This window comes from Oryctolagus cuniculus, chromosome 2 (genome assembly GCF_964237555.1).
Source record: "Oryctolagus cuniculus chromosome 2, mOryCun1.1, whole genome shotgun sequence".
In the NCBI taxonomy this organism is placed as follows: domain Eukaryota; kingdom Metazoa; phylum Chordata; class Mammalia; order Lagomorpha; family Leporidae; genus Oryctolagus; species Oryctolagus cuniculus.
The window spans coordinates 5485778-5774135 of record NC_091433.1 but is presented as its reverse complement, the minus strand read 5'-3'; the positions used below and the strand labels follow the sequence as shown (position 1 = coordinate 5774135).

The 288358-nt window shown below is 43.7% G+C and overlaps 1 protein-coding gene and 1 pseudogene across 1 annotated transcript; one reads left to right on the top strand and one right to left on the bottom strand.

Moving 5' to 3' along the window:
* Positions 1 to 91862: 91862 nt before the first annotated feature.
* Positions 91863 to 273131, top strand: CLNK (cytokine dependent hematopoietic cell linker). Its single transcript, XM_070069585.1, has 19 exons — positions 91863 to 92147; positions 109978 to 110030; positions 184774 to 184845; positions 195299 to 195336; positions 203964 to 204001; positions 206632 to 206773; positions 207953 to 208059; positions 215287 to 215332; positions 231124 to 231149; positions 231850 to 231869; positions 233471 to 233578; positions 238615 to 238642; positions 243349 to 243367; positions 245465 to 245546; positions 249730 to 249770; positions 256104 to 256237; positions 257614 to 257691; positions 261689 to 261844; positions 272005 to 273131. The coding sequence occupies exons 2-19, from the start codon at positions 110020 to 110022 to the stop codon at positions 272149 to 272151; spliced, it is 1293 nt and encodes a 430-aa protein (XP_069925686.1). The 5' UTR covers positions 91863 to 92147; positions 109978 to 110019; the 3' UTR covers positions 272152 to 273131.
* On the bottom strand, positions 150190 to 155452 carry LOC127486205 (small ribosomal subunit protein eS12-like; annotated as a pseudogene).
* Positions 273132 to 288358: the final 15227 nt, after the last annotated feature.

The window sequence follows — 288358 nt, the reverse complement described above, 5'->3', positions numbered from 1 at the left end:
GGTTGAACTGGAGGCAGCTGTGTAGAGGCTGTTTCTCCCTTCTCAGCACCATATTGTGGGAGAGCAGATGCATAGAATAAGTCTTAATTCCAGTAACTTAATCTAGTCCGAGTTGCTCCCCACACTTACTCCCTTCCCCAAGTTTGGTAATCACCTTATGCTCATGAGAAGCTAAATGGCATACTTGAAACATAGTAGATAATCAAATAAAGACAAGGGAGTGATATAGAATTGAGTGTAAATCTCACTCCTTTCATTGAACCAAGTCACAGATATCAAGGAGAAACCTAAATAGATGGAGTATTTTAAGCATTAGCCTCTCGCCTGCGGCAGTGTGGCAAGGCTGACACAGGACAGCAGCACAGGGCTCCATCTGCTCTGTAACCCTGGGCAACTCACCGGGGCTCTTTGGGATACTCTGTTGGCTTTCAGAACCAAGAACAAAAATATTTGTTAGGAGTATGAAGTGGATCCATCAAACTTCAGCCTCCATCTTCCCTACAACAAAACAAACAACGTTCCATTTCTGTACCTGACATTTAGGCTAACAGCTATTATTTCCCCCAGCACTGGTCCCCTCTTGATGACGTTGAGTACACAGGCAACTGTGCTTTGGCAAAGCAGGATGTTTTCTCAGCTGAAATGGTGGCGGTTCAATTAACTTAGCAGTTTGCAGAGAAGATTCATTCAAAACACTGAAAAGCAAACATTGGCAACATGGAAAGTTATTTCCTCACTTGCTTGGGAGGTATTTTAAACACTGAAGATCAGCAGGAAAAAAAAAAAAACCTATAAGAAAACTTCTCGGTCCAACCAAGGTACAAGCAGGGGTGTTGCCCACGTGGATTGCATGCTGCGGGCTCTTATTTGCCAAGAATTAGGTCCTCTGTGACCCCTCATTATTGTGTATCCTTCTATTAATAGCATTGTATTGCCCTCTCTCCCTTTCTCTTCAGTAACTTATTGGTGCTCTCCTTCCCCCATCCCTTTATCAGACTATGAACCAACTAAAAGCAGAAATGTCTTATCTGGATCATAAGATAGTAAAGAGAACATTAGGAGATGATGGGAAGGAAAGCTGGAGTTCAAAGCTGTAGGTGAGTTGACGGCTGACCACCATGTTAGCTGTGGCAGTGTAGCTGGACACAGGAATCTGGGGTTTAGTTTTATTAACAAGCACAACACACAGAAAAGCCACCAGTCTTCTGTAGCCTCAGTGTTTCATCTGGGAAATTAATCTTATGTCTCCTCTTCAGAAGCTAACTAAAGCAAGACACAGCTTGTTAAGAGTTGTACCCTTGACTATTGCTGATTTTCCCTCCTCTCTGATAATCAGAGGGTCATTGTGAAAATCAAAGGGTAAAATCAAAGGTGCTCCTCCTAAATACCGCTGGATGCAGACTCCCTTGCGCTCTGTGTATCCAATTCTTAGGTGTGGCCCGTGGCTGTCTAACACTTGACACCCCGAGCTCTCTGTTCCTGAGATACCTTCTCTGTTGGTCCCATTGATGTCCGATTTATTCTGAAACTTGCCTTTCTCGGCCCCACCTGGAGGAAGGCAAGCCAGGTGCCTGGAGCTGACTCTGAGGCTCCTGCCATAGCTGGGCTTGTGCTTTCCTGGGACAGGGACTGAGTGCCTCCTTTAATGGTTCAGTGTACCATGAATCTGCCTGTCTCAACGTGTGGCTGTCTTGTCAGCTGTGACTTGGCTATTGTATTTATTTCCTAGGGCTGCCCAAACAAACTATCATAAGCTGAGTATTTACAACAGAAATTTATTTTCTCATAGTTCTGAAGGTCAAAAGTCCAAAACCTCAGACCTTGCTCACTCCAAAATATTCTAGGAAAAAATCCTTTCCTTGCTTCTTCTAGTTCTGGCATTCTAGAGACAACGTCACATTCACAGACACTTAAGGGTCTCATGTGGAATCATAACGTCACCTATAAAAAACTGTAATTAAGTCATTGTGAGACTGCAAGCTCAATGATGGCGGGTACTAGGGCCTCTTCAAAGTATAAGCTCTCATCCTGGGACTCCCTGGGGCTCAGGCAGCTCTCCTGGAACCACAGAAGGAAGATGGCTGGAGAAATTAAATGCTACACAGATTCTAAAGGACGGCCTGGGATTTCTTGACCTGATTGGCAGAGGTGCACATGGGCATCCTGGAATGAGAACTGGACTAGGGATTAGAAGAAGCAGATTCAAATGTTGTTCCAAATCCGTTTTTTACACCTGGAAAATGGGGAACTAATTTGCTGGCCTTCCATTCTCGAAGTCCATTGCTATTACTGGTTCATGTGCCCTATGCCATTTGTTCTTGTTGTAAATATCCTGTGGAGAAGAACCTAGGAAAGTTATAAATATGCCAGCTTAATGGACCTGAGCCAAATTGTTTTGCACAATATTCAGACGCTTGAATTCTCCCTCCTGCTACCTTTCTCAGGGAAGTCTACCAGGAGGCAGATAGAGAGAGTGGGAGCCCAGGATATCAGGCTTGGGGTGAGATCAGGAGCGAAAGCCACTTTTCTTAGCAACCAGACCCTTTCTCCCGCCCCCTGGTTTCCAGTGGAGTGTGTAATATCAGCACATGGCACAATACAATTAAAATGTGTGTTGTGGAGCGTGCGTATCTTTACATTCTAATTACAGGTTAATAGAATAGACCCAGAGAGATCGCCTAATTAATCTTGGAAGGAGATGTGTATGTTTAACGATCCTTCAGTAAAGGAACTATACTCCCTCCAAGAGGACTGGATTGAAATGAGGCTAAGCTCAGGTAGTGCATTCATTTCTAAATGAATCCACAACTTCAAGATAAAGAGTCCACTAAATATATGCTCGAATCCAATTCATGAGTGTTGGTATTGCAAAAGTCTCCAAACACACACATCTTACATCTGTTTTATCATTCATCTCTTCATTCATACGGCACATAATTAGTGAGTACATTCAACTTCCAAAACAACCCAAAATAATCATTCAAATGTATCAAAGTCACCTGAATCCTTGACATGATTCCCAGACAACAATGAGCATCTCCTAAGTGATTTTTTTCTTATTCTAGTTTGTACCAGTTCTAATCTGAACATTGTGATACAGTGGAAGTGATTTTCCAATCTTTCAGTGGGATCATACTAGTTTCTTAACAACATAGGATGTCTTCATTACATAACAAATGAACTCAAAGCTCCACACGGTTTACATCCTTCTTAATCTGGTCCCAGTCACCTCAGCACCTCATATTGTGTCCTCTCTTTGCACCATTCACCTCTGCGAAAGGTGTTCTACAAATCACAGGTTTATGTGCTCAAAATCACTGAGTGGCTTGTTAAAAAAGGTACAGATCTGGCCTCTGGGCCAGACAGGCCAAATCTACGCCTGTGAAAGGACAGCCCTGTGCATCTGCATTTTAGCAAGTGTACGGATGATTCTGATGCTTCGGGGCACGAGAACCTGTGTTCTGGAAGTGAGTGGCGTGCAGCGAGACTGAGCCATCTGTGCCCTGTCTCACCTCTCGGATCTGCTTGCACCTCTCCTCTGGCAGGATTCCCTTCTCCCTTTCTACTCTCAATAAACTCCTTTCAGTGTCCAAGTGCACTCACATGTCCCCTCTTTGGGAGAAACTTTCTATTCCCTTCCACTGAGGGCTACAGTAAGTCCACTCTTCCCTCAGAGCCACTCATGTCTGGTTTTCCACCTCTATTTATAGCACCCAGTATGTTTTCATAACGAAGTCTATTTTCCCCACCACATCTCCAGTTGCTTTCAGACAAGACTCATGATTTATTTGGCTCAACCTTTTCAGCTTAGAGTATAGTACCTGTGTCTTATCACCTATCATCCATGTTCCTTCAGATAGGGATGATGACAGTCCAACTTCTGGATGGAACTACAAAGATCACAGTTTCACACTCAAATCTACCATCTTCTTGTTTTTTGGTTCTACAAGTCTCAGTTTCCCTATTAAAACTAGATTATCCTCATCATTTATTTATTTATTTTTAAAGATTTATTTTATTTATTTGAAAGTCAGAGTGACACAGAGAGAGGAGAGGCAGAGAAAGAGAGAGAGAGGTGTCTTCCATCCATTGGTTCACTACCCAGATGGCCACAACGGCCGGAGCTGGGCCAATCTGAAGCCAGGAGCCAGGAGCTACTTTTGGGTCTCCCACGTGGGTGCAGGGGTCCAAGGACTTGGGCCGTCTTCTACTGCTATCCCAGGCCATAGCAGAGAGCTGGATTGGAAGAGGAGCAACAGGGACTGTAACCAGCACCCATACGGGATACCGGCACTTCAGGCCAGGGCTTTAACCCACTGCGCCACAGTGCTGGCCCCTCCTCACCATTTATGTATTAATGGTCATAATTCTTCACCCTATGGGTGTCCACCTCTTTGCTACTTGCAAGTTCCTGAGAATTCAAACCAGCTCACCAACTGGACTTGGCCAGTGAGATATGAAAGCATACACTGCTACTGGGGGCTTGAGAAGCATGAGCAGAGGTCTGCTACTGCCCTGAGGACATGAGGAACATGAGGACGGGGAACAGACCCACTGCAGCCAAAACCTGCCTGCATCAGCCATTGACCAGACTGGAGTGAGCCAGCTCAGACAGGGGATGCAGCCTCTTGTCCTCTCACCTGCCCTAAGATGTGTGAAAAATAATTAACTCCTACTGTGGGTTTTGTAGCTTTGTATTGGCAGCATCACTGCAGCCATGGATAACTGACACAAGTCACCAAAAGTCTCCTGGGAAGATTAAATGTACTTATGTGACTGTGTTCAGCTCAGAAGCTAGTGCCCTTAGAAATCTCCACAAATGGAGATATTATGCAATGATTGACAGAGCTACAAGTTTTTATTTTTTCTATTAAGTCTCCTTTGAGAATTTGCTCATAATGCCCTTTTCTGCTTGGTTTTGTGCCTTCATCTTGTCCCATGGCATTAAGCAGACCCTAAACTTCTAGTCATTTATGGTCAAGGCAGCAGGCAGCTACATTTAGATTTGCCACATGGACCTTTTGTGGAGATTTCAAATCAACGGCTCTCACAAATAATCCGTTATTCTTCATGTAAGAGCTCATCGTTAATTCAACAAATGGTGTTGAGCCAATACTATGGTTTAACAATGGTGCAAGTATTTTAAGAACACAGGAAAATAGGAGAGTCTCTGCCCTTGTGGTTCAAACTTGACTCCATGCAGCCATTCATTCAACTCTTAACTTACTCATTCATCCAGTAAATACTATTGAGCATCAATTAGTACTGATATTACAGTAGGTACTTTTACTAGTTTTGCAAGAAGACTTTAAAGAAATTCATATTTTTATGTAAAACTTCCAGATTTTGAAGTGTTGGCATCAATTGAAAAAATATATTAAAGCTTTTTGTGGGTCAAACAAAAAAAAAATCAAGGGCCACTATTGAAGATGCTGCTTTGTAGTCTGTATTGAAATTATCTGTGTGAATTTTATCTCCCCTTTCAGTTTATGAATTCATTTGAAATGAGATCAGTGGATTCATCTTGGTGTCGCTCTGGTGTTCTGTTCTGTGCTTTTAAGTAGCAAGTGTCTATAAATCTTTATGGAATGACTGGGGACACGGTCTTGGCATTTAAGGAATTACAAAAGTGATCCCATTCACAGAAGTAAAACAGGTAAGACATGTTTATAAATAACCACTATGTGTTGATCACAACAGTGAAGGCAACAGTGACTACTACCACTATTGAGTCCCATCAAGTGCTGGGCATTGTAACAAGTCTAGAGCTATATGCCTGAGTTAATATCATCCCAGTGATTCAGCAAAACATTGTAACCCAAGTCTTACCTGCCTGAATGTCCCCCAGTGTTCTTGTCTTCTGACCACCTGTCCTCAACATGCAAATTTAAAATAACTTAAACATCATTATTCATAAAGTAGAGAACTCACCATTGGGCACTTGGAAATCAATCTCCATAGATCTCCACTGAGACTTCATTTCCCATCCAGCTCTTGCTCAAACATCCTGCCCTCTGCTGGATTCCAGCTCTCCCTGTGTGTATTCCCACACAACTCAAATATCCAAATAGCACCTCATCCTTTGGCTCTCCAAAGCAAGTAAAACAATCAGTATTTTCCAGAGTTTACTAAAGTTTGGAGCTAATAAGGCATCTCCCTAACTACAGTATAAAATGAGATCCCTAGAAGAATAATTCAACATACTTTTCTTAAAGGATCTCCCTGCAAAAGACTGTGGAAATCCCACTGGCTCCACTTCCCATTTCTATATTTCTACCGAGTTACTCAGGGAACCCCCTTCTCAGGACCACCTCCAGTGTCTTGAGCTCTCTTACCTCAAATGTTTAATTTGCATTACTAATTCCAATTACCTGCCCCCGGGAACATCTAACTCAACTGCCTGGTTTGTAAAAATAATTATTTTTTAAATGCCCATACTACCTAAAAAATTTAGTCAATGCCATTATCAAAATTGCAAGGACATCTTTCATATCAAGAAAAGAAATAATCCTAAAATTCATATGGAACTCCCAAAAGATCCTGAATATCCAAAGAAATACTATACAAAAGAACAAAGAAGAGATAGCTGGGACCATCATTCTACCTGATTTCAAACTATAATACAAAGCTTTTGTAATCAAAATAGCATTGTAATGCCATTATAACAGACAAATAGACCAATGCAATATAACAGAGACCCTAAGAATAAGCCTACGCATTTCTTAAAAATAATATTCAACAATGTTACCAAGAATACACAATGAAGAAAAGACAGTCTCTTTAACAAATGGTGTTTTGGAAACTGGATACCCACACACAGAGAAATGAAATAGATATTTTTCTTACATCATATATAAACATAAACTCCAAATAGTTTATATTTTAAACCTAAAATAAGAACTGAAGGTGTAATACTATTAGAAGAAAACATGAGGGAAAAGTTTCATTACTTTAGTTTGCTAATAATTTTTGGAAAATAACCTGAAAATTGAAAACAGCTGAAGTAAAAATAGCCAACGGGGTTGTTTCAAACTAAAAGCAATCAACAGAGGGAAGAGACTACTTGCAGAATGAGAGAAACCATCTATAAATCCTCTTAAGTTCTTAGCCCTTAGAATGCTTATGATGATTAGTTTCATGTCTCAACTTGAGCAGGCCACAGTTCCTGCTTCTTTGGCTAAACACAAGTCTAGGTGTTGTCATGAAGTCTTTTACATGTTATTAACATTTCAAGCATTATAATTTAAGTGGTTTTTTCATCATACTATTTGTTGAACTCTTTATTTAGTATTAGGGTTAATCTTATGAGTACAAAGTTAACTGAAAATAGATCCTCATAGAAAATAAAAATGAGGAGAGGGAAGAGATAGAAGGGTGGGAGAGCAAATGAGACAAAGGGTAGGATGGGAAGTATCACTATGTTCCTAAATCTGTATATATGAAATGCATGAAGTATGTAAACCTTAAAAAAAAACAAACCAAACCAACAAACCAACAAACCAACAAGAACTTAAGTAAAGCAGATCACCTCATCCAATCAGTTGAAGGCCTACAGAGGAAAGACTAAGGTGCCTTGGTAAGGAAGGAATTCTGCCTTTGGACTACCTCGGAGTTGAGACTGCAACATCAACTCTTGCTAGAATTTCCAGTTAGCAGCCATGAGGATTTTTGGACTTGCCAACTCCAAAAGTTGCATATTTCACGTCATTAAAACAAATCTTACATATTTGCGCATGTGTGTTTCATGTTGTTTCTGGTTCCCTGCAGAATATTGACTAATGTACCTCCTGTGTCCTTTCTCCTTCTCCTGGAACAGAAGGGGTTATCATCTTTCATGCTCTACTGGGTATGTTGGCAAACACAGTCAACTAACCCTAAAGATATTTTCCCAGTCCCCAAGAAGGCACAAGTCATGGGCAGATGGTTGTTGAGAGCATTTCCCTTGTTGATCAGATCTGTTTTGTTTCTGCTTGTTCATTTGTGAAATGGAGAAAATGAACATCCAAGGCACTGGATGATGTTTCCCTCGGCTATTAAACAGCCGGCATGGAGTCATGAACTTCAAAGTTTATGTCCCCTCATCTCATCTCACTATCCCAATAATGTCACAAGAATCAAGAAGGAAGCAGATTGCATGTCTTGTCTCTTTCAGAAAATTAACAGAGATTCAGACACTGGGAGCCCAAAGGAAGGGCCGTCTCTTTCAAGGATGGCAGGTGTGATGACGGGAGGAAGAAAGTAAGGGAGGTGGAGAAAGGAGGCTATTTGGTTGGGGTGGGGAGGAGAATCGAGAATTCTGGCTGATATGGGAGACCTGGGTTGAGTTCCAGGCTCTCAGATTTGGCCTTGCCCAGTCCCAGCATTGCCAGGCATTTGAGGAGTGAATAGGCAGATGGGAAATCTCTCTCTCTCTCTCTCTCAAATCTCTCTCTCTCTCTCTCTCTCTCTCTTGTTTGAGAGAAGGAGACAGAAGCAGAGAGATTGACAGAGGGAAAGAGTTTGAGTTCTCATGTGCAGGTTCACTCCATCGAATGCCTCATCACAAAGGCCAGGTGAGCCAGGAATCGAGTTGGGAGTGGAGCTGGAAACTATAAGGTAGGCATGCCGATGTGGGATGCAGAAGTTCCAGCTGGCACCCTGCCTACTACACCAAATTCCTGTCCCATTTGTTTGATATTGTTATTGTTTACAAAGGATAATTAAGAGTACAAGCTATTTGAGTTTTCTGTATCAATTATGTCCAATGAATAAGTTATATAGTTGATACTTGTGATAATAAATATATAGGGACTGGTGTTATAGCATAGCAGGTAAAGTCATCCCTGTGACACTGGCATCCCATATGGGTGCCAGTTCTTGTGCTGGTTCTTTTCCCAGTTTCTTCACTTCTGATGCAGATCCCCACTAATGGTCTGGAAAAGCAGGACAGCCCAAGCTTTTGGGCCCCTGACACCCATGTGAGAGATCCGGATAAAGCTCATGGCTTCTGCTTCAGCCCTGACCATGGAAACATCTGGGGAGTGACCCAACAAATAGCATCTTTCACTCTCTCTCTCTCCCTCTCTCTCTCTCTGTGTGTGTGTAACTCTGATTTCAAATGAATAAATAAATATTTAACAAATATATACTATCCACATACACCATCTTTTATATTACATCTTTTACTACAAGTCTCAAAATGTTTAAAAGAAGTGAATGATAACATAAACGTGATTACGGGTCTCCACCAAGCAACAGAGCAAAGCTGAGAAAAAAAATGACAAGGCATAGAGATCTTTCAGTAAATGGAAGGAAGATGTAGGTTGAGAAGATTATGACTTTGGGATTGACACTGTGGCCCAGTGTGACACTGTGGCTGCTGTCATGCTGGCTTCCCGTAGCAGAGTGCCAGCTGCTCTGCTTCTGAACGACTTCCTGCTAATGTGCCTGGGAAAGCAGCAGAAGATGCCCAAGTGCTTGGGTCCCTGCCCTGCTGCAGGAGACCCCAAAGGGTTTCAGGCTGCTGACTTCAGCCTGGCCTAGCCCTGGCACTGCAGTCACTTGGGGAGTGAATCGGCAGATGGAAGATCGATTTCTCTCTCTTTCTCAATCCCTCTCTCTGTGTCACTCTGCCTTCTAAATACGTAAATCCCTTTAAAAAAATATGGCTGGAATACAACGTTTACTCTAAGAGTAACACTGCCATAGTCTGCAAAGCTGGAATGGGCAACGGGGTATGGCTATGGAAGGACCTGAGGACAACGAGGCAGTGGAAAGCAAACACAGTAGTGCTCTGGTCTGTGTGCCTACCCCAACGCTCACAAGTTAGAAACTGAATCCCCCGTGCAAGCGTGTTGAGATGCGAACTCTAAGATGGGATTAGATCTGTGAGGGCTCTGCACACATGGATGAACAATACCATGACTGCTGCACGTGGATCCCTTCCCTCTCTTTTGTGGTGCAGGGGTGGGTTCCTGGCAAAAGGCTGCACGTGGATCCCTTCCCTCTCTTTGTGGTTATGTTCTTTTGCTCTTCTGCCAAGGGATGACACAGCAAGAAGGCCCATGCCAGGTGGAGTTTGCAGCCCCCAGGAACATGAGCCAAGCAGATTTCTATTCATTATAAATTGCCCAGTCTGAGGCGCTCTGTTACAGCAGCAGGAAACAAGCTAAGACAGGAAACGAGGGTGCTCGAATCACAGGGCCCCCGTGCACAGTGTCGTGCACAGTGCCACAGAGCCCCAACTCTACCTCTACCTGGAAGAAGTGAAACGAAGAGTCTCTCCTGCGTAGGAATCAGGACGGCAAAGACAGAACTCACACTTTGCAGATCTTCTACATGAACAGCAGGGATCCAGCTGCTCCAGCCATCACAGCTGCCTTCCAGCATGTATATTCACAGGAAGCTGGAATCAGGAGCTGGAATACAGCGGTCTTAACCAATTTCTCAACCACCAGATTAAACATCATCCCGTAAGTGAATTACTGACTCTACCAAATAGCCTCTTGTGATTTTTTTTTTGCTTGTTTAACTTTTAAAACATATTTTTCTTTGGATGTTTTTGAAAGTTCACCATGCTTAGAGAACAGTGCATGTGGACAGCTCAAGGAATTTTCACAAAATGAACACCCTGTTTAAAAACCAGAGCACTGATGGTGCCTCCACGAACCCCCTGCCCCCTTCCTCTCACTACCCACGTCAAGAAGATTATCACTTTAGCAGATTCTGCCACAATGTGATGCTTTTTCAAATAATACGTCCATATGGTGAATTTAAATGTTCAGAATACACATACAGTACAAAGTAAGTTGTTCTGGCCTTGCTCTCCAAGGCTTTTCCCCAGAGGCGACAGTGGTTAACAATTTATTGTGAATCCTCACAGAGACATCCTTTGTGTATTTTTGAATTTGGCTTTTGCACCACATTCTACAGAAGGGCTGTCTTTGGATTAACTATTATCTTTAATTTCTGTGCGAAGCAAGCAAGCCAAATCTAAGCATCTGGAGAGCCAACACACGCAGAACAATTCTCAAGAAAAATGATCTCATCCTGGCAGCTAATGGCCACACTGCTTTGCTCACTGGCCTAAGGTCCATCTCTCTGGTGCTTCTTTCCTGCCTGATTTACCTGCTTAAGAAATGAACGAAGAGACTGTCACCAGGCTGAAAAAAGGCAGTCCTTGCAGACAGCATGTGAATACTACCTCCTCGGAGGTGGAGCTGGCACCCAGCTGCCAAAATCCGCCTTCAGTTGGAAGCCGAGAAAACACAGACTCAGGATTCAGGATTCATGGATAGTGTGTGTGTGCATCTGGTGTCAGATTCCAAGTGCATGTCAAAGTTGTCTGCTCCATGGAGAAGGCCAGATGTGAGCGAGAACCCCTTTAGGGCTGCCGTCACGTAAATGCCATAGCCCCTTGTAAGCTGACTCTGGACAGCTCTGAGTCCACGAGATTCTGCTGCACTCACTGCTGGGGAAACGGAGCCTCCCTTGTCTTTTGTGCTGGTAGCTTTCAACATACCTCCCCCTAGAATGCACTTCAATAAAGAAGGCTGTGGAAGGCAGTGGATGAAACCTGGAGTCAAGAGACACGGACCCAAGCCATGTGTTTGTCTTAAAAGCCCTGTGACCTTGGGAAGGGCACTTAGTCTCAGGATATTCTGGTGCAAACAGAGAAAGAAAAAGGATGACTTAAAATCTTCAGGTTGTTAAGGAGATTAAATGTGATAATGCATGCAAAACTACTTGGCACAAAAACAAACGCAAGATATTAGCCACTGAGAATTTTCCAGTAGAAAATTAAATCCAGGGGCAGGTGTCTGGTGCAACAGTTAAGTCCACATGGGAAGTCCACATCCACTATCAAAGTGCCTGGTTCAAGCCTTGGCTCCTCTGTCCCACCCAGCTTCCCACTAGTGAGCATCCTGGGAGGCAGCAGTGACGGTTCAAGGGCTTGAGTCCCTGACACTCGTGTGGGAGACACAGACTTCGTTCTCAGTGTTTGGCCTCAGCCTGGTCCAGCCCTGGCTGTTGTAGATATTTGGGGAATGGAAAAGCAGATGAAAGATCAATCTCCCGCTTTGTCTCTCTGTCTCTCTCCCTCCATCTCTCTCTCTCTCTGTGTTCTCTCTCTCTCTCTGCCTTTCAACTAAAATGAAAATAATTTTTAAAAGAAAGAAAATTAAATCCAAAGCTCACATGTGTGCTACATAAACCAGCTTCCCTCTTTCTAAACACTCTATCATTGTCACCTCAAGTATTCAGGGAACACACACAAAACTTACAGTTGCCTTCAATTTCTCCTTTTCCTTGACTCTTCCCAATTAATCAGACACCAAGCCCCCAGATCCCCCCTTTTGACACTTTCCATCACCAGTTCCTCTGTGCCAGTCCCAGTCCAAACATATCCCACCTTCCCTCTTGTCCAGTAGTTCTAAGAAATGGTCACATTCACCAACACAGCACTCCCTCATGCGAAGAATTTGGGGCGATGTCTGGAGGCGTTTTCATTGTCACACTGGGGAATACTGATGCCACTCAATATCCTACAAGAAAAACTGTACCCTCACCACCAACAAAATATGTATGAGCCCAAACGACAATTAAGCCAAGGCTGGAAATTCTGATCTAGTCTAAATCTTTTTCTCATCCTATCTCCTTCCTTTACTCTCTATCAAACTAATTTAAAAAATCTATTATAATTATAACTCAGAATAGAACTCTATTCTCTAAAACATTAGGCCCAACATTATAAATTTAACTTGTTATGTGTAGAAAAGGGAGATTCTTATTAAAAAAATAATCAACCTTTTTGAGCAATAAATACGTGCCAGGAACTCTTCCAAGTATTTACTATGTATTCACTCATTTTAATCCTCAGAACAGCTCCATTACAATTAAACTCAGGTGCTCATTAAGCTGTGGTATTATAAGTTGGCTTTCCTTGATCAAGTTTGCAACACAGCAGAGCAAAAGCTAATGGTGAACATGCTGAGATTTATTGAGCTTGTTACATAGCAGGCGCTGGCAAGTGTCTCATGGATATTGCTTCATTTCATCACCAAAAACAAACATTTTCCCCAGTAACAGGAATAAAATGCAAGTGTTTGACTTAGTCATGGCTGGCCAGACTCTCAAGGCCCATGGGAACACAGACACTAAAACAAAATGCCACTTTTTAAATCCCTATGCCACTTTGTAAAAAAAATTTAATGGATGAATGTCCACAAGGCTGAAGACTGCAGACAGAAACACGTTTTCCAGCCTCTTTTCCCCATGCGTTGGCAGAAGGGAATTATCTGAGGATGAGTTGGCTTGTGTCTCTGAAGGGCTTATCTCCCAGGCTCTGCTTGCATGTTTCTTGAGAAATTTTCCAACACACTGGCCTCATCCTGCTCATCTGCTCTGATGAGGATGGTGTCGTCAACAGAGAGGAGCAGAACGTGCAGCTGTTCCTGGAATTCTCAGATCAGGGCCATGGATAACAACAGAGGGTGGCAGAGTTCACATAGCTCTGGGAGGAAGGTAAATGCAAGCCATAGTGTCCAGCGCAATGCAAATTTGGTCCTCTTCCTGATAGAGATGGAAAAGACAGGGATTTCTTAAAACAACGGCCACATGCTGTGTATCTGGATCCATGCTATCCTTGCTCTAGCAAAGAGCCAAATAGGAACCAGTAATTGGAACAGGGGCTACTTTTGAGTGAGTTGACACCAGTTTTATGGTTACTCTCCAGGATCTGTGAGTTTTCACAAATCAGTCTGGAAAATTAAATTGTGAAATAGTGAGTATCACCATTGCTACATATTTTTTAAGATTTATTAATTTGAAATGCAGTTACAGAGACAGAAGGAGAGACAGAGAGATCTTCCAAATAATGGTTCACTCCACAAATGGCCTCAACATCCAGGGATGGGCCACGCAAAGGCCAGGAACCAGGAGCCTCATCCGGGTCTCCTACATAGGTATCAGGGGCCCAACTACTTGGACCATTTTCTGCTTTCCCAGATGCGTTAGCAAGGAGCTGGATCTCAAGTGAAGCAGTCAGGACTCAAACCAGCACTCATGTGGGATGCTGGCATGGCAGGAGGTGGTTTAATCAGGTATGCTACAATGCTTGCCCCCATTCCTACATCTTTTAGGTCTACACTAATTTCTGTTATCCTCCCAACCAACTAGGGTTGTTTTCTGTTTACTGTTTTGGTTAAGGGATAGGTCATTACAGAGACTTCCACTTGGCCCTTCCCATTGCAAAAGTCCTTATACCAGACACCAAGACACCAGTCTGGGAGCTGTGACAATTATCAAGGCTTCTGTGTTAGTGTCCTAGGGGTGCTGAACAAAGTTTCACAGACTCCATGACCTGAATGCAGAAATCTGTCTTCTGACATCTCTCCTTTGGTTTATAGATGGGTTTTTCCTCCCAGTGCCCTCATGGTCTCCTCTGTGCACATGTCTGTGCCCTAATCTCCTTTTCTTAGAAGGACATCATTCACATTGCTTTAGGAACCACACACATGACCTCAGTTTATTGTACTTACTTATTTAAAGGCTCTCTAACCAAATATAGTCACATGCTGAGATACTGGGTGTTAGGACTTTAACATATGAAATTGGTGATGACACAATTTGGCCCATAACAAGTGTGTATTCCAATGATGTAATAGGAGACTAGAAATTATGGCTACCTGGTACATTCATGGAGCAGTAATGAGATGAAGAGCATCCTGGGAAGGCATGAACTTGGGTAATGAAGAGACAAGGAGCTTGGGGCTGTCTGTCAGTAGTATTACTACAGATGATGATTCCTTACTTTCTCCCTAAAAGTAGCTCTTTCATGTGGTGCACCATAGCAGTCATGGCATTCAAATTGATTAATCAAATGACGTCTTGACAGTTTACTTGAACATTTTGTAAGCTCATACTCTGGTTATTTAAAAAGTATACCACTCCTCCCTAGGGGACTGATGACTGTCATCACTCCAATGACAAGGGAAAATTCAGTTGGCAAAATAAAATAAGTTCTGGGCTATTATTCCCCTCTCTTGGAGTGGTCTTACAACTCAGAGTGGTCTGTGAACCAGTAGCCGCCCTATCTACTGGGAGCTCATGAAAATGCAGCATCTTGGGTCCCAGCTCAGACCTGCTGAGCCACGATCTGCACTGCAACACACCCTCAGGGGATTCTCATTCTCACTGAAGTTCAAGAAGCACTGTTTTATATGACCTTGGGCAATGAATTAACCTCTCCGGGCCTGCATTTCTTCATCTGTGAAAGAAGACCATTATAACCAGAAGACCCCTTAGATCCCTTCAACTTCTAAAATGCCATGACAAATCTGAGCAGAGTTTGATCTTTAAAAGTAACACCGTGCCTCTCATAGAAAATGCACTGAACTTTTAGCCTTCCTTATGCACGAACCTTCTGCTTCCCGAAAACTTGACTTCCATCTGTAATCGGCAATTCAAGTCACGGTTGATGGGAGACTTCTGATAGCCTGAATGTGAAAGGCATTCTTGTTAATGTGTCAGCTCTGCACCTTATGCCTCCAGTGCTTGAGAGGTGTCTCCGGGTAATGTGCAAATGCGCCAGACCAACACTTATTGGAGTTAGAGGAGCGATTTGGTGAGGCAAGCGGTTTTACTCTGGTGACTTGGCCCTCCGCAGAAGGCTGATGACTACTGGTTAGCTTTATAATGTACGGCGATGCTTCACTTATGTTTCCCATCAGCAAGAAAGTAAGGGAGAATAGTGACAAAGATACAGGGTGCATGATAGAAGTTCTGCGTTGGACACCAAATCATCGCTGGTTCTCTCAGTCTCGATCATTTGAAGTCCCAGGTCCCCTCCTAATTCAAAAATTCCAAATGTCTAGAATTCCACAATACCTGAAGGATGACTTGCAAATAGAAGTTGATATAGGGGCTGGCATTGTGATGCAGCAGATTAAGCTGTCACCAGGAACGCTGGCATCCCTTATGGGTGCTGGTTTGTATCCCAGCTATTCCACTTTTTTTTTTTAAGTTTTTTTTTTTTTGACAGGCAGAGTGGATAGTGAGAGAGAGAAACAGAGAGAAAGGTCTTCCTTTGCCGTTGGTTCACCCTCCAATGGCCGCCGCAGCCGGCACGCTGCGACCGGCGCACCACGCCTATCCGAAGGCAGGAGCATGGGGTGCAGGGCCCAAGCACTTGGGCCATCCTCCACTGCACTCCCTGGCCACAGCAGAGAGCTGGCCAGCTATTCCACTTTCAATCCAGCTCCCTGCTAATATGCCAGCAGAAGATGGCCCATGTACTTTGGTCCCTGCCACAAATATGAGAGACTTGGATGGTGTTACAGGCTCCTGGCTTCAGCCTGACCCAGCCCTGACCATTGCAGTTATTTGGGGTGTGAACTGGCAAATGGAAGAAGAATCTCCCTCTCTCTGTAACTCTGCCTTCCAACTAAGTAAATACATCTTTTATAAAAAATAGAATTTGACATAAATCAAAGCTTCCCATCAAAAAATGTGTACAGGGTCTGGTGTTGTAGCATGGCGAATGAGGCTGCTGCCTCTAATGCCTGCAACCCATACGAATGTCAGTTCACGTCTGGCTGTTTCACTTCCAATCTAGCTCCCTGATAATGAGCCTGGGAAAAGCTGTTGAAGATGGCCCATGTGTCTTGGTCCCTGCCACCCACAGAGGAAACAGGAGCAAACTCCTTGATCCTGGCTTCAGCTTGGCCCAGTGCTGGCTGTTGCTACCAGCTAGGGAGTGAACAAGCAGAGGGAAGATTCTCTCTCTCCCTCTTTCTCTCTCTCTCTCTCCCTCTTCCTAACCCTCTCCCTAACCCTCTCACTCTCCCTCTATCTCTAACTCTTTCAAAAGCTAATTTTTTTTAAAAAAAAGTGCCCAATTTTTTGTAATGATAATGAGAATAAAGTTGCAATGCAGGTGAAAACTATACAGAAATTAAAGTTTGAGAAAAGATATATACTATTACTATGATGGCAGTAATAAAAACAGAATTGTGATTATCCTGAATTGGCCTTTTTCAAAGCCAGCAACTTTTTTGATGTACTTAATTAAAACTTAAAGCAAATCAGTGAAGAAGCTCCATTAGGCCTATTAAACAGATGAGGAAACTGAAAACTTAGATTGAGAGATATTTTCAATGTGGTATAACTGTAGTAAGGACCCAGATCATATAACCTCAGATGTATATACAATACTTTCTTCTGTCCTGAATTCCTTAATAATCCAATTCTTGCTGCTATATATATATATATATATATATATATATATATATAATATCCTTAATAAATATGTGTGATTGAGGGCTGGTATTTGGCACAGTTCTTAAGACACCACTTGGGATTCTTTTATCTCATACAACAGTGCCTGAGTTCACGTCCCTGCTCTGCTTCCTATTCCAGCTTCCTGTTGATGCACATCCTAAGTACTCAGTTTCTGCCCACCTGGAAGACCCAGATTGAGTTCTAGGCTCCCAGCTTTGCCCTGGCCCAGCATTAGCTGCTGCAACCACTTGGGGAGTGAACCAGTGGGTGGGAGATCTTCGTCTCTGTCTCTCTGTTTCAAGTAAATAAATAAACAATGAAGTATTTAATAATAATAAATATTTATAACAAGTGCTATAATCCCTATTTTATAGATGAGCAGAGATCAATTACTTGCCTGACTGAAGAGGTCTTGGTTACAGTGGGGGGAAACATCTGGCCCATGGGCTATATAAGGCTTGGCCCCACCACAACAACACAGGTAGGGCTTGAAATTCAATAAATCTAGAGTGCACTAATTTTTGTTGAAAGTCAGAGTTACAGAGAGAGAGGGAAAGGCAGACAGAGAGAAAGGAAGAGAGAGAGGAGAGAGCGAGAGCAAGAGAGAGAGATCATTCATCCACTGGTTTACTCCCCAGATGGCAATGATGGCCAAGGCTGAGCCAGGCCAAAGCCAGGAGCTTCACTGGGCCTCTAACATGGGTAGCAGAAGACACCTGGGTTATCTTCCACTGCTTTCCCTGGCCATTAGCAGGGAGCTGGGACAGAAGTGGAGCAGCAGGGATATGTGTCTTTACCCACTATGCCATAACATTGAACCCCAAGCTAATTTTTGTATGATCCACAAGTGATGTTATAAATATCCAAATGACCACTGGCAGAAAAAAAGGTTCCCCACTCCAGACTGAAAATAGGAATTCCTGCTTCTATCTATGGTGCCCCCAACTTCTTAGCACCTAACCTTTGCTACACCTTTTCCCACCTGTTACAGCTACAAACTAGTTAACAGAATGATGCCTATTTTATAATCCCCACTGGTCTTCTTTCCAAGGTGATTTGAAAGAGCTCTACTTAACTCATGATAAAATGATGTTGTAACTTAAGTTTAGCATAAGAAGAATGCAGCTTTGAAGGAAATAAACCTTGGAGCCATATCATTGGATTAAAGACTTATCTCAGAATGTTAGTGTTTTAAATGAAGTCAATAATCCACGCTGCTGAAATGCTCCAGGTGGTGGCCATGACCACTCTGTGGATGAGGAGCTGTGGTTGAAGGAGACACACTGAGGTGACCTTTTCTGTGATGTCCCTTGTGCCGTCTGGCACTTACCATCCACTCAGTGCCTCATTTCCAACTTCCACAACCCACGCTCTGCCCGAGGAGTTGGCTTTCTTCAGAAGATGACGTCCCACTGCCTATGTACCAGGTCCACTCACTGCCTGCAACCAATGTCTGGTGGCAACTGACCGCTTAAACCCAGGCTCTCTGACCCCTTGGCCCTGGAGCCCTGTGACAAGCTCCAAGCTGCCTCTCAGCAGCCCTCAGTGGACTAAGCACTGTCTTAGTAACTCAGTGGACTAAGCACTGTCTCAGTAACTCAGTGGACTAAGCACTGTCCACAGTGCTACCACAATGCCCACAAGAAGAAATTGCTTGACATACCCATCAGCTTTCTTTTCTTCTCTCTCACTGTCCCACTCCTACAATCATTCCTGCAATCACATTTCAAATAAACTCTTTGTATTTAAAATCTTAATTTGATTTCTTCCCAGAAGCCAACCTGAGCCACAATGAAGGACTTGCTGAAGTGTACCTGCATCGTAAGCTGAGAGCCCGCTAGATGTCAAGCACCAGATTACGAGCCATCGGGCAGGGGCTGGGATACACCAGTTTGGGTGTGCCTATGGAGCTCACATCCCGTATGGGCGCTGGTTTGAGTCCCAAGTGCTTCACTTCCAATCCAGCTCCCTGCTAATGCACCTGAGAAAGCAGAGGAAGATGACCCAAGTCCTTGGGCCCCTGCACCCATGAAGGACACCCAGAAGAAGCTCCTGGCTCCTGGCTCCTGGCTCCTGGCTCCTGGCTTCAGACCAGCCCAGCTCTGGCCATTGTGGCCATTTGGGGAGTGAGCCAGAGGATGGAAGATTTCTCTCTCTCTCTTTCTTTCTGTAACTCTGACTTTCATATAAAACAAATAAATCTTTTTTAAAGAAGGTCCATAGCTATCATGATAAACAAGCGGCACAGGGTCCCTCCTTTCACTGAGTCAACAGTCCAGTGGGCAAGACATTCAGAAAGCAAATGAAGTTTCCAAATGGAGTAGTCAAAGCTTCAAGAAAGGAGCCAGTCTAAAGGGGACTTGTGAATTGTGTTCCACTTGCTTTGATAGTTAATAAAATCAGGAGACAGGCATTGTGGCACAGAAAGCTAATCCACTTGGGACACCTGCATCCCCTATCAGAGTGTCTGAGATCAAATCCTACTTCTCTTCGGGTACAGCTTCCTGTTAAAGTGTACTCTAGAAGGCAAAGATGGCTCAAGTAGTTGAGTCCTTGCCACCCATACGGGAGACCTGGATGGAGCTCTTGGCTCCTGTCTTTAGCCTGGCCCAGCCCTGGCTGTTGTGGGCATTTGTAGAATGAATCAACAGAAGGAAGATTTCTTTGGATATCTTTCCTGCCTCCCATACCCTCACATGTGTGTGTCTGTATGTGTGTGCATCACTGTACCCTTCAAATAAATGAAATAAACTGCAAGAACAAGGAAGAGTATGCCAGAAGGCAAAACCAAAGGCTATGTGGTGCATAGCAGCCATGAGAAGAGCAATGTGACTGCAGGGGTGAGAGAGTGGTAACAAAATATATATATTCAGGGTGGAGAGGTAGGCATGGGTCAGATCAACCAGATTTTTTTTACAACTGGATTTTGCGACTTTATCATCAGTGCAATGAAAATCTGTTGTAGAAATTTAAGCAAGGGAGCTGAAAGATTACACTGGCTAAAAGCAGGTGCTTGACAAGAGTTGAGGCAAGGACTGAGCTGGGAGAGCAGCTAAGAGATCTCAGATTCTAGCCCTGGACTTTGGAATATGCTTTGTTCCCTTTCGATGATTGTGTCACTTAGGTACCAAATTCAGAAGCACACAACAGAAAATCCACCTAATGAAGGCTTAATTTTTTTTTTCTTACATAACAAGAAGTGCAAGAATAGACAGATACTTTGTTGGCTTTGGTCTGATGACCTTAGGATGTTGGAGACACCATCCTTATGGTCTTGGTATTGTCTGTATGATCACAACACATTTCAATCTTAATAATCCCATTCATTATATCTGCAACCAGAAATGCAAGTATGGAAAGTGAAAAAAAAAGATATGGACAGCCAAGTCCACTTTTTAACAGTTCACCCAAAGATTTCTGCTTATATGAAGTTGTCTCAAAGAAGACATAGCCACCCCCAGCCACAAGGAAAAGCAGGAAATGTCATTTTCGGCTGGGAACATTGTCACTGAGGAAACACAGATGTTCCATTAATAAGAAACAAAGGGAAAATGGATGTCAGGAAAGTAATTAGCGGGCTCCACCAAATCTATGCACGATATGAAAGTCAGATTAGATGAAACAACAAACCAGCCAAGTATTGTGAGAGCAAAACTCATAACAATGATAGCAATTCTAATACTGCCTCTGTGTACAAAGCATTTGTACTTTTGAAAGTACATTTTATGAATTCAATTCCCCTGTTTAATATACTTAATAAAATAGTGATGCATAAAAATATTGATGTTTCAAGCGGAAATTACCCAAGAAATGCTGAAAGCATGATAAATATGAACAGCAGAGAAAACAACTTGTCAATGAGTCTTAAATTGCTTCTTTAGCACAGATTTTTTTCTTGGACTTTGACTTAGGTTTGTAATTGGGTATGTCTTCCTGGAGGGGGTACATTTTAGGGTCCTTTAAACAAAGTACCACAGGCCCTGCAGTATGGTGTGAGGAAAGAGACTGGGGTTTGAATCCAGTCTGATCATCTATTGCTCATGACAAATGAGCAAGGTACTTACCCTTTCAATCTCATTTCCCTCTTTTGTAAAATATGGCAAAGTGAGCCTACCTTACAGAATTTAAAAGACTTCTAGATGATCCATGGCTCAATGTCTGTAAGTTTCAGTGCTTGTGTTTGCTTTATTATGCTACCACTATCGATTAAAGACACTGGAAACAATGTTAGAGTAACACACTTGTAAAGCAATGAGTGGTAAATTTTGACACGGCTTGCAGAGCTGCGCAGCCTGAGGCCAAAATGAGGCAGGCTTTGGGTGTGATGTGAGGGGGTTTGCAACATCCCCAATCCACCAGAGGCAATCAGCAGTACTGCAGGGTGGTGGAGAGGGTCCAGCTGAGGCCCCAGGAGCCTTCTTCAACAGGGGGGCACTAGATTGTGTGCAGGAAGAAGAGAGGGACTTGGGCAAGTCTTTGGGGAGAAAGTGTTCAATTTTTATTTTCCTTTAAAAGGGTACATCTGAAGCGTGACCAAAGAAAGGCTCTGTTACCTAAAATAGTCTCTTCTCCCCACCCCAAAGGAGCTTTGTTTGCCACAGTGACTCACGGCTGCTTAGGAGACAAGCCCCAGGGCCCGTGGCATAGGCCTGCAGGGCGGCCCTCTGCGTGCCTTTCTGCTCCCCATCGTGAGTCCGAGAGCCTTTCTCGGAGGACTGCCGTCTCCCTTCCCCTATCACACGCCTGCAGATCATGGAACAGAATTAACTGGGCTTGGCCCCCTGCTGAGCTCAGTTAAGCTGCTTAGAGTTGCCAGGAGGCAACAGAAATGGCCACTCACGAGAATCTCAACATGGTTGACATCTGGCCTCTGTAGGCGATGGAACCCAGCCGTCCTTTGCCAGCCATGGACTTCACGCCAGGCTCTGAGCTCTGCCCTGAAGACAGAATGATGAAGCGTGGCTCCCTCCTCGAGGCCCCAGTCAATCCAAGGAAGGTCACTTCCATGGGCGGAATGGGGAGGGTACCCATCTGCCTGAGAATCTCAGGGAGGTTCCTAATGTAGTTATTTTTATTTTGTGCTCTCTCTCTCGCTCTCTCTCTCTCTCTGTATGTGTGTGTGTGTTTGAATGGAGAAATTTGAATGGAGAAATAGCAGAATGAAACATCAGGCAGGCAGATAGGAGAAACAAAGGCCCAGAGGAGAGCAGGGCTTGGCAAGGTCTGGAAGCTATGGCAGCATAACCACAAGCCCAGTTTTGGAAAGAGATTCTAGTTTCCCTTATGAATGTAAGGCTAAAGCAGGTAGCAGTGTATTCCACAGTCAATAGAGAGGCAGTGAAAGATTTTGTATTCAGGGGTCGCCGCTGTGGCTTAGCGGGTAAAGCTGCTGCCTGAAGTGCCGGCATCCCATATGGGCACCAGTTGAATCCTGGCTTCTCCACTCCGATTCAGCTCTCTGCTGTGGCCAGGGAAAGCAGCAGAAGACGACCCAGTTCCTTGGGCCCCTGCACCCACGTAGGAAACCCAGAAGAGGCTCCTGGCTTTGGATCGGCACAGCTCCGGCTGTTGCGGCCAATTGGGGAGTGAACCAGCGGATGGAAGACCTTTCTCTCTGCCTCTCCTTCTTTCTGTGTGTAACTTTGACTTTCAAATAAATAAATAAAATCTTTAAAACAAAATGATTTTGTATTCAGATCCACATCAAAGTAAGGAGTTCGCAGGGTGCAGAAGCACCAGAGTGGAGAGAGACTGAGGTGAGGAAGATGAGCTGGACTGAGGTGAGGAAGATGAGCTACAGAATGAATGTGAGCATCCAAGGGAAAGGCACTGGAGGCTCTCTTCTGGACTGCAGCCATGGAATACAGGGAGGGGACAGAGCCCCTTGCACAGTGTGCATGCAGAGGCCCATTGTGCTTCACTCCTGTACTTCCCAAATGGGAGGAGGAAGCAAGGCCCACCCTAGGTGCAAGCTCAGGACCCAACGCACCCAGTTGTAATGTGTCCATTCAGAGAGGTAGATGGACTCAAGGTTTGCCAATCAGGCAGGCCTCAGTGGCAGGCAGCCCTGGAATTCCTGCCAAGCTGATGTTTACCGTCACTGCATTTAAGAAGAGATCTTTTGTACACATGGGGATGAATTCCGGGGACACAACTGGGGCCATGCGTTTAATCTGTTTTTATTTTCTAGAGGCTCAAAGATAAATTTTGAAATCAAGTCTCCAGAATTTAAATATCTTTACTTAGTCCCCTTCTAAGTCACTATAGGAGTGACTTCTTGCTTCATCAACTACAGTCTGAAGCAGATGTGGTTGGAAAGTACTAGTGATATTTGCTGGAAAGCACAACTATTTCCTAACATTTGTTTTCATTGCTTTCTGCTTTGGCTGATTTCTGGATATTAATTTAAATCCTCTCCTAATTTTATTAGAGGTCGAAATTAATAGTGTTGAGTCTCTTAACTTTTTTCTTTTCTAAGAAAGGATGTTAACTTCTGCAGTCTAGGATTTAAAGTGTCTGTATTTATTTTGGGACTTCACAACAATGCATGTGGATTTATATTTGGATAGGGAATATGGAAGTGCATTCCCGGTGCCTTTGGAAATTAATTAAAAATGTTTTAAGATTTTTTATTGGGTTATTTAGTTAAGTCACCCTGAAGTAATGAACTGGCATAAGCCAAGGTTTAACGCAAGTCTTAGGTGTCTGAGTGTTTCATAGCATCTGGATTTAATATTCATTAGCTCATTTCCGCCATGTTCCTTCTCATTCCCAGCCTCTACCCCAAATGCTCCCACTGCACTTCAACAGCACTGCCATTTCTTTACCTGTCTTTCAGACATCATGCTGGTTCCTGGGCACTTGGTTTTACAAATAATTTCATTTTAGCCTTAAACTGACAACCTTCGTGTTACAGGGCACGGGATGACGTTTCTATGTGTGCACACCTTGTGAGATGATCAAATCAGGCTGATTAACAGAGCCATTTATTTTGCTTCTTTTCTTGCCTCTGCCTGACCCCTCTCTCTCTCTTTCTCTCTCTCACACACACACACCCCTTTATGTGCCTCATAAATTCCTCTACATTATTCAAAACCTTGCTAAAGCATTCCCTTTTTAGCATAAGCTTTAACAAACCTTCTAGAAACTGTGTCTGTCACTCCTTCTATCATTTCTAGCCTTGGAACAGCTCTGCTGTACTTATAATAAAGTACTGCAGTTTTACTTAAATGTCTGCCTTCCTTTTCGGACTACAAGCCCTTGAAGGTCTCATTTTCTTCCCTCCCCCTCCCACCAGGCTTAGTGTAGGCTTCAAATGCGGTAGCAGTTTGAAAACCTGAGCTCAACTCCCATTCCTCCTCTTTCAGGGTGGACTGCTGTAAGTAAACAATGCAAGTTGGCTTTTTTATTAACCTGCCGAGTAGATTAGACTTTCAATTTGTCAACAGTCTGAGTTGAGTTCAATTATATGTTTGAGATTTACTTAAAGCAGTTATTAAATGCCATCTGAAAGAAGTGGCAGAAAACTATCGATTTTATACCTTAGAATTTATAATTTTCTATTTTAAGGAACATCATTGATATCCAGAATTGAAATTAAATAGCAATGATATGGTCTGATTAAAGTGTATGAATCATAGGGCAGAATTTTTCTGCACTGGGATTTTCATACTCTCTGCTGAGAAAAAATAAAAAGTGAGAACTCCGATAAGGATAAAGTCCTACTGTTTGCTTTTTCATTGGCTTCTGATTGTACCAGGGCACAACCAGTGATGTCCAGAAAGAATGAAATGTGCTACAGAGACATGTAATGGGAACTCGATTCAGAAAGTTTAGTCCAAATGGGCTTTTCTCCTTATAAGCATGTGAATTAAATAAACAAACCTAAAACTTATTCCTACTGCAAAACTCCATAGAGCACCTTCATAATAATTTTCTGGAAACCTGGGATTTTATATAGCACAATGTCAGAAATGATTCTCTAGACTCAGAGATCTGTCTTGCGTTTCCTCATCTCCATAGTATTTCCTTTCATAGCATCATGGGTGTGGAGCTCCAACCATGGATTCAATCCAGGTCTCTGAGCTGGGTGGCCACTGGCCAGGAGCCTAACACTTGTAGGTTAGTTTCCCCTTATGGGGATGCGTCATTAGGCAGTAGCCACCTCAAACACCTCTCTACAGCATCTGCTACGTGGAATGTGATTAAGAGAAGTGAGGTCACTCTTCCATCTCACCCCACGCTCCTGCCTCCCTTGAAAGTGGCAAAAGGAAACTTCCATGCTTAAGGTTCCCATTCTGAAGGATGCCATGATCTGATTTGTCTTTTAATCTCCTGTGAATGAAGAAACCAGATAACTGTGTTTATCTGAATTACAGAGAAGAAAAATAAACAAAGAAAATTCTAGAAATTCATTTTAAAGCCTATACCCAGGGCAGGGCCAGAGGTCAGTATAGCAAGGATGAGGCCACACTGAACCGTCATCACCAATGTAAATCAAACATCCATGCAACAAATGCTACTGCTTTGCCTACTGAGTCCTGGTGAATGGACTGGACTTTGTGGATGCAAAAAGGAACGCTGATAGAAGTGCAACCTGTGCGTCCCAAGAGCCAGAAAATTAGTGCCTGTGTGTTGAGGGGTGTGTAGTGGGGACGGGTGGGTGGTAGTAGACGCAAGAGCACCTGGTTTCCTATCTATATCCCCAGTGTCATAGTCAAGCAAAAATCCAGATGGGACAGGGAGGGAGACAAAGTCAGGGGGTTGGTTCTGTTCTGTTAGGGGAGAGTGGGCTGAAGTTACCCGGGAAGGCTTTGCTGGGCCACCATGGATGGGTTTAGCGAGGCAGAATGAGCCATGACCTGGAGGCGGCAGAGAGTAACCAACAAGTCCTAGGCTGGGGAGGAACCTGATTGCCTGATCAGATCTGTGACTTGCAGAGGTGTTATTGAGAAATCTGGCCTTCCATTTTAATATGATCTTTAGTGCACAAAGGGTTCTCCTGCAATTTACCATAATTGTAGGATGTAATAAATTTGTATTATCTAAAAATATCAAAAGGGAGACCAAGAATGTAGTGAAAATGCTTCATTCTTTGAAATGAACACAATCCAGGTTCGATCAGCAAGAGCACACGCAGGAAAGGAGCTTTGCTGGGAGTGAGAACAGCACACAGAGGGGATGGAAAAGGAAATCTGTGGAAAACGGAAATCAGAAAACCCCATGGCTTCTAGGTTCATCAGAGGACACTTTTCAAATTTCTTTTCCTTAATTTTAGAGGTTTAAATAAATTTTTCATTTAATCTCTTCTTCACTATGACTCTTTTGATATTCCTTCACTTATCTGTTTACTCAATGGAAGGAGAATGAAACCTGTTGAGTACCTACTATGGGCCAGGAACAGTAGCAGGTATTTTCTCATTTTTCCATTTAGCTCTCACAAATCTATTATTTAAATGCTGCTGCCATCATGTTGCATAATGAGACTGTGATGTTAAATTGTTCCTTGTCAAGTTCCAGTCTTGATTTTTAATCATTGTTCCTTCCAGAGTTGCCATGTTTGATAGATGGATTATGAATGGTGCATGATGGGATTGTGCAGTATAATAGCCCAGTCACACCAGGTATGTCCACAAAGGCAGTATGAAGTACCACAGAGGGTCTGCTACCCCAAAGATTATCTTCTAATTACCAACTTTCAGTTGCATTGCTTCATTGGTAGCAATATTTTAGAAAAATAATTTCATCCACTGGATGGTCGATAGATTCACGTTATCAATCCGCTTGTGAATATTTGTTGTCCTAATAAAACTTAATTTGTGGACAAAAGCATAACATAACAGTTACTCTGAGGCTTTGGTTTAAAAAGATTCAATTAACTGGGTTTTCATTCTATAATTGCATCGTGTTTTCCTTAGCCAGACTCCTGTGCCCTCCAGAATTCAGCTAAGAATGCAAGAAAACATCAACAAAGATCCAAGAGCCAGGGCCGGCATGGTGGCATAGCGGGTAAAGGTAAAGCAGCTGTCTGCAGTACTGGCATCCCATGTGGGCACTGGTTCGAGTCCCAGCTGCTCCACTTCCGATCCAGCTCTCTCCTGTAGCCTGGGAAAGCAGTAGAGGATGGCCCAAGTGCTTGGGCCCCTACACCCATGTGGGAGACCTGGAGAAAGCTCCTGGCTCCTGGTTTCAGATCGGCACAGCTCCAGCAGTTGAAGCCATTTGGGGAGTGAATCAGCGGATGAAAGACTTCTCTCTCTCTCTCTCTCTCTCTCTCTGTCTCACTCTCCTCCTCTCTCCCTCTCTTTTTCTCTTTGCCTCTGCCTTTCTGTAACTCTGCCTTTCAAATAAGTAAATAAATCTTAAAAAAAAAAAGACCCAAGAGACTCCAGAAAGTCCTCCAGAGAGTTTGTGATCTGAAGCAAAGGCAGTTTATCTGTAGGGTTGACTTACACCTTTCATTCACTCCTTTTCTTGGTCTCTCCTAAGTACCTATCTGCTCTAAAATCAGGAAGGGCTTGGACATGACTGATGATGGATTGACCAGACCACTTCCCAGATGAAGCAGCAAGAAAGGGGGTCTTTGTTGCAGTTGATTTATCAACAATGTTGCAGTGGATTCATTTCTGAGAGGAGGAGCTGTGGGGAGCAACTCAGACTAGACTAAGTTACTGGAATTAAGACTTATTCTATGCATCTGCTCTCCCACAATATGGCACTGGGAGAGAAGTAAACAGCTTCTACGCAGCTGCCTCCAGTTCGACCAATAAACTGCAGGAGCTGCTCCTGACTGGAGGAGAGCAGCGTGCTCGGCGTGTGGGTAGTAGAGTTGGGATTGATGGAAGAGGACTATAAAGGAGGAGAGAGACAACAAGCACCAGGAACATCCGGATAACATCTGAGCAGCCCCCGAGAGAGCCGGCTGGTGGTGTGCCGCTCCTCCGCGGAAGTGGGGGAAGTGGCAGGGGGAGCTGCCCCTCCATGGAGGTGGAGGGGTCGGCAGCCAACCCGGGAAGGACCAGCAGCAAACCCGGGAAGGGCCGAGCAGACAAAAGAACAGCGCAGGGTCCTGTGTCGTTCCTCCGTGAATGGGGGAGCGACAAGGAGCATGGTGGGGGCAAGAGGGTCAGAGTCACCACACGGACCACAGGAGTCGGGTGAAAGCGGGCTTGAGACAAGCAGCCACAGACTCGTTTATTTCAGTTAGTACAACAGCTTATATAGTCAAGACCAGCCAATCCGGTCAAGGGGCGATCTATGCCCCAACCAATCACAGCCTGTTGCCAGGCAGTTTCCAAAGCCATCCAATCACAGCCTGTTGCCAGTCAGGCTCTTGTTGCCAGGCAGTTTCTGAAACCATCCAATCACGGCCTGCTGTCAGTCAGGCTCTGTTGTCATGTGGTTTCCTCTGTTGTCATGTGGTTTCCAAAACCATCCAATCACAGCCTGTTGCCAGGCAGGCTCCGTTGCCAGGTGGGTTTCAAAGCCATTCCTGAGTAACTGATGCTCGCTTGCCAGCGGCCATCTTGGCATGGCCTTCTCATTCCACCACAGGTCTTGGAGTCACTGATGCAGGAAGCATGGCACAGACAGAGGAGTGAAGAGAAGCAGCCAGAAGGAAACCAAGAAGCCGAATGGTTGGCTATCCTTCAGCTGAGAGCAGATACTCTTCCAGATGTCAAACAGTCTCTCAAGAGCTCACTGCAGACGATTAGGCCCACAAGCCTGCAGCCTGGTCGGGTACATAAAGTTCTATTGGATCGCAACCAGACTCCTTCTATTACCTTTGTCATGGTTACCTTCTTGTATCAATGGCCGAGTCCAGTCATAGCGAAAGGGATCCAAAGGCCCAGAAAATCTGAAGTATCTACATTACGGCTCTTTGCAGAAATGTGTGCCCCTCTCCAGAATAAGCTGTGTTACAAGGATCTTCTCTGGCCTCAGACTAAACTTCTGCAGGTCTCCACGGAGCAGCTGTGGAGCTTCCTCACAACCCGTGTACCACACAGAACCCAGAGCAGCACCCACTGAACAAAGCTTACCCCAAATGCAGTTAAGTCCTTAGATGCTCGAAATGATAACCTTCCTTTATAGAAAAACCTCCTTAGGTGACCCTGAGGGGCCCTTCTGCCTGGAATAACCTCAGGTATCTCTCTGCATTACATGCAGTTTCATTTCTTTGAGGGCTCTGCTCAGATGCCACTGCCTCACAGAACCCACTCCTGATCACCTGACCCTGTACTAGCACGTCTTCGGTGTCTTTATGCCCTTACTCCACTTTACTTTTCTCCAAGGCACTTAGCAATAACACCTATTGTAGAAGCCTTTGTTTATTATTGGTTTCCACTCACAAGGATGCAAGACTGATAGGGTCAGCATCATAATTTCCATTTTATAACCCCCATAAACATCCCCAGTTTGCTTAGTAAATGCTTGAGTGGTTGAATAAGTGAAGTCAAGTAATGGTGCTACACAGGTGCAATGTGACCTCCTGTTACTGGGTTAGGTGAGGAATCTTAGAAAGAAGAAAAGAAGGGGGATGAAAGGAAGAAATATCCTTCATTAAAACATGAAATATTTTTGTTAACTCTATCATGTGCCAAAAATTCTAATGGAATCACGGGTAGCATTTGTGTTGCTGGAGTTCTGTGGTGAGACTATGGGACACGAGACTATGGGACACAGTGGCAAGCATGTGGAGCGACAAAAGTTGCTGTTTGAATTCCAGGCCTATTTCTCAGTATGTGGCCTTTTCAGACATTAAATGCTCATATATTTATGTATATTTAAATAGTGCATAAGTATATATACATTTAAGATTACTGGTTAAAGATAAGTTCCCTGAGTACAGGTAGAGCATCCCTTCTCCAAAATGCCTAGGATCAGAAGTGTTTCACAGACATCACCCACTGAGAATCCCTCATCTGAAAATCTGAAAAATCTGGCATGTTTTAGAATGCAAAACCATTTCAGCATCACACTGGTATTCAAAGAGTTTCGGATTTGGAGCACGTTGGAGTTCAGATTTTTAGGTCAGGGATGTTCACCTGTATACCAGAGGTGATGAGTGAAAAGTCACTGACAGCCCAGCCCTCCTGCAGTAGTGGGCTTTGCTCCCATTTTTTTTTTTTTTTTTGACAGGCAGAGTGGACAGTGAGAGAGAGAGACAGAGAGAAAGGTCTTCCTTTGCCATTGGTTCACCCTCCAATGGCCGCCGTGGCCAGCGCGCTGCGGCCGGCGCACCGCGCTGATCCGATGGCAGGAGCCAGGTACTTCTCCTGGTCTCCCATGGGGTGCAGGGCGTAAGGACCTGGGCCATCCTCCACTACACTCCCTGGCCACAGCAGAGAGCTGGCCTGGAAGAGGGGCAACCGGGACAGAATCCGGCGCCCCGACTGGGACTAAAACCCAGTGTGCTAGCGCCGCAAGGCGGAGGATTAGCCTAGTGAGCCGCGGCGCCGGCCTTTGCTCCCACTTTCAACAGGACACTGCAGAAGTGATGGACCGCTGCTCAGACCTGCCTCCGCGGCCTTCACAGTGCCCTCCGTTCCTCACTGTCCAATTTGAAAGTGAAAACAGGAACTAAAAACCAACGCTGATGAGAGATGGCTGGGTCACAGTCCTCCTTGTTGGAATGGGGAAGGCTGACTCACCTTTGAGGGGATTCCAGGAAGTCTTTGGACGAGGGCTGCGGCTTGTTTACTGTTTTCACTTCTGACTGCCTTGTTGGTTGCCATAGCTTGACATTAGGCACCTCTGATGCCAGCTGCCTCATTAAAATAAAGCATGCTCTATGCCTTTGATGGCCAGAGGTCTCCACAATAAAAAGGAAAGCTATTTGCAGCCAAAGGCTGGGGTCACCAATAGAGGGTGGGTACACATTCCCCACCCTCAACCTGCTGCCAAATAGCAGCAAAGACCCCAGATTTCTTAGAAAAAAAAATCATTCAGCATAAAAAACAAATTTTTATGCTCTAATAAAAATAGCTGCCAAGTTTTTTGTGAAGTGCCACTGGTAAAAGGCATGTTGTGAAAAGGGTACTCTGGGAGAAGGAATAAGAAGGGAAGGAATGTTCTCACTCAGACACTACCTCACTGTGGTGAGAACAACAGAATAGGATAAAATTAAGTGAAAGCAAAGATTTGTTTTTCTTTTCAAGAGAAAGAGGCCAGCCCAGCAGAGAAAGAGCCTTTTTGAAATGTTAAGGATTTGTAAGGACAACAAATGAGCTTGGCTTCAGAGTAACTTCCATCCTACGGTTCACAATCTCCAGCTGCCTTGGAATTTTGGTCTTCACCAAAACCCTTCTGGCGACTGCAGTCAATTCTCATTTGTCTACAACGTTGAGAAAATGGAGCATTTCTAGTCTATTAATTAAATCAGGTCGGTAGTGACAAATGGAACCAGCCATGGTCTGCAATCTTGGGTCTGTTGCTTTATAGATGTGCGACCTTAGACAAGATCACAACTTCTTTGAGCTCAGTTGTAAAATGTGTGAAATGTTACTAACTACAAAGGCTGGTTGGGAGAAGACACATGTTTTAAGGTGTCTAGGAGAGCGAGACTGTGATGTGGGGCAGGCAGGGAGTTAACAAGGGAGAAAGGAGCTGAGAGGCTTCCAGCAGTCTTCTTGCCCCAACCCTGCACTGCTAAAAATACAAAAAAACAAAAACAAAAAAGCTGCACCCCAACCAAAGGAATGCACATCCCCATGAAGCACCTGGGCCTCCTCCAATATGCAGGAGACACCACAATGAACACGTGTTTGCTGAGCTCCAGGTGGAGACACCATGAAACCTTCCCAAAACCCCACTCCATTTGTATATTCAATTAGGGTACCACTCATACCGGATAAAGGGGGTGGCCCAACTGGGATAGGCACTGCTCTCCCTACTAGGTTGCCTGCACTCATGTCTGAGTGTGCACTCTCTCGTTACACTCTTTAAGGAAATCCTACTCCCACTCACACATTTTATTTATGTCTCTGCTTTGAATTCATTTCTTACACTGAATAAAGAACCTTGGGGAAAAAAATCAAGCTGGAGACCCCTAAAGATCCCCTACAGAGGCTAGAATAACTCCTTCTTATTCTTTGAACTCTGGACACAGCATTTAAAGATAGACGTGGGAAAGGATTCAGGACCGTAACTTGAAAACCCAAGGTAGAGGCAGTGGAAACCCAGAGGCATGATGTGGAGAAGATAAGGCTTTGGGGGGCATGAAAACATCTTCAAGTAAGTGTTTGCTAGAAATGGATTAGACTTCTATAGTGACAAGAAGAAGTTAGCGGGGGAAGAATTAACAATTACAGAGAGACATATTTGGGTTTCAAATTGTGTCTATATGAAATACTAGCTTGAAATGTGCAGGAACTCCGACATCTCAGTTCTCCCTCAAGTTCTATCATGACTTTGGAAGATCTTCTTTACTTCCAGATCTCAGTTTTGTTTCTGAAACAAAGAGGGCCAATCATAAGAAAGGGTGGTCATTACGATTTTTATAGACATTTTCCTAAAGAAGGATGACATTGAGCATTATTTTCTTGTCTTTATTGGCCAGGTGTACATTTTCTTTGAAGAATTGTCCCCAATTTCTTTGGAGAGATGTCTATTCAGATTTTTATTGGGCTACTTGTCTTTTTATTGTAGAGTTACAAGAATCACTTTTCTGGGGCAGACGCTGTGGTGCAGCAGGCTAAACCCCAGCTTGCAGCACCGGCATCCCTTACAAGTGCCAGTTCGAGTTCCAGCTACACCTCTTCCAACCCATCTCCCTGCTAAAGAGCCTGGGAAAGCAACAGAAGATGGCCCAAGTGCTTGGACCCCTGCCTTGCACCCACATGGGAGACCTGGAAGAAGCTTCAGGCTCCTGGCTCCAGTCTGGCCCAATCCTGCCATCTGGGGAGTGAACCAGCAGATGGAAGATATGAAGATCTCTCTTGTCTACCTACCTACCTACCTATTTTTCTCTCTCTCTCTCTTTCCCACCCCCACTGTCACTTCATAACTCTGCCTTTCAGATAAATGAATAACATCTCAGAAAAAAATTTTAAAAATAATCATTTTGTATTCTAGATACAAACTCTGTATCAGCTACATGATTTGTAAATATTTTCTCTCATTGTGCAGTATTTTAGTCAATATTCTTGCCAGTGTCCTTTGAAGAACAAACATGTTTATTGTTGATGGTGAACTAAAGGCCTATTTTGTACTCTTTATTATAGTCCATCATTCTTTATTTCCAGTCAACGTAGCCAGTGCTACATTGTCTTGATTTGTGTCGATTTGTAGTAAGTTTTTGAATCAAAACATCTGAATTCTTCAACTTTGTTATTCTAGTTCGATTGTTTTTTAATCAGGTTCTTCGCTTTCCCATATAGATTTCATGACTGGCTTGTTAGTTTCTTCAAAAGAAATCATGTGAGATTTTGATAGGGATTTTACTAGATTTGTAGATCAATTTTGAGAGTAATATTGTCATTTTAGCAATATTGTCTTCCCACGCATAGACATATTTTAACTTTCCCTTTATTTTGGTTTGTCTTTAATTTCTTTCAACAATATTTTATATTTTATTTTTTCAGTGTACATGTCTTGCCCTTCTTTGTGTTAAGTGTATTTCTAAACATATTAATCTTTTTTTAGGTTATGACAAGTGGAATAGTTTCCTTAACTTGGCTTTCAGATTGATCCTTGTTGGTGTACAGAAGTTCAATTGATGTTTATATATTGATCCTGTATCAGTTTGAGCTTCCAGTAGGAACATCAGCCACATATGTACACAGATTAATATAAAACTGGAATTTACTTCTCAATAGATACATTCACAAGTGAAAGATGCTTGCATTCTCCTTTATTTCCTAAAAGTACGGGTTATAATTACATTTTAAATCCAGTTCCTCAGAAAACTATCTTAATTTTGCTTTTATCTTTGAAAGACATAGTCAGAGGTGAGAGAAATCTAAATGGCAGGTAGAGACAGGTGAGAGCAGGCAGCATAACCAAGGAGTGTGCTTTGTGGCCTTGGCATTTATCTTACAGCTTTATGCCATGTTTGCATCCTTTTAATAAGAGAGCATTGAGGCATATTTCTTCATTAACGGCCTGCTAGAACAAGAAGGAACAAATCATAAGCCTTGATCAGTGTGTTGTCCTCAGGAATTTTTTTTTTACATTATAGTGAAAATTGAAGAAATCAATGATTTTTGGTTCAATCTGTGCTTCTTGTTTCACACAGTGTCAGTATATTTTCCTCAAGCCACTTCTGCTCTTATTCCCCAGGGACCTTATTCCATTTTCAATTTTAACACCATTCTCGTTTTCAAAATCACTCATGCAGCACACAGAAATAGAAAAGCAGGCCACCTGAGTCAACCTGAAAAAGTAACTAGCCGGTACATCCCCATCCATAAATGACTGCTGTGACACTGCGACGCCCTTGCCACACTTCCTGTACTGCGTTATGGCCATTGGTTCACACACCTGGCCGCACCAGCCCTGCCCAAGGAGGACCCGCGGCTTTTTCACTGCTGTTCCCTAGAATCCTGAGCGCCATGGCTGGCCCAAAGTGCGTGATTAGAAACTGTTTTCTGGATGGTTTTGCAGTGGAGCCTCCTTCGGAGACCCTGTACCCTTTCTTGGTCCCACAGCAGTTTTGCAAACATAACTGCTTTGGCATAATTTTTCTAAGCATCTCTTTTTGACATGTCCTTTGGGAAATAATTTTACCAAAAGTCAACAGAGTTATGGAGCACCTGCTGTGTGGAAGATTCTGCCAGATGTTATGTGCCCTGAAAACAACAGAGCTTCTGATCTAGTTGGGAACACAATTCATTTAGCTGACAAAAATAAGCACGAGTGTTGACCAAGCACTTATATGAAGAAACCTCACAAAGTTCATGGAAAAGGAATTGAAAGATCAGTTTGGTGCAAAATAATTTGAAATCCATGCAAAGTTTTTTCATAAAATACAGTTTCCATGAACTTTTCGAAGATTCCTTATGTGTGAATTTAAAAATCTTTGCACCAACATAAGCTTATACCTTAATTCCATACCTCATTATCTTTTTCTAAAAGATTTATTTATTTATTTGAAAGTCAGAGTTACACAGAGAGAGAAGAGGCAGAGAGAGAGAGGAGAGAGAGAAAGAGGTCTTCCATCTGCTGGCTCACTCTCAAATTGGACACTACGCCAGAGCTGCAACAATCCGAAGCCAGGGGCCAGGAGCTTCCTCTGGGTCTCCCATATGGATGCAGGGTTCCAAGCACTTGGGCCATCTTCTACTGCTTTCCCAGGCCATAGTAGAGAGCTGAATTGGAAGTGGAGCAGCCAGGACTTGAACCAATGCCCATATGGGATGCTGGCACTGCAGGTGGTGGCTTTCGCATCATGCCACAGTACCAGCCCCTTATTATCTTTTTGAAGTATCCTCATATCTGCCAGGACTGGGTCCTTAATAAATGTAACTATTTTAATTCATGCAACAAATTCGGGCATTAGGCATTGGTGCTTTTTTTTTTGACAAATGAGGGAGTGATGCACAACATGCCAAGTACCCACACAAGGTCACCCAACTCATGGATGGCTGAGCTAGTTTGATGCTAAGCAACTACCTCCAGAACCTTTTTACTTTACCCATACTCTAAGATTTACAAATAAGACTACAGAGAACAATTGACAGATAATTTGTTTTTTCATTTCTCCAACAATGTAGGAGAGCAGGTGACTACTCTAGGCTGGGATGTCTACTGAAAGACTCAGAGACTCATATTTGAGTTAGCTGCAGAAAACCAAGACAAATTTAGAGACAGTGAACAGAACTGTAGGCAATGTGGAAGTACAAACAATAACTGAAGAGGCAGGAAGGAACTCCAGCCTCTCTGAGGATGGCAGACAACACCAAACATACAATTCTGGGTAACAATGAGCAAATAAGACAAACTTCATGCTCTTATGAACCTTATGTAATAAGCTAAAAAATCAAGATAGACTTGTCCAGTGGTAATTTGTGCTATGAAAAATCATAAAGCAGTATAAGGACAAAGGAGGTATTGCTATTTAATATAGCACACGCAAGAAACAGACTGAGAAAATGATATTTCACCAGGTACCTGCAGAAATTAAAGCAAGGAACCATGTAGCAACCTGGAGATGAGGCATTTCTGGAAAGAGAACAGAAAACCCAAAGGCCCTGAGTTAGATCATTCTGATGAGCATGAGGAAGGTTAAACAAGCCAGGAATGGCTGGAAAAGAGCAAGTGGGAAGGAGCGAGGTGGCAGGGGAAACCCAATAGACAGTTAAGGTCAGATGTTACAGGCATGTGGACCATCGCAATGGCTTTGGATTTTCCTCTGCTCAAGACTTCCTAAAGTGGGGGTGGATATTTGGCCTAGCAATCAAAATGCCGGTTCAGATACCTGCATCCCATGCCTGAGTTCAATGCCAGCTGACTCCTGACTCCAGCTTCCTGATAATGCAGAGGCAGCAGTAATGGCTAAAGTAGTTAGGTTCTTGCTACCCACTGGCAGACTTGGAATGAGTTCCAGCTCTCAACTTTGGTTCAGCCCAGACTTGACCATCGCAGGTATTTGACAAGTGAATCCACAGATAGGAGAGCTAGCTCTCTCTTTCTTTCTTTCCCTCTACTCTTAAATAATAATAACTTTCCAAGGCTTCCCATCTGGCTCATAAGAGAAACACACAGATCTTCTATTGTATAAAGGTCACTCTGGCTAACTGTTCCCGGAATAAAGGTGTACATATACAAAACAAGTAATCAGATGCCACAGGAGCAGTATTCTTGGCTTGGGTGTTCATGTGGAGAAGTAATGAAGCTGAAAAGTAAATTAGGAGAGGTCTTTATTTCCAAGATGACGTATTTGAACTTGACTCTACAGCAATCAAAGGGTTGGAGTTGGGCACTATATCAAATGCATGGTATATGCTTCATATTTCCTGGGCCAAATGTCTTCCTGTGTTATAAATGACATATTTGGGATTTTGGAATATTTTTAAGAATGTTTGACAAGGTCAGATACATGAAACCAATGAAATGTTAAACAAACAAAGACATTGCCACCACCAATCCTCTGCAGGTAAAATACATTCTAGACAATTTTATTTTAATGTAGCAGACATCTTCTAAGCATTTTTGATATGTGAGTCATTTTGGTACGTGCTTTCTTTGGATTAGCACAGTCAATCTTTATAAGAATTCCAGCAATGAGACACATCTTAATTTTACTGGTAAAAAAAAGACCTGACACTAGGGAAGCTTGGGCAATTTAGCCATGGTAACATTTAAGAAAGGGTGAAGTCTGGTAGTGTTTTCATTACTATTATATAATCACTTGTACTATTACCATGTGTCAGTATATTTACCTAAATTACCTAACCCAGGGTTTTGAAGAATTCCTGGCAATGCCTAAGAAACTGTAATGAACAAACTAATGTCTCTATAGCACCTAGACTGGAAACCTGTGTTTAGGTGTTGAGAGAGAAAGGAGGAACAGCAAGTCAATTAACAGGAGGAGGAGACCTAGAAGGTCCTGCATTCCTCAGTCCAGTCTTGACCAAAAACAGTAATTTTTCATGAGGTGAAATTCAGAGTTCCTAAGACAAAACATAAAATTTATTGTTTCCGGCCGGCGCCGTGGCTCAATAGGCTAATCCTCTGCCTTGTGGCACTGGCACACCGGGTTCTAGTCCCAGTCAGGGTGCTGGATTCTGTCCCGGTTGCCCCTCTTCCAGGCCAGCTCTCTGCTGTGGCCAGGGAGTGCAGTGCAGGATGGCCCAAGTCCTTGGGCCCTGCACCCCATGGGAGACCAGGAGAAACACCTGGCTCCTGCCATCGGATCAGCATGGTGCACCAGCCACAGCGCGCCAGCCGCGGCGGCCATTGGAGGGTGAACCAACGGCAAAGGAAGACCTTTCTCTCTGTCTCTCTCTCTCTTTCACTGTCCACTCTGCCTGTCAAAAAATTTAAAAAAAATTATTGTTTCCTTTATAGGATCCTTGTAAACATGCAAATAATCACTAAGAAGAACATGTGATGAGGACCTAGAACTCATTGGTGAATCTTAGGCTCTACTATGTCAGGTACACCTCCCCACCCTAGGATTTATTTCATTGCCCAACTCAGGACTCCATATTTGATTTCCAATGCAGATAGCATGAGAGAAAGGGCCTGTTTTTCTACCTTAGCTCTCGAGGAAAAACCCATATTTCACTGCTAAAGAAAATAGGACTTCCTTCCGGTTTAACTTTGTAGGTTAGAGATTTTTCCCATCAAATGAGGCCTCAGACTTCTCTATAGAAGTTATATATTGATCACACAGGATATGAGCCATGAAGAAGGTATCTCAGAACTTCCTTCCAGCAGTACCTTTCATTCAGTTTGACTTCACTCAGCACTGAAGACTTCAGGGCAAGAGAGCAGCCTTCCCCTCCAGCTCAACTATGATTGAGGGCAGTTCCTGGGGATGCAACTCATCTCAGTTTCCATATTTGTAGAGTGGATGGACTCCTGCCACCTAGACACTTGCACATGTCTTATCAGATATAATTAGAAAAGCATGTTCTTTTCTGAAACTAGCTCGAAGAGAAACTAGATCAGTTATAGGAAAATTTGCAAAATCTAGCGCCTATACTAAATGCAAGAGGACGATTGGTTTTCCCTCTTTTCAGGCAGAGTTGAGAAGGAAACTGACTAATCCAATTTAAGTAAGATGGACACCTCTTAGAATGTTCCAAACAACTGAATGGAAAGGTCATGGTGATGACAGAACAACACTGGCCTTGCATTGTTGCATCCTCCCTCTTTTTAGCTGCATCATTTGTATCTACTTCTGCATCCATCTACCTGTCTACCCCTCTATCTCCCTACTTACATATCTATCCATCATTTATCATCCATATTTATCTATAAATTATTTATGTATGTACAAACCCACCTATAGCTCTATTCTCATTTTATTTTTTTCTTTATCTTACAGGTATACATTGGGCACATACAGTAGGGTTTCTGTGGTTAATGATGCAAAGATCTGCTCTTGATTAGCTTACAACACATATGTATGGTCAAGTGACAATAACAGTGGGACAAACTCTTTGAGGGAAGTTAGCAAATAGGGCTGTGGGTGTATGTAGGACTGATGCCTGAGGGAGACTCAGTGAACAGGCAGGAATTCAAGGGTCAAAGAAAGGAAGAATCCAATGCATTGAGAAGTTAGAGGCTCAAGAAGTAGAGATGCAAAAGGTAAGTACAAATCAAGTTAACCTGGTAAGGTGTGTGTAGGATCTAATAAAATCTTTATTTGGTACCACTCTGTGGTGGCTTTTCAATGAATCATGAATGTAACTGGAACTCCACCCAGAGAACCTGCAGATCTAAATGTAAATACAGCAGTGTGGTTTAAGTCATAAGGCCAGAAAGACGATAACATGCAAAACAATCAGAATATCAACACAGACTTCAGTGCATGGTTAGTTTATATTATAAAAATGAATACAGGGTTGCCATTTTACACTATTTGGGAAATAATTTACTGTTGAGAGGAACTGATAGCAAAAGGAAAACAAGTCAGCCCAGTTCTAGATGCATATATTCATAGTCACCACTCCATTTAATATCCTGCAATTCCATGTGAGAATAACTGAGAATTGCAATTATTGTCCAAGTAGGATTAAGAACCTGGTTTCTACCCTGATGTGAAAACCTAACTCACTTTCCTTTTTTGGATTTGGTCTTCTAAACACAGTCTATTAAAAGTTGTTTTAATTAGCATTTTGTTAGAAGGTTAATGCAAACTTACCAAAAATAGCTTGTGAAGGAAGCAGATAAGAACATAAAGGGAAAATACATTCTAATTGCACAATTCTTTTCTTTCATTCAGGCTTCTTTTCAAAGGCAGTTTTAAAAACAGAGGCTCAATAATTTAGCCTACGGCAGTCTTTTTCTCTCTACTAGTCTCTATTATTCCTTGAGGGACTTCTTTCATTCCTGCTTCAATTCTTCAGCTCATGTGTTGTTGGTTAGAAGGCCTTCTTATTCAACCAACCAACACTACTGATGATGCACTGCATATTTCTCCTTGCTACACACAAGTTTGCTTTGTTTGCTTCTTTTCTATTTACCCCCTTTCCAAGAAACTACATTTTCATGTGTGTCCTTTGAGAACTGTTCATAAATCCTATGTTTGAAAGGTTTTACTACAGGTACATTTTATTCCTTTCACAAAGATCCTATTGCTTATCTTTTACCAGAAAACAAAGGTAAAATATACAGAGTTCTCACCTCCAGAGAGTTCATTGTCTTGTGGGCAAGACCGATAAGTCAAAAATTACGATAAAACAAGGTGTGTGAAATGTGAAAGATCTATCCAGAGACAAGAAGACAATGAAACACATCCTGAGAAGGTGAGTTGTCAGTGTATCCTAGCCACACATGCAAGTTCTTGTGACACGAAAAGGGATTAATACCATAGGCTAACTCAACTTGCCAAAATCTCTCTCATATTTACCATAACATTTCATTTGCCTACTATTTTGCATTATAATCAAATCATTACCTTTTTTTGGAAGCCACCAAAAAAAAATTCCATGGAAACTTTAAAATTAGAATCTAAATTTAGCTTCTACCTCTTTCTGCTTGGTTTCCCTTCCTCGTCATTGCACTACCCTTTACATGTGTCTTGTTCCTTTACGAGGCCACACACCTGCTCTTCTCTCTGGAGGGTGTGGAGCTAGTAAAGAGGCTACCAAAGTACGACTCACAGAGAACAAGGCGTCAGGTTCCATCACTGTCACCATGGCAACCATCACATTTGTTGCACACTGAACAAAGACGTTTAGTGTGTAGTCCATGTGTTTCACCAATACTCAAAGAAAGCTTCACATCAACACCATGAAGTTGGAATTAGTTTCTTTGTTTTGCAGATAAGAAATCAGGGGCTCAGGGAGTCTCTGACATTGGCCAAGGTCACTCATCTGGGCAATACCTGAATTGTTTCTAATGAAAACTAAGACTTGGGCTGGGGACATGGGGCAGAGGTTGTGTTAATCAAAACTGGAGCACAGTCTGACTCCCAGGATTGACCTGATACCGAGTCCAGGATTGTGGTCCTAGAATTGCTTAAATTCCTCCCCCCCAGTTCAGTTTCCAAAGTTCTGGCTATAGGGAAGAAGGACAGCCAGAGGGTAGGGAGCAGGCAGAGTTGGTGAGACAACTCCCAGTTCCCGCCTGCATCCAGGAGGGCTACTCTGCCCTCTCTGCTCACAAGTCTCTACATTAATCCTCTTCTAGGAGGAAGGACTGCTTAATCTCTTGTTGCAGAGCCGGTTTGTTCAAGACCCTTTAGACACAGAGGACTTGGCAAGGACTGGAACACAGGCATCTAAAATGGCACAGCCTGTGCCCTTTCACTCTGTTAAAGTTGCAGACAATATATCACTTGAAAGTTCTGAGGGTCAACTCAGCTTTGTTCTTGCCACACCTGACCTTCTGCCTAGTCTATAGACACAGCCTCTCTATCACACATAAAGCCAGTGGTGGCCCCATGATGACTCAGTTCTGGTCCCTGTCTTGGTCTCTTTTCCTCCTAATTTGCTCCAAGACTGGTAACTGACTTTCTTCCCAAAGCCTTGGGCCTGAAGTCCTTTTAATTAACAATCACTCCCATCATCCCCCATCTTTCAAAGACTGTCTCAAACTTGCTTTCCTGGCTACTCTTCCATGTTCAAATAGGAGCTTCTGCTGACGCCAGACATGAAGGTTGAGCTTAGCTTATTGATCAAAAAGCTGATGCTACGACCTGACCACCTGCTAATTTCTGAAACTTTCCCAGCCTCGTGTTCCTGTTACTCTGTCTTCCCCATCCCCTAGCCGTAGTCTTATCATCCTACACATTCAACCCTGATGCTGACTAACAGACAGGACCAGAACTTGATACCTTATAACCTGCAGAATAAACTCTGAACTTCTTCACACACAGAGGGTCTGTTCATAACACGCACCAGAGCAACCTCTTAAGCCTCTTCTGTTACAGCCACATGCTGCATTTGGGATGATCCGAGCCCACAAAACCAGCTGGACTTCCATGAGTCCATAGTGATGCTCATCATACCGCCCATTTACATTTCTTGAGATATCCTTCTTGTACTGGTTTTATCAATTTCTAATTGTTAGACTATAATTGCACATATTTAATAATTTTGACAAGAACACGCACCTGTTAAACATTCATTATATCAAGGTAATTAGACTTACCTATCCCCTCCAAAAGTTTCTTTGTGTCATTGTTTTATTTTTTGTCTTTCTGAAAAAAAATACCTCACATGCGGTCTATCTCAGCAAGTGTTTAAGTTCACAATACAGTATTGTTGACAGTAGGCACTACATTGAGAAAAAGATCCCTAGAATTTATGCATGTTGCCCCCACTCAAATTTTACAAAACTTATTTTTTAACTTTTATTTAATGAATATAAATTTTGAAAGTACAGAATATGGATTACAATGGCTTCCCCCCCCTAACATCCCTCCCACCCGCAACCCTCCCCTTTCCCACTCCCTCTCCCCTTCCATTCACATCAAGATTCATTTTCGTTTCCCTTTATATACAGAAGATCAGTTTAGCATACATTAAGTAAAGATTTCAACAGTTTGCTCCCATACAGAAACATAAAGTGAAAAATACTGTTTGAGTACTAGTTATAGCATTAAATCTCAATGTACAGCACACTAAGGACAAAGATCCTACATGAGAAGTAAGTGCACAGTGACTCCTGTTGTTGACTTAACAAATTGACACTCTTGTTTATGGCATCAGTAATCACCCTAGGCTCTTGTCATGAGCTGCCAAGGCTATGGAAGCCCCCTGAGTTTACTGACTCTGATAATTTTTAGACAAGGCCATGGTCAAAGTGGAAGTTCTTTCTTCCCTTCAGAGAAAGGTACCTCCTTCTTTGATGACCCGTTCTTTCCACTGGGATCTCGCTCACAGAGATCTTTCATTTAGGTTTTTTTTTTTTTTTTTTTTTTTTTTTCCAGAGTGTCTTGGCTTTCTATGCCTGAAATACTCTCATGGGCTTTTCAGCCGGATCCACATGCCTTAAGGGCTGATTCTGAGGCCAGAGTGCTGTTTAGGACATCTGCCATTCTATGGGTCTGCTGTGTATCTCACTTCCCATGTTGGATCGTTCTCTCCTTTTTTATTCTATCAGTTAGTATTTGCAGACACTATTCTTGTTTATGTGATCCCTTTGGTTCTTAATCCTATCATTATGATCAATTGTGAACAGAAATTGATCACTGGGACTAGTGAGATGGCATTGGTACATGCCACCTTGATGGGATTGAATTGGAATCCCCTGGTATGTTTCTAACTCTACCGTTTGAGGTAAGTCAGCTTGAGCATGTCCTGAATTGCACATCTCTTTCCTCTCTTATTCCCACTCTTATATTTAACAGTGATCACTTTTCAGTTAAGTTTCAGCACTTAAGAAGAATTGTGTATTGATTACAGTATTCAACCAAAAGTATTAAGTAGAACAAACAAAAAAAAAATACTAAGAGGGCTAACATATCAAGTTGCTCATCAACAGTCAGGGTGAGGGCTGATCAAGTCACCGTTTCTCATAGTGTTCATTTCGCTTTAACAGGTTTCCTTTTGGTGCTCAGTTAGTTGTCACCTATCAAGGAGAATAAGTGGTATTTGTCCCTTTGGGATTGGCTTATTTCACTCAGCATAATGTTTTCCAAATTCCTAACAGGGATCACTTTTCAGTTAAAATTTAAACACCTAAGAATAATTGTGTGTTAATTACAGAGTCCAACCAACCGTACTAGAACAAAAAAAAATACTAAAATGGATAAAGTATTTCATTGTACATCAACTGTCAGGACACTCTGGCTACAAATCTAGAAATTACTTCACCTCCCTGTCTTGTAGAGGGATAATATGCGTGTCTCCACTACCTACTGGTAACTACACTACCACTGTCTCTGCTCTTTTCAAGAATTTATGCCATTTTTTCGCTTTTCCCAGAGTTCCATCCAATGGGTGCATGGATAGAAATGTGAAATCCATTTGACTTCTTAGCTGACTTATTTCAGGGCTATAAATGGCAGCCCTAGGAGTCTTTATGGTTGTCAGACATCTCTAATAGATCATGGTGCTCTTTCCCACTGAGCGAGACCACAGTCTCAGAACCCTTTGCAAAGTAATGCTCCAGGCAACCACCACCAATCAATGTGAAATGGGATATGAGTGTCGGTTCATCAAAAGATTCTATAAGAACAGGGAGAAGGCAAGCTCCGTCCTGGGAGAAGGTATTTGCAATGCACACAACAAAAGTTCAGCATCCAGATAGCACATAGAATACCACAAATAAAGAAAAGAAATGGCGTATTAGCTGCTTTTGCTATATCAATATTGTATACAAAATTAAGTTTCCTGAGCTCACAGCTTAGCCTTCACAGACATAGAATATGGGCACCATGGAAACATGCAACTGTTTGATGTCAACAGCAGGTGTGACAGGTTTGGGGCTGCACCTAGACTGTGCACACCTGCTTTGTCCCAGAGCTACCAGAGTCCAGGCTCCTACTAGCAACTTCACATTCCCATGACTGGCAGACTGGGGCTTCCACCTGATTTGGCTCTCCTTGACCACTGCACACATCAAATAGACCAAGATCCTTCGAGACCAAGATCTTCACAAGGGAGTCAGAAAGGGATCCGCTTTCTGAGGAAGCACTGATGTAAAACACCAGGCACTTCGACAGCAAAGAAAATTTGTAGGTTCTGTTTGCTACAGCAGCCGGAATTTGACCGCAATCTAAAAGACACTTAGTGAACGCAGTTGCAAATTCCTGAGTGATATTTCTTGCTACGTTGCTGTGCCTTCAATGGTGAGTCTGTTAACCTTTTCTTTTGTTATGCTTCCTTAAATTATGAAAAGGATTAAATTATTGGCTGGCCCCCAATAAAAGGAACCAGAATTCTCTAATAAAAGGGAGGGAAAATTGGACTGAGTGATGTCAGAATTCTTTCACTTGACAGTACAATCTTAAATGCTATTGGTTTTGCTATAATGATCTGCATGGGTAGGATGTTAAGTGTTGACCCAAACCAGTGATGGAACTATAAGACAATTAGTAGATTTGCCAAAAAAAAAAATTCTTTGATCTTAGCGTCAGGTAGTCCAGATTCAGGCTTTGCAAATACTGGGGTTGAAAACCAATTCCTTATTCTCTGTGACTTTTAGCTAATTCAACCACAAAACTAGTTGAAGGACTATTTGAGAGAATAAATGAGATAACAACCTTACAAAGGTCTCTGAAGTGTGGGCAGGTGATAGATGCTTGTTGAGTAGTGGAGGAGTCTCTTTCCCTACTTATGGTGGATGTACAGGAATATCAGCTCTCTGAGAGCAAGAGTTTTCCTGTAAATTCTCTGCAGATCAATAGAATTTCATTCATTTGCAATGCAATACTAATATTATCTGAAAAGTGATGAAAGCATCTCAGGATAGAATGCAGCAAGCATTGGAAGAATAGGTCTTGTCAACTGCAACCAACAGGAGAAGGTGGCTGACAAGCCTGGCACAGGCAGATGCTCAGAACACAAAGGTACATGAGCTGGCCTTTGACAAACACATGGAAGCCCAGTCTCAACTGAAAACAGCAAACACAGAAGGGAGTGTGTTGGTCACTGATGGTGCTAGGTACTTAGGAGCACACATTTCCTCAATACCTAACAGGTAAAATGGGGGTGCTTTAATTCCCATCTTATATATCAGAAAAGTGAATCCCAGAGAGATTCTCTACGCACCAAGTGTGACATAAATAACATAAGCACACTTGGAAAAGTAGGTGAAAATTGAAATAAAGCATTTACATTGGGGCAAAAAAAATTTGAAACCCACGCATGTGAGAGACCCTAAACTGTATATTATGAAAATCTATGTACTACGTATGGATTCTAAAATTATTTGCAAGAAAAAATTTATATTTTAATTATCTGGGAACTCTGCTTTTTCCACAAACTCTTGGAGTTACCATTGCACATGAAGAAGCAGAAATGGGGCTGACTCCAGTTCACAGCTAACCGCAAACCAGCCTGATGGGAAAAGAGTCCAAATGGGCAGCGGAGGAGAGAAGGTTCACTATTGTCAACAAGTGCAGGGCGGTTCAGTGACTGGAGTTGGGTTTCGGAACAGACTCAGGGGAAGACACAGGGGCTGTGCTGGCTTTGCTAAAACCTGGAAAGTGCAGGGGGCACAGAAATCAGCGCAGCAGCCACAGAGATAAATACAATGTAGAATCAGGATTGCTGGCAGGTGACTCTCCCTTTCACGGGAAGGTACTCATCAGTCTTCCTAAACTAGTCGTGCTCTCTGAAATCTGCACAAAGAGTTTCCTAAATGAAACGCTACAGCATTTACTGTCCTATTCGCTGCTGCCAGAGGGAGTGGCGTAAAGAAGTCACATTATCCTTTGTAGGATCACACTAGCAAAACTGTATTAGCAGATACAATTGTCTGGCACTTTGAGGAAGTGATGTCGCAAAAAATAGCAACTCATGAGGAGGCGGAGAGAAAGAACACCTCACTCACCTTTCCTCCATGGCTATTTGTGTTACAGATACAACTTTTTTCATTTGGGCTTAATTCACTGGCATATTTCTATATCTACTTACAAGGTGCAAGACACCATTGCTACTTTTAGTATTCCTCAGTCTCACCTCTTCTGTCTGTCCTCTAACTGATCCTTCTTTCACTCAGAGTTTGAGGGGATGTGAAAGGCACCCAGTCCCCATTCAGAGCTTCAATCTTTGGTCCTGTGTGTCACCCCAAACTTGAATAAAACCACTCAGTGGCAATGGAAACTCCTCCCACTATGTGGCTTTCCAAGTTTGAAAAAAAAAAAAAAAACCATTGTGGGCTATTTTAACTCTACTTATAAACCTTGCCAAGCTGCCTCTCACCACAGTGCCTTTGCACATACTGCCTACTCTGTGTAATTACCAATCCTCATTAAATCCACCCAACATTCAGCTTGAATGAACTCACAAGAACTGACTGTTGGATTTTCATGTCTCTTACAAGGTGGTTGCTAAACAGAGCTGTTATTAAAAACACAATTACATAAACTCATAAACAATGCCTATTGGAAACAAAGGCAGTAAATACCCAAAACTCATTACTACATTAGATGACTGCTTTCGCTCTAGGTCATTTCTGCATGACACACTTGTTACACAATGGTGGCTACTGAACTTGTCTCACAAACTCTACACCCACACATTCCACATCGATAACTTAAAATCAGCCATAGTGGGAACAATGACAACTTGGAAACTGGAAAATGCTACACACTGTGGCTGGGTGCCCCCAACCCATGCAGAGCTAACTGGTACACCATCAGCAGCTTACCCCTGCTCACTCTTACCCCAATCCTCACTTCCCTGTGGACACCCCACCCCAAGATCCTCAGCCCAGGTTAGAATCCAAAGCGTTTGACTTCATAGGACTGAATGCCTTTTTTGCAAAGCCCTCTCTTTTCATCATCGCATGTTAATAGTTAACATGTAGGTACTACTTTCTTATGGGCAAATTCTTCGCATGTCTTTCACACCATTATGATGTCCCTAGCCAAAAGCAAAGGAAAACAAACAAACAAGCAAAAAATATGTCAAGCTTAAAATAATGTCACAATAAACTGTAGGGTGAATATCAAACTCAAATTATCAGAGAAATTTAACTTGGGATGAGACAATCTGATCATTTTAAGGAAAGGTAATAATATGTTATCTTCAAAGAGGAAAGCAAGTTCCTCTGAGAAAACAAACTGTCTTCTTATGCAGCAACATTGACAAACTATATAGGGTTAAAAGGAAGGCCTCAGGACTGGGCTCGGCAGAGGTTTGGGACAATGGATATGGCTATAAACCCTAACGTATGAGGAGAGGAATAGGTGATTAAGGGCATGGGGCTAGGAGACCAGGAGCTGAGAACTATCTAGAAACCATGTCCCTGTACCCATGAAGATGCCATGTAGACAAAGAGTGTCTGGGAAAAACAATGGCATGTCATTGGAAATTTTTGTGGATTTGACATACATGAATCTTGACTCAAGACTTCTGCCTTAACTAGCCTTGAGTAAAGTCTACATGCACACAAAGGTTATGTGTGTGCCCATGAATGTAAGCGAATGGAAGGAGTGGATTTCAGGCTTGGATCAATCCCCTGTAGCACATATACAGGAAGTATGTGATGGAATATACACAGCATGCATTGCGTAAGCTGAAATGGTTATGCTCATCAAGGAGGTGTGAGCTAGTGGCAATGACAATCAGATAAGAGCAGGCACACATAGAAACCATAGTAGTTGTAGACTTTCAGTTCATGAAGCATTTAAGATTTGAGTTGGTCGGTCTGTGTTTTCCTTTGGATCCCAAGTCACTGGGAGACATCTGTTTCAGTGGTGGTCCTTTTTCTAAATCCAGAGAGCAAACATACTTCATTTGGGCTGACAGTTCCCTCTGAGGCCAGGGAAGGGGAAATTTGGATCCAGAACTGCATTCAAATGCGAGATTAAAAATGCATTACTCTGGATCAAGGTCATTATACTCATCAAGCCAGAGCTGATGGAGCCTGAACTGAATGACTAGCAAGGAAAGAGAGCTGGGCAGATTTCAGACGTATTTTGGAGACAGTACCAATCAAAAGGGCTAACAGACTAATTCTAAAGGTGAGGAAAACACAAGTCATGTAATGGCTCTCAGATGTCCAGGTACAGCACCTGGGAGATGGTAGGTAAAATCTGCAGGAGGACCACCATGAGCAAGGAAAGTTGGCACAATGTGAGGTTCGATGGTACAGTGATGAGATTCAAGTAGAGAAAGAATGGCCCTGCTTGGTGGGTCTGCAGGCCTCTCAGTTAGCAAGTGCACACCCAGAACTGCTCCCAGAAGTGTCATGACTAGAGGACCACAGCCCCTGCCTGTATACCCACTGATATCTGTTGGTTTCTACTTTTTAGCTTGTGTTGTGCTGCCCAGCATCCTGTGGGTTTACTTGTGTAATTCATATTAATAAGCATCAATGTTTCAAATCTACTTCTGTTAAAAAACAAAAGGAAGCAAAAATATTGGCTTGAAACTGCACAGGGTAATGGTTCTGTAGAAAATGTCCAACATGCATCTTTCATACCTGATTCCTTCTTTCCTATTTGTAAGAACACTACATTAAACAGTGAATGAGAGTTGGTCGAGAAAGTATCAAGGGGGAAATAGAGGGAATAATAAGAGGATAATTGTTCATGAATTTATCTTTCCCAAAATTCTAGCTATGCTGTGAGATCAAAGGTTTACTAAACATCAAAAGCAAACATGGTACCAGGCAAATACAACCAGATGTGATCCCCAAAATGCCCATGCTAAAGAAGTTTCAAAGATACCAGAATTTAAAGGTATAGCATGTCAAATGGGGGGGGGGGCAAAGAAAGAAGTTTATAAGAGGGGGCAGCCATTCTCACACAGCAATGCTCCAACGATTGAGTCATGTGAACTCTACTAACGCACTGCTAGACAGCTAACAGAGGCCAGTGTTGCAGTACAGGTAGATATGTCGCCACTTTATACATTGCTTTCCCATACTGGAGTGCCAGTGCAATGCTAGATGCTCTGCGTCTGATCCAGCTTCCTGCTACTATGCCTGGAAAGGCAGTGGAAGCCGATCAAGTGCTTGGGCCTCTACCACCCATGTAGGAGATCAGAACGGAGTTCCTGGTTCCTGGCTTCTGCCTAGACCAGATCTGATGGTAGTGGCCTTTTTAGGAGTGAATCAGAAGATGCAAAATTCTCTCTCTCTCTGCCTTTCAAATAAATAAATATATTTTTTAAAAAAGAAAAGGAACAGAAACCACAATATGCAATATGCATATGGGTTGAGACATGGCAAAAAAATTGCTTCACAGAATAATTAATTGTTATATAAAATGCCCAAATGTGAATACTCTTAGTATACAAGAAACTAAGAATCACAGCACATAAATGTGTTGAAATTCCAGGAAAGGATATACCATAGACCAGTGACCACTGAGTAGAGGGAAAACAGGCAGCAGTCAGTTAGTAGAGGTTGCTGTTGACCCAAGCTGAGGCAGCTTGCTTCAGGGATCAGGTCAAGACTTTTCTCAACACAAAGTCAACTACATAAGTATTTTTAGTTACACACTTACACACATATACAGGGGGAGAGAGAGAGAGAGCGAGCGAGAGCGAGCAGGCAGATTGTTATCTACCATGGACATGATCCAAAGACCCCCAATGGATGCCTGTAATCATGGACAGCACCTAACTATCTATACTGTGTTTTCTCCTATACATTTATGCCTACGATACAGCTTCATTTATACATAGGCACAGTGAGAGGCCTGCATATGATGCAGGGAGTTAAGCCACTTCTTGCCATGTCAGAGAGCCAGTTCGAGCCCAAACTGCTCCACTTCTGCTGTAACTCTCTTCTAATGCACCTAGAAAAGCAGTAGGAGATGGTCCAAGTACTTGTACCCCTGCCATCCATGTGGGAGAGACAAATGGAGTTCCTGGCTCCTGGCTTCAGCCCAACCCAGCCCCAGTTGTTGAGGACTTTTGAAGAGTGAACCAAAGGATGAACACTATTTCTCCTCTCTCTCTGTCTCTCTCTGTTTCTCTTTCTCTCTCTCTCTCCCTCTCTCAATCTCTTTGTGTTACTTGTCCTAGCAAATAAATAGTCATGGTGAGAGATTAAAAACAGTAACTAATAATAAAATAGAGCAATTATTATAGTATACTATAAAATGTTATATGAATGTGATTCTCTCAAAATTTCTTATTGTACTGTACTTTATCTTGTGATGATGTGAGGTGACCAAATGCTTACCTGATGAGATGAAGCTGGGTGATTGATGCAAGCTGGTGATATAGTATTAAGCTGTTGTGTAAGTTACTTTAACACAAGCACTGTCAGGCTACCTCAGTCAGGATGATAACCAAGACAGTTGATTTTTTGTTTGTTTGTTTTTTAATTTTTATTTAATAAATATAAATTTCCAAAGTACAACTTTTGGATTATAGTGGCCTTTTCCCCCCATAACCACCCTCCCACCAGCAACCATCCCATCTCCCACTCCCATCCCATTCTTCATCAAGATTCATTTTCAATTATCTTTATACACAGATTTTAAGAGGACTAATGGGAGTGTCAGGCACACACTGTGTGTACACTGGACAAATGCATAGTTAATGTTCCAAGCAGCATGAAGTGGGAGAACAAAAGATTTTATCAACTACTCAGAATGGTATGAATTGTTTGTTTCTGGAATTTTCCACTTAATACTTTCAAATCACAATTGAGCATGAATCACTGAAATTGTGGGTAACTAAAACCAATGAAAGCAAAATCACAGATTGGGGGAATTACTGTATACACATTAGAATATAATATTGCTTCCTTCATGATACCTCTCAATGGAAGAGCAGACTTAAGACCTGTGGCATGTGTGCCCTTCTCCTAAACTAAGTTTGGCCAATATGGTTTAGGGAGGCAAGAGCTTAGGGCTGTCCTGTGCACAGCAGTGAGTTCAGCAGCATCCCTGGCTCTGTCAGTAGATGCCAGTAGCGCCTCCCCAGTTGTGACCATCACGTCAGCCTGCAGAGACTGTCAACCATCCACTGAAAGGTGAAGTCATTTTAACTTACCACTGCGCTTTAACATCTGTCCACATGTACCTACAGTTCAGTGGTTCTCAACCTGGAACATACAGTGGAATTCCTTAGGAGGCAGGTTGTTAAAACAGACCATTGGACTTCGCCTCTGGATGTTCCAATTCATTGCAGCAGGGCCCATGAATTTGCATTTTGAGTAAGTCTTTGGGTGACACTTATGCTGCTGATCCAGGTACCACAGTTTGGGAACCACTGCTCTAGTTCATTTCTTCTAGCTGCCACCTGGAATTCCATTACTACATCTTCAATGCTCTCCTCTAGTGATGACCAATCAGGCTGTCTTTGCTTTCCTGTTCACACAAACAATGCTTCAGTCAGCTTCCTTGTGCCTGTCCTCTCACACATACGGCACACTTTCCCAAGATCCATACCCAGGAATGGCATTGCTGGACTATAGGATATATATGTGCTTTATTTTATCAAATGCTACCTGCATTTATTGCACACCACAATATGTGAGCCTAGCTATTTTCTCATCAGCTGTGCATAAATAACTTTACCCCCATTTAACAGAGGAGGAAACTGACTCAGGGAGTTAATTAAACTGACCCCTTCTTTCCCTGCCATGAACACAACTAGTGTGCAGAGTCTCCTGCAAACCCTGGTCTGACTCCACTTTATTGTTTATTTATGAAATGCTCTTTAAGCGGCTTTGAGTTGCACCACAGAAGTATCTACAACTCTCAGTCTGACGTTTAGTCTTCACCCAAGCCCTAAAGGGTGCTTGTTCACCCTCCCTGGGCTTCATGTTCTTAAAGTATTAAAAAAAAGACATTGGTTGGGAGCAGGCATTTGGCCATGTGGTTAACACGAGGGATAAGACACCCACATCCTACTTAGGAGTTCTTGGGTTTGATTCCCGGCTCTGGGTCCCTGGCTCATGCTCCCTGCTAACACCGATCCTGGAAGTCAGCAGTGATGGCTCAAGTAGTTTAGTTTCTGCTGCTCCTACTGGCAATATGGATGGAGTTCTTACCTTCCAGCTCCAGTGTGGCCCAGTTCAGAACGTTGCCAGCATTGGGGACTGAGAAAACAGATGTGAGAGTCCCTTCTCTTTCTCTTTCTCTCTCTCTCCGCTCTACTTCTCTCTCAAAGAAATGTTTGAAATTTTTTTTCATAAGAAAACAGTTATTTGGTTGAAAATCCTACCAGTGGGAATAGTAAAAGACACTTGCTCCTCATGAGCTCCACACAGAATCAGATTGGATTTCCTGGATCACATTTGAGGTTTTTTCATGACCTCAGAATCAGCTGTTACGTGCACCCCCTCCCCCAGCTCATGAGAGTCCGGGTTTCTATCTCAGCATCTATAGAGAAGGCTGGCTCAGGTAGTGAAACTTGGTCTGGGCAAAGCAGCCCAGTCTGTTGTGAGGCTCCCTAATACTGACAGTGTATCAGCCTACCACTCGCTTCATGACCTTGGAGAAACTGTCCCTGACTCGTATGTGTCTGTTGGAGGTGATGTCACATTTCCTGGCCATCCCATTTGATCTGCATTTCCCTCTAGGTGATAACGAGCAGGCACTGCCAGACTCATGTGAAGGATCAGACCAACAGTGAGGGATTTGCCACGGTGCATGAGGGGCGGAGCTGGAACCAGGATGGGCGGGTCTTTCCCCAGCCACACTGCTCTGAAGCACTTTGGGGCTCCAGCTTCTGTATTTCAAAAATGTAGAAGGTTGAAAGTGCTTTAATAATACTAATACTGTTGTTGCAGTTGAAACTCCAGCTGCACCCTATGACGGGTTGATTGTGTACCCCAGAAATCCATATGTTGACTTCACTCCAGAACCTCAGATTGAGACCTTCCTTGGAGACACGGCCACTACAGACATGATCAGTTAACATGAAGCCATGCTGAAGCAAGGTGGGCCTCTAGCCACCATGGCTGGACTCCAGCCCTGGCAAAGGGGAAAACTGGACATAGATACACACACACAGGGAAAACAGCCATGTAAAGATGAAGGCAGAGATCTGGGGTGATAGAGCAGAAGCCAAGGAACACCAAAGATGGCCAGCATGACAGTGTCCCTCAACAGACCTCAGGTCTTGTATTTCTGGCCTTCAGGACTGTGAAACGATGTACTTACGTTGTTTAACCATTTAGTTTGCAGTGCCTTGTTGCAACAGCCCCAGCAAAACAATATACACCTTAATTTAGCCACAATAATGCATGGGTAGGCTTCGTCTTTAAAATTTTGGCTCCTAAATGTCCCAGAGAGTGTCTCTTCAGCTGGGAGGAGGGAATTGAGGCTGAGGAACTCTGTCTTTACACCTGGGACCCATCTGGGAGTAGTGGCTTTTCTTCACCAAGGAGCAGACACAGGTTTCATGCAGGTGCAGTCACATCAGAGACTAGAGAGGTGGTAGCATTCTTTTCTGTCTGTTCCAGATGCAGTCTCGCTTCTTTCTTATCCTTGAATCCACACTGAACCCAGTGAAAGACAGGGTCCAGGCAAATAGACTTATGAACCAGAGGGTAACATGAGGTGCGAGTCCCCAGCCAGTTGTAGAGCTGTAGAGAGAGGGGATCCTAGCAGGTGGCGATCCACTGAGTTATCTTTTCACAGAATGCTTCACCCCGCAGGCTACAGTTAATAATCACCAGATAAGCAGCCCTTTACCAAAACAGAGCTGTTGCCATCTCCAAGGTATTGTGGGGACCTGGGAGCGAATCATCCCTCTTGTCTAATTTCCTCGGCTCCTCTACTTCACAAAGGAAATACGTCAATAGCTCAATAGATAAGGGACCAGAGGCACCCATGTGAGCTCCATCACAACTAGATCTTCCTCTGACCCCACACACAGGCTTCTTCCTTTCACCTTTCCATGGGTCCTCACTTCCATCCTCTTCCCCAGATTCATCAAGTTTCACCTGAGAAATAACAAACATCAGCTCCCCACTACTGTCCTCTTGAACGGGCTTTTCTTCCCTCCCATCTCTAACCCCCTTCTTTAGTTCTGCTGGGTCACCAGAAGACGAAGAGGTCTCATTCTTACACAGGTGCTGGGGGGTTGGGGAAGAAAGAATTAGGTAACGTGAGCCCTGCGTTGCATCTGTTCCTACTTCAGAGGACTCCCAAGCAAATCCATGTCTACATCCTGAGAGCTACTCCTTCCCATAGCCCCGTGTTCTACACTTCTGTTCATCCAATACTGAGCACCTCTTGGGTACCAGGGCACAATTCTAAGAACTTTAGACACAGCAGTGTTCAAAACAGATACAGTGCCCTGCTCTGATGGGGCTAAACCAGGAGATGCAAACCAGGACACTTGTAACCATCACGTGAGTCATACAGTAGGTAGGAAGGTGTTCTGAGCTGTAAGGACAGGGAAAGGTAGAGAAGAAAGGGAACTGGAGTTCTGAGATGGAAGTGCATACTATAGAATAAAAAAAGGCAACGGGAAAGCCTTCTTCAAGAGGATGACTTGAGAGCAAATACTTGAAGGATGAGGTGAGTGTGTTATCAATGCAGACATATGGCAGAAGAACATTCTGGGCAAATGAAATAGCAGGTGTAAAAACTGGGGATGAAACTGATTGGCATATCCAGGGAGCGAGCAAGAGGGTGAACTGCATGACTTACATGAGAAATTCACACTCCTTCGTGTGTGTGTGTGTGTTTGTGTGTGTGTGTGAAATATTAGGTACTTCAAAAATTCATGGAAAGTGGAACTAAAAGCTAAGTTTATTTCAGCACAAAATATCTGTATTCTATATATACAAGAGTTATTAAGAGTTCATGTAAAGTAGACATGAAGGAAAATTGCAGAGATTTCAAATTTGTCCCCCCCTTTTTTACATATGTATGTATTTACTTGAAAAGCAGAGCATCAGCAGAGAAGGAGAGAGTGAGGCCTTCCATCCTCCGGTTCACTACCCAAACGGCCACAACAGCCAGGTCCAGGCCAGGTTGAAGCTAGGAACTCCACATGGGTAGCAGGGCCCTAAGTACTTGGGCCATCCTTTTCTGCCTTCTCAGGCACATCAGCAGGAACCTGGATCAGAAGCAGAACAACCAGGGCTCAAGCTGACACTCTGATATGGGATACAGGTGTCACAAGTGGTAACCTAACCTGATGCAACACGATTCCAGACCCCAAACTGCTTTTCACCAAAGTAAATGTATTTTTTTAAATTTTTTTCCATGAACTTTTTGAATTATCCTGATATAAAATGTTAAGTATGTATAATATATACATCTTTATACAGTTATAATAAGTTCTGAAGTAGCTCACAATGCATTCTAGATATCTTGACAAGGAAGAGTTCCTCTTTCCAATAACTGCCTGAGCAAACTCATTTATCTCATCCACACATAAAAACAGCCAAAGCCTCATGGTGTTATGTACTTTCCCTCTTTCCTTGGCTCCTAGGATATCCTCAGACTACTCCAGAGTTCATAAGAATGTCAATGAACACTGAACACAGATTATTGTGATCTTACTGGAACAAAACTCCTACACTCTAGTAATTTCCAAAGAGACTATATCAATGAATATAGTATCTTGAATGGCAGGCATGATAATTATTAGCAACATTGTTATCAATGTGCAAAGTTCTAAATGAAAAGGAAACAACTCCTGCCTCAAGTGATAAAGTAGACACAAATCCAAGTATGCTTTCCCACAACACCAGAAGAGCTGGCATGTCCTCAGAGCTACCTACACTCTGGGCATTTTTCCAAACACTTTCCATGTGTTATTTCTCTTCACCCACACATCAGTTCTGGGACAGGAGCCTACTCACATCCATAAAGTCATAAGCAGAGAGAGATTCAAAGAGGCTAACAAACTTCCCCGAGTTGATACAATTAGTGAGTGGGAACAGCAGAATCCAATCTCTAGCTGCCTGATGGAAGAGCTTCCTACTACACTCTACAAGGATATGGTTAGGACCTTACAAAACTGTTTGTATGAGTGTTATAGGAGCAAAGAAAAGTGGTCATTCACACTTCCCTTGAGGTGTAACAGGAAGCCACAAAAACTACAGAAAAGTGGGTCATTAGGTTCACAAATGGGGAAGCGGGAATGCACATGGCTGTGGAGGAAGCAGTAGGAACACACGCAGACAAAACAGGAAACAGAAGGAGGCCACCTACACTAGCAGGAGATGAGGTGGGTAAGGGAAGAGGGCTACGCTGATGCGAGGACCTTGTGCTGCAGGTTTACAAACTGGGATTTCATACTGCGTGTAATCAAACGAGATTTCACTGAATACATGATTTGATATATCGTGACACAGAATTGGTGGCTTACCCTCCCCTGCTTTCATATTGCATATTGATCTTATCTTGTTTCCCAGGCTGATCAACAAGCAGTTTTAAATTAATGTAATGTATACTCATAGTGTATGTCACCCAAAACAACAGGTATTGGGAATACAATAGGTACCTGTCAACACTGGTTGGTTGGTTGGTTGGTTGGTAGTTGGTTGATTGGTTGGTTAGGTTGTCAGGGTACTAGGTTGATGGAATGTACAAATGAAGAGGCCATGCTATGCTCCTTCTAGTCCCCTAGTGCTTGCTCAATATTTGATAAACATTTCAACAATCACTGTTTGAATGAAAGAAAAGATGAGTAAGGTTCTAAGGCAATAAATGTATGAGCCTATAAATGAGTAGACAAATAGACATCACACCAACAAATGAAAGAATAAAAGTGGGGGCCGGCGCCGTGGCTCACTCGGTTAATCCTCCGCCTCCAGCGCCGGCATCCCATATGGGCGCCGGGTTCTACTCCTGGTTGCTCCTCTTCCTGTCCAGCTCTCTGCTGTGGCCTGGGAGGGCAGTGGAGGATGGTTCAAGTGCTTGGGCCCCTGCACCCGCATGGGAGACCAGGAAGAAGCACCTGGCTCCTGGTGCCAGCTGTAGCGGCCATTTGGAGAGTGAACCAATGGAAGGAAGACCTTTCTCTCTGTCTCTCTCTTTCTTACTGTCTATAACTCTGTCAAATAAATAAATAAATAAAAATTTTTAAAAAAAGAAAGAAAGAGTAAAAGTGAATGTTCCATCCATCTATGTCCTTTTCTCCAGGGAGTGGAGGCTTTGATGGATGCACACCATGTTTTCTCTATACTTCTTTCTCCCATAACACAACTCACAAGTAGCTTGTATTCCTGGGGAGAGGAACATCTCAATGTGTTCTATTTTTTAATTAAAGGTTTAATATTTGAGAAGATTGTAGCATCTCTTACAATTGTAAGAAATAAACAGCAATCTCTACTTTTCCCTCTTCCCACTTCCTCCCCGTGGTAATCCCTGAGGAAACTGTAGTACAGCTTCACAACCAGTATAGGGACATTGACTATGTCAAGATCTACAGAGCATCTTCACCACCCACCACAGGATGCCAGTGCTGTCCTTTCATAGTCACACCTTCTTCCCTCCAGCCCCAACTCCCTCCTTAATCCCTGGCAACTGCTTCTCAGTTCTCTATTTCTATAGTTCTCTCGTTTCCAGAACACCACAAGAATGCAGTCACAGAGTGAATAATCTCCTTAGATCGGATTTTTTCACCCAGCAAAGTTCTTTGGAGACTCATCCAAGCTGTGTTTGTGCATCGATACTTCACTCCTTTGTTTATGGAGCAGTATTTAATGACACAAATGTACTCCGAAATTTGTTTACTCATTCTCCAATAAAAGGACATTTATGTTGCTTCCAGTTTTTTGGTTATTACAAATAATTTGGTTTTTGTGTGAACGCAAGTCTTCATTTCTCTGGGATAAATGCCCAGGAGTGCAATTGTCAGTTGGTAGTGTTTTAAGAAGCTGCCAAACGGTTCTCCAGTGTAAGCTGTGCTGTTTGATGTCCCCTCCGGCAATGCACGCCCAGTCCAGTTTCTAGATCCTTGTCGGCATTGGGTGCTGTCAGAGTTTTATTTTTACTCAGTTCTTTATTTTTCTTTTCCTGTTCCTAATTACATTTTCAAGGTCGGGAGACAGTATATTTTACAGGACACTAGTTCATCTTAGCCACTCTGAGTGGTACATGGGGACACCTCTTTGTGATTGCCATTCATGCTCTCAGTGACCAGTGCTGTGGAGTATCTTGTCCCGTGCTGTCTGCCACCCATGTGTACTCTCTGCTCCTGGCTAGCCCATGTTCTAATCAAACATACTTTCCATGAGTTTCAAGAGGTCTTCAGTAGTCTAGAGCCTAGTTTTTTTTTTTTCTGTCATATACATGGGTTGCAAATGTTTCCTCTCAGTCTATAGCTGTCCTTTTATCATCTTAATCAGGTTTCTACAGAGAAAAGAAATCAGCTTTGAAGTCCAATTCCATTATTTTTCTTTTACGAATCTGGTTGTTGTTGTTTTTTTTTTTTTTTTTGGTGTGAAGTTTTAAAACTCTTGGACTAACCCTTCATTCCTAAGATTTTATAGTTTTTTTTCTAAAAATTGTATAGTCCTATATTTTACATGGAAATCCATAATCCATTTTAAGTAGTTTTAGATAAAGTGTGAAACATAGATAGAGGTTCATTTTGGATTTTTTTTGGTGTTTGTCTGGTTTTTGTTTGCTTGTTTGCCTCAGCATGAATAATTTACACCAGCACCATCTGTTGAAAAGGGGATTTCTTCCATTGTTTCATTTTTGCACTGTCTAAAAGTAGCTGAGCAATTTTGTGAGGGTCTATTTCCTTGTTCTATCATGTTCCATGATTCTCTGTTCTTCTGCTAAAACAAGACAATTCCTTTTTTTTTTTTGACAGGCAGAGTGGACAGTGAGAGAGAGAGAGAGACAGAGAGAAAGGTCTTCCTTTGCCGTTGGTTCACCCTCCAATGGCCGCCGCGGCCGGTGCGCTGCGGCCAGCGCACCGCGCCAATCCAATGGCAGGAGCCAGGTACTTCTCCTGGTCTCCCATGGGGTGCAGGGCCCAAGCACTTGGGCCATCCTCCACTGCACTCCCTGGCCACAGCAGAGAGCTGGCCTGGAAGGGGGGCAACTGGGACAGGATCCAGTGCCCCTACCGGGACTAGAACCCGGTGTGCCAGCGCCACAAGGCGGAGGATTAGCCTAGTGAGCCGCGGCACCGGCCGACAATCTCTTTTTTTTAAAGATTTATTTATTTGAGAGTCAGAGTTACAGAGAGAGAGGAGAGTCAGAGAGAGAGAGAGAGAGAGAGGTCTTTCACCTGTTGATTCACTCCCCAATTGGCCGCTATGGCTGGAGCTGTGCTGATCCGAAGCCAGGAACCAGGAGCTTCCTCCAGCTCTCCCATGCCGAGTGCAGGGGCCCAAGGACTATGTACTGTTTTCCCAGGCCATGGCAGAGAGCTGGATCGGAAGTGGAGCAGCTGGATCTTGACTGCCACCGTATGGGATGCTGGGACTGCAGGCAGCAGCTTTACCTGCTACACTTTACCTGCCATGGCCACCCCTAAAACAAGACCATCTTGATCACAAGAGCTTGTGAATGGCAAACTGATTTCTGAACTTTATTTTCTCCAAACTTGCTTTGGGTACTCTAGTTTCTCTGTCTTTTCACATACATTTCAGGGTAATTTTATCTATATTTACAGAACATTTTGGTAGGATCTCAACAAATATTGTATTAACTCTGTATATTCTGTATATAACATCAGAGAATTGAGATCTTTACCATGCCAAGTCTTCTAAACTTTGTCTCTGCACTTATTTGGATCTTTTATTTTATTTTTCATCAGAAGCTTGTAGTTTTGAGCCTACAAAGCCCCATCATATATGCTGCATATGATTGTTTTGCTGAGTTTTAGTTGCTAATATTTTGTTAATGATTTTTTATTTATATTCATAGGGGACAAGGAATTCCTAAGGGATTTGCCTGGTTTGGGTATCAGATTAATATTATCATTATAGAATGAATTGTAGGGGCTGACATTGTGGCTCAGAGTGTTACGTTAAGTCCCGGCTGTTGTGCTTCCAACTGAGTTTCTTGCTAATGTGCCTGGGAAGGCAGCAGAAAATGGCCCAAATACTTGGGCCCCTGTGACCCAGATGAAATTTCTGTCTCCTGGCCACAGCCTGGCCTAGCCCTGGGTATTACAGTCATTTGCCAAGTGAACCAGCAGATGGGAGATTCCCTCTCTCTCTCTCTCATTTTCTCTCTTCCTCTCACTCTTTCTCTCTGACTTTCAGTTACATAAATCTTTAAAAAAATAATTTAAAATGATTGTGAAGTATTCCCTGCTGTTCCGGAAGAGATTTATGCGATTTTGCTTTACTTTTATTGGAATTCACAGTAAAACCATCTGAGGCTAGGGATTTATCTTTTGTAACTTTTAAAACAGTATAACTAAAAGTAGTATCTCCTTAATTCTTACAGGGATGTCTAAATTATCTATTTCATTTGGGTTTGCATTGATATTTTATATTTTTTGAGGAATTGGCTCCATTTTATCTAGATTACCATATGTAAATGTATAGACTTGTACACAATATTCTTTTACCAGTTTGATATCATCAGGGTCTGTGGTGATAATCCCTCTTTTGTTCCCGATTATCGAAACTTCAGTCCTTTTTTGTCTTTGTCACTCCTAGGATAATCTGTAAACTATATTGATCTTTGTAAACAAATTCTCCTGATTCATTAATTCTAATGTTTTTCTTTTTTTATTTCTTCTGCTCCTGCTTTTATCTTTATTATTTCTTTTTTTTCTACTTCCTCTGACTTCCTTTTGTTCTTTTGTTTTCTGGTTCTGGACATGAGATCTTACATTATTGGCATGACACTTTGTTTTGTAAGGCTTGTAGTTAAAGCTATACATTTCCCTCTTGGCATTGTCTTAGTTATGTCCTACAAAGTTTATATGTTATATTGTCACTTTCACTCAGTTCAAAATACACTTTTTAATTTCCCTGGAGACATCCTGTTTGACCCACAGATGACTTAGCAGTGTATACTTTAGTTTCCAAGTGATAGGAGCTTTTTCAAGGCCAGTTTGAGTCCACATTGGTCAGACAACATACTCTGTATCATTTCAAATCTTTTAAATTTGTTGAGGTTTGTTTTATGCCCCAGGATATGGTTTCTCTTATTATATGTTCCAGGGCTCCTTGAAAAGAATGTGTATCTTATCATTGTTGGGTGAAGCTTTATAAAAATGATGGTTAGAACTGGTTGTTGATGGTGTGGTTGAATTCCTTTGTATGCTTTCTGATTTTTTGTTTGGGTGTTCTGTCAGTTGCTGAGAGAGGAGGTTGTGTCTCCACACCTATAATTGTGAATTTGTCTATTTTTCCTTTTAATGCTACCAATTTTCAGCTCATGTAGTTCACAGGTTTGGGGTTTCTGTGCATCCACATTTAGGATTTTCATGTCTTCTTGGTGGGTTGATGCTTTTCTCACATGGTATCCCATTTTATCTCTAGTAATCATCTTTCTGTGAAATCTACTGCATATGATAACAATATTACCTGATATTTATATAGTGAGTCCCATTGATGTACTCACTCATGGATTAGTATTTACAAATTAATTAAAATATAAAGATTAGTGTATTTTCCCATTATTTATTTTCAACCTGCCTACATCATTATATTCAAGATGCGTTTCTTATCATCAGCATAGAGTTGAACCATGTTCTTAAATATAGTGTATCTGTAGACCATTTACATTTAATATAATCATTGATATATTGGGGCTTAAAACCGATTTTTTGTTTAATTTCTGTTTGTTATGTTTTCATTGCTGCTATTTCTGCCTTCTTGTAAGTTATTTAAACACTTTTTCAAATTATATTTTGATTATCTATGGTGTTTTTGAATATATCTTTGTGAATTTTTTAGTAGTTGCTCTAGGTTTAACGTTATATATACAAAACGTATCACAATCTGTTGATATTGTCATTTTATTGGTTCAAGTAAAATGTAAGTAGCTTACCTCCCTTTCTATCTATCTTTTCCCATTAAAAATTGCTTTCATCATTCCTCTACCTACATTTAAAATCATATCATAGAGTATTATAATTTTTGCTTCAACCATGAATCCCAATTCAGAAGATTTAAGACAAAAAGGCCTGCATTTTTTGTATATGCATCCTTTAGCTTACTGTGTTCTTCCTTTTTTCTTGATGCTCCAAGTTTCCTTCTTTTATTATTTCCTTTTTCATTATGGAATACCCTTTAGCCATTTGTTCATGGAGGTCTGCTAGCGACAAATTCTCATTTTTCTTCATCTGAGAATGTCCAAATGTCCCTGTCATTCCTGAAGGATAATTTCACTAGAAATAGGACTCCAGCTTTATGTTTCTCTCCATTTTTCTGACTTCTTTCTGATATCCATGATTTTTAATAAAAAGTTCAATCTCATTCAAATTCTTTTTTCACTTGTAACATTGTTCTTTCCTGTTTTCAAGGATGTTTTTCTTCTGTATTTAGCACTCCAAAGTTTTATTATGATATGCTTGGTATGGACTTCCTGGGGTTTATCTTTTTTGGGGGTTCCACTCAGCTTCTTGAATACATAGAATATGTCTCACAAAATTAGAAAGTTCTCAGTAGTTATTTCTTCTTTTTTTAAGATTTATTTTTTATTTCTTTGAAAGACAGAGTTACAGAGAAAGGTAGACAGAGAGAGAGGACTTCTATCCACTGGTTCACTCCCCAAATGGCCGCAACAGCTGGAGCTGAGCTAAGCTGATTCAAAGCCAGGATCCAGGAGCTTCTTCTGGGCCTCCCACATGGGTGCAGGGGCCCAAGTATTTGGGCCATCCTCTGCTGCTTTCTCAGGCACATTAGCAGGGAGCTGGATTGGAAGTGGAGCAGCCAGGGCTCCCGGTGCCCACATGGGATGCCATTGTTGCAGGCTGGGGCTTTTACCCGCTGCACCATAGTGCCGGCCCCAGTAGTTATTTCTTTGAGTGTTTTCTTCAGCCTTCATTTTCTTCTATTTCTGGAAGACTTTTGGCACAATTGTTCGACCTTTGTTACAGTCCTACAGATCTCTGAGGCCCTTTTGGATTAGTCTGTTTAATGCATTTTCTCCACGTAGTTCAGATTGAGTGATGTCCATTGTTCCACTTCCAGCTCTTGATTTCCTTACTCTGATCCTTTCATGCTGCTGTTGAGTCCATCCATGAAGGATTTGTTTGGTTTTTGTTTTTCTGTTGTTTGTTGATTTTTCTGTTGTGTTTTGTTGCTGTTGTTACTGTATTTTAACTTCTAAAAATTCAATTTGATTTTTCTTTGTCTTCTTTTTCTTTGCATTTTTTGCAATGATTCTTATTTTTTCATGCATTTCAGGCATATTCTTAATTGTGCATTGAAACATTTCTGTAATAACACTTCGAAATGTGTGTCAGATAATTTTAACATTTCTGTCATCTCTTTTTTTTCCCATCAACCAGAAGTTTCTGATTTGTGGTATAATGAGTGAGTGTTTATTGAAACCTGCATTTTCTGGATATTAAGTTATGAACCCCTATATTTCAGCTGACCTCCTCTGACACCACTCTGACAGGGAAGGAGGGAGGCTGCCTCATTTTCCCCAGGGTAGTGTGGATTTAGAAGCCTGGATACTCCAGTTAGCTTCCAATGACACTCTCCTGTTTGGGAGGGGGCAAAGTGCCTCATATTTCTCATTAAGCCACACTGGGGAGATAATTCATGATGCTGGAAGTCCAAGTACCCCAACTGGTTACCACAGATACCACCGCTCATTGCTACCTTGCAAGGGGGAAACTTCCAGCCTCCTACTCAGCTTCCTCTAATGCCACAGCACACCTTACAGTATGGCCTGACGAGGTAGAAGTCCAGGCTCCCCACCTGACCTTCGCTGCTGTGGGTAGACCACAGTCCCTGCTGTGGTGTTGAGCTATAATACAGCAACTATTTTTTATCAGTTTTCTACAGTTATAGCTTACTCCTCCCCTCTTTCTTTGCATGCACAGGGCAAGCTTTTTTTGAGGCTTTTCTTATAGGTGCTTGTTGGTATTATCAGGTTGCTGGCTCCTCTAGCCCCAACTTTAGGATGTGGAGACTGGATGGAAAACCCAAAGAATTCTTTCCTGTGTTGTTCTTTGGGTCATCAGCCTGCCTGCACCTTTCCCCCACATTTCAGGGCTTTCTTCTCCTTTCATTTTTATATTAGGTTTGGGGCTATTAGTTGTACTTAGTGGGAAACAGCATGTTAAAAAAAAGGATACCTAGTCAACCTTCACATGTGGATTTCCCACATGTCTGAATCAACTGTCCTATATATGTAGGTCTTATTAACATATGTACTGGACTTTACCAAAATCCTCAACATTACACCAAGTAAAAAAAAAAAAAAAAAAAACAGGTGAGCGGGCAACAGAGTCATAGAAATTTTCCTGGCCCAGGAGAGACTCCACGTGGCCATTACTGAAGAAGAAACTCCTTGAAGATCTGCTTCAATAGAAACCACTTACTACTGAGCTAATATTCCTGAAACCTCCATTCTCTACCATTCACTTAGAAATCTCAGTCCTAAAAATAATCTTGTATGTCCAGTGTTTGGTCATAATGCATTAAAACTTCCATAGCTCTTCACACCGTAGAGGCAGAGGGACAGAATCTACCTCTTCTGGATGAGTCAGATCCTGATTCAAAGCTGCTCGTTCTCTGCCAGGCAGCTGCAAGCTCTGAAGATTTTCCCTGCAGCTGCCAGCCCCACCTCCCTAATTCCTGCTGCTCATGTTCCGTAGGGCTGCACAGGAGAGATCTATGCCTGACACAGTTGTGGGCAAATTAGGAGTCCAATGCTTTGGCTAAGCACACAGAGCCTGTCATACAAGTGGAGAATTCGACTCAAGTGCTTTTAAGAAGAATTTTGGTGATATTAAACCAATATAAACTTAATATTCTTAATTATACTCTGGGTAGCTGCAGCTAAGAAACAAATAGATATTTGAAAGAAGAGAATAGAAGTGAATGAAGGGGCCGGCGCCACGGCTCAATAGGCTAATCCTCCGCCTTGTGACGCCGGCACACCGGGTTCTAGTCCCGGTCAGGACGCCGGATTTTGTCCTGGTTGCCCCTCTTCCAGGCCAGCTCTCTGCTGTGGCCCAGGAGTGCAGTGAAGGATGGCCCAAGTGCTTGGGCCCTGTACCCCATGGGAGACCAGGATAAGTACCTGGCTCCTGCCTTTGGATCAGCGCAGTGCGCCGGCCGCAGCGGCCATTGGAGGGTGAACCAACGGCAAAGGAAGACCTTTCTCTCTGTCTCTCTCTCTCTCACTGTCCACTCTGCCTGTCAAAAAAAAAAAAAAGTGAATGAAGGGAGGAGGAATTATCCTGTTGAAGAGAAAATCTGCCGAGTGATGGTATAAGCCAAAGAGAACATTACACACACTATTATCTCAAGTGAGTGGTACTTGGCAGGGTCGTGGTAACAAACATTATCCACATTTTGAAAATGAGAGAACCAGGGATTTAAGAGAACTGCTCAAGGTCACACACTCTGAAAGGAAAGTAGCTGGATTGAACTTAGTTCTGCCCTTTGCTGCTGTAGTGGGACTAAGGTGGGAGCCACAGTCCTAAACAAACAGAAAAGGAGCAAGCGGCCCCACGTTGACTGTCCCAGGGCTGGCTGGGTGCTCCTCTAACTCTGAGAGACAGATGGCTTCCCAGTCAGTAGATGCAGAGAGAGGTTCATGCTTCTTTATTCTCCTACTTTATTTCTGTTTGACTAGGAGGGCAGAGTCAGAAGGAGAGGGATCTTCCATCAGCTGGTTCACCCCCAGATGCCCACAACAGCCAGGGCTGGGCCAGGCAGAAGTCAGAAGCCCAGCATTCAGTCCAGGTCTCCTATATGGGGGCAAGGGCACGATGACTCGAGTCTTCCAGGGTGCCTGTCAGTAGGAGCTGCAATGGAGAGCAGAGCAGGAGCTCAAAGCATGGGGGAGGGCACCCCAAGAGGCATCTTAACTGCTGTACCAACTTCTCCTCCTCAGATGCCCGGGCTGTGGCTCTGTAGTCCTCACGTGGTCACAGATTTTTCTGCTGGTCTACAGACTGCTTGTGTTTTTTTAGAGATTTATTTTATTTTATTCTAAAGTCAGAGTTAGGGAGAGACAGAGACAGAGAGACAAAGAGAGATTCTCAATCTGCTGGTTCACTCGCAAAATGGTCTCAATGGCCAGGGCGGGGCCAATCTGAAGCCAGGAGCTTCAATCGGATCTGCCATGCGGGGGCAAGGGCCCAAGCATTTGGCCCATCTTCCACTGCTTTCCCAAGCGTATTAACAGGGAGCTTGATTGGAAGTGCAGCAGCCAGCACTCCAATAGGCACACATTTGGCATGTTGGTGTCACAGGCAGTGGCTTAGCCCACTACACAACACCACCAGCCCCTACAGACTGCTTTTCAAGTAACAAAGATCTGAAGCATCCAGTTTGATCATATGTAAAGGAGGGTAATATGGATTTGATCTTTAAATGAAAATATTTCAGACAATTCATTTCTTTTTATATTTTAAAAATGAAACATCATAAAATTACCTGACTGCTTCATTACCAATACTGAAACTGAATGAGAATGTTGATTTGAAGCAGAAAAAAATGAGGGTGCATAAATGTCTGACTATAAAAAGGCAAACTAAACTCTCTACCTCTTAGCAACAGTTTTCAATATTCTCTAGCTAAATGGACCATAATTCCTAAATCAAAAGTGAGAACACATGTTTCGGTGATTTGCCAAAAGACTAAAAACTGAAATCAGATTTTGTTAATTAGGGTGACTTTTCCATTGAGATGTAAAAATACTTCACTGCTAAAGTCATGAATAAATATGAAAATAAGCCACACACACTCACATGCATGCACAGAAATCAACAATGTGCTATTGAAAATGTTTTATATTAAAAGAGATATGAGAACAAAAGGATATTTGCATAGAGCTGCTGTTCTGATATTCAAATGTGCAGTTTGTTTAAACTAAAGCAATAACCCTCAGAGTAGAGGTTGAACTTAGTGCTTGGACACACATATCCTATATCAGAATATGCCTAGCTCTGGCTTCTGACTCCAGCTTCCTGGTGATGCATACCCTGGGAGGCAGAAATCATAGCTCAGGAAGCTGAGCTCCTGCTACCCACGTGGGAGACCTGGATGGAATGCCCAGTTTCTAGCTTTGGCCCATCCCATCCTTGGCATTTGGGGAGTAAACCCAAATGGATGGGTTCTCTATCTTTCTGCCTTTCAAATAAACATCAATAAATAAATAACCCTCTTCATATGATTTGAAGGAACTATTTGGCCACTTGAACAACATATGCCTATGCATGTTCTAAAGAACTCTATTTTCCAGGACATGTTAATTGGTCCAGTGTGAAACCCAGGCCAAAGCTAACAAGTTTCTTTGCTGAAGGGCTTCTTCAAACTAGCTTGTTGGATTCAACAACAAACCAGCTTCACTTTCCCCACTGCTAAAATTTAACTGGAAGGAACAATTCTTTCCCAGTTCCTAGTCTCCCTCAAGTAGCACAAAATACTCAACTCAACTCAAGCCACAAGCATGATCTTACTTTGTTGCTAGGAAGTTTATTACTATTTAAGAACTAAACTCCCAAGGTTGTTTTGTAGTCCTATGGAGGTGTGGGGTTTGCAGAGCCCACAGGCAGGAATGGGAGCTCTGTGGCCTTGTGTTCTTCCGCACCCTACCATTAACAAGGAAGTGAGAGAGTGGTACAAAGTTGTCTATCCGTAAGGTTGTGAGCTGGTGACTGTGTTTGGCAGGTATAGGAAGACCCCTCAGAGCCCCCTTCACCACTACTCCCATTGTTGGAAGTCACCCCCTGCAGCCTTCCCAGGTGAGTGATGGCCTGGTCTTCTGGCCTGCCCTCTATCTGTTCTACCTCCTCTTGGCTGAGGCCCTTCACCCCTCCCTCCATCATAGTACCGTCTTAGTAGGAGCTGGGATGATTCCACACCAGCTCTCTCTTGCTCCTGGTACTCACTTTGTTCATTAAATATAGTGCCTTCCTTTTCCCAGAGAGATTTTTGGAATGCAGGATACCCAGCATGCCCTACCCCCTGCCCCTCCAGCTCATCCATTCATGTGCAGCTGGTCAGCTCCCCGCCTGCTCTTTAGGTTTCTTGGGGAAGACGCGGTTCCTAGAACACTGTGACGAACCCTGGCCCATAGCCCTGTGTAAGGGACTTTCTGCACAACCCTGTGGGTGGTCCTGCTGAAACCCTCCTCTCATAACCACACCTGAGATGAGAAGCAACACCTCCTCTCCTGCCCCTTTGGGAGGTGTAAGGGTCTCACAGCTCAGCAGTACCTTCTCCAAGAAATACATATTCAAAACCACTCTCCTGGCGCTCCACTCTGCTGGCCCTTTTGATACTGTGGCTGTGGGTGAGACATCTAAGTAGCTTTTGATCATCTGCTTTGAGCTTCCTGCACTGGATCTAGCACCTCCTTTGAAAAGCAATATCCATTGTCTCCTGGTGCCTGGGCTGGTCTTTCACCTTCAAATCCTGTTCAATATGCTAATGGACCTCCGGAATCCCTGAGAGTATTTCTGAAATTTCCCCCAACCATAGACCTCCTTTTTACGGTGCAGATCACAGAGCTGGATTGGAGTGCTTCTTGTAAACACTTCTGCACAATGTTGGCACTAGGACAGACTTGAGAAATAAGCTGTTTCCATTCCTCCCGTTAGTGGAGGAGAAGATCTGCGGCCCAGAAAGCTGATTGATAAATTCTGGATCCCCAGGTTCCCGTGGGGGCTGAAAGGGAGCAATCCTGACTCGAAGTCCCCTCCACGTCTCTTTGGGAAACAGGTTTCAATGTATGCAATTTTTAGAAATTGAGGGAGAGTAAAAATATCTTTTCTTTTTTAAGCAGAAAAAAAACAGCCTTTCCAGACAAAAAGACTTAGTGCAGAAAATATAAGAAGAGTGTTTTTAAGACTCCATGCCAGCGTTCTCTGAGACATCTTGCTTCATGGCTTCACATATACTTTTTATAGTTCAAACTTATTTGGCAGCTATTCTTTGGGAAAGAATGTTCTGTGATTTAACTGTATTAGGCTAAAGGGTCTTCTGTGAGATTAAAGACCTAAGTTAGAGAGCACTAGTTTATGCTAAGAGAAATTGATCATTCTTCTGCTCATATTGGGCACCAAATCCTGCACTGCATGAAGGAAGACGCTCAGAGTCCCCCTGCTCCTAATACCCAGTGTCGGTGCAATGAAGCAGTTCAGAGCAGGGATGCATTCATGCCCTGGTTGTAGGTTTTGCCACCAGCTCACACCTTTACAGAGAGAAGAGAATGTGGCCCACAAGTTTCAGATCTGATGTATCAATCTGCAGATCTCCGACTTTGCTGAGAGGCTAGGGCCACTATACCTTGAATAGGAAATCACCCACAAGACCAAGTCAGATACTTAAACTATAGGCTTCACTCACCCTATGCTCAGAGCCAAAACCAGGTGCTTGAACTCTACGTATCCCTCATGTTACGCTCAGGGACAAAGCCAGATGCATGAACTATAAGAACCACTTGGCCCATGATCAGCATCAAAGACCTCAAGCCCAGAAAAAAACAAAACAAAACAAAAATCCTCTTTTTTTTTTTGTTGTTGTTGTTTTTTGACAGGCAGAGTGGACAGTGAGAGAGAGAGACAGAGAGAAAGGTCTTCCTTTGCCGTTGGTTCAACCTCCATTGGCCGCCACGGCCGGCGCGTTGCAGCTGGCGCATCGCGCTGATCTGAAGCCAGGAGCCAGGTGCTTCTCCTGGTCTCCCATGGGGTGCAGGGCCCAAGCACTTGGGCCATCCTCCACTGCACTCCCTGGCCACAGCAGAGAGCTGGCCTGGAAGAGGAGCAACCGGGACAGAATCCGGCACCCTGACCGGGACTAGAACCCGGTGTGCCAGCGCCGCAAGGCGGAGGATTAGCCTAGTGAGCCGCGGCATTGAGATTTAATGCTACAACTAGTACTCAAACAATATTCTTCACTTTATGTTTCTGTGTGGGAGCAAACTGTTGAAATCTTTACTTAATGTATCCTAAACTGATCTTCTGTATATAAAGAGAATCGAAAATGAATCTTGATAGGAATGGAAGGGGAGAGGGAGAGGGAAAGGGGAGGGTTGTGGGTGGGAGGGACGTTATGGGGGGCAAGCCATTGTAATCCATAAGCTGTACTTTGGAAATTTATATTCATTAAATAAAAGTTTAAAAAAAAACAACATCCTCTCTGCATTAGGGCTGAAGCTCAAAGCCAGTGGGCCATCCTGTTATCAAGTCTATGCTATTCTCTAATCAAATAGTTCACTGGGATTTTATAGAGCAGGTACAATATGAAAAGCACCTTGCAAACAAATAACCGGACAGCCTGAGCTTGAGGAGGGCACAGGGTAAGGCAGACACAGGTGTAACCAGGGAGTGACAGAGTCGCACCTGTGGTGGTACAGCAGTGACCGCCCAGTAGGGGAGTAACTATCCTGCGTGTCCAGGAGGTGCCGAGGCAGTCAGCAGGGAGCTGCACTCTGTGATGCTGGGGCTGAACACATCAAGCTCTGTCTTCAGTGCTGCAGGGACTCCTCCTCCCCAGCCCACTAGGACCTTTTGCCTGCACAGCATCAGCTCCTCTGGAGCTGTGAAATGGGAATCAGGACAGTGCAGCCTCCAGGAGGCTCCAAGAGGATGAAGTAAAGTCTTACTTCCAAGTCAGCTAGAGCAGTGTCTGGTCCATAATCTGTGTTTGACACATCAGCTATCGTCACTGGGGAAACCATGCCGGGGGATGCACACCCAAGCACACACAGAGCAACACCTCTTGCATTCCTTTTTTAAAAAAATGTTCTTGCATCCTTTTTCTTAAAAAAAGATATATTTATTTATTTGAAAGTCAGAGATACAGAGAGAAAAGGGGAGAGGGAGAGAAAGAGATCTTCCATCTGCTGGTTCACTCCCCAAATGGCTGCAATGGCCAGGACTGGGCCAATCTGAAGCCAGGAGCCAGGATCTTTTTCCAGGTCTCCCACATGGGTGCAGGGGCCCAACCACTTGGGCCATATTCTACTGGTTTCCCAGGCGCATCAGCAGGGAGTTGGATCATAAATGGAGCAGCTAGGACTCCAACCAGTGCCCATATGGGATGTGGACACTGCAGGCAGAGACTTAAACTTCTACAGCACAGTGCCAGCCTCACTCTCGCATTTCTTAATGCTCTTTCCTTAGCACACTCATTTTTCCCTGTGCGTTTGTCAGCAGCCTCACCTGCAGCCTTCTCCTAGGAATCTCAAGGGTCACCCAGCTGTGGATGGTCTGTCTAACCTCTGTCCTTCCTGGGCACTTCACTGATCACCCTCAGACAGCAAGCAGAGAACCAGTTGCCTTCTGATGCCTCTGTCCTCTACTGAGAAGCCCAAAGGGCACATCCCGGCACTCTCCTGAGTTAGGAGTCCAGAGAGAGGGCGACTGGGGTAGCTCCCTTTTACCTATTGCCTTGAAATACTAGCTAACAGAGTTCCCTTTGGTTTTCAGAAGTGTCTCAGTCCAGCTACTCAATCAAATTGTTAGTTATTGATAATCTTGCCAAACAGACAACACTGAAATGAGTGACTTGAAACAGCAAGCATTTATTGAGCTTGCAGCTTGGAGAGTAGAGCCTACTCTACTCTAACTACCCAGCGGGCAGTTAAAGTCTGTACATGAGCCTTTCTCTGCAGGACCAACTGGGACTCACAAGGGGGAAGACCTGATCAGAGACACCTCTGGGCTGGGACTCTGAGACAGGTGGGGCTTCCACTAAACCTGTTTCCCACGTTCTTCCCTATTAGATGGTAACATCTGGAATCTTTTTGTGTTACCCAGCTAGAACAGAGTCCCATCATTCCTGCTTCCTTCCCTCCCCACGCCTACTCTGTCTGCAGACAGGGGGAGAAGCATGAGACTGCCTAACACAACGGCTTGCCAGGCTTGCAGAGCTCTGAGTGATGATGTTGACCCCAGAGCCCATGGCTCCTCCAACTGATTTGCTGTCTTACACTTCTGTGCTCTCTCACTCAATTTCAACAGCACTTCTTATTCTGTGCAACAGTGCTACGGAAGGCATACAAACAGCCCTCCAAAAATATTTATATAATTCTTGGAGCCCATACATGTGTTATGTCAAAAGAGAAAGGGGAATTAAGGTGCATAAATGAGGTTAACGTTGCTAATCAGCTAGTCTTAAAAGAGAAAAATTATTCTGGATTATCTGGTGGGTCCTTGAATGTGGAGGAGGGAGGCAGAAGGGGACATCAGAATGATGGGACAGGAGAAACATTCTGCCCAACACTGCTGATTTTGAAGGTGAAGACAGCCACAAACCAGGGAACGTAGGCAGCTTCTAGAAGCTGGAAAAGGCAAGAAAATGCACTGTCCCCCAGAGCCACCAGAGGGAACACAGCTCTTCCCATGCCTAGAATTTAGCCCACTGAGACTTGTTTCAGGATTTTGACCTCCAGAACAATAAGACAAAAAAAAAAGTGTCACTCACTCCCTTTCTGGCAATTTGTTAGGGCCGCAAAATGAAAAATAATCTAGCACCAGCATTTCCCAAGACCTCCTCTTTTGGGGAAAGACAAATGGCTTCTAAGAGTGTGACTGTGTGTTTCGCTCACACTGTCCACTTCCTGTTAAACAAATGCAGCTTCTCGACTCCAGTTCTTCCACCCCATGGCTACCAGGGGTGACACACAAGAGCTGTGTTCCATATGCAAATTCTTATAAGCAGGCCCTAGACAAATTCTGCCTCCTCTCTTAGGATGTTTCCCACACCTGCCCTGCTTTCTTTTTCTGAGAAGCTTCCTTTCTCTCTCTTGCATCCCTCCCTACACTTGGACAAAATTCTCTCAGCATCTCTGCTCTCAGATACACAATACCTCACTTGACCCCACTGCAGAGTCAGAGTCCTTGATGCACCCAGGCAGAATGTCGTCCTCTGGAGCTGCCCATCCAGTAGGGTTCAGCTCAACCCCTTGAAGGCTCTCCTCCAGCCCCTCATGGGCTCCTGTCTAAGCACCAGTTTGAATGCAAACAACATCTGTCTTTCGGGTGCACCTGTTTGCTGACCTCAAAGGCACTCCCCCAGCTCAAGCCAGGACCTGCAGTCTCTGGATGAGTTTACCAGGATTCCCCTCCATTCTTCATGGGTCTCAGACCCAAATGAACATATCAAGGACTGAATATAAGGGATGAAGAGGTGAAGCTGGCCGAGACCAGGTTTACTTTGGTTCGTGTGTTCCACAAACCTCAGAGTGGCAGGCATTTGACCAGACATCTTATACATCGCTGTCCTGGATTCCTCCCAGCCCAGGGCTCTGGGCTTCAGAGGCTTGTTAACTCTCCCAGAATCCCACAGCTGAAAGCAAAATGCCTGGAGTGTGGGGCACAGGGAGGCTCAATGCTATGACCCTGAGGGCACAAAGGCTCCGTCAGCACCAGCTGCCCAGGCAGAGGTGTAATGCCCTGGAACCAAGAGCACTGGCTGCAGCCCCTCCATGCCCAGCCCAGAGGAGCAGACATGGGTCTCCTCTAGCCTACAGTTGATCCGGGAGAGGGAGGGAGGGAGGGGGCTGCAGGCAGCATCATCCACAGGCAGCTGGCATCAGCCAGCAAGGAAAAATGCATTTTAAAAATGGTTTAAGGAAAATCACATTTGGAGTCCCATAATTTCATATGAAAAGAAAAAAAAAAAAACAAGTATGAAAATAAAAGTGGTTCCAAGTTATTTTATTCTGAAATTTTTAATGCCAATGACAACAAAAGAGTTCTTTCACATGAGTCATTTTACAAACAGAAAACATAATTTCCTGAAATGGCATTTCACAGAAGCTTAAAGGAAAGCCCTACAGGAGAGAGATGGGATGCAGCTAACACCATTCACACATAGGGTCCTGCCCACCCTCCTCCCAGCTCTCCCCTCTCACCTGCCCCTGCAATTTTCTCCTCCTCTCTTCATAGTCCCCTCCCATCCTCCCTGCAAGTCTCCTGTCAGCTGTTATTTCCTCCTAAGGGCCTTCCCCGGCCACTCCCCTCATTTTCAGTAAGACCACCCCTATTCACAAAGTCTCAGAAAGCACTGCTCTGTTTCTCCAGGGCACTCGCTGAAACTGCAGCAAGCATTCTGTCTGCATCTCTGCACCAGGTGCTGAGATCTCCCTCCCACTCCCACTCCGGGAGCTGGCAATCGAATTTGGGAGTGAGCTCCATCCTGCATCCATCTCAGTCAGTTGTGCTAAGGAATGCAGAAGCCCAGGAAGCAAGGGGCCCTCAGACAAGACACAGGAGTGTGCCTAGCAATGGATGCAGACAGACCCTGCTAGGCATTTAACAAACACCTAAAGACAGGTCTCTCCCATGGACCTTGTCTGCTGGGTTCATGCTCTGTTCCCCTCCACCTGGTTTGTGGAACTGGGCACACAGTAGATGCTTAATAAGTGATGTTTTCATGGAAGGGAATGAGGCCATTTTGGGGGTATGAGCCAATAGTATAGTTACTGCCTTTGGCTACAAGTTCAAAGCTGAACCCAAAGCTGAAAGGTACCCATTTGGGCCACTGTCATTGAGATCTCACAAAGCACACCCCTGCTCTCATCCTTCAAGTAGACATCAAATCAATAAATCACTCTCTGTCTTTATCTTGACTTTCCTGTGGGCTGTATTCTGCTCTATGTATGACTGGACACTCATCAGTGAATTTCCCTCTGCAAAGCCCCTCTCTGCCTTGGGGTGGTCCATCTCACCTTCTCCCTGGGCCATTTCTAGGGCGCTGGGACCCCATGGGTTTCTCTCTCTGCTCCTTTGCCCAACACCAGCACAGATCACGTGGGAAGGAAGAGCTCAGTTGCCTTCCAGAAGGGGCTCAACTCTTCATTTAACTTATTTAGCAGACATTTCTAAGTTCCTAGCACTATTGTAGTCATCTTCTAAATAATCATTCCATCAAAGCTGGTAACTTCCACTCCTGAGGAGTGAAGCGTGGCTAGAGATAGAATTCCGGACTCCTACCCAAGAAGCAGTGGTGCGTAGGCAGTGACCCGGGGACCTCGGCTGTCAAATGCCCTCATCTGAACCCCCTTCCTTGAGAAGGAGTCAGTTGTTGCAGCATCATTCTGTGCACACAGCTGGAAGAAGCCCCAGAGGCCACTTCTAACAAGATTTCTGCCTCTCTCTCTGTCTAGTCCAGGGCCGGACCGTGTCCACTCCATGAAGATCTCCCAAGCTCTGCCAGCCTGAAACATCCAACACAGGGCCATGTTCCTCCTCCTTCCTGTTCGTTCTCAGGTGTTTTTGCCCATCCCTTACCGGATCCTAGTCCTGAGAAGCCCTGTTTCCACCACTCACCTGTGTGGTACATTATTTCTAAGTCTGCTTCCCTCATAGTCCCAAGTTTGTCTCAGGCTGTCTCTTCTCCCTGCCTACAAGGATGCTCTGCCCCTTGGCTTCTGTCCCCCTACCCACTACCCACTCAGCCTGTCTCCTCCTTGCTGCAGGTCTTCACCTACCTTGCGTAGTTATTTTCAGTTTTGACCTTACACCAAGCCCTTGGACATCAGGGTTTGTAGTTTCTTTCCCCTTCTAGCATCTAGCACAGGATATGGCCTGGACTAGGAGTTCCATGAAGTCTGCAGGAGCAGCTGGGTCTCAGCTGTGTCCTCATACACTCAGCCTGGTGCAAAGGGACCAGGACACCCACTACTGTACAGGACATTCAAGCACATTGGCTAAGTGACAGGCCAGGGAGGGATGTTTAAGGAGGGGCTCTCAGTTTATGTCCAGGGGCAATAGATGCAACCATGCCTGAAATAAGACACTGTCTGCTTGAAAACTCTGTAGCATGCTTATTATCACTCCCTCGTCAAAATATTGACAAAGAAACAAAATAAAATATATCTTACTCATGACCAGGAAAATTGCATAGTTATAGCTCCATGGCCATCTTAATAAAACAATGGAAGAATTAACTAGGGCTTAGAGAAACTTTGAGCAGCAAAGTTGGAGCTGGTGAGACCTTCCCCGCAGTTAGAAGGGGATCTCCACTTCCCAGTGAGTTGCAATCACCACAATTTGCAGAAATGTTTCAAGCAATAAAACAGTTGAATGCTTTTATTTCTCAGTACAAAGCTTCTGTGTAATTATGCCTGTCATTATAGATATTCCACAATGGCACTTGTCTATTACAGTTTGTCGTTGTTTATACACAACCGTATTTGCTCCACTTTATGAAAGACAGGAATAGGAATTTTTGCAGGAAATTTTCCCTACCCATGCTGCTTTTCTTACTGGCTCACTTAGGAGTCTAAACTTTGAGAGCCACCCATTGCACGAAGGGGTCGGGAGGTTTGTGCTCCAGCATGGCCTCCCTTTGAGCTGCACATAACAAACCACTCCACTTCTCGTGGCTCCAGCTTCCTTATCTGCCTTATCTGTAATATTGAAAAATAGCGCCTGCATCACAAGCCGAGTTCCGAGATTGGAATGAGGCAATGAGTGTTAAATTTTTCAGAGCTGTGAAGCTCTGTGAATGTATGACAGGAGCCCAGCCAAAGTCTGCTGTGCAAAGCAATGGATAATCGCAGGATCTCTGAAAAGCCACCTGGACATTTATTTAGCTTTGGCATTAGAAAGGCTTTGCTTCCAGTTCAGGTTTCACAAACCAGCAATTTCTGGTCTTGACCAAAATGACCCTTGGTTTCTTGCAGAATAATTATATCAATCCCAGATATTTGCTGAATATTTACAAAGTTGAATGCATTGTGTAGACTGCCCCATTTAATCCTCACTACAATTTTCAACTACTTTACTCTGAAAGTCAGCACCTTCACCTCCACCCTATTATGACTTAAATTCCTTAACTAGCCATTCTTTGTTTCACCAAATCTGATTTTTTTCTGATCTCCACTGAAATGCAAATGCTTTATGACAGGAGGGTATTAGGGTTCTCCTGCTAAACAAGAGACAACAGGATACACACACCCACACACAATGGTACTTCAGAAAGTTGATGGAAATGTAATTTAAAAATAAGATTATTCTGGTGCAAAAAAATGTAAAAGCTATGCATAGTTTTTTTCAGAATACAGATTTTCTTTTTTCCTGAACTTTTGGAATATCCCTTATATGTGTGTGTTCGCGCGCGTGCACGTGTGTGTATGTGTGTGTGTTTCTCGTATGTTTGTTCTCCTGTCCCAGGCAAATAGGATGCCAAGTGTTGATCTCATGCCCTGCCTTTCTCCCTCAGTCCTCCCTAGACTGGAACACTGGTCCTGAGACTGCAATGTACGTAACATGATCCTGTGTCTGAACCAAAGATTCTGATCTTTGGTCTGGGATGGGGCCTTGGAATCTGTTTTTTTTTTTTTTTTTTTTTTTTGACAGGCAGAGTGGACAGTGAGAGAGAGAGACAGAGAGAAAGGTCTTCCTTTGCCGTTAGTTCACCCTCCAATGGCCGCCATGGCCGGCGCACTGCGCTGATCCGATGGCAGGAGCCAGATGCTTCTCCTGGTCTCCCATGGGGTGCACGACCCAAGCGACTTGGGCCATCCTCCACTGCACTCCCTGGCCACAGCAGAGAGCTGGCCTGGAAGAGGGGCAACCGGGACAGAATCCAGCGCCCCGACTGGGACTAGAACCTGGTGTGCCGGCGCCGCAAGGCGGAGGATTAGCCTACTGAGCCGTGGCGCCGGCCGGAATCTGTATTTTTAACAAGTGTCCAAGCGATCAGAGAAAACACCACAAACCCAATCGCAGGAAGAGGTTTCTTAACCTTGGCTCCCCAGAAGACGCTAGCATAATACTGGCTACTTTTTTACAAAGTGCAATACTTAGGAAGCTGGAAGGAAGGCAAGTGGGCCAACACAAGGATATGGAACTGGGCTGGCTGGCACGTTGCATCCTGCCCAAGTAATTACTCCACCTTCCCCCCTCGTGGTGCTGTCTTCCTACATCCTCACAAGCCACAGGTGCTCTGGGGAACCCCTCTGGAGTACAAGGGGCGGTAACTGAAATCTCCATCGTCAGAATCAAGCCCACAGAATCAAGCCCACAAGCTCCCAGACGGTTTCTGCATGGGCCTCAAGCCAAATCCTGCAGCATCTCATAGCCCCATGACAGCTGGCTGCCCTGTGCTGGAGGTTCCAGGCTCCAGGAGTAGAATCGGGCTGTAAAGTCGATGTGAAGTAGCTGAGTCTAAACAGATGGCCAAGGGACAAAGAACAACAAGCCCAAGAGGACCAGTGGTAGCTCAAAAATCCCAGCTGATATACCCCTGTTTAGATTTTTTTTTTGTGTGTGATTGGCACTTTTCTTTTTTTTAACTTTTATTTAATGAATATAAATTTCCAAAGTACAGTTTATGGATTACAATGGCTCCCCCACCCCATAACTTCCCTCCCACCCGCAACCCTCCCCTTTCCCACTCCCTCTCCCCTTCCATTCACATCAAGATTCTTTTTCGATTCTCTTTATATACAGAAGATCAGTTTAGCATACATTAAGTAAAGATTTCAACAGTTTGCTCCCACACAGAAACATAAAGTGAAGAATACTGTTTGAGTACTAGTTATAGCATTAAATACAATGTACAGCACACTAAGGACAGAGATCCTCCATGAGGAGTAAGTGCACAGTGACTCCTGTTGTTGACTTAACAATTTGACACTCTTGTTTATGGCATCAGTAATCACCCTAGGCTCTTGTCATGAGCTGCCAAGACTATGGAAGCCCCCTGAGTTCACCAACTCTGATCATATTTAGACAAGGCCATGGTCAAAGTGGAAGTTCTCTCCTCCCTTCAGAGAAAGGTACCTCCTTCGTTGATGACCTGTTCTTTCCACTGGGATCTCACTCGCGGAGATCTTTCATTTAGGTTTTTTTTTTTTTTTTCCACCAGAGTGTCTTGGCTTTCCATGCCTGAAATACTCTCATGGGCTTTTCAGCCGGATCCGCATGCCTTAAGGGCTGATTCCGAGGCCAGAGTGTTGTTTAGGACATCTGCCATTCTATGGGTCTGCTGTGTATCTCACTTCCCATGTTGGATCGTCTCCACTTGCAGACAAGGATAAAATGGGGTTTTCAAAGACATATCAGGGGAATTGAACTCTCTTTTGTTTGACTAATGAAATGATGAGCTGGAAGCTCCTCTCCTCTCTTTCCCATGCTCATCTCTCTTTTGGAGAAAACAGACTGGAGAATCACACTTGGAAAACTGACCTGGACCAGACTGGGGGCAGAAGGAAACAAGCCCTGAGCTGCAAATCAGAGGAAGAGGATGTATGCCCCCTTTTCACCTCTTTCCTTGTCATCGTTAGATCCAGAAAGCCCTACAAGGCCACCATGAACTTGCAGGGAAGAGAGCACAGAACAGGCCAGAAAGTTGAATACTGAAGGAGAGGGGGGATGGGGGAGGCAGGTGTTAGCTCAAGCTCAGACTCAGAGGCTTTCTGGTTTTGTAACACAAGCTCTCATAGCTTAAAGCTCCCTCCTTCTCAATGGGGGTGACATCACCCAGGGAAGTGGTGGCAGTGTGATCCCACAAGACCAAAGCAGCTCACGTGAGGCTCCTGGCTCCTCGCCTCTGACCCAAGGTGAGTCCAAAGATGGAAATGATAAGCGAGAGCCTTGGTCCTACCTGGTGGGATAGAAAACAAGGAGAATTTGGGAATCTAGTATGAATCAGCAAAAAAGAGTTTATACTTGGCTTTCATGAGATTGTTGGTATTTATGCTGCTGAAAAGGCAATTATAGGGCATAGGCGGATAAGTTGTTGACGGGGCTTTAAGAATGGTTGCCTCACTTCTGTGGTAACCAATGGCAAAAGCTGCAGAAGTTGCAGGACCACGCTGGGGAGAGATACTAGTCTCCGTGTAGAAAAGCCTAGAGTACTTGACTGGGCTTTCTCAAGTGCTATTTAGACAATGATGAGTGCTAGTCTGAGAAACTGATCCACAGAGCAGTAAGGTTTCAAACCATGGTCTCCCTGCTCTGTAACACATGGTTATGGTCTATGATGTCTTTATCCCTAAGAAATCTCAAAATATTTAAATCACAACAACGGTCTCTTTCTTTACAGATTTATTATTTATTTGAAAGGCAGAATTACGGGGCGGGGGGGGAGAGTCACAGAGAGAGATCTTCCATCCACTGGTACACTTGCCAAATGACCACATTAGCGAGGACTGGACAAGATAGAAGCCAGGATCCAGGAGATTCTTCCAGGTCTCCCATATGGGTGCAGGGGCCCAAGTACTTGATCCATCTTCTGTTGCATTCCCAGGAGAATTAGCAGGGAGCTGGATCAGAAGTGGAGGAGCCAAGACTCAAACTGGTGTCCATATGGGATGTCAGTACTGCAGGCAGAAGCTTAACCTTCTATGCCACAGTGCTAGCACCCAACAACTGTCTCAATAAGGAAAAACGTGGTATGGAATTAAAGAGCTATAGTCTTTTGCTGTTAAAGGTTTTGTTTACAGGGATTTTCAAAGTAATGGTGTTTCTGAGTTGCAAATGCATAGCTCTGCATCAATGTCCTCAGGATACTACAACAGGTGCAGCAGACAGGGTGACTGTCAGCAACAGAGATCTATTCTCCAAGTGCCTGAAATAGGAGTCTGACACCAAGGTGCTCTCCCTGGCACCTCCATGGTGGGATCTTTCCTCACCACTTTCAGCTTTGTAGTCATTCATTTCCTGGCTTGTGAAGCCTGATCCGGTCCCAGCCTCCATCTGTTGCTGCCTAGTCCTCTGGGCCTCTGTGGCTTCACATGGCGTTCTCCCCGGGAATTCTTTCTTACAAGGACAGCAGCCATCTTCAGGAGGACCCACCCTAACAACCTCATCTGCAATGACCCTTTTTCCAAATAAGGTCACATTCTGTTCAACTGGGGTTTTGGATGTCATTGTATCATTCTGAGAGTTAAGTCAATTAATAACAGGCTCAAAAAAAAAAAAAAATCATCAGAAAACCCAGCCTTAATTATGCCCAGATTTTGCTCCTGAGTTTTTCTTCCCCATCAACACCATCAGAGTCGTTATCACTTTGCTTCCACACATTCTCATCCCTTTGACGCCCATTGTTATGATGTGCCAGGCTCAAAGATAACCAAATAAAGCAGCAGTGTTTCAAACCCCAACAGTTTCAGCTTCCCCAATGCCTCAGAACTGATGCCACTTCCCAAATGAAATTCTGTTCCATAGGCTTTCACACACCTGTGATGAAAGTCGTGTCCCCTGATTAACTGATGACAATAAGCATTCAATCTCTAGCAGGCAATCTTTCAGTATAGACCTTCATCTAAGACCTGGCATTAGTTGAGAAGTCTAATTTTTTCTTTCCCATCTGCCATCTACAAAGCTGAACAAGCACTGTTCCAAGAGCTAGAAATGGTATGAACCACACAGAGAAAGCCCAGGCCTTAGAATGGGGGGTGGAGGGTGGGGATATCATTTACTGGGCATTGCCTAAAACCTCCATTACAATATGGCACCTGGTGGATGTTCGAGGGGTGTGTCTGCGGCTGCTGCAGTTAAGCCATGTAAGATCGGCCCACTGGCAGGGATAGGTCTGCTTTGGTTCTAGACACGTGGACAGTGCATGATCCCTATACTTTGCTTAAGATGCCCCTGTGCGTGGTCCACCCACGCCTGCATGACCTTTTCGATGATTGGCTCCCCTACTGCGCATGTCTTTTGTAAGCCTTATAAGCCTGCACAATTCCTCAATAAAGTAGTTCCTGCTTCGACAGAACTCACCCATCAACCTTACCTTTCCCGTTTGCCTTATTGGGGAGTGCTTGTACTGTTCCCTGCTGGTCAGGGGCCAGTCTCAGGCTTAAGACCCCAACAATCATTCCTGTGTTAATATTCACTGGACACCTACTATGTTCCTGAGGATTTCCTACTTGGTAGATTTCAGGATAGACACATTCTCTCCCTTGTGCAGTATGCATTTCAATACATAGCCTTGTTCTTTCCTTATAGTTCCTTAGAATTCTGTTCTACACACTGCACATTTTTTAAGCATCTTCCTGAGATCCTAGCCATAACCTGTCTGCTATAAAACATCTTTAGGGTTTCTGATGTGCAAATATGATTACAGGGGTGACACACCCGTCCTGTCTCTTAACAACCCCAGAATTGCAGACTGTTTCCCATAGAAGGGCAGCAGCAAGCAGCAAGCAGTCTGAAGGACTCCAGCATCAGAATCTGGGTCACAGGATCACCCACTGCTGTCTGTAAGCCCAGTACTGACTTTCAACTTCACTGTCTCCTCCTTTGAAAGAGGGAAATGTAATAGTGCAAGGACAAGGGATCTGAAGGGTCAAGACCAGTGGTTGTCCTTGCTCAGTGTTGCACTGCTGCAGGGGCCAGGCAAGAATGATCAGCTAACATATTTGAGTCTCAAAAGTTATGCCAGGCCGGCGCCGTGGCTCACTTGGCTAATCCTCCACCTGCGGCGCCGGCACCTCGGGTAATAGTCCCGGTTGCTCCTCTATCCAGTCCAGCTCTCTGCTGTGGCCCAGAAGGGCAGTGGAGGATGGCCCAAGTGCTTGGGCCCTGCACCCGCATGGGAGACCAGGAGGAAGCACCTGGCTCCTGGTTTCAGATTGGAACAGCGCCGGCCGTAGCAGCCATTTGTGGAGTGAACCAATGGAAGGAAGACCTTTCTCTCTGTCTCTCACTGTCTATAACTCTGTCTCTCTCTCTCACTGTCTAACTCTGCCTGGCAAAAAAAAAAAAAAAAAAAAAAAAAAATTTGTAAGTGACTCTACTTACACACAAAAAAGTTCTTACTTTTTCTATTTACCTTAAAGAGAGGAAAGCAGTTTTGGTTTCCTTTTCCTTCTTCCTCAGAAAGAATCAAAGCAGAAAGAGAAAGGTTAAAAGTCCTGTCCTTCCCTAAAGCCAAAGTCCAGTCCCAGTGTTGGCACTACTTTTGACCTCCTCGGCCTCCATTCCTGTGGTGAGAATCCTCTGCTGCCCCACCTACAGACTGTTCATCCCACGTGCTGATACAGAGCCCCACAAGGGATGGCTCGGCCATGTTCCGTGCTGTTTTCCTTTCCCTTAATCTGATTTTGTCTCGCAGACCTCAATTCAAAGAATGTGAGGACAGATGGTGTGGGGCCATTTGCCCTGCCAATTTAGTGACCCTGGCAAGGATGCAGCTCCTGCGTGTAGAAGGAGTGGTTTTGCCCACATGGTTTAAAAATATTACAGTGTTTTTAACCTCGGGGGAAAGTTTTTGGCGAAAAACCACAGTAGATTTATTTTCTGGTGGATGATGTCACATCTCTAGCCAGATTTCTCTAAACAAGGCTCTGCTTCAGATACATAGTTCACTGCGGCTGCCATGTAAATGCAGAATCATGAAGCATGGTGCTAGAGAGCTGAAGGAGATTTGGTCTAAGATTCTAGAACCTGTTCTCTGCCTTGGTTCTGCCCCCAGTTCATCATGAGGATTCTTTCATTAGGATTCTTTCTCATTTAAAACCAAGAGGTTTAGATTATAGGCAATTCAGTTTAACTACACTACATGATGCAACATGGTTCCTTAGTATTTCAATGGATTCCAAAATGATAAATTACTGCAGCTACCCTCAAAAAGTTTATAACTGATGTTGACATTTATACCCCCCCCCGAAGCTCATCCTGTCCATTGGGAACCTCTCTTGGGGTTCCCTCTCCTTGGAAATACCTTCCCTATGTAGCTATACCTGGATAGGTCCTTCTCATTACTCAGACCTCAGCTGAAATGCAGAGATGCAAACTTAAATAGATTTAAAGAGATCACTTTAAATAGAGTCCCACCCTATATACCCCAGGCCACTCTCAAGCCCATTATGCTGCATTGTTCTTTCATGGCCCTGCACTGTATCCCACATATTTATAGGTCACTAGCACTGCACCAGCACAGTAGCCATGGTAAGGCAGAGCCTCAGGTGCTATGCAGCCCTCATGGTGCCAAGACCTGAGAGGGAGACAGTGGTGGATAAATAAACCCAGCACCAGTATTGTGAGAATGTTACAGTTCTGATTCTATTTTTTTTCTTTTTAAAATTTCTTTTTAATTTGAAAGACAGAGTAGGTTCACTTCCCAAATGCCTGCAATGGCAAAAGGCTCAAAGCTGGGAGCCAAGAACTCCACTGTGGAATCTAGGTCCCCATTATAGGTGACAGGAACCTAATTACCTGGGCCATCCTGACTACCCTATAAAGTCTGCATTAGCAGGAAACTGGAGCCAGGAGCAGGAGACAAGAATTGAACCCAGGGACTCTAGGTAGGACATGGACATCTTAAACACCAGGCCTAACACTCACCCGTGATTCTGCTTTTCCAACCATGTAGCAGCAATAATGATACCAACACAGAGGTATTACTATAACTATTAAACTGTGCCTTTATGCAAAGTACCTGGAATGACTACAGCATAAGCTGAGGTCTTAATTAATGTTAGCTCCTGAAAACTTTCTGGAGAAAAGTGCTCTGAACCCAGCAATGAATTTGAAATTAATGCATATTTATTAGTTGGTAAACCCCCATCCTATTTGTGACTGAAGAATTGGGGGAGTCGAAGGACCCTGAGGCAGGGATTGTAGGGAAGAACCCTTATCACCTGTGTCTCTGCAGTTTCCCAAGAACTTAGATACGAATACAGCAAAACGAGGTTAGGAAATAAATGCAAAAGTCAGGAACAATTTATGTCTAGAATGATTCCCAGCAACTTGTGGGTTATCCCTTTGACCCCTGCATCTACCCCACACAGGTTCCTCTCTCCTGTGGGATCCTTGGTTCAGGATGGCTAGGCCAGGGAAGGGAGCAAGGACTCCCTAAGATCCTGGCCAGAGAGGCATTTGAATTTGAATGCCAGCTGTGTTATTGTGTAGAGGGGCTGGCATTGTAGCATAGTGGGTAAAGCAGCCACCTGCAACACCAGCATCCCATATGGGAGCCAGTTTGAGTACAGGCTGCTCCACTTCTGATCCAACTCCCTGATAATGGCCTGGGAAAAGCAGAGAGTGTTTGGGCCCATGCCACCCACGTGGGAGATCCAGATGAAGCTCCTGGCTCCTGGCTTCAGTCTGGTCATCTGGGGAGTGAACCAGAGGATGGAAAATCAATCTCTCTCTGTCTCTCCCTTTCTCTCTTAAACTCCTTCAAAATAAATAAACATTTTCCTAAACAAAAACTGCTCAACTGGCTCCACAGCCCCCGTTGAATTTCAGACATGCTGAAATTCAACAAGACGGGACTTAAGCTCACACAAAGAGACTCTTTTCAAGTGTCAGGTGATGTGAAGGTGAGAGCCCAGCTCACTGGGGAGATTCACAATGTGCTTCCAGAAGGAGCCAGAATGAGAGCTGAGAAGAGAACGGGCAATGAGAGTGAGCTGAGTCCTCCTCTGGGTCCCAGAGTCACGCTGCCTGAGGCATCAATATGAACAGGTGCCAAACTGTAAGAAATCAGAAACACTGTTGCTAATTAACCCAGGCTTCCACACAGGACATCTCCGAGAATTTGTTTAAAAAAAAAAAAAAAAAAAAACACAGATTTGGACCCATGTGGAGTGCTGTTGAGGACACAGCACTCTACCAGGAATTCATAGCAAACAACACATCTTTCCGTGATGTGTTGGGCGGTCTCTTTCGTGTTTGGGGGTATGGATGTGTAAAGTGCATGGTGCAGCCCCAGACCTTGACCTCGGTCTGCCAACAGCTGTCTGACAGGAGTCTGAACTTGGCAGCCAGCAGCAGCCAAAAGGAAGTAACCAAACATCACATGGTGTCGGGATGTCCCAGAACCAGTGATTTCTTTTAACACCTAACTCTGTCTTGTTCAAAAAAAAAATGCAAAAGAAAATAGTAAGAAAGGGATAAGCTGAGATAAGGTTTTGCCATCTTCTCTCTCCCCCTGAACACTTCCTCATGTCAGAGCGAAGAAGTGAATGAAGAATCAGACCTGTACAGCACAGAACATTTACCCTTAGCAAATCCATTTCTCTGGTGGGAACTCAGTGACACCTACTACACAGGACTCCTCAGTACTGTGGTTTTCCCTCTCCTATGAGTCTATGATTGTTTCAAAATTATAAGGTTAAAAACAATAAAATAGGTAACAAGCTGTAGGCCTAGCAGTAAAACGCCCACATCCCACATCACAGTTCTTGGGTTCAATTTCCAGATCCAGCTCCTGCTTCCTGCTAATGCAGCCCCTCGGAGGCAGTGGTGAAGGTGCAATAATCAGGTTCACGCCACAGATGTGGATTACACTCCCTGGCTCTGCCCTCCGCCTTCCCCGGCTGAGCTGTTGCAGGCATGTGGGGACGCAAACCAGAGGATGGGAGGGATGGCAGCAGGCATGTCTTGCTCTCTCTTTCTCTCTCTCTATTTCCTTGTCTTCCTTTCAAATAAATAAAGATTATCTTTAAAAAAAAAAAAAGCTTTTAAATTGCAGATTCAAATGTCAGTTCCCCTTGTGCGCACTAAAATTGTAGCCAATATTACAAAGACATATTTAAAGATGTCCTGTTTGAACTGGTTCCAGATTGTTACCATATGTGCTGTGCCTGTATTTTCTTATCTACTTGTATTTGCAGGATAATTTTATCACTTCATCGACTTAATGCTGGGAGGTGAGTTATATCACATTCAGCTTTAAAGACGAGAAAGGAGAGAACCGGGTTTAGATAACTCGCCTCAAGTCTTTCAATTTGTGGAGCTGGGCAGGATTTTAACTAATTTTAACTCCTATGCCTGCCAACCCCGCGGCTGAGCCTCCAGGCAGCCCATGAAGGAGCCAGTGAAAGCTCTCTTTCCCATTCACCCCTGTATCCGTGGTCCTACTTGAGCATAACCGGCCCTTGAAAGCCCTGTGTTTTTCTTGTTTTTCACCCTTCTTCCTGTAATTCTTCCATGTGTTCTTTCCAAGCACTTTCTGTTTTCAGTGAATTAGCCCCAAAATGAAAACTCCACAAACTCATAAACCAAGCATTAGCATGGAAATGTCCTGTGCAGGGGGAGGGGGCAGTGGGACGTGCACAGGACATATCAGAGTGCCTGGGTTCAAGTCTGGCTCTGCTCTTCATTCCAACTTCCTGCTAATTTACACCCTCAGAGCAGAGGTGATGTCTCAAGTAGCTGTATACCTGCCATCTACCTGGGAGACTCAGACTGAGTTCTTAGCTCTTGTCTTCAACCTGGCCCAGGTTGTCTCTTCTTTCTGTGTCTTTCTTTCTCTGCTTCACTGACTTTCAAATTAATAAAATAAAAACTGGAAAAAAATTTAAAAGAAATGTCTTAATTTGGACACACATGCAGCTCTACATACCTCACACATCCTTATTCACAGAGGGGACCCATCATCTATCCATCACTCATATGTCTGGTGGCCCCATACTCTGCCTCAGTGGCATTGTGAGGAGAGCCTGGGAAAAATCAAGCCAGCTGATGTTACTTACATGTCTGGCCCAGTGATGGCGAATAATTTAATCCCAACACAGTCCATCCTCATAAAGAACATCATTGGCATGTTGCATATGGCACCCAATCCACTGCCCAAAGGTAGACAGTCTCCCAGTGATCCATCTGGGTCACTGAAAACTAGTTGTCAAGACTCAATAATTTCTGGATTTTTGCAGTGTGTCCTACTGCAACTCAGGGCCCATGGATCCAGCAGACGTTGCAGGGGAGTCATGAAAGAGACGGGGCAAAAGGCAAGGACCCATCAATCAATCAACACGGTGTGAATCTCTCACCAAGTGGGAGATGAACATGAGCCATCAATCTAGCTGAGTAACGTAAGACTGAGGAAAGAATGGAAGAGGAACATGTGGGCAGGGGGGCTGGATGACTGGCCTCAGAGTCTCTCCCTCCAGCTGCCATGCCATGCTAACCCTTGCTCTCCGCATCACAGTAACTCTTCCTCCATTAAGTTCCTCAGTGTCCTGTGCCTTCTCTCCCACCCAAGCATTCACACAAGACCTCTTCAAGTTCAGTCCTGATGCCGCCTCTGCTTCTTCTCTCCTCCCCTGCTTCCTCCTTTCTCCTGCTTCCTTCTTTCCTTCTATGTCTTTTCCCTTTGGCCCCTTCTGTCTGTCCTCCAACTCTCTCCCCTCCCCCCATTCTTTTCCCCTTTCAGTATAGCAAAGACCTCATCACAAAGACCTCACCTCTCAAATCACCTCCTTGAGGAAGTCATTCCTGCCTCTTACATACTTTAGGGCCATCGTTACTCCTGTCCCAGAGCATACAACATCCTGCTCATTATTTCCTGCTCAATATCTCCCCACCCCATAAGATTCTAACCTCCATGAGAGCAGGGACAAGATCTGTCTTCTTCAGCCCTGTATCCCCCATCAAGTCCAGAGCTAGAAAATAAGTAGGTAAGGGAGATCAGTAACTGTCTGGGAAATGGCTGAATTAGGTCTAATTCGCTGCATTCATTACAAGTTGTAATCTTTATGTATTTGTGAAGTTCATAAATTTATTTTCACTTTCTTCAGACTGAAAGCTCCGTGAGGACAAGGGTTAGGTCTTTTACCTCATTAGATTTTTCAGTACGCAGCAGAATTTTTGAGACATAATACTATTCAATATATAATGAATAGATATAAAAAAATCATATCAACATTACCCATACTATTAACTACTTTCTCATTATTACAATCTAGTTTTAATTCTCGCAGGGTTCTCACATCAACAAACAAGTTCTCATTACAGTCTAGCCACTGATTTCATGTGAACATGGGTTTTAGATTTTTTAATAAGGTCCACAATAATTCACTCTCTGTATCCACTCTTTGGGTAATCTTCTTCCACATTCACTCGGGGTAGAAGAAACCATGTGATTTTCCTCAGTCCATAGGCCCTTAGCAAACAGGATTCAGCAGAGACCTGTGTGCAGGCTGACCTGTTAGGGCTTTCTCTCTTTTGCTATCCTGGAAGCCTGAGCCCATCTTGTAAGTGAGCTTAGGAAACTCTGCTGCTGATAAGAAACTGTGTGGACAAGAACTGAGACATCGGACTGACTTCCCAACAATCAGCAGACATATAAACATGATAATCTTAGATGACCCAGCTACCCACCAATGCAGTTCCAACCTGAAAACCAGGCCTTGCTTTAGGTTGAATTATGCTAAAACCCTAAGCCCCAGGACCTCAGAATGTGATCTTTTGTAGAGGCAGGATTCGACAGAGGTAATCAAAGCATAAGAGGTCATTCAGGTAGACTTTAATCAATAGGACTCGTGTCCTTATAAATGACAAATTGGACACAGACACAAGGACAAGACCATGTGGAAGTGAAGACAGCCAAGGAGAGAGGCTTGGAACAGATCATTCCATACCAGCCCTCAGAGGGAACCAGCTCTGTTGACATCTTGATTTTGGACTGCTGGCCTTCAGGACAGTGAGCCCATACATTTATGTTGTTTTAGCAACTCAGTGTGGTACTTTTCATGGAAACCCTAGCAGATCCAGGCCAGAAAGATTGACCAAGCAACCCATATAACAGTGGATTATATAGAATGGTTGTTGTTTAAGTCCCTAACACAGCAAAAGGAAATTGGTAAAGTGGGTAAATTACTTGGCTCTCTGTAGGATTCAGTTTTTACAATTACAAAATGGGATTAAAATTATTTTCCTCACATGGTAATTAGGAAGATTAAGTAGGATAATACTTGCAAGCTGCTTAGCGCAATGCCTGGCCATAATTAACATTCGATGAGTGCTTATGTTAGTGTTACCTTTGGGGCACACATTAAATCAAAACCAGAGTTATTTACTCAAGAAAACATAAATGTCTACCTTTGAATTTATCTTCAGTAATGCTGCAGATTATTTTGGGATCTAGTATCAATTTATATAACACCAATGTGTAAGGTGTGCAGAAGGGGACATTGGACGCTCAAATGGGTCAAGGGTATCATAGAAAGAAATTAAAATACACAGGAACCCCACCCCATCCACTGTTTTGCTTTCCTCAAGTTCAGTTACCCATGGGCTTCCTTGATCTAAAAATATCAGAAAAATTCCAGAAGTCACTCTTAAGTTCCAAATTGCATACCACTCTGAGCTCACATCATCCCATTTGGGAACTGAAGCACTTTGTTGTCCAGTGTATCCATGCCATATATGCTCCCCATCCATCAATCACTTTGCAGCCATTGGTTAGCACATGAACAGATGATGAGAGATCAGGCTGCTGTGCTCAGTAACCCTTATTCTACTGAGTGACCCCAAAGCACAAGAAGAGTGATGTAGGCAACTTGGATTTGCCAAGGAGAAGTCATAAAGTACTTTCTTTAAGTGCAAATGTAAAAGCTCTGGACTCAAGAAAAGAACATACACTGAGGATGAATGAAGGAATCTTCTAGCTGTGAGATTATGAAGAAGGGAAAAGAAACGAGTGCCGTTGTGCTGTGATTCCTCACACAGTAAAAATCACAGCCATGGTGCACGGAAAGTGCCTAGTGACGATGGAAAAGGCATTAAATTATGGGGTTTGATGCTATCTCTGGTTTCAGGCATCCACTGGGGGGTCTGGACTATATCCTCTGCAGATATGGGTGGCTACTGTATTAAGCACTTAATAATATGGCACAACATTGTCAGATGCCTTTATTTGCAATGTTTCTCTTCACTTCTCAGAATAGTTCTAAAAAGCAAATATTACCATCCCTCCATAACAGATGTGGAAACTAATTGAGAAAGAAATAGCAACTGCCCCAAATCCCAATACTGAATACAGCAAGACTCAGAGCTAGCTTGTGTCATCCCAGCCTCTCTCTGTAATGCCTAAAGAGTTTGGTCCATGGGTCTTTGGTGGTCTTGGGAAGCACAAGATACTCAGTGTCCAGCAGATACATTGGAAGGTGTCCGCGTGCAGGACTGCAGTCTCCTACAGCTTCATTTCTGCATTGCACCTCAAGAACAGAAGAGGAAGTCCTGCTTGCTCACGGGTCATGCGCCCGCCATCCGGGTCTGTGGCTGCCTTTCACAGGAAACCAAGCCTAAAACGGACCCAGGAGGAGGCTCCTGCTAAACGACACTGCTCAGCATCGAGCACAACTCAGCCCATGCCCACAGATCATCTGCAGATCTCAGTGATGCCATTGCAAGCACCCTCACAGGAGCCGAACATCTCAGCCCTGAGCCCTGGACACCCTCCACACGCTTCAGGTAAACTGAGCAGGCCAGCTCCCTCATGGTCACCTCCCTCTCACAGTCATCTCCCTCTCATAGATGATCATGGGGGTGGGGGAGCATACCGAGCAAAAAGGGTGACAGGTCATTATATTCTTGGAACTGTATCTATTATCCATAGTGAATCTGTTATTTGTATTAATATCACATTTATATGAGAATTCTGTTGTGGCGATTTATGCATTTACTGTGACCCTGAGAATCTAATATATTAATTTATTCCTTTAAATAAAAAAATTTGAAAAGGGTATTTCTAACATGGGATGCTGTACCTTCTGCACCACTCCCGGTGGACAAAACAAATGCCAGCATCATGAATTCCAGTCTTAAAGATCCCTTCATTCTACTGGGAGACGAAGTTGAGATGCCTACTCATCAAAAATTGAAAGACTCAGTGTTTCAGTCTCTGTGTGTTGGAGCTTGGACCTGCTGACTGCTACTGAAATACAAAGGCCAGGCCGGTCGCTGGCTTTCTTGGCTGGTCTTCGTTAGGACGGACCCCTAGAAAGGCAGCCTAATTCAAAGCAGGTCATTGTGGCGACAGGTTAACTCCTGGAGCCTGTGGAAAAACATTGTTAAGTTTTCTGAATTCATGCGGATTCTTTCGCTTTGGTGTGGCAGAGGTTGGCCTTTGGAGTCAGGCAGGCATCCTTCCCTCATGAGGTGAGAAGCCCAAGAGTGAGAGAAAGTTGAGATGAGATGCTTGCAATCTGCCAAGAGGTGCCTTGTCCAGGTTTTTTCTTGGAGAGAACAAAGAACAAATTGGAATGAGACAGAAAAGACACACATTTCATCGAAGTAGACACACTGATTTTAAAGATATTAGCATGATGGAACTTTGCCAATTACCTATTTTACGATTTCTTCACTGATGCTACTTCTCTGTCTCTTGCTATCCATCCTGTGGCATGCCCACCACCATCTCCACCTGGTGCTGTTCCACTGGGTCCCCATGGGCCACCAAAGCCAGAGGGCATATTCATTGCACAGATCAGGTAGATAATGGTAGGCCTGGCTAATTGGAGGCCAACCAGAGAGGTGACAAAGCTTCAGAAATCCTCTGAGGAGCCTCAGATAAAATATGCCCTAGAGAAGCTTGAAAGGCAACTGGCATTCATTTAGTGCCAGCTCTTGCCAGCCAGTCTATGTATGCATTAACTCACTTAATCTTCACAGCCAACCTTGGGAGTCAGTTATGATCTTCCCTGGCTTACAGATGAAGGATTCCAGTGGTCTAAGGAACATACGCAAGGTCGTGCAGGCAGTTCTGTGAGTTAAAGAATTCAGATCTGAACTGATTGACTGATGTGAACAGGAGCCGGGCTCATGCAGTCTGTCTGCATCAGTCCCTGGAATGGGCTGTGACACCAGCCACCTTCTTGGAAGCATGCCTCTTGCTTCTCTCTAGGGAGTTCCCCCAGATGACTCCATGAACAAGATCATTTTAAAACCAAAGGTAATAACATTTTCTTCTGTCTGTCTTGCTCAGGCCTGAGCATCAGGGAATCTCACTGCTTTCTCACTTTGCTGCAAGATAGGTGCTGTCTTGGAAATGGGATAGGATTTGCTTTCACTTGGAACTTGGAGCAGGCATGTTACCTTATCTCTGATCCTGAATTCCTGCATCTCTCTAATGCAGCAAGATCAGACAAGATCACTATTGACAATTATGTAGTTTCAGTAATATATTTATATGAAGTGAAATATGGCATGCACCTGACCCTCAGTATGTTTTCAACAAATATTAACTTCTTTCTTCATGACTTCCATTTCATCACCCCAAACCAGCACTGAGCTTATTTACAAAATATGCCCACAATCACCATAGAATTTATTAAGACCTATAAAGGTATGAATGTTTTATTTTAGTAATCACAGTCAAGAATATTACTATTTTGTAGTTGCATAGCCTTGTACAATCCATATAGCCATTGGATACATGTTTTTTTTTTAAGTTTTTTTTTTATTTATTTGTTTGAGAGGTAGAGTTACAGACAGTGAGAGGGAGAGACAGAAAAGTATTCCTTCCGTTGGTTCAGCCCCAGATGGCCGCAACGGCCGCAGCTGTACCCATTCGAAGCCAGCTTCTTCCTGGTCTCCCATGCGGGTGCAGGGGCCCAAGGACTTGGGCCATCTTCTACTGCTTTCCCAGGCAATAGCAGAGAGCTGGATTGGAAAAGGGGCAGCCAGGACTAGAAATGGCACCCATATAGGATGCCAGCACTGCAGGCGGAGGATTATTAACCTAGTGTGCCACGGCGCTGGCCCCAGATACATGTTTTCTTATCTAATGACCTTAACTACTTCATGAAGTAGCTTGGACACATATTTGATCAACATGTTGAGATGGGAAGAGAAGGGCTTTGAGACCAGTGAGAACTGCATATGAATCTAGTGTGGCTTACCCATGTGTCTCTGGGTAAGTGACTTAACATTTCTGGCCTTCAATTAGCTGTTATTGATGTTTTGTCATATGAAACTGGGTATAATAACACACTTTGTGAGTTGTTATGGGAGTACGTGTGTTCATACTGCCTCTGTCAGAGAATTAACACTTGCCAACTGGATAAATGGCAGCAGCAGTGTTGAGCCCAAGGTCTCATCATGAACAGATGAGCTAGATCTAGAAGTATCCTTTTTGAATACTATTACTTAAATCAGATATATCCCCTTCATAAGAACTGTCAAGGTCTACCAAGATTGGAAATGTGCATAGCTTCTCCCAGTGATATCTAACCTTCTGTGCTAAGAGGTAGAATGCTCAAAGGGGTTGAATTATTAAACACAGATATAAGTTCTTGGATATAAATTGTACTTAAGATGCTTAACAGATTGAAACAAAAGGTCCAATGGTTTTCCTAAGTAAGTTATCAATAAAACTCTGAAGTATCAGGTTAGATATCACCAACTGTATAGTAACATGAAATACATAATTGTGGAAAAGATACAACTGATTTTTGTGCTTATTTTTAAAAATTTTTATTTATATAAATAGATCATATTTCATGTATCTCATAGGTACAATTCTAAGAGACAACCATAACGCCCTCCCTCTCCCTTTTCCTCCCTGCATACCCCTCCTTCCTCCCTTCCTCCCTTCCTTCCTTCCTCCCTCTTTTCCTTCCTTCCTCCCTTCCTCCTTTCCTTCTTTCCTTCCTTCCTTCCTTCCTTTTTTCCTTTAAATTTTACAAAAGCATAATTTCAGTCCACTTTATAGTCACAGGCTTAATGCACCCCTAACCATAATATTCAACAAGTTAAAAAAATAGAAAGACCAAAGGTCCATAGGAGTATAAATAAAGCTAAAAACAATCAAATCTCAAGATGCCTGCTTCATTCCTATACTAATAGTACATGTCAGATAAAACATGATATTTTTCTTTGGGGAATGGCTTGTTTTACTAAGCATAATCATTTCTAGTTGCATCCACTTTACTCCAAAAGACAGGATTTCATTCTTTTTATGGCTGAGTAGTATTCCATAGAGTATATATACCCCATTGTCTTTATCCAGTCATCAGCTGATGGACATCTGGGCTGACTTCTTAGCTATTGTGTGTTGAGTTGCAATAAACATCAGGCTAGAGATGACTCTTTCATATGCTGATTTCATTTTGTTTGGGTAAATTTCCAGCAATGGGATGGCTGGATCATATGGTAGTTTTATTTGCAGATATCTCAGGAATCTCCATAATATTTTCCATAATGTTGTACTAGTTTATATTCCCAAAAGTAGTGGATTAGGGTATCTTTTTTCCCCACATCCTCACCAACATTTTTTTTTATTTTGGATGATAGCTATTTTATTGTTGATTCTTTTGTAGGCAAAATATCTTAAAAGCCATAACTATGATTATTCTGCTTAATCTTAATCAGGACCCTCAGATACTAATGACTTGTAGATTGTCATTTGAGAATCTGCTACATGTCAGACAATGAAGACTTTACTGTCTCTCATCATTTTATTATACCTTTATAGAAGAGGATCCTGTGGTCCAGAGAGACTGAACGTGTTGTCTATTTCACACAGTGAATAAGAGTATTAACCAGAAATGAGACCCAGGTCTACTGAGTCTCACACTCCTGCTTTTTGCCCTGTGCCCATCAAGGAAGCACTGAATGCCCAGGGTCATGGTCAGATTTTATTTTTCATTATAAATTGATAAATTATAGTTATATATATTTATGGTATATACAATGATTTTATGACTTATGGATATAATGAGTAATAATTAAATCAAGCTAATGAAGACATCTATCACCTTAACTACTTGCCTTTTTTGGTAAGAACATTTGAATTGACTCTCTCAGTCATCTTGAGTGCATAATACATTATATTTACCATATTCATTATTCTGTGCCAAATATCTGAGAAAATAAAACTTAGGAGATGGCCATTCGGAGCAGTGGTTAAGACACTGCTTGGAACACCCACATCCTGTATCAGAGAGCTTGGGTTTGAGTACAAGCTCCAATTCCAGTTTCAGCTTCCTGTCAGTGGGCACCCTGGTAGGCAGCGAGTGATGGCTCAAGCACTTGGGTCCCTGCCACCTGTGTGGGAAACCCAGATGTTGTTCTAGTCTCCTGGATTGGGCCTGCCAGCCGCAGCTGTTGCATGCATTTTCAATGAACCAGCAGGTGGGAGATCTTTGTTCTCTCTCTCTCTCTCTCTCTCTCTCTCTCTCTCTCTCTCTCTCTCCCCCCCCCTTCCCCCCCCCTCTCTCCCTCTCTCTCCCTCTCTCTCCCTCTCTCTCCCTCTCTCTCTCCCTCTTACTTTCAACTGAAATGGAAACAAATAGAGAAAAACTTAAAAGAAAGATAAAGCTTGGTCTCCTGGCTAATTGAGTCTTTGAACCCTTTGTCACTTTCTTTCAAACGAATCAACAGCATTTTAGGACTCCCAGATAGACAATAACCATTAGTGAAATGTATGTGGGAGGTTTTTTATTTTTTTAATTTTTATTTTGTTGGTGATGTTAATTGAAACACTGCTTCCCAGACACCCAAGAATGAGAAGTAGATTCCATTCTGTTTAACTGGCAATGTTAACAGCTGCTTGCCCTGTATGCTGGGATGAGCCAGAGGGCCCGGACACACAGAAAATTCAGGATCTGTGTGTATGGGTCACAGCCTTCAACTGTGGCAGGTTCTCTGCTGAACTTAGTGTGGGGTAAGATGAAGGCTGGCTGGTGGCCCAGGGCCCCACTCTGAGGGGGCCGACCAGCTTTGCAGGTGGAGATGGCTCATTTTGTCCAAGGCACAAAGAGCTGAGGAGTCCCAGTGGCTGTCCCATTCTGGCATTCTGGCCCATTCACCCATCCTCTGGGCCTGGTTCAAACATAGTCATGTGCCAAGTTCAGGTGACCAGCATGCTCCCTCCTAGCAGATTACAGTGGGGAGCCAGCTTGGCAAGCATCGAGTCGGAGCTGTGGACGAGCAGCTGCTGGGCTTGCTGGGCTGTGGATAGCACCCTGGGAGCAATGTCTGCCCCCTGAAGGTTTACAGATACTGACAGGCTAGTCGCCCTCAGTCGTGGACAAGCACAGGGATCTCCTGGCCAGCTCCACTCTCTGGGAATTCCACATGGAATGCTCCATGCTCTTCCCATCTTAGACTCCCGCCTCCATGCCTAAGTTCTTCCCACTACACCACAACACACCACCCTCACTCCACACACTGAGGGAAGTGCAGCCCAGTTTTAACCTTAGAAGGATGATTTTAGGTGAGGTGCTTGGCCTCTCAAAATTTCAATTTGTCCTTTACAAGATGAACTGCAACAGCTTCCTTTGGGAGTTCTGGTGAAAACCAGCTGCAGCACACAACAGCTGCATATTTCAGGGCAGTCCTCTGGCCACCACTTCCCACAGCAGAGGGCCATCGGTTCACTCTCCAATCCAGCTTCCTGCTAATGCCCACCTGGCCGGACGGCAGTGATGGCTCAAGTACTTAGGTTCCTACCAGCATTGTGAGAGACTCAGATTCAGTTTCCAGCTCCAGCTCTGGCCTGGCCAGCATCAGCCATTGCTCATCTTTGGGGACTGAACCAGATGATGGGCGATGTCTCTCTATCTGTTTGCCTCTATGTCATCTCTCTCTCTCTCTCCCTCCTTCACTCTCTCTCTCCCCTTCCCTCCATCCCTCTCACATACATAGACACATTCTAAAATTACATTTTGTAGTGCCTAGCAATTATTGTGTGCAGAGTAAAAATGGGATATTATTATCCTTGTTAGCATTATTATCACGAGCCTATTTTTTTTTTAAAGATTTATTCATTTACTTGAGAGGTAGAGTTACAGAGAGAGGGAAAGACAAAGAGAAAAGTCTTCCATCCACTGATTCACTCCCCAAATGGCTGCAAAGGCTGGAATTGGACCAATCTAAAGCCAGGAGCCAGGGGCTTCTTCCGGGTCTCACACATGGGTACAGGGGCCCAAGTACTTGGGCCATCTTGCACTGATTTTCCAGGCCATAACAGAGAGCTGTATTGGAAAAGGAGCAGCTGGGACATAAACCGGTGCCCATATGGGATGCGGAAGCTTAGCCTCCTGTGCTGCAGCACCGGCCGCATCGGATTATTTTAGATTCAGACAGATCTCTATTAGATTACTATCCTTTTACCCATTTTTAGGAATTTTGATCAACAAAAGTGCTTTTTGAGCTCACCCTATTCATGATTATTTTTATCATTCATCTAAAAAGGCTTGGTAATAACTTACAACTCTTCATAAGTATTGATCATCTGATATTATTAAGATTTAATGAAAATGATATGAATCCCTCTTGGATATTTTCTTTGCTAATTTCTTTTTTAAAAAACTTATTAATATAAAGAGAACAGATCCCATTTATTTCATAGATACAGTTCTAAGAAGATACTTCCCTCCCTTCCTCTCACAAACCCCCTCCTCCCTTCCCTTTTTATCTTTAATTTTTGTAAAAACATAATTTCCATTTACTTTATAATCATAGCTTAATGTACCACTAACCATAATATTCAACAAGTAACAAGTAGAAAGACCACTGTTCCACAGGAGTATAGACAAGGGCAAAACATAATGATCAAATCATGTCTATTTACACATTTTCTGTATTCTATATTATCTACCGTGTATCAGAGATGGCATATGATGTTTGTTCTTTTGGCACTGATTTATTTCACTAAGCACAAGGGTTTCCAGGTGCACCCATTTTGCTGCAAAGATGCAAGTCTGGATTCTTTGTGGTTCTGACATAGGAATGATTCAATAGCCACCTGCTGACGGAGCCTAACAGCTCACTGTTTACAGAGCACTTTCACTCCATGACCTCTTTGCTCTTCAGAACAATCCTATGAGCAAAGTTTTGACTTACATGTCCATTTTTCAGATTACAGCAACTGAGACTCAAGTCGCACCCTTTACCAGACAATTCAGTACACCTGAGCTTAAAGACTTGTGCATACCTTGCTAGAGGACAGCTTCTGAATTAAACAGGGGACAAAAAAATAGCTAATTATACTGAAGATTAGATTATAGGTTAAGCTCTGAGTGTACTTGAAGTAGCAAATGAAGCGATGACCTCACCTGGATCCACACTGTGCTTTTGTTCTCTGGACAGATTTGGCTCAGGAGGACTCTCCTTGCACAAAATGACAGAATCGTTCAACACCGAAAAATCTAGGTCATCTGGGTTGTTGTACAATGGAAGCTAAATTAAACAAAATGCCCTACATAGGGATCTGGGATGCAGTGAATGGCATTACTGTATTATTATTATTATTATTATAAACTACATGACTATTAGTCCAGGCTTGAGGACTTATCTGGACTTTCACGTTCCTTCATTAGAATTTAAGTTTCTCTCAAACCACTCTGAGGTTCTTACCCAGAGAGGCACCGACACACAGCAGGTGCTTCATAAATGTCTGCTGACAGAATGAAAATGCTTTCACTGTCAGCCCTCTGTGTCCACAGGGGAGGTGGGGCCAGCAGGGGCCATCCTCAGCCCAGGGCCAGCCTGTGAGTCACGGTGCATCTGCAGCAGCCCCTGATGTCTGCTCACTTCCTTGTACCTTTCTCTCCCTAAAACCGGCATTCGGTACCACCCCAGTGCCTTAGTCCACCAGCGGAAAAACGTAACAAGCAAAGATGTCCTAGTTAGCATCATAGCAGGGCACACCCCTCATCAGGATTATTCTGCCTTCATTTGTGAGGGCCAAGTGAAGACAGAAGTGAGATGGGATAAATCTAAATAAAGAAGAGAGAATGAATGGGGAAAGGGTTGAAGGAAGGAAAGAAAGAAAATAAGAAATGGAGGGAAGAGGGAAGGAAGGAAGGAAGGAAAAGGTTAGGTTAGGTTTGTTTAAGATCCTGGTAAAGTATACTCAGTGTAGTTACCAAGTGTGGTATAGTTTAGAAAAGGATACTAAACTGATCTTCTGTAAAAAAAAAAAAAAAAAAAAAAAAAAAAAAAAAAAAAAAAGAAGAAGAAGAAGAAGAAATTATCAATTCCCAACTTGACTCTCACTGGGATTAAACATGACAATAGGTCTTATCTGATTTCATCATCATTTAAAAAATCATCTATTATTTTTCACTTTATGTTTCTGTGTGGGAGCAAACTGTTGAAATCTTTACTTAATGTATGCTAAACTGATCTTCTGTATATAAAGAGAATCGAAAATGAATCCTCATGTGAATGGAAGGGGAGAGGGAGTGGGAAAGGGGAGGGTTGCGGGTGGGAGGGACGTTATGGGGGGGGAAGCCATTGTAATCCATAAGCCGTACTTTGGAAATTTATATTCATTAAATAAAAGTTAAAAAAAAAGGATACCAGGGATTACCTGATAAATGTGTGTGTACATATGTATGCATGTGCATATATATGTGCTACTGTCTTTTTTACATGAACAGGAAAATCGTTTTAATAGCAACAGCAGGGAGAGGAACTGTGGAGGAAGAGAGGAGGAGGAGAAAGACAGCAGGAAGGACAGAGGGAGGAGAGAAGGAAGTGGGGGATGACTTGAGGGGATGAGAGCAGGGGAGGGAAAAGAAAGAGTCTGCTTACTACAAAAAGGAATCAAAGGGGAGAGAGGAATCTCGACTCTCCCTGAAGGAAGGGAGACAGGAGGCTGCAGGAAACAGGGACACGGCTTCTGAAAGCAAAACACACCGGGAGTAATCAGTTCAGAAACTGTAGATTGCATCACTTCATTAAGGGTGTTTTCCAAGTCATCTAAAACAAAAGATGGATCCACATTCATGTTCCCTCCAGATATTTAAGAGAAGTTACTTGTCACCAAGACGGCTGCAAAACCTTTTTAAAAATACACCCCTACTTACTGGCAGAAAAACTAAAAAAGCAGTCTCCTTATTTCTTCAAAAATCTATAATAACAATCTATTTGACTTCAAATGATTCCACTCATTGAAAATCCAGTAAAATTAAATGTTATATTTAATTAAATTTAGCTGATTGCCCTGACCAGGGTATAGAATTAGAAATCTAATCAGCATATATTTTCTTCTAAGTATGAGCATCTCTAAAATGTGACTTTCTATTTTTTGATATGAAAATAGAAGAAAATTACATTTTGGCTGAATTGATAAATATCTGCAGCAAAGAAATCTTACTTTCAATGGGTTTACTCTAAATCCAACCATGCGCATACACACACACAATACTTGCACACACACACACACACACACACACACACACTCCCAGGTTTCCATTCTCAAAATATATACAGATCTCTCTCCTTCAGCACCATAAACACTCACACTCACCGTTTGGGTTATGTTAAATGTGATTGTGTTGGGAGAATCAGAAGTGTGTTTTGTGTATGTTATATTTAGTTCTTTTCCTATTTTAATGAGAAAAAAAAAAGCATCGAGCCTTAATTCAGACTTTCTCCTCCGGCTTTTGACCCAGTTTTGTCTGCACGGCGATGTCTTCTGGTCCCTACTGATTCAGACTCTTCCTCAGGGGTTTGTAGTTCGCTTTTGGTCATGTCCTGTATCTAATCAGGTGCACTGTCATTATTAGAGTGATGTTTCTTAAACTTTCAAATAAACAGAGACTACTATTTTTACAAACTTTGTCCTCCCGGAATAAGTGAGAAATTCTTGAGGATTTCAAATAGTTTTTTACTGGGAAAGCATTGTATTTCCTTCATGAAATATTAATTTCTGATCAGGTGAAGTGGAATGCAGCAGCAATATTTATGATAAAATATTTCCCTGCAAGCTCTGTTTGGTAGCATCGATGAATTCCCAGTGGATAACAAGGTTCTCAAGGATAACAGGAAAAGGCGATTTGTTGCATTACATATTCCAATTGTTTAAACGGCTTATGATACCATCGGGATATTAATTATTTTTGGATTAAGATCCACACCAGGGAATGGGTGTTTAATGGTTAAGATGCTCTTCTGCCACTTCGGAGTGCCTGGTTTGATTCCCAGATGTGGCTCGTGAAGACAGCTGCCTGTTAATACAGCCTTTGGGAAGCAGAGGTGATGACTCAAGTAATTGGGTCCCTGCCACCTACGTGGGAGACCTGGATTGAATTCCCAGCTCTTTGTGTCAGTAAATGGCAGTCCATCTCTCTCTGTCTCTCTCTCTCTCTCTCATAAATGTTAAAAAAAGAAAATATCCACACAAAAATCTAAACTATTTAACAACCGAGCCTTTGCTTCCAAACACATTTGCTGAGGTACCAGGTAGGCTGCAAGCTTGGAGCACCCATTCTGATTTTAATGCCTAAATCTAATGTAAGCTTTTTGGAAATCAGAGGCATGCTTGACCCACAGAGTCAGTACTTAAAGAGCTGATGATTGAGGCAGGATCTCTGCCCTCAGGACACTGGCCTTGTTGTGCATCTGTCTTTGGCATGACCCTCTTTTTTTCTTGAAGAGGGCAAAAGCTGAGCTCTGGAGAGAAGCAGCATAAGGTGGAACAGTGTTCATTCTGGACCCTCAAGGAGTTCCAGATCTGGCTCTGTAAATTCCAATAGGAACTTCACTGGTGAAGAGAAAGCATAGGTTTCTAAACCAAAATGAGCTCATTATGAGCATATTATGAGCATATGAACATATTATGAGTATATCCAAGCTTTTTTTTTTTTTTGCCTAGGATTTAGAGTGTGGTATACTGCTATACACTCAGGCAATTTTGATGCCCAAGTTGGCATTTATAATTAGATTTGCACTGGCATTTAATGTGCTATGGGACTTACCCTGGCTGGAGAAATAAACTGGCATCAATAAAAGAGAGAACTAGTCCCCTAAAGACTGTCCAAGGGCCAGGCTGCTGTGTGCCTCTGTACCACTCCATCTAACAGGGCCTCCTCCTGCTTAGCCCCTCCTCAGCCACACTCTGGCAGGCTGGGATTCAGTCTCCTTCTGAGAACCCTTGAGAGCTTCTACCGACTTCCCTGTGGCAGAGGCAACTCTGGACATATTAGCATCATTTTTGCTCCAAGCGCCCTGCTGTGACTGAGTTCTACAAGCAGGACTGACACATGGCACCTCATTGTCACTTCTCTCTGACAGGGAAGGCCTTGCTACTTTCAGCGGCTAACTAGGAAGAGAAACTGAAAGAAATATCCTGATTCCTATAGAAAGGTAATGCACAGAACCTCATGAGAGGTCTCTCATTGCTGGGACACTCTAGTTTCTCAAAGCCAGGCAGGAAAATTTTCATCCTGGATAGATCCTTGAAGTCTGGCCTCTGCTTCCATGAGGGTCTGAGTTACTTCTAAGGCTTGTTGTTGATAAGATGGTTTCAAGACTCCTACAACTCTACAGGAAGCCAAGTGGGTCTGCTCTGGGCATGTCTTCCCCCATGTTCCAGTATCATCTTTTGTTCCTCTGTGTTTTGCAGGAGCATGTTTAACCTCACTACATGGCCAACATTTACAGTACCATGTAGAACACAGAAAAGCACTATCAGGCAGGCACCTTGCTCTGTGCCTCTAATCCCTAGTATCTTCAGTGTGCCTAGCACACAGCAGATCTTCAACAAATATTTGCAGAATACAGGACTAAACTTTAACTTGTAAGTGGCATCAACCTAGATTTTACTTCCTCAGCCTGTAGAAAAGATCTGATTTTGAAATGGCTGTTTCGCGTGATTCAAAGTCTTTTCCACTCTCATTTATATGATAAATGCGTAGATATAGCAGATTTGGTTTTTCACTATCTCCCTCAAAATTTACTCAGAAATGATTCAAAATGTATGGAGAATTCTTTGTAAGCAGTGGTAGTTCTTAAACTTCTATGCAGGATGGACTTGGGACAACAAGGCTAATGAAAGTGTAGTTGTTTGTTCTGGGACATCGGTGTGTTCAGTGAGAAGGCTGGGCAGGTGGAGGTGAGAAATGGATGTAGACTGAGGCTCTGACATCTACTACATTCTGCTGCCTTCTCCCTTAAAATACCTGGGGCATCTGAATAATACCCATACCTGGGCTCCTCCCAGAACAAATGAACCTATTTTTCTGAGGCATCATTCATGCTTTCTAAAGTCCCCACATTGCTCCAAAGACAGACAGGAAACCTATAACTTTCCCAACCAGTGGCTGTGAGCAGCAACTAAGCCTCCTCATTTTTGGAGAGGAAAACCCAGATGTGAAATAAGGCATTTGTCTTCAAATTCAAGCTCATTTTAATCACTATTTCCTCACGTCTTAAGGCATCTTACTTTCTCATGTAAACCTCACAGTATCCCTACACCATCACCACTGTATTACCCCTGTTTTATGGATACAAAAAACAAACAAACAAACAAACAACAACAACTAAGAACAAGCAAACAGTGTACTGGGATTGACTGCAAAGAATCAAGGCTGATGGGACTGAAACACCCGCCGACTGCTCACAGAGCCAGTTGTTGATGCCGGAGGACTGTCAGCTGGTTTTGTAAACTAAGGTTGAGAACACAGACACCATGGGTTACTGTGCTGAGGGAAGGAGGTCATGTAACAGGCAACTGAGGTTCCCCTTCTCTTTGAAAAAGCGCTCATCAGGAAAGGAAAAACTGTACCTTCCTGTGCCCTGTTACCTTCACAGAACCTGCAGACAGGGAACCCCCTCTGAGTGGTGCATCACTCGCCACATCCTTCAGAGAGTGACTAAGATCAGATAAGAGTGGCACTGTACCAGAGCATCTGAGACATTCTGGGTAGAGCACGGAGTAGCTCCCTTGTAGAAAACACGACCAGGCTTGTTGGTGACGCTGCCCGGCTGACACAGACCAGTTGAGTTCTCTTTGTGATCTTCTACAACTTTTTTTATACAATTGATTGCTCACATCTCTCAGAACTACTAGTAGAATATCTAACTCTTGTTAAAATCTAAAATACAAGTCTATTAAGCACTGATGTCACAGGTCAAATCATTTACAAAGGTTTATGTGCTAGTAAAAGATAAGGATTCCTCACCAGTCCTCCCCTGCTCCTCCCTGCTATCCCCATGCTAGCAATTTGGCAAAGAATTTGGCAGTTTTGCTCTGCATGGAGCTCTATTAGAAGCCAATCAAAGGTAAGAAATGTAATGATATATTTCAAACTTTTAAAGCTTTTACTGTCGCTAGCTATAAAAAGATTGTAGGTTGTTTTTTTTTTTTTTTTAAGTGGAATTATGTTGTGGAATCTTTGAGCTGAAAGAGACCTATTTAGCCCAACCTGTTTGCCTTTCAGGTGAAGAAACTGGGGTCAGGGAGTTCCAATGTCCTGTCAAAAGCTACAGAGTGGATGGCAGGGCCAGGGCTGGCCACCATCCCACTCATTAACCAAAGCAGCAAGCCTCCCTGGGACTCTCCTGCATCTGTGGCTCCTCTGCTCTTTACAGATGAATTTGCCAAAATCCAGAAGCAGTAGAAAGTCCTTTATGGAGACAGACTCATTATATTCCATTTCAACCCTACTTCACACAGTGAAAGGACTGAAGTGGCTATAGAAGCATGTCTCTTTTTTTAATGTTTCAGATCTTTACTATTTATTTTTTACTTAGAAACCTTTTATTTAAGGTATACAAACTTCATGCATTACATATATACAAATTTAGGAACATAGTGATTCTTCTTTGTTTTTCTTTTGACAGGCAGAATTAGATAGTGAGAGAGAGAGAGAGAGAGAGAGAGAGAGAGAAAGGTCTTCCTTTTTCCATTGGTTCACCACCCAAGTGGCCCCTAAGGCTGGCGTGTTGCGCTGATCTGAAGCCAGGAGCCAGGTGCTTCTTCCTGGTCTCCCATGCAGGTTCAGGGCCCAAGCACTTGGGCCATCCTCCACTGCACTCCCAGGCCACAGCAGAGAGCCGGACTGGAAGAGGCGCAACTGGGACTAGAACCTGGTGCCCATATGGGATGCTGGTGCTGCAGGCGGAGGATTAACCAAGTGTGCCACGGCGCCGGCCTGATTCTTCTTTTTTTTAAGATTTATTTATTTATTTATTTGAAAGGCAAGAAATGGGGAGAGGGGAAGGGGACGAATATCTTCCATCCACTGGTTCACTTCCCAAATGGCCACAATGGCTGGGGCTAGGCCAGGCTGAAGCCAAGAGCCACGAGTTTTTTCTGGTCTCCCACACGGGTAGCAGTGGCCTCAGGACTTGTGCTATCCTCCGCTGTCTTCCCAGGTGCATTAGCATGGAGCTGAATCAGAAGTGGAGCAGCTGGGACACGAGCTGGTGCCCATATGCGATGCAGGCACTGCCAGCCTTGGCTTAACCTTCTATGCCACAGCACCATCTCCAAACAAGTCTTTAAGTGGTAGATATTCATGGGACAGTGTACAGTTTATCTTGCATAGCTATAATCAAGTTATTTAATCTGTGTAATATTAATACTCAAAATTGGTGTCCTTAACCCTATACACCCAAATATAACATGACTACCTTTAAAGCAACTTACAAACTTGGCTTTGTTATACAATTGAATACCCATATATCATAATATTGTAGTTTATTAGATATTTTCACTTGCATCAGCTTATTTCATACTAAGACAACAATATAAAAGAAATATAGCAATATGATCATTTATAATGGAGGAGAAATCAAGTGGCCCTCCAAGGCCAACCAGCTAAAGCAGCACTGAACTTGAACACAGGTCTCCTGACTTCAAGCTCAGGCCTCTTGCAAGCATTAGGTGTGTACTGTTTGTATCACATCAATGAAACTTCAAGTCCCCTTCCATGCCACCATGGAGGACACAGCTTCTTTTTTTTTTTTTTTTTTTTTTTGAGATTTAAAAAGATTTACTAGAGTCAAAGATCTCCAGGCAGAGAGGCATGAGGCGGGGCATCCAAGAGAAAAAAAAAAAAAAGGCCCCATAGCATTTGGGTTTTTAAGTACAACTTTGAAGGAAAAGTAACTGGACAATCAGATTGGCATTCAGTTACCAGGCGGGGACAGGACCTGATTTACAGTTCTCCATCCTGTCTGGCCTGTTCCTGATAAAACAAAAGACATTCAGAAGGGTGGGATAGGTAACTTGTTTTCACAATAAGCTGTGAGGTCAGGAAGAGCTCCCTTGCTATTCCCATGGTAAATTTGGAGATTCTGAAGGAAGGAGGGCAGCCGGTTTGTTCTTGCTAAAGAAAAAGTTTTCAGGGAAGGAAGCAAAAATTTTCACTCCAAATTCCATTGGGACCAGCCTGACTACCTATTAACCCATCTGACTCCTCCATCCCCCCCCTTAATACTAATGTACCCTAACATCTGCTATGGGTGACTCACACACAGCTCCTCAAGGATACCATGAGCCTCATATTCTGCACACTGTCCCGAGAGAACCATCAGTAGATGAAAGCGTAAAAACTCCTCCTGCCCCTAGGGTTGCAGGATAATCCTCAGGGTGTCAGAGGACCTGTGGCTTAGTAAAGCTCAGAGAGAACTGCCCTGCAATGACTGGTCCAAGAACACACAGCTCCAGTACTTTCCTCATCCTTGGCAATCATAACCCAAGGGCCTCCCCAGGTTCATTCTTATCTACCAGCAACATGCAAGCTGCTAACCTCTCTGGCTCCACTGAACTATGTGAAATGCACAGTGTATTCTATTGTCATGACACCTTTGTGCCTGGAACATCACACTCCATTTGCCTGGAAGACCTTCCTCAATTCTAACAGAAAGAGCCAGGCAAGACCCAGCTTAAGCACTGTCTCCCCTGTGAGGACCTCCTGGATCACCATACCATGACAGAGTTAGGACTTGATACAGTTTATTTTCATTTTTTTTTTTTTTGACAGGCAGAGTGGACAGTGAGAGAGAGAGACAGAGAGAAAGGTCTTCCTTTGCCGTTGGTTCACCCTCCAATGGCCGCCGCAGCCGGTGCGCTGCGGCCGGCACACTGCGCCGATCCGATGGCAGGAGCCAGGTACTTCTCCTGGTCTCCCATGGGGTGCAGGGCCCAAGCACCTGGGCCATCCTCCACTGCACTCCCTGGCCACAGCAGAGAGCTGGCCTGGAAGAGGGGCAACCGGGACAGAATCCGGCGCCCTAACCAGGACTAGAACCCGGTGTGCCGGCGCCGCAAGGCGGAGGATTAGCCTAGTGAGCCACGGCGCCGGCCGATACAGTTTATTTTCTATACATCTGTTTTGACAGAGCACTTTAATATCAGCCTTCATAAAAACACAGAAACTGAAGTAAGTTTTTTAAGGTCATCGTGAAGATGGGTGTCTCACTGGCCACAGTATTTGCACAAAGTACATTCCCAGTAAATGGTTGAATTAATGGATGGCCAGGTGGGTGACACAATGAACTACAAGTGCCCAAGGCTCAGTGCAGTGTCCAATGCTGAAGAGGGATATTTGGCAGATAATTTAACCCTCTCTGAACCTCATTCTCTGAGAAATCCCTCTCTATCCTGCTACATTCTTCCTGGAGCTCCAGGAGGCTGACCCATAGGAGTGCATCCATGGCTTCCCACCCTTAGCTTTCCTGTTGTGCTTGGTCAGTGGGAGACAGCAGCAGGGAACCCGAAGCAGGGGGAGCATGGAAACTGGATTTTCATTCTTTCTGCCACAGCTTCCTCCCTGTAGGTTCTTCTTCCACCAAGCCTGTATCTGGGTCCCACTGCTCACTCTCTCCTTTGACCCTTCCATTACCAGCCCCAGGTACTTCACAGCCCTCTGCGAGTTCCTCCTACCCACCTCACACCTTTAAAATGGTCTCTTCATTATTACCCAATTTGAAGATAGCATCTGTTTCTTGCTGGAACCCCAAATGACACAGGCCCTTTGAGTGAGTTAAATGTGATCACTGAAGTAAAGCTCTCCCTGAATACTCCCACGGTTTCTGCTGCTAATTTCTATGGTAAACGGGGCTAATGATGTCTCCTATGTGGGTGAATACAAGGCTCAAACAAAACGCGGCATCCTCCTCGGTGAAGAGGTTTGCAAATGTGACTCCCAGTGAGTATGTCATGGGAAAGTCACACTCAGAAATGAAAAGCACCCTTCTCGCGTTTGCTGCAAGCTCATGGATTCCCTGGAGCAGAGCAGCCAAGCTTGGGCTAATACGTTTTTGGTGCCCACGGGAAGCAAACAATTGCTCGCCAGGGAAAACTAGGCTCCCCGTGGGTTTGCTCAGCTCCCTGGGGCAGATGGGATGAAGGTTGACAGAAGGAGGACAGCATGCCAGAGGGGAGTAACCTCCCCTACCCCACTCCAGAAATACACCAATTATCGACCCTGATTGATTCTCTTCCAGTCACTTCCTCTAAGCCAGCACCTATATCCGATCTTAACAAGAGACAGCTGAGTGTTTGCCAGAATTAAAACATGATGGTCCAGTCTGATGAAGTTTGCTTTTGTTTCCACAGGCTGAGCTGAAGATCCCTCTTATTTGCCGGGTGCCAAGGACCATGAACAGACAGTAAGTAAGACAGGGCTGCCAGCCCCAACTCCCACCTCCTGGTGGGGACACAAGCCGGCTCCTGGAAAGCACACCGAGGAAGGGTGCCGATGCGCCCCTGTGGGAGGGGACTCTCTGCCTGGGGTGACTGGTTTTGAGAACTACTTTTCTAGTACGAGCATTTGGGTGGACAGGCCATTCGTTTTCATCCAATATGGGAGTGTGGCTGGAACAAAGGTGAGAAACCCCAGTGGGGGGATTCCAACAGGCAGAAATGTCCTCAAATCACTCCACAGCCACATGTGTGAAGGTCCAGGTACAAGGACCAGCATTCCCACAGGAGAGGATCTGGAGTTCAGCTCTCTCTCTGTGGACACTCAGAGGGACTGACATGATCAGTGTAGCATAATCAAACGTGTATCTGATCCAGAAACAAACAAACAAACAACCCACAAATATCCCATACTTGATGTTTATGAATATAGTAAAAAGGTAGTGGTCTTCAAAGGTTTACAAATATTTATAATGAAGACAAAAAGACCTATGCATGAGAAATTTTGCTGTGCTAATTCTAAAATGAACCTCTTATTCTTTTGGAAAGGGAGCACCATTCTCCCCCTGTACCAAGAGAGAAGCCCAGGGCATGCGCTGGAAAGAATGAGGCAGACCTAGTTGAAATCCCTGGCATGTAGGATAACGGGGAAGTGCATATTCAAGCAGTTATTCAGCTCTCTGGAAGCAGGATCTGGCCCCAAGGAGGAGGACTGCCGTCCTGGGCTCACAGGAGCTTGGGAATGCACACAATGACCAGACCACGGCTGCATCTCCCAAGCAGGTGCTGGGTGCAAGCCAGGATCCAGGGTGACTCAAATGGAACAGCTCCCACATCATGCCTGCCACACATGTTCACAGGTGTCACGGTTAGTGTAACTCCACCCTCAGCCAGGCCCAGCGGTTGGGAAAGCTGGAGTTTGCGGTCTTCCTCTCGTCAGGAAAGGTGGAGAGAGTGCTCCCTGGTCACAGTCCACAGATGGACCCCTGCCCTGACCCAGAATCACACTCATCCCATGTCTTTTCTGAGCCAGCTGCTGTGACCTGCTGTGCTGTTCTGAGTCCTTCGGTGGCAAGGGTCTTAGCTCTCTGAGTACCAGTGTCCTCATCAATGTGAGATGTCTGAGTAGCACAGAAGTAGTGATGGAACAGGGGCTAGGATTCAGGTCTGTCTGGCTCAGACCTGAATGTGCGCCCTCCACTATCCTGCCCCTGTGAAAACTGCAGAAGGCCGAAGCAGGGAGCCTGAGCTGATATCAGCCTTGTGAGTTGGCACATTGGTGGCTGTACAGCAAAGGAGATAATTCTCAGATGCAAAGTGGTAATTAGAGAGACGTGGCCAAGAGCAATCTCCTTAAAAGAGAGATGAATTTGAGGTTTGTGGTAACAGAAGAAATTGTAGAGCAGGTGTACTTGCACCCTGGGGCTGCCACAGCAAATTACCACAATTTTCGTGGATTAAAACTTCAGAAATTTAATCTCTTGCAGTTCTTGAGGCCAAACGTCCAAAATCAAGAGATCAATAGTGGGAAGGCATTTAGCACAGAGGTTAAGGTGCCACTTGGGTTGCCCACGTATCATGTCAGAATGCTTGGGTTCAAGTCCTGGCTTTGATCCTGACTATAACTTCCTACTAAAGTGCTTCCCACCCTGAGAAGCAGCAGGTGGTGGCCCAAGTGCTTGGTCCCTGTCACCCACAAGGGGGACTGGGATGGAGTCCTAGGCTACTGGCTTCAGCTTGGCCTAAGCTTGGCTTTTGAAGGTATTTGGGAATGAACCAAAACTGGGAAACCTCTCTCTCTCTCTGCCTTTTAAATAAATAAAATAAACCCACAAATAGAAATTTCAGAAGAGGAATCAGCAGGGCTCTTCTCCCCCCAGGCTATAGGGGTGGATCCCTCCTGCCTCTCGCAGAATCTGGTGGTTCCAGGCATTCCTTTTGGCATGTGGCTGCCTCACCCTGCTGTCTTCCTCTCACTGAGTCTTCTGGGCTGTGTCTCTCCTCTCCTGCACAGTTCCAGCCTCCCTCAGCCTCTCTGTTATGAGGATACCTGCCACTGAATTTGGAGCCTACCTGAATAATCCATGGTGAATTCCTATAAAGACCTGCACTACATCTGCAAGGACTCCTTCCGAATGAAGTCACATTATGAGTGTATATACGAGGGGCATTCAACAAGGTGGTAGAAAGATAATTTGGGTACAAAAACGTGGAATTCTTGCATTTTCTTCTCATCCTACACATTTCTATGAACTGTTTGAATACCTCTTGTATGCTTGAATTTCTGGATTTCTTTGCACCAAAATAAACATCTTTTTAATTTCATTTTCCATGAGCTTGCTCAAGAACCCTCATGCCTTAGATCTGCAGTTCAATCCAGCATAGCAGTCTTGATTTTCATGCTCATGTGAAAAGATGAGGTTACGTGGAAACTTCTGGAAGTATTTGCTATGAGTTCCCCTCTGCTTTGTGTTTTGTATCTTCAGACTGAGTCTACATCTCTTAGTGATTCCACCTGTGCCAGTAGCACCCTCTGTCATGAAGATTTTAGGCAGCTGTGTTTCTAAACCGGAAAGTTGATCTCTTTTTTGGGGACAGCTCCTCATCTAACTTTCCAAAAGGCAGCTTTGTGATTTTGGCTTTAGAATCACTTTAGATATGAAATGATGCATTCATCAGCTTTTGTTACTAGAACAAAATACCTCAGGCTGAGTATTCTCAAAGGTAGATCTGTTTTGGCTCATGGTTTTGGAAGTTCACAGTACAAGATCAGGCAGTCCCAATTGGTTTGGCATTTGGTGGTAGTGTTCTTGCCGGCAGAGTCCCAAAGCGGCACAGAGCATCACACAGCAAAAGGATACACTTGGGTCTGTGTCTCTCCTTACACAGTCATGGAGATTAGACTATGGAGGCTCCATGCTAACAACCTAATCCAATCCTTTCTCTGCAAAGACCATGACTGGATTAAGTTCCCTCCCTCTTAGTGCCATGAACACAAAACTTTGGGGACCAAACCTTTAACACAAGGACCTTTAGGGGACATTCAACACCCAAACTAATATCAAAAATATAGCAAGTGGCAGCAAAATAGACCAAAGGACAAGTCAAACCACCATCACTTCATAATCAATCATCTCTCAGGTTGAACCAACATGGAGACCACAAAATTACCTATTTCTTCACCACAATGATCCTGCCTTGCTCAATAACTCTTCTCCTTTCTGAAAGCTTACAGCATCCTTTTTCTCCCCTAACCCCCATCAACCTCAGACTCATCCTCTCTCCTCGTGCAACCTCAAGTCAACTGATCAGTGACATTGCTGCTGGCCTGTCTTGGAATGAAGAGAAAGCATTACAATGAGTCTTTCCCCAACACACCAATCAGCACCGTATCCATGAGAAGTAAGCTGCTGGGCACACTCCACGTTTGCTTCTCAGCCTCCGAGATTTCCTCCCCAGTGTCTCCTCAACTGTGAGACTTTGTTAAACTAAGACTAGGCTGTGCGTAAGTGGCACCAGCATCACCTGGGAGCTGATTAGAAATGCAGAGTCCCTGGGCTGCAACCCTGCCAGGACATGCAGAATCAGACTGCACACTCTGACAAACTCCCCATCTGATTCCCAGACTCATTATGTAGAGAAGCACTAGACGAGAACAGTGGTTCCCGGCATTGGTTCTTTCCCGGCATTCTTAATAAGCATTCACAATGGTCACCAAGATAGGATTCGGGGAGGGCAGCCACACTTCACATTTTGTGAGCCATACCCCACCCCACATACACCCACAAAGAGGGCTTTTGTTAGGGAGCATCTCATTCCTCAATCAGAATCATTAACCCAATCAATCAAGGCAGTGAATTTTAAGCCAGATAAACAATAGAATCTAAGGGGAGCTCTAAACAAAATATAAATTAATGTCCTTCCCCAGATCAAAGAAATCAGACTACCTGGACATTGGTCTTTTTTATCTTTTCATTTAAAAAATTTTTTGTATATATAAAGGGAACAAACTTCATATATTTCATATTTATAATTTTCAGAGCAGTACCCTCCCTCCCTCTCTCACTTCCATCTTCCTTCTTCCTTATTTTTAATTTTCACAATGATATACTTTCAATTTACATTATAATTTTAAATTTTTAATGCTCAACTGAGTTTAACCTGTAGCAAGGTTGGGGAATGGCATCTTAGAGGGTTGTATAATTCCCTAGACTGGGTAACTGGCAAACAACAGAAATCTGTTTCTCACATTTCTGGAGGCTGCAAGTCCAAGAACAATGCATGGGCAGATGCAGGGTCTGCTCAGGGCTGCTTGCTGGTTCACAGGCGGCCATCGTCTTGCTGCACACTCACTTGGTAGGAAAGACAAGGGGGCTCCTTGGGGTCTCCTTTAGAAGGACCCCAATCTCACACAAGAGTGTTCTGTCTTCAGGCCGAATCATCCCAAAGGCCCCCTCTTTTAATACCATCACCTCTTTATTATGTTTCAACAAATGGATTTGAGAAGCAGGCCATAAACATTTAAACCATAGCATTCATTCTTGTTAAGTACTTTTTTTTTTTTTTTTACAGGCAGAGTGGACAGTGATAGAGAGAGACAGAGAGAAAGGTCTTCCTTTTCCATTGGTTCACCCTCCAATGGCCACTGCTGCTGGCGCTGATCCAAAGCCAGGAGCCAGGTGCTTCTTCCTGGTCTCCCATGGGGTGCAGGGCCCAAGGACTTGGGCCATCCTCCACTGCACTCCCAGGCCACAGCAGAGAGCTGGACTGGAAGAGGGGCAACTGGGACAGAATCTGGCACCCCGACCAGGACTAGAACCTGGTGTGCCGGTGCCACAGGCGGAGGATTAGCCTATTGAGCCATGCTGCCGGCCTGTTAAATACTTTCTGCCATTAATGAAGGAATAAATAAAAATGAATGGATGATAAAGAAATAGATATTACATATGCTCCTACACGTTATGTGTATACATGCCTGTGCATGTACATGGGTATAAGAAGGCACTTCAAAACTCTCTTTGAAAGATGGAATTAGGGGCTGGCGCTGTGGCACAGTAGGTTAAAGCCACAGCCTGCAGCACCAGCATCCCATATGGGTGCCAGTTTGAATCCTGGCTGCTCCACTTCCAATCCAGCTCCCTGCTAACATGCCTGGGAAAGCAGCAGAGGAAGGTCCAAGTCCTTGGGCCCCTGAACCCAAGTGGGAGACCTGGAAGAAGCTCCTGGTTCCTGGCTTTGGATTTCCCCAGCTCTGGCCATTGCAGCCATTTGGGGAATGAACCAGTGGATGGAAGACCTCTTTCTCTCTCTCTGTCTCTACCTCTCTCTGTAACTCTGTCTTTCAAATAAATGAACTACATATTTTCTAAAAAAGAAAAATGAAATTGGAAGATAAGGGACTTGGGACTGCCACTGTGGCACAGCATGTTAAGTTGCCTTCTGCAACACCAGCATCCATATCAGACCACTGGTTTGAGTCTCAGTTGCTCCACATCCAACTGGCTTCCTGATAATGTGTCTGTGAAAGCAGCAGAAAATAGCCCAAACATCTGGGGACCTGCCACCCACAGAGGAGACCAGGATGCAGTTCTTGACTCCTGGCTTCAGACTAGCCCAGACCTGGCTGCTGCAGCCATTTGGGGAGTGAACAAGCAAATCAAGATCTCTTTTTCTGTCTCTCCCTTTCTCTGTGTCACTGTTTTTCAAATAAATATATCTTTAAAAAAGAGAAGGGTCTTAGTGAAAAAAATTGAAACTCATACAGTTTTCCATAATATATATTTCCATGAACTTCTTGAAGATCCCTTGTATGCATGATTTCAAAATTGTTTTGAACCAAAATAAACTTACCTTTTAATTCCATTTTCCATGAAATTGTCAAAGTACCCTCATATGTATATACAGACTTTTAAAAATATATTTATTTATATTAAAAGGCAGAGATAAAGAGACAGACAGACAGACACACACACACACACAGACACGCACAGAGAGAGAGAGAGAAAGAGCAAGAGCGCGCTTCCATCTTTTGGTTCCCTCCCCGGAATGTCCACACAGCTAGAGTTGAACCTGGAATTCAATTCAAGTCTCCCATGTGGGTGGTAAGGACTCAACCACTTGAGCCATCATCAGCTCCCTCCCAAGGTGCATTAGCAGGAAGCTGGAATCGGGATTGGAGCCAGGACTTGAGTCTGAGCACTCCAATACAGGATGCAGGTATCTCCAGCGGCATTTTGATGAGTGCACCAAAAACCAGACTCCATACACACAATTTATGTAGGTATATATATGCATACAATATAAGCATATGCACACATATCTGTGTATGATTGCATCAGTTCAGCTAAAAATGTTTATTGACTGGATATGCATTTTGTTGGGCACTGAGCCAGGTGCTTCTCTTATAAAGATGAAAAAGATATAGCCCTTATCTCCAATGATGCTTACACATATGATAAACAAATCATTTCAGTGTTAGGAAGAAAGCAATGGGGAGACTCTGCAAGGACCAAGAAGGGACCCAGTTGTCATGACTCTAAATTACTTTTAAAATCGGCAGGCTATTTCACATTGACCTTCTGTGCAATAAAACTTGTGGCTTCCCTCACAATCAGGTAAACTACACAAAGCCCCATTCCTTGTCATACACTGGTGCAGCTAGGAGGGAACAAAGGCCTGCCTGCTCCCTGCTGCACCGTCAGGGCTGGATAAAGACACCTTGGGGTTTGGTTTCTAGGATCTCTTCATCATCCTCAACACAGCTGATGAAAGAACCATGATGCTGCAGTTCTGAGTGTTTTGTAAGAGACAAGGTGACTGGAATGATTTATTTCAGGCCCTTTCCAGTAAGCAGTGTCCAACAGGGGCCAGGTCCTTGGGAAATTCAAATAGAAGAAACTCTTAGACATGCATGAGTGGGACTGATGGGACAGCCAGCATCCTGGGTGTGTCCACTTTGAAAAAGGCCAAAAAGGTAGAAAAGTAAACCAGCTTTGTCTGCTAAAATTATCCCCAGTCCTGATGGACATTTTAAAATAGCCTTGGCAACTCATGACAAGAGCCTAGGGTGATTACTGATGCCATAAACAAGAGTGTCAATTTGTTAAGTCAACAACAGGAGTCACTGTGCACTTACTCCTCATGTAAGATCTCTGTCCTTAATGGATTGAACTATGTGAATTAACGGCATAATTAGGACTCAAACAGTATTTTTCACTTTGTGTTTCTGTGTGGGTGCAAATTGTTGAAATCGTTACTTAATGTATGCTAAACTGATCTGTATATAAAGAGAATTGAAAATGAATCTTGATGTGAATGGAAGGGGAGAGGGAGTGGGAAAGGGGAGGGTTGCGGGTGGGAGGGACGTTATGGGGGGAAAGCCATTGTAATCCATAAGCTGTACTTTGGAAATTTATATTCATTAAACAAAAGTTAAAAAATATATAAAAAAAAAGTACAAAGAAGCAAATTAAAATCACCAATTACCCCAGCACTCCAGAAACAAACACTACTTGGACTGTAGATTCCTTAGTTAATTTTTCTACATCTGTATGTAATCTTTTAAAATTTTAGGAAACCTACTTCAAAACTCATACTGGGGATGGGAATTTAATCTAGTGCTCAGGCAGCCACCTCCCATAACAGAGTGCGTGAGCTGGCTGTCCAACTCCAGCTCTCGACTCCAGCTTCCTGTTAGTGCAGTTGCCGGAAGCATCAGTGACAGCTGAATTAATTGGGCTCCTGCCACCATATGGAAGACCTGGATAGTGTTCCTAACTTTCATCCTGGCCCAGCCCCAGTCATTGTAAACATTCGCACAGAGAGCCAGAAAGGAAGGGGTGCCTCTCTCTCAAGTTGAAAAAAAAAAAAAAAAAGCTCATTGTTTTCAGTCATCCATTCAATAATATTGTTTGATATTATGAGCATTGCCCCACATTATTAGTCTTTAAAATCATGACATTTTAAATCTGCTTTTAAAGAAAATTTGCAATCCATCCTCCATAATTTCATAGTCAAAAAGCTGTGAAATACTGGAAGATTTTATAGCAAAACTTGACCTCGAATGAGGTGAAGATGTGTGTATTCTTCATACATCACACTTAATGTGATTCTCCACATGTTCCACTGCAGAAAATTAGTATGTTTAATGACCAGGTGTTGCTCTAGACCCCACTGGGGATATTATAAAGTATAAGCACACGTGCATATTACTTTTCTAAAATCCACAGCTTATGAATTTCTGGCCCTCAGGAACTTGGATAAGGAATGGTGGACCTGTATTTTATCTGGTAGTTTATTTTATCTTGCCCATGGTGTTGGGCATTTAAGTTGTTACCTATAGAGCTTTATGAGGCAATTTCATCATTGAGATTAAACTTAACTCCAGGAACATTAGAGCAGCCTGCATCCTAGTTCTGCCCTCCAGGCAATGCTATGTATGCCACTGCATGTAACACAATTCTATTGTAATACCTGTTATTCTACCATATTAGTCTAATATACAGGGACACAGTTAAAGTTATCTGAAAATAACCTACCATTTATTTTCTTCCATTGGGGAACATATTTTTAATATTTGCTAATTTTGGAAAGAGTTTTGATTCAACAAAACAAAGCAATAAAATAGATATCGAGCTAGAGAAGAGTCTCTCAGGCATACAATCCAAGCTTCCACACATGGTTAGAACCCCCTTAGCAAAAATTCTATGGTACAGAATTGAGATTCTTCTCAAATACTCTTGGGATAAAGAACTCAATACCTTCTGAGACAGAATATTAGGAAACAGCAAGAAAATGCTTCTTTGCATCAACATCAACAAAGTTGGCTTCAAGTCAGTGTTAATCACTAGCCCCATACATTTTGCTCAGCAAAATAATGGTACGTCTCTGTGATACTTTTCTTACTTAAATTCAGTGTCTAGTAATGAGAATTAAAGGATGATCAGAACACAAAAATCATTGACATCTCCCATGGGTCAGGCGTTCTGTGGTCATTTTCCATGAGGATCTGGGTCATACTATGCCTGTACAACACACAAACATGCCTCCAATGCTGCTACAGAAGACACACCTCAGGGTGACAACTTTCCCAAAGTCGTCATCATTAGTTAAAACCGTGTATGTCTGGGTCCAAAATCCATGATCTCGTGCATGTTCAATAGCTTTGCAATTATGATGATCACCATCCTTATTTATCTCTCATCAGAGACACATCACCAGCCCGAATGACTGCTTTGCTTATTAGAGGCATATTTTCTCTTGGAAACCCTGCACAATAAAATTCACTCACACAGGATGAACATAAACTCCTCTAAAATGGGCTCAGCCCAAAGTCCAGCACACAGGCAGCACTGCTGGATGGCAGTTCCCTGTGCCTGTAGGAATGATAAAATAAACTCCAGGTCATTATTTTCCTTCATGACATGTGTGAACAACCCCTGCCATCGACCTCAGGGAGTGTCTTCATTTTGATTTGCAGGAATTAATAAGTGTAAATCCCACTGAATTTTTGGAAAACTAGAAGCAGGGATTTTGGCACCCTGAGATCAGAGTCCTACACCCAGCTGAGCAGTCAGTATGGCCACTCTCCCAGTTACCCAGAAGTAATTATGAGCCAACTCTGGAGCCAACCAGGCCCATCCTCTGATGTATTGCTAGGATTCAGCCTTGTGGTTGGCTAGTAATTAAAAAACTGCAAGCTGTGAGAGAGCAGAGCTGAGATCTAGGGAGACGTTGCCAGAGACTGCAGGCATGGCCAGTGATGCCTTAGCAGAAGCAGCAGGTGTGGTTTGCTCTGAGACTCAGTGACGCTGTCCATGGCGGGGAACGGGTAATTGTAAGGTAAGCTCCCTTCTTTCTTAATGGCTGCATCATTAGCTGATGATGAAACTAGCTGACTTGACTAGCTTATTACCACATGGCAAACTTCCTGCTGAAAAAAATTTAGGCTCATGATGTCTGTCTACAAGGTTGGACTTTTCATGGTTATGACCTTTAAGAATGTCACAAAGAATGAATAAGATTGTCACATATTTTAATATGTAAGTTTACTGTTATCATGCAAGTAGTATATACTCATTGTAGAATATTTTAAAATGTTAGAGTATATACATAAATTAAAACTATCACTCATTGAAAAATAGTCAACATCATTAGGTGTTTTTTAAGGTTGCTTGTACAATTATGTATGTACAACATGCATCCAAGTTTCCCATGGTGGCAAAGTCAAATCCTTTATCGATGCTAACATCAGCTCTCCCACTCACCAGCTATAACAATTTAGGCACTTATTTAAGTTCATTGAGCCTCATTTTCTTGATCTCTTAAATTAAAGTAGTAAGAATAACTATTTCGAAGAGAACATTAGTGACAAGAATTCACTATGTCTAGCACTGTGACTGGCATGCTGGGAGCATTCCATCTATACTTGTAGCCAATGGTACTTTCTAAAAATGGATACAACCGTATTTCCCACCTACAAGACTTCCTGCAATGTGACCGGGACACTTTTTGTTTAGAGGGGACTCTGCCTCCCTCTCCTCCAACACACATGAATCTGTGACAGTTTGGACCAACAGAATACGATGGAGGGGATATTGTGCCAGGTCTGGACATTGCCTTTGACCGGCCAGCTGACTCTGCTTCCAAAAAGACGCATGCTGTTGCTGTCATGCTGCGAGAAACCCCCCTGCCACATGGAGAGAGAAGGAGTCTGGGGTCACTAGTCACCAGCACGAGAGTCACAGAGCCATCTGTGGCATTCAACTTGGTCTAGCTTTGAGACAATGATCTAAATGAAGCAGTACCAGAGAAACCACAAGGAAAACATACAGCTGAGAGCCAGGAGAGACAAAAATAAGTCACTTTAAGAGACTTTTTTGGAGTAGTGTGTTCAGCAGCAAGAGATGATGGCATAGATACCGTCATCACAGTTCTGGCTTCGTGCACAACCCTTTGCTGGTAGATATTCAGGATACAATTTTGAGAATCATTCTAGATGAGAATGGCAATAAATGAACAATTGATAATAATCAAGTAAGATCCTCAGGATCAGTCCTTTTTTACAAGTATGTGCAAAGTGGCCGGTGCCGTGGATCAATAGGCTAATTCTCCACCTGCGGCGCTGGCACCCCAGGTTCTAGTCCCGGTCAGGGCACCGGATTCTGTCCCGGTTGCCCCTCTTCCAGGCCAGCTCTCTGCTGTGGCCCGGTAGTGCAGTGGGGGATGGCCCAGGTACTTGGGCCCTGCACCCGCATGGGAGACCAGGAGAAGCACCTGGCTCCTGGCTTCAGATCAGTGCGGTGTGCCAGCTGCAGTGGCCATTGGAGGGTGAACCAATGGTAAAGGAAGACCTTTCTCTCTGTGTGTCTCTCTCTCACTGTCCACTCTGCCTGTCAAGAAAAAAAAAAAAAAAGAAGTGTGTGCAAAGTGCTAAAAGGGGTAGAGTGAGTCAGAGGTGTGTTGATGTCAGAGAAGACCTCCTCATGCAAGAGTAGCACTCGGGCTGATCCTAAGAACAGAGGAATGCCACCAAGCAGCCAATGGAGCCAAGAGTGGGGACAGAATTTCTTAAGCCATTTCAGCAGCAGGGGAAGTCTTGTCAGCATTTCATGTAAAGAGAAACATTCAACTGATTGAGAAAAAATGGATTCTAGGGGCTGGCGCCGTGGCTCACTTGGCTAATCCTCCGCCTGCAGTGCCGGCATCCCATATGGGCGCCGGGTTCTAGTCCCGGTTGCTCCTCTTCCAGTCCAGCTCTCTGCTGTGGCCCAGGAAGGCAGTGGAGGATGACCCAGATGCTTTGGCACCTGCACCCACGTGGGAGACCAGGAGGAAGCACCTGGCTCCTGGCTTCAGATCAGCGTAGCGCCAGCAGTAGTGGCCATATGGGGAGTGAACCAATGGAAGGAAGACCTTTCTCTCTGTCTCTTTCTCTCACTGTCTAACTCTGTCAAATAAAAATAAAAAAAAATGGATTCTAAATAATTGGAGAGATAATTTCTTGACCACTTGTGATCGATGGTGGAATTTAACTTCCCATATCTCTGTATTAGGAGGACAAGGAAATGCAGTGGGGGAGCCACAAGAATCCTGGTCTGAATCTAGGTGGCGATTTTCAAAATCCTGTGTTGGCAGGATGGAACGAGCTGTCCTGCAACATTTCCTTCTGGATAGGCTGCAGTTAGAGGCATTTCTGCTGCCATTTGTTCCCCTTGCTATTTATTTGATCAAAAATTATTTGAACAAGAGCGAGTGCTTGGCCTATTAGTTAAGACAGCAGTATCCTGTAAGGGAGTGCCTGAGTTCAAATCCAGCTGCACTCTTGCAATCATAGTTTCCTGCTGCTGTGCAGTCTGGGAGGCAGAAGGTGATGCTATGAGAACTGGCTTGAGTTCCTGGCTCCCAGCTTTGGCCTGAGCCACGTCTGGCTGTTATGGCCATTTAGACAGTGAATTAGTAGATTGGAAATCAATCACTCTCTCTCTCTCTCTCTCCCCCTCCCACTTTGCTTCCCTCTCTCCTTCCCTCCATGCCTCTTTCCCTCCCTTTCAAGCAAATTAAATAATCTTTGAATAATGAAAATTCTATATTCAGTTCAGTGTCTGTGGACTTTTTTCTCATGGTTGTATCTGCAAATATCCAGCAAGTTTTATGAAGACAAAACATGAAGTATTTCCCTACCATCTTTGGCAAAGTTTCATTTTCTTCCTTTATATTTGCTTTAAATATTGATTAGATATAAAAGAATAGTTATAAAATATGCATAATGTATAAACATAATAAAATGGCTCAGATATTTGAACTCATCTCAAGTTTGAAAAAAAATCACCATTATTTGTGACATTTCTATTCATGCTTCTGTGACCATAGCCCCTCCCGCCCCAGGGAACAGATATGAATTCTGTTTTCATCATTCACTTGCTTTTATTTTTAGTTTTACCATATCTGTTTGGGTCATTAAAAATATATTAGTTTTTCTTATTTTTGAACTTTCAGCAAAAAAAAAAAATACCACACTCCAGGATATATTTTACACCCAGAATGCCTGTTTTTGACATGTGGTTCTATCAGTTACGGGCTATGAGATGTTAAGCAAGTTAGTAACCTCACTGTGTGTGTTTCTCAGTAATATTTCATAGTGTTCCTGTAAAGATTAAATGTGCTAATTTACATAAGACTTTTTAAAACAGTGCATGGGACATAGCATGGGCTGTGTAAATATTAGCTATTATTGTTGTACAATCTATTTTATGACTCTACCAATCCATGCTACTGTGGATAGATGTAATTCCTGCAGTTTTGTGGTCACACATTATTTGCTTTTGTGAATGCAATGCTATTTATTTATTCATTGCCCACTCAAAAAGCATTTACGTTGATTACTGGATATTGATTATACCAATGCGGGAACATTCTAGTCCATGTGTCCTGGCGCAAATATTCAAGAGTATCTATACTTAGGGTATATTCCTGGGCCTGAAAATTTTGGGGTTCAGGGTATGCATACATAGCTCTAATTTTATTAGCCAATGTCACAGTTTCCCAAGAAATCACACAGCTTTACACCCCACAGTACATGTAAGTGACACGGTTGGCACATGACCCCATCATGCCTCCATAGTGGCATTTCTAATTTTGACAAAACTGCTGGGTAGTTTTAATTCACATCTTGTTCGTTACAGTTGTGGTTAAACATCTTTTCAGATATTCATTGGTCACTAAATTTTTTTTTTCTTTTCCACCTAGTTCTTGTTCAAATATTTTGCCTACTTTCCTGCCAGGCTGTTTGTGTTTTTCATGTTAATTTATATGAATTATTTATTCTGTATACTTTTCCCACTTTGTGACTTAATTTTTTTCTTTCTTTCTATTTTTTTTTTGAGGGGGCATACCTGTGTAGCAATGGAAACTTTTCTTTATAATTCATTCATTAATTCTTTTTGCTTATTCTTTTTTAAATATTTTATTTATTTATTTGAGAATAAAGTTACAGAGGAGAGAGAGAGAAAGGTCTTCCATATGCTGGTTTACTCCCCACACAACCACAACGGCTGGAGTTGAGCCGATCTGAAGCCAGGAGGCAGGAGCTCCCTCAGGGTCTCCCATGCAAGTGCAGGGGCCCAAGCACTTGGGCCATCTACAGCTGCTTTCCCAGGCCATAGCAGAGAGCTCGACCAGAAGAGGAGCAGCCGGTACTTCAACCAGTGCCAATACGGGATTCCAGCACTACAGGCAGAGGCATAGCCCACTGCACCACAGTGCAGGCCCCAATTTTGCTTATTCTTTAAATAAATTTTTCTTAACCTAAGATCATTATAACATACTACATGAATTTCCAAATAATAAATTTGGCCTTTCACTTTTAGGTTTCTAATCAGTTTGGGGCTCATTAATTTGTGTGTGGTACAATGTTTCGGGGAGCTCAAATCTTTTTTCATAAGGATAAACAATTTACTCAGTGTCATAGATTAAAACTTCTGCCCCTTCTCCACTGATCTACAGTGCCAGCTTTTCACAAAGCAAGTTTCTCCATACAAGTGGGTCTAGTTCTGGTTTCCGCTTCTTTGTCCTGATTAGTAGAAGTATCCACAAGTTTGGATACTGGAATTCATCATATCTGGGAATTTCTATTCCGGAGCTTATACTTGAGCATTGAATTGTCTTGAATATTTTTTCTTTAATGCAAATATTAGGATCAGTGTATCAATAAACACACTTTTTGGAATTTTTATTGGGGTTACTTTGAATCAATAGTGAATTTTAAAAAGAAATGGCTTTTTATTTATAGTCCATTTTCCAGTACTTGACCATGTTATGCATCTCCAAAGAGACAGAGAGAATTTTTCAACATAATTACATAATATTTGATAATTTTGTTCTGCAAGAACTGAAACTTAACATTTTGTGAGACTTTTTTCTAGGCACTTTAGTATTTTACTGATACTGTAAATGCTAAAATATAAAAATTGTGTTTTTTTTTAATAGACACAGAATTTTATTTTCCCATGTTTGTTGCTGACTTATATTTTTATAAGTGATGTATAAAGCAGGCCCCCTAACCCTTTTATCAATTCTTATGATATGCCTGCTTGCTTGTTTGGGTTTGTGATATAGATAATAATAGCACCTGGAAATCACTGGATTTCATTTATTTCTCTTATTTCTTATAATTTTTTCTTGCGCAACTGCACTGGTTAGGATCTCAAAAACAATGCAAAATTAAAGTGAGAACAGTGGTTATCCTTGTTTTTAATCATATAAGATATGCTGTCCAAGTTTCACCAAAAACATGGTTTCAGATTAGATAGGCTTTGAACATCAGGAACTTACAAAAAGAAAATTATAAATAACTATTACATTTAATGTCTACTTTTCTGTATTTATTGAGATTATTGTTTTCCCCTCTATTTCTGTTAACATTGTGATTTATATTAATTAATTCCCTAATCTTGACCAGAAGTTCAATTTCTGAGATACTGTCAACTTGGTCATGATGTATTATTATTTTTTTAATATATTGGTGCAATGAGTCATTAGTGAGGATTACTGAGAATGAATATTGTCATCAGGTTTGTGCCAACCTCACCTAATGGGAGAGAGATTATCTTCCAGACAAGAGACTGAATAACAGGGATTATTATGTTCTCTTACAAATGAAACTATCTTGGACTTAAATTTCCTTTGGGAAAAGAATTTCAAGTATTGATTCAACATCATTATTGATTGTAGAAGGATATTTAGTTTTACCATTCCTTCATGAGTTATTTTGGGGTTGTGTATTTTTTCTAAATATTTGTTCACTATTATTCTCTTTCCTTTTTCACCTCTGTTGTGCTTATAGTTATGCTTCTTTTTCATTGCTAATTTTGTCTACTGGTGCCTTCCATTTTATTCCAAGCTTTTTAAAGACTTATAAGTTCAATTAGTTCTCTGTGTTGCATTTTTATTTTCTGTATTCAGAACTTCTGCTCTTATCTTTATTTTTGCTTTTCTGCCTGTGTTTTTGGCATTAGGCTTTGTTATTTCATTGATCTATCAATTAGGGGCTTTGTTAATTAACTTTTTAGCTTTTCTTCTTTTTAAAGACACTTTTTACATATTTTGTATCATTGTTTAATTTTAAATATTTTCATTCCTATTATTATTTACTCTTTGGTTCATCATTTGCTGATTTACAGATAAACTGTGAAGAATTTTTATGAAATTTTGTCACTGATTGCTTACCTAATCATATAATGATATAGCAAATAGTCTGCACTATTATTTTATGATATTTTTCTTTATGTTCAGGTATGGGACATGTTTTTGTATTGTTCCAATGTACTCGAAAAAAAGGTCATTCCACCATAACTCAATGCAATGTTTTGGAAATATTCACAAGAATTTTGTTAATTATGGTGTTTAAATCCTTTCACTTCTAAATGATTCATTGTCTTATATCCTGTCAATTATGAAGACTACTGTTAAAAATATTTTCTATAATGATAAATTTGTCTTTTCTCATTACTTTTTGTAAATATATATATTATTTGGGAATACAGAAGTTTCAAGTAATTATGTCTTCCTGGTAAGCTAATTATTTTGTCATTATATGCAGACTCACTTAAAAAAATTTATCACAAAACTTGTTTTCTCTGGTATTAATATAGCCAAGGTAGCTATCCTAATACTCTAATGGAAAATCTTTCACATCATTTTATGTTCAAATTTTTCTTATTAAGATTGATTGATTGATTGATTTGAGAGGCAGAGTTACAGTCAGAGAGATCTTGCATTCACTGGTTCATTCCTCAAATGGCCACAACAGCCGGAGCTGTGCTGATGCAAATCCAGGAGCCTGGAGCTTCTTCTGGGTCTTTTACTCAGGTGCAGTGTCCCAAAGACTTGGGCCATTTTCTATTGTTTTCCTAGTAAAATTATCAGAGAGTTGGATTGGAAGATGTGCAGCCAGGACTTGAACAGGCACCCATATGGGATGCTGGTGCTGCAGGTGGCAGCTTTACCCGCTATGCCATAGTGCCATCCCCTCAGATTTTTCTATTCTTATGTTTTAGGTATGTCTGTTGCAAAAAAAAAAAAATCACTTAGATTGTGAAATTTTTAATCTGGGAAAACAAATTGTCTTTTGACCAGAGAATACTCTAGTATTCTCCATTTACATTTACAATTATTTTAATTATGAAATTTACCTCCACATTTTCTTTGGTGCTTTCTATTTGCCCCTCATTGTTTGTTTGCTTATTTGTGATGCCTGTTTTCCTTTTCTGTTTGACATGTGTGCTTGTGTGTGTGCACCAGACACATATTCATCCTTCTTATTCCATTTACCTGTATTGCTTTATAAGTTACACTTCTATTTCTATCTTTGTGATTTCCTCAGATATTTTAATGCATAATTAAATTATCGCCATCTATGATTGAATGATACATTTACAATGTTTATATTTATTCTGTTGCAATAACACATGGACTTTCAATGCTTTAATTCTGAATCCTCACATAATCTGTCTGCTACTACTCTGTTAATTTAATTAAGTTTTAAATTATTATTGTTTTAAGTTTTCAATACCTTTAAGTATTTGTCCAAATTTTTAGCAGAATCTTTGGTTACATTTCCTTTTTATATGAAAACCCACCCCCTGGAAATCACTTCCTTTTAGTCTTATGAACATAATTTGGAATTTTCTTTAGTGAAGGACTCTGTAGGAAAACAGCATTTGGCACCAAAAGTCATCCTTCATTGTTAACAGTGCAACTTCATTGCGCATAGAATTCTAGGCTAACAATTATTTCCTCTCAGAGCCATAAAGTCATTTTCTACACTCTTTTGTCAATCATAGATGTTCTTGAAAAGTTGACTCTTTTGAAGGTAATATTTTGCTTCGCTCTGGACACTTTTAGAATCTTCTTTTTTGCGTTTGTTTTCTGATGTCTCATTGTAATATGTATAAATGAAGATTTCTTCTCATTGTCCTGATTTTAACATATCAGACATCATATCTACATGGAAGTTTTTGCCATTGTTGAATACCCTAATCATCATCTCTTCCATTTTCGTCACCTCATTCATTCTATCTCTCATCTGTTGAAATTCTGATTAGGTGTATAGTAGACATTCACTTTCTAGTCGTCACACTCAACCTCTCCTTCATAGTTCTCATTTCTTCACTCTTTTCTGAATTTTGTGTCTAAACTGAATTAAATCCATTATGTAATTTCCCCAAATCTACTTGAGTGTTTTATAGTGTTTCTTTTTTTTTAACTTTTATTTAATGAATATAAATTTCCAAAGTACAGTTTATGGATTACAACGGCTTCCCCCCCATAACGTCCCTCCCACCTGCAACCCTCCCCTTTCCACTCCCTCCCCCTTCCATTCACATCAAGATTCATTTTCGATTCTCTTTATATACAGAAGATCAGTTTAGCATACATTAAGTAAAGATTTCAACAGTTTGCTCCCACACAGAAACATAAAGTGAAAAATACTGTTTGAGTACTAGTTATAGCATTAAATCTCAATGTGCAGCATAGTGTTTCTTTTTTATTATAGTAAATTTCCCTATTTGTTACCAAAGCATAGTATATAAACTTATTTTATATGCTTTATCTGACAATTTCAACTTCTAAAGATTGAGTAACAGATTCTTTTGCCTATTTTCCCTTGTAGCTCCCACTTCATGCTTTGTTATCTTAAGGGTTTTCTGATTTTGTCAGTAGACTCATCTTTCTTGGAAATTAATCTCTGGCAATTCTTGGAGGCTTAGGTTGAAGATATGCTCCCCCAGAGAGAACCTGAGTTTGCTTTAACCAAGTGCTTAAAGGATCTGTTAAAACGGGACTTTCTCATGCTACCCAGGTTGAAGGTTTTTAGACAATATAGGCAGCAACATTTAAGCTTTCTGGGTGGGGGCAGGGGAATCTTTCTCATAAGCACCAGTTTTTTAGAGTGTGGAAGCTACACTTATCTCAGCTTCACCCCTACAATGAGCATGTAGCTCTTTAGGACACAGTTTTGTACAGTGGAAGGGCCTCCTACTAAGCTTACTACTCTCCACACCCCTGCCAGACTATTCTGTCTACTCTCAGTGTTTATTCATAGGTGTCAGAACACCTGGGCTTTCTTTGAAATCCCTCCCCCGCCGCCATGTTCTGCACAGCTTTGGAAATAAAAGGCCATCAAGGACAGAGTAGACCTCAGGTCTCTGCTTCTCCTTCAGGGTTATCACCCTAATTAAACTTTAGAGTGTGGACTCTTTCTGAGTAGTCCTTATTTTAGTCCGTTTCATTGAAAAATAAGTTGCTTTAAAAAATACTGTTTCTACAGAACTTTCAGCCAGGGTATTTAGTATATTACACTGCAGGAAATAAAAGTCATCTACCCAATGGGATTCATTTTTAAAATTTATATTTCAATAAAACTTTAGTTAAGATAGAATAAGACATGATTTTATGCTTTCACTTTTAAACCGTGCTCTTATTTTTACATAAAGAAAAGTAATACTTCTCCACAATTGTCTTGTCTTTACTTAATGTGGTTCACCAAAGTTTTGCAAATGTTCATGAATTAAGCTCTTACTACATGCCAAACATTGTGTCGTTCCTATTTGAACATTTGATCTCATTAGACTTAATCTTCATAAATAAAGGATTCAAGGGCTACCCTATATATTCACATGGGCAAACCAGATCTTCCTGGTTGGAGACATGGAAGTGAGACCATTGGCTGTGGCTGTTGGATAAAACCCATTGAATTTCTCACTCTCAGGAAATGCATTCCTCTGTCCTCTGATACTTAGATGTTGACATTCATAAAGTAGTTAAAAAGTATGAGATGTCTGAGACTTCCTTGAGAGGAATTTGGGTTAGTATTGACCTTATTCAGTCTCTCTCAAGCTTTGAGAACAAAGGGCTAGAAGAATGGAACAATCGGACATTGACCCAGAACCTAAGGCTGAGCCCTTCCTCTTTCCACCCTTGCAAGCTCCATGAATCTAAGTAAAACATGCCCTCTGTGAGCCCTGGGCTCTCCTATCTAAAATAGGGGGTAAAAAACTCCCACCAATTTTCTTCAACATCCTTCATATGCCTGATGCTTGCAAAGAAAGAATGTTTGATCATGAAGATAAGTGACTATGGCTGTTGAGAAAAGAGAGTAGGCCAGCACTGTGACTCACTAGGCTAATCCTCTGCCTGCGGCACTGGCACTCCAGGTGCTTGTCCTGGTTGGGGCGCCGGTTCTGTCCCGGTTGCTCCTCTTCCAGTCCAGCTCTCTGCTGTGGCCCGGGAAGGCTGTGGAGGATGGCCCAAGTGCTTGTGCCCTGCACTCGCATCAGAGACCAGGAGGAAGTACCTGGCTCCTGGCTTTGGATCGGTGCAGCGCACCAGCCGTAGCAGCCATTTGGGGGGTGAACCAATGGAAGGAAGACCTTTCTCTCTGTCTCTCTCTCTCACTGTCTAACTCTGACTGTCAAAAAAAAAAAAAAAAAAAAAAAAAAAAAAAAGTTAACCTTGAAGTCACCTGGACCACAGTTCTGATCTTTCTTTCATAACCTCTTAGATAAGAGTTACATGATATAACATACATAAAGCACATGAGAAGTATCTGGCATCAAGTGCCTCATAATTATAAGTTCTTTGAATGTGGAGTCATAAGACAGTAATATCTCCACATTTAGTGTCATTTAAGACTCAGATAAAGTGGCCAGTTTCCTCATTTCTAAAGCAGAGATAATAATATATGTAACAAAGACTGTGGTCTCTTGATGCCACTTGTGAATATACATAGGAAAAGTTTTAATCAGTTCAAAATGACAAAATATATATATCTCATTGCGTAGTGATATGTTCAGTAAGATATTTAGCTGAGAAGACCAGCAACAACATAGGGAGCCTGTCCTACAACACTGTGCAAAAGAGGGAACAAACACGGTGCCATTTCTTTCCAATCTCCAACCTATATAGAAGGTGGATCTTCCAAGAACTGCTAGTATCCAGAAGAAGGTCGTAATGGAATGGGTACATTCAAGATGATTAGATGTAGAGAAATAAGCATTGCCTTCCAATCTGGGAATTCGGATTTCAGTCCAAGATCTAATCTAGGCCACCCTTTTGAGAATTAGAGAAGGGGCATCTGTGAGTGTTAGGACAGCTAGCATATCTGCATTCATCATTCTTGTATATCCATCATCTGGAATAATGTCTCACTTGGGTCAGTTAAATGAATAAATGAAGCCTGATTTCTCTTTCCAGCTACCTTTCCCTCTGTGAAATAATGACTATGATAGCTACCTCTTAAAATTCCCTGGACATACAGGGAAGGCCTCACCTGGCACATGGTAGGTACTCAACATAGAGCACTTCTCTCCCTGCACTGCCATCTCCTAGGTGGACTTAATACGACTATCCTACAAATCCCATCAGAAAGTTCAGACATGTCCATAATAAGTACTCTTCCAACACCAAATGGTTAGATCTTAAATTGCCTTCTTTTCCTTCAATGGGATTAATGGAAACAAACAAAAGGAAATAAACTATTTCAGCTGACAAAACTCAAGAACCAAAGGGTACATATGTTTCATGTTTTTCTCAACCCACAATGACTTCAAATTCAGAATCCACTAGCTCAGATATCTCATGAAGAGAATTAGACAGGAGAAAGGAATGGGAGATTTTCAAGGTCCCCCAATAAGCCTGTGGGATTCTGTGACTACAGGTGCTCTGTCTCAATGGACAGCACATTTCTGCTGGTAACTTCAAGGCCAGCCCAGGCTGAGCTGCATCTCCTTTGTATCACACAGCTCTTGCCTCTGAGGAGTGAGCCGGGAGGAAGCATGGTAAGCACACAAATAACAATATCACTTGGATGGAGACACAATGTTCAGAAACAGCAACAAAAAAGAATGTGGGAAAAATCCACCCAACAACAGGTCTGCACTGAGCATGCATTTCTTCCACACAGCCTTGACAAGATTCTAAGCTCTGCAAGTTTTTCAGGTTGCCAAACCCATGATCTTGCAAATAATCCTGGGTGGACCCAACTGCTAACTACTTAAAGTCAACTCCAAGGGGTAAACATAATCAGGAATAATGGTTTGAATGCTGATACTTGGGCTTCAGTGAGCCATACTCATTGAGCCTTATTCAATTTTGCATACAAATTAAAAGTCCATATGCAATAAAAAGGAAAGAGCAGGAGGAGAGAGAAGACAGGCTTCCTCCATCACACTAGCATGGTTCAGTCTTTCTCTGTCTTAATTGCATTGTGTCTGGGAAATCATGCTGTGTACTAAGAAGCATCCAGCTTGCAATGGCCCACTTCTGTCTTCCCCTTCTGTCTTTCACAGGCCAGGTTCACTGGCAGTGGCGAATTTCTTCTTGAGAAAATGCATTTGCTTGGACACATCTGCCCCAAAGCTGATGACATGTCCTGGATACCCATCATAGGGTCATTTCACTTTGCACTTAAAGTCTTGGTTCTATTTCCTGAGCTGACACATAAGTGACACAGACCATCCTTTCCAATGCCAAAGTACTCTGGATTCAAAAATAAACCTTAACCTCACAAGATTTATCTTCTACTTCACTTTTGGTTGTGTTTGTTCAAAAAGCAGCACTTGGATTAGCTAAATGCAATTAGGATTTGAAAATTTCCCAAAGGTCATCTATACAAATAGTTATAACGTATACGTGCTAGCCAACTTCAAAAAGTTCATGGAAATGGTATTAAAGCTATTTTGGTGCAAACAAGTTTGAAACCAATGCATAGTTTTGTTATAGCACACTTTGTCCGTGGTCTGTCTGAAGACCCCTCAAATCTGTGTGTATGTTTGTGTACATGCCATTTTTAAAATAATGTGTATTTTAAAATACTGATACATACATTATGTCATAGGATCATCCTAAGGATTGAATGAGGATGAAATGCATTATTCTCCTCAAAGTGAAAGGTTATATAATTAAATATGTAAACTTAGATCCATCTGACTTGAGTACTAGTGTCATTTCTACTTAGCCATGCAGATTTATAAGGTTCTTACCTTCGGAAAGGAGAGGAATTGATGTCCCAGAGGCATATAAAGTCAGAACAACAGAGTCAAAAGTTCCCTTGAAGGGCATTTATTCACTTTTTAGGCATTTAGTGAACTCTATTACTGGCTAGACAACAAGTAGACACGGGTACAGTGACATGAAAGATCTCACTCTGTCCGTTGTCCATTCACTGTGTCCTTATCCAACAACATTAGCACTAAGAGAAACAAGTGCTGGGTAGAAGATGACACAGGATGCTTGGCCTTGTGAAGAAGGACCGGGGCTACCCAAGACTGATGGAAGCCCAGAGACAAAGGGGATCAGGGAAGGTCCTTTGGGAAAAGCAGTTTTGGTTTTTGATGTTGTCCTCATTCACTTCATCCCATTTTATGGTTCCCAGGTCAAGTCCAAAATGCATTCCTTCAAGGCTCAATTCAGACACCGCAGACACAGCAGACACTCCGTGTACACAGGGAAACGTTACAGTGGCCCAGCTCTGAATGAGCACCCTTTTTATGCTTCAGAGGTTAGAGCCCTGCCTGCAGAAGGGTCCTCTCAAAGTTGTCTGAAGTTTGGGGCAGAGGACAGGAATTAACAAGCAGTGGGAAATCAGGCTCTTCATGATTCTTGCTGAGCCACACTGGAGCCAGAGGGAAAAGAAAATCAGTAATCTGGGGGCAGGCATTTGGCACAATGCCTGGAACACCTGCATCCCATATCAGAGGACCTGGTTGCAACACCCAGCTCCAGATCCTATCTGAACCTCTTGCTAATGCATAACCTGGAAGGCAGAAGCTGACTGCTCGAGTACTTGGGTCTCTGCCACCCATATGGAAGACCTGGATTGAGTCCCTTCTGCTGGCTTTGGCCTGGCTGGTGCACGTATTTGGGAAGTTCATCAGTGAATGGAATCTCTCTCAGTCTCTCCCGCATTGCCTTTGAAATAAATTTTTAGAAAGATGAAATCAGCAATACTGATCCTGTCTTTAAAGATTTAATATTTTTACATTATGGGTTGTTTACATTAATTTTAAGCTTTAAAAAGCATTGCACTAAAACTGCATTCATCCTGATTACTGAGCCTTTTGGTGCCTCCTTTGAGTCTGTTCTCAAGGTGAGGGCTCATGTGCTTCACTCTGATCTCTTCAGTGTGCACTGCATTCTATGAAGGTTGCCTGAGCTCAAATCTGGGCCTACCGCCCATGAGTAAGGAGAGACATCCTAAAAATGATTAAAAAAAAAAAAAAACCCTCATTCTGCCTCAGTTTCCTCATCTATAAATGGAGATTATAGCAGTACCATATCACTTAGTTGTGAGGTTTACATAAATTAAAACGTGGAAGGTGGACGGAGAGCCAACCACCTGGAAAGCACAGTGCTGAGTCATCGTGAGGCATAAAGGTAAATGTGAGCAGTCATCACCCTGAGGCCTGGCAGCTCGGCGGGCTGCACCCCACCCCCACCCCAGCAATGACTGAGACGAGCCTGGTGCACAGAGCAAAGCTCTTGCTGCAGATGGAGGAGTGGCATACTGTACCCCAGGAACAACAACAACTGTCTCCATTTCTTGTGACCACTGTCTGCTGGCTGTGTCACCCCCCATAGTGCTCAGTTTCCCAACATCCTACTGGCTCCCCCTCTTCCCTCTACCACGGATCCGTCTCAGTCTCTTGCTCCTGTGTTGCCCAAATTTGCCTCCATATTATGTAGAACACTTTGACCTATAGTTTCCACTTCCAAGCCCATCCTGAGGCCTGCTGTGCCTAGCCATGCTCATAGAGGGAAGAGGGACATGACAGAGAAAAAGGATTTCCAAGTAATGACCTAGGGCACTCCATCTATAACCATACAAGAGCATACAGGAATCAATGACCACAGCTGATGCCCAGGGATGCCATGGTAGAATGTCTCTTTGGGGCATTCGGACTTTCATCAAAGACACAGAGAATCTGCAATCCTGTTGTTGCTTTGGAATGTTATGACCTAATGTGAATGCTGGTTGGTGACCCAGAAAGTGGAGGAATTTGAGAGTGTGGAGTCACTGGAGAGGCCCTTCTAGCTCCACCCTTGACTCCTGTTCCTTGGTGGCAGCAGGAGATTATAAGCTTGCAGCAAACAGCAGAAGAGAGGCAGTGAGTCACTACTGGACAGCCACAATGGACTATTCTCTTGCTTTGAAGTGTAGGCACCGTTAGGAAAAGCACTAAGTCTGTCTAGCTCACTGTTGCACCCCAAGTTTATAGCACAGACCCTGGCACCCCTGGCACAGAGTAGCCAATAAGCAGTATTCTGTTGACTGGGTTGCATCTAGAGCAATAATGGAAACCTGAGGGAAATGTGAAGATGGGATCTCGTGACTGTGAAACCATATGCTCACCTCCCTCTGCAGCCAGCCCTGGGAGAGATGTGAAGACTCATTTGTACCTCTCAGAAGATCCATTCTGCTCCAGGTGGCAGGAAAAAGAATTAAGATCAGCAAAGAAAGCCAAGGGGCAAGGGTCACGCAACAGCCAGGATCTAGAAAATTCACATCCTGAAGTCCACTAAATTTTTAACATTGTGTCTGTTTGTCTTTACAAAGGAAAAGTCTTTTGGTGCTAGGTAGATACATTTGTTATCCATAAATGTGGATTTTGCATTTTAAATTTCCTTTAATGTCCACTGTTCTACCCACCCTTCCCAGGCATTCTACAAGAATATCAGGGCAAACAGAATCATTCCCAGTTCAGAGCTGAGACAACACAGGATTAAGGAAGTTAGATGGCTTTCTGAGATACCCAGATGTTAAAGGGTAGTGCACCACAGTGAGATCGCGTGGGTCACTGCCTTTTGCTTTCTTTCTTTTATATCCTTTCTGTTATACAGATGGCGAATCCAAGGCACAACGATTCCATCACGTACTCCTTGTATAGAAGTCTCATTGGTGGCAATACAAGGAGTCACACAGCAGCATCAGAGGACCTGATTTTTCTTCCACATATCCAAGCTCCAGGTCTTCTCCCCCCCTCATTCTTTCTTTGCTACTTCTGTCCTGGTGACCTAGTTGGTCAAGAATCATCTCTCCTCCCCAAGTGGTCCACATTTAATATGTAAATCAAATTACTGTCTACTAAAATTGTATCCATTATTCTTTCTAGTCTGAGAGAACATCCCCTCTGTATCTGTTCACTCCCACTTTGCATTTGTTCACATTCCCACTGCATTGCAGATGCTCCTTAGGGACAAATGCAATGTCTTGGTCACCTCCTTGTGTCATGTCACAGAACAATTCTGGGACATGTGTTAGGCGCATGGCAGGAGGAACAGGACACAAAAGCAGAATGCATGTGACAGCCTAAGCTGAAAGCTATAAAGAATTGCATATGTGTCAGATGCGTGTTTATTGTTACTCTCATTTATACCTTGGGCTTTTTCAAAATTGATGTACAAACTTTGTTTCTCATATGTTAGTGATAATAACTGTATTCATAAGAATGCTGAACTAATGGATGACCTATTTGAAGGATGCTTTTTTGTCCATTGTTCACTCACTTGCTTATTCAGTCAGTTAGATGAAGAGGCCTGGCGGCTGAAAGCTGTCTACAGGCAATGCTCCGGGCAGCTGAGGGATGGGCCCTTCAGTTCCACAGAGGATTCTAGACAGATCACAGCCTCCAGTGCAGTCCTGGCATCACGTTTGGACTCTGCCCAAGGATACTGGGGGGATCTGAGGGAGTAAGGATGGGAAATGAAGTTTACCTGCACACCATGAAAACCCATGTTTCTGCTGAAATCAGGGGCCTTAGTGCAGATCCAGGCTATCAGCAGCCCAGACAACAGCACCAGCTGCCTGTCTCTCTGCCCCCACAGGGTCTTCTGTTCCAATCAGCACAGCTCAGGGTAACACCTTTGCCCACCCCCACCAAGACCCCTTTCCAGCCCTCCAGCCCTTGGGGACCCACTCAGTGGCCCCTGCCATGGGCCCCCAGCTGCGATCCCAGGCTCCGTCTCCAGCTGTCTTCAGGAGGTCAACTGGTCTCTACTTAGGAGTCTGAACCATGCTTGGATGCTCAACCTCATGTTCCTACACAAATGCTCCCAGACTTCTGATGGGGCTATGTCTAAACCCATGGAAAACTGAAACTGTCATAAGTAACAGATGTGTCCAATCCACCTGAGCTTCCGAACGCCCTTGTTAGCAGCACAGCACACTGTAGCTTATTGATGGTTCACTCATGATCCAGTGCCTCCCTGGGAGCTGCAGCCGCTGCCACTGCCCAGCAGCACAAAAGAGCACCGTATTGCCTAGTGCCAGGCTGTGACTAGATCAACACATAAAGCGTGGTTTCCACTGAGTGTGTATTGCTTCCATACCACCACAAAGGTGGAAACTGAAAACTCAAACCTTCATAACTCAGGAACCATTTGTAGCTTTAAGACATTCGAGGCAGAAATCATGCATTCTCATTAAATCCTTTTCTTTTCACATGAAAAACAGCACTGTTGAGGGGTGGGCAAGCTTCCAGAGGCAGCTGCCATGAGCCACCCTTCACTGTGGCTTCACTTTCAGCTGTAACAAAAGTCTGCCTGTGAAGCTCAAGGTGTAGCTCCCAGATGAGCACTTCCTGCAGGTTTCTGGCACCTGCTTTTTATCTGCCTACAGGTAGGTTTTACGTAGATGTCTCTAGCTTTTGCTGCAAGGATAGTTCTTGGGCAGGGAATCTGAAGCAGAAGAATGAAGATGGAAGAGTAAGAACAATGGAAACAGCTCATACTAGTACAGCTCATTGTGGTCTATACCTTAAGTCTGGTGGTGTGAACTGATAAACCAGCAGCAGGTTCCCTGACTTGTGAAGATGTGGAAAGGAGGAATATTTATACAGATTCCTTAAAGCTGTACAAGAGCTAGCAAGCAAGAGGCTAGCAGTGCAGAAGCATCTTAGCTTGAAGTACTTTCCATTTCTCTATTTTTGCTTTGACAGTCTGTGCTTCTGGGGTCTCCTCAAAGAAGTCTATGCTTATGCCAATGTCTAGCAGAGTTTCCCCAAAAAATCTCTACTAATTTGTTGGTATCAGGTCATAGATCCTGTATAAGATGTAAGGTAGAGGTCTTGTTTCATATTTCTGCATGTGGAGATCCAATTTTCCAAACACCATTTGTTGAATAGACTGTCCTTTCTCTAGGGATTGATTTTAGTGCCCTTGTCAAAGATAAGTTGATTTTAGATACATGGATTGATTTCTGGGTGGTTTCTATTCTATTTCATTGGTCTACATGTCTTTTTTTTTGCTATGTGCCAGTAACCAGACTGACTTGATTATAACTGCCTTCTAGTATGTCTTGAAATCTGGTATTATGATGCCTCTGGCTTTGTTTTTGTTATTTAAGATTGCTTTTGCTATTCGGGGTCTCTTGTGTTTCCACATGAATTTTAGCATCATTTTTCTAGATATGAGAAGAATGTCATTGGTATTTTGATTGGGACCATATTGAATCTGTAAATGGCTTTGAGTAGTGTGGACATTTCAATTATATTAATTTTTCCAATCCACAAACATGGAAGATTTTTTCATTTTTTGTGTTTTCTTTCCTTCATGTTTTGTAATTTTCATTGTAGAGTTCCTTTACCTCAGTTAGATTTATTGCAAGGTATTTAAATTTTTGTAGCTCTTGTAAATGAGACTGATCTTAGAAGTTCTTTCTCAGCCATGCATTGTCTATGTATACAAAGACTATTGATTTTTGTGCATTGATTTTATATTCTGCAACTTTACCAAACTCTTATGACCTCCAATAGTCTCTAACTGGAAACTTTGGGTTCCCCTATACATAGAATTGTGTCATCTGCAAACAGGGATAATTTGACTTCTTTCTTTACAATTTTTATCCCTTGGATTTCTTTTTCTTGCCTATTGGCTCTGATTAACATTTCTAGAACTATATTGAATACTAATGGTGAAAGTTGGCATCCTTGTCTGGTTTCAAATTTTAGTGGAAATGCTCCCAAGTTTTTCCCATTCAGTTTTATGCTGGCTGTGGATTTGTCATATATTGCTCTGACTGTGTTGAAGAATGTTCCTTCTATACTCAAGTTGCTTAAAGTTTTTATCATGAAAGGATATTGCATTTTATCACATGCTTTCTCTGCATCTATTGAGATAATCATATGGTTTTTCTTCTTAAATTTGGTGCTATGATATATTTATTGACTTGCATTAGTTGATAAATCCTACTTTGCCTGGGTGGATGATCGTTCTGATGTGTTGTTGGATTTGATTAGCTAGTATTTTTTGGAGTATGTTTGTATGCTCATCAGGGATATTACTTTATAATTCTTTCTCTGTTGTATCTTTTTCTGGTTTTAGAATTAAATTGATGCTGGACTCAGGAGTTTGGAAGAATTTCTTCCCTTTCAATTGTTTTGTATAATTTGAGAAGAGCTAGAATTAGTACTTCTTTAAATGTTTTGTAGAATTTAGCAGTGAAGCCATCTGGTCCCGGGATTTTCTTTGTTGGAGGGTGGTCTATATTGCTGATTTAATCTCCATCTTGCTTATTGATCTGTTTAGATTTTCTATATGTTCATGACAATTTTGGTAGACTGTATGTGTTCAAGAATCTATCCATTTCATCTATATTTTCCAATGTACTGGCATATAGTTGTTTGTAGTAATTCCTGATGATTCTTTTTATTTCTGTGGCATCCTTTGCTACATCTCCTTTTTCATCTATCATTTTATTGATTTGGGTCTCTCCTCTCCCCACCGCTTTTTTTTGTTTAGTTGGATCAATGGTTTATCATTAAAAAAAAAAAAAAAAAAACTCTGGGGACAGTACCATGGCTCACTTGGTTAATCCTCCGCCTGAGGCGCCAGCATCCCATATGGGTGCCAGGTTCTAGTCCCAGTTGCTCCTCTTCCAGTCCAGCTCTCTGCTGTGGCCCAGGAAGGCAGTGGAGGATGGCCCAAGTGCTTGGGCTCTTGCACCTGCATGGGAGACCATGAGGCACCTGGCTCCTGGCTTCAGATCTGCATAGTTCCAGCCATAGTGGCCATTTGGGGAGTGAACCAATGGAAGGAAGATCTTTCTCTCAGTCTCTCTCTCTCTCTCACTGTCTAACTCTATCTGTCAAAAAAAAAGCTCTTAATTTCACCAATCTTTTGTATTTTTTGCTTCAATTTTGTTTATTTGTTCTTTAATTTTAATTATTTTCTTCATCCTACTATTTTTGGGTTTGGTTTACTATTTTTGGTTTGTTGTTTTTCTAGGTCCTTGATATGGATTGATAACTCATTTATTTTATGCCTTTTCAAATGCTTGATGTAGGCACTAATTGCTATAAACTTCCCTCCTAATACTGCTTTTGCTGCATCCCATACGTTTTCTTTCTTTTTAAAGATTTATTTATTTATTTGAAAGACAGAATTACAGAGAGGCAGAGGCAGAGGCAGAGAGAGAGAGAGAGAGAGAGAGAGAAGGGGGGGGTCTTCCATCCACTGTTCACTCCTCAGTGAACTCCACAGTTCAGGTCATAACGACTGGAACCGTTTTGATCCAAGCCAAGACCTTCCTCCAGGTCTCCCACATGGGGTGCAGGGGCCCAAGAACTTGGGCCATCTTCTACTGCTTTCCCAGGTCATTGCAGAGAGCTGGATTGGAAGTGGAGCAGTCGGTACTTGAAGTGGCGTCCATATGGGATGCCAGCATTGTAGGCTTTAACCTGCTCTGCCACAGCACCAGCCCCTCCCATAAGTTTCAATATGTTGTATTATCATCTTCATTCAATTCCAGGAATTTTTTTTATTTCCCTTTTGATTTCTTCTACGACACATTGTTCACTCAGGAACATGTTGTTCAGTCTCCATGTATTTGCATATTTTCTAGAGATTCTTAAGTTGTTAATTTCAAGTTTCACTTCATTGTGGTCAGAAAAGATACATGGTATGATTTCAATTATTTTTGAATTTGCTGAGAATTACTTTATGGCCTAATATATGGTCTATCCTAGGGCAAGTTCTGTGCAATCATGAAAAGAATGTATATTCTTCAACTGTGGGATGAAATGCTTTGTAGATACCAGTTAGATTCATTTGGTCGATAGTGTAAATTAGCTCTGTTGTTACTTTGTTGATTTTCTATCTAGTTTATCTGTCCTTGATGAAAGCGGTGTGCTGCAGTCCCCCATTACTATTGTACTAGAGTCTATGTCTCCTTTTTGATCCATTAACATTTGTTAGCCAGGCACTCTGACATTGGGTGTGTATACATGTAGTGCAGTCACATTTCCTGTTGAAGTAATCCTTTAATAATTACATAAGGTCCCTCTTTGTTTCTTTTAACAGTTTTTGTGTTAAAGTCTATTTTGTCGATATTAGAATCATTTTTGCTTTCCATTAGCATGAAATATCGTTTTCCATCCTTTCACTTTCAGTCTGTGTGTTTCTTTGTTGGTGATATGGGTTTCCTGTAGGCAGCAAGTGGATGAGTCTTATTTTTTAATCCATTCACCCTGTCTGTGTCATTTAATTAGAGATTTTAGGCCATTACATTCAAGGTTATTATTGATAAGTAACAATTTGGTCCTACCAGTTTTCCATAAATATTCCTATTGCTTGCTTTGGATTTCCTTTGTACTTTTACTAGATCTTATGCCTTTGCATTCTTCCATAATGTTGACTGTAATTCTGTTATTTTAAGATTTTTTTATTTATTTGAAAGTCAGAGTTACAGAGAAAGTGAAGGAGAGACAAAGAGAAAAAGAGATTTTCCATTGCTGGCTCAGTCTCCAAATGGTTGCAATGACCAGGGCTGAGCAAGCCTGAAGCTAAGAGCCAGAAGCTTCTTCCCATCATTCCCCATGGGTGCAGGGGTCCAAGCAGTTAAGCCATCCTTGGCTGCTTTCCCAGGCCATTAGCAGGGAGCTGGATTGGAAATGAAACAACTGGGATTCGAACCAGAGCCCATATGGGATGATGGAACTTCAGGCAGAGGCTTAACCAGATATGCTACAGTGCCAGCCCCAGGAAGAATCAGCTTAACATTGTGGTGTCTCTAATGTTTTGCCTGTGTGTTAACAATTTGTTTTGTGAGGTGAGATTTCTAAGGCACTCAAAGTAAGGCCACCCAATAGAAATTTCTTTGGTGGTGGAAATATTCTGGCTTTGTGCTGTCCAATATGGCATCCACTTTACCGCACAAGGATATTGAGAACTTAAAATGTGACTAGGGGCTGGTGCTGTGGCATAGCAGGTTAAGCCGCTGCCTGTGGTGCCAGCATCCCATATGGGTGCTGATTCGAGCCTTGGCTGCTCCACTTCTGATCCAGCTCCCTGCTGGTGTGCCTGGGAAAGCAATGGAGGATGGCCTGAGTCCTTGGGTCCCTGCAGCCATTGGGGAAACTCAAAGGAAGCTCCTGGCTCCTGCCTTCAGACTGGCCCAACTCCAGCCATTGCAGCCATTTGGGAAGAGAACCAGTGGATGGAAGACCTCTCTCTCTCTCTGTCTCTGCCTCTCCCTCTTTGTAGCTTTGCCTTTCAGGTAAAATAAATAAAATCTAAAATAAGAAAAAAAATTTTTTTTTAAATGTGACTAGTATGACTGGGCACATAGCCACCATACTGGAGAAACTACAAGTTCATGATCTTGTTTGTTATCTGTCCTTTCTAAGGCTTTTCTCATTTTACTGATGAAGAAACTGGGGCTCAGAGGAGGTCCTGCTGGGCTCTCACAGAGGCATCTACCATTAGCTGGTTCTGAGCAGGAGCTACAGGCAGCTCCTCCCACATGCCCACCAAGTGGCACACAAGCCTAAAGGCCAGCCAGTCACTGTCTGAACAGAGAAAGGGCTTTGCACAATGACCAAGGCCACCAACAAAGTATTTCTGCTGTGTCAGTGTACATGCATCCTGGCGAAACCATTTCCCATCACCAACAGCAGTGGAATGGCTGGGTGGAGTTCAGACCGCCTCTGTCAGGTGAAGGCAGGCCTGCACTGAACGCTGGGCTCTGCTCTGTACCAGGCAGAAATGTCTCTCACCCACCAGGTTAAGAGTCCTCTTGAAACACCTTCAATGCAACAGTTTTTGGACTTGAAAGATATCTACATGTCTGGGGTTGGCGGAAGGCATCTGTCATGGTCTACATTGTATCCTTTTAAAATTTATATACTGAAGTCCTAAGCCCCTATACCTCAGAACAGGACTATATTTGGACACAGAACTCTGCAAGGCAGTTAATTTAAAATGAGGTCATTAGATTAGCCCCTGAGCCTATATGACTGCTGACCTTATGAAAAGAAGAAACTTGGACTCAGATGAGCAGAAGGATGATCAGGTAAAGACATGGAGCAAGGCTAGCCAGCTGCAAACTGAGGAGCGGGGCCTCAAAGAGACCGTGAGCTGAGACTTCTGGCCTCCTGAACTGTGGGATAGTAGGTTTCTGCCATTTAAATCATTTAGCCTATGGCTCTTCACTATGACAGAGTAATATTGTTAACATTTTTACATGTTTATTTATTTATGTATTTATTAGAAAGACAGACATAAAAAGACATATAGACAGAGATTTCTTATCTACTGTTTCACTTCCTATATGCCCCCAACTTCCAGGGCTGGCCCAGGCAGACCTGATTACCTGAGCGGTCACGTCCTGCCTCCCCGGGTACACATTAGCAGGACGCTGGAATCAGGAGAGCTGGGTCTCAAATGCAGACATTCTGATATGGGTGAAGGGTGTCCCGACTGAACATCTTCAACACTAGGCCAAACACCTGCCTCTGCTTCCAGCATTTGATAAATCTTCCCAGATGCCTGTAGCAAGAAGCTCAGGTGGAAGAGCCCAGCTTTAATTGGCCAGGAAATGACAATCACCATACCACTAGTGTCACCAACCATGGTAACAACGAATGAATGCATTATAGCTTTCAGGCGGGCGCCGCGGCTCACTGGGCTAATCCTCTGCCTGCGGTGCCAGCAATCCGGGTTCTAGTCCTGGTTGGAGCACCGGTTCTGTCCCGGTTGCTCCCCTTCCAGTCCAGCTCTCTGCTGTGACCCAGGAAGGCAGTGGAGGATGGCCCAAGTGCTTGGGCCCTACACCCGCATAGGAGACCAGGAGGAAGCACCTGCCTCCTGGCTTCAGATCGGTGCAGCGCACCGGCCATAGTGGCCATTTGGGGGGTGAACCAATGGAAGGAAGACCTTTCTCTCTGTCTCTCTCTCTCTCTCTCACTGTCTAACTCTGCCTGTCAATAACAACAACAAAAAAGCAATATAGCTTTCAGAGAACTCACTTACAAAATATGCTGTGGGAAGGACAGAGTAGATTAGCAGGGGTCATGAAAACTCTACCTGATAACATTTTCTCTTAAAAATCAGTCCCAACCCAGCTTTTCAACCTCACAGCCAGGACACTCCACCCGCAGGCCCAGGCCCCAGACATGCTCCAGTGCATCGTGAGGGAGCTGCTCCATGCCTGGGCATGGCATGCTGGCACCCTCTCTGCTGTGCCCCGCTTCCCTCTCTCTGCCCATCACCACTTGGGTCCTTGGCTCCACAGAGTGTGTCATCTGCTTTATCTGTTTCCTGTGGCTGCCAAAACAAATTATCCCACACTGAGTGGCTTAAAACAACAGAAACACATTCTCTCACAGTTCTGAAGTCAAAATCAAGGTTGTTTGCAGGGTTTTCCTCGCTCTCCCATCCTCTAGTGATTGTTAAAAATGCTCAGCACCCCCTGGCTTGCAGCAGCACCGCTCCAATACCCACCTCCATCACTACAAGGCAGTCTACCCCCTGGTGTCTTTGCCATCACACAGCATTCTCCTCTGCAGGCACCTGTCTCTCTGTCTTTTCTCCTCTCTCAATAAAGACAAATCCCTATTGGATCAGGCCCACCCCACTCCAGGAGGAACTCAGTGTATGTCTTCACTGCATTTGCAAAGACCCTATTTCCATCTAAGTTCACATTCACAGGTACCAGGGATAAGGCCATCAACAGATCACTCTGGAGGACACAGTTCCACCTGCAACAGTGTTTGACAGACCTCCCCAGCTGCCCTTGAGCAGATGAGTGCCTCCCATCTCTGTGTCCTCATGCCTCATACACCACACACTATGACCAAAGTTCATGTTCCAGGGCAGGAGTTGGTGGCTTGCACATTTCTCTTTCTACTTGGTAAGAAAAAAGAAAAAAAAATCCAAGGACAATGCATTATGTGCCCTTGACATCTCTCTCAATATCTGATGCTGTGCAGAGCACCAAGTTTAAGGAACAAAAGAACATGGGCTTAGGAGACAGGCATTAATTTCAATCCTAACCCAATCTCCTAGGTGTGTGACTTTGGGCAAGGTATTTAACCTATAAGGTTTTCAGTCTCTTCATCTTTAAAATGGTGCAATAATCCTATTAAATCCACTTAAGCCACAAAAGGAACTTACTGGCTTATAAAACTGGGATATGCAAGAATTGATCTAAATTCAGACAGAGCTAAATGCAAGGACTTTCTTATCATCTCCAGGTCCCTCTCTTGCTCTCTCTCCTTATTCTGCCATCCTTGGTATTAGCTTTATTTTTAGATAGTCTCTTTCCATGTGAGGCAAAAACAGCCAATAGTGTATTTCATCTGGATAATGTGACATTTCCTTAAAAACTTGGTCGAAAGTGGAATTAAAAGATGAATTTATTTTGGTGCAAAACATTCAGAAATCCATGCATAGCTTTTTCACAATACGCATACTCTCTGAACTCTATAAAGGACCCTCAGGTATTATCCCAGAGGAGAGGAAATCCTTCTCTCTCTTTGGCAGAGGACACCCAAAAGCCCACTGAGAGGTCAGCGTCAGTCCGTCACTGCCTGGGGAAGCTGGGAAATCAGATTGCTCAGGGTGGAATGAGGAGAGGCAGGTCACATGACTGAGAGCCCTCGCAGTTGGGGAAGCCACAGTTCCCAGCAGGGCACTCAGAAGGGGTGACACGTATCCACTGCAGAATGCAAACACTCAGCAAGATCAGGAATCCTCATAAATCCCATGAAGTACTCAATTTCTCTCACTCATTGTTTGCCAAAACACTGAATAAAAAATAAATACTTCACCAATTAGTAAAAACAGTGTCTGTCCAGAAGCCAGAATGGAGGGAGCATCGTAGAATTGTCATGTCTTCTGAAAGGGGACTATCTATGGGGCTGTTATGTGGAACGAAGCTCTAGATTTTAGAATCAGGAGATCCAGGTGGCCCACCTGCTCCAGAACAAAGAGGCCTTCCTCTCTCTGGGGCTCAGTTTCTTCCCGGTAGACCTCCCAGAGCCACAGCACATGCTTCCGCAGTCCCTCCCTGCGAGGCTGTTCTTAGATCTTTCCCTGCTCAATGACTTTCACTCATCTGAGTGAACCTGAAGGGGAAAGTCAAGCTATTCTCCAGGAGGTCTGCAGGGGAAGGAAACATAAAAGCTTCAGAAGGCCAAGTACTGTCAGATATTTCGAAAAACCCAACTTTGATTGGGAAAGCTGGAAGCACAGAGGTGCCTCGGAGAAGCAGGAGGGCAACCAAAAGTGCTCAGAGTAATCAACGCTGAAAATGCACACTCCCAGGAAGCCCAGTAGGCAGAATCCTGTCTGCAGGGTGAGGCTCTCGCTCCTCAGATCAAATGAGGAGAGGTAGGAAGCGTGAAGCTTGAGTAGCAGGGAAATGACAGGCGAAAGCAGTAAATAGGACTAATTAACGTCAGCTTCCTTCCCTAGATGACAAAGGCCCGAGTGCACGCAGCAGGCTGGCAGCAAACAGTGGGGTCCCTGGCTCTGCCTGCTGACCCGGGGCTAACACGCGGGACACTTCCCAGTGTGACCACCCAAGTGTTTCCCTTTCTGTCTGAAGCTACCTGGGGGCCACTACTTAGGGCAAATGTACAGTATTCCTCCCTCAGCTTCTCCTCAGCACCCCCTTTCTCTTTAAAGATCTTCTCTGATGACCCAGCTGTCTCTGTCCACCTTATCTGGGCTCCGGCTTGGCCAAACACCCACCCAGAAAGAAAAAGCCTCCTAAAGAACCAGAGCAAGGGTGGCACTTGGTGTAGTAATTAAGTCGCTGCTTGGGACACCTACATCCTACTTCTGATGAAGCTCCCTGCTTCTGTGCACCTAGGAGGCAGCACATGATATGCCAAGTACTTGAGCCACTGCCACCCCTGTGGGAGACCCAGATGAAGCTCTTGGCTCCTGGCTTCAGTCTGGCCCTGTTCTGGCTGTTGCAGGTATTTGAGGAGTGAACTAGCAGACAGAGATCTCTCTCTCTCTCTCTCTCTCATTCTCTCTCCGGATCCCTGCCCTCTACTTTTCAAAGAACACACAAAAAAATTTTTAACAAAACTTTAAAATAAAAGAAAAAAAGTCTAGGAAAATGGAACTTTTAAACATAAGAGTATGATTTGCATATTTTAATTTTTAGACACTTATCAGGCATTCAAATGGAGATAGTAGGTGGTGACTACACACAAAAGCCATTTGTGCCTTCAACCACCATTTAATATTGCAAGGCAATACATGCATCTGTAACATGCATATTGAGCCTTTTATTCATATGAAAAGGCTACTGGTTCAAATAAAAAGACAGACCTCAGAAGCAGACATATTTGAACCCTTACTCCATTGTCCATTAGCTGTGTGATATCTGAAGGACAACTGGGAAAATCCTTTTGCCCATTGGAGTTTCACTGAGAAGCAGAAATAATTCCTGTGTTCAAGGTTTCTTTGAGAATGAAAGGAGATGGAAAGCATTCTAACTGCCAGATGCTAGAGTTGAACTATTTCTTGTTTCACTTTGCATGTCCCTTTCTCTCTGTCTTCATTACTTAGTGATGAAGTTGGAGTGATTTAGTACTGGATATGCAATTAAATACCACCTAAATCACTTTGTAATGTTACAAATTCTTTATTTTACTATAAGTTCCTGTCTATTGATGTATCTATCTATAGCTAGCTAGCCACATAGCTGCTGACATACTTAGCTGTGTATTTATCTATCCACCAAGTGTTCCCATATTCTTTTCAGTCGACACAATGATCAGAAAACATTTCAGCTCCGTCTCTCTGGGATCTTTCCTCTACTTCCACTGCATTTTCTTTTTCTTTACCTAAGCATCTGCAGCAGAGGCAACATCTCCTCTCCCATGTGTCTCTGGTTTCCAGGACTGTGCTTGCCCAGTGCTGCCCACCCCAGAACAGAACACAATTAAATGACTTCCTACGGAAGGCAGCTGGAGTACTTGGCCTTTATGAGAGGGGAGGTGTACCTTAGGCAGCTTGCAATTGTTTTCAATCAATATGCTCTGGCCAAGGGTCACTCTAGTGTTGCTCAGCAGCTGACCTCATCATGTTGGTCCAAAGGCTGCTAGACAGCAGCAAGAGCAAGATGGAAATGGAGAGCCAACAGGTACAGCTTCCATTCAGCAAGGACAGTGGGCCAGGAAGTGCTCATTCCCTGAAGCAAGACTGGCATTTTGCACCCTTGATATTGTGTGGCCAAAAAAGGAAATTCTTTTCTTTTCTGTAGTTTGTGTCAATACTATCACATGGCCCTTACTTATTTGTCCATGCATTTATTCACTCACTAAGCCAATGTTCATGGAGACAAATGGAAATATCACCATCAAGTCTACTACACAAATCTCCAGTGGCTACCCACTCTTGGTATAGGATCATAGCACCTTGCACAGTCCCTGGCCTCTGGCAGGCACCCCACGGTGTTATTAGTGTGGTAATGAAATAAAAGTATGTATTTATGAATGAAAGGATGGATCAATGAATAAGTGAATGAATGAACCAATGAGAATGAAGGATGCTCAGATCGTCTGGCTAGCGAAGAGGAAAGGAGGACAAAACCAACCTCCTGCACTATGTTTCTGTAATTACTTTTACTGGAGTCTCCCTTCCTAGATTTTGCAGTGATTTTGGAGAGACATTGTCTCTGGATTTGGTTCTAGATGCAGTACAGCGAGATGAAAAGGTGGAAATAACCCTGAGCTTCTAGTTAAGTTGCACAGGTTAGAATCCCAGTTCTGTGCATGGCAGTGGAGACAGCTCAGGCCAGCCCCTTGAGGTCACAAGATCTTAATATTTTGATCTGTGTGATAATGGTAAGCAGAGCCTCTCTTTGCTCATCTCACAGAATGATCACGGAGTCCCAGTGGGGATAAATGAATTTCACAGTAAGTTGTTGATCATCAAGGCAAAGTTGTTCAAAAGAAAACAGCACACTCAGGAGCAAACTGAACAAAAAACAAACCCATTTAAATTAAGAATTACAATATTTAATCAGCGTACAGAAGGCTGAGGAAATCTCATAGAAAATAATCCAAATTCCTGGAGTAGGAACATAGCGGCCATGCCTTGATCTCTGATTGAGCCTCAGTCATTCTCCACCCTGCAGGCATACCTGACTCCCCAGCCCTGCAGGTTAGTGGTGCAGGTGCACTGGTCTCAAATCCATGGGCAGACTGAGGCTGGCCAGCAGCATCAGAAGCCCTGGGATTAGGAGAAAGGATTTTTATTTTCAAAGATTGATGAAATATTTCTGAAGCTTTCAAAAAAAAAAAATGAGTACCTGGGCCTCCCTCATAGAGGCTCCAGCCCTAAGAGTCTTGAAAGAGATGGTGGTTCTCTGTGTATAAGGTTTTCCCAATGACCAGTCAAGGTAGCCTCCCTGACCCTGGCCCACTATGTTGCCTTACGCTGGTGAGTGCTAAAATTTGGAGGACGTTGCCTTGAAAACTCAGTGGGCTTGTGAAAACCAGCCTGGTGGTCTCTTTGTGGCTCCCTGAGGTTCACAGAGATGCCGCACCTTTGGTTGAGGTTTTCTAGATGTGGACATCCCTTCTCACAATCCAGGCAAAGGCAGCCCCTCCTCACCCTTGTTGTTTTTCTGCTCATTGTGTTTGTGGGCCATGTGAACATAAGGGTGCTGTGTATATAAAAACTCCACCCGCTTGACTCTCCGATTGCCAGTATGTGTTGGAAGGTGTACCTAACTCCACCCATTCCTGAAAGCCCAGCATAGGTCAGCACTAACAGGAGCCACTGCGTGCTGAGCAGCCAGCTTGTGGAGAGGCCGGCTTTGTTGTTCTCACTGAGAGGTGAGGAGACAGAGGCTAGGGCTACACACTTTGTCCCAGAGAGCTGGGCATGAAGCCCATTGTTGCCAGCTTCCAAGGTTGCATCCTTGGTTCCAATGTCAATGCTAGATGTTTTAATATCCTGGCAAGCAAAAGAGAAACAAACCCTGCCGTTTAGAAATTTAACATTAATTCAGAGAGAAAAAGGTAAATAATCTCACAAATAAATAACCTTACAAATAAATATTTGCAATCTAAGCAAGTAAGTCCAGGGATAACTGCTGAGAGGACATTGATTTCATCTGAGTTAGAATGTGTCCTTGAATGGAAATCTTAAGGACAATTGGAAAATTCAACAAAGAGCGAAGAAAAAAAAAAATAGGCAAACTTCTCATCTAAAAGACCACATGGAGAAAGACCTTGAATTTGAAAGGAGACTGGCCCTTTTGAGGAAATTAAAGGTCAGTACAGCATGAATTAGGGAGGAAGATTGGATAACCCTTTGGACACTGTCAAATAGCAACCAGACAGAGTTACAGTACACGGAAGTTCGTGCATAAGTTACACAGAAACACTGCACCTTTTTATGCACAAGACTTGAACATCTACCAATCATGGCATCCTTGAAGGGTGCTGCAGCCAATCATCCACAGATACCAAGAGACAGTGGTAGTAGGTTGGCGAAATTTACACTACAGCAGTAAATGAATATCATGGGAGTCAAGTTCTAATGCTGGTTCTGTTGGTTAAAAAAAAATGTGGCACAAAATCTCCCTCTTTTTGGGTGGTAGGGGAAACTGAAGCAGAGAGAGGTTAAACAGCTCATAGAACTGAGCTGTAGGACCAAGAACAAAGCCCAGAGGTGTTCATAACAACACACCGTGAATGGAGATGCAACCATCAGTAGATTCAACAATAGTACATGTCACCATGCATATATTCTTAGTCAAAAAAATTGTCACTTATGTGTGTGTGTTCTACACACTGTAACCAGCATCATTTGTATTGTATGATCTTTATTTTCCTGTTTTTCCTTGTACTTGCTTTCTCACTTTTCTCCTATATCCGTGTATTAATTTTATAATAGTAGTTTCTCCCAATATATACTTAGAAGTGATATTTAAAAAGAAAGGAAAGGGGAAAGGTGAGATTTCTTTCTCCAGTTGTTTTAGAAGGAAGGAAGAACTTGATGTGAATAAATTAAAGGGATTCCAAGAGAGTCAGAGGATATGAAGACAAGTGGATGCAGGTCAGTGACATAAAAAGAAGAGGGAGGGAGGAGAACACAGGAGGAAGAAGCAAAACTTGTCCATCCAAAATCCAGGTCTCTTGGTGACAAAAGAAGAAGAAAAAAAAAAAAAAGATCAGACCACTGCCTTGGAGAAATCCCCCTTTGACACATGTAGATGTGGAGATCTAAGCTCAGAGGCAGCTCCCCCAAGACCACAAGAAGCAAAGAGAGCTGCTCCTAGAGGACTGGCCACTGCAGACTGGAAAGGGTGGGGGCCCTGGGGCAGGAAGGCCTGGGCTTACCACCACCACAGTCACTTGCACAGAAAAGTCAGGGATGACTCCAAAGTCACTCTCCACGCTGGGAGTCATCCCCACACTCAGCACTTCCCTGAAGGTTAAAGTACAAGAGCAGCTAAAATCAATCTGCCTGCTCTGGGCTGAGTCACAAGCATTGGCTCCCTGTCGCAGTCCAGAGGTCTCCTTTCCCGTTGGGTTTGAACCCTCACCCCTGCAATACAACAGCCTTAAACATCTGAGTGGGAGCTTGAGTCATGATGGACAGGGGATTGGGCCAACAGGAGGAGGGGCTTGGTTAAGGAGGCACATGTCTATCTCTGTCCCTCCACCTCTGTCACCATCTCTCCCCCTCTGTCTTAGACACAGCATGTTTGCCTGCCCATGAACACACGGAGTACAATACCTGTCTGGCACTCTTCAGTTCCAAAGATACTGAATGTTCTCATGGAGTCTAAAGGGAACAGCCAATAGAAAGACAGAAACAGCACAGAAGAGCCAAGCTCAGTGTGGCAGCAGGGGAAAGATCAAACACATATTGTTGCAATAACCTCGGGTTGCAGCCCCCTGTCTTGCTGCCTCCACTCTCCTTTATATCTGGGGGTAAAAACTGTGTTCCCAATCACAGTACTAAGATGGTTTTTCTTTGTATTTCCCAGTAAACCTGATGCAATTTGTTCTTCTTGGAAACTATCATGAAAGACATCCCAGACTGCTTGGCCTCATAGTCAGTGGAGGTGAAGGAAGGAACTCTGAGCCCAGCACGGTTCCCATCAGCTGGTTTGCAGATGTTGGACTGATCACTTCCCCCTCTGCAGCCTGCTTCACAGCCACGGCACACGTAGTTATAGCCGAGTTCCCACAGCCCAGAGCTTGTTCCTCTAAACGCTAGTCATCAAAATTCTGCAGAACAGATTTGCTGTTTCCTTACCAAATAATACAGAGCACGACAAACTCTCTCTCTCTCTTGCAATTCACAATGCTTATTAATATTTTGAAAGTCTGCAGGAATTATGCTGTGTTTTCTATCCAACAGGCTAAACAAAACCACTTGACGCTAGGTCACCTCTCTTCATGATGTCTATTATTTTACATGTCCTAAGATTAGGGCCCAGCAGAACTCATCAGTGTTTACCTGTTCCAGCACCTACTGATGTCCCTCCAGCTCTCATGCTCAGGGTTCTTTAAATGATATACATTTGGGGGCCCACATTGTGGTGCAGCATGTTAAGCTGCTGCCTATGACACCAGCATCTCACATGGGTGCCCATTCAAGTTTCTGCAGTTCCATTTTCAATCCAACTCCCTGCTAATGACCCTGGAAAGACAGTGGAAGATGGCCCAAGTACTTGGGCCCATTGCACCCACATGGCAGACCTGGGTGGAGTTCCTGACTCATGGTTTTGGCCTAGCCCATCCCCAGCAATTGTTGCCATTAGGGGACTGAACCACAAGGTGGACGATTAGTCTGTTTATCTTTCTTTCTCTCCCTCTATCTTTCAAATAAATATAGATAGACAGATACATGGATAAATCTCTTTTTAAAATGATGTAAATTTAAACTACTGAGACTTAAGAGGCACCAAGGGCCATGTTCCACACTGCCAGCTGCTTTGGCCACAGAAACATTCTCACTTCACAGGGATTTATGGCTTAGGCATGCCTCACACTTCAGGTTAAGCACACACCTTGTTACCTCTAACATTTGACACATATCCTTGCCCTCATTTCTCTGCACTTCTTACCCTTTAAGTCTAGACTTTTTGTCCTTGCATGGGGTCCACAGAAGGGATTCCAGGCTGGAGCTGACCTTCTATATCAACAGTATTTTCCACCATCTGAGTTTTTCCACATTGAATTGAAATTGCTTATTAATTTGCCTCTAGGAGTTTTCAGCGGTCAGGCACAAATGTTTAAAGCATTACTTATGTACCTGATACTTTTAAGTAATTCCTAAAATTAATTTTAATTTTAGATATTGCCATTTATAATCTAATTCATTTAAATATTCTAATGTGTCTGACATCATCTACAGTATCCAATGAAGTAGAAACTGGCCCTACATCTGATTTACAGGTGAAGAACCTGAGGCTTAGAAATGTATATTGGTGCTACCTACATCCAGACCACCATGAGGTTAGGAACTGAAATTCGAACCCAGTCAGACTCCAGAACTTATACCAAAATCACCATATTATGCTTGACTAATTCAATGGTACTTCAAAATGCTCATGGAAAATGGAATTAAAAGATAATGTGCAGTTCTGTGAATATTTTGAAGATCGCTCAAGTGTGTTGAAAGAAAAGGGAGCAAAGATTTATTGAAGGAACATTTGAAAAGAGAGCTGATTCTCTGATTCTGCATTCTTTAAGTCTTGGAGCTAATGGCTCCTTAATGCTCTCCAACCCAAAAATCTACCTTAAGTCAAGGAGCTCATGAAGCCAATCAACTGAGTTAATTAAGTAAAAGGGAGGCTCATTTTCTGGAATGAGAACTGTATACAATGTAGATCATTTTGTTTGCATTTCCACAGCTTTATTGAGGTATCACTTACTGTTGTAGACTGTGTGTCTGTGTCCCCCTGAAATGCAGATGCTGAAGCCCCAGCTTAGTCCATTTGTGCTGCTATAACAGAGTGCCTGATACGTGGTAATTCATTATTAGTAGAAAGTCTAAGTTCAAAGCATTGGAGGTATGCTCTGGTGAAGGCCTGGTCTCCGCCTCCAAGATGGCACCTTGATCTCCTGTGGCAGAAGGTGGAAGGGCAAAACGGGGCTTGCTGGTTCCCTTCAGCCCTTGTAGAAGGGCACTAGTGCATGCAGGAGGACAACTGCTCCCAAAGACCACACCTCTTACTGTTGTGGTGGGGATTACGGCTCAATCCGAATTTTGAAGGAGACACAAGTATTCAAACCGTAGCAAGCCCTAATCCTCAATACGATAGTATTTTGAGGGTGCAGAAGGGCTTTGGAGGTAGTTGGATTAGGATGAGGTCTTATATGTGGCACCCCTGCGGTGGGACTGGTGAAGGGAATGGCTGTCTCACTCTCTCATCACCACGGGAGTACACAGCAAGGAAGCAGCTGTCTGTAAACCAGGAGGGGAGCCATACCACGCTTGAACCCTGACCTTAGACTTCCAAACTCCAAACTGTGAGAAATGCAGGTTGGTTGGTTGATTATGCCAGTAAGTCCATATAATCCTCCATTACATTATCCCAAGCAGACTGATATTTACATAATAAAGATCAGTGAATTATTAGTTCAAATAAATGCATTTGCTAGTAGAGATCTAGCTTGCGTTTGTACTGCCTTTACCTTCAGCAGATCAATGCAGCAATGAGTGTTTTTTTTTTTTTGTGAGCCAAATTTTTATTTGTTCATTTCTTACATTTGAAGTATTCTTCGATGATATCCTTGGCCTGAGATAGTCCCTAACCACTACACAGCTGCAACCAACCATTTTATGGGGTTTCCCTTCTTGGTCAGTTTTGCAGAGGCTCACTCATTCCTCAGGTTTCTTGTTGTCATCAACCTTAATTAGGTTGATTTATTGTTCAGCACAAAGGGACTCCACCAACTTGACATACATAGGCTCATCATGGTTCGATGCAAGCAGACAAAGATGGGCTTGTCGCTTCTTTAAGGCTTTGACAGCTTCACGGAGTCTGCATGCTAGGTTATCATGAATGAGGGCCATCTTCAGCACCTCTTGTAAAGCAGTATTAACATTCATTACACCTCCAGCAGAAATCTAGCCAAAGTGGTGGAGACACCTCTGCCTCAGTGTGAGGATCGCTGTCTGCCTTCCACTGTTTCAATCAAGGTAGAGCAAAGACCTTCTTTCTTGGTCTGGATTACAGTTAGCCATGGGCTACGATAGCCAGTCTTGCTTCTTCATGAATTGTAAACTCTTTTACGTCTTTAGATGAACCCAAGAATGAAGAGAGTAACATAATTCCAAGGAAAAAACAGAGGGTTGAAAAGCAGTTGACCCAAGTTTGCCTCCCAACATCACCTCAAGCCTCAATTTCCCACATCTGTGCAATGGGAATAATTCCTTTTACAAGCCCGTGTTCCAGGGGCCCTTTGCAATCTAGATGGCATTTACCAAATAAAGGCACAGAGAACTCAAAGGCATTTAAGTATTTTCTGCTCCCTGAAATCTTTGATGCCTAGATTTTAAGGACTCAAATTTCCAACATGAAAGCATTTTCACTCCTTGTCCCTAAGCAGTCATTGTTCCAAAACCACTTGCTTTTACATCCTAGACTGCAAGTACCAAGGCCTGTTTTGCTCGATGAAAGAGAGATTTGAGAACCATTTAACAGTGTACATTTTCTCAGCATCACAATCACGGAAATACCTGGGCTGCATGGCTCAGTGCTGATCCTCGGTGAAAATGTGCAGAGTGTTCAATTACCCTTGGAATTGTTCATCTCTTACCTGTGGAGCCCCAGCATCTAATCACAGGACAATAGGCTGCAGTTGGGAAATTTTTCACTGCATACAAAGAAAGTTCACGGAGAAGCCACGGGCCCCAGAGCCCTCGCAGAAAGTGAGTTGTCCCTCATTTTTCGGTGTATGCATCATCCATTTCTTGTCAGTTTATTCTTAACACTCCCTGGAAAGGAGAAAGTGATTATAAACCTGACATAGTTCTAGAGAATCTAAGGGTAGAAGGTATTCAAGGGCTCACATCTGAGGGTCCTAACTGGATCTGGTAGGATCCAGACACGGGTCACATTTTGGGCAACATGTATATTTATCAGAGTACTCATCGATGCAAAGGAGACCCACTGGGTCCCAAAACGGCAAAGCCTCCCTGGCACTTACCTTTCTGGGGCCGAGTTACAGACTTACTCATCCACTCCTCAACCCATAAAGATTCAATATATGCCAACTCTCTGCCTGGAACTGTGTTTGGGGCTAGGCTTCTAAGCCAAACTAGACATAGTACTTGCCTTCAAGAATCTCCCCATTTCTTGATACATTGCCACTATTCCACCCGCAACAAGATGAAAGCAACCATAGTTCTCTGAGAGTGAAGTCACTGCTCGACTCTGGGGACTGCTTGATGGGTAATTCTCGGGCACTGATGTCAACATGGTGCTAAAGTCCTGCTTTAAAGGGTAAACCAGCTGGTTCCAATGGGAGAGCCTCCCAGTAGAACAGTGCATCCCAGGATTGCAGGTGCAGTGGCTATTGCCCGAGGAGATGGTGAGAGCATACAACTTCCACGTTCAAAATCACGGCACTCATTTTCACAAGAAGTGCCCGTGAGGAGAGGGGTAGGTCTGGGAAGACGGGGTGTTCGTGCTCACTCCCTTCCTTTCTCTTAATACATGGATTCTCACTTGGCTGTGAAGACCAACGGAAGGAAAGAGGGTCAGGCTGTATGTTTCCCATGTTCCTGTGTGAAAAGAAAGCCAAGGCTGGTTACTAAGGCTCCCTCTTTCTGTGTTATTGAGAATCCATCAGAGAATATTCAGACAGAACCCCATGGGCTTTGAGCAGAGCAGGAATAAGGCTAGCACATAGCTGCCACTCTGTGGGGAGCAACTCGGACTAGACTAAGTTACTGGAATTAAGACTTATTCTATGCATCTGTTCTCCCACAATATGGCGCTGAGAAGGGAGTAAACAACTTCTACGCAGCTGCCTCTCACCAACTTGAGTGATGAGCTGCAGGAGTTGATCCTGCTCCTGATTGGAGGAGAGCAGCGTACTCGGCGTGTGGGTAGCAGAGTTGGGATTGGTGGAAGAGGACTATAAAGGAGGAGAGGGACAACATGCACCAGGAACATCCGGATAACATCTGAGCAGCTCCCGAGAGAGCCGGCCGGCGGTGTGCCGCTCCCCCGCGGAAGTGGGGAAAGTGGCAGGGGGCACCGCCCTTCCACAGAGGTGGAAGGGTCGGCAGCCAACCCGGGAAGGACCAGCAGCAAACCCGGGAAGGGCCGAGCAGACGAAAGAACAGCGCAGGGTCCTGTGTCATTCCTCCGCGAGTGGGGGAGCGACACCACTCACCACCTGTGGCTGAGGCAGGATGCTGCAGCTCCTGCAGTTTCTTCACTTGCAAAATGAAAACAAGAATGCCAGCTCCAAGGCAGGCACTGGCCTAGTAGAGGAGATGGCAGCTGGGGTGCTCATATCCCACATCAGAGTGCCTGGGTTTGAGTCTCAGCTCTGCTCTGAATTCCAGCTTCCTGGTAAAGCACACCCTGGGGGCAGCAGGTAGTTGCTCAAGTAGTTTGGTTCCTGCCACTCATGTGGGAGACCTGGGTTAGGTTCCTGGGTTCCAGCTTTGACTTGGTCCAGCTCCAGCTGTTGTGAGCATATGGGGAGAGGACCAGTAGATCGGAGCTTTCACTCTCTCTCTCTCTTTCTCTCTCTCTAAGTAAATAAATACAATTTTTGTTTTAAATAAAGAATGTTACCTCCACAAAGCAGTACATTCCTTAAAATGCCATGTGTGAATCACATGTCACACCATACACTAAACACCTTTTAGTTTGTTGTGTTTGTGTATTTCTTGAGGATCAGAGACCTACCATCAACTCATTCTTATTGCTACAATTCCTTTTTCCTTTCCCTTTTACCTTTCTTTTCTCTTCCAACAGCAACACACACACACACACACACACACACACACACACACTTTCCTGTGTTTCTAGCAGAAACTAAGTTAATTGTAATAACCAATTAGCAAGGTCATTGTCACCACAGAGTGGCCAAGGTGCTCCATGAGGTATTTTCACCCAGAACATTTCATTTCATTTCCAACAAGCTATTGACCACATCATTACACTGAAACACAGGCCCAGAGACCCCATCTGTCTCCCATTGATGCCTTTTCCGGATTTGCCAGCAGCAGTTCAAGGAGTCCAGCTGATTTAAGAACACAGAGCTCCTGAGACCAGGGTGAGTTTATTTTTCTAAGAGGTGATTACTATGCTTAACTCCAATTTAGCGTGAAAAGACTCCAGCTAGTGCCTTCAGAGAGAGTCAAGCGTTGTTAGCATGAATTACAGCACAGGGCCCGTGGGTGTTCCCTTACTGGAAGGACATGTGTCAGCCAGTGTCCACCAATGAGAGCAGCTGATGGAGGGAATGCAGAGCCACGCGTGGCTTCTCTGGGGGCAAAACCAGAGCCCGAGACCCCCGAGGACTGCTCCAAGCGAAAGGACGCTGCGGATGCTGCTGTTCTCCCTAGCCTTCTTGTAAAAACAAGTCAATTCAGGCATTCTTTAGGTGTCACATAGTTCACCCATTTCAAAGTCTACCATTCAGTGACATTTTAGCAAATTTATCAAGTAGTTTTAGAGCATTTCAATCACTCCGGTAAGATTTCTCATGCTCAGTAATAATCCCAGTTTCCCCACCCCCACCACAGTCCCAAGTATCCCCTAACCTAGTTTTTGCCTCTATAGATTTGCCTATTCTGGTCATTTCATGTAAGTGGAATCACACGAAATATAGTCTCTTGTGTCTGTCTTCTTTCACTTAACACAATGTTGTGGAGGCTGGTTGATGTTGTAGCAGGTGTAATAGTTCTTTTTTTTTTTTTTTTTTTTGCTAAATCGTGTTCCAAAGCATGAATACACTCCATTTTGTCTATCACCAGTTGAAGAACATTTAGATTGTTTTCCAATTAGGGCTCTTACAAATAATTACTGCTAAGAACATGCATGTACAACTCTTCTTATAGACAAACATTTTAGTTTCTCTTGGATAACCAAGAGAGAAATGGCTGGGTTGCATGGCGCATTCCTGTAGAACCGTTTACGGAACCCTCCACAGTCTGGATTCTGTGCTACAGGCTCATTTGCTGCTTGCTCCCCAATGCAAATGTTATTTATCTGATTTGGCCATCGAACCTGCTCCCTTCCCTCCCTAGAACCCGAGAGGAAAAGAAAAACAAAGGCTCTCCTTTCTCATCTGACTGAACTACAGGAAGAGAAGTCAAGAGTGGGAACCACAAAGCAGGCAGCCCCAGAAGCAATACAGTCCTCTTCTCCTCTTTTCTGTTCACATGGTACACAGAAAACTACCTAACAGTACAGGTACTGGAAAGTCAAACCATAAGCTTTAAGAAGTTGGCTTGACTCAAGAACCACTAGTTAAAGTCTTGATTTCTAGTATTGTGATCAAAGGTTAACTATTATCTATTTGCAATTCAATTTAGCAGAGAGTTTGTAGTATCTACCAAATGCCTGGCACAGGAAAAGATGGAAGTGGGGAAGAAACTTCAGAGGAGCCAATCGTAGCTTCACTGAGAAGAAATCCAAACCTGACAGTTACACAGCATGTTCCAGGTCATTAGGGGATTTGGGGGCTTTTCTCCCTTTTTGCCCACATCAGTTCTCATTGACAGATTTGTGGGGAGCAATCCGGACTGGACTGAGTTACTGGAATTAGGACTTATTCTATGCATCTGCTCTCCCACAATATGGCGCTGGGAGAGAAGTAAACAGCTTCCGCACAGCTGCCTCCAGTTCAACCAATAAACTGTAGGACTTGCTCCTGATTGGAGGAGAGCAGCGTACTCGGCGTGTGGGCAGCCGAGTTAGGATTGGCGGAGGAGGACTATAAAGGAGGAGAGAGACGGCATGCACCGGGAACATCTATGGGGAACATCTAAGGGAACCCGTGCAGCCCCCGAGAGAACCGGCCGGCGGTGTGCCGCTCCCCTGCGGAAGTGGGGAATGTGGCCAGGGGGAACTGCCCTTCCACGGAGGTGGAAGGGATAGTAGCCAACCCGGGAAGAACCAGCAGCAAACCCGGGGAGGGCCGAGCAGACGAAAGAACAGTGCAGGGTCCTGTGTCGTTCCTCCACGAAGACGGGGAGCGACATAATGGTGCCGTGACTCGGATAGGAAACCTAGGTCGGATAGCAAACTTAAGAGGGAAGAAACGGGAAGAACTGGGAAATTACCGGAGAGAGAGACTAGCAAACAGCCTAGGGAAAAGCCGGACGAAAAGGGTGCCGGAAGAAGCTATTGAAAGCCTAGGCATAGACTCAGATACGGACTACGGGGGGAAGCTGGGAGAAATCTCTAAGGTCGAAAGTGAAAGTGAAAGCTAGAACAAACAGACTCGGATACGGACTGTGGGGAGAGGCCAGGAGAAATGAGGGAGGAATATTGTTGGAAGAAAACTTAGGGAAACATACCGGGTAGAGAAAAGTGTTAGGGAAATTGAAGCCGCGGGGGGCAGGCCGAGGCGGATACGAAAGCCACTTTGGGGTTCTCAAGTTAGCCCGGGAATGGGGGGCGAAAAGTTGAAACCAGAAGCTGAAACGTGAGCCAGATTGGGATCCGTCTGATTAGCCCGGGGAGCAAAGGACGGGAAGCCAAATCATGGGGCGGAGACGTATGCTGGGTTGAATTCGCCAGGCTAGCCCGGGGAACTTAGATTGAATGCTAGTGGCGGACACGTAAGCTACGCTGTGTTACTCGCGGAAGCCGCCGCGTGCAGAGAGAGCACGGGGCGTGAATAGATAGGGAACGGGGCTGGCGCGAGGCCGTGGTGCAGACGCGAAGGGCGTGGAGACCGCGGAGCGCGCGAAGCCAAGCCGCGCAAAGCCGGGAAGCTGCGCAGATGAAAGAGGCGCGGGCTGAAGCGGCGCAGCCGGGAAGCCGCGGGGATAAGAGAAACAGAAGTTTAGAAATGGAATGAGAGCGGGAAGCTGCAGGGATAAGAGAAATAGAAGTTTAGAAATAAAATGAGAGAAATAAGAATGCTGGGAGATAGAAGTAAAATGGGAGAAATAGGAATGCCCGGAGATAGAGAAATAGAGAAATAGAAAGGCCTCCCCTCAACATGGCAACGAGAAAGTTTGGATTCGGTCTGCCTGATTAAGTGAGGCGATGAGCACGATGAGCACCTGCGGGCAGCTAGCAGCTTATGCGCCGCAGGTCACCGAAGACAGGCACGAATTAACATCAGTAAGGCTTCCCCACAATACAACAATGAGAAAGCTTGGATTCGGTCTGCCTAATTAAGGCGGTAAGCGCCAGCAAGCAGCTCGACCAGAGTATGAGCTGCAGGTCACCGAAGATAGGCACGAACCAACACTAATAAGTCTCCCCCACAATACGGCAATGAGAAGGCTTGGATTCGGTTTGCCTGATAGGTTTTGTAAGCACCTGCAGGCAGTTCTAGCAGAGCAGAGCATGCGCTGCAGGGCACCGAACACAGGCACGCATCAGCGCCTAAAAACCTCCTCACAACATGGCGAAGAGAGGACCCGGATTCGGTTTGCCTGATTGATAGGACTTGTAAGAGCCTGTGGCAACTCTAGCAAGTAGAGCAGAGTGTGTGCCGCGGGACACCGAAGACAGGCGCGTATCAACGCCAAAAAATAAAAAGAAAGGGGGATCTGTGGGGAGCAATCCAGACTGGACTGAGTTACTGGAATTAGGACTTATTCTATGCATCTGCTCTCCCACAATATGGCGCTGGGAGAGAAGTAAACATCTTCCGCACAGCTGCCTCCAGTTCAACCAATAAACTGTAGGACTTGCTCCTGATTGGAGGAGAGCAGTGTACTCGGCGTGTGGGCAGCCGAGTTAGGATTGGCGGAGGAGGACTATAAAGGAGGAGAGAGACGGCATGCACCGGGAACATCTATGGGGAACATCTAAGGGAACCCGTGCAGCCCCCGAGAGAACCGGCCGGCGGTGTGCCGCTCCCCCGCGGAAGTGGGGAAAGTGGCCAGGGGGAACCGCCCTTCCACGGAGGTGGAAGGGATAGTAGCCAACCCGGGAAGAACCAGCAGCAAACCCGGGGAGGGCCGAGCAGACGAAAGAACAGCGCAGGGTCCTGTGTCGTTCCTCCACGAAGACGGGGAGTGACAAGATTCTTCTATGGGGAAAAGAGAAAACGATAATTGAACTTGAATCTGCTCTAGGTTCATAGCTCCTCCAGCTCTAACAAACAGATTCAGGGCAGTTGAACTTGGAGGACAGCAAAACAAATGTTGACAATGTTGGTAGATTAGGGAAAGGATAAGGAGGCCCCATAATTTACATACACGTTGGTATGAGGCTTAGTCCTAAGGAATTTTGTTCCTCTCATGCTTCCAACCTTGAGAGGAGAAAAGAATGAACTTCTACTGCACATCCAAGACCCTCAGCTCATCTTCTGAGACATTGTTATTCCCACTTCAGAAATGAGAAACATGTGGCTCAAAGAGTACAACCAGTGCCACAGGCCACCAGCCCTGGAGCTAATCCTGAATGTGCTATGCACCAGCTGGATCTGGCTCCCAAGCTGAGCTCATTCACCACAGGACACTGTACATGGCAGCATTTCAAGGTGGATCAGCCAGTGGTGCTCTGGACAATGTTGGAAAATAGATAACAAATAACTCTCCGGGAGAACAAAGTCTGCATACAAACACACAGGTATATAGATACATACGTGTGTGTATAAATCTGGTATAATTTTACTGATATAAAGCATGTATAATACACAATTTACAAATAATGAAATATACAGTATTCTTTATTGGAAATTCCATGCAGCCAATTGATTCTCACCAAACGATTTCATTGATTTTTCCAGAACTCTCATATCCTTAGCAAATCTGTAGAGTGCAATTGACAAATGAGTAAAGCTAGGTCTGGCATCAATTTTTCCTCACCAATGTAAGAGAAAAAGTGTTGCCTTTACTAGAATGATAAAATGAAAGTGAAATTACATGGAAGCATGCCAGAGCTTCACCTGTTCATCAGGGATGTAAGCAAATTTCTTTGCTGAGTCGGGTAACAGTGGTGAATGTCAGAAGAATGTCTCAGTTTCTGTGCTACTCATGGTGTTGTAGATGCAGATATGACTCTTTGAAATTAAATCTGCTTTAACATTACTTCCACGATTTTCTTACGTCCAGTCCATCAACAAAAAACCCAAACCGTGACTTGTACCATGTGCCAATTCCTATGGTGTAAACAGTGCCATGAAGGCCAATGTCAGGCTACCACTGTGAAGCACAGTTGTCACCAAACTTAGACACAAATCACATCAAGACCACAGATTACAGCACAGTGTCATAAAGTAGGAAGTGATTGCCTTTACCTTTGCCTTTATTTTTAATTAATTATTTTTATTTATTTGAAAGGTAGAGTTGTGGGGGTGGATATCTTCCAACTACTGGTTCACTTCCCAAATACCTGCAACATCCAGGGTCAGGGAGGCCAAAGCCAGGAACCTGGACACAGTCCAGGTCTCCCACATGGATGGACATGAACTAAATACCTGAGCCATCACCTGTGCCCTCCCAGAGTGCTCATTAGCAGGAATGCTATATTGGAAGCAGAAGTGGGATTCAAAACCTGGCATTCTGAGAAGGGACACAGGTATCCCTAACAGCTTGACCCCACTGTATCACAGTGGTCACTCCTACCTTCGATTTTAATATAACATATTAAATTGTAATTTTATGTAATGTATCCATAATGACTATTCAACAACTGGCCTGCAAAATTCCTGAAGTCTGAATGAAGAAACCAGCTGTGCTGTGCGAGTAGGAGTTGGCTGCAGCCCAACACAGATAACCACATGGGAGCTGGCTCCACCTAGCCCCTGCTCACCTGCCTCCTCCCATGAGGACAGAGGCTGAAGTCCTTCTTTACTGACTTCCTGTTGAAAGATTTGAGGCTTCAGTTGAACACTGCCCTTTGCTAGTTGATCTTGGGAAAGGGATTTGGCCTCAGAGACTCACTTACTTATTTGCAAGTGGGGATGCCGCATCTTTAGCAGGACATCATGGTGAGAACTGATGAAGTGGCAACCGTGACAACACAGAGAATCTGCTCAGGAGCTGTGAGATTCACCTTCGCCTGCCTCATCTTCACTTCTGGTTGTCTGTGCCTGGCATGGTGCATGATGAGTTCACCAGCCCTCATTCCATCTCCCAACTTCTGTCATTACTGTGCCCAGAACTGCCAGCAACCAGGTGACCTCTCTGATTAGGAGAGTGGGTGCTCACAGGAAGTAAGAACAACAAAGTGTTCTGTGGGTTAACTCAGTTGATCCTTGAGACAGTTGTATGAAGGAAGGACTGTTAGTAATGGCTTCATATTGCAAATGGGAAAAACAAATCCCAGAGGAATCTCATAAATCTTATCCAATTAAACGTGCACACAGCTCCCATGGCTTCGTACTGCAATGCAGACTCCTGTTGGTGGGGCCTGGGTGGTGCGTGGGATTCTGCATGTCTAGCCAGCTCTTCAATGACACTCCTGGTCCAGAGACCACGTTTTGACTGGCAAGGAGCAGGACCATCCAGGCTGTAAGCCAGACACTGCCACTTACTGGATTTCAAATCCCATGTTGTTAACCCCCCTGGCATCCAAACTTCTGGAAAAGAAAGGCTACAGAGGAGGGCTCCTGGGGACCCACGGGCATCACCAATGTCTACAGAACAAGGGAAGGGAACTCAGGTCTACTTAAGGGAACCAGGTCTCACGTAAGTGAGTCTGACATACTGGGTCACCAGCATTCTCTGTAATGAGAGAATCTGCCGTTATTTGGGCCACTCATCAATCTGTGAGAGGCCATCCTAGGATAGCTAATACTCCACAAAACCCCCTCCCAACACACTCCATGCAGAGGGGAGATTGATGTGAATTTAATCGCCTTCTCCATGGAAGTTTGGACCAGGAGAGTCTCTGCTCGTTCAAGCCACCTGAGTTATATTCCAGCTGGGAGACATTAGGATCTGAAAAGGGTCAGAGATTGCTCTCCCATTCTCCAGCCAGTGTGTGGTCATTGCTGGGGGCGGAACACGGAGCTCACTTGGTCAGGCCCTGGCTCTGTTTCCTCAGGAATCCTGAGCACAGATGTGGTCCATGCTCTAGGTGGGAAAGAACATCTCCAGCAGGCCAGTAAGGCAGAGGTAAGCAGTCAGATCCACTGTGCAGACTGAAACAGGAAAAGACATGGACTATCCGGAAACTTGCTTTTGTACTGGCTTCCGGAAGAACAGACAGTAAGCAGATACTAATTCTGTGGGCATAGTCGGGAAAGATGAAGTAGGAGACCCACAGAGTCAGCTATTGTTCCTAGGATGTTATCACCTTCCCCGCTCCTACCCTAGTCCTGGCTAGCGTCATGTCCTGCTCAAATCACTGCAACAGACCCCAAAGATCTCTGTGCTTCCACTTGATCCCTTCTCAGTCAATTTTCTGTTGCTATTAATGAAATGCCTGAAATTGAGTAACATATAAAAACAAGAATAGGAATTTATTTGCTCATGGTTCTAGAAGGCTGGGAAGTCCAAGACCATGCAACTGGCACCTGGTGAGGGCCTTCTGGTTGCATGACAACATGGCAGAGGTGTCACATGGTGAGACAGAGCAAGCATGCCTGCTGGGGTCTCTCTGCCCCTCCTTATAAAGCCACCATGAGGACCCCATCATCATGACCTCATTTAAACCTAAGGACCTCCTAAAGACCCTGTCTCCAACACTGTTCATTTGTGTCCTAAGTTCCCAGTATATGACCTTTGGAAGACACATACAATCACATCCCCCAAAGATCCATTTATTGTCCAGACTGCAATCAGAGAGATCCCATGGAAACCAGACTCTATCACTGTGCTCCTCTCTCTCCAAGACCCTGACATTGCTTCACATTCATTCGCGGCCAAAGTCTAAGGGCTCTTAGTGATTACAGGGCCTCACCACACCTGCCCTAATTCCCCAAATGTTCCTGAGCCCTCTTCCTCACCCACCCCTGCACCCACTCCACTTCAGCCCTGTGGGCCTCCTGTGGGCCAACTGCTTAGCCTCACCCCTGCACTCAGCCTTTAGCTCCAGGCTCTCCCGGACCTGGATTTACATCCTGCATATACCCCAATGGGTGCCCACGGTGCCTTCCCTGTGTTTCACCTTCTCACTGAGGCTTACCTTAAACACTCCATGGGTTTCTCACACCTGCCTGCCAACCTACCCACCTCGCACTCTGATCCTCTTGTTCTGCTCTACTGTTCCTGCAGATCACCTTACCCTCTGCTAACACGACTCACATATTCTAGATGCATCCTGGTTCCGTTACTGTCAGCCTTCTCTGTTCCATGGGCAGAGGTCCTTTTCTGTCCCAGGGGATGTAGGAATCTTTATGTAATTCACTGATGTATGCCCATACTGAGATTTCTGGCCTATGCCACATACTAGGGGAAAAATATGTTAATGATTTCTAGCCTAAATATTCATTGAGGCCATGTTCTATTCTAAGCAAATTTTCTAAGCATTTGCGTGTATTATCTCATTTAATTCTCACACTTTTCTCAAAATATAGCAAATCCTAAAGAGCCCCACTATACAATGATGCACTGAAGACTCCTGGGGAGGCACCAATGAGAGTATTATACTGATTGGCTCCAACTCTGCTTTCTGCCTTTGATTATCCTTTGATAAGTGCTTTGAAGAGCAGTATCAGCAGAAATTTGATAAGATAGATCTGCCTTGGCTCCAAGGTCCTCAGTGTGGGATAGTGACTGGGTTCAAAGGACAGCATCTTAACCCTGATGTAAATCTGGTATCCTGGCCACTGCATTTCCATGAAACCCAGCATGGAGCAAGAGAAAGAAACTCTCTGAGTCACGTAGGCCTCATATCAAATCCCACTCTGACACTCACAGCTGTGCAGCACAGGAAATACTCTTTGCTTCTCTGTGCTTCCCTCTCCACATCTGTAAAGTAGAAATAAAACTTGGCCTGTGAGGTGATCAGTGTGAATAACTGAAGAAAGTGGTTGCCACATGCTAAGTAAGATATTGTGTGAGTGCTTAGTATTTTTCACTAATCAATTTGTGCATTACCCTCTATTACCCTCTGCCTTAGGGACTGACTGCAAATCTGTGCTTCTTCTTCAGGGCCATCATGTGGGGCAGACCCCATAGTAGGGCTCAGCTCTGTCACTTTACAACCATCTGTGTTGAGCCCTTCCTATGGGTGGGACCTGGTCCTAAAGCCAGAGACGTGGACAGCCAATGAATGTCATTTTTTCACCAAGGGGTGCAGGAAGGTTACCTAAAGCCCCTCAGCAATCAGCTGCTGATAAAATGGGATGAGTTGGAACAGGAATGCTTGCATCACATGCTAATCTGTGACAGTTTTCACCTTGGGAATTGTGGGAATGGAGGGGGTAATTTATGTTATTTTCCTTGATTACAAAGATTGAAGGGACAAGAACCATTCAGGTACAAAGTTCACAATGGCTGCCATCAGGGTACAGAGTGGGTGCTTTGGAGAGAGAACAGTGAGGGAGTATCAGGGACCACATTGATGGTGAGAAGACTTTGTGTCATGACTGGAAGAATGGCCATGACCATAGGCAGTAGAAACACCAGATATCAGAATGAGGACCCTGGTGTTGCAACATGGAGCACGGATTGGAGAAAGTGAGAAGTGTGGCAGGAGGAGGAGAAGTGACCTCCGGGGGTGCTGGAAATCCCAGGGGAAGAGAAGGTAGGAGCCAAGCCTAGGAGCCAGTGCACTGCTGGCCCTCCCCATTTTTCTTCTCATTTCCCTTCCCTGCCTTGATTGCCATTCTCTTCTTTGGACCTTCTGGAGTCAGAATGTGTTCAACCGGGAGAAGGAAAAAATTGATACTTTCAGGGGCCTCCTATCCACTCCTGCACTCCGGGTGTGAGGCCCCTTCTAGCATCCCCCAGACCACAGAAGAAGGCTGGTTATATTGATCCCTTTCACTTGGGCTTCTATGGGATGTGTACTCACCAGGCACAAATCAAGGTTAGCTTTCAAGGATTATTTTTAGACATGTGCATATTGGTTTTTGTTCATGTTTTCTAACACGTATCCAGAATCTTTCAGGCATGACCATCTATAAATTAAATTCCACTATGAACACATCAATAGACCTATAGAAAGGGTAATTCACTGTGGTTATTGTGTTTGCTCATTACATACATTGATGGCCTATTAGGAGTTTCATCCTCTGACAGTGAGGACAGAGAAAAGAAAAGAGAAAGCATTTGAAAAGACGAAATGCAAGCATCTCTTTGTCTTGGTTCATTTATTTCCTTTTGCTGAATCAAAACTGAAGCAAAAAGAAGAGGGAGGAGGACGGTTTTATGGTGTTTCTTGAAACCTGAACATAAAGGATTGAGGATTACTTTGTTGCTTTCTAAATTAGATTATCTTTTTTAGTCCCTTCTCAAGAAGATTAAAAAGAAAAAAGGAGCATTCATTTAAGAGGCTTAATTAGAAAACTAGTACCAGGGAAGTCAAGGCCAAATGCAGGGGACTTCAAGCACCTCACATGGAGGCTGGAAGATGCCGGAGAAACTTCCTTGCTGGCATCCCGTTAGCATGGCGAGTCATTTCACTTCCCAGGGCCTGATTTTCATCATTTGTAAAATTAACAGGTTCGAGCAGATGATATCTATTTTTCCATGCCATGCTTTGAGATTCCTTGGGGCTATAACTCCAGGAAAAGAAGGAGCTAAAATCAGACACCATCCTCCACTCTGCACCTGCAACCCACTGGCAGAGCTGTTCTATTCTAGAATAGTCTAGATCCATTTTCCACCTTGGTAAACAAGACTAGGTTATTCCTATGAGAAGGTCCTGCCTTTATCTACGGATTTTCTGATACACAAACATTTCCTTTGATACTACCCTACCCCATGTGAGAAGAATGAAGGTGGTCCTGGCAATTAGAAACTCAAATTTTGGGGGTATGATTTGCATGTAAACAATGACCGTGCAGGTGCAGGTGCCAATCCCTGAAAATCAAAGCCTGATCCATTTCAGCAGAGGACAGGGCTTCTCTCAAAGTCAGGAGAAAGTGCAGGAGGGGTGTAGCCCAGTTGAACCCCAGTGACCAGAAGAAGGCCCAGACAAGGGTCTATCTACTCACCAGGTAGAAATATGAAAGGCAGATTTCAGAGACGCATACAGAAGGAAAATCAATTCAAAGCCAGGTAGACTATCCTAAAACCAGGTGGCGGTTCCAATCAGAGGCAAGCAAGGGCAGGGAGCTGTGGAAATAAGAAAATAGAGGGAAGGAGAGCCTCTTCTTGTGGCATGTTCTCCACTCTTGGGTGCCCTTCATGAAATACAGCCCTCGATGTCTCTCTGCCCTATGTTCACCTGTGTCCCAGGCCTGCTATGGGCTGAATGTGTGTGACTCCAGCACTGATGTGGACATCATGATGGTATAAGAAGTTGAGGCCTTTGGGAAATACTTAGATCATGAAGATGGACCCTTTGTGAATGGGATCTGTTGCTTTATAAAAAGAAACACGAGAGAAAGGAGTTTTCTCTCAGCCATGAGAAGACAACCAGAAGATGGCCATGTGAAAACCGGGAAAGGACTTTGCCAGCAACTAGTCTTTTCAACAACTTGATCTTGGACTCCTCAACTTGCAGAGCTAAGGAATTGTTTATTAATCCCTCACACACTATGGTAATTTGCTGTAGCAGCCCGAATTGGCTCAAACAAGGCCTAATATAATGTCCAGCCCAGAGTAGCTACTCAACAAATGTTTGCCTTGAGGATGGCACCAGGGTTTGCTGCCCAATTTCAACTCTGTTCAGTAAAAGATTTGACTATGAGAGGACTTCCTTCTCCTTTATCCCAAGACAGAATCTTTCAGAAGCAACGGGGATGAGTGTGGGGCCTCAGGAATCACGGCTGTGGTTCACTTGGGAGAAGTAGGTATCCCTCAAGTTCCCAGAGGGAGCGGGGTACATGTGTCTAGACACATCTGTGGAAATTTTTTGGGAAAGGTGATGCCTGTGCTGTAACCAGAAGACAAAGAAACTTTGAGGACACGGAGATGGGGAAATAGGAAAAGGAAGAGAAAGAAATGGGTTCACAGGCAGAGGACACTGCACAAAGAGAATTTCAATTTGCTGCTCCCATCTAGCAAGAAGTTCAATTTTCCCAGAATGATGGTTGTAAAACAAAACTCAAGGGATGAAGAAAGAGTAGAGACAAAATTGTAGGGGCTCTGTGAGTAGACAGGCATTGCATTCGAGAAAATCACTTAGGGAGTCCTGGGAGGGGTCCAGGGAATTCAGTTGGCACAGGGCACCTGGGTTAATTGAGCCTGCTGCCCACCTCTCTTGGCACGCACACTCCCTCTTGGGGTCTGGTTTTTAGGACTTTCCCACTAGATTTTGAGGAACTTAAAAGCCAAGACTGTAATTCCCCTCTGTTTAAAGCAGAGACAGAAAAGTGCTCAGGATACATGTAATAACCATCTATAGTGAATGACACAATTAGTTCCACGCTCTGGTTTTACTGATGTAGTAATCTGGCCCCACAATGGATAAGTTGAGATGACACGATGAGTCAGTGAAACAGTTGGGTTCAAACCCAAGTCTAATAGTCATACTTCCCCTTCAGCTGGACATCCCCGAAATCAGAGTCCAGGACTGTAGCTCTAAACACAACAGGTGGGAAGCATTAGACAGGCTACAGAACCCTCTGAGCAATAAAGCTGAAGCCGCTTCAAAATTATGTGAGTCTTGTATTCAAGTTGTTTCCCTTACTTTCTGCTACAAATGTCTTTCCAGGCAGGACAGAAATAGCCTCTACACTTTGTGGACTGTGATTTCCTGGTGAGCGGGGCACAGGAAGCCACAGGATCTCATTGCCTCCTGTGGTGCCATAGCATTATCACCTGCCTCCCAGCAAATGTAGCTGCGTGCAGGACAATCAGACATTGGTTCATTGCAACAACCCAGACCCAGAGGTTAGACAATGCCCCACAGGTAACAGCACTCACTGCATCTTTACTCGCACCAGTCTCCAGTATGACCCAGGCAGGGCATGGGAGGAGCAGCCCCCAGTGGAGCAAAGGCAATCTGATAAGGGCCCTGCTGTCCTCAATGGAAGCTGGCTGAACACTTTACTCAGACCTCATAGGATCCTTCAGCACAGAAGCACTCCTGGTGCACCTGTTCCTCAGACCAGTGTAGCCAACAATGGGGCACGTGTTACCTGTGTAGTCTGTTCAGTGGAGAAACAGGCTGTAAACTGAGATATGTCTAACCAAAGCACCTCAATGCCTGAAGCCCTACGTCTCAGTTTCCTCATCTATAAAATGAGGACAACCTGCGTATCTAATTTTAGGTGTTGTAAAGATTAAATCAACTCCCTAGGCTAGCACCTGCAAAGAGTCAAGGTTTGCTGCCTAGTAAAGATGTTTCCGCTCTCCCCTCTCCATGGAGAGGCCAGTCCCACTGACTGATTTTTTTAAGATGTGTATTAATCAAGGCACACCAGATAAACAGAACCAACATGTGAGAGAGACAGAGATGGAGAGACTGAGTTTGACTTCCAGTGATTGGTTCACAAGACTGTGGGGGCTGACAACTCTGAAATCTGTAGGGCACGCTGACTGGCCAGTGAGCCAGGTGAGCGCATGGGGTGCTCTTGATTCCAGACTCCTCAGGACAACAGGCTAGAGACTCCAGCAGGCTTCCCGGGTCGCAGTCTTGTACAATTCCTGTCTTCAGGAAACTCCAGTCTTCGTTCTCAGTGGCTTCAACTGATTAGATGAGAGGCCCACACACATTTCAAAGAGTCACATGCTTGACTTAAAGCTTAATGATTTAGATGTCAAGCACCCCTGAGAAATACTTCCACAGCAACACCAGACTGGTGTCGGAGCAAACAACTGGGCACCAGAGCCTCACCAAGCTGACACACAAGTGAACCATCACACCATGAAACTGGAAGGGTAGTAAATAGGTGAATGACAGCAATTAAAATATCTCATTGTGGTCAACTCACTATTGAGCAGATTTTTCTCCAAGTTCCTGTTCAGCTCAAATTGTCAGGGCCCATTCAGTTACTATAAGGATGTGAGATCATAGGGAATCAATGGTGGGGCTTCATGAACTTGACAGAACAGACCCTATGTAAACATGTTCAAATTCAAACTTAAAAATCTGTAGGTAAAAAGGCTTTGCATGTCTCTGAGACAAGTGTCTCAGTCAAGCAGTGCGAGCACAAGGATGGCACCCGTCTCCCCACCCATGGTCCACAACCTCCCCAGCCCGCTGGGATTAGCTCAGTGACTCAAGGAGAAATCCTAACACTTAGAAGAAGCTGTGTACAAGAAAATGCAATGTAAAGGAAGCTTACATATACCACCTTTCAAGCTTAGGAACCAAACGGCATGAACAAGAATGGGTGTCAATCCCTAAGAGAGAGTATTTGTGACAACTGATGTGATGACTGTTCTAAGGGAATTAGAAGCAGTGTATCCCTTCAAAGATGTACTTACAACCTTCACATTTAAAAGCAAAGAGCTAGAGAACCAGTTTGTTCCAGTATTTGCAAGAGCCTTCTGGACTTTTCTGAGAAACTTGTGGCAATTGGCTTGACAGTTGTAGAGGTCTTTGTCATAAAACAGGCTACAGAAATATCCTAGCTGGTTTGGCTTTTAGGTTTACAAAAACCCTTCCAGATGTTGCTGAAGTGCCATCTCCGTGCAAGCCTCTCTATTGTGTATGTGTATGTCGCAGATGGACACTAAAATGTCCCCCAAGTACCCGCTCACCCTGAAACTCATGTCCCTTCCTGTGGAATCCCTCCTTTAAGCGTGAGCAAGACTTGTGACTGCTGGGTAGAAAACCAAATTGCTTATTCTCTCTCCATTCACACAGCACTCAGCACAGCCCCTCCAACACAGGTATGTAGGGGTTGTTTCTCCACATACCAAGCAATCTCTCAGCAAACACTACTTCAGCTCAGACTCTGTCTACCAGCAGAAAACATCAGATCCCACAGATTGAGCACTCAGTCTCACAAGACTACCCCCACTTCAGATGCCAGTGGCAAAACCACAGGTTGTGACATGTCCTTCTGACTGACCAACTGTCAGTTGGTGTCCCAATGACCCATTCCCTAGGCTCCATCAATCTGTACAAGTGGCTGACAGAACCCAGCTGAATGCTTTATCACACTCAATCATTTTTTACAAGGATATTATGAAAGTTACCAAAGTACAACCAGATGCAGAACTATGTAAGGCAGGGCCTGGAAGGGTGCTGAACACACAGAGAGCTCTGTCCCCTTGGAATTGGGATGCCCCACCCTGTAGACACATGGTTATGTTCTTGTTCACGAATCTGGAAGATCTCTGATCTCCTTTACCTTGATTTTTATGGGGACTTAGTTATGCAGATAAGAGTCATCACATCACAGGCCACTGGTAATCATCTCAATCTTCAGCCCCTCTTCCCTCCTCAGAGGTAACTGGACTGTGAGTTCCAACTCTAATCACATGGCCATGGGTTCCCCTGGCAATAAGCCCCCATCTTCTGGGAATCAGTGGACTTTCTAAACCTCACTACATTAACATAAACCCACGTGTGCTTGAAACGTACATGTCATGAAAAAACAAAGATAATGTCTTTTACCTTGATCACTCTAGAGCTGTCCGAGCTGTTTCAGGAATCAAGGGCAAAAGAACAAATATTTTAACCAAACATACTCCTGTTACTCTAATCACTTAGGAAATTACAAAGATTACAAGAGCTGTGAGCCAGGACTGCAGACAAAATCCAAAATACACATTTTGTGATTATCACACTGCTTCTAAACAGTATGATACAGCAAGAGTGATGGGATGTCATTGTAACTCTCCTCTTGGCCTCTTGGTCTGCGTGTTTCGATGAAACAAGCCACCATGTCAGGAAAGCCCATGTGGCAGGGAACAGAGAGCCACCTCCAGCCAACATCCCATAAGGAAATGAGATCTTTAGTCTAACAGATCATCAGAAACTGAATCCTGTCAACATTCGCATGTGCACAGAAGCAGATCACCCCCTGGTTGAGCTTGCAGAGAAGAACCCAGTCCTAGGTGACACGTCACAGCCTCAGAAGTGACCAGTGCAGAGGATCTGGCCAAGCTGTGCCTGGATTCCCGATTCACAAAACTGTGAGATAATAAATGTATGTTGTTTAAGCTGTTAAGTGTGCGATAATTCTGTTACACAGCAATAGATAACTAATAGAGGATGGTATTTTCAAAGGAAACAAAAGGCAATGTAGCCTCTCTAAAGATGCTGAAATAGCAGTGTGCTCTTGTCCTTTGGTGGGCACAGTGACAGAAACTAAGGGAAGAGAACTGATAACAGGTTAATTTGTAAGTTGTATAAAAGCACATCAAAAAGCTCATGGAAAAATGAAATTCAAAGATAAGTTTGGTTTGGTGCAAACTTTTTTTGAAATGTATGGTTTTTTTTTTTCATATTATTTCCTGTAAACTAACTTTTTGAAGAACACTTGTATAAGGGAGAAAAAAAAATCTCATGGATTTATAAGAGAGAAGAAAATGCCACAGGCTTTATAAGAGAGTGGAAAGTCTCATGGGATGCATAAAGTAGAAAGACATCACATGAATGTACAAGTGAGAACTAATTGTAATGCTAGAACAAAGCAAGAGTGGCCAATGGTAAAATGGAGGCCATGGCTCTTGCAGGACTGCACTAGATAATTCAATATCACATTGGCTAGGCTGGACTCCAGTGGAGACCCAGAAAATTCTGTAGAAAAGTTGGTACTGCCTTGTCACCCTTCCTAGATTGACCTCTGCTGTGGGTGAAGGGCTGGGCTGCTAATAGGGTTTATTTCTGTCAGAGACTAGGGCACAACAGATGGATGTTATTAAGCATGAAAGGAAACAGTATGCCATTTTTTCAGAAGTACTGTAAGGCTCTATAGTCAACCTGATGACATAGGGAAGACAGTAAGTGATGGTGTCAACAGTTGAACGTTTATAGCAAGGGCAAATATCTTACACTTGAAATTGGGGTGACAAAAATGGCGTGACCAAGGGATCACATCACATGGAGAAACATGTCTTACTCTCAGACTATGTGCCATGTAGAAGTTCACTGAAGCATTCAAAGCTATTCACCAGTCACTGGAAGAAACTGTTGGAGTTAACAGCAATGACACAACTTCTAAAGCTTATGTGCCATTAGATTAAATGAAAAAACTAAACTTCTTGCTATCAGGGTGTGTTGGAATACAATTCACAATTTACTTGGAGAAATGCTGGACAATTAACTGACTACCAATTAGGTAGTCACTGCACTTACAGAAAGTCAATCCTCATAAAATGAGCAGCCAGTGCACTCAAGCCCTGAAGAAGTAGTACTGGGAGGAAGGCTAAAATGATTGAATAACTTAATGTTATTCTAGTTTAAGGCCCATGTTGGCTGCAGGTTTTTTATGTTTCTCAGTCTCAAGTTAAGGTGTATTTCATGATGGTATCCTCTGCCATATGAAATAATAAACACATGTAGTTGTTTACCAAACAAATAAACCAGAAAGCAAAAAAGAGACAACTCCATGGTCAAGCATGCAGATTAGGTAATATCTGGTTTGTAACTGAGGAATTCACACATTTTACCTGGTTGTCACACTGTATCAACCACCCTTCTTGGTGCCAGCAATTGTCCATCGCAGATGTCCCTTAGAAATGCTCAGCAAGAATTGGGCCCTGCATAATAAATATGAGCACTAACACACAATCCCTACCTGAGGAAGTCACCATAACTCTTCTCTTCCACATGTGTGAAATGGGAATGGTTAAACAAATTAAGTAACCTTAATTTTGTTGTTAGGACTGGATTCAAATCCAGATCAGGTCCAAGCGTATGTGTCCACATGACACTCCCTTCTGTAGAGACCAGCACATCCCTGCTTGTCCACTCCCAGGGAACACCTGTTCTCAGGATGATCCCTGCCTTTTGTGCCCCCCTTCCTCCCTCTTTCTGCTGTCTCCCATTCTTTTCTAAGCAAGAATAAGATATAAAAAAGTGAAAAATAGAATCAAGTTCTATCTGGACTTTGGGTTTTCAAATTAACTAAAGAGTCAGAATCCAACTGACCTTGCTCTGGACTCTATGAGTCTCCATCCTGGTCTCCCTCTTAGCTTTCTTTGGTCACTGTCTTACTTTCACAAAGTTATCCCTTGTGGAGTAGCCCACATCCACTGACTGTTTCACCTGGTGGTACAAAGGCTCAGCCCTCCCACGTCAACTCGAGACACCTTTGAAGGGCCATCATTCCCCATGGAGGCTGCCGAGGCCTTTACTGAGACTGTATCACAGGCCATCTTCACCTTCCGCTCAATTCTGCTCCCTTCTCTCACCACAGGAGTAGGGCTCAGGCACACTCCCAAATACGCTTCCAGCACAAGCATCTCCCTTTCAGAGCCTTTAATCTTAGAAGCCCAACCTGTAGAAGTTCCCAAGGCAGTGGAGCATGATTTAAACACAAGACAAAGAATCCAATGGTGTTTGAGACAGAATAAGATCAGCCCCAAAGGCTAGCTGTGAGAATCAGGTGTGGAATGTCAAACAATGACCAACAACTTGTGACTCTTATGTAATTTCTTAGCTATTCTGATTATCATTCTAATTGTAGTATTATGTGTTATTATTGTTCATGATCCTGGAGTAGAAAATCTAGCTGCACAAGTCCTTAAAAGAGAATTATGGTTTAACAGTAACTTGTGTGATTTCTCAGCAACTTGCAAGCTCACTCTGAGTGTACAGAATGATCTTATGGAAAAATCTGAACTTGAGTTGAAAGTCCATTGAAAGAAGTGTAGTTCACAACAGCAGATATGGTAGCCATTTCTGTGCAGCTCAGGCTACACCTGCCATATTGGGTGTAGCTGGATGTACCCAAAGTAAAGGTGAGAAATTAGAGGGGAATGACAAGGATGAATTGGAGAAGACAAACTTAATTCTCAGAATAGGCTGCCCCTTCTTACTCTTCAACCCCCAATTCATCTCATCCTTCAACCCCTCACCAGGTATCCCCACCTCATGGAGGCCTTTCTTGACTATGGCTTTACTTAAAGATTTGGAAAGCTTCTTCCTCATTTTTCCTTCAGGAATATAGGTTTTACTTTATCCTTGCATCTTTGCATCGTTCAGGTGAGATGTGGGTCCGTTTCTTTTCTTTTTTTTTTTTTTTTCCTTTCGGGAGAGGTTAGATATTCAGTGTATTAGTTTATCAGGTTTACTGGAATAAATGGGTACAAATTGGATGACTTAAAACAAATTAATTGTCTCACAGTTCTGGGTCCCAGAAATCCAAAATCACAAAGTGTTGACTAGACCCTGCTCCCTCTGAACAATCTAGGAAAAAAATCCTTCCTTGCCTATCCAAGCTTATGGAAGCATAACTCTAAACTCTGCCTTTGTCTTCACATAAGTTATCACATAGCCTTCTCTCTCACGTTTTCTTCTTTAGGACAGCACTTGTCACTTGACTTAGTACCAATCTTAACCCAGAATGGAATAAGATCATATGCACAGTCTGTGGCTAGACATACATTTTGGTACACACCATTCAACTCATAATAGTAGGTACATACTGAGTCAACTACACTGACCTAGCTTCTGTTAAATCTGCCTGAACAAACAATGAGGGTGTGCAGAACACAATGTCAGAAGGGAAATAAGGAAGGGATGGAGTAAGAAAATACGTGAAGGGGGACAGATAGGTCTTACTGACTGATGACGCAGCAGTGGGGTACAGAAGGGGATACATCAAAGATGGCCACAAAGCATGGCCCTGAAGTCCTTGGAGGAGTCAGGAAGAAAACCTGGAGCAAGTCTGGTGATGTGCTCTGCTTCGGCAGAATGTGAGGGGATTGCAAGAAGTTATTGACTGGCTCAGGGACTCTCTATGCCTCAGTTTCCCTCCAAGCTTATGGCACTTCTGGCTTTTCTGGCATGTTCTGAGTTTTCTGGTCAATAAATTATCCTGTGTTGCTTCCCTGGAGTATACATTATCACAGGATAATAGAACAGCAGTTTAAAGATGTTGATTTGATTTGATTTATTTTACTACACAGCTGGGATGGGCTGAGTGGATGGCAGGAAGGGCAGCTGCTCCCAAATAGTTGAGGCCTTTTAAAGTGATGCACATATACTTGCAAGACTAGAGGAAATAGTTCTATAGCTGCCCCCATGCGCAAGGGCTCACTAAGGACCAATTCAAGGCAGAGAGATCTAGCAGGGAGGAAGCCTGGTTATGCCCTTTCTCTTTGTATGTGTTTTGGAAGCAAACAGATTTTAATTACAAATGACCCAAATAAAGAACACACTGTAGGGGGGCTGGCACTGTGGCATAGCAGGTAAAGCCGCCGCCTGCAGTGCCAGAATCCCAGATGGGCACCAGTTCAAATCCTGGCTGCTCCACTTCTGATCCAGCTCTCTGCTATGGCCTGGGAAAGTAGTAGAAGATGGCCCAAATCCTTGGGCCTCTGCACTCACATGGGAGACTTGGAAGAAGCTCCTGGCTCCTGGCTTCAGATTGGCACAGCTCTGGCTGTTGCAGCCAATTGGGGAGTGAACCAGCAGATGGAAGACCTCTCTCTCTCTCTCTCTCTCTCTCTCTCTCTATATATATATATATATATATATATATATATATATATAACTCTGACTTTCAAATAAACAACTAAAACTTAAAAAAAAAGAATACACTGTAGGAGTAAGAGCCTTTCCCATTCTCCATTTGCCCTGCCCCACTCTCCATTTCTTTGGGTTCCTTGGCCACTTACAGCCACCTGCTCCTAAGCAGCAGGCAATCTCCTTCGTCTCCCTCTCAGCACAGCTGACACACACTGGGCAGAAACTGCCAACCTCATGTGTCACACTGGCTTTGCTACCCCCAACAAATCCAGTCCCCTGGATCATCTCCTCATCTGTGGCATGAACTAAGAAGAATATCTTTCCATTTATTCCTGTGGGTTGTTGTGAAAATGATACAGAAAGAGAGTCTGAGTTCAACTCTCTTCTTAAAATTTTTTGAAAATGCCCAGGCTGATAATCTAGAAGGGTCAGAGAGGGCATGCAGGCTGTTGGGTCCTTGATGCCTCTAGGAAGAGGCTGAGGAGAGGTACAGAATGCTCCCCATGCTCCTAAAATCAGATGGGTCTACGCCATTTGGCTGAGCGTCGTTACAGGGCTGTCAGAGAACAGAGTGATGCCCATAACCCAGAGGTGTGAGGGACTTGAGGACCTCCTTCTCAGGGCGGGGACAGAGCTGAATCCCCAGGTATCACAGAGACCTGAAGGACTCCACGCAATACATGGATCACTACTGTGTGGGCAACCAGACTAGCAAGCCATTTATCTGCAAGTTCTCTGTGCATCTATGTATGGTCTCCTAACACTTCCCGAGAGTGTGCTGGGCTCAGTTCTCCCATGTGCGGAAGAGAAGATCCAGGAAATTTCCCATTAGAAGCAGCGTGTGTGCACACAGGTGCTCCACGGCATTGTGGTGAGGCAGGAGCATGTGCTGGATCTTGGCCTGTCTCCCCAGCTCCACTGGAAGCTTCATGAGGCAGCTAATATCTTCTTTCATGACTGCCCAGCACACTGCCTGAGAGAGAATAATTATCTGTTGAGTCAATGAATGAATGGATTCATGAGCACAAGAGAGGTGTGCAGTAGAGAAGAACTCATAAAGAAGTAATATTTGAACTTGACCTTGAAGAAAGGAAAATATTTTCCAGATCCAGAGGAGACAAAAAGAATAATCTGATCAATGATATGGAAGCATAAAAGATAAAAAGTATGTCCCAGAGGTCAGAGTGTGGGAGGCCTGATAGAACACGGTAGGAAATAAAAGATTCAACAAGAAAAATGGTATTCAAGGCCGCTGGGGTGGCATCTCGGCTATTGTAGCTGAGTTTGCAGAATTAGTGAAGATTTTCTCTTTTACTAATATTTTTATTTTAATTTATACATGATAATTATAAATATTTATGTGGAACATGGTGATAATTCAATACTTTTATACAATGTGTAATGATGGAATCAGGATAATTAACATTCATGTCTTTTTAAGTATTCACATTATTTTGTGTTAAGAACCTTTAAATTCCCAGTCATATTAAGTAGAACAGACAAAAAAAAACTACTAAGACGGATAATGTATTAAGTTGTTCATTAACAGTCAGGGCTATGCTGATCAAGTCACCGTTTCCCATAGTGTCCATTTCACTTCAACAGGTTTCCTTTTTGGTGTTCAGTCAGTTGTCACCGATCAGGGAGAACATATGGTACACAGTTATTCTTAAGTGTTGAAAATTAACTGAAATGTGATCCCTGTTAAACATAAGAGTGGGAATAAGAGAGGGAAGAGATGTATAATTTGGGACATGCTCAAGCTGACTTGCCCCAAATGGTAGTTAGAAACATACCAGGGGATTCCAATTCAATCCCATCAAGGTGGCATGTACCAATGCCATCTCACTATTCCAAGTGATCAATTTCAGTTCACAATTGATCATAATGAAAGGACTAAGAGTCAAAGGGAGCACATAAACAAGTCTAGTACCTGCTAACACTAACCGATAGAATAAATAAAGGGGAGAGTGATCCAACATGGGAAGTGAGATACTCAGCAGACTCATAGAATGGCAGATGTCCTAAATAGCACTCTGGCCTCAGAATCAGCCCTAAAGGCATTCGGATCTGGCTGAAAAGCCCATGAGAGTATTTCAGGCATGGAAAGCCAAGACACTCTGGCAAAAGATCTCTGTGAGTGAGATCCCAGTGGAAAGAACAGGTCTTCAAAGAAGGAGGTACCTTTCTCTGAAGGGAGGAGAGAACCTCCACTTTGACTATGACCTTGTCTAAACAAGATAAGAATCGGAGAACTCAGAGGGCTTCCATAGCCTTGGAAACTCATGACTGGAGCATAGGGAGATTACTGATGCCATAGACAGGAGTGTCAATTGGTAAAGTCAACAACAGGAGTCACTGTGCACTTACTCCTCATGTAGGATCTCTGTCCTTAATGTGCTGTGCATTGAGATTTAATGCTATAATGAGTACTCAAACAATATATTTCACTTTGTGTTTCTATGGGGGTGCAAACTGTTGAAATCTTTACTTAATGCATACTAAATTGATCCTCTGTAAAAAAAAAAAAAGAAATTATCAACTCCCAACTTGACTCTCACTGGGATTAAACATGACAATAGGTCTGATCTGATTTCATCATCATTTAAAAAAATCATCTATTATTTTTCACTTTATGTTTCTGTGTGGGAGCAAACTGTTGAAATCCTTACTTAATGTATACTAAGCTGATCTTCTGTATATTAAGATAATCGAAAATGAATCTTGATGTGAATGGAAGGGGAGAGGGAGTGGGAAAGGGGAGGGTTGTGGGTGGGAGGGACGGTATGGGGGGGGAAGCCATTGTAATCCATAAATCGTACTTTGGAAATTTATATTCATTAAATAAAAGTTAAAAAAAATTTTCAAAAAAAAAGAACCTTTAAATTCCCATGTCCTAGTTTCTTATAAAATATATAATGAATTGTTATAAATTTTAGTCACCTCACCGAGCTACAGAGCACTAGGCTTATTCCTCCTATCTAACTCTAATTTAGTCCCCATTATCTAACCACACACCCACGCAAACATACACACCCACTTCTGGCCTGCAGTGACCACTATTCTTACCCTCTGATTCCATGAAACCAACTTTTCAGCATCCACGGTTGAGTGAGAACACACTGCACTATCTTTCTGGTGGGAATGTGACTTAAGAATTTTCTGTCAATTAGACATGTTGTTCTACTGCAGTTGGGTTGATGGATTGGAGCCCAGGAGGCTGGGATAGCAGTCAGTGGTGGAAGCCAGCAGCCTGGCCAGAGATTCAGAAAGGGGAAGACTGAGAATAGGCTACAGGGTAAAGGAGAGTCGGGTGGAGAGACGTTTCTGGGACCTGATTGTTAGGATCTGGGAACAAATTTGAAAGATGGCAACGCAGGAGGTGAAAAAATAGGAATGCCTAAGGGGAGTACCCAGCAGAGGGTTTGGAAACCACATGAGCCATGGAGCCTCTCCCCAGGCAGATGGCCGCACTCTTGCGGGAGGACAACCAGTTAGAAAGGCTGAGAGAGAAGGTGTATGTTTGAGTCCAGAACTTAGAAGTCAGGGTACAGATACAAATTTATGAGTCAAACTTTACCCTGACAGAACAATGAAATTGTGAAACATGGGAAATAACATGATCATCAAGTCATTTTGAAATAAATAATGGAAAAGATGAAAACAGGTAATGAAGTCATAAAAGAACACCATCTTTCTACATGGTCAATTTGTACAATGACAAAATACATGCAGATGACTTGTGGATTCTTTATTTACCACACTGTGTTCTACAGGGCACACATGAAATCCCAGTCAAGTCATCACGAAGCCTTGCTTGGAAGCCCTCTGTTGCATGTGCAATCATGTGTGTCCACAGAGGCCACGTGGGCCAGGAACAGACCCAGGCCCTGGGGCACAAACCTACAAACCAAGCCCTGCCCTCACAGAGATGGTTGTTTACTTGTCATGTCAGACAGGAATATCAACTGCAAGTTTAAAAAGAAATAAGGGGTGGGTATTTGGCACCGTGGGTAAAATGCCACTTGAGATGACCACCGTCTCATATTGCAGTACCTGAGTTTGTGTCCTGCTTCCACATCTGATTCTAACTTCCTGCTAATGCACTACCACCCAAATAGGAGACCCAGTGAATTCCTGGCTTCTGGCTTTGGCCTGGCCCAGCCCCAGCTGCTGCAGGCATTTGAGGAGTAAATCAGAGAAAGGAAGATCTCCCTGTGTCTATCTTGGTCTCTCTGCCTTTGAAAAAAAATGTTTAAGAGAGAGGAGTAAAGTTGAAATTCAGACAAGGAACCAGCCACTCTAGGAGCTCAAAAGCAGGTTCTCTATGGAAGCAACACTTGAGCTTTGTTCAGAAGCATGAGTTATGGACAGTGAGATGAAGAAAGACGATGGGCATCTGAGAAAGAGGGCACAGACCTTCCAGAGCTGGTAGAAAGGGGAAGGCAGTAGACACAGTTCCAGGACAAGGGGGAGGCACCGCTGGCCCAAGTGGAGAGAACGCAAAAGACAAGGAGGCAGCTGTCATGGAGGATCCGCAGAGGAAAACAGCACCAGGAAATGTGTGGGAGCTCATGAAATGCCCACAAAACAAGTACCTGAAACCTGGCTAATTAAATGAAATAAGGATGCATAACAGTGATGTTTCTTGATAATGAATGAAGAAGATAAATTTTAACAAATTAACTCAATTTAAATTACTTTAATCTCTTCATAGAAAATACCTTAGCAGAGTGACTGAATTGTGTGGAAGTTCAATAAATATTACTGGAATTGTAGTTGCTGTCACTAAATACTCTTGACTCCTTCATTGGATGCTGCTTGCTATATTTTTGACAAATTCAGCACACATCGGAAAGCATCCGGAACATTGCACAGTTCACAATCACTGTCTTCTAAATATCTTAAGAGCTCCCCCCCCCCCTCAACAATGTGGCTAAAGTTTAATGTAGAGGAGTGGAAGCTGGTGGAGCTTAAGTAAGGGACCAAGGTCAATGCCCGTGTGGGAGAGGTACCCCATGTCCTTCTCTGCCCCATGACATCATCCCTGTAAAATATAGCTCTTCCCTTTAAAAAAAATTAAGTAATTGGGCTGGTACCCCAGCTCACTAGGCTAATCCTCCACCTGCGGCACCGGCACCCCAGGTTCTAGTCCCGGTTGGGGCGCCGGTTCTGTCCTGGTTGCTCCTCTTCCAGTCCAGCTTTCTGCTGTGGCCCGAGAAGGCAGTGGAGGATGGCCCAGGTCCTTGGGCCCTGCACTCTCATGGGAGACCAGGAGGAAGCACCTGGCTCCTGGCTTCGGATCAGCGCAGTGGGCTGGCCACAAGGTGCCAGCCATAGTGGCCACTTTGGGGTGAACCAACGGAAAAAGGAAGACCTTTCTCTCTGTCTTTCTCTCTCTCTCACAGTCTAACTCTGCCCGTCAAAAAAAAAAAAAAAGTAAGTAATTGAATTACTTTAAATGCAGATTTTTTTTAAACCCCAATGGAAATGCAAAGAGAGATTCAGACTTACGTGTGAGGCATTAATTACTTAAATCTGACTGGGTGCTTCTTTCTATGAATGAATGCACTTAATTAATTTTTTCCCTAGCTTCTTGCTATTTCCCAGATATAATCTATTTTCTTTCATCCCAGGGGCAACAGAAGGACAACAAAAGAAGGATCCGCTGATCTGAAATTCCAGAACTTCGCTCTGCCGATAAACAGGTCTGCAGATTTACTTGTTTATTAACACAAGAGGGGAAATGTTGGTTGTATGGCAAACTGATGGCCACATGCACACAGAAGCTATCGTGCGCTGGAGTCGCGCCACTGGTAGTGACCTCAGATGCTATACAGAGACAGAGGTGCAGGAGCAGGGGCTTGATGCAGGTTGAACCCCCAGCAGGTGCAGGGATACAGCCCTAGGCTGAGAGGCCCCTCCTCCACAGCCCTGCTGGTGAGCCCCCCCCCCCTCCTTTAAGACCTTCCAGCCAAGTCTCTAACCTGACAGAGAGCCACACAGAGGGAGGGTTCAGTGCCCTGCCAGTGAACAATTTGAAGGTTGCATGATGGATCAGGCCACAAGTCCACTCAATGGCTCACAAGCAGCCGAGAGAGAGCCGGGGGCTTCTATCATTCCCTTCCTTTATGCTTCAATTGAGAAAAGCACTTACAGCATCAAGACTCGAAAGGGCTACTGAACATGCAGGGACAGACGACAGAGCTTTGCCCTCGGAGGCTCACAGACCAGTGGAAAAGCTCAGATGCAAGTGCCACTTCAGTGAACAAGGGAGCAAACTGGAAGTCAAGTCCATCTCTGCTCTGCTCAGTGGACTACACTAAGCAACAACCTGTCCTTGTGGGGTGCTGCTGCTCCCAGCAGGGGCCGCTGGACATGCCTCCTGGGTGGGGGAGGCACTCTTCCTGGGGAGGCTGTGGTCTGAGGGTCTCCATAATCACACAATCCTCATATCCCAATTTAGTTCAACTCAAGCCAGCCTACCAAACATCCTTCAGTCCCTACTACGTGCCAGCTACGATACGCAGTCTTGAATTCAAGATGTGCTCAAAAAAATTACTCTCTGTAATGCTCATGCAACTGAATTCATGAGGTATTTTTCAAAACCACTTTAAGCAAAGGAAAATTTGTGACTGCTTTCAGACTTCTTTAATGTTTACATTAAGTGCATTTGAATAACGCATTTTAAGTCTGTTTTTCTTATTTCTTGACAATAGCAAAGATGGGAGATGGAAGGGCTAGAAGCTTTCCCTCAAATGTAGAGGACTGCAGCAATTACATACATCAAAGTAATATTTACAGTTACATGGGGGGGGGAGAGGGGAGAGCACTGCTTTTTTCTCAAGCAAATTATTTCAGGATGTGTCATAGCACGCTCAGGATATATTAAAAAGAGCAACAGACGATGTTTCGGCAGCCTGTTCCAAACCATTTATAAACCCAAGCTTCAAAAAAAAATTCCATATACATACAAATCTCTGTACCACTGCATATTTTATAATGGAAGTATTATACGAATATAAATTAGTATCTGAGATATGTAAATCAAAGCAAATGTCTGAAAAATACATATTGAGTCTATCTTGTTTTAAAAACCATTAAAACACATGTATTCATTCCCCATAGAAATTACAACGGCCAGCATTCGATGGCAAGGGTGAGGGGAAGTCACTGACAGGCAGGCTGTGATGCAAAGCTGGTCCTCTGGGTCTGGGTTTGAATTCAGAAGGTCTCTTTCCATTCCAGCATCTGGTGACTTTTAGAAACTGCATGTGAAATCTCATGTCCATCCCAGAATTGCTTGGAACTATAGTTTCAGAATAAAGGGAGGATCTCCGTGGGCATCACATTTCCTCAATAAATAGCAAAGGTTAATAGTCTGAGCACTCACTATGTGCTAGGTTTACAGGCCAGGGAGGTGAACAAAGTCTCCCAAGGCTAAATAGCTACTCATGGTAGATAAATGCAGACATAATGATCACTGCTAGTACTGAACACAACCCTGGCCACTCCACGCCACTGCACTCACACTGTTGCATGCTGGGAGGCAGGGGGAGCCAACCCTCCTGAGAAACATAAAAGGTTTGCCCAGCCACCTTCAAGCTCAACTATCCATCAACCTGCTTGTAGCATACAAATAAAAGGCTGGGGCCCCACCCAGACATATGGCCAGGAGGTCCTCCATGAACAAAACAGGTCACAACCAGTATTCATTATCCATGATCCATATGCAATATTGGGAAGAATGTGTCTGAGAATCTCCCATGGGAGTTGTCCTACTAAATAAATCCCTAATCTTCTATTTTGCACTGTTTCCTCGTGTGTATAGGAACAGGCCACCTGATGTTCTCCAGTTGAGTCCAATGTCAAATCCATAAGGGAGCTCCTGGTACGCACCCAGCACAATGAAGGGAGCTTTGGCATTCAGTCTTCACCGTAATGCCAGAAATAGGTTATTATTACTCCATGCACAGGTCATGGAAAACAGTCTGAGGGAGTTTCCATGCTTGGGTCCCTGGCACAGAGCTGGTAAGTGGCAATGTAGGATTTGAATTCAGCCTAATTTCAAACCAGTGCCATTTCTGTCTCCTAAATGATCCAGGCTTTCTATTTATCAGCATGCCTTAACCCATTTTCTATTGTGAGTAACACAATACCACATTCCAGTTCAAGGTCAAAGACTCAATCTAGTCATGGCCTTCTTGCTGACAGATCCCTGTGTCATGGTGCAGAGTATCACATGGCAAAAAATAGTGGGCAGGAGAGAAACCTAGCCCCAAAGGCTTCTCTAGCAGGCCTACTCTCAAGCTAAGCCACTGATGCACCCAAGCATGAATGCTTCAGATCAATCTATTTGTGAGGGTAGAGGCTTTATAACCTCCAAAAGGTCCCAATTCCTGGTTTCTCATAAAGGGGATTAAATTTCAGCCTACGTTTTGGAGGGGACAAACCACTCTCAAACCATGGCAGTGTATGCATGTATAACTATGTACATATGTGCATGTGTGTACACATGCATGCATGTGCATGTGTGTGCTTGTGCATATATGTGTGCTTGTGTGTATATGCATTTGTGTATGTGAGTGGCACATTCTCTCTTTTTAAAACATTAATTCATGTATTTGAATATCAGAGTTACAGAGAAAGAGAGAGAGATCTTCCATCCACTGGTTTACTCCCCAGATGGCTGCAACAGTTGGGGCTGGGCCAGGGCAAAGCCAGGAGCCAGGACTTTCATTTGGGTCTCTCATGTAGGTGGTAGGGGCCCAAGCACTTGGGCCATCTTCTGTTGCTTTTTTCCAGGGAATTAGAGGGTAAAGGGATTGGAAGTAGAGCTGTCAGGACACAAACTGGTGCCCATATGGGATTTCAGAGTCACAGCCGATGGCTTTACCCACTACACCACAATGCCAGCCCCAAGCAATTTCTATTTTTATGAGTTACTAACCTGCTTGTGTCAAGATTTCTCTCATGAGAGAGGGCAGGTGCCTTACACCCCTGAAAGACACATACACATGTATGATGAGAGCAAAGTCTCATAGTGCCAGTTCTTAGGGCTGGGCCTAGGACCAGCATCATCAGCAACTCCTTCCCAGTGATCCTGATGCTTGCTGATACTTGAGAATCATAGCTAGAAGCCTTATTACCAAGAGTGCAAGCTTCAGAGTTGGAGTAAGAGGCCTAGCACTCCAGTCCTGCTCTGCCCTTGCCCACTAAGTAGTAAGATGACAGAAGAAACAAGGTGTGTGTGAGAGAGAGAGGAGGGCATGGCAGGCAGGGAATGCTGAGTGCAAGAGTTGCTCTCCCTGGGGAGATGGCCAGCCCCTTAAATGGTTAACCTCCCCAAGGTCACTATGTGGAGCCAGAGAAAACCACAAATGGACAAGACACAGCCCCACCATCAGGATACTCAGTATATGGAGGGGGTGGGACAGTGGATGCGGAAACAAAAAGATACATCTAGCAGATCATAAAGCAATGAGCTATGTGTCAAGACAGGACACACACAAGCTCTCTAGGAACACCAGGGACACAGGATCCAGGAAGGAAGGGCTGGCCAAGCCCACTATTGAGGGAGTGGCAGAGTCAAGGTTCCATTCGGTGTCTTCCTTTGCCACGGGCAGGTCCCCTGTCTCTACCCGGTCACTGACAGCACTGGCCCTAGCAGTGTCCTTCACACTTTCCACGCTCAGATCCTTCCAGTGCATGACCTCATTGACTATGGATTTTTTTTTTTTTTCCTCTGCCGCTAGCACCTGCAGCAATAGTTCATTCCATGGAGACAAACTGCAGGTGGCTGTAATTTCTCAAGGCCCAGGAGAGCCAAGTCCTCACCTAGGAGAGACTGGAGCCCTCTTCTATTACATACACTAGGAGGCCCCCTACTGGGCCTCAGGAGCCAGGCAAGCCCAGGAACTGTGGCCACTGCTGCCCATCTGCTCTTCTGACTTCTCTGTTTGTGCCCCATCTGTTGCCAACTTTCATGTGACTCTGTAACATTGAGACAACACAGAGACTCACATTTGCTCGCTCTGCCCACCTCACTGTGTGGAAGGTGGAGTGTTAAAGATCTCAACAGTGAAGAGATATATACCAAGTCCAAGGTTCTTTCACAGAGGATGGATGAATACAGTACGGAGTCCGGACAGCAATTCCCAGGGTCGTCCACAGGGGACACACACCTACTCACTGCTCAATGAATTTTGCAGAAAGGTGCGGAGGACAAAGGGGGAAAAAAGCTAAGACCCACTAGGATTTTATGGTGTTATTAATACACTAGGTTGCTGCTGCTATATCCAGAGCCTCACACAGTGCCTGCCATGTGCTAGGTACTTAGCAGGTAACAAAGTGAGCAGGTGGGAGATGGATAGAGGGAAGATGACAGAGAGAAGACAGAGACCAAGTGGGGAAGGCCAGACAGAGGTGGGGGGATTTGGGGCTTTGGTGTTGTTCTCGGCAGAGGCCCTTCCTAGCTAGCCCAGGCATGGCAGCTCAGCCTGCCACTCTTACTTGTCTGCTGTAGATCTCATCACAATGTCAATATTTTTTTGTTTTCATTTTTTAAATATTGTCCGGAGACATCAATAGCTTATGTGAAAGACTGTAGATTACAAAGACAACTTTCTGGGATTGAAAAGGTAAGGTCTAGTTAACAAAAGGAAAAGTAATAAATCTAAATATTAAATTAATAATTAGATGCCACCTTCCAGCTTTCCCAAGTCTGTTATTAGAGCTAGAAGTGTCACGGGAGTGCAGAGTGGGGAGGGGTCCAGATGGGCCAGGCAGGGCAGGCTCCAGAGGAGGCGGGAGCCAAGCGTCTCAGGAGGATAAGCTTACAACAGTTCTGAGAGGTAGCAAACACATCCGGGTTTTTCCCCAGTGTCCTGTCAAGGAGTTGCATGTCCCAGATATTTTTTATAAAAATAAAATAGATAATAGGAAGATTCTGGAAGCTAACCATGGACGTCTTTGACATAATGAACCTATTTATTCACTGATCAAATATGAGCCTTGACTTGATTGCTACCAGGGGGTGAATTTCACCTGTTCAAAGTCAAGTGGGGCTAGGAGATGCTCTCTGATCTCCAGTCCATAATGGAACAAGGGACCTAGTCCAGTGGGCACTTAGGTGGTACTGTATAGGCATGTGGAGCAGGTCACTGCTATGTGCTGGGCATTATTGGCCTTGCTGGACTAGGACACACTTGTACACACTGTACACACTTGCTGTACAGACCCAGTATTCATTGACAATGTGTCTTGGAACCATACCCCTTCTCTAGCTTTCCTGTGCATGTGTAGGTAGTGTTCATTCACTCACCATCCACCCATTCTGCTCATGCAACAGCACATTTGTGTGTATGGACCACACTCCAGGCACTGTATTGGCATCAAGTTTCCCTTTAAGGAGCTGGGAGTCCAGTCCAAGAGGTCAAGTTGCCTTCTGTCCCAGTGAAGTGAGTTATATTGGACAGTGGCAGAGGCATGCCCAGGTGGTGAGCAGAGGGCTTTGGTAACCACGAGGGAAGAAAGGAATATACTCCCTATGTGGCCATCACTCCCTGGGCCAATATAAACCCCAGTTCTTCCCTCTCCAATTAGCCCCACATGCTCCTGCATCACCTTTCTGACACACAGCTCTAAGCATCTTGTGCCCACCTGCCTTGCAAGACTCCACACGGCCTGCTACTTTATCTCTCAGGTTCCCTCCTCCTGAGCACACTATGCAAGTCCAGACCTTAGCCTCATAGCTCCCTGATGCCAACCCTCTACCTCTAAGGGGTGGAGAGGAAGGAAGGTACACCTGGCCACCAGACAGGCTGGTGGGACACCCATACCAAAGACTTCCCAGGGGATTCTTCACACTCAATCCATCTGAAAAGTGCTAGTAATTATAATTTGGTTCTAGTGATCTATAATAGCCTCCAAATTGATATAATGATGCAATCTACCATGAACTGCAAAATCATTGCTGCAAAGAGCTCAGTTCCCAATGCAGGGCAGGCATTCAGATAGAGGGAAGAAGGCATGAACTAAGTCCCTTTAGATCCCTGCTTCATTTCTGTCCAGATCGTATTAAAAGTGAGTTTAGTAACTATAAGAAGAATCAGTTGTCTTTCAAAAGCTAGAGAATTTTATTCAGGAGTAAACATTTAACTTCAGGGCAGAACTTAAAATGAGAAGTGGAGCTGAGTCGGTGAATGCCGGGGGTTTCAGGAAGGGAGAAGATCATTTCCCAAGGGTGTGCCACCGACTTCTGGCCAGTCAGTGCTTGGGGAGACCCCGAGGGGACCTCCACACTACACTCGAGGGGGCAGTGAGTTATTAGTCTCCAGGCAAGGAGCTTGACCCTGGAGACAGGACCAGTCCTGTCTCTATGGGACCGGAACAACACACAACCAAACACGGTCCCTATGGATAAGGATGATGTGAGCACAACTCACTGCCTCACCAGATCCAGCCCTGCCAGGCAGCAGGACAGGGGAGTTGGGGACAGGACATGAGTTTACTTCCATTTCCTTCAAAATTTAAGAATTATTCAATTATTAAATGATTTAAGAGTGTTAAAAGTTAAAATAACTCAGAATTTAAAATCTGTAATGAGCCTTATTGAAGCCCACACACCTTGGAAGGTCCGCCTTGTTCATCTCTTATCTTCTGAATGGTGACACCTTTCATACACACTGGAAACAGACAATTAGGAAAATCTGCTGTGTTCAGGCCCAGATATGGAAGGGACAAGCGGAGGAGGGGAGCAGAAAGTGGCTGCCAAACCACCGTGGCCCACCCCTCGTGGTTGTGTCCTTGATGCTGCTGACAAAAGGCAGCCAGGGCATCCTTGTCATCCCCTGGTAAGAGGCAGCGTACAAGCTCCCAGCCTTGCTGGGCACACGGAGAGCCCATCAAATCTCCATGAGGTTTGCAAGCAGCCTCGTGCATTCATCACCCCGAGCTGTCAGGCTGCAAAGAGTGTGAACAGGAGTCTCTTCAGATCGCTTGTCAGCGCCTGGTGTCAAGGCAATGTCCGCACTCCAGCCAGACAAAACTGTGGCATCTGGGACACTCTGGAGGCTGCCTCCAGCCCTCTCCTCTCCCTCCCCGCTTCGTTTCCCAGGCTCCCAGGCTCCTAGCCGGGGCTCAGCTGGAATAACAACATCGTTCCCTGTTTTGTTGGTGCTTCCTCTGCTAATTCACTTGGCTTGCGCTGACGCACGGAGTGCCCTGGGGTGCATAATCCCGCAGGATATGACCTATGAATGAGCACCATCACTCCAGGGCCCCGCAGAGAGGCAGAGCAGACCGCATCAGCCACTTTCAGACAGCCTTGGCAATGGGGAGGAAGCTCCCGATGCCCAGAACAATGCAGTCTACCTTGCTGCTGCCACCTTCCTAACAACCAGGGACTTAGAGCCCGACAAATGCTGGCTCTGCTGACCCTTGCAAAGCTGCTCTGGGGGAGCTGTTGACTCTCCTAAGCTTTGGTTGCATCTGCAAAGTGGAGCTAGACATGCACAACACACATGCATTGCTGCCTTATGACAAAATGTCCAAAATGCCCTCTTCTAGCTCTTTTGAAATGCATCTTTATGGATGTGTTTACCCTACAGTGCCCTGTAACAGCAGAACTTAACTCCTCCTGTATAATGGCAGCTTGTGCCCATTGTCAGTCTCTCCCATGCCCCCACTGCTAACTCTACCAGATCTATGGTTTTATCTTATACCCCATAAATTTGCACAATTATTATATGTCCATTAAAAATAAAAGAGACAAGCATTTACCCTGGCAGCTAAGCAGGTAAGCCTAGTCCCACATTGGAGTAGCCAGTTTCAATTCCCAACTACAGCCCCCCTCCAGCTTTCTGCTAACAGGCATGTGGGAAGGCAGCAAGTGAGGGCTCAAATATTTGGGTCCCGACCATTCATGTAGGAGATCGGATTGAGTTTCCAACTCCCAGCTTTGGTCCTGACCCAAGCCTGGTTGGTGCAGGAATCTGTGGAGTGAACCTTTTGAACGGGAAATTCTTCTCTATCTATGTCTCTTTTAGTATCTCTACCTCCCAAATAAATAAATAAAAATAAAAATTAATACATAAATAAAAGGATAAAAGAAACACTTGCCTCAAAACTCATCAGTTGTACACATTAACTACATATAGCTTTCTAATATGTCAGAACAAATAAATAGAATTTTGAACCTGAAAAAGAAATTTAAAAAATAAATGTAAATGAATTGAACTGACCAGTATTTTTAAAAAATGCCTACCATTCAGAGTACAGCCTAGCTCAGTGCCTAGACAGGTGCTCAAAAACATGTTTCCATTCTGTTTCCCTCTTCTTAGATGACAAAAGACCTCACTTTTGCCTCCAGAAGCCTGAGCAGCTCTAGTCCCTGGTTCTCCCACTTACAAAACTCAGGAATTGGCCAATATTATCCTAAACATACTTTCTAGTATCCATGGCCTTTGATTCTAAAGTCCAGGTGAGGCCAGAAGAAGGTCAGATACTAAAATAATCCTCATCGCTCCTTCTAAAGTCCTGGGCAGTTTGCCTTGTATTGAAAACCCCCAGGGGTCAGGTCTCACAGGTTGGCTCTGTTGGACTTGCTGTCTCCTGTAAATGGGATGGTTTTCCTCACTTCTATTTTTTTTAAAGATTTTATTTATTTACTTGACAGGCAGAGTTAGACAGTGAGAGAGAAAGAGAGGAAGGTCTTCCTTCCATTGGTTCACCCCCCAGATGGCCTACTGTGGAGCTGTGGAGCCTACTGAGGCCTTCCTCAGAGCTCAGGATCTCAGGGAAGAGGCTGTCTGTGCAAAGTGTCAGGAGAGTGAGCAGGCCCCAGATAAATGCCTTGCTCCTCCTGGCTGATTTACTGTTAATTTCTGCAGAATCTCAGGCAACTTGAAAGGATACCAACTGCTTCCCCAGAGGCTCTGAGGGCACAGCTGCACCTGCCTCTGGTGCATGACTGGCCACGTCCTCCAAGACCTGGGTAGGGAACACAGCAAGGCTTGGGGGACCACTCTTTGTGGCTTTGTGGAATGAGCAAGTTGTTGATCCCTCCAAATGACCTGTTTCCTCTTCTGTAAACTTGGGGTTCTCAACCTGGTCATTTTGAGAATTAAAATAGGGAAGAGAAGGCAACAAGGCAGGCTGTTGGTCCCCTGGTTACCAATACCTCACTGCTCCACTATTGTGTACCAGTCCCAGCCATCAAATCAGCCTCATAAATATTTACACCTGGTGTGTGTTGCGATGCGCGATTAATTGCACCTGTGACGCACTAGGAGCACCTCAGAGGAAAGTTGTCATGTAAGGGCTGGCGGTGATTAGAGGCACAAACAAGCTGGCTCACGGAAGCAGCCTCCTTTGGATCCTTGCCCAAAATCTAAGGAAAAGGTCCCTCCAACAGCCCACTTTCCAAGGGTGAACACAGAGGCTATGCAAACACCTTGCTAGAAAATGGACAAAGATGTGTACAGATAGAAGAAATGCAAGTGGCCCAAAACTGTCTGAAAAAATAATAATCTTTCAGTCTCAGCAATCATCAAGAAAGAGAAATGGATAAAATAAGGAGTCAATTGCCAAGTGATCTTAAAGAATGAGTTCCATGGTGGGAGATACGGTGAGACAGTCACTGCAAATTCTATGGATAATGATAGAAATGAATATGAATTGGCACCAAAAAGCGACTAAAATTAGGCAACAAGGGGCCTACAAGGTCTATTCTATTTGGCCACTCTGTTGCACTTGATAAAGTCCCTTCATGGAAATATTCTGAGAGACTAAAAATACAAGCAACAGAATTTATAATTGTCAAAAATACCTCAATACTACCTCCAAAACATCACATAATCAGTCAATATCTAAAGATATAAAATGTATTTAGGATCTTATGCTCTTAGGAAACATTTAATGTATATTTGTCTCAATGTTTGTGTACATCTTCATGATATGCCTATGTTTCTGAAAATCACCAAAATTGGATGTGTGATGTTGACTTCTATGTGTTTCTGCATGCCCTTCCCTATTTTCTTTCTAAAGATACCATAAACTGAAGTCTACAGCAATGCAAACAGAGAAATGGCATAGGCTACTGGTGAGTGCCCACTCCTCTGAGCAGCTGACACTCACTCTGGCTGTCTTTTCTTGTCCTAGGTCATCGCCTCACCTGCCTCACCTCAGTGGTATCCCAGGTGAGTCACTGAAGCTGTGGGAAAACCTGCACAGATCTTCTGGGCTGTTCTCTACATTCGTTTCTGATTTTCCTCTAATGAAACTACTGACCTATTCAAAACGGCATCAGCTGCTCCCAACCGCACCTCAAGTTACTGCTGCGGCACCGTTGGTGTGTGACGTGCACAAGCTTTGGAAGCTAGAGAGTGGGAATCTTGGCTTTCTGGGTATTAGCTGTGCACCCTTGGAGGAAGCACAGATCTCTCTGAGCCTGGGTTCCTTTATCTGAGGAATGGACGTAAGTGTCCTAAGTGCCAGTGTTGTGGCTACTAGTTAATGTTTGTTCAACTAAACTCTATATAATGAGATCCCACAAAATATTAAGGTGAGTGGTTCAGCAACTACGTTCTGTGCTTGTCTTGTATCTCAGAGCCAATTTCGTAGTACTAGGCAGTTAATAGGAGCCCAGCAAAGTTTGAATAAAAGTTATACTCTTCATTTTGGCAGGCAGAGAGAGTTCCAGAGAACATCCCTAGAAAGCTGATTTCTGGACATAATGACTGAAATGTGACAGAAAAAATGAGAATAGTTCAGAAAAAGTATGCAAAGTAAGTGATCGAGTGGTACAGAGTGACACAGTCAGCAAATGAATCTGAGTTTATTATAGAACACGTTGGAGCACACAACCAGCTCTCAGCAGGTGCACAGCACTGAGCAGAATGGGGCAGATCACTCATAACCAGCTCTCAGCAGGTGCACAGCACTGAGCAATTTGGGGCAGATCCTGGGGTGTGAGTTTATGCAGGGCCTGAGCACCTAGCTAGTCTCTCACAGAAATGATTTTATGAAACTTCCCAGACAGATCTAACTATGGCTGTGCTGACTCAAGAGGGGTGCATTCTAATTGTTCTCAAGTCTTTGAGCTCAGATATACCACCCCCTTCCATGAGCCTATCCCCTGGAGGGAGCTGTAGGAAACCATGCCTGGAATGAAGTTGCTTATCTGCTGTGGTGGCTGATGCCTTAGGAAAACACGTGGGTAACACAGCAGCCAGCTGTGCAACCCTCCCCCTTCTATCTTGCTTCCCACCGCAGTGAAGACAGAGAAAGCTAATAGGTGGGGGTTCCATTTCCTGAACAACATTCTAGAAACACAAGCAGGAGAAAAAAATAAATCAAAACCCCCCAAAAAGCCAACCGAGATTAAGCTGCCTGGGCCTGCCCATACCCACGTGCATCTATACCCTGCCAAAAATACTTAGCAGCAAATCACGACCGCCCCGCCTGTGCGTACTTATGAACCACGGCAAAGCCTGTTAAAATAGAACAGACCTGCCATAATCAAGGATGCGCATGGGGATTTGCATAAAAGGATGCACATCACAGGATATTTATAACATTCCTAGATACGTCAAGTTGTCTGCGGCTTTTTTGCCATGGGATTAATTGAAAATATGATGGGGCATACATGGGGGGAAATACTCTGTAGCCACTGAAAATGATAATGTGAAGCACCTTCATCAGCCTGCATATGTTGATGGTGTGTTTTATGATTAAAAAAAAGTGAGCAAGAAAACAGTGAATATATTGGGATCCTATACCGGGGGACTTCAAAACATTCATGGAAAAATGGAATTAATAGAAAATACACATCTTCCATAAACTTCTTGAAGTTTCCTTATATACAGAAACTATACATTTATATATATATATATATATATATATATAGTGTGTGTGTGTGTGTGCCCATGCAAATGAGTCAGTGATTTCACTAAAGTCAAAGTTTCACAGTGGCTGTCTTGGCATTGTGGCACTGTAATGATTTTTATTTTTTTCGTTAGGCATTGCTGTGCCTAATAATTTTTCAACAGTAGCATATACTCGTATTTTTCTATACTAAAAAAAATCTACTAAAAAATAAATTCTTAAAAAAAGAAACACTCCAGGCCTGAAGATACATTCTGTATTCAAACTTGCACAATCTGTCAATGTCAATACCTTCTCACAGGCATATATGGAAACAGCAGTGCTGTGCTTTTCCATAAAATAAACTCACTCAGGAGTTCTCCTGCCACCAAATAGTGAAACTGGAGAAGGGAGCCCTATTTAGAAAGTGGGTCCTTCTGTCTTAAATCACCATAACAATAGAAACCCTGACAAAGATAGATGTTGACTGATTCTATTAAACAGGAAAAAATTTCCTTTTGTCACAGAATATTTGATTTTTTTTGTTGTTTCCTAAGTAAAGCCATGTTGAAGGTTGATGATTTTTCTCACTTTGGAAAGAAAAATTAGTATTTTAAGAATAAAAGGAGAGGCGAGTACAGAATATGTGAGTATCCACTGTCCCCTGCTGGCCATTTATAGACATGTCAACATCGTATTAATTCAGCAGAAGCCAGGCTCAGATGAGTTCTCCCCAAGATGCTGGGAATATCGGTGACCACAAACAAATCGGAAAAAGAGAGTTGACTTGCTGGGACAAGGTGCTCATGCAGTTCTTGTAAACAAAGCCACAGTTTCAAATAACCCCAAGATCTGTAACCACAAAGACTGACAACTGTCCTCAAATTCAGTGTGTAACGAATCACAATTAAAAATACACAAAAAGGCCGGCGCCGCGGCTCACTAGGCTAATCCTCCGCCTAGCGGCGCCGGCACACCGGGTTCTAGTCCCGGTCGGGGCGCCGGATTCTGTCCCGGTTGCCCCTCTTCCAGGCCAGCCCTCTGCTGTGGCCTGGGAGTGCAGTGGAGGATGGCCCAGGTGCTTGGGCCCTGCACCCCATGGGAGACCAGGAAAAGCACCTGGCTCCTGGCTCCTGCCATCGGATCAGCGCGGTGCGCCGGCCACATCGCGCTGGCCGCGGCGGCCATTGGAGGGTGAACCAACGGCAAAAGGAAGACCTTTCTCTCTGTCTCTCTCTCTCTCACTGTCCACTCTGCCTGTCAAAAAAAAAAAAAAATACACAAAAAATACGGAAATTCACACATCATTTTTCATGATATGCATTTTCATGAACTTTTTAAAGATCTTCCATATATATGGATTTCAACTTTTTTGGCTCCATAATAAACTTGTCTTTAAATTCCATTCACCAGGAACCTCATATTCTGAAGCCTACACCAGGGTTTATACTTTGGTTGGTCTATAGTAAGCCCAAGAAATTCTTAACTTTAACAAGATAAATTCAATTCAGGTAGTTCTAGGATTTTTTTTTTTTTTTTTAAGAATCACTGTCTGATGCTAAATTAAGGGGAAGGAGGATGGGGAACTGTCAATTCTAGACTACAAACATTTCATGTGAATTTCTGAGAAGCACCCAAAAAATGGAATGAGAGGCAGCTGCCTCACCTATCACCAGTCACTCTTCCAACCCCTTCATTCACTCAACCAATCTGTGGTAAGCTGGTAATATGACAAAAATGACAACCAGCTCTGGGCACAGGGTTTTTAAAAAAGAAAAGTGGAAGAGGACATGGAAATGGAAAGGTGCTAGGGACCAGGGAAGGACTGGCCAGGCTGCAGTTTCAATGCTGTGCTTTGCAGGAGAGAGAGGAAGAGAATGTGTGAGGACTAATCAGTGAGAACAGTAAGCCTGTTCTCCAAGTCTCCAAAACACCGTTCCTGTGCAGCAATTCAGTGAGTTTTGACTATTTGTGACTTGAAGCCATCAGCTCATAATCTTCCTATCAGGGGACTGATGTCCAGCAAATCTTTCTCTCTGGGTGGGTAGCTGGATAGACAGACATAGAAAGATAGAATAGAGATGGGCGCTGGGTTCTAGTCCCGGCTGCTCTTCTTCTAGTCCAGCTCTCTGATGTGGCCCGGGAAGGCAGTGGAGGATGGCCCAAGTGCTTGGGTGCCTGCACCTGCGTGGGAGACCAGGAGAAGCACCCTGGCTTCAGATCGGCACAGCACCAGCCGTAGCAGCCATTTGGGGGGTGAACCAATGGAAGGAAGACCTTTCCCTCTCTCTCTCTCTCTCTCTCTCACTGTCTAACTCTGCCTGTCAAATAAAAAAAAAAGAAAGAAAGATAATAGAATACACACACACATGGTCTTCATGCAATGTGTATATTATGAAAAATTATACCTGGGTTTCAATTCTTTGCACCAAAATCAATGTACCTTTTAATTTATTTTTGAAATACCCTCCAGTATTCTACATATAACATAGAATATAATGTAGGTATTTCTGTCTCTATTTCTCCCTCCTTCCCTTCCTCTCTCTTCCCTTCATTCTCCCCAATTATAAGCTGACTAGACATCAGACTCCTTTCCTCAGACAGCACACAAAGGAATGTAAGAAAGCTCAGCTCTCCTTTCTATTCAGACATGGTTGATGCCAAACCAAAGATGTCCCAAAGTTTGGAACCTGCCAGGGTAGAGGGTGTGAACAATCCTGGTCCCATCAACCTGAGATGAAAGTCTATCCACAAACACCTTGTAGGTCCTAGAAGATAAAAGCTGAACAAGGCAGTCCAGTGCCCAGGAAAGAGCCCAAGGCTCTCTATCTAGAGCCCAGAAGTTAAATTCTGGTTCTCTTACAACGCCAGCATGCTCCAGTACCTGGCCATGATGGAAAGGATAGAAAGTAAATGTCCTGGTTTGGGTCAGGTGATTTATAACTTGTCTGGTTCTGCTATAGAGTGCTGATTCATTACACTCACTGTACAGATAAGGCAGACTGAGGCCAAGAGACGTTAGTGTGGAAGGAAGTCAGTGGAGCGGAACTGAAACCCATAACAACTCACTTGCGGGGGCAGTGTGACAAACACTCCTGGCCTCTCTTCTTTCATCTTTAAACGAAGGGTCACCCAGACAGTGACCACTGAATCCTTCAGCCTCAGAGACGGAGCAGCTCCAACCGGTGTGAAGGATCAGCAGGTAGATGTCAACAGAGTTGAACACTGAAAGAGGCACACATTTTGCTTAAAAATGAACGCTAAATAATGAGCAGGTTCCTAATATAGCTCTGAATGCAGTGCTAACGATCTGGGTTGTGTGAGAAAAATTTGGTCATGAAGCTGAGCTTGAAAAGACAAGCACAGAAGATAGCATCTTGTCAGTGGGCGCTGCGCCAGGCAGTCAGTTTGTGGAATTGAGAGTTGATGTTCGATGTGGATGCCATTGGCCAAAACTCCACAGCTATGTTGGGTAGATACCAGTATTCCCATTCTATTCCCATTCTAACATTAGTTAATGGGGCTTTGGCCTGAGTTCATATCATGTGAAAGTGATGGGGCCAGGACTATAAGTTACTTCTCATGGGTTTCCATGGAATGCGCATCTTCTTCAGGCCTTTGACCAGCAATGGTTGAACTCCAATCTGGCCTCCAGAAGGAGAGAAAATGCGAAGGACTACAAGGCACTTCAAAAAAAAAAAAAAAACTAAACACTTGTGGGGACTTAAACATCGTACATGTTTGATTTCTTTTGTTCCTTCCTGTGTAAGTTAAGTCCAGAAGTGAGCAATCAAGACTCTTGGGCAGCTCTGCTCCTGCAAGTCCTCAGAGACCCCTGCTCCTACTGTCACACTGCTCCCCTTCTTGCACTGGCCTCTAACCTACAGCCTAGAATAGTCATAGCCACGCTCCAGGCCGCAGGATGGAGGATAAGAACAGGAAGAAGAAACAAAAGGTGTTTAACAACTTCAGGAAGTTTCTGGGAAACTGCAAGTTGATGTTCCACCTGGATTCCACTGACTCAGACTCAGATGTGTCTGGGTCAGTGGACTTAGCTGCAAGGAAATACGTTTGTAGTAGTGACTTTCAGTGACCATGTACTCGGCTAAACCTCAAGGTGTTCCTCTGCCTGACAAGAGAGGGAAAGTGGATGTGGGGACCCACAGCCATGTCTACCAGAGGAGGCAGTGATGGGTCACTCGGAGGCACTGACCCCTCAGTTTCCACCGTATGTTTATGAGTAAGTCCAGCTGGTGGCCTGTGGAGTTGGAGCCAACCCTAATCTTTACTGTACCCCTCAACCGTGCACTTCCCTGGGTCTTCCCTTGTGCCTAAAATGAAAATGGAAGCTGGGTTTGCTTGGAGAACCAGTCGGGCATGAGAAACCCGCTGTCTTTGTTTTCCAGAGAAATAGAAAGTTCTCAGTCTCAGCAGGCTCCCTAATTTTACTTCACTTCTCACATCAGATAAGCATATTCTTGTCAATGGGACCTGCTGGGAACTCTTTCAGGCCATGATTTCCTCTGAATGTGAATATCTTATGGCAATTGCACTTGGAGGCTCATTCAGCTACTCTGTCCATGGAAAGGCACTAAGTCAGGGCATAGACACAGACCTGAGCCAGGTACCTCCAGGGATGTGAGCTGGCAGAGAGAGAAATGAACTCAACTCCAAATACACAAGGTATGGGGATTTGCAAGCAAGGTGGGGTGGGTGCATGTCAGTGGGGGATATTCACTGACAGGAAATCTCAGCTAGAGTTTTGTCTAGGAGGGGATCTCTGTCCAGAGAAACCTGCAAAGGAAGTGGTCAGAGATAGATGCCAAGCGGATGGTGCTGGGCCTTGGTGTCCACACAGGGGTCTAGACAGTAGGTTGTGGGTCAGTAGGTGATATGGACAGGCAGTTTCAGAACCACATTTAAAATTGCATCTTCAGATTCTTCACTGTTAGTACAGATAGACTGGGAGATGAAGATATGAAAAAGAGCATTACCTAAAGAAGGGCAATGCATACACAAAGAAGCAAAGAAGCAGTCAGATGCTGCTGTTTTACTTAAGTGCCACAGAGAATGAGACAGAAAGCAAGTGTTTCAGCAACTCAGTGAGACTCAGGTGGCCTCCAGTGTGGCCTCCAGGAGAGGTCAGAGGGAAGCTTCCCCAGAAGGCAGGAAAGTAGAATCTCGCAGGCTACTGAGCCTCTGGGAAGCAATGGGAAGGTGGGAGAAGGTGAAGACTCCAGGCAGAATGACACAGGCTCACCCAGAAGGGGCATGGAGTCTGTGTGGAGAGCTCAAGAGAGTCTCAGGCTGGAATGCTGGCCTTGGGCAAGGAGATCCCATAGGTCTCAGAGAGATGTTGGTAAAGGCCACACTCAGTGAGGCCAATTTCCTGAAATGAAACTATATTGAACCCTGAATTACACACTGGAGGTGCTTTCCTGGATGACAAGGGCCAGAACGGATCCCCAATAATTCTGTACTCATTTGCTCCTCCCAGGCCAGCTGGGCTGAAATGGGTGACCTTATTAACTTCACTCAGTTCACAAGAGAGTACACATTACTGCTCTCAACAGCTGGAAAAATGTGTGGGTTTCTCTGCCAGGGATCTCAATGGAGAAGTAATTGTGCAGGATCAGGAAAGTATCACTGGTGAGCCAGGGTAGTTGGAGCTGCCCCTTCCACCAGCAGGGTGGGCTGAGACAGGGCAGATGCACACTGGATTCTGCTCCTCCATTGGGTAACACTTCCCTTATCCACTGGTCTGCAGCAAATTCCAAAGAACTGTTTCCACTGAACCAAACTTTCATTAACTTATACATTACACCCTACAAAAGCCTCAGGCATGCTGACACAACTCACAGCTACTTATTTCATAGTTCGCTGTGGTGAGGGAATTCAGGATAAAAGGACAAAAGGTTCAGAAAATAATTAAGCCACAACATGATCAGAAACACCCCTCATACCATGGTGCCCCACAATACCTGGACACAGTTCAGAAAAGTGTCTTAAATTTCTTAACAGCCAAAGGAAGACGGGAAATATAGTGTCTTACAGAAATGAGGTTTTCCACTAAATCAAAAGTACCCAGCTTCTGTTCCCTCAGGACCAGAAAGTTCTCACCTAAGCACCAAGAAAGAGAAGGTGGTAAGAACATGCACTGCATTTAATAGTCCTCAATACAGACCGAGAGCACAAAATTACAACACTTAGGAAAAGGAAGCCTATGAGGAACGAAACAATCCATGGGCCACATGAGCAGTTCTGTGGTCATTCTGCAGCATCTGAAGGTACCATTCAAAATGTAAGTTCCTGAGTGGGCTGCCTGGCCTCCAGCAATCTAGGGGCCAAATGAGGGATCTGAGAGTTGAGAAACCACAATGGAACAGTATTTAATCAACAAACACCTTCCAGAAGCTCCATTGCTCCGTTGCTCCTTTGTGGGACTAGAGCCTGGAGCCAGGGATTGCAGAATGAGAACATATGAGTCCTGCTCTCAACAGGCTGATTGCCTCTTCAAGGAGAGAGATGTGTAGAAAGATGACTGTAACTACATCATACTGGGTCTTAATGGGGTGGGGGGAGCACACGTCACCATGAGATGCTGGGGAGTCAGGACATCTAGAGCAACTGGGGGCAGATCGGGGGACCTTCCAGCAACCTCTCAGTGAGTATTTTCACCTGCTGTAGCAAGAGCAAACCTTCTTGCCTCCATAGCCACAATGGCTATTTAGTGTGAGTTTCAGTTGATTTTCTTTCCTCCTTTGCCATGGCGCCTGTTTTGTAAGATCAACAGGTAGAAATGGAAACATGGAACTGTTCACAACAGTTTTGAAAGATTACGGTCAAGAAAAATTCATGGAAACAGACACAGGATTTCTGGAGAAAAACAAGAGCCCAGTCTTGTCAATGTTTTGAGCTGCCTCTGTGATGGAAATAACATCTGGTTCCTTTTTATTGGCAGGCCAGTACCAGACTATTAAAAAGCCTCCCCGGGATGACGTAAGTCACTGTTTCCCTTACCTATTCTGCTAGTCTTTGCTGCTTACAAAGTAAGTGGCTTTTCTCAAAATATGCAGTAAATTAAAATTAAAAAAATACTTTCCCAAATAAAGTACTTCATTGGCAGGGAAAACCGCATTTCAATTCTTGAGTACAAAATTGTGTTCCGATTTCCCAACGATAAAATGGAGATAAAAATTAATTCACATGGCCATCATGGAGGTAGAATAAGATGAAAAAGCCAGCACACCATGCTGACAAGTGTGTTAGGAGAAATGCAGTTCAATGATCTACTTCAGTTTACTTTGTCAGAAATCCACAGTAAAATTTTAAATGGAAGCAAACTTTCTGGAAGGTAATTTCACAGTATTAAACAATATAAAAATATCCATCTTCTTTTTGGCTCATGCTTGGGAATTTAAACTAATGAAATCAACTAAAATTCAGATTCATATTAAAAGACATTCACTGACATTTTATAATAATATGTTTGAATATGTTAAGACATATCCATTTTATGGAGCCATTTGCAATATTTACAATGAATTTTAACAATTAAAGGAAAATATTTAAATGCATGAAGTTGTTTTCCTTAAACAAAATTAAAAGAGAAAAAAGAAAAAAATTCATAACATTAACTCAAATATCTAGTATTACAAGAAATTTTATTGCTAAGTTATATATGAGATCATCAAAAAGTTCATTTAAAATGTTTTATGAAAAACTTATGCATGTGGCCGGTGCCGCGGCTCACTAGGCTAATCCCCTGCCTTGTGGCGCCGGCACGCTGGGTTCTAGTCCCGGTCGAGGCGCCGGATTCTGTCCCGGTTGCACCTCTTCTCTGCTGTGGCCAGGGAGTGCAGTGGAGGATGGCCCAAGTGCTTGGGCCCTGCACCCCATGGGAGACCAGGATAAGTACCTGGCTCCTGCTATCAGATCAGCGCAGTGCGCAGGCCGCGGCGGCCATTGGAGGGTGAACCAACGGCAAAAGGAAGACCTTTCTCTCTCTCTCTCTCACTGTCCACTCTGCCTGTAAAAAAATAAATAAATAATTTAAAAAAAAAGAAAAAAAAGAAATAAACTGGATTTTGCATAGTCTTGATCATGCCTCCTGACACCTTGCTGAATCATTCTTTCTAAATTATAATGATTTTTAATGGATTCTTTTGGATTTTCTGCATTCAATATCATCTCATCTGCAAACAGAGTCCCTTTCTACATTTAAAGCTTGGACCCAGCCATGTAATTGAGAATAATCTGCCAATTTTGAAGTCAGGTGACTAGTAACCTTAATTACACCTGCAGTGTTCCTTCACTGTTTAAGGCTTGATTAAATAATCAGCAATAGGAATATTTAGGGAGCAAGTTTATAATTCTACCTAGCATAAGAATTAAACTCGTGTTTGACTCCCAGCTCCAGACTCTTAGATATTTTTTTGGGCCGGCGCCGTGGCTCACTTGGATAATCCTCCACCTGCAGCACCAGCATCCCATATGGACGCTGGGTTCTAGTCCCAGTTGCTCCTCTTCCAGTCCCGTTCTCTGTTGTGGCCCAAGAGGGCAGTGGAGGATGTCCCAAGTGCTTGGGCCCCTGCACCCGCATGGGAGACCAGCAGGAAGCACCTGGCTCCTGGTTTCGGATTGGTGCAGTGCCAGCCGTAGTGGCCATTTGTGGAGTGAACCAATGGAAGGAAAACCTTTCTCCCTGTCTCTCTCTCTCACTGTCTATAACTCTGTCAAATAAAAAAAATTTTTTAAAGTTTATTTTTCAGGCTGGCGCCGCAGCTCACTAGGCTAATCCTCTGCCTGCGGCGCTGGCACCCCCGGTTCTAGTCCCGGTTGGGGCGCTGGGTTGCTGCTCTTCCAGTCCTGCTCTCTGCTGTAGCCCGGGAAGGCAGTGGAGGATGGCCCAAGTGCTTGGGCCCCTGCACCCGCATGGGAGACTAGGAGGAAGCACCTGGCTCCTGGCTTCGGATCGGCGTGGCACCATGGTCGCAGCACGCCAGCTGTAGTGGCCATTTGGGGGGTGAACCATCGTAAGAAAGACCTTTCTCTCTCTCTCTCTCTCTCTCACTATCTAACTCTTCCTGTCAAAAAAAAAGTTTATTTTTTAAAATATTTATGTATTTCATTTGAAAGGCATAGTTGCAGGGAGAAAGAGAGAGGGGAGAGAGAGAGAGAGAGAGAGAGAGAGAGAGAGAGAGAGAGAGAGACTGACATTGAGAGAGAAAGATCTTTTATCCAATGGTTCACTCCCCAAATAGCCACAGTGGCCAGGGCTGGGCCAGTCCAAAGCCAGGAGCCAGGAGCTTCTTCCAGGTCTCTCACATGGGTGCAGGGGCCCAAGCACTTGGGCCATCTTCTGCTGCTTTTCCAGGCCATAGCAGAGAGCTGGACCAGAAGTGGAACTGCCAGGACTAGAATCTGCACCCATATGGAATGCCAGTGTCACAGCTGGAGCTTAACACTGCTCTACTACTGGCCCCAGACACTTAAATCTTTAACTTGAAGCTAAAAAAAAATAAAATAAAATAAGAACTTGATGGTGTCTTCCTAGCTAGCACTGTAGCCTGCACCATGCGTCAGCATTCTGCATTCCTTTGACTCACTCAAATGTCCTGACCACTTAGGAAAAAGGCTTTGCTGCAGCCCTGGATGGAGCAAAAGGCCACAGAGATAACGCCTATGAAGATCCCGAGTGTCAGATGGCAGACACATGGCCACTGGTGAAATTTTTACCAGCCAGGCCCATAAAGGAATCTGAATATGCAGGTACCACTTGGGGGTCTTCCTAAAGTCTGAAGACAGATATCCATGCTGTGATGATGCATAGTAATTACAGGTGCAGATTCTGACCAACCATAGTGATTACGTGTGCAGATTTTATCCAACCCTGGGTTAAAATCCCACCTCCATGGCTTACCAGCTGCATGACCTTCTCTAAAACTCCTTTTATCTGAAAACAGGGTTCATAATAGGACGTATCACAGAGAGTTTCCTGCAGGTTATATAAACGATACGTGTGGAGTTCTCAGCACACAGGCCGACCCCTGTGGTTGCTAGCCCTCACTGATCCAGTGTCCTTCTTGAGTAAGAATAGCTTTTGGCCATGGCAGAGAGTGGCCAGGCAGGCATGTGGGCAACATGGGAAATGTTAGCATGGAGCTTGCACTGAAGGGAGTAGAATGAAAGGCAGACTTTTTAATGTGGTTGATCATTTTGCAGATTGTCCTAGGGCATGGCAGCAAAGCCACCTTTGGTAAGATTAGGAAACACCTAATTTCACATCCACTGTGGCCTCTTTCAAATTGAGGTACATATTTGGCTCAGCAAGCTCTCTGAACCATACCACAGCACACCACTGCAAGGGGAAAGAGGAAACAGTCATGATTTCTGAAGGCCAGGCCTGCTGAAATGAATCTACAGAATATTTTTTGGAGAGAATCATCTCACAAACAAAGACAATAATCTTTTCATGCGTTCAACAAGCATTTACTAAATATCTGTGCTGTGCTGGGATTAATGAAGGGACACAAAGGCAAAGCATAACACATGACCTTCAGGAAGGTCACGATCCAGTGGCAGAAACAGATCAACAGATAAATTTGATAGACTACATCAGGTATATGCTATAGAAATGAGAACCAAGGGTCAGGTGTGGGCGAGTGGAATCTAGGAAGATTTTTTTAAGGGTGTGGTGTGATGTGGCACAAAACAAAGTAGTTTCTCAGATGACAAAGTGAAGGATGTTCAATACCTTGACATTTACTGTGTGCACCAAAAGGAACAATTTCTGCTCTTCATGCCAGTTTCCTCATCTGTTAAGAGAAAGCAGGATTTCGGGCCTCATATTTTTGTGAGCATTTGATTTGTCAGTGTGCAAATATTTTGTAAACGTAGTGTGCTAAAGTCTACATAAGGTGTGATTTTCATATTTTTCTCTTTGCAAAGATACACGCTATTTTAAGGGTGTGATGGATCCTTCCATTCTGCCAAATGTCAAGACCTCCATCCCCACAGAAGGGCAAGCCTGGAACCCATGGACAAGACTGGAAGAAGTGAGTAAACACTGGACCCTGTGAAGCAAACACATGTAGGGCACATCCTAACCAGCTGGGAGCAGCCCCAACCCTTCTTCCCCAAGGCATCTCCTTGGGTGGTGAGCAAAGCAAGTTCAGTGAGGTGCAGAGGAGCGACTTACATGACTAACAAGTCTACCTCTCTACAGAATCTAGAAGGAAGTAGAATTAACACTTGCTGAAAATTTACTGTGAGCCACGCGTCAAGCTAATGACTTACATATAGCTCATCTAATGCTTAGTCTTTGGAGCAGAAATTTCGACTCAAATCTGATAACAATACATTATTTCACCCAGACTCTCAGCCTATCATTCCTAGTTGCTGACTGAATGGTGATAAGTCAATCACGTGACTTCTCTGAGCTTCTTTTTAAATTTATCTACAGAACAAGAATGAGAAGTCCCACCACGCTTACTTCCAAAGCTGTTTATGAAAATATCTGTTAAACATCTCATAACATGTTCTAAACATATATAGGAAGAGATTTTTACTTTTAATAAAATATTTCTTAACTTTCTTAATGTAGAAATACATAAAATATTCATTAATTCCCCCAGGATTTCAGGGTTATTTATCACAACATTTTGATGTATTTTGTGTCAGTATTTTTATGGATTTTGTTTAGCTAAATATTTTAGGTATTATCTTAAGATAATATATTTTTAATTTACAATTATAGACAAAGTCTTAATGTTCCACTAAAGACTTCAACAAATCTATGCAGATATATTTCTTACAGGAGGGCTTTTTTCACATTGAGTTCTAGCTGTAAAACAATTTCCCATGTGACAAACAAGGATTCACAAGTGTAATTTTTATAGATATATCATATCTCACTGATAGGATTTTTTATTATTTTACTTAACCATCTAGTGAAAACATTTGGAAGGCTTTGAAACATCCTGTGAAATTTCCTTCCTGAAAATTTATTTCATTTAACCCTCTCAGAAGCTCCCATGGGAATATCCACCTCGTGGGCTCTCACTGATTACTTTGTTCATGTTTTAGACGATTTTTTTCTGTTAATTTCTTTTTTAGCTTGCACTTCATCCATTAGTTAAGATGAAAATGCTTTCAAATACTCACATTATTTCTTGTGTGTTATCTGGTCACATTGTTTATCAATATCACTTGAATTCTAGTGTTAACACTGGCAATGCCTTAGTGCATTTTATGCTGCTACTAGAGAATACTTGGCATTGAGTACTATATAATGAGCAGAAATTTATCCCGCACAGTGCTAGAGGCTGGGAAGTCCTAGATCAAGGAGTTGGCATCTGGAGAGGGACTTCTTGCTGTCTCAGGTGGTAGGGGATGATATCATGTGACCAAAGGGCAAAGAAAGAAGAAAAGGGCCAACCCCACCCCTTTTTTTAACAAACCCACTCCAGTGGGAATGAATTCACTACCACGATGGCAATAATGTGAGGGTGAGGTCCTCATGGCCTAATTACCTCTTTAAAAAAAGGATTTATGGGGCTGGCACTGTGGTACAGTAGGTTAAAGCCCTGTCCTGAAGCGCCAACATCCCATATGGGCTCCAGTTCTAGTTCCTGCTTCTCCACTTCTGATCCAGCTCTCCGCTATGGCCTGGGAAAGCAGTAGAAGATGGCCCAAGTGCTTGGGCCCCTGCACCCATGTGGGAGACCTGGAAGATGCTCCTGGCTTTACATCGGTGCAGCTCCGGCTATCTGGAGAGTGAACCAGCGGGTGGAAGACCTCTCTCTCTGTCTCTACCTCTCTCTATAACTCTGTCTTTCAAATAAATAATTTATTTGATTTATTAATTTGAGAGGGAGGGTTATTTTATTGATTGATTTATTTAAGAGGGAGATTTATTTATTTATTTGAGAGGGAGGGTTACAGAGAGAGAGAGAGGGAGAGACAGAGAGAGGTCTTCCACCCACAGGTTCACTCCCTGAATGGCCACAATGGCCTGAGCTAGGGCAATCCGAAGCCAGGAGCCAAGAGCCAGAAGCCAGAAGGTTCTTCTGGATCTCCCACATGGGTACAGAGGCCCAAGCACTTGGGTCATCTTCCACTGCAGAGAGCTGGGTTGGAAGTGGAGCAGCTGGGACAGAAACTGGCATCTATATGGGATGCCAGTGCCACAGGCAAAGGATTAACCTACTATGCCATGGCACTAGCCCCACCTAATTACCTCTTTTTTTTTTTCTTTTTTAAGATGTATTTATTTACTTGAAACTCAGAGTTACACAGAAAGAGAAGGAGAGGCAGAGAGAGAAAGGTCTTCCATCTGCTGGTTTACTCCCCAATTAGCTGCAAAGGCCGGAGCTGTGCCGATCTGAAGCCAGGAGCTTCTTCTGGGTCTTCCATACAGATGCATGGGCCCATCTTCCATTGCCTTCCCAGGCCATAGCAGAGAAGTGGATTGGAAGTGGAGTAGCCGGGACTCAAACCGGCGTCCATATGGGATACCCACACTGCAGGCAGCGGCTTTACCTGTTATGCCACAGCACCAGCTCCACCTAATTACCTCTTAACATCACCACCTCTTGAGGCAGACATCTGATCTAAGAAGCCCACGTCCCACGGGCAGTGTGTAGGTTTGACTCCCAGCTCTGGCTCTGACTCTAGCTTCCTGTAAGTGAAGACTGTGCGAGGCGGTGGTGATGGCTCAAGTAATTGGGTTCCTGCCACCCACCAGGGATACCTGGATTGAACTTCTTTTTTTTATTTTTATTTTATTTTATTTTATTTTATTTTTATTTTATTTTTTTGACAGGCAGAGTTAGACAGTGAGAGAGAGAGAGACAGAGAGAAAGGTCTTCCTTTTCCATTGCTTCACCCCCCAAATGGCCGCTATGGCCGGCGCACTGAGGCCGTGTTGCTGTGCTGATCCGAAGCCAGGAGCCAGGTGCTTCCTCCTGGTCTCCCATGAGGGTGCAAGACCTGGGCCATCCTCCACTGCACTCCCAGGCCACAGCAGAGAGCTGGACTGGAAGAGGAGCAACTGGAACAGAATCCAGCGCCCAACCAGGACTAGAACCTCAGGTGCCAGTGGAGGATTAGCCTGAGCTAATTAGCCACAGCACCGGCCTTGGATTGAACTTCTGGCTCACAATTTCAGCCTAGCCCAAGTAGTATATGACAGAACCACTGGATGACAGCTCTGTCTCTCTCTGTCTCTCTACCTCTCAAAACAAATAATTCAAAGTTCTCACCCCTTAGTATTGTTAAAACGCCTGTTAGATTTCAACACAACTTTGCAGACAACAAACATTCAAACTCTAGGAGACAAAAAAAGTACAAACTGTATGCCAAGCAATGTCATTTACACAGAATGTATCTCATAGAGATCGAGAGAACAAGTTGCAGGATGAAATGTTGAAGTTCCTTTATACCCAGGCACTGGGCTAAACACTTCAATCATCCACCCACCAAATTCAATCAAGGAGTGCATCTCCAGGATCTGCCAGCATCAGACACTGTACAGACTCTGGGGACATCTCAGTGAGCAGAAATTCCCTGCTCTCATGAAACTTACATCCCAGTGGAAGGAGACCAACAACACGTATATATGAAAATAAATAGCAGATAGGTAATAGGGCACGTGATATGTAATTAAAGCAGGGTAAGGCAGACCAGGGGAAGCCTTTCCTAGCACCGATCAGACTGAGTGAATGGCACTTCAGCCTTAATAGAACCTTGCACGGTGAACATCAGCCCCATTTTACCAGATTCCAATTTATGAGCTCTGTGCCTTTGGGCCAGTGACCCACGCTCTCTGGGCTTTCACGATCCTCTCCATCAAATGTCATCACTGACACAGGAATACATGGACAGCACAAGGCCGTCAGTCAGGGGCGTCTCTGAGATGAGAGGGACTATGTTAGCTCCAGCTGCCACAGCTCCTTTACACAGGAGAATTTCAACAGAAGTCAGTGAAACGGATGAACAAACTTCCAATCATTTGAACTCAATCCCAGAAAACAAATGGTTGTTAATGGAAGAAGAGCCAGTCTTGCTTCTGTTCCTACAGAACCTTGTTTTCAGCCCAGCCTTCAAAGTTCTCCTACTCACTAACAGTGTTTGCTACGTCACCAAACTGCAGACGGGGCAATACAATGGGGCGCAGCTTGTCAGGGAGGGCACATCTCCAGACACTTGGCACAAGTGAATAAAATGTGCTCAGGGAACACAGGATTTCACAGTGAGTGGACTAGGGGCAGATCTGGTTGCAGAGGAGTACAAACGAATGATCAGCTAACAAGCTGACTCTTCCTTGCCCTAGAGAGCACTGGTCACCCCCTTTTACATGTAGGGAGTGTCCAGAATGAAAATTTTTCAGAGAAAATAATCCTTATTTGATTTAAAATGGAAAAATAACTATGCCAGAATTTAAGCCTCTTTCTTGTTATTTTATATTCCTTCACATGTGTTGAGCATGCCTAGTCCAAAAATCTAAAATCTGAAAATACTCTGCTATCCAAAACTTTTTGAGAACCCACATAACACTCAATGTTTCAGATTCTGGATTTGGGATTTTTAGATTAGGGACGTTCAACCATGAAGTCTACACAAACATTCCAAAATTTGGAAAAGCTCCAAAATCATAGGCTCTTTCGAGTCCAAGCATTTCATATAAGGGACACTTGACCTCTTGTAGTTTTGCAGCTTAAAACAATTTTTTTTAAAAAATTCTCCCTTTAGCTAGATCACTTTGCAAGTGGAAATCACAGACAAAGAGGACAGGAGAGGCCAAGAGAGAAATCGTCTTATAAACTAAGCACAGACTTGGCCTCTATTCAGATAAAAAGGGGAGTTTTGCTTTGTAGTCAGTGTTTTAAAAAAAAATCACATTTTTATGGCAGGTGTATTATACTTTTCCCTTTGGGAGTTGGTCATTATTGTTTCCACACAATTATGTTGAGATTAAACTGTCTGTGAAATGGACAGAGGCTAGTTCTTATCTAAACTCCTTAGGTTGGCTACTCTCTTACCCTAAAATACTGGTCCTCCTTCTATTTGCCTCCTGCACACCAAGCTCCATGAAGGTATGAACATGAGGCAGTGCCCACAGTTTAATGGAGGAAGCAGAAACCCAAACTGGCGGTGCTGAGGGAACACAAAGTGCTAGGGTGGAGGTGAACCAAGATGAAGGGAGCACACAGAGCTTCCTGGCTGAGCCCAGCCTGCAGCTTTCTGGAAGCAAGGCAACGCTGTCTTTCACACCAGTAACATGTCACACTGTAATCAGTGGCTCTCAGCACGTGGGTTGGATTGTTTTTAATTGACACATCAACATGCGTACATATTATGGGGAGAATTTGGCTCTGATGGATGGAGACCTTAGGCAAAGTCTGCAGACGTGTGACTGACAGGACTAGAGGAGTGCTGCTGACATCTTTTTAGGTGAAAGACAGAAATACTAAGCATCATACGGGACACACACAGGAAAGGCCCCCACAGCAAAGATTTATCCAGGCCTGAAGCTCAATTTGTAATGCCCTGATTCAGAACTGTGGTATAATGCACCTATATCATGCATATCTGAGGCCTCCTTGAGGACCTAAGCTCTCTCACAGTCCACATTGCTGCAGTATGTAGGAGGTACTAATAAATACTTATGTGACAGAAAACAGTAAAACCCCCGGGGAAAGGCAGAAAACACCCCTAGGCCTGGGTCCCACTACTACCAGAGGGTGCCAACTATTGGAGGAGACTCCCTACCCACAAAAGGCACAAAGCAGAATTTGGTGGGTGCCTACTATTGGGAGAGACACCAAAAGACCCCCTATCCACAAAAGACACAAAGCAGAATGTGGCTGACAAAGAGAAAAAGAGCAGGGGCACCAAGGAAGTCCTGTCCAAAGAGGCTAAGTTTGCAGGCACATCTGAGATGGAGACCACAGAAAACCCCTCCTGCCCCCACTGACCAAGCAAGCAACAGAGAGAGGTGCAAGAGCATTGAGAGACAGCCACTGTGGGGGGAAGGCGGACAGAGAAGAATGACAGCTGTGGGTGTACTGGGAATGTGAGAGAAACCCTACAGCACTCCCAAGAGTAACCCTGGAGGAATTAGAGATTGAGGATGCAATGAAGGAAAGTACAGCCACAATAAAATCAAGCCCTAATACTCCATCTTGGCTCTATTGAGCAGGAGACAATCACTATGCCCTTCCCAAGCAGACACAATACTGTGGTTCGAAGGCCCACAGAGGGTAAGAGGCAGTATTGGCCTACTTCCATCTATGGCCAACCCAACTTAGTGCCATTAAATAGTGATGCAAAGACCCCCAAAACTGACTTAAAGGCTTTCAAAGACATGGAGCATCTGATGGCATCTTCATCAGCTTTTCTGCCCTTAGATCTTCCAATGCGCAGCAGAGTTCACTCTTTTGAGCAATGGCACCGAAAACTCCCCAGCATGAGTAGTGACACCTAGTGTTCTGGGCAATTGGCAGGTGTGTCTGTGATCCTCCCCTCCTCATGTGGAATCCGTACTTTTGTCACACCCATTTCAAAGACGAGGAAACTGAGGGAGAAGGCTGTGTGACCTCACAACCAGGCCACAGTGCAGATGGAATCCCAACCCAGACTTTCGTGGGGAGCCAGACTCTGACCTGCCTGCTTGGTCACTTTCAAGTACCTGCTCATGTACAAGGAACTACAAAACACGTGTGGGAAATAGAAGTAAAAGATAAGTGTATTTTGGTACCAAAAATATGAAATCTATACATTTGAGGGGGCTTCAAAATAATCCATGGCAAATGCATACTGTGAAAAGAGTATACATGAATTTCCATTTTTTGCACCAAAATAAACATCTGTTAATTCCATTTTCCATGAACTTTTTGAAGTACCCTATTATTCTGATCTTCATAAGAGTCTAATGAGGTAAACTGACTGTGTAAGCTCCCTATTTATAAAGGTGAAAAATCTGATGCTCTTAGGATGCCCTTCCCTAAGGCCCACAGCAACGTGAGGCAGAATCGTATCTTACATCCAGGTGTTTGGGGATGAATGCCAGCTGGGCCTCTGCACCCTTCCTGGCAGTGGTGCCTGCATGAATTTAAATGCATTTACTGATGACCAACCATGCAGCATGGTCCTGTCTAAGAAGGCTGAGTCCGGGGACTCGGGTCTTTATCCTGGAGAATTTAACCACCCAGAATAGCTGGTCACAAGATGGGGTCGTGGTCATCATTTAAGAGCTAACAATGCCACATCGTCTTTTACAGGTGGACAACCCTGTTTCTAAGGACATCAGAAGCCAACATGTCAAAGGTAAAGCTTCATCACAAAAAGTTGAATGCTAAGTATGAGAATATTCACACCATAATGAGATTGCCTTATGAATTTTTTTGTGGTCCTGAATCACCTTATATAAGGGGGTCTTCTAAACTACCCCTCAGGAAATAGCTGTCTACTTTCAGAAAGAATCACACACCTTATGTCTTTCTATGCCTCACCTATTGACAAATAAATTGATTGTGAAGAATCAAGGAATTCTCTTAAAACACATGGATTTCACTGAATATATATAACGATGCCATTTCCATAAATACACCCATAGAAAAGTCACAATAGGAATCTAACTTTTTAAAGTTGAATAATTAATATGACAACAAATTTCAACACTTGGGCAAAACAAACCAACTTGAAGATGAAAATACAGGTATGAGCCTGAAAGCTAATAATCAGTTTGACTAGCACTAGAAGCACAAGTGGAGGAGAGTGAATGAAATTGAATCATGTCTGTTACATCCTCTCTCATCATTTCTCCTGGTACCCCCCATTTCTACTTACAATGTTCAACTGGAAAAGATAAGGATCCTATGATTTATACTTCCCAATAACTGAAATATATCAAATTCATCTTTTATGTGTCTAGTGCTATATTCTGTGTCTCATCAGCACCACATTTTCTTTAATGGGGGAACTATAGCAGCCAGGAACCCATCAGAAAACGGGAGGCACATGCCAATTTGGATAATTTAAGGAAGTTTATTTACAAAGGGGCTATTTCCTGAGATGTGTGGAATGTACATGGCAAGAATAAGGGATGGTCCAGGAACCACAGCTAATGGTAGTGGCATAGTTACCACCCCTGAGCCCAAAGCGAAGAGAGGATAGTTACTGAAAGCCAGGAACACACCATCTTGAGTGACCTTGGCCAAGGGACCTCCCAGGGAGACAGCCAACGGACTAAATACTCAACCTCTCTCTCCAACTGCCCTCTGCCCTCCCAATGGATGGGCCCAACCAGAAAAGAGAAGGCGAGGCAGCCCATATGTATCCATGCTGGTCACTCTCCCGGGGGGAAGAACAGAGTGGAGCATGGTAAAGGTAGAGGGGGTGATGTTTGGTGCAGCAGCTAAGATGCTGTTTGGGACAACTGCATCCCATCTCAAAGTGCCTTGTTCGAGTCCCAGCTCCTCCACTCACAATTCTAGCTTCCTAATAATGTGCACCCTTGGAGGCAGCAGGGATAGCTAAAGTACTTGAGTCTCTGCCACCCATGTGGAAGACCTGGATGGAATTCCAGGCTCCTGGCTTTGACCTGGCCCAGCCTTGGCTGTTGCAGGCATTTGGTGAGTGAACCAAGGGTTGGAACTACCACTCCCTATCTCCCACTCTCCTCCACTTATCTCTCTTTTTATAATTTATATTAATATAAATAATAACACAGATTTCTATATATTTCACAGATACAATTCTTTTTTCTTTTTTTGGCAGGCAGAATTAGTGATAGTGAGAGATAGAGAGAGAGAGAGAAAGGTCTTTCTTTTTCCATTGGTTGACCCCCCAAAACCAGCGCCGCAGGCGGAGGATTAGCCAAGTGAGCCACGGCGCCAGCCTTCACAGATACAATTCTAAGATAACTATACTTTCCTCCCTCCCTCAGCCCCTCAATCTCCTTTCATTCCTTATTTTAATTTAATTTTTGCAATAACTTCATAATTTCACTTTAATTTATAATCACAGGCTTAGCCATAATGTTCAACAAGTAAAAAGCAGAAAGACCATGGTTCCACAGAAGTACAGACAAGAGCTACAAACAACAAACAAATCAGAAGGTGTCAGTTTCATTCTTTTTTTTTTTTTTTTTTTTGACAGGTAGAGTTATAGACAGTGAGAGAGAGAAACAGGGAGAAAGGTTTTCCTTCCATTGGTTCACTCCCCAAAATGCCGCTACACCGGCGTACTGCACTGATCTGAAGCCAGGAGCCAGGTGCTTCCTGCTGGTCTCCCACGCGGGTGCAGGGGCCCAAGCACTTGGGCCATCCTCCACTGCCCTCCCAGGCCACAGCAGAGGGCTGGCCTGGAAGAGGGGCAACCAGGACCAGAACCTGGCACCCATATGGGATGCCGGCACTGCAGGCAGAGGATTAACCAAGTGAGCCATGGCACCAGCCCCCAGTTTCATTCTTAAACATCACTTCTGGCCGGTGCCGCGGCTCACTAGGCTAATCCTCCGCCTTGCAGCGCCGGCACACCGGGTTCTAGTCCCAGTCAGGGTGCCGGATTCTGTCCCGTTTGCCCCTCTTCCAGGCCAGCTCTCTGCTATGGCCCAGGAGTGCAATGGAGGATGGCCCAAGTCCTTGGGCCCTGCACCCTATGGAAGACCAGGAGAAGCACCCGGCTCCTGCCTTCGGAACAGCGCGATGCACCGGCCGCAGCGTGCTGGCCGTGGCGGCCATTGGAGGGTGAACCAACGGCAAAAGGAAGACCTTTCTCTCTGTCTCTCTCTCTCTCACTGTCCAATCTGCCTGTAAAAAAAAAAAATCGCTTCTTTTATATTCTGTATGAACTACCACATATAGAGAAAACATATGATATTTGTCTTTTGGTGGATGGCTTATTTCACTAAGCATAATATCTCTCATTCTAATAAGTAAAAAGAAATCAATTAAAATTTTCAAAAATAAGAAAGTGGAGGGGGCCCCTGGCAGGGCACACAGGAGACAGGGTGGACGGAGCAAAGACAGTAGTTGCACCTGGGTCCTGCCATGCCCCAGCTGCATGACCCGATGGGGGCACCCATCCTACTGAGTCCTGTCTTCCCCTCCTCTAGCGAAGGAGAGCAGAGTACGCACTGCAGTTGCATCAGTGGAAAGAGGGTGGAGCCTGCAGTCTGGAGCGAGAGCAGGTCCCTACCCCTTGCTCTTGCGTATCCTGTGCAGTCTCACAGACTCCTGCCTGTCTTCCTTCCATCACATTCCTGAAGCCCCAAACCTGCAGCAGCTCTCCTACCAGCTCCCCTGCAGCCCTTACAAATGGTGATACTTTCACCATACCCAGCACTCGATTTAGAGCTCTCCTCCTTAGCTGGTGCTTCGTCATTCTTAGAAACTCCTGGTCCATGATATAGAACAAGTTCTTTCCCCAGAAGCACAGAGGGACCACGGATCAGAGCACGGTCACTTGGTGTTCAAACCTCCCAGGGTCACAAATGCCCTAGGTGTGCTTCATAGACATTCCCTGAGACATGGGTCCAGGAGAGAAACCAGCACAGGAGTGGGCTTCCAGGCACTCTCTTGGCTGGAGCTCACCACGGACCTCATTTATTTGGCTAGAGCAGCTTCTTCAGACACTACTCCACACATCAGCATGTCTGTTTTACCCATCAGTTATGTGTCTATACTTTACCTCTGTCCACAAAGACACCACACAAAGACCTGAACAATTAAAAAATAGAAAAAAAATGAAAATGACAGAAAAATAAAATTTAGGTTCCTTGAGCACACTTTGCTAAATTCTATTGAAATCAAACTGCTAGCTGACTTGGGAGCTTCCTAGTAGTCCAAGCAAAAGAGACTCAATCTCCCTTAGGTGGTATGTACTTATCGTAACAAAAAAGCAAACCAGCTCCTCAGGGAAAGCATGAAGAACATCCTTCAGAATTGAGGGAGTGCCGTCTATTCCACAGAGGATGTGGATGGATGTGAGCATGAGGCCTACAACGATCAGCAGGTTTTCCAAAGCTACCCCGGTCCATAACTGAGGCCATCCCTGCAGAGCGGGTCTCAGAGAAGTGGCTCAGGGACACAGAGGCCTGTCAGGAGTGAGCAGGCTGGAGGAAGACTTGCCCCGTAAGAGCTGTTTTCTTTCCTGCTTCCTGTCCCCCAGGCTGTAATTGCTGTTTTTCCATTACCAGCCAGGGCACTAAGGCCCACAGCAGAGAAGAAAACTGAAAGGGGGGAAAGTTACATGAATGCTCCCATTTTTAGGATCCAGGCATCTTGCTGGAAAGTGCTTGGATGATTTATGTGTTTATTACCAAATTCTGTATTTTTGATGCAAACACATTCTCAGATAATTTATTCAATCTCACAAAATGTCATAGGAAAAAAACATATTGGTTGGTTCAGTAACAGCAGAATTTTATGGTGATATTTTTCATCAAGCTGAGCAATTATAGATTTATGTTAATGTGCATTTCATGTCATTTTCCTTGCAATCATCTTCTGACATTATCTGTAAACCATCAGATTTCAAGAGCTTATCTTCCCTGAAGCTTGGCGTTTTTTGCCCAAGAAATGGGCAAAAGTTTATTCGGAGGCACAGTATTTCCAGTGCAAGTTACTGACGATGAAGCGCTAGCATTACGCACAGATCTGAAGACATCATTTCATTTTCAGGCCCAGGTGGCTCTGACTCCCAAACTTGCTCTTTGTCCTTCCTGGAGAAAGCAGAGCTGACACTAATGGGGGCTAACAGGCATTTCTGCTCACCCTAGATGTGACCAAGCACAAACTCCATGCCGGTTTTCTTTGAAACACCAAGCATAAGTGTAAATCTAGAAACTCGAGTCTGATTGAAAAGAAACAAAGATTTCCACAAAATGCCATCAAAAGACCTTAACACTAGCTTGCACTCTTGGATACTGAGGAATGTAGAGTCAAGGATGAGTTCGGAGTTAACCTCAGTCAACTCCCTCCTGTCCTGGGAGGCTCAGTCTCGGAAGACACTTTCCCAGGGTCATCCACGAATGATCAGTATCGAGACCAGAGCCAGTTCATTCCATTTCAGTAATGTTCCCGGGGTTTTACTGTATTTCCTAGTGTATAAAATTCATTCTGCAAACACCCCCTCTTGCTCTCTGATATCCCACTCACCCAAGCTATACAGTTTGGGGCAAAAGATGTGAATTGGTAGGTGGGACTGCCCTCTAGTGGCAGAAAATGCCAAGACATCACTTCGCAGTAAGGATGGAATTTGAAATCCTATCTTTAACAAAATAACATACTTTAGCTTATGGATGATCAGGAATAAATTTAAGATTATCCTCTATGATCTACATCTAAACCTATTTCAGCCACAATCCACGTATCACAAGCGACAAAGGCAAAGTTCACAGTTCATGTCACAAGCTTTGTAAAATCATTCTTTTATGAAACTTCAGGGAAATATATTGTACCACAGCCACACAGAGAAAATGACCAGGCCCAGAGAAAGGAAGGGTATGAATAACTGTCTGACATAGAAAATATGTTTTCCAATAGAAAAATATAAAGTAGCTACAAATGGAATATTAAAAACAGAGTATTCAAGCAGTGTGGCACAGCTGATTGAGCCATCTCTCGGGATGCCTGCACCACATAACAGAGTGCCTAATTTGGGTCCCGGCTTATCCACTTCCAATCCTGCTCCCTGCTAATTCATCCTAGGAGGTAGTGGATTATGGCCCATGTGCTTGGGCCATACGTGGGAGACCTGGATGGAATTATGGACTCCTGGATCTTCCCTGGTCCAGCCCTGGCTGCCGTGGGCATCTGGGGGAATAAACCCTCTCCCTCTTTCTCTCACATTATCATTCTGCCTTTCAAGTAGATAAACATTTGTAAAAATGTATTCAATAAAAGAAACTCAAGTAAATCCCTACCCTTGAAGCAAAAATTCCCCCCATGAATATTCAAGTACTTAACAGAATTCCAGCATACAGGAACCGTCTTCACCTAGAAAAGTATGCCATGCCCACAAAGGCATCTCAAAATCACTTCACATTTACATGTAATGTATAATGAAAAGTACTCTTTTTGCTCTGTAAACTTGGAATGTTAACTAGGATCAACTACTCAGGTTAACTCAGCACTTCCAAAACAACATAGGGAAGTCCTAGGATGACTGGACAGGCTGGTCCCTCAGACATGGCCTCTGCATCTGTGTGTCTTGTAAGAATGCCAGCAGAATGGAGAGCTTGTTTTGCCTGTAAGAGCACCAGCTCCACTATTCGGTCTCTCCTTGCAACTAAGGCCTGGCCCCTCACACAGAATCTTGCACCCTCCCACGAAGGCTACCCCATTTTCTTTTTAGTGCTAATTAATTAATTAATTAATTTGAAAGGCAGAGTGGCAGAGAAAGAGACTAAGACAGATACAAAGGCCTTCCATCTGTTTCACTCCCCAGTTGGTAGCAAAGGCCAAGGCTGGGCCAGGCACATTAACAGGAAGCTGGACCTCACGCACAGCAGCCAGGACTTGAACCAGCACTTCGATGTGGGTGTTGCAAGCAGAGATTAACCCACTGGAGGCTTCCACTCCACCTTTGAACAGCCCCAAGTGCTTACTTTCAGCTCAATGTAAGAAACAGCCTTGGCTTCCTACACCTTCCCCTGCTGGTCCACGCTCTACGTAGCTCAAAGGAGAATTGTGGGAGATGTTAAGGGTCCTGTTAAAGGGCAGGGAAAAGAAAGCCCCCAGATCTCTTTACTGCGACTTTTAGGACACTGGATCTTCCAGAGGGAGGCAGGGAGGACATGGTGCACTGGCAGCTTAGCATGGGAACCCAGTGCTTGCTCTTGGTTCCTGTCCTGGGGTCTGCTCGTCAGAACACCCTTCAGGAATGCCCAGCCTGATGCATACATTAGTTTCAGCTCTTGGCTCGCAGTGCATTTCCGATCAGAGTAGCTGCTTCGTGTTATAAATGATCCGTGCCAGGGACAGTCCTGAGCCTATGACAGCCATGTGTGCAGAAACCTGTGACATAGTCCTATCTGCTGTCCCCTCCCCTCCCTGCCAGTCCCTGAGAAATGAGGGAGAATGACAAGCTTACCCTCTTCCCTCCCCACTTACTCTTTCTCATTCTATGTCCTCCATCATTGTTTTGATAAAAGACCATTAACAATAAGCATTGAACTGGTACATTAAAAGTTGCATGTATGCGAAGTGGGGGTGTGGTAAGAGATTTCAAAGCAGGAGAAAAATGGGCTCACCTAGAGGTGAAATATATCTGATTTCATCATAACCCAACCAAGAATATTCATCACCTACTGTGTGTCCAGCATAAGGACTGGCTATTTAGCTGGTCAATAGATCCTAAGTCTCACAGTAAACACTCTGTCTAACCATCTGCTTCTCCAGCCAGCCGGTCCATTCCCTAAAGGCAAGGTGGGTACCAGCTCTATTGACAGTTATGAAACTGTCATAGCACCCTGACAGTAGAGGTCACGTTGTTTAAAACCACTTTGTGTCAGGGTACTGAGTCATATAAGACCTCAGGCCTGGGGAGCAGGCACAGTGTGTTGAGTTCCATACTCACAAGTATTATAGGAACTCAAAAGTGTGCACGCTTCATTCTGCTCTAGGAGGAGAAGTGTGTCTCCCAGGAATGATTCAGAGACCAAAGGCATTGGACAGAGGTGACCTTAGGAAAAGGGAAACGTCGTTTGTGATACTCAGGATCAGCTAACATGTGGTGGCAAAAATACTGTACCACAGGTTCAAATCCACCTCACCACTGCCCAGATACGAGATTTACAACTTACCTTCTCTAGATTTAAGTTTCCACATCTATAAGACAAGGAAATGGCATCTACATCATGAAAGAGCAGTCTGCTCTGAAGGTGATAACCAATGCTAAGCCAACAGCACAAGTGCTGACCACACAAGGAGGACCCTGTCAAGGGCATATGGAGCTCAGCTAATGATTCCCAGAATCCTTTCCTGCTTTCTGACCCTCTGGTCTCCTCCCAGCTCTGGGAAGTTCTGCCTCTTTGTGGGCTGAATCATTTTATGCTCTATTTCATTTCTTTCTGCACTTACAAAATAAGTCTGCTACAGATGAATATATCAAAATGAGCTAGATGCCTCAATCTCAGAGACCATCATTTGTGAAATGATTTCCCTACGGCAAACACACAGCATGTCAGGCACACAGTGTGTGCATGGTAGATATTTATGACAGCAATTCCATGGTTCATCCTGTTTTTGATAACATATAAGCACTGCCTCTCTTCTGGGTATCAGAGGACCCTACTGCATTCATTCTCCATGTATGGGGGGACCACAGAGAGGCAAGTGAAGAAGGCTGGGTTGCTTCTGACCCCATCTAAATTTAGGCAAATCATATTCCTCTGCTGTACTTTGACATCCCATCTGCCCAAATACAGCAGAACTCAACAGTCCCCAGTGCTTTGTGAACCCACAGATTTGAGTTGTATGTACAAATGCACCCACCCACCGCCCAGGCCATCCCCTCTCCCACATTGCTCTGCCCGCCCACTCTCAGGGCAGCAGAACAGACATTTCCCCAGGCTTATTGCTGAGAAGTGGTTCTGGCCCACATTCCTGCTAACCCAACAGGAAAGCTGACAAACTACACGTTCCTTAGAAATTCCACTTTCTGCCCTTATTTGAGGAGCTGTGGGAGGAAGAAGTTTCCTCTCACTTCCTTGGCTTTGTGTAACTTAATCCCTCCCCACACAACTCAAAGAATTGGTGCCGTAATTTACTGCTGCAATTAATTTCTGAAACTTTCAGTAGAGTTGGAGAGGCTTCTCACAAAAGCCTTGCCAAATACACATTAGGAGGCATCTGGATCACAAGTTGTGTCTTTGGACTCTTCCATGATTAATTCCATAATTAATCATCAGGACATGAAACCCTAATGGTTCTCTTTCATGTATCATAAAACTCTTAGACATAATAGCTGTGATGGAGGCCAAGTTTTATCCCATTTTTTTCTAAAGCCCATTTCTCTAATTGCAGAACTGATGATCTGTTTCTGAAAGTGTTGATTTGTATTATCATATTTTATAGATTAAGCATATTGCACATATTTAGCACAAATTGAATGGTAGCTAAGTAAAAAACAAATAGTGCTTAATCCAAACAATCCAGGGGAATAGATCTCAATATTTGCATTTCACAGACATGGAAACTGAAGTTCAGAATGTTTAAGTAGCTTGTCCAACATCAGCAAGTGATTGACATGGGCTTAGAATCCAACTTGAATGGCTTCAAAATTTATGGCCAAACTACTGTGACACTGTCCCTTCTATCAAGAAATAAATTCTCCAGGCCAGCATTGTGGCATAGTGGGTTGTGCCTGAGAAGCCAGCATCCCATATTCACACTGGTTCAACTCCTTGTTGTTCCACTTCTGATTCAGCTCCCTGCTAATAGCCTGGAAAAGTAGCGCAAGATAGCCCAGGTGCTTGGGCCCCTGCAACAACATGGGAGACCCAGATGAAAGTCCTGGCTCCTGGCTTCGGCCTAGCCCAGTCCTAGCTGTAGCAGCCATTTTGGGGAATGAACCAACAGGGAGGATCTCTCTCTCTGTTTCCCTCTCTCTCTCTCTCTCTTTGTAACTCTGCTTTCAAATAAATAAATAAATCTTTGAAAAGAAAAAAAAAAATTCTCAGGGTGGCCATTTGACCTAGCAGTTAAGATGCTCATTGGAATGACTGGGTTCCATGGCTGCCTCTGGCTTGTAACTCCAGCTTCCTGCTGATGGGGGCAGCAGTGATGGCTCCAGTAGCTGGGTTCCTGCCACCCTCATGGCAGTCCCGTTTCTGGCTCCACGTTTAGGTCCCAGTCCAGCCCTGGCCTTTGCAAGTATCTGGGGAGTGAACCAGCCAATGGGAGCTCTCTTTGTCTCTCCTCCCCCTCTCTCTCTTTTCTCTCTCTCTCCCTCCCTCCCTCCCTCTCACATAAAAATTTAAAAAATAAATAAATGAAATTTACTGTGTGGAATTAACAGTCATTTTTTTAAAAAATCTCCTTTTCCAATTATTTTATAAAATATTTATTTATTTAAAAGGCAGAGTGACAGAGAGACAGAGAGAGAGCTTCCACCTGCCTATTCACTCCCAGGACTGGGCCAGGCTGAAGCCAGGAGCCAGGAACTTCATCCAGGTCTCCCACACAGGTATCAGGGACAAAGGCACTTAGAATATCATCCACTGACTTCCCAGGAGCTTCAGCAGGGAGCTAGATGGGAAGCAGAGCAGCAGGGGCTCCAACAGGCACTCAGACATGAAATGCAGGAACAGCAAGCCACACCTTAACCCACCTCCCCGCAACACCAGGTCCTCCAACCCTTTTACATCACAGATGACAACAGGGAAGCTCATAGAGTCCAAGCTATTTGTAAGAATTCTCTCATCCCATTAACAGCAACACCAAACTCAGTCCCAGGTGGTAGCAAATGTTTCACAAATGGATCTATGAAAAACCACACCTGCATGTGTGTAACGTTGTTATGAAGTTTACGGTCAAAGAATATGCAGCACAGAATTTAAGATCACAGAAAAAGACTCAATATCCTTTACCTTAATTCCATAAAGCCAACTGCTTCTCACAGAATGCTTCTGCTAACCTTTGCCAAACTCTTGCTATCTGCAGACAAACTGTGGCTGCAATCGATGCAATGACATGAACAACTCCTGGGTTGGATATGGTTTTCAAATACTGGAAACTTATCTCCTCAAAGTAGTGGCTGTGAACACCACACACTTTTGAGTGTGATCTGCTGTGTTAGCATTTCCCCATCTCTTTGTTAAGCCTAAGTGAGTAAGGAGACAAAGTCAAACCCTGATCTGTAGCATTTGGCAATTTCCGTGGTGTAAACACCCGCACCGCACCAGGTTTCAAGCTGTCAGTGTGAGCATTAAGTGTGGTGTGGGGAAGAGACACCACCTCACCACAGGTACAGTACAGGTGAACGATGACTTCAACAGCACAGAAAACATGAAATAAGCAGGGGCAATGTGTTTGAGTACTATCAGCTTTGTTCACTGAAGCGTACATTTGAAAAATTTATTTTTTAATAATGGCCGTATTTTACAAGCAGTACACAAAATTCCTTGTAAATCCACCAGACACTGCACCTCACCACATTGCTCCCCTCAAAAGCAGCAGATGTGAGGTCCACCTTGTTTTAGGACTGAAAAGAACCTCTGTGCGCAGATGGTGCTAACTCTGCCTCTGGCCACCAGATGGCAGACACGCCAGCCTTCTCGGAGTGAAAGTGTTCTCAAATGGGAAAGACCTTGAGAAAGGACTGTGTTGGGTCCTGAGAATATCTGGGTACTTCACTAGGACATTTGGTTCCCTCTAATTTCCCATCACAGAACAACAGTAGGTGCAGTAACAGCCAGCCTTCAAGTACCCTGTTGACTCATTCATTCCACACATGGGTTCTCTTGAGCTGTCAACAGTCATTCCTGCCTTGCCCATTTGAGTAAATGCACTCATTTCTCAATCGATTTGTTCATTTCATGAGCACCTGTTGAGATCCTGCCCAAAGGTAGTGGCAAAATCAAGATTCAATCTCAAGAATTTCAGCTCCAAATCTAACCTCCATTTCATTTTCTGCAAACACCTGAGTGTTTAATACTTTATTAGTAAAGTACAAAAATAAGAGTTTGCTGGATCTATCTGAATTTCATCAAAGCTGTAAAACAAGGGACAAGTTCATTGCTTGTTGAATAGTTTTCTTCCTCGTGAGTCCCCTAAGTTCACTTGGTCCTTATACTTTGTAAGACCTTGGTTATCTGAGCAGTGAGTAAGTAAATCAGTGGTTGTCATAGGACATACCTGATATGGCTGAAAGCCTCAGGGATTTTTTAAATTTTTATTTTTTTAATTCATCTAAGAGCGAGAGAGAAAAACAGAGACAGAGATCTTCCATCTGTAGGTTCATTCTAGAAATGCCAGTAACAGCCAGGGCTAGATCAGGCTGAAGCCAAGGGCCTAGACTCAATCCAGTTTCCTGTCAGAATGGCAGGGATCCAACTAATTGAGCCATCACCTGCTGCCTCCCAGGACCAGCCTCATCAGGAAACTAGAATCAGAAGCAGAGCCAGAACTCAATCCCAAGCATTCTGAAGTGTGGGATGCAGGCAGCCCAAGCAGTGTCTTAACTGCTATGCCAAATGCCCACCCCCTCAGGGATTTTTGCTGTCACTGTTGACAGTATCATACACATAATTTTCAAAGTGAGGAACACTAAACGACACTAGAGAAAAATTTACATTATAACCAAGATGCAGGACATTTGCACAGCGTATCATGAAGATTGACCATGATTAACAAAAAAGTCTCTGAGTGGCCACAGCAATCTTGAGTAAGAAGAGGTACAAGGCTGGAGACATCACATTGTCTGAACTCAAATGGCATTTACAGGGTTACAGTAGCAGGGCAATATAGCACTGGCACAAAAACTAATTCATTAGGCCAAAGGAGCAGAGTGGAGAGCCAAGAAATAAACGCATCCTCATACAGCCAGCTTACTTTATGCAAGGGCATCAGAAATACACAATGTGGGTGAGTGTTTACCATGGTGGTTCAGACACCATGCCCCACATCCAGCTCCTGACTCCAGCTTCCTGCCAGTGCAGACCTTGGGAGGCAGTGTTCATGGTTCAAGTGGTTGGGTTCCTTCCACCCATGTAGGAGACCCAGATTGAGTCCAGGTACCCAGATTCAGCTCCAGCCTGGCTGAATACAGGCATGTATTCAGCTCCAGCCTGGCTGAATACAGGGAGTTAAATTAGCAGATCTCTCTCCTTCTCCCCCTCTTTCCTTCTCTCTCTCCCACCCTCTTCCTCTCCCTCTCAAATTAATTAATTAATCTTTTAAAAAATCAAAGAGTGGGGAAGGGTGGGTAGTGTTCAGTGATGTTGAGAGGTCAGGATATCAACATGCAGAAAACTGGGACTAGACTCTTGTCACATCATGAAAGGAAATCAACTTAGTGGGTTGAAGCCTTAAACACAGGACCTGAAACTATATAACTGCTAGAAGAAAACGCAGGGAGAAAGTACTTGACCTTGATCTTGCCAATGACTTTGGACATGACACCAAAAGCACAGGCAACAAAAGGTAAAACAAACAAGTGGGACTATATCAAACTAAAAGCCTTCTGCAAAGGAATCATCAATAGAGCTAAAAAGTATCCTAAAGAATGGAAGAAAATACTTACAAACCGTATATCTGATAAAGGCTTAATACCCAAATATTCAAGGAATTCACCAACTGAACAAAAATAAAAAGATTAGAATCCCAGAGAGTCTGGGTAAACATTTCCCTGAGGAGGACATTATGGTGACCAACAGGTATGTACAAAGGGTCCTCAGCATCACTGGTCATCAAGGAAATGCGTATCAGAGCCAGGAGAAGTGTCACCTCACATCTGTTGGGATGGATGTGGAGAAAGGGGAACCCCTGCACACTGTTGGTGAGAAAGTGAATTAGTACAGCTAATTTACAACTAAAACAAGAATGATCATGAGATCACACTATCCCACTTCTGGGTCCACATTTAAAGGAACTGGAGTCAGGGTTTGAACAGCTATCTGCATCCCCATGTTTATAGGAGCATTATTCATAATGACCAAGAAATGGAATCTGAAGATGAACGAATATAAAGAATCTGTGGTATATATGTGCAGTGGAGAATACTGAAGTCCCAAAGGAAGTAAACTGGGGCAGGATTTGGGCATAGTTGTTAAGATGCCACTAGGGACACCCTCATCCCATATCTAAGTACCCAGTCTGGGTACCAGCTCCTACTCTTCCAATCAAGCTTCCTACTAATGAGCACTCTGGGAGACAGCAGGCAGTCACTCAAGTACTTGGGGCCTGCCACCCACATGGGAGACCCAGATAGAGCTCCAGGCTCCTGGTTATGGCCTGGCCCAGCCCTAGCTGCCTGTAGGCATTTGGGAAGTGAACAAGCAGATGATATATATATATATATATATATATATATATATATATATATATATCTGCCTCTTCCACTCGCCCTCTCCCTCTCAATTAAAATGAAAATACATAAATAACAGGTTGTTTTTGTAAGAAGAAAATCCTGTCATTTGTGACAACATCAGTAAAGCTGGAGGCCACTATCTTGGGTAAAACAAGCCAAATAAAGATAAATATTGTATGGTCTCACTTCATGTGGTATCTAAATAGCCAAACTTACAGAAGCAGCGGGTAGAAAGGTGGATGCCAGGAGCCAGGAGAAAGGGGAAATAAGAAAGTGATAGTTACAGGCTGCAGAGTTTAAGCTCTTAAAGATAATAAGTTCTGGCAACCCACCATACAGCCTAGTACCCTCAGTGAGCAACCCAGCATCGGGTTGCTGAGTTATGGATCTCACATTAAGTGTTCTTACAATAATAATAATAATAATAATACAAGATTCAGGAGGAAACTTTGGAAGGTAATAGATATGTTTATGGCCTTGATGGTTTCACAGGTATATATGGGTATAAACTCACTGAGACGTATCCAATATATATGGAAAGCTCTAAGTCAGCCACACCTCAATGAAGTAGTGAACCAAAGAATAAGTCAAGATTCTTATCCCAGTGTAGGAGACCCCAGGTGATCTGGGCACTCTCAACTTCATCATTACCTCAGGCCTTACCTTCATCTGTGCTCACCCCACCTCAGGACTGTGCTCTCACTGTCAGGAATCCTTTCTCATAGATAGCCACATGGCATGGTCCCCAGATGTCTACCTGGCATATACCCAAGTATCCACATAGCCCCAGACACGTTCCCAGACACCAACATGATACGTCTGTCTGCAGATATCCCATGACACGTCCACAGATATCCATATGACATGTCCCCAGCTAACACAACATGTCCCCAGATATGTACATGACATACTCCCCCCATTCCTCAAGCCTCTGAGTTCACCACCTAGCTAGAGACCCCTCCTCAGACCTGTCTTATAAATAGTAGCATCTCTATTTTTGGATATTACCAACAGCTATGTCAATAAATGTATTAAAAATGAATCCATACCTGGCACATTCTATGTGCTACATAATAAGCCAATGGATAAAAGGAAGATGGATGTCCTTTTCTAAGCTCGCAGCCACCAAAGCAAACTGGACAGATCTCTATAAAACAGCAAATAGAATGTTCCTATTGAATTAAAGAAACTCAGTCTCTTTATTGAATTTTTTTCCAATGAACTGAATTGATCTCCAATAGATATCATGGTAGTTATGAAAAATGGCCTCTTGGAAAGACCACATCTCATTTCATAGGAAGTTATCAATGTGAATTACAACATAGTCCACCAGGGAGAGACACAAAGGGAACTGGCTGTGTGCAGAAGGGGCCCAGCTCAGCAACAACCCACTCATGTCAGAACACACTCGTTCCTGTTACACCTACATCAATCCCTTCTGAGAGTGGTGCTCCCATGACCTAATTACCTTGCCCTAGACCCCACCTCTTAAAGGGACCACCACCTCATCCTCATCACACTGGGGACCAAGCTTCCAGCACATGGGCCTTGGGGGGACACCCCGAAGCCATGTCCAAATCGTCACAACAGATTTGAGAAACCATCCTATCTGGTTTGTCCTTAGTTCTGTCATCCCTGAAAAAGGAGTTGGATTAAGGAATCTTTGAAAACACTTTTATCTTGAAAATTATTTGATGTCATTGTCTTCTGTTTTTAAAAAAAGGCCTCATGAAAGTGTTGGGCAGGAACTTGAATTAATGAAATTACATACACGAATGTTATAGGGAGTCACACCACATGTCATGAAATCCTTACTCTGCCACTTACCCGTCGGGAGATGGTAAGTGAGAAAGCTGCCTTCCCCACGCCTTGGCTTCTGTATTAACAGAAAGAGGTGAGAAAATGGCAAAACCACACACTGACGTGTTTATCATGATGTTGGGACCTAATAAAATTTCAGTGAATACTGACTGACATTTTCATTGATATTGTTAAAAATGGGACTGATTTTCTTACAAGAGGATGTAAAAATAGTGCTTGGTGACAATTCCCTTGAATTTTCTGTTGTTCTTATGTTTCAGGAAACAGAGCCATGAAGGCAAACAAGGTAGGAGTAACTATTATCACACAGCTGCTACCTTTACTCTGGAAGTACTAGACGTGACAACGTGAAGGCTTAGCTATCACTGGAAAAATACGTCCTGGAAGTTTGCTCATTGTCGCTCCCCCTCTTCGTGGGGGAACGACACAGGACCCTGCGCTGTTCTTTCTGTCTGCTCGGCCCTCCCCGGGTTTGCTGCTGGTTCTTCCCGGGTTGGCTACTGTCCCTTCCACCTCCGTGGAAGGGCAGTTCCCCCTGGCCACATTCCCCACTTCCGCAGGGGAGCGGCACACCGCCGGCCGGCTCTCTCGGGGGCTGCACAGGTGTTCCCTCAGATGTTCCCCTTAGATGTTCCCCTTAGATGTTCCCGGTGCATGCCATCTCTCTCCTCCTTTATAGTCCTCCTCCGCCAATCCCAACTCGGCTGCCCACACGCCGAGTACGCTGCTCTCCTCCAATCAGGAGCAAGTCCTACAGTTTATTGGTTGAACTGGAGGCAGCTGTGCGGAAGCTGTTTACTTCTCTCCCAGCGCCATATTGTGGGAGAGCAGGTGCATAGAATAAGTCTTAATTCCAGTAACTCAGTCCAGTCCGGGCTGCTCCCCACAGTCATGATTTGTGGCTTCAATCTGTAAACTCAGAGATTGTCAAGCATTGTCTCTGCTCAAAGAACAAGTGTAATTCCTGATTCTCTTTCCTTTTGCAGGCTCCTTTACTGCCTCCTCGGTAAGACTGCAAAATAGTATTTCGTTTTGCTATGTACGTAAGAGATTTGTTGCCAGCACTTGAAAAAAGAGAAACACAAATACTTGACATGGAAAGACGCATATGAGTTGTCCCATGGAGATTAAACAAGCCTTCATTCATTCAGCCATTAAGTCATTCATTCATTCAGTTATCTTTTCAATACCCCTCCACTCATCTCTTCTTCCCGTTTCTCTTCATTCTTTTAGTACAGAAATCTGCCAAACTGTAGGATGTTACACGCTTGGCATCCTGGATTCATATGAGACTGGGATATGCCACATATATATGCATTTATATATGTATATCAATATCAAATAATCAATATTCCAACAATCATTGTCTTTGTACATATATATGGATTTATAATTTATGCCAATATTAAATCATATTATCAACCAATGATCAGTATACACATAGGTACATGTATAGACATAATTTCAGTCAAGGGAGTACGTATATACATGCATGCATACAGGTGTAATGCAGGGGTTTACATTTACTCTGTACATAAGACAGATGTTATGATAGTCACACATGCATATGCACACAGGAGCAACAGATGTGGCTGCTGACACTGAAGAGAGGCAACGCCACCAGTGCTGGTGCCAGGGCACCACCTGCACTCTCTGACAATCACTTCTTCACCTCTCCCCCGACCTCCCCAAGAGAGGCATCTTAAGCCAATGGCTCTGTCTTTTCTCTGTGCATCCCCAGCATCCATCGAAGTGCCTGATACACTTTAAGAATGAATGAGGGTTGGGGCTGGTGCTGTGGCGCAGTGGCGCAGCGGGTTAAAGCCCTGGCCTGAAGCGCTGGCATCCCATATGGGCGCCGGTTCTAGTCTGGCTGCTCCTATTCCAATCCAGCTCTCTGCTATGGCCTGGGATAGCAGAAGATGCCCAAGTCCTTGGGCCTCTGCACCCATGTGGGAGACCCAGAAGAAGCTCCTGGCTCCTGGCTTCGGATCAGCACAGCTCCAGCCGTTGTGGCCATCTGGAGAATGAATCAACTGATGGAAGACCTCTCTCTCTCTCTCTCTCTCTCTCTCTCTCTCTCTCTCTCCCACTCTTCTCTCTGTGTAACTCTGACTTTCAAATAAGCAAAATAAATCTTAAAAAAAAAAAGAATGAATGAGTGAATGGGTGACTAGAATGGGTGAGTGAGGCATTCACTAAATTTCAAACATTTCCGTATTTCTTAGGGGTGTTTTTACAACTGCAGCCTCAGGGTATGGGATAAATGGAAGTTTTGCTATCCTACCTTCCCCAGGCCTCCTCAAACCAGAACAGGTGCAAATGGAAAGGCACGGGCCACTGTACTATGCTGTATGGTACCCTTTAGAAAACAGCCCCAGACCAGGCAACAGACGCAAGGCAGTTATCTGTATGTTTCAAACGGGGACGATGCTAACATTTGGAGCTCCTGAAATGGGCCAGGATGCTCTGTGATGTAGCAAGCATTCCCAAACTGAAGTTTCCAGGCCAGAGCAGGGCACAGCAAGGGTGGGTGGTGTGATGCCAGGCTGTGAGGGCACAGCTGGGCTGCACAGCTTCTCAGTCCCCACTATGATCTTCACACAGGCCCCCTGCCACTCTTCCCAAGAAGTACCAGCCACTGTCCCCTGAGCCGGTGAATCACAGACCTTGTTCTCAACCACACACCTTTCCTGAAGTCCAAGGAGGGCCCAGGTGAGAGATTGGTGATCGCTGGGCATGAAAGGACCTGGTGGGGGGAGGGGTAGCTTGTGAGTAGGGGAGGGGAAGGGAAATCAAACTAGTCTCTTCTCTGGATTGGTTCCCTAATGGGTGGAGGGCTGCTAATTAAACCCAGAGGGAATACCCTCAGAAACCTGCCTTTGGTCCTTCACTCAAAGCTACAGCTTCATTGTAACAAAATGAGTGGTTGAAAGAATTGCTCTCTTGAGGCCTGAGTTCATTATCAAAGAAAATGTTATATAAAAGCATGAGGATATCATATGCGAAAACCTAAGGGGATTCAGAGGATCCCAGCATGAACGGGAGCCCCAGCTGCCCATCACCCAGGCTGCAGAAACATAACCATGCTTGAAAACCCCTGTGTCAAAAACAGCACTGTTGCTGACAAATATTAAAAAGCAACTCTGTACGAAGTGCAGGTGGCAGAGCACCACTCCCGACTATGTGGGGCATTCAGGAGCCAGCTCAAATCACAAAATCTGATGGACTCCAATGACAGTATATTTCCCCCAAAGATCTCAAATTTCCAAAATTTCCTGACTTGGGAAGTCAGACCAGAGGTCAACCCTTCTTTTTTGTTCCTACATAGGTGGGTGATGCTTTATCACAGCAAGCTTAACTCAGCCGGTGGGAACAAGGTCTTACCTAGTAGGAAGGGTTTCTCCTGGACACAGCAGTCAAGCTTTCCCTGCCCAATAGGAAAGATCCTAAAATGCCACTTCCCTGCTTGTCTGGAGCATGTATGTTCATCCTCCACAGCCCCACCCAAACATGGCTCCAGGAAGCTCCTTCCTCTTCCTCCTCCTCTCCCTCTCCTGCGCTTCCTCCTCCCATGGAATGCAGCTCTGTTCCCTCTGCCCCCGCACAGCACCACGGAAGGAACAAGGGTTCTCAAGTCTGCATTTACACTGCCCAGGTGGAAATTTAGATCCCACTTCCTATGAACTAGCAGATTTGGGGCAGGGACCTTGCAATTCCTGCCCCCTGGGAGACACATGGGGTGGTGACAGCTTGGATGAGGGGTGTTACTGGTATGGAGAGCAGAGACCAGGCTGCTGCTAAACATCCCACAGGACACAGAACAACACAGTTAAAGGATGGCTGTTGGCATAGCAGTTCAGCTGAGGTGTCATTTGGAACACTGGCATCCTATATCAGAGCACTTCAGTTTAATCCTGCCTCCACTCCAGCTTCCTGCTAGTGTGCACCCTGGGAGGCAGCAGGTGTTGACTCAAGTGGTTGGATCCCTGCCACCCACATGCAGACCTGAACTGAGCTTCCAGCCCCTGGCTTCAGCCTGGCCCAGCCCTGAGTGTGGCAGGCATGTGGGGAGCAAATCAGCAGTTGAGACCTCACTCTGTCCCTCTGTCTCTAATAAATAAAGTTATGGGTTTAAAAAAAGAGCAATGTCTTATAAAAGAAAGAATGATGAGGCTTAAAAAGGGAACCGCACAGATGTTAAGAAGCTCTGCCTCTGTACTCCCACCATTGTGTTCCTGGGATTCCTGTAGTTATCTATGACTTAATCATTTTAGAAGCTATAAGAACTGTGTTGGATCTCTCCACCCAAAACGCCTCCAGAGAGGACTTACATCTGCTCTCACTGACTCCCTCTGGCAGCCCTGAAAAGAAAATCTGTCTAAAGCTGAAAAGAGTCAAGTGCCTCACCCAGTGGAGGACACAGGGATACTCAGTGAATACTCCCCTACACGCCAGGCAGGAATGCTCAGTAGGGTTCAGGTGCAGAGATGTTAAATAACTCGGTGAAAAGCACAGGGCTAGCATCTGACTTCTGAGGGGGCAAAAACCTGCAAAGCCCAGTCGGAGACGCTGGGAACGCCACCATGGGAAGACAGCTGTGCTTCCCAGTTCATTGCTGGCAGGGCCCCATTGGGTGGGCAGGCTCCACTGCTCATGGCCCAGGTTCCACGTCAACAGCCATGTGAGGTGGCTGCTCTGACAGCAGAAGGAACGGTGGAGAGCTGAGCTCCTGGAGCTGACCCACATGGAACAGGGCTGCTCCTTTGGAGCAGCTGCTCCCTAGGGCACTGTGCAATGACCCCGCCTCCTGCACTTGGAGGCTGTGATTTACATCCAGCAATCAAGGGCCACAATGGCAGGCAGCCGCCAGCTGCAGCCCTTCACAACGGGCCGCCCGCCCCATGGTGCATGCGGGGCCACCATTGTGTTCCTGTCCCATTTGTTTCCGCCAGCTCTGCCATTCTCTTCTTGAAGCTCAGTCTTGGTTTCACAAAACAATTGCTGAGCCAAGGCACGTCAGTTATGGAAAATGCCATTTAAATTATTCATCGACAGCTCAAAACTAGCAGAGAACTTTAAAGTTTGGAGAATGTAGCATTTATGCACCACTATGAAGATTTTTTTATAATACTCACACACTTACTATCTTTTGCTCAGCTCATTTTTTACTTAAACAAATTTACTTAGAAGAGAGGCTTATTTCATTACCATAAATAACTGCAACAAAGATAATTTCAGACCAGGACTTTGAGCCTAGGAGATTTCTATCCATTAAAAGGGAAGGTGAACAAGTATTCAGTTGGTGGTTGGAATACAGGAACCACTGCCTAGAGGCTCTCCTGGAATAAACTAAAGGAGGGGTACAAAGAAATCACTTTCCAATAACATATCCATTGCAATCATGATACCACGGCCCATGCACCTTGAAATCACCCTGTATAACAGAAGAATAACCAACATGTTCAGAGTTTGCACTAGACCGATCTGAAGCCAGGAGCCAGGCGATTCCTCCTGGTCTCCCATGCAGGTGCAGGTGCCCAAAAACCTGGGACATCCTTCACTGCCTTTCCGGGCCACAGCAGAGAACTGGACTGGAAGAGGAGCAACCGGGACCAGAACCCGGTGCCCATATGGAACGCCGGCACCAAAGGCAGAGGATTAACCAAGTGAGCCACGGTGCCAGCCCAACTTATTTGATTTTTATTTTTTATTTATTTATTTATTTATTTTATTTTTTGACAGGCAGAGTGGACAGTGAGCGAGAGAGACAGAGAGAAAGGTCTTCCTTTGCCGTTGGTTCACCCTCCAATGGCCGCCGCGGCCGGCGCGCTGCGGCCGGCGCACCACGCTGATCCGATGGCAGGAGCCAGGAGCCAGGTGCTTTTCCTGGTCTCCCATGGAGTGCAGGGCCCAAGGACTTGGGCCATCCTCCACTGCACTCCCTGGCCACAGCAGAGAGCTGGCCTGGAAGAGGGGCAACCGGGACAGAATCCGGCGCCCCAACCGGGACTAGAACCCGGTGTGCCGGCACCGCAAAGTGGAGGATTAGCCTAGTGAGCCGCGGCGCCGGCTGATTTTTAACTACTTATAATTTTGACAGAGTAGATCTAAATCCTAGTAAACAAAGTTTTCTTAACCAATTTGGCAAATTTAATAAAGTAAATGTATAAATTTGGAAAATTCAACCTATTTTAGACAGTTTAAGTCCTAACAAATGAAACCAAACATACCTTGACTCCCATAACTTAAAAATCACAAATCTAAAAATCAATGATGCATTGACACATTTTAGGTTAGCTTCAATTTAATCTTAAAATTAATTAATACTATGGGTGTTCATTGTACTTCATCGCCTCTCATCGCATTCCTTGATGTTCTCAGTTGCCTAACTAAGGGGTAGGGGGAGTGCAGATGGACTGTCTCAGATGACCTGATGCAAGAAGGCAAAAACTGTGGGGACCCAGAACAGGTGCCTACTGCATGGAGATCTGAGACAGGATGTAGCACGTGAGTGCTGTGTGCTTTTGGAATCAGCTTTCGTGAATCACACAGACCCTTAAACTCTCCATCAACAGACACTGGTGCTGCAGTCTCTGCCTCCAGCAACGCTCAGTGCCATTCTTTCATGATAGGATTGATCGTGCCCCCACTGCCTCCTCACCTGGCTTTAAACACAGTCTCACTGCAGTGTCCACTGAATGCCCAGAGTCTTTATTTGTGTCTCTAGTAATTCTCACAACATCCCTCCAAGGTGAATACTCTTGCTACCATTTTGCAGATGAGAAAAATGAGGTTTGGAGAAGTCAACTGAGGCCGGAGCCGTGGCTCACTAGGCTAATCCTCCACTTTGCGGTGCCGGCACACCGGGTTCTAGTCCCAGTCGGGACGCCGGATTCTGTCCCGGTTGCCCCTCTTCCAGGCCAGCTCTCTGCTATGGCCCGGGAGTGCAGTGGAGGATGGCCCAAGTCCTTGGGCCCTGCACCTGCATGGGAGACCAAGAAAAGCACCTGGCTCCTGGCTTCGGATCAGCGCGATGCACCGGCCATGGCGGCCATTGGAGGGTGAGCCAACAACGGCAAAAGGAAGACCTTTCTCTCTGTCTCTCTCGCTCACTGTCCACTCTGCCTGTCAAAAAAAAAAAAAAAAAATAGAGAAGTCAACTGGCTTATCAATATATCCAAAGCCTTACTGACTCCTGTCCAACATCCAGATGATCAAATTCCATGTTGAGTTCTTTCCCTACCCTTCAGTTTCCTGTTTTGTTTTTTGCTTTGTTTTATTTTTGTTTTTCTGTCCCAGATCTCCTTCCATCATCAGGATGACTTCCTGGGATCACGCTGAGCCTGACAGCTTCAAATACAAAACTTTTCAGATTTTCTCAAAACAAAGCACTACAGGTTTTCAATTAAGTTAATTACAGGTCTGACTCTGCCAATGAAAGCTGACATGGAAGATCAAATGTAAGGAGGGATGGTGATATGATTTAAATTCTCCTAAAAGAAGAGAGGTCACTCATGCCCATTCTATCACCATCTTTATGTTGGTTCAAAAGTTACACTTTTCCTTAGAAAATTATCAGCAACATAATCTGCTTTAGTTTTATAGAACAGTGGTAAGTATCACACTGAACTGCGGGCTGTTGATTTGGCAACGAAAATGTCATCAAAGGTCTGTAAGGACTCGGAATGCTTTTACCTTGTTCACTAGGAACTGCATTTCATGTAACAGCATATTTCTTTCTCTTGTAGACAGATAAGCCTAAAGGACTTAAGTGAGGTGAGTAGCAATTTTGTCCTGAAAAACCAAGAAGGCCATTTTTGTATAAATGCCTACAATGAGCAAAGCTTCTTTTGCTTCAGATACCTTATCACATTTAACATAATGTGAAAAGCTATGCTCAAAATGTTTAAGTATACCTGTTTTGAAGGTGAAGAACTAAACTAAAACAAAGTAATATGCAGAGTTTAAAGATTCTACTTTGTCTCCTTGCTGATTCAGTCTTCACTGGCAAAAAGAGACCAGCCCCATTTCCACATGGAAGACTTCAAGTCTCTACCGATGGCTTCCAATCTGCAGCATTCAAGAAACAAAATGCTGACCACTGTATGGTTCCTTGCTAACTGTTCTTCACAAAAAGACAAGACTGAAGAACATGAGATTTGGAGTCAACAGACCTGGGTTTGAACCCTATTCTGCCACCTACTAGATTTGTGAACTGAAGCAAAAGTCCCCAACCATTTGGGTTTCTGTTTCCTTGGCCATAAAACAAGGAGAGGGACATTTTTTACAAAGTTGTGATAAAGTCAAAGTAAGTGCACAAATGCCCAGGTGTTAATGAAGGCTCAACAAATGGCATGAAAATCAGATAAGGTATAGCTGTCTTAGAGCCCTGTGAGGTTTTTTACTTCCTTATTCCCCAAAGATGAATTCCTTAAGAAGATGGTGGGTCCACCTACCACAGACGGACAGTCAGTCTCTGTCCAATAACAATATGGCCTCCCTCACTGCCACTGGACACTAAGGGATTCAGTTGTTGTCTTCATATTAGACCCACACTCTTACACCTAGACCATGAAGACTGATTTCTATCTTTCCTTCTTTTTCTTCCTCCCTTCCTTATTTGTTGGTTTCATGAGAATGCTGAAGTCAAAAGTCACATTTTTAGCTTGTCACTCAAACCACACATTTATTGCCTCCAGCCTTTCTAGTCCAACAACACTGGTAACTGCTGGTGACGGCCTTGCCTCACCCAACAGTACTAGAGAGCACATCACCAGCTCATGGCCTGGGAGTCGGTGGACTTTTCGGGCTCCACCAGGAAGAAGCAAGCTGAGGGTGATGCTCGGCTGCAGAGAAACCTACACATCCAAGGTGCCCAAGCCCACTCTACTCCTTTCTTCCTGTGTGTCAGGTTTATCTGTCTCAAGTGGTCGGCCACCACTCAGGATGACCTCCAGTCCATAATATAGACCGTTCCATCACCATCAAGCAAGACAGGAATGGAGAGGCAGAGATGACCGTGTGTGTTCACTGTAACTTTGGCTGGCATCCTGCAATAACAAGATCTCATAGAGAAACAGTTTTCCTCCTTATCTTCTGCCAAGACTCTTCCCTTTGCTTGTGTGGTTTAAGATTCCAGATCCTCCCTCCAATACAAAAGCTCATCTCTGTCTCTGCCTCAAATTGAAATGTCAAGTTTATGTCTGAATTAAGTGCTTGTTTAAACTGCATACCGTAGACTCAAATATATTCCAGCAGAAATAATGTGCTACCTGCCCCAATTCTAATCCACATGACACAGCATAGTAAGAAGAGACTCATATCCACATGTCACAGCATAGTTTTCAAATAAAGAAGAGACTCATAGCCTCATTCCATCCTCATAATGCCCTCAAAGAAAAATGAAGCTTCAGAGACATGACAAATTTGCCCCAGTTCCCTCAGCTAGCAGTAAGTAGGGCTAGTCCCTGAAATTCTAAATTTTAGGTCTCACCACAACAATGACCCTGTATCTAAAAATATAGAGACATCTCTGAGCTGAGATAGAGACAGAGAGAAGAGAAGGAAAGGAAGAAGGGAAAGGAATGGAAGGAAGGATGGAGGGGAGAAGGAGGATGGTGAGGGGGAAACCAAGGGAGTCAGGAGAGAGGGAAGGAGAAAAGGAGGCAGGGAGGGAGGAAAGTAGAAAGGAAAGGAGGAAGGAGGGTGGGGAGAAAGAGAGTGGCAGGGAAGGCAATAAAGCAGGCATTACCATTTAATTTGAATATTTTTCTAACAATAGAAAGTTAAAGTGGGAAAGCTATAGAGACTTCACTCTACTTCTCTAATTACATTTGATTTTAAATTCAGAACCCTCCAGCAAAAAGCTGGCTTGGTCTCAATTACACAAAGCAACTGCTCTCCCCACGCAGGAGGGCTTCCCAGCAGCCTCAGCTTTGCCCCCTCTCCTCTGATAAGCCTGAGAGCTGCTGTAGCATCTGATGGAGGACTTTGAACTGCCAGGTTCAAAGTCTGAAGGGAGACGCAGCAGGGAGACTCACAAACCACTCGGTAGAATGGATTCATTACCTTTTACTCAGCCTGTTGATTTGCTGTCCATAATACAACATATGTCCTATTTCCAGAACCCTAAGGGATGCTAAGGTCTTTGAAACAAAAGGTCCTGTCTGTTGGCTGTTTTCAGACAAGACATATGATGCCACACTCAGTAATTCATTCCCAAGGTTTCTTATCTATGAAGCAAATGTGCATCAGGGAGCTGGGTCAAGGGTCTGTTTAGCACAAGACAATTGTGGGAACCTGTGCAAAGGGTGTCACCTCTTTGGACCTCATCTGTTAACCATGGTTTTTAACATTTCTTGAATCTCAGACCCCTTTGAAAATATGACAAAAGTATGATAAACCTTCTTCACCGCAGGAAAAAAGGACATGCACATATTTATAGACAGAAAAAAAAAAAAAAAAAACCACCTTAGCTTTCCATTTCAGCAGTTTCAGAGCCCCCAGCGGGCCATCCTGTGACCTTTTGCGTCCCCCAGGTTTAAGAAGTTCTTATCTACATGATATCTCAGGTCTTCTCTGGTGGATGCAATGTTTGAAAGGGTCTTTGTAAAATAATCTCCAGTGAAATAAACACCTCAGAAAATACTGTTAAGGCTTTTCATCTCTTCAAGAGTAGTATGGCTCAAGGATGCAAGTCCAACAAATATGTAGATTTTCATAAGGATGGATGATCAGAAATTCTACCACTTTTATTGAAGGAAAAATAAAGCAAATGTTTAGGAATATAAATGGCTCTACTAAAAATGTACAATGTGAATATTTTATACTCATTTTTAAAAATACAAATTCTACGATATGAAGAAAAAGTTCATCAGAGCCTCATCATTTTAATATGACCTCTATTAATATTCATTTGTCTACTTTAAATCCTTTTTCTGTATGCACATATATATATAAGAAATATACTAACAGGTTAATGGATCATGACCAAGTTTTTATTCTGAATGTGTTATATAACCTTGAGGCACTCTTACAGCTTAATCTTATTCCAGCCTCTACATAAATCTTAAAATGCCTTTAAAATATTCCAAGAAATGTAGCACCAAAATTAATGACTTAACTTATCTGAGCATAAAGCTGGTTTCTGATGATTTTCTACTACAAGTAAGTATGCACTGATCATCTTTCTACCTGGAACTTGGTCCATATTTCAGGCTGTTTCTTAAAGAAAAAAGAGTCTCATCACAATGGAATTACTGGAATAAGGATATCTGAGGCTCTTGAGAACTCCACAAAGGAATTAAAGCAATTTATAGTCCCCTCAGTAGAATGTGTTCGTGTCCATTATATAACAGAGTGTAACATTTTGGTTTTTATTTTGTCTCTTGGAGAATTATTATTATTTTTAAAGATTTTATCTATTTGAGAGGCAGAGCCACAGACAGTGAGAGGGAGAGACAGAGACAAAGGTCTTCCATCTGCTGGTTTATTCCCCAAATGGCCGCAATGGCCAGAGCTAGGCCAATCTGAACCCAGAAGCCAGGAGCCTCCTCCTGGTCTCCCATGCAGGTGCAGGGGCACAGATGCCTGGGCCATCTTCTACTGCTTTCCCAGGCCTCAGCAGAGAGCTGGATCAGAAGTGGAGCAGCCGGGACCAGAACCAGCACCCACATGGAATGCCAGTGCCTCAGGTGGAGGATTAACCTACTGCGCCACAGTGCTGGCCCCCTAGAGAATTATTTTTCTTAAAAAATCTATAGTAATAAAAATGTTGCCTATTTACAATATCCAAGATTTGGAACCCATTTGGATATCCATCAATGAATGAATGAATAAAGAAAATGGTATATTTACACAGTGAAATATTATTCAGCCATAAAAAAAGAATGTAATACTATTATTCCTGGCAACCTCGATGAACCTGGAGGACATTGTGCTAAGTGAAATAAGACAGGCACAAATAGAAGCATACTGCATATGCTCAGACAAGGAAGCTGAAAAAAATTTATCTGAGTGACATAATGGTGACCAAAGGCTGGAAGGGGGTGGGGGAGAGGTAGAGAAAAGCTCTGCTTAACAGGTGCAAAAATCCAGTCAGATGGGTAATATAAGCTCTAGTGACTATAGTTAACAATATGTTTCTATGCATTTCAAAATAGCTAGAAGCAAAGATTACAGGCATTCCCACACAATGATGTGATAAATATAAAAAGAGATGATTACGCCAAGAACTCTGATTTAATTATTACATGGTGCATACATGTCACCATGTCCCACTGTACCCCACATATATGATATTCACTGTGTATCCATGAAAAATAGAATGCATTTTTTTCCTGTAGCAAGCACATAATTAAATATTGGCAAATCCAAACAAATTACCCAAACTCTTATTATACAACTGCTCTAAAACCAAATATAATGTTATATTAAGTTCTCTCTCACCAAGTCATTCAACTTCTTTTTTGTTTTTAATACAGGTCCTCAGAGCAGAAAAAGGTAAATTGTTTGCTTTTGTTTTCTTGCCTTAATATCAATAGAATAAGTTCTGCTTCTAGATCTATAGTGCTAGTCATCATCAAAAAGGATTAATTGTTCTGAAGTCTGGGGTATATGGTGTGTGTATGTGTGTATTGGCCTGATTAAGATGGATCTAGCACATCATAGTATATTCAAGCATCTTCTATTCTAAGCAGAATGATTTAAATCAGGGGTAGTCATAAGTCTTTCTTTAGCCATGGCAGTCACATTGAAAAAAGAAAAAAAAAAAGTCCCACTGTGAACCCTGCCACTTTAGAAAGACATTGCTGCCCTTCTGCTCCAGAGACACTCTTGATGTTTCTCTACTTTTGATGTCACCACACACACACACATACACACAGATGTCTTCATTCATGCATGCACACATACAAACACATGTGTGTACACTGTTGGTGCCAGTATGCAATCCAGCACTCACTTCACTAGATGGCAGGATGCCAAGAAGGTAGTGCCTCATGTCACCTTTGAGACTCATTTCCCCATTTATTTAGAAGGACAAATTATGCCCATAGTCAAAGACAGCACAGTCCAATCCTGGGTGAGGACTGTAGAGGCCTTCCACCGACCATGGTGTGGTTTTGATCCAGATGCATTTCCTCTGTGAGTTTCAAGTCTGCCTTTCTCCATATATCAAGGAAATTAAACTTGAAGAGGGGCCTAACCTGGGCTTATGGTTTCCCAAGGGTCCCTGATAGAGGAGTGGGTATTTATTGGCAATTCTAAGTTATATGAAAACCACACTATAAGTCATGTCAGGCCTTGGTGATTATCAATGCAACCATGTGACATAAACCATTGTTTATGTTAAGAGGGGCAGACACTCTGGAGGACTATTGATGACAACGACATGCTTTTATGGGATATGCGATTAATGGGCCAGTTGGTGACTCCAATCACATTTCCAGTAATCATAGTCCTTCAATCAAAGGTGGCTAGTTTATGACCAGCCTTGGGACAGAACACAGGGTAAAAACCAAAATTAAGACACCTTGGTGTCTGTATGCTTCCTTAGCTTTATTACTTGCAACCACAATGGGAGGGTGTTTTATGGGATCTCCTATCATTGCATTATTATGTGTCCTTGATCATTATGGATGACTGGTTAAAATCTATCTGTGAAAAGGAAATAAAAACAGTAACACCAATGGCACACGTAATTACTACATAACCCCAGTTTGTATGCTGGCCAGAACTTAGCAAAACTTAATGATCAAGGGAAAAATAATTGAGAAAACATATCCTTGGTTGTAGCCAGGTAGAAACTGTTGGTCTGCATCAGAATGCTGAGAGCTTGCTGGTCACAGGTTGGCTGTGAGAACACAGACAAGCATGGGTCAGCACTGGACATCCCATTCCCTCTATCGTCTTTGGTTTAACTTTCTCCTCATTTTGACCTCAGCTCAGATTCCATCTCTCTACACACACATCACTCTGCACCCCAAATTAGCACTTTATCTTCTTTAGATCACTTAGACAAAGGTACTTCAAAAAATCGATGGCACAGGTTTATTTTGGTGCAAAACAATTTTGAAATGTATGCATAGTTATCCATAACATGCAATTTCCCCACTCATATTCTGAGAAATGCTCACTGAATTGTGGACATGCATATTTTTTTGTGTCCTTCCATTAGAAACAAAGAACTGTGTTTGTCTTCACTGTATGCCCAGATTCTGGAAGAAAACCTGTAGGTCTACCGCTAATAAGTGTCCAGTGATAGGAATGAATGAATGAAAAGGAGGCTAAAAATCTTAAAAAGTATCTGATCTAGAATAATCTCTAAAAAAAACACAACACTTTCCAATGTAATATTCTGTGTTTCTGGGAAGTTTAACCATGTGTTCCAAATTGTAAATATTAAAAGGAATTTTTATAACTTCAGGGAGAGGTTACTTCCAGGAGAGTTGTGGAATATATGGGTTGTTACGGTATATACCGAGCACCAGTTCTCTTGGTGATTACTGGGTGAAATTATCACAGTTCCAGTGGATTTCTAATGGGCCACAGTCACTTTCATTTTGCACTCTGACCAGATTATGTGACTCCCTTTTATAGCGTTTCGTCATCAGGTGACACCTCAATCATCTCAGTTGTCACAAAACCAAGCTATGCAAGAGATCTCACTTGGAATTCCCAGGTAAGGAGCCAAGGGTACCTTAATGGGTCCCAGCTTGGGGGTGAGGCCATTTGCTGTCTCTCACAACGACCACCAGGACTTTCTGGAAAACAGTGAAAACTTCTGACCTTTTGTTTCTGATGTGCTAAGGGCTAAGAAAAACCTGTGCATCCCAGGTGTACAAAATCTATCAATGTTGCTCTTTCTGAAATTCACATGGGGTTGTGTGCTGAGAAGGTGGATGGATTACAGGAATGGAGCATTCGCTGGGCAGAATTCGCTGGAATGGATGTGAGTCAGTTGTGCAGGGGAGGTTTTTGTTACTAACTAATCTTAGCTAATGACCTCACTACAACTTGCAGCTACATCTGAACATCATTTTATATAGTCAGAGGTTAAAAACTCCATGACACCAGTAAGTACCTGCTTGATCAAGAGTCAACCAACTGAAGACTTAAATCCAAGGCTCAGGCAGGTGACTCATGCACCAAAGTCATAGTAAATGAGTGGTGGCTTCCTTAAAACAAAATCCAGGGCCTCCAAAATTAGTGCCATAAGGCCCTCATGATCCCATTCTGGACAAGGCCCCACCTCAGTTAAGGGCACTCTACCCTCACACCCTGCACAGAGGTCTCATCGGATGCCTTCCAGCTACCACCCTCTGGCTCAATGCAGAACACGGCCACAGGCTATCCCTCTGCCTATAAAACTTCCCCCATACGTGATCCTCTCCATTCTCTCCCTTCATGAAAAATTCCTTTTTATCCATCAGACACCAGCTTCCAACCACACTGAATTCAGGAATTAGTTCTGGCCTGTTCTCCAAGTGAGAAAAGTGAGGTCCCGAGAGGCAGAGCCCTTCACCATTGAAGTCAAGTCCAGCTTCGAAACCCAAGCCCTCTTCAGTGACCCATGCTGACTACAGTGACTTGATTCTAAACATCTAGCCCACGAGTCCTAGCCCTCCCTGGTGCCTGCCCATGGCCAAGATGCTGCCTTGTATTCATTCAGTGAACATGTCCTGGGAACATAACTGTGCTTGTGTGGCAAAGACCAGTGGTAGGCAGGATCCACTGGAGTCTCCATCACCAGGGAACCATGTGACTTAGGCAATGCCACCCTCTTGCATGGGAACTTTGGATCAAAACCAGGAATGTTACAAGAACTCAATAAACATCAGCTGTCATTAATAAAGCCCGGTCCTGGGCTTCAAGGACATCACAAATATCTCCCCATTCCTGACCCCTCTCCCTCTTAGTGTTAATACTATTTTGCAATTTCAGTACCTGTTCTCTTTGACCACTGGGTATTAGGACCATGGCTTCATAAGTCTTACTGTTCTGTTCCCTGTTTGAGGCCTAATCTGCTACAAATTGTGGCCCCTTCCACAACATGCCATGTCTAAATGGAATTTTCTAAAAGGAAAAAAAATCATCATATTGATAATGAGCTTCTCAGTTAATACCTGTGGTAGCCACTGGACGTGGTTTGGGCTTGTTGTGTTTGTTCATTTAATTTACTGAACAAACTCCCCTCGTTTCTCTTCCTCTCTTAACTCATTCCTTATTCTAAAACCTCTTCTGACCTCTACATGCTGCTATTCCTCTGAGTTTATCTAGGGTCTTTTTTCTCTCTAAAGGCCTGGGGAATTTTATCTATCCTCAAGATCAATTGTCAGCTGTATGTTGATAATTCCAAAATCTCCACCTTCTTCCCAAACCACTTCTCTCAGCTCCAGACCTAAATATTCAAAGGCCCAGTCGGCTGTTTCCCTTGGGTGGGTCACAAGCTTCATAAACTCATAATGTTGAAAATGCAACTCTTCGTTTCTACTCCCAATCACAAAACAATGTAAGACTGCAAGATATTTCACTCTAGTAAGCTCTCTTTGCCATTGTCACTCCTCAGATCTAATCCATATATAACCCCCCAAATTCTACCTCAGAAACATGTCTTGAGTCTATCCATTTCCCTCCCAGCTCTCAGCAAACACCAGCCACCATCAATTCTTGCCCCATCTACCCCAATAGGCTCCTAATAATACTGATCATGTCCATGCCTTACCTTCCACTCATGAGGATCTGTTTCTGTCTCCTGCAGAATGGACCACGTTTTCTTGCCTCTGAGGCTTGGTAGATACTGCTCCATACACCTGCACCACACTCTCACCCCTTTCACCTTTTCAGGGGTCAGCTCAGTTAGCATTTCATCCATGAAGACTTTCCTGAGAACCAAAGCAAACTTGTACAGATTAAGTGACCTTTTACTCCCACCAAAACTTAAGGCATGCACACTTTCACCATGGCATTTATCCCACATCATGATTGAGGTACGTCTTCCCTCATAAAACAAACCTTCCTCATGGCAAAGGCCATGTATTATTCATTTTATGTCACTCCAGAATTGCCATACTCAGGACAGGTGTGGCAAGCACAGTAGGTTAAGCCACCATCCCAGATGCGGGCATCCTATATGAGTTCCAGTTCAAATCCCAGATGCTCTACTTCTGATCCAACTCCTTGCTGATTGCCTGGGAAAACAGCAGAATATGCCCAAGTGCTTGGGCCCCTGCTATCCATGTGAGACCCAGAAGAAGCTCCTGGATCCAGGCTTTGGCCCAGCTGAGCTCCAGCCATTGTGGCCGTTTGGGGAGTAAATCAGTGGATGGAATATCTCTCTCTGCCTCTCCCTGTCAATCTATAACTTTGTCTTTCAAATAACTAAATAAATCTTTTTTTTCCAAAATTTTCCACCCTCAACCTGTGCTTCCTAAATGAATGAATCATCATTTTTATCTGTTTGGGTTTTTTTTCTTCTATTCTTATAAACTCTGTACCTGAGACCTAGAATATTCTCAGAAGATATTCCCCAGCTTTTGACATTTCCTAAAAATCAGAATAGAGAAATTTTGCTCTTCATCACTTTTTCCCCAGACATTTCACAACATTGTACACTGCCTCCTAGGAAAGCAATCATGGTTTTTAACAGAGTGGAAAGTTTGAGTGTCAGTAGAAGTGTCCAGTGATGACAGTGTGGTGGTTGGATGATCTGCTGGCAGTTTTGTCCTCAAAGCACTCTGTAAGACCCCAGCCTTAATGGAGGCAAAAGCTAGATATATGCTCAGTTGATTTCATTGGTGCTAGCAAAAGTTCAGCTTCCATGTAATTAACCCAGAGGCTTTAGTCAATAGCACAATCCTTGCTGTGGAGCATGTCCCCTGTAATTAGATTTAACTGTAGTGGCACCTGGAGCTTAGGTTGATGGTGTTGATTGCAATACAAAAGGAACCAGTGAAGTGTTAAGTAAAGCCATTGATGAACAATCTTTATAATGTCATTTTGGTGCTTAGAAACGCACATTGTCATTTTGATTGTCAAATATCTTTATTACACCCCTTTTCTTTGGGGTTTACTTATAATACTCCACACAGTATTCTCACCCAGCTAGCATTTTATGGAATAAAATTACTTCTCTACTTTTCTTCCTAACTATGGTTACTACAGAATATGAACTGCAGCTCTGCAACATATTATCCCCTTTTTTATTCTTTTTTTATTATTTTTTTTATTATTTTTATTTATTTGAAAGGCAGGGAGACAGAGACAGACAGAAGGATCCTCCATCTGCTGATTCACTCCCCAAATGCCGGCAATGGCCAGGACTGCACCAGGCTAAAACCAGGAGTCAGGAACTCCATTCAGATCTCCCTTGTGTGTGGTAGGGATCCATGCACTTGAGCCATCACCCACTTCTACCCAAGGTGCACATCAACAGGAAACTGGAATCAGAAGCAGAGTCAAACCCAGGCACTCTGGATATGGGATGTGAGTTTCCTAAGCGATGGCCTAAGAGTTATGCCAAATGCCTGCCCCAAAATATTATTTTCTATAGTGACTGTAACTATAAGGAAAGTATAAACCCAAGGCTCCAAAAAGTAAAGAATCAAGATATGTGAGCAAATAATCATTTCAATGATTGAAATGACATGAGAAGAACTCACATGAGTCAGTCAATTTGTTCCACACTTGATACTTACCAATCTTGAGAAGGGAGAGGAAGGATAGAACATATTTCTAGCATATCCAGTAGGCTACAAAGTGCCTTATAAATGAGACCCATGCCATTTGCAGTGACCTTGTATCCAAGTAGAATTGAATCCATCATGGGAAATACTAACATGCTTTCAATCTGCCATTTCCTTTAGCCCTTCATTCATGGTGAGCAGCCACAGCGTGCAGAACAGAGGTAAGAGAACTTTCATAAGAATTAGAAAATAAGCAGGTAGGTCACCAAACTATGACACTTCTGCACTGGGACTTCACTCATGTGGGCCTCAGAGTCACCAAGCTGATGTGTATAAATGTAATTAGCTGATTTTCATTCCTAGAGAGCATTCCTGTGTGTGAACAGGACATAATTTTAATCCATAGCTACACATGATCACTTACAGGGCTCCCACCTTTTTCCTCTTATGAGCATTATGATTCACTATCATATCAACATTCTTGTACATGCCTTCCCATGATGTACACATTATGATGCTTTGTCTTCCTATGAAACTGCTGCACCTCTTCCACTGCCCTGGATGTATTTTCCAAAGTAAAGTATCAGTCTCACCAGCAATCTGTGAGACCTCCTCATTGCCCATCCTCCCCAATAGTTGTTTCTGATAAACTATTGGTTTTCCCAAATCCATTGGGTATAACAGAGATTTATCTCAAGAAATATCCATATAATGCAGAAAATAAAATTTACCTCTCTTATTAATAGATTGCCAAGAAAAAATCAGCAGGATATTGTATTGGTGAAGATGTTTACAACAGCATACAAATTCAGTCTTATATGACTGTTCTTGGTGGGTGTTGCTACTGTTGGTATTTTTTTTTTTATATTCTTTTTCTCACATTAGCTCTGTCATGTTCATTTGCCTTTCTTTCTTCACTGTATTCACCAAGGAGATTCTGTTTGGGTCTAGCCCAGAAATCTCTCTTTCTGTTGAGCCAGGAAAGATGTTTTGGGGCTAGAATATTAAAAGTCCATGGGATTTAGTGAAAAGGGTGAGGGCTCTAGTGATCTCAGTCTCCATTCTGCCTCCCTCTCTGAGTAAGTTAGTTCTTCAAACTTCACACAGTGTAGGTGAACGCAAAGTCCTCTACTTGACACGTAGTTGGCAACTGATACACTTCAATTCCATCCTTCTTTCTGCATTCCCTCCCTTCAACCTACTCAGCGGACTTCAGTAGACTGAAAGGTTTCCTCCATAATCCCTCGTGCCTAATTTCACTTTTGTAATACGGCAACTGGGCCTTGGGTTGGCAAACCAATCTGATAAACTCATAGCTCCTAATGCAGTTCTCAAGAGAATTCCCTTTTTTAAGATGACCAAAGAGGACCATGTGGATTCAGTTTCTTAGAGTCAGTTGATTAGAGTCCAGTGTCAGGAACACCAGTCCTCAAGGTCACATCTGGGTGTATCAACATGAAATCACTTGGCATACCCAAGTGGAAAGTCCAGGGACTAAACAGACCCAGAAAGGCACTCTTGATGGTTTTGAAAATATGCTGCATGGACGGGCAAACAGAATCCTAACTTACAGAAGAATCCAGAGTCTAACTTGAAAGGTAATATCAAGCACAAATGAAAAATAAAGAGCAACTGAAGAATGGAATCGAAGGGTTAATGAAGGAATTGTTCTTCATGGATATGAATCCAAACAGCCTTGGGCTGCAAGTGGATCATTTGTACTGTGGTCTTTTAGATTGTTCTCAACTCATCTCAGAAGAAACAAGCTTGCTTACATTAGTCTGGGGTGGACATGGGGTGGACATGGGGAAATGTTTTGTCCTCCATTAATTCCTCTTTTAGGCAACAGACATCTACCAAGTAAATTGTTTGTACCCAAAACTGGGCTGGGTCCTAAGGATACAGAATAGACAGTCCCCACTCCACACTAACCAGTGAATAAGCCTCTGTGATGGCCTCCAGCAGCTACTGAACTGATATGCATTCTGCTGGATGACAGCACACCAATGAATCATCAGTACTTGGCAATATCGGGTGTTAGGACAACACACAACCTCTTCACTCTTACAGAATTCTCAATCTAGCAGACCCTCCAAAGCATGCTAGCTTCAACTTGAATGCCTCAAGGCGTTCATGTAGAATGGTGAAGGCTACATCTCAGTAGACACAGATATGTATCCTTATTTTACAAATGAGGAAAGAATTTTGGAAAAGTTCAGTTATTCTTCACAGTTCAATTACTGCTTGATGAACAGACTTGGCTTAATTCTCTGACACATGATTTTAAAACAAATTGTTAGGAGCCCAAGCAAGCAGATTTCTGCCCCACCACTCCCAAAACATAAATATTTTGACATGTTGGGGAAAGATCCAGAAAGCCATGATTACTCTCTAAAACAGTAACCACATTTACTTGAGTTTTTTGTGTTTAGTATTTGTCCAGTGCTGCTTTTTTTTTCCTTCAAAATACATGATTTTTCTTTTTTTTATTTTTTATTTTATTTATTTTTTTTTTTGACAGGCAGAGTGGACAGTGAGAGAGAGAGACAGAGATAAAGGTCTTCCTTTGCCATTGGTTTACCCTCCAATGGCCACCGCGGCCGGCGCGCTGCAGCCGGCGCACCGCACTGATCCGATGGCAGGAGCCAGGAGCCAGGTGCTTTTCCTGGTCTCCCATGGGGTGCAGGGCCCAAGCACCTGGGCCATCCTCCACTGCACTCCCTGGCCACAGCAGAGAGCTGATTTTTCTTATAAATTTTCTTAAAATGGTATGTAAAGGTAAAGTAAAATCTTCTGATAAATATATGTGGGTTACCAGCTTAAAATGTTTATTACACGTTACAAAAGAGGGGCCAGCTCTGTGGTGTAGCTGGTAAAACTGCTGCCTTACAGTGCTGGCATTCCATATGGGTGCCAGTTCAAGACCTGGCTGTTCCATTTCCAATCCAGCTCCCTGCTAATGTACCTGGGAAAGCAGTGGAAGATGACCCAAGTCCTTGGGCCCCTGCAGCCAGAAGAAGCTCCTGGCTCCTAGCTTCAGACTGGCCTAGCTCCAGCTATTGCAGCCATTTGGGGAGTAAACCAGTGGATGGAGGACCTCTCTCTCTGTCTCTGCCTCTCCCTTTCTGTTAACTCTGCCTTTCAAATAAATAAGGTAAATATTTTTTTTTTTTAAGTTACAAAAGAAAGGCCTAAGCTGTGTTTCTCCAATAAACGTACCAACACCCACAACTAGCATTTTTGGAGTAACGAGCATGGATCAGGCCCTGTGCTAAGCACTTAAAATGGGAATGCTTAACATCATTAATCCATCAAGGAAATGCATATGAAAGCAGCAATGCAATTTCATCGCACCCCAGCTAGAATCACTATTATCAGAAAAAAAAAGTTAACACATTTTGGCAAGGATGTGAGGAAAGGAATCTTTTAAACACTCTTGGTAGGACAGTAAATTATTATAACCATTATGCAGAACAATATGGAAGTTCCTAAAAACCTTAAAAATAGATTCTCATGTGATCTGGAAATCCTACTACTGGTATACAAGGATATCTGAAGAAAATGCAAACAGTATGTCTAAGCGATATCCACACTCCCATGCTCATTCCAGTACTATTCAAAAAACACCCAAAATATTAAATCGGCCTAATTGTCCACCAACTGATGAATTACTGTGTTAAACATGATGTATATATACTATTACTCAGCCATATATGATAATGGAATCTTGTCCTTTTCAACAGCATGGATGACCTAGAAAGCTGTAGGTTAAATAAAAGAAGCCAAGCCCAGAAAAACAAATATCACACAATATCACTCATTTATGGAATCTAAATAAGTTGTTCTCATAGAAGAAGAAAACAGAAGAATGGTTAGCAGAGCCTACAGAGGGTAGCACAGAAGAGGGAGGGGGGTGTTGGTCAATGGTGCAAGGTTACAATTAGACAGGAGGCGGAAGTGCTAGTGATCTGTACCCAGCACAGACTATAGTTAACAACAATGTGTTGTATATTTGAAAACAGCTAGAAGACTTCCAATGTTCTCACTACAGAGAAATGATAGATGCTTGAGATGATGTATGTACTGATTACCTTGTATTATATGCACGTATGTATACATGTATCAAAACACATCATATTCCATGAATATGTACAATTATTTTGTATCAATTAAAAATATTTTTTAAATTATAAAATTGAGTCCCTCTCAGCAAAAACAAGAAAAAAACCCAAATGCCTTATTTTATGTAAAAAGAATTGTCCAAAGATTAGGTGCATCCATTGTTTTAGAACAAAGTCAGTTAAGTACCTGTAGTGAGCTACATGCTCAGAATTTCGATCACTGACAAGCATGCAACCAGGCCTTTGGGGGAAAATTCTTGGCAAAGTTATTGTTTTGTGTTTGTTTTATTTTATTTAACTCATTCTCTGAATAGACAAAAAATACATAACGGTTTCCAAATGCTGTTTTGTTTTCCAAATAGTACTTTTTAAATATTGAAGCAAGGCCTGCGCCTGCAGCACCGGCACCTCAGGCGCTGGATTCTGTCCCGGTTGCTCCTCTTCCAGTCCAGCTCTCTGCTGTGGCCTGGGAAAGCAGTGGAGGATGGCCCAAGTGCTTGGGCCCTGCACCCACATGGAGACCGGGGAAGCACCTGGCTCCTGGCTTCGGATCGGCACAACGCGCCGGCCATAGCGGCCACTTGGGGGGTGAACCAAAGGAAAAAGGAAGGCCTTTCTCTGTCTCTCTCTCTCTCTTTCTCACTGTCTAACTCTGCCTGTCAAAAAAAAAAAAAAAAAATGACCTCTCCTTTATTTCTGTTATAATGGTCATAAATCTGTGCTGAAATTAGTTGACTGTGATAAATTTACACTATGTGTTCAAACATATTTCTGCAACAAATATTTTGATGCTTGTAAGTTCTTATAACAAATACTCTTTGGCTCAACATGAAGAGCCACATTCATTAATGCCATTAAACTAAAGTCTTCAGTATGTCAGGAATACTGTTTGTCCTTCTTTGTGTCATTAGAGAGAAACTGGGTTTTTTGATAACAAGAAGCAGAATAAATACAGATACACTCCAAATGTTATAGAAACTGGCATGGAAATATTTGCTAAATGTTTTATTTTAGGATTTCATCTCAGAAATTTGCCAAAATAGTCCACATTCTTGCCAAGTTCATGTTAAACTATGACCAGAACTGTAAATTTATTTATTCTTTTTTAGACTGATTTATGGTAACAAAGTGCATAATTCTAACTTCACATCAGTCATTTGTCTTCAATTTATATGCTATTTTTGTATGGCAAGCTATGTTTACTTGCATATTGCTTCTATTCTCCCAAGGCTTTATGAGTTTTTTTTTAAAAAAAGTTAATCCTTGCTTAAAATTACCAACATATTTACAAATGTCTTTGCTTGGTATTTCTCCTTATACCTCACTCTGTCCTTGGTATGGATTTCACATAATTCCTATTTTATAATGGGAAGGACAGGCAGTGGAAATATGCATTTAAGTTGCAGTAAATGGAGAAAATACTACATCAGTATTTGCCAAGTGGTAGTGGCTTAAATTTTGGGAGCCATGTAAAATCAAAACCCTGTGGATGAATGTCTTTTATTCTGTAACCTTATAATCAATTGGTCTGTCTGCATTTGAATTAATCTTTTAGCCAGGCATGATTTTGTAGCATCATGCATTGGTCACTTGGAAAATAATGGTTCACAGATAAGAAATGATCTTCCAATGTTTAATCTATGTAATATAATGTAATATTTTTGTAAGTACATTTGCAAGGAACACTCACACTCTTATCAGAGAAACTCAACTACTGGGATACTCTTATGTCACAATGGCAGATATAAGCTTTCCCAAATTCCAATTTGTACTTGCAAAGCTTAATGCTTAAATGTATAACTGGGAAAAAATATTGTCTCTTGTTTGCCATGAGGTGAGAGGCTCAGTTTCTTCATTTTTAACAAAATATTTACCACATACATAAGTCTCAAAAGTATAGTCAGCCATTCTCAATGATTAAAAAAAGTGATATTTCATTACAAAAAATATTCCAGGTTGTTGTTGTTGTTGTTGCTGTTTTTAAGGAAAGCATCTCCTGACTTGGAGACAGGTCTGGGTTATCTAAGAAATGGAAGATATCTGTCATGACCAGAACAGAGTGGACGGCTGGGGAGGAACAACAATGAGGGTTGAGAAGTGAGAAGAGACAGGCCATTCAGAGCATGGTGGACAGAAGGAAAATGTTCAGATTCTTGGGAAGGAGGTCATGGAAAGAATTTGAACAGAAGGAATAGTGAAGTTAGAATTACATCTTCTGGAGATTTCTCTGAGTGCCAGATGGAAAGAGGGGGGACGAGGCAAAAACCAAAGCAAGAAACACAGAGGGGCTGAGGTGGCTGGGTAGGGTGTTGTCAGGGACATCATGACAGTCCCACAGAGAAGGGTGGGAGGGCAGGCTTTCACCCTGGGTGGGCGTCAAATGGGCTGAATCAGTAACCAAATCATACCTCAATGTGAATTTCCTCTTCCCAGATCCTACAGGGAGCACACAGTCCTCTTCCCCTCAGAGATGCCAGTCTCCAGCTGGCTACGGCCCCCATAAAAACAAGCTGCCCTGCGAACCCCCAGGCTGGAGAAGGCCCTGTCCCACGCCACCTGATCATAAGGTACAGCAGACACTGTGCTGCCAGCTCTTCCTAAATGTGCTTAGACCAACAGGAAGTTCTTGTTATTGGCGTTGCTTTGTTCTTTTCTGGCTATGTATCATTGGCTTTTAATATTTTTAAAGTATTTTGGCATACAACATATTACTTTTTCACCAAATGCTTTTTAAATTGCTTTAAAAATTTTTATTTGAGACAGACAAAGCTCCCATTCACTGGTGTAGCCCTCACTGGATGGGTCAGGTTTGTGCTGGAGGGATCAGAAGCTCTGATTGGGAGACCAGTGCCAATGCCATCATCACTGGCTGGCTCATTATGTAACAGAGTCCCTCTTCCTAAGCCTCTGTTGTCCGTCTCCAGTATGGTTAACAATACCTGACACACTCATCTCACAGAAGTGGTATAGGGATGCATTGGGATCCTGAACAAAGAAGGGCCTTGCAGAGGGATGGCTTAAAAAAAAAAAAAATGTGATCCTTGGAAACCTGGGAAGGAATTGTGAGCTCAGGGTGCATCTCTCTGACTGCCCTCTACTTTTCCTGCCACAGTGGATTGTATAATCAAAACAACTTTAAGTGATTCATCATTGATATAAATAGGACACATGGCACACAGACTAGAGTTCATATCCCAACGCTGCCCTGAGCAACTCCAGGCAAGTGACACAAAGATGCTTGGACTCTGTCCCTGCTTTCCTCTTACTGCTGTTTTTGGTTTTTTTTAAAAAGATTTATTTATTTATTTGAAAGTCAGAGAGAGAGAAAGATCTTTCATCCACTGATTCACTCCCCACGTGGCTACAACAGTCCTGAACTGGGCCAGGCCAAACTCAGGAGTCAGCAGCTTCATGTGGGTGTCAGGGGACCAAGCACTTGCTACTTCCCCAGGCTTGTTAGCAGGACGCTGGGTCAGATGCAGCATCCGCTGCTCATATAGGACAGCAGCATCACAGGCAGTGGCTCAACCTGCTGCCCCACAAAACCAGCCCCTCCCTGCTGTTTGATGGTGCTGCAGACAGCCCAGGCTTCACTACCCACACGCATCCCACCTCACAAGGACTGAGCAGGTGCAAATTCAGAAAGCAGGGATAGGTGGAGGCTTTGTTTCTCCTTCAGAGGGTGGGGCCAAAGGACCTTTCTCAACTTCCAGTTCCTTCCAGTAGTGACCAGACTCTAATCAACTAATTAGTTTGTCTGTACCCATCTCCTCCAAGCATCTGTGGGCTTCTGCAGATTCTGAGATTAAATTCTGTGAATTGGATATCTACAATAAAATAAGCTGTGATTGAGCACTGATGGAACAAAAATAAATTCTGAATCAATTCATAATTAGTACTTTCCTTTGACCCTAATACTCTCATCTGTGAACCAATCCTGCAGGGTATCCAGCACAGCGAGTGGTACATTGGACAATATGGTCGCCGGGTAGTAGAAGAGGCATTAATGAAGGAAAATAAGGTAACACCTCCCATGGGGCTCACTGTCCTCATTTCCATTGCCATCCCAGGGTTCTCTGCTCATAGATCCACAGGACAGAGCGAGCAGCATACGTTGGTGCGGTGGTTTCTGCCTCACCCTGTGTTTCTCAATGCTAGGGAAGCTGTCATGACAAAGGGAATTTTTAAAAAAGATTTATTTTATATATTTAAAAGGCAGAGTGACAGAGAGAAAGAGAGGGAGAGAGATATCTTCTATCTGTTGGTTCACTCCCCAATTGAGTGCAATGGCCAGGGCTGGACCAGGCTAAAGCCAGGAACCGAGAACTCCATCCTGGTCTCCCACACAAGCAGCAGGGGTCCCTATACTTGGGCCATCTTCTGCTGCCTTCCCAGGATGCATTGGCAGGAAGCTGGATCAAAAGCAGAGCAGCCAGGACTCGAATAAACACTCTGATATGGGATGCTAGCATTGCAAGCATAGGCTTAACTCGCCGTGCCACAACACCAGCTCCGATAAAGGAAATTTTTAAGTGAAGAGTTTCTCAACTTCCTAATGAACTTTACGGGTAGGTTTCTTTATCTATAAAGTAAACAACAGAAAAATCAACTCTATGGAACTCTTGAGGATCTACTGTGGAAGCTAGGGTCTCAAGATGAGAATGGAAAGGGCCTCCTCTGTGTCTTTCAAGTGTCACCTTCTTAGCCAAGGCCTGCTCAGGGTCCAGTCGGTCCTTATGTCTCACCTCCCCAGGAAAGGAAACTGCCAGGATAGGATGGGTTATGCTGCAGTAACAACTCCAAGGTCTCAGTCATTGAGCATAACAAAACTTTACTTCCTGCTTGCACTCCACGTTCAAGACAGGCTGATGGAGCCTCCACCTCACTGGTGTGCTTCTACCATCACACGCTGGTTCTTGATGCTTCACCTCTGCTCACAAATCATTGGCCAAAGTCGGTCACATGACCAAGACAACTTCAAAGGATGAGAGGAAGTACAGACCTCTCATATGACCAAAAGGAGAGAAGAACTGGAGTATTTGTGATAAGGTCAAATGACTACCACAACGATCATTTCAAATAATGAATCATTAAGAAGCTGCTGCATTGTGCAGAGAAATACACCAGATTGCTTAGAAGTGACAGAAAGTCTCTCAAGACTGATACAACATTGACTAACTGATGCAACTCAGACAGCAAGTGCAATGGTCACTGTCGAATGAGGAAACACAAACATGAGTTAATTGATTAGTGGATAGGCAAAACAAAAAAATTGTTCTCTAATAAATTTTAATAAAACCCCATTCTCAGAGTTCATGTTGCATAATAAGATAAAATAAATAAACTGTACATTGCTATAGTAAATGGAATAAAGCTCCTCCCTAAGATGCCCACATCCTAATTTCTAGAAGCTTCTAGAGGCTTTGCAGATGCAATTATATCAAGGAAGTTTAGATGGAGAGACTATCCCAGATTATGTGCGTGGGCTCATTATTATCACAGGGGCCCATGGCAGAGAAAGCAGGAGTGTCAGAGACAAAGAGGAGAGGTGATAAGGGAAAGAAAGGCTAGATTGATTGGTGGAGGAAGGAGGGAGGAGCCACAAGTCAGGAATTCCTGTGACCTCTAGAAAAGCATGAAAACAAAGTCACCCTTTTGATTTTGGTCCAACGAGATCCACAATGGATTCCTGACTGCCAGAACTGTAAGGCAACAAAGCTGTGTTTTAAGGTCACTAGGTCCATGGCAATCTGCTATAGCAGCAATGGGAAACTCATTGTTCACAGGGACAATAGAACTACCCAGTACCTAAGTGAGGAAACTGAGGCTTAGCCAAGGCCTGGGTCACTAAGTGAAGAAAGTTACAAAATCCAATTCAAGATCAATGCTCTTTTCATGAATTCACAGCTGCCTGCCTCTGGGAGCCACTGCAGCTCTATAGGAGCCATGTGTGATTTGGTCAGGGCCTCACCTCCAGGAGCTCCTCATCTTCTGCACCCAAAATCCAGCTATGGCTGGCCTTGCTGGGTTAGAAGGGCAAGTGCTAAGGTGGAGACCTCAATCTCAGCTCCCCTTGGCTACCAGAGCCCAGGGCAACACTGCACTCACAGACCCTGTTCTCATCAGGAAACAACTGCTCTCAGACCCGTCCCAGGACCCTGTATGTTGACTGTGCTAGAAGAGCAGCATTCTTGCTCCCCATGTCCTCAGGAACCCTTGGGCACTCAGTAACGCTTCCTTCTTCCCTCTCTGTGCCTGCTTCTGCCTCTTCCCAGGAAATACTAGGACAGCAAAGTCTCCATTGAATGACTTTTCATATTTCCCTTTTTTACTTGTCTCAGTTTTGTCGAAACACATTTCCTGTCTATGAGACAAAATTTACATTGAAGGACTGCCAGATTCATGCTGACAAATTCACTCCAGAATTTAAGATAATAAACTCCCAGATTGGCCCCTGGTCTTAGCTTCCTCCCTCTTCTGATCTTTGGCAAGGTTCTTTGCTTCTGTGTTAAGGCTTCTGTCATGGGGGAATATTTTAGGCAGTATAAATGCCCAAAATTCCTCAATCCCACATGACACACTCAGGGGCTAGTGTGGCCAAAGAGTAAGAATTTGGGTTTGATCTGTAGGAATTCCATTTACTTACTGTGATGATCCAGGGAACTCACTGAAGCTTTTGGACCCTATGTCCTTTAGCTATACAATGGAGATAAAACACCTCCCTCATTCAAAGTTTACGTAAAAATCAGATGAAGTGCTAACATCATCACAGTACTGCATTAGATTTTAGTATTATGTAGTATGACATTCTATGATGACCACTATATATATATATGTCTGTAAGATCTATAATTATTAATTATATATAACTATAGATGTCATTTATCCTCTATGCCTATATATGGATAGATAACATATAATCTACACAAATTACATGGAACGATGATTAAAATATAACTCCTTATACATAATATCTATGCTTTACACATCATCTACACCCATCTACACAAGAGCCTATACAATAACAGTCACAGATTTTTTGGTAACTTAATTTATACAAATGACACAAGGCAACCACAAAGCTAAGCCTTTCAAGTGTATTCATGCCAGCGGGACTGCTGCATTTCTCAGCCCTTGCCCTGCGGGCCTTCACCCTGAACTGTCTCTAAGGTGAAGGGTGTCTAATTGTTTCTATCTCAGCTGTGACACCACTGGCCTTCGGGAAGCCATAGGTCTCCACCCTATGGCTTCTGGAACACTGAAGCTCCGGCTTCCTTCATCTCTCAGACATTTCACATTCTTCCCCCAACTCCTACCCCTAGTCCCACACCTGCCTCTGCCTCAACCCAGCTATATTTGCTCCTCCCTCATAAGGACTCTCCACTAATGTTTGTATCAGTGACTTTGAAATCCCATGCCTCTTTGAGGAACTCGGGTCCTAATGGACATATCTCTGCATGAAGACCAATTTACTAGGTTAAAATCTTATTATCCTCAAGGCATATGGTGGCTTCACTATTTCTAGAATAATAGCTGGGCATCAGGCAGAATAGGTAATGTAGGAAGATTGACAGCTGAAGGGAAGCGCACAAGGGAGGGGCTGGAGGAGGGCTTTTCCATACAGACATAGTGCCTTCAGGACATGATGGCTTGGTTAGAGCCAGAAGCAGGAGGTTGTAGGAGCAATGAGAAGTCAGACCACAAGTCAGGCTGGCACACTTCTCCACGGATGCCATGCCAAGGTTGTAGGCATTAAACTGAGGTCAGTAAAGGATGATGGAAGATTTGGAAGAACGTAGCATCATTCCCCTCTTGGTACACATCCCAGAAAACAACAAGAACTCATACATAAACAGATACTCAATAAAAACTCACTGAGTTAAACTAAATAAATTGCAGGTTTGCCAAAAACTGAACTCACGTGGGTATTTCACGCACGTGAACATCATGGTTGCCACCATTGCAGGGGCAGGCTGCTGGCGTGCCTGAGAAGATGACCATGTGCTTCTTTGCCTCAGGACGGTACTTTTTTGGTCCGAGACTGTTCCACGAAATCCAAGGAGGAGCCCTATGTTTTGGTGGTATTTTATGGGAACAAAGTCTACAACGTGAAAATCCGCTTCCTGGAGAGGAATCAGCAGTTTGCCCTGGGGACAGGACTCAGAGGAGATGAGGTGGGTGTAAGTCCACTGCTTCCCTTTTCCAGGCTACCGTCCAAGAGAAAGTCACGGGGGCGCGGGGAGTCATGTGTCCATGTCCCAGTGATGACGGGATCAGAGAAGAGCATACCACCCTGTAGCTGGAAGCAGCAGTCTGCACAAATATCCTCCCAACCCCCCACCCCAGTCCTAGTCATTCCAGGCACCCTTATTGTGCCTCGCCTATTGCAGAAAACCCTTTCTACACAACACATTGAGAAATTCTGCCCTCCAGGGGGCCTCCATGGGAAGCCCAAGCCAACATTCCTTCCCAGCATTTCTAAGGTCTATTAGCACTAGCTATGAATAAGTCAGTGTCTCCCAAATCAATGTGAACTCAGTCACAGCTTTTGGTGGCATGCGCCACACACTTGTCTGCAGGACACATCTGCTGACGGGTTGCCAGGGGGAAGGATGGATCCATGACAGCATTCATTAATAACCATATAAACAAACTGATGAGAAAGGAGAACATTTCTCTGAACACGTGTGTGCCAGGCCTAGCCTATCTGCATTATCTTATTCTAATCCTCAACAACTCTTGGAGGTAAGGATAGTTCCTGTCTTAGATGTGGAGAAACTGAGCCTGAGAAAATAAGTAAATGGTCAAATACATAGAGGTAGCAGGTGAAAGGGCAGTGAGAGGTTACTCACTCAACTCTTCTTCTGAGGATGAAGGACAGCAGGGAAGAAGGGAGAGAGGGAAGAAGGGAAGTTGTGAGTCCCAATTACTAAGGATGTGACCTCAAGCCATCTTTTATTGTCTCTGGGCTTTACGTTCCTCAAATATAAAAAGTCTAGACTTCTACAATTCAGTGACTCTTATTTAACATCTCCAGGTCTCAATTTTATCTTTCAGCCAGTGTGACAGGCTGAACTGGGTCCCTTTCCCAAAAAATTCCCACACTGAAGACCCAACCCCAGTATCTCAAAATGTGTCTTTGGAGAATAGGCCTTTAAAGAAACAATTAAGGTTACCGAAGTCATGTGGTGGGCCCCAAGCCAAGAGGACTGGTCTTCTTCTAAGAAGAACAGGTCAGGACACAGAGGGATGACTGGGTGAGGACCCAGAGAGAAGACAAGCATGTACAAGCCAAGGACAGAGGTCTCAGAAGGAACAAACCCTGCCCACAACTTGGCCTTGGACTTCAGGTCTCCGTACCTGTGAAGAAATAAAGTTCTATCACTTAAGCTGCCCTGTCTGTAGCACTTAGTTATGGCAGCCCTAGCAAACTAAGGCAGTAATGTTGTGGGTCTGGCTGGGTCCAGATTCCTGTCTTCAATGCAAGAGGAAACTGAAGGATGAGAAGATAACACGCAAAGGTCAGCAAAGCAGCAGGATTTATTTACATGCAAAGTGAAAGTGTATGTTCAGGAGGGGGTACAGGCAAGCTCAAGAAAGGGCTGCGCTCAACAAGCTTCAGGGCTGCCCCTTAATAATCTGGAGGCACAGAGAGTGGTGCCCAAGGTGAGGCTTAGTCAAATATTCAAAAGTAGTGGGGTTGGAAGGGGTTTCAGTACCACCTGTTTCCTGTTTTGTTTTGTTTTTTCTTTTTTTTACAGGCAGAGTTAGACAGTGAGAGAGAGAGAGAGACAGAGAGAAAGGTCTTCATTCCATTGGTTCACCCCGCATGGCTGCTACGGCCGCCGCACTGTGCCAATCCAAAGCCAGGAGCCAGGTGCTTCCTCCTGGTCTCCCATGCGGATGCAGGGCTCAAGCACTTGGTCCATCCTCCACTGCCTTCCCGGGCCACAACAGAGAGCTAGCCTGGAAGAGGAGCAACCAGGACAGAATCCGGTGCCCTGACTGGGACTAGAACCCAGGGTGCCAGCACCGAGGTGGAGGATTAGCCTAGTGAGCTGCGGCACCAGCCTTCTTGGTCCTCTTATGAAAACCTGGGAAGTATCATGACCTCAAGTATATGATGGGAGCTGGAGTGTCAGCTATGGTAATTTTATTACAGTGACCTTATAATGAACTAAATGTCATTCCAAGGATGACTCTGGCAGTCATATTGAATATCTTTAGCTGATATTGGCTTTAAGTGGTAAAATCACAGAAGCTATATTTATTCCACGGTGCAGAAAGAGCATGTTTGAGAAGATACCTGCAAAGGCTGGGTTTGGGCAGTGCAGGTGAGGCTACAGCACAGGTGAGGTGCTGGCAATCTCAGCTCCTCTTGCTGACTGCCTCCCTACCTACCTCAGTATAAAACCAGAACTTTCACACTGATACCTATTGTTCTCCAACAGATATCAAAATAGGGTTTATTGCCAGGGCTGCCAAAATGCTTCAGGTAGCTGAAACCTTTCCAGCATGTGAAAATACAGTCAGAGGGCTTAATCCAGTGTCTGACCTATAGCCCTTTTTCTGAGAATCATGCTTGGCTTGGAGAGATCACTCAGCGCCACAGGCAACAGTGACATCAGTTCACCAGTCTTTGCTGCCGGGCTGGTTTAGCATCAACAGGTGCATGGGTAAATGAATAGATTCTACATAAATATACGCAATACAGCCACATTAAGAAAAGGTTCTGGCCAGCGCCGCGGCTCACTAGGCTAATCCTCTGCCTTGCGGCGCCGGCACACCGGGTTCTAGTCCCGGTTGGGGTGCCGGATTCTGTCCCGGTTGCCCCTCTTCCAGGCCAGCTTTCTGCTGTGGCCAGGGAGTGCAGTGGAGGATGGCCCAAGTGCTTGGGCCCTGCACCCCATGGGAGACCAGGAGAAGCACCTGGCTCCTGCCTTTGAATCAGCGTGGTGCGCCGGCCGCAGCGTGTCAGCTGCGGCGGCCATTGGAGGGTGAACCAACGGCAAAGGAAGAACTTTCTCTCTGTCTCTCTCTCTCACTGTCCACTCTGCCTGTCAAAAAAAAAAAAAATTAAAAAAAAAAAGAAAAGGTACTGTCAGAACTAGACACACAAGTACCAAGCGTTCATTATTATGTTGTCATCTGAAGCATCATTTTGATAGCTAGAATGTAATCTCACTCTAATACAGACTCATGATTGATGGACTTTCCAGATCTGATCTATTTGCCTTAAACCTTCCATACTGGCCAACTTCCAGATCACTAAGGTTTTTTTTTTTTTTTTTTTTTTTTTTTTTTTAACAGCATTATGTGATTTTTAAAAGCTTGAGTTTAAGGGCTCCTTTTCCTTGGAAAGTGGCCCTTGTGCCCAGGCATGTGCTAGACCCTCCTCCAGATGCCATTTAATTTGCTTTTTCATTTAGCCTCTGAAAAAGACTCCTTTATGAGTGAGGAAACTGATGTCCTATCTTAGTCTCTTTGCTACTGTTTATAACTAAACACCAGGGATCGCACATCATAAAGAAAAGAGGTCTATTTGGGCTCACAGTTCTGGTCCAGGGTCAAAGGGCTGGCATCTGGTCACAGCCCTCCTGCTGGCAGCACCCTGAAGCAGCAGAGAACACACATGGGGAGAGACAGGGAGTGAGAGAGCCAGCCAGCCCAATCAGCTTCCACAGCAGAGAGCCCTCTCAGAACACCCATTATCCACAATCTACTCCCAACACAAATGGATTAATCCAGTCATAAGGGCAGAGCCCTAATCACTCCTCAAAGGTCCTGCCTGGTCCCACCTCTTAATAATCTCATTACAGGGCTCAAATTCCAGCAGGAGTTGATTAAATTTCACCATATTCAGACCACAGCAGACCTATAACAAGGTTACAGCTTTTATTACCAGCCCCACTTTCGTTTGCTAATAAGCAGGGACACAGAGCAATTGTCTGCTGACATCCTGACAACATCTAATCAGATGGTCAGCCATTCACTGGCTGCATGGGCCAGTAAGGAGCTGTCCCCTAAAGCAGCCCACAGATCAGACCCTCAGCTTCCAGATGAGCTGCTCTAGTTACTGCCACTGAAGATTTGCCTTGGAGAGTTTAGGAAGGTCCTTTCTATTTTGAGAATTTTTCTACTCCCTTGCATCTCCCAAACAACAGTCTCCTTTTCTTTCGTTGAACACTTAGGTATGTTTCCTAGGCACAGCATTTTTCTGAGTTAGCAGTTATCAACTAACCTGATCTATTGAATCCTCATTACCATGCTGCGCTGTGAAGGAGGTGCTGCCAGTATCCCCTTTTAACAAATGGTGAGACTAAGGCACAGAAATGTTGAGTAATTGGCCCAAGATCACACCTCATACATGGCAACACTGGGAATCAATATACTTTGCAAAAAGATTGACTTCCTCATACATCTTCAGATAATATCATAACCAAGTGCAAACAATCCCATACCTATTTGCAAATAGCCAGGAATACTGTCAGTTGAATAACTGTTGAAGAACAGTTAACACTTACTTGCAAAGTACTATGTACCAGTGACCGAGTGAAAAATTACAGTTCACAAGTGAGTCTTTCTGCCTCTGCCCTGTAGGATCTGTGCTGTGGTCTGGACTGTGCTCTGTCTCTTCATGACTCTCACAACCCAAGCTCTTTGCTTTGCTGGGATAGAACCCCACATCTTAAAAAATTACAAGTATAAAATTGGTACGGCCAGGTTCTGCTAAACAGCCAACCACCAGCTATTTCATTTGATGTTCAAATAAAATAACAAGATCTTCACCCAACTTAGCGAGGAAAGTACAATGAGAATCAGGGTTTTCAAGCATAATTTTTGTTTTGTGTGGTTTGGTTTCTTTAGTTGTCTTGAAAATTTCAGAATTTACGTACACAGACAATGCAGCAACACCTAGCTCATGGGAGTTCTTCTGAGTGTAATACAAAGTTAAGTAAATACAGAGGTTCTCTCTCCCTCTCCCTCCCTCCCTCCCTCTCCCTCTCTCTCTCTCTCTCTCTCTCTCTCTCTCACACACACACACACACACAGTCACAGATGCTCATTTCCACTCCCATCTTATATGATTCCTAAGCTCTTTCTTTTTTTAAGATTAATATATTTTTTACTTGAGAGTCAGAGTCACAGAGAGAGAGGAGAGGCAGAGAGAGAGAGAGAGAGAGAGAGAGAGAGAGAGAGAGAGAGAGGTCTTTCATCCAATGGTTCACTCCCCAAATGGCCACAACAGCTGGAGCTGCACCGATCCAAAGCCAGGAGCCAGGAACTTCTTCCAGGTCTCCCACATGGGTGCAGGGACCCAAGGACTTGAGCCATCTTCTACTGTTTTCCCAGGCCATAAGAGAGAGCTGGATCGGAAGTGGAGCAGCCAAGACTGGAACTGGCGCCCATATGGGATGCTGGCGCTTCAGGCCAGGGTGTTAACCCGCTGCGCCACAGCACCAGCCCCCCTGAGCCCTTTAATGAGGGCTCTGTGCCCCAGGCACCAGAGGAAATACTCACATGGGACCATGAGGACTACAGGAGAAGCCTGGGTGAAACCCAGGGAAGGCTCCCCATCTCTGTACCCCCAAACAGCATAGGGGGCGGGCAAACCCAGGCATGCCTGTGAAGCATACAACTTGGAAGCACCATTGTACTGTATGTTAGTTATTGGGTCAGTTAGCCAGGTGCTGAAAATTCATGTCTGGGTTCAAATTTAGGGATCACCCATTGCGTTTTTTTCCTACAGCCGCTCTCATAAGGACCACAAGTCGGGGGGCTTCAGGCTATATTCTCTCATAGTTCTGGGGCTGCAAGTCTGAAACCTTTTCCTCTTGCTGCTTCTGGAGGCTGTGGACAACCTTTGGCCCCAGCCCCTACCTCTGTGGTCACACAACCTTAAATCACCTTTAATCTCTGCCACCTTCTTCTGTCTTAGAAGGATATCATGATGGTTTCTAGAATCCAGCCAGACACCCTCTCGAAAGCTCCTCCTCTCAAGATCCTTGACACCATATTTTACCAATAAAACAATAACATGCACAGTAACATTCACAGATTCTGGGGTGAGGGTGGGAGCACTAGTCAGCCCACTATGCCCAACTATTCATTTACTGTTAGCTAAGCATTGCTTTTGTGCCTGCACTAGATTAGATTCAGTGTCTGCTCTGGGAACACTGTGCAGATCTATGCATGCAGCTGAGCAAACGGCAGATTGGTGGAACACTGGCCCTGGCCACTAGGAGACACCTGCCATAAACAACCTGCAGAGCCAGAGCTCTGCCTACATCAAACATCAGCCCTGCCTTGAAGTCTTCCAAGCTGTGTTTGCCAACATTGCTTTGAACGCTCAAGGAAGGGAGAGAAGGGAGCCATTTCAACTAAAAGACTTTCCTTGCTCTGCAAATGTTTAAGGGCTTGAAAATTACAGTAGACATTCACTTGACAGATTACACGTTAAAGACTAGGAGACAGAAACAAACTGCACCATAGATGTATTTCTCTACTCCTTTGTCTGCTTCCTTTTCCTCTTTCTCTCCTGACATCCACACATTTCTCCATCTCAATCTCCCCTCCTCTCCTCTCCTCTCCTCTCCCCTCCCTCCCCCTTCTCTCTCTCTCCTCTCCTCTCTTCTCCTCTCCCCTCCTTCCCCCTTCTCTCTCTCTCTCTCTGTCTCTGTCTCTTTCCTTCTTTCACTCCTAAGTGTGTACCCACATTTATTTCCTTCTGGCAAGGAGACATTGACTACAGTCCCCGCAGAGAATAAACAAAAGGTTTAAACAGATTTTAAGATCTAATAGCATCACATTTGCTGTCCCCCTGAAAAATAATTTTACATAAAAAAAGCCTAATTATAATGTTTTTAAAAGTCTCTTTAGGGCAGAATTTCAGACGTGAGCCCACCAGACTCACACAAGCCAATAATAAGAAATGACAGTATGATTAATTGTTCCTGCCTTGCTTCCTACCACCTGTTAAAATTGTAATTTCATATAAAATGTCGTCGTGTAGATTATTAAAACAATTAATACTGAATCCATTATCTGGGGAAATGCTAAAGAAAACAGGAATGAGAAACCAAAGCATTTGCCTCTGAAGATTGAGATCAGAAAAGAAGATTTCCTTATAGCAATGGGTTAGCCCATCTCACGGGAGAATTCTGTTGGGAAAGCTTATTTTCATTAATCCCTTCTGGTGTTGTCAAATGTGATGACAGAGGAAGAAAACTTAATCCTTAGTTTATCATTGGAAATGAAAGACAGGAACTTTCTTCCTAAAGACTTCGGATAGAGTTTAGGAATGTCCTCAAGATTCCATTGCTCTCTGCTGGTGTTCTTGGCTGAGCCAGAGGTGGGAAGGAGTGGGGATGGCTGGCATCTTCCTGGCACTCACTGTGTGCCATGCTTTCTTCCAAAGGCAATGCAGGCATCAGCTCAGATAATCCTCTCACTGGACCTCAGAGGCAGGTCCTAACACTACCACTACTGTTCATGGACAGAGAATCTGAGACACAGAGTATAAGAAACTTGCCCCAGGTCACACAGACACTGAGGAGGAGAGCCAGGCTTTGAACTCAGGTGTTTAGGCTCCGTTGGTCCTTTACTTTGGATGACCCCACAGTGGTATGACAATTACTCTCTCTGTTGGACCACTTGGAAACCACCTAGCCTTGGTATGAGTAGAAACATGTGTTTACTGGATATCTGAGAGAGGTGGTGCAATGTCCTACAGGCTTGTCCCCCACCAAGAAACAAAATGAAACAAATTCATATATTAAGACCCTAACCTCCAAGGTGATGGAATTAGGAGATGGGGCTTTGGTAGGTAATGACATTGTGCAGGTGGAATCCTCATGACTGGGATGAGGGCCTTTATAAGGGAGACCCCAGGGCCTTGATCTTGGGATTCCCAGCCTCCACAGCTGTGAAAAGAAATCTCCATTGTTTATATCTACCAAGCGTATTGTATTTTGTTGCAGCCACATGAAAGCACTGATATACAAGTTAACTCCAGGAAATCCCTGCCACCAACCCTGCGGCAGCTGCAGGGGCAAGTCCCTTACAGACTGGGTCAGAGCTCTGTGCTCCTGGGGTTTGAAAAGACAAACCCAACAACTAGCAGCCACAGTGGGGAGAGGGGGAAAGTATCTTCACTCACGGGACCAGGACAGGAACGGAGGGGACACTGAGAAACATATGCCCCCACGCTTCCTTCCTGAAGTCTGTGCCTCAGTGCACTGCCTATCTGCTCTTCACACCCTCCAGAGATGGCCACAGAAGTCACAGTTCCTAGCATTTCAACCAGATGCTCCCTCAAAGGAAAGAGGATGTTCCCACCCAACACCCACATGCAGCCCCCAAGGGAAGCTCCTGGGTCATCAGATGAGATCCTCAAACTCCAAGGTGAACATTTTCACAACATACATTCCTAAATGAAAGTACCTGTTCATATAGGAAATTATTTCCTGTCTGTTCCCATGAGTAGGTAATGTACATGTGGACAGAAACCTTATCAACCTCATTCTCCATTGGAAACAAAGGAATTTCCAAAAGTTTGTGAAAAATGGAATTAAAAGATAAATTTAGTTCAGCAACAACTTCTTTAAATCCATTCATATGAAGGAACTTCAAAAACTTCATGAAAAATACACATTGTAGGAAAATGCATGGGTTTCAATGTTTTATATGAAGATAAGCTTATCTTCATTTTTCCATGATCTTTCTGAAGTCCCTTGTATATCTGAGACTTGCCAGCTTTCCTGCACCTAGGATGCCCTGGGAAGAGGAAAAAGGAGACAAAATCAAACCAGCATCAAAGTGTCCCCTCTGCTTTCTTCCCCCAGGATGTGTCCCCTCCATGCTGGTCTGTTGGGATATCAGAGGTCACTAGTCATGGGCAAAGTCACATAATAGACAAAACAGATAATTTTCCAGAAAATAAGGCCACTCCTGGCCCTGCATCTCCCCTTGTGTGACCCTGAGCAAGTCAGCCCACTTCCCTGAGTTTCAATTTCCTTAGCTCTTCAGAGAAAAATCATTCCACCTGCCCTGCTAAGTGCACAGATTTGCTACTGAGCACTGAACTTGTCTTAAGTACTGGGAGGCAGGTTATGCAAGTTCTTCCTAATTATCTCCCAATGTTCTCTTCTCCAAACTCACCTAACCAGCACTCCCATTTATGCTCCAGCCTTCTCAACACCTGGACATGTCCCGAACATCCTCTAAACCCACCTGATAAACTAATCTTAATCTCCCCATAACATCAAACCCACTTCAAAGCACTTGCTGATTCCCCTAGACTTGAAACAATCTCACTTTCCATCAAATTGCCATAGCAATTTATCTGTGTATCTCTCAAAACACTGAGATCTGCAGCCACCCTGAGATTTCACAAGAAGCCCAGGGAGAAAGCTAAGTTGACTGAGAGCTATCAGCAGTTCTGTGGCCATCACTGTCCCTTCTGTGCACAGAATTCATTAGAGCAATACGGTTTGCAGGAGGGAAGGGCCACTGCAGGCAATTCAATCCAGTTCACTCAGCCCAAGCTCAGAGCTTCTACATTTTAGTTGGTCACAGTCAGGGAACAGGTGGATCAGAGATCCCACAAGACTGCGTGCTGGATGATGAACCCATCCAAGTCTTCGGGATAGGAAAGTTGTAACAAGAGCGAAGCTTGACCAGTGCCACCTGCTTCTGAGGAACACTTTGCTGGTAGGAACTGTACGTTTCCAGAGTTCACTGCTTCTTCTTCTTCTTCTTTTTTTTTTTTTTTTTTTTTTTTTTTTTTTTTTTTGACAGGCAGAGTTAGACAGTGAGAGAGAGAGAGAGAGAGACAGAGAGAAAGGTCTTCCCTCCGTTGGTTCACCCCGCAAATGCCTGCTACAGCCGGCGATCCGAAGCCACGAGCCAAGTGCTTCCTCCTGGTCTCCCATGTGGGTGCAGGGCCCAAGGACTTGGGCCATCATCCACTGCCTTCCTGGGCCACAGCAGAGAGCTGGACTGGAAGAGGAGCAACCAGGACAGAATCCGACACCCCAACTGGGACTAGAACCCAGGGTGCTGGTGCCACAGGCAGAGGATTAGCCAAGTGAGCCATGGCGCTGGCCCAGAGTTCACTTTTGCTCTAAGTTCTGTTTTGCTCCATTGTCATGGTTCTTACACTTATCTTTCATGAGCTTGCATAGTACATCCTTTTTTGTAAAAAAAAATCAATTTTTTAAATACTGAAGATGTTAATGAGTTCACCTCTTTGCTAAGCGAAATGGGACACTTAAACCTACAGATAAAAAAAAGATATTTAAAAAATCTATGAATTTTCTTTTCTGTGTTTCAGAGATTTGATTCTGTGGAAGACATCATCCAGCACTACAAGTCTTTTCCTATCGTACTAATTGATGGGAAAGACAAAACCGGGGAGCACAGGGAACAGTGTTGCCTGACCCAGCCCCTGCCTCTCAACAGGCACTTCTCACCTTGGTAGCCTGGTCTTTGCTCTGTCCTCCGAATGGTGGATTCAAGGTTTCCATCACTTTCATTTATTTCAAAAGATTATTTTCTGTGTCTTCAAGGGATAACTTTTTGACTTTGTAGTAAAAGAAAAACATTCTGTAACAGAAATCAGAAAATCAATCATGGTTTTGAAAGCTTAAGCCACACAGGAAATATTTATAACATGCAAAAGTAGTAACCTGTTCTTTTCTAAACAGACTATAAGCATGGCCATCAGACGCCTGCTACAGAGGAGCAATGAAGGTTTCAGGAAGCAGGTGCCTAAGTGCTTGCAGCTAGCACGTGAGATTCCCAAACCCACGCTCTTACGGACTGAGCTGCCCTTGTTTGAGAACTGTCTGGACAGTCCCTTTACAATGTGTGGATGGTGCTTCACACTAAAGATGCACATTAGCCTTATTTTATCTATAATCCTGAAAATTGCGATTATTGGGAAGAAACATGGAATGGGAAACAAGAGTACTTTTGAATATCATCTGAAATACAGAAACTGGAAATACTTTAAGGTGCAGAACAGCCACAAGACCAGTTTCCAACATAATGCTGTTCAGGGTAGCGTTGCACCAAATGGAATTAGCAGCTTCCTGGTAAGGAACTCGGAGGATTATAAACTACCCCAGCTTTTGGGCAAGCATGAGTCTGACTGAAAGTAATTATTTTTTTTTTTTACAATTCCAATTACAGACTTTAATGCAAAGAGAACTGTCCTCAATTTAGTACTGATTCTTGTAATAGCATTGCACTTGTCATGATATTGTTCCTCCTCTAGGGTAACAGGGTTGAGTTGTATTCCTTCCTACAACGTCAGTAAAGAAGAAGAGGCTCAGAGAAGTTATTGATCTTACTCAGCATAAAATTGAGCCCAGACTGAAATCCGTTTTGCCTAGCTTCAGGCAAGCACATTTTCCCAGCATCCCCTGCCCTGTGCAACTTTATAATCCCCTTGAAAAAGCAACATTTGAAAAAGAAAGAGAGGGTGCAGATCTGGGGCAGTGGCATGAGGTTCCGCCTCCAGGGCCTGCTGGCGGTGCTGGTGCTGGCCGACAGAGGCACAGCGGCTGGTGGGCAGGTGCACTGGTGCTGGAGGACTACGAGCTTCCAGACCGTCTGAAGAGACTACAAAGTTCTGGTTGTTGCGGTAGCTTCGGTCGGCCTCATTCATTTGGGGTGGCACAGAATGAAAGCAGCCCTGTTTTCCAAATACCTAATAAGGACAACATTCCTGAGCCAGATGGTCCGGCACTTGCAAGTCCGCAGAAGGGCCCAATCCAAGGGAAATAGCAGACCTGCCATCTTCAGAAAGAAGCAGCTTTGAATCTGACCTTGATATTGAAAGCAGAGATGAAAGACACCAGCTGGATCAGAAAGCACTGGCTTCTTGTAGCTGGGCTGTCTTTTATAGGTGTCCATCTTGGAACAGACTTATACAGAGGGCGGCAAAACAGTGTAAAGTCTGAGTCTGGAAAGCAAACAGAAGAGTATTGAAGAATGAACTAAAGTAAATGTTTGGAATGACTAAAAAAATAGAAAGAAAAAAAGGAGAAATAACGTTGAAATACAGCTTTACCCACCTTAAAATAAACTAATACACTCTTGTAGTGGGGTAAGTAAAAAAGTTACTGTTGAAACTAACAGTATACAATGGCTTCACATGCTAGCAATCTCTACATCTGAAATCCATGGGGTATTTACATAATTGAACTATAATGCAGATAAACAAATAGAATTAAACAGAAGAGAGTAAGGTGAAAATGACACAAGGCCCAGGACTGCATCTTTTCTAAAACAGCAGACATGAGCTCTCTATGGAGAACTCTTGGCATCCACCCCCCAGCTGAACACTTTCCAAGGGTCACTGTGCAGAAATCAATCCAAGTTAGGAGCATATGTTGAAGAAGGAACTCTTGATACCCCACGAGGCCTATCTTACAGTTCACTTGCACTGGATGACCCAGAACCAAGAGACAAGAATATTCAACCTGAACTGGACCATGAGGAGCAGGCTGATTGGAGCTGAAGGCAATGCCTTTGCCAGCCACTCGCCTCTGGACTTCAGCAAGCCCAGGCCAGCTTGCTGGACACAGGAAACCACAGGGAAGATTTCTCTTTGGGAAAGAATCTGAGTCTCACCCTGAGGCTGCTGGGAAATGACTGACAACTCCAAAGCCCTGATTCACTCGGGCTGTGCCATTCACTGTGTTCTCAAGAAGTGTTTCTCAAGTGTTTTTGTTAGGGCAGGTGTTCAGGTGATACAAGCACTATGAGAGATGTGTGCTGAAAAATGCTTTATCTCATGTTTTTCATAAATGTAGGATCTAATTCTAAGAGGGAAACGAGAATGCAAACATTCTGACAGTAAACGCCACAATGCTTATACCTATGAACATATCTGGCACGAATATAAAATCTCAAGTTGGGGCAGAGGTTGCTCCCAACTGGGAGTTGAGGGCTTGTGCGAGTTGAATCTTCAGGAATTCAGACACCAAGACTGAATCAGAAGCAGCACAACGGGAGGAAGGCACAGAGATGGCAGGAAGAGCCGCCAGGCTACCATCTGTGAGAGGAGAGAGGAAAAGAGGGGGAATGAGTGGGAAAAGGAGGAGACTGAAACGTAGCTCCGAGGGCTTCTGGGCCAGCCCTGGTGAGTCCAGAGCACTGGCTGCCATTGAGGAGAGTCTCAAGCTGGGCAGGAAGCACCAGGTCCTAGTGCCCACCAGGTTTACTCATGCCTGGGGTGGCAGAAAGCAGGACCTTCAAGTGCAGTGGCAGACCCAGAAGGTGCTGCAGCTTGGAGCTGTCTCCAACTGGCTTCTTGTAAGGGAGATCCCAGTGACCCAGCTCCCTGCCAGCCACAAACACGTGGTTTTCACTGCAGTGGGGACATTTTGCTTGTAGATTATTAAACAAGAAGAATATATAAATCTGATTTGATTCTTAACCTAGTTCTGCAAAGCAGACAGGGAAGATATCTCTGGTCATTTTTGAACTGAGGACTTTGTCACCTTATTGCTCAAAATCTTACAGTGATGTGGTTGTGAGTAGAACCAGGGTTCTCAGGAATTATTTTCCTGCTGTTTGCTTTATTGTACCCAAATTGAAAATTCAAAGAATTGACTTTGGCATGCCCGAATTCCAAAATGTATGAATCCCTCTTCCCCAAGTATCATCTTTTCATTTGAAAAATGTCACTTGATGCCCAGCCTTAATAGAGCAGAATTTTAGCTTTCTCTGTTTGTAGCACCTGTGCATTCCAGATAATTTTTTGAGGGTTAAATAATTCCCTTTCTGGATCAACTTCTATCTCCTTCATCTTTACTGAAGTACTGTTACAGCATCTGTTTGCATACCGCATTCATTCATAGGCACCACTGTAGATGTTGGAAATACAGGAGTGAATAAATGAAAGAGACTGACGACAAGTGATGTACAAATAACATAACCTAAGTTGGTTTCCCATTACTCTGTTGCATTTTCTTTTTTTAACATTTATCACTGGGTGATGCAGGGGGCAACATTAAATGTTTTACACTTGATCTTAGCCAAAAGGCCAAGAAGCGATGCACATTAAATGTTTTGATAAAATTTTGTAGATGGCTTTGAAGAGCTCTGAACTAGAACATTTTAAATTTTCCCACACTTACTTAATAGAAAACTTTCCCTCCTGCTGTGTTTGCGTATGTACTCAAGTAAATGCTTTATAGATGCAATCAAGGAAACTTCTCTAATTACTACAGATACTATGGGGAAGCCAAATTTATCCAATTGTCAGTGTATCCTACTATCATGCATCTGCACATGTACACAGTTATTATGACAGCATATATTTAACAGAATCAGCATTGTATTGTGTATCTATTATTTTTTATCCTAACATTTGTTCTAGCTAACTACTTTTACTTTTTTTGACATTTGTGATTTATACCTATGCTGACTTAAATGAAAGAAAATATATAATTGTTACAATACTGTCTGTAGTTAAGTAATGAAAAAGGAAAACCAGAACATAGTTTAATTTCGTTTCATGTCCTATTACCCCTATACCCATTTTGATATCACATTTTGGGCAAATTTAGGGAAAATTTTCTAGAATAATTGAAATACTAGTACTAAGCTTGATTTCTGGGATACCACCATCCTTGTGCTTGAAAGCTGGCAAGACACATATGAAATGACCATCTTAATGGGTATGAGGGGTTACCTTGTGGTAGAGGTTTGCATCTCCAGACGATTACTGACATTGATCACCTGTTCCTACAACTGATGACCAGCATCAAAAAACAAATGAGAATGAGTGTTCATGAGGATGTGGATCAACTGGAACTGCTGGTGGAAATGTCAGATGGTGTAGCCACTATGGAGAACAGTAGTTTCCTCCAAATGTTAAATATAGAACTACCATATGATCCAGCAATCCCATTTCTGAATATATATATGTATGACAAATATATATAAAGGATATATGTATATATGAGATATATAGAGAGGAGATACATATATAGAGAGTGAGTGAGAGAGTAACAGAAGCAACAGAGTATGCCAATAGACACAGACATGGGATGGAGCTATCTTTAAAGAAAATGGTGGAGGCTGGCTTTATGGTGCAGCAAGTTAAGCCTCTGCCTGTGATGCCAGCATCCCATATGGGCACCGGTTCAAGACCTGGCTGCTCCACTTCTGATCCATCTCCCTGCTAGTGCCCCTGGAAAAGCAGCAGAAGATGGCCCAAGTGTTTGGGCCTCTGCACCCATAGGGGAGGCACAGAGGAAGCTCCAGGATCTTGGCTTTGGCCTGGCCCAACTCTGGCCATAGCAGACATTTGGGGAGTGAACCAGTGGATGAAAGATCTCTCTCTCTCTCTCTCTCTCTCGCAGACATTCGGGGAATGAACCAGTGGATGGAAGATCTCTCTCTCTCTCTCTCTCTCCCAGACATTCAGGGAATGAACCAGTGGATGGAAGATCTCTCTCTCTCTCTCTCTCTCTCTCTCTCAGACATTTGGGGAATGAACCAGTGGATGGAAGATCTCTCTCTTTTTTTTTTTTTTTTAATTTTTGACAGGCAGAGTGGACAGTGAGAGAGAGAGACAGAGAGAAACGTCTTCCTTTTGCTGTTGGTTCACCCTCCAATGGCCGCCGTGGCCGTTGTGCTGTGGCTGGCGCACCGCGCTGATCTGATGGCAGGAGCCAGGTGCTTTTCCTGGTCTCCCATGGGGTGCAGGGCCCAAGCACTTGGGCCATCCTCCACTGCACTCCCTGGCCACAGCAGAGAGCTGGCCTGGAAGAGGGGCAACCGGGACAGAATCTGGCGCCCCGACTGGGACTAGAACCCGGTGTGCCAGCGCCGCAAGGCGGAGCCACGGCACTGGCGGAAGATCTCTCTCGATCTCTCTCTATCTCCCTCCCTCCCTCCCTCCTTCCCTCTGTCCCTCCCCTCTCTCTAACTCTGCCTTTCAAATAAATTTTTAAAAATCTATCTTTTAAAAAAAGGACAAATGACATTCAGGACTTTGAATAGATTTGTGTACTCCCATATTCATTGCAACATTATTCAGAATAGCCAAGAAACAATCTAAATACTCATCCACAGATGAATAAGGAAAATGTGTTATATACATACAGTAGAATAGTATTCGGACACAGAAAAGAAGAATCTGCCATACATAACCTCATGGGTGAACCTGGAGGATGTTACATTAAGTGAAATAAGCCAGGCACAGAAGGCCCAAAATGACATGACTCAAACAATAGGAGATATCCAAAACAGTCAAATTCACAGAAACAGGAAGAATATGGTTTCCAGGGGCTAGGGCAGGGGGAAATGGGGAACTGTTGTTCAATGAGTATAAAGTTTCAGTTACACTAGATAAATATGTTGTAGTAATCTGCTTACCCTGTGGTACCTATAGTCAACATTAATGTACTGGACTCCTAAAACTTATTAACTGAGTGGATCTCATATTAAGTGTTCCTACCACAAAGGGCAGAGACAGGAAGCTCCTGGAAATTATAGATATGTCTATTGGAGTGATGGTCTCACAAGGGTATATGAATCTCTGGACTCTTCAAATTGTACAGATTAATCATGTCTCATTTTTCTGTAAAAATTATACTTCAATAAAACTTTTTTTAAAAGGAGATACACAAGTTGTCAAAATCATGTAATACCAAATAATAGGTCCAGTAAACCTCATCATGACATTCGTTCGTAGCAAAGGGATGCATGGGGAGGATGAAGTCAGGAAGCTTTCCCAAAGGAGATGCTGAGGCAAGGACTAGAAAGACATCCTGGAACACAGCTTCAGAAGTACAAGTATTGTGTCAAACTATTAGTGAGTACTTCTGTCTTCAGGGAACTATTGTAGGCCCTGGGGCATCAAGCAGGGACCACTCATCCATTTGAATGCAATAGAGGCACCATTGCTGGGGGAAGGACCGATGATTTATACAGCACTTCTAGAAAACCAGGCTTGCCTTCCAGGAAAAAAAAAAAAAAAAAAAAACACAATTATGTCTCTGTTTCAAATCATATATAAAAACACATTCTAAATGAATCAAATAGCTAAAAGCAAAAAGCATACTTTAAATTGCATATTATATTTTAGCCTAATAATTTTTATGACTTTGGGATGAGGAAAGAACTCTTAAGGAAGATGGAAACATAAATCATAAAGGGAAAGATTGACAGATTCATTAAAGCAGAATTTTAAATTTTTACAAAAGTTTGACAAAGTCAAAAAGCAATTAAGCAAACTAATATGTATTAGTAAAGGGTATATACAAGCAATTCAAATCCACAAAAAGAAAAGTCCTAGCCCTGTAGGTTAAGCTACCCAGCCTGCCTATCTGTAGATTGCACCTCAATGGTGATGGGAGCAACAGAGGATGCAACACACAGACACGGGTTGGAACTATCTTTAAGGACAAATGGCATGGAACCTAATGGAGCAGAGCAGGTCACTAACAGCATTGTACTAGAAAATGGATCCACACAGAGGGAGGTTTTAACCTTCAGAATGCCTAAAAAGAGGCCAAAAGAGTCAGAAATCTCCATGAAAACATCAAATGGGCTTCCTGTCTGCCTAGTGGATGAAAGTAAAATGGCAAGCAAAGCCTAGAACATTTCTCGTGGTTATTGGGAGGCTTGGTAAAGCGAAGTACAATAAACCAGGAGCCTCCTCCCCCAGCACTCCCAGCTCCGTGCTTATCTGACTGCTCCTTCTACAGTAGTAGCCAGAGAAATTTTAATAAAAATAACAATTGCATAGTCCTTTTCACCAATCAGATTGCTAAACCTTAAAGAGCCATAAAATGTCAAAAGCTGGTGAATGACGATGGAAAGAAATACAAATACTCAACTAGCTGAAACACGAATTAGCATAGCAGTTGTAAAGCAATTTAGCATTATTTAGCAAAACATAATACATGTACCACAGCACTAATATTTACAACTAAAAAATGAGTAAATATGAACCAATCCTAGATCCCACTGGAAACTGTACACAATCACAATAAAAGGGAATGTAAAAAAACATGGCAGAAGAGAGATGTTGGCAAACTTTTGGGTGGTAACTGAGTTAACAAAATGATCAAAACTAAAATGTTAGCCTGATAGGAGGAAATTCAACAAGAAACAGCTTATTCTCATGACAAAAGTCCAGAAAGACTTGGAAACTGTAGTCACTATTTACCCTAAGGCATTGGGTAAAGGGGAATATTCACTACATTCATCATAAAAATCTGTTTTAACCAACACAACCCTCTCTGCAAACCAGAGATTTACTCAACCAGACTACCGTCTCTCCCGAACCAGTGGCAGCTGCCAAGAGAATACATTTCCAGCGAGTAAGCGAGTATTTTGAAGCAGACATATAAGATGCAGCCAAAAATGGGAGCTGGCTGCTATGCTGAAAAATGGGGTATAGGTGAAAATTTAAGTGTTTAGAACCCCCTTCCCTCTTAAACACTTGGGCCCCAGGAAGATAGTTGTAAGCATGACCCTACGCCAACAAAACTGAGCGATTCCACTACAAATACTGACATGAGCTTGTTCTCAACAAAGAATCACATCCCCAATACATCATGCTATAGTGAAGCCCCACACAGAACACACAAGTTTGATTCTGCCTTCTTGTTCCTCATTTTTAAATACAAAAGTCAAACCTTGAAGGACAGCTTCCATTATGAAGAGCACTAAACAAAAGCTACAAACCAAAACCTAAGGGAGAAAAAAAAAAAAAACCTCATGGGAGAGATACAATATGGTATGCTAAAGAAAACTACAGAGAAATAGTATTAATGTCATTAGAAAGATAAGACATTGAACTCATTTTAATAGGAAAAGAATGCTATTTTAAAAATAAATAGGGACCGGCATAGTGAGTAAGCCGACTGCAGTGCTGGCATCACAAATGGGTGCCTGTTCAAGACCCGGCTGCTCCACTTCTGATCCAGCTCTCTGCTATGGCCTGGGAAAGCAGAAGATGGCCCAAGTCTTGGGGCCCTTGCACCTGCATGGGAGACCTGCTGTGTCCTGGGTTCAGATCAGTGAAGCTCCAGCAGTTGTGGCCAATTAGGGAGTCAACCAACGGATGGAAGACCTCTCGTTCTCTCTCTGTGTAACTCTGATTTTCAAATAAATAAATAAATCTTAAAAAATCAATAAAGCCGGCGCCGCGGCTCACTAGGCTAATCCTCCGCCTTGCGGCGCCGGCACACCGGGTTCTAGTCCCGGTCAGGGCACCGGATTCTGTCCCGGTTGCCCCTCTTCCAGGCCAGCTGTCTGCTGTGGCCAGGGAGTGCAGTGGAGGATGGCCCAAGTGCTTGGGCCCTGCACCCCATGGGAGACCAGGAGAAGCACCTGGCTCCTGCCATCGGATCAGCGCAGTGCGCCAGCCACAGTGTGCCAGCCGCGGCAGCCATTGAAGGGTGAACCAACAGCAAAGGAAGACCTTTCTCTCTGTCTCTCTCTCACTGTCCACTCTGCCTGTCCAAAAAAACAAAAAATAAATAAATAAACATTCATGAAGCTGGTGCTGTGGTGCAGTAAGTTAATCCTCCACCCGTGGGTGCCAGCATCCTATATGGGCACTGGTTCGAGTCCCGGCTGCTCCTCCTTTGATCTAGCTCTCTAATATGGCCTGGGAAAGCAGTAGAAGATGGCCCAAGCACTTGGTCACCTGCACCCATGTGGGAGACCCAGAGGAAGCTCCTGGCTCCTGGCTTCAAATCAGCACATGTCTGGCCGTTGTAGCCATTTGGAGAGTGAACCAGCGGGATGGAAGACCTGTCTCTCCCTCTCACTGTCTGTAACTCTCTCTCTCAAATAAATAAATAAAATCTTTTAAAAAATAAGCTAAACTAAAATAAAAATAAATATTCAGAAGCAAAAAATGGAAAGTACTAAAAGGAAAAACTTAAACTCAAAATGATTGTTGGAAATTTTAACACAAAACTCTCAGAAATTGACAAAGTGAGCAAACAAAAATGAGTAAGGACATAGAAAATTTTTGTTTAAGATTTATCTATTTGAAAGTCAGAGCTACACAGAGAGAAAAGGAGAGGCAGAGAGAGAGAGAGTCTTCCATCTGCTGGTTCACTCCACAATTGGCTAAAATGGTTGGAGCTGTGTCAATCTGAAGCAAGTCTTAATAAATTTTAAAGGACTGGAAATAGTGTTTAAAAATTTAAAAATTAAATTAAAACCCAGTAACAATTATGATATCTAGAAAACCTCCAAATATTTAGGAATTAAGAATACATTTTAGTTATTCATGAAGGATTTAATTATTTAAAGAAGAAAATAAAATGAAAACTATTTCAAAATAAAGGATAATAAAATGCCACAATACCAAAATTTGAGGACTGTAGTTAACTTCTAAATATAAGTATGGCTATTAAGCCATACATACCTATAAGGGGAAGACAAAAATTAAGTACCTAAGTTTCCACCACAGATATAAAGAAATGGATAAACTAAGCCCAAAAGAGTTAGAAAGAATGAAATAAAAAGAACAGAAACCAAAGAAATAAAAATTTAAAAAGAAAATCAACAAAGTTTTATTTTTTGAAAAGATTAAGAAAATGTATAAACAATTAGCTCAAGTAATTAAAAGCATAAAGAACAATAAAATTTTCAAGAGAGAAAGATTAATAAGGAATAAAAGAAGTGACAACACAACAGAACCTACAGACATTCAAGGGATATTAAAGGAATATCAAAACACTTAAAATTTTCTTTAAATTTTATTTGAAAGAAATAAATACAGAGAGAGAGAGAGAGAGAGGGAGAGAGAGAATCTGCTGGTTCATTCCCCAAATGGCAGCAACAGCTGGGGCTGGGCCAGGCTAAAGCCAGGAGCCAGGAGCTTCATCCAGGTCTCCCACGCAGGTGCAGGGACCCAAGAACTTGGGCCATCTTCTGCTGCTTTCCCAGGTGCATTAGCAGGGTGCTGGATAGGAAGTAGAGCAGCTAGGACTTGAACCATTGCCCATATAGGATGCCACCACTGCAGGCAGCCTCCAAAACACTTTTTTTTTTAACTTTTATTTAATGAATATAAATTTCCAAAGTACGACTTATGGATTACAATGGCTTCCCCCCCATATCGTCTCTCCCACCCGCATCCCTCCCCTTTCCCACTCCCTCTCCCCTTCCATTCACATCAAGATTCTTTTTCGATTCTCTTTATATACAGAAGATCAGTTTAGCATACATTAAGTAAAGATTTCAACAGTTTGCTCCCACACAAACATAAAGTGAAAAATAATAGATGATTTTTTAAATGATGATGAAATCAGATCAGACCTATTGTCATGTTTAATCCCAGTGAGAGTCAAGTTGGGAATTGATAATTTCTTCTTTTTTTTTTTTTACAGAAGATCAGTTTAGTATACATTAAGTAAAGATTTCAACAGTTTGCACCCCCATAGAAACACAAAGCGAAATATACTATTTGAGTACTCATTATAGCATTAAGTCTCAATGTAGAGCACATTAAGGACAGAGATCCTACATGAGGAGTAAGTGCACAGTGACTCCTGTTGTTGACTTTACCAATTGACACTCCTGTCTATGGCATCAGTAATCTCCCTATGCTCCAGTCATGAGTTTCCAAGGCTATGGAAGCCCTCTGAGTTCTCCGACTCTTATCTTGTTTAGACAAGGTCATAGTCAAAGTGGAGGTTCTCTCCTCCCTTCAGAGAAAGGTACCTCCTTCTTTGAAGACCTGTTCTTTCCACTGGGATCTCACTTACAGAGATCTTTCATTTAGGATTTATTTTTTTTTTTTTTTTTTTTTTTTTTTTTTTTTTGCCAGAGTGTCTTGGCTTTCCATGCCTGAAACACTCTCATGGGCTTTTCAGCCAGATCCGAATGCCTTTAGGGCTGATTCTGAGGCCAGAGTGCTGTTTAGGACATCCACCATTCTATGAGTCTGCTGAGTATCTCGCTTCCCATGTTGGATCACTCTCCCCTTTATTTATTCTATCGGTTAGTGTTAGCAGGTACTAGACTTGTTTATGTGCTTCCTTTGACTCTTAGTCCTTTCATTATGATCAATTGTGAACTGAAATTGATCACTTGGACTGGTGAGATGCCATTGGTACATGCCACCTTGATAGGATTAAATTGGAGTCCCCTGGTATGTTTCTAACTCTACCATTTGGGGCAAGTCAGCTTGAGCATGTCCCAAATTATACATCTCTTCCCTCTCTTATTCCTACTCTTATGTTTAACAGGGATCACATTTCAGTTAAATTTCAACACTTAAGAATAACTGTGTATTAATTACAGAATTAAACCAGTCATATTAAGTAGAACAGACAAAAAAAACTACTAAGAGGGATAATGTATTAAGTTGTTCATTAACAGTCAGGGCTATGCTGATCCAGTCACCGTTTCTCATAGTGTCGATTTCACTTCAACAGGTTTCCTTTCTGGTGTTCAGTCAGTTGTCACCGATCAGGGAGAACATATGGTATTTGTCCCTTTGGGACTGGCTTATTTCACTCAGCATGATGTGTTCCAGATTCCTCCATTTTGTTGCAAATGACTGGATTTCATTGTTTCTTACTGCGGTATAGTATTCTAAAGAGTACATATCCCATAATTTCTTTATCCAGTCTACCGTTGATGGGCATTTAGGTTGGTTCCAGGTCTTAGCTATTGTGAATTGAGCTGCAATAAACATTAGGGTGCAGACCGCTTTTTTGTTTGCCAATTTAAATTCCTTTGGGTAAATTCCCAGGAGTGGGATGGCTGGGTCGAACGGTAGGGTTATCTTCAGGTTTCTGAGGAATCTCCAGACTGACTTCCATAGTGGCTTGACCAGTTTGCATTCCCACCAACAGTGGGTTAGTGTCCCTTTTTCCCCACATCCTCGCCAGCATCTGTTGTTGGTAGATTTCTGCATGTGAGCCATTCTAACCAGGGTGAGGTGAAACCTCATTGTGGTTTTGATTTGCATTTCCCTGATTGCTAATGACCTTGAACATTTTTTCATGTGCCTGTTGGCCATTTGGATTTCCTCTTTTGAAAAATGTCTATTGAGGTCCTTGGCCCATCTCTTAAGTGGGTTCTTTGTTTTGTTTTTGTGGAGTTTCTTGATCTCTTTGTAGATTCTGGTTATTAACCCTTTATCTGTTGCATAGTTTGCAAATATTTTTTCCCATTCTGTCGGTTGTCTCTTCACTCTCCTGACTGTTTCTTTTGCAGTACAGAAACTTCTCAATTTGATGTAATCCCAATAGTTGATTTTGGCTTTGACTGCCTGTGCCTCCAGGGTCTTTTCCAGAAATTCTTTGCCTGTGCCAATATCTTGAAGGGTTTCTCCAATGCTCTCTAATAACTTGATGCTGTCAGGTCGTAGATTTAGGTCTTTAATCCATGTTGAGTGGACTTTTGTGTAAGGTGTAAGGTAGGGGTCTTGCTTCATGCTTCTGCACGTGGAAATCCAGTTTTCCCAGCACCATTTATTGAATAGACTGTCCTTGCTCCAGGAATTGGTTTTAGATCCTTGATCAAATATAAGTTGACTGTAGATGTTTGGGTTGATTTCTGGTGTTTCAATTCTGTTCCATTGGTCTATCCATCTGTTTCTGTACCAGTAACAAAACACTTTTTTCCAGTGAAATTGAAAAATTTTATACACAGAAGCCCAACAGAAGAGAAATAGAGAATCTAACACTTCCTCTTTAAAAGTAATTTTTTAAAAAGTCAAAAGGTTTCCTACAAGAATAACTCTAGACCAGAATGGATCCTATCAAACATTTTTTAATACTCATACAAAACCTACTGTTAGGACTTGCCAGGCTGCTGAGACACAATGGTCAACACCACACCTGGTAAAACGGAGATTCTGTTGTCTTGACTCTGTCACAACTCCTTGCTAGGGACTTAAGACCGAACAGTGTATACTGTTGACTACAATAAACACCTGCCAAGGGGACTTTTGCTCATCTAGGACCACTTTATCACTGTGGGTGTGGGTCTCCACAACAATACATAGCTCTTTCCGGGGCAAAGAGAATAAAAGGACAACTGCCCACAAATCCAGTGACCAGCAGGCTGAAGCCTTATTGTAGACCTCCCTGCTTTCAGTGCAGGCAGACTAAAATTCAACTTTACTGTAATGTTCTCTCTACAATAAAACTCTTTTCTATCTTGACTCTGTGCCTTCTTGAGATCTGTATCTTAAATCTAACACCTACAAATCTTTTAAGAAAATAGAAGAAAAACTTCCCAATCCTTTTGGTAAAGCTGGTAAAGCCCCATATAAGCCTGATAACCACAATACAAAGAAACTTACAGATGAATAGAACTCACACAAATACAAAAATCCTCAATAAAATATTAGATCAGTGGGAGGAAGAGATGTTATCTAAGTAACTTTGGAACTGAGTGGAGGCAGTAAGATCAAAGGCAAAAAGAATTGAACATAAACATCGTACTCCAGCTGGCAAATAATTTCTCCCAGGTGTTAATGTACTTACATATCCTGGGATTGAACAAATGAGTAAACTGGTAGTAGGTGGTGAAGTCAGGCCTCTCACTATTAGAATGGGGGTAACAGACAAGCAAGGTGCTGAGGCCACAATCAGCCAGCTGATTCTGCATTAGAACGGGAGAGGTCAGTAAGAACAGGGTTAGCTTAATACAGATACCTGCAGATACATATAGAAATAAGTGTGTCTTAGTCCATTCTGTGCTGGTACAACACAATACCAGAGACTGAGTACTCTAAAAACAGCAGAAACATATTTCTCACAATTCAAGAGATTGCAGAGCCCAAGATCAAAGTGCCTGCTGGTTCATTGTCTGCTGTGGATCCAGTTTCTGCTTCCAAGAGGTCACGTTAAACACTGTCCCCTGAAGGGGAAGAATGCTGTGTCCTCACATGGTGGGAGGCAAAAGGACAAAGGAGAATAATCTCACAGCCTAACCATCTCTAAGGCTCTACTTCTTAATACTGTCACATTGAGAACACCTGAATTTTGAAAGAGCGCAAATCACAAAAATGCATATACAGGTTAGTATTTGGAGCGCTTAGAACCAACGACACCTAGCAGCCCAGTAGTGGTGAACACAATCAGGGCCCATATCTTCATCTCTAAAATGGTTATCCTAAAAAGGAACCAGGGATCCTTGGAGACATGACAGATTTAAAGACTGGAGCAGGGAACATATATGATGAGCCTACAGCATGTTGTAGTACCAGAAAGGAAGGAAGTACTCAAAAACAATTGCACAGTGATAGAGCAATATCACAGGGACAGAGGAGTCAACTGATAGAGTCCTCAGAGGAAAAATTTGAGCAGCAAAATAAATAATATTGCCTTATCATTAAAAATACAAGATAAATCCCCATTAGTGTACATTCATATAGATAAATGACAGATCATATGTAAATATCATTCAGAAGCATTCCAAATAACGATGTAGATATCCTGCCTTCCAAGAGTTTGGATCATGTACAGTGACTTCCTGCCAAAGAGTACTACACACAAAAAGGAGAAAAATTGTGACTTTAGAGTGGAGAAACCTGGCAAACATCCCTTCAACCGGACAGCCAAGCTTGCCATCAGCAGTAAAAGATCCTGTTGGAAGCAGATACCCCTGATATGATGTAATGAGAATGGCACTTTTACCTCTATGGTCTTCTCACCAGAAATCCACAATCACCATCTGATTTTGAGAACAAATACCTGGCAAACCCAACAGAGAGAAGCAGCCTATACAATTCCTGACTAGTACTCCTCAAAACTGTCAAGACCATCAAAAACAAATCTGAAAAGTTGTCTCACTCTGGAAGATCCTAGGAAGGTATGATAAGTAACAGTGACACATCCTGGAAGAAATCCTGAGACAGAAAAGTAGCAACTGATAAAAACTAAAGAAAAGCAAGTGAAGCATTAGTTAATAGTAGGGTTTTGAAATTGATTCATTAGTTGTAATAAATATATTTGTTACATGTGTGAGATGTAACAAATGTAAGGTGTAAGAAGTATTATAATGAGAAATTCTGGGTACTATCTTTGCAACTTTTCTGGAAATCTAAATTTAGTCTAAACCAAAAGGCCAAATGGCTACAATGGTCACAGCTGGGTCAGGCTGGAGCCAGGAGCTTCTTCCAAGTCTCCCATGTGGGTACAGGGGCCCAAGGACTGGAGCCATCTTCCACTGCTTTCCCAGGCACATTAGAAGGGAGCTGGATCAGAAGTGGAGCAGCCAGGACTCAAAACCAGGACTGGAGCAGCCATATGGGACATTGGCCCTGTAGGCTGTAGCTTAATCTACTATACCTCAGCGCCAGCTCCTGAAAGGTTATTTTTAAAGATTTTTTTAAATAAAAAAAAAATTGGCTTTTTAGATTGGCTAAGTAGATTAAAGGAACAAAATCCACCTATAAACTACCTATAAGAGTCTCACTTCAGTTATAAGAATACATATAGGCCAGACGTGAAAGGTTGGAAAAACATTTTCGTGCAAACAGAAACCTGAAGAAAGCATGGACAATCATTTTCAAAGGATACAAAACAGACATCAGGATAAAAATTGTCAAGAGAGATAAAAAATAGCATTCAATGATAAAATGGTTAGCTCACCATGAAGATATAATGACTGTAAATATGTATGCACCTACCATTAGAATTCCCAATTACACAAACACTGACAGAATTGAA

What these genes read in the sequence shown, in the direction of transcription:
- CLNK (XM_070069585.1), top strand. An exon ending in GAAGTCCAAGGAGGGCCCAG is followed by an intron (nt 233,579 to 238,614) that starts GTGAGAGATTGG and finishes TTTCTCTTGTAG; the next exon opens with ACAGATAAGCCTAAAGGACT. An exon ending in ATCTCACTTGGAATTCCCAG is followed by an intron (nt 245,547 to 249,729) that starts GTAAGGAGCCAA and finishes CATTTCCTTTAG; the next exon opens with CCCTTCATTCATGGTGAGCA.